General features: G+C 44.3%; 5 protein-coding genes, 1 non-coding gene and 2 pseudogenes across 24 annotated transcripts in view; 6 read left to right on the forward strand and 2 right to left on the reverse strand.

The window, feature by feature from the left end:
• The first annotated feature begins 2,914 nt into the window (after nt 1-2,914).
• Nucleotides 2,915-24,452, forward strand: LOC121436536 (E3 ubiquitin-protein ligase RNF4). Its single transcript, XM_041636532.1, has 8 exons — nt 2,915-3,040; nt 10,442-10,598; nt 14,615-14,741; nt 17,348-17,427; nt 20,798-20,807; nt 21,138-21,297; nt 21,791-21,839; nt 22,240-24,452. Exons 2-8 carry the CDS (start codon nt 10,590-10,592, stop codon nt 22,387-22,389), a joined length of 585 nt encoding a protein of 194 aa, XP_041492466.1. The 5' UTR covers nt 2,915-3,040; nt 10,442-10,589; the 3' UTR covers nt 22,390-24,452.
• An 18,101-nt stretch (nt 24,453-42,553) lies between these two features.
• LOC121436448 (protein FAM193A) lies at nt 42,554-168,015 on the forward strand. 4 transcript variants are annotated; one of them, XM_041636370.1, is made up of 20 exons: nt 42,554-42,591; nt 96,440-96,597; nt 97,259-97,426; nt 101,357-101,591; nt 105,639-105,763; nt 111,652-111,799; nt 115,464-115,541; nt 116,339-116,454; nt 116,569-116,811; nt 119,624-119,777; nt 119,901-120,080; nt 124,953-125,204; nt 137,824-138,022; nt 138,903-139,193; nt 141,238-141,520; nt 142,238-142,421; nt 143,930-144,160; nt 145,467-146,337; nt 156,169-156,250; nt 166,596-168,015. In XM_041636370.1, the coding sequence occupies exons 2-20, from the start codon at nt 96,530-96,532 to the stop codon at nt 166,687-166,689; spliced, it is 4,002 nt and encodes a 1,333-aa protein (XP_041492304.1). In that variant the 5' UTR covers nt 42,554-42,591; nt 96,440-96,529; the 3' UTR covers nt 166,690-168,015. The 4 variants fall into 4 exon arrangements, with proteins under 4 accessions (XP_041492304.1, XP_041492301.1, XP_041492303.1 ...); XM_041636367.1 differs by lacking the exon at nt 42,554-42,591 and adding an exon at nt 81,395-81,640; XM_041636369.1 differs by lacking the exon at nt 42,554-42,591 and adding an exon at nt 81,395-81,640 and having other exon boundaries at nt 119,910-120,080.
• On the reverse strand, nt 110,890-111,141 carry LOC121436449 (annotated as a pseudogene).
• An 8,362-nt stretch (nt 168,016-176,377) lies between the features above and the next one.
• LOC121436480 (TNFAIP3-interacting protein 2) lies at nt 176,378-193,239 on the reverse strand. 2 transcript variants are annotated; one of them, XM_041636426.1, is made up of 6 exons: nt 192,905-193,239; nt 183,268-183,558; nt 180,727-180,816; nt 179,647-179,895; nt 179,360-179,479; nt 176,378-177,245 (listed from the first exon to the last, which is right to left on the reverse strand). In XM_041636426.1, the coding sequence occupies exons 1-6, from the start codon at nt 193,160-193,162 to the stop codon at nt 176,982-176,984; spliced, it is 1,272 nt and encodes a 423-aa protein (XP_041492360.1). In that variant the 5' UTR covers nt 193,163-193,239; the 3' UTR covers nt 176,378-176,981. The 2 variants fall into 2 exon arrangements, with proteins under 2 accessions (XP_041492360.1, XP_041492358.1); XM_041636424.1 differs by having other exon boundaries at nt 176,378-177,248.
• An 11,365-nt stretch (nt 193,240-204,604) lies between these two features.
• LOC121436616 lies at nt 204,605-204,712 on the forward strand (annotated as a pseudogene).
• Nucleotides 204,713-209,589: 4,877 nt separating this feature from the next.
• Nucleotides 209,590-246,875, forward strand: LOC121436592 (SH3 domain-binding protein 2). Of its 2 annotated transcripts, none has more exons than XM_041636609.1 (13): nt 209,590-209,704; nt 235,232-235,371; nt 236,445-236,547; nt 237,607-237,724; nt 238,053-238,123; nt 239,043-239,131; nt 239,430-239,498; nt 241,804-242,455; nt 242,990-243,098; nt 243,319-243,374; nt 243,662-243,743; nt 243,918-243,977; nt 244,467-246,875. In XM_041636609.1, the coding sequence occupies exons 2-13, from the start codon at nt 235,236-235,238 to the stop codon at nt 244,602-244,604; spliced, it is 1,683 nt and encodes a 560-aa protein (XP_041492543.1). In that variant the 5' UTR covers nt 209,590-209,704; nt 235,232-235,235; the 3' UTR covers nt 244,605-246,875. The 2 variants fall into 2 exon arrangements, with proteins under 2 accessions (XP_041492543.1, XP_041492542.1); XM_041636608.1 differs by lacking the exon at nt 209,590-209,704 and adding an exon at nt 233,666-233,829.
• On the forward strand, nt 214,970-215,126 carry LOC121436618. The gene has a single exon (XR_005972717.1). It is a non-coding gene; the product is annotated as a U1 spliceosomal RNA (small nuclear RNA).
• An 11,538-nt stretch (nt 246,876-258,413) lies between the features above and the next one.
• Nucleotides 258,414-287,763, forward strand: part of LOC121436428 (alpha-adducin) — a 63,773-nt gene continuing 34,423 nt past the window's right edge. For 5 of the 14 annotated variants that reach the window (XM_041636290.1, XM_041636294.1, XM_041636296.1 and 2 more), the window contains exons 1-3: nt 258,414-258,600; nt 283,000-283,214; nt 286,377-286,539. In XM_041636290.1, coding sequence (XP_041492224.1) covers nt 283,020-283,214; nt 286,377-286,539 — 358 coding nt within the window. In that variant the 5' untranslated portion in view covers nt 258,414-258,600; nt 283,000-283,019. The remainder of the gene's footprint in view (nt 258,601-282,999; nt 283,215-286,376; nt 286,540-287,763) is intronic. The other 9 variants (XM_041636292.1, XM_041636298.1, XM_041636300.1 and 6 more) reach the window with 3 other exon arrangements.

A 287,763-nucleotide genomic window follows, 5' to 3' on the forward strand; every position in this document is an offset into this window, starting at 1 on the left:
CTCGAATAGCGGGTACAGCCTACTTTTAAAGGGGCCACAGAAGCAAGAGGGGTTGTTCTTTGACTATTCTGATTGGCTTATTTGAAAGGGCTATTACCAATAATTGACTGGAGAGCTGTTGCCAGATCAGATGAGGTAAGAGGTCATTTTGACCCCATTTCCCAGGGGACCGAACCAAAGCATACGTATATGGGTAATTGTTCAGGAACTGAGTACGTGCGAGTGTAGCTGTTAGGTCCTTGGTTCCCAGGGGAGGAGGGGAAGCACTATGGCACAGAGGCTGAGAGGATTCAGAATTGTCAAAAATGGCTTCAGGATTGTCTTAAAGTCTTACACCCCTACACCTCACCTGGACAACACTATAGAGCTAGCTCTGGTGGTGTCCAGAGTGGGCCAGCATCTGCCTCCACCAGGATATTGAGAGCTGCTTACTTGCTGCAACTCATAAACCCCACCCCACTGCTGCTTACTACATAGTATGAGCTAGCCAGGGCAATGCCTGAGATCTAAGGCTGGTGTTGAAGATGAGGGAGAGCTGGCAAGCTGACCAACCCAGCAACCACCCAGAACCAGGGTTAAGAGTTGGCCCATCCCATCATCCACCCCATCCAAAATCTGCTGGAGCATGGCAAGGGTCTGACCCTGCCGACCTAAAGTTGCAGGATCTCCATGACTCAAGGTAACAGGATATCCAAGAGGTGCTCCAGTGAGAGCCCAGCGTCTACAGTATAGCAAAAACCAGAGGCCTCGAACCAGACCAATAATTCATCGCAATGAACACTTTCAAGTAATATGGTCTAAAGGGTATACCGTGTGACTCATGTTGTGACTTCAACCAGCAGGATGAGAGTTTTTTTCCTTTTTTTTTCTTTTGGTTTTCGTTTTGTTTTGTTTTGTTGTTTTCGAGACAGGGTTTCTCTGTGAAGCTTTGGAGTCTATACTCGTTCTGTAGACCAGACTGGCCTTGAAATCACATAGACACGCCTGCTGGAATTGAGGGCACCACCACTGCCCTTCTAAAATTTTGTTTTATCCTGGGACGTGGGGGAGGTTGTAAGGGTAGAAGGAGGATGGGAAGGGACAGGGAGATTAATAGGGTGGAGAAGCATGATGTGGAATCCACAAAGAAGCAATAAAAAAGGTTAAATTGGAAAACAACAACAAATGAAAACCTTAGCTTGCAAAAAGTGAACATAGGACAACAGGAACTTATTCTTAACTGCAAAGAGAACCCTTAACCTACAGGGCCTATTTATCCTGTGTTGGTCTCCCATTAACTTTCAGGTATATTGTTCCTGGTTTTGTTTGTTTTTTTGTTTTGTTTTAGTTTGGTTTGGTTTGGTTTTAACGAGACTGGGTTTCTCTGTAGTTTTGGAGGCCATCCTAGAACTAGCTCTCGTAGACCAGGCTGGCCTTGAACTCACAGAGGTCCACCTGACTGCCTCTACTGGGATTAAAGAGGCGTGCCCCACTGCCCAGCCTATGGTTTCTGTTTTTATCTCAAATGCCTAATTAAGTATTGAAAATATTTTCATAAGAAATGCCTACATTTTTCTTAAAGTTGTAAATTCTCTTTATTCCAATTATAACATTTGGGAAATATGCTCAAAACATCCAAGCATACATTTTACACTGGAATCAGATGTGTGTCTATCAGACATGCTTTATCATAAATTCTCTTACAATTCTGTAAATGTCAGGGATTATAATAGCACAAACATTAGCGGTCCGTTTTGCTCTGCTTTGTCATTCTCATAAGTGAATCAACCTTTCAGGTCGAATACACCCTACAGAAACAATTCAACCACATTTAGGACAATCTTAATATAGCCTGAGGGTCCCCATTTATCTATCAATCGAACAGTTTCTAGTTGCTAAACCAGTGCTACAACCTAGCTCAGGGACAGGTGCTCAAAAGAAAAAAAAAAACAGCATTGTTTTTCTAGTACAATTCTGTTTCGCTGCACTCCAGGACGGCCTAGCATGCGCTTGCATTAACTGTTAGCCCTCACATTTTTTCTCAGAAGTCAGTAAAATGAATCCCCTTTAGTAGGTGTGAGACTTGCCTAAAATCATAGTGCCGGTTTTCAGAATCATACAGGAGGGACTCTAGCATTGAGATGTGCCAAGACCTTTCCGGAGGCGGGTTCTTCTCAAGCCATTCTTCTGTAGGACAGACAGTACGGTTCCAGTGATTACGTGTGTTCTCTTTGGAGTTTTGCCTTCTGAGCTCACCCCCTCGCCTCTGCTTCAGACACACTGGGCAGCTAGCCTGCAGTTTCCTGGGCATGTACATCTCTCCTTTGCCCCGCCTCTGGCACACAAAATGTCTAGTTTTTCCCTACCTAGCCTGCTGGTAGACCTCCCAGAAGCCCTGGCTGAGCCCCCGGGACTCCCGATGGGACCCGTGTGAACAGTCCCGGGCGGATACGCCCACTCAGAGCCTGGCATTTGGGGTACAGATCCCGACGGCAAGGTTGGTTACGGATCACAAAGAAATTGGGCCCTTAGGCCAGTCTCCCGTGGGTCTCATCAACGACAGAGGAAACTGAGATGGGAATGGAATGAATGGTGGGGATTACTGTTTAGTGTTAGCCGTGGCAGAGAGCGCTTGCTAACCAGATTAAAAGCCAAGGGTCGATAGCAAGAAGCCAGTAGGAAGCCTCACGCGACGCCACAGCAACGACTCCGCCAAGTTCTCGTGGGAGGAGTGCGACTGGCGGTGCTCTCGCGAGAAGTGGAAACTCAGGCGAGCAAGCGGGGGGCGTGGCCGGAAGAAGGTTTATTTCAAAGCGGTAATAGATAGTTTTCTTACCCAATAGAATTGCAAACGAGCCTCCGAAACCGGTAGAGCTCGGGAGTAAGGGCGGTAGAAGCCAATAGGGACTGGGAAGGGCGGGCCAGGGCCGGCCGAGCGGAAGTGGGTCTCCGTGAGGCGGTGGAGTCCTGCCTGAGCGGGTCTCCTTAGCGGCTGGTGGCGGTGGTACGTCCTTGCTCGAGCGCTTCGACTGTGGCGTCTGCCTGATCGCACCAACTCCAGGTAAGACCAGGCTTCGCGGGATGGAGGCAGCAATTCAGGGCAGTGCGGGATTGGGGCACGGGCGGCTTCTCGGCCTACAGCAGAGTTGGGGGCCGCCAGTCGCGGCTCATTCGGGCCGCCCGGAACAGCGCCTCTCGGGGTCGGGTCCGCTCAGCCTCCTCGGCCCCGGAGAGCGCGCGGGTGTCGGAGCCCGACGCGACACTCGCGTCGGATTTAGGGAAGTCTCATCTGCGGCGCCGCTCGCCCACTCGCGGCTTGGCTGGCTGAACCTTTTTTGCAAACTGGAAAGGGAAACTGAGATTCAAAGAGGGGAGGGCCCCTTCCAAGGTCACTTTTTTTTTTTTTTTTTGACTGAGCGAGCCGACCGGAGAGGACCAGAGCAAGGTTTTTGTTCCCCGTTGACGACGCAGCCATTGTGTGCTGGCGCCGCTGCCCCGCCTTCTTGGGGCCTGCGAGTTTGCTGGGGCACCCAAGCCGCGTGGCGGGCCCTGTCTAAGCCTGGAGAGTGTTGAGGACTCTTGCGGGCCTTGGAACTGAATGGGTTTGGCCTTCCAGGAGCCGTTTTCTGCCTTACCTATGGTTGGTGAAGCGTGCGATTGAGATTTGGTCCAGCCCTGCACCCTTTGGGGTCCTTCCCTCCCTGGCACATCTGTATACAGGAATAGGAAACTCAACCTGATCCTTAACCCTAAACACTGTTTCCGTGGACGCCATTAGACACCCTTTGCCTCGATAAGTACGTGTCCAGATCTGGGCGTTTCTGCTTTTGTGTTTTTACTTGTCTGTGCCCTGGGGCGCTTCAGGCTTTCATTTCTGCAGTCTGGTGGTGCCTCAGTTTAGGTTGCCCAAGTGGTTCCGGGAGACAGGTTGGACGCAGATTGACTGTAGTTCCTAACAGTGGTGAGAGGGAAAACACCCCCCCACCCCGTACTTTTTTTGTTTTTTTTAATGGATGGAGAAACAATAGGGTTCGGGGTTTACCTGTGAGTTCGATGTGAAATGATTGGGAAAATGTCTTGCTGGCCTTTATGTTACTTAATGTGAGCTTCCAACTATAATTTTCTGAAAAGCTTCCTTTTTTAACACAGTGTTTACCACCATTGGGGAGTGGCGGGATTGATTTTATTTTGTTTTGAGACAGGGTTTCTCTGTGTAGTCTTGGCTGTCCTGGAACTCGTTTTGTAGACCATATTGATTGGCCACGAACACAGAGATCTGCCTGCCTCTGCTTCCCGAATGCTGGGGTTAAAGACGTATCCTAGCAGCCGGGAGGTGGTAACTCACGTGCCTTTAATCCCAGCACTCGTGAGCAGAGGCAGGTGGATCTCGGATCTCTGTGAGTTTGAAGCGAGCCTGGTGTACCAAGTGAGTTCCAGGACAGGCTCCAAAGCTACAGGGAAACCCTGTCTTTTAAAAAAAAAAAATGTTGCCGGGCGGTGGTGGCGCATGCCTTTAATCCCAGCACTCGGGAGGCAGAGGCAGGCGAATCTCTGAGTTCGAGACCAGCCTGGTCTACAAGAGCTGGTTCCAGGACAGGCTCCAAAGCCACAGAGAAACCCTGTCTCAAAAAAACAAAAAAATGTGCGCTACCACCTCAGGGCTAGTTGACTTATTTTTTATAGTTTCCAAATATTGAGTATTTTTCTTTTTTTTCTTTTTTTTTTTTTTTTTTTTTTTGGTTTTTCGAGACAGGGTTTCTCTGTGGTTTTGGAGCCTGTCCTGGAACTAGCTCTTGTAGACCAGGCTGGTCTCGAACTCACAGAGATCCGCCTGCCTCTGCCTCCCAAGTGCTGGGATTAAAGGCGTGCGCCACCACGGCCCGGCTGAGTATTTTTCTTATCATGGTTCCCTAATAAGTATTTTCCAAATACTTTGAAGAGTACCTGTGATTCCAGTTCTTCAGAGGTAGAGGCAGAAGGATCAGGAATTTAAGATCATCTTGGGCTACTTGGAGACTGGGCTCAGGAACAGTTTAGGTTTTGCTTATTTGCTTGTGTACTTGGTCCCCTCCGCCCCCCACACACAGAGGAAAGTTGGTTTCTTGGTGACTATATAGTGTTGACTGCAATCGTGAACACTCAAAAACGGTATTGTTTTGTTCACTTGGGAGGCAGAGGCAGGCGGATCTCTGAGTTCGAGACCAGCCTGGTCTACAAGAGCTAGTTCCAGGACAGGCTCCAAAACCACAGAGAAACCCTGTCTCAAAAAAACAAAAGGGGGGGGGGTTGGAGATTGAACCCAGGTTCTCACACATTAGGCAGCTACTCAACCAGTGAGCTATATCTTTGGTCTTTTTATTATTACTAATACTGTTGTATGAATATGACCAAGGTCTGTGACACCCCAGTGCAGTGATGTGTGTTTGGTAGTAAGAAGACAAGTTTATGAAGTCAATGTGTCCTTCCACTGTATGTGGTTACTCAGATTGAATTACTTTGTCAGGCTTGTATATGCGAAGTCTTTTTACCTGCTAAGGTTTCTCAGTAACTCCTCATTGTAGTTTTTATTTTGAGTCAGGGTCTTGCTAAGTTCCCTAGACTGCCCTTGAACTCACTTGATTGTCCTGGCAGGCCTTGAACTTGGCAGTCCTGACTTGGCTTCTGGTGTAACTGAGATTATGGGTTTGTAACATCAGAACACGTAAGAATCCTACTCTCAAGTCCCATTGTTTACCCAATAGATACTATAATTTTACATATAGTGAAAGGATCCATTTTCCCCTAGATCTGACCTCCCCCCACCCCATATAGCAAAACTAGTGACCTATGCCTCTACTCCTAGCTACTCAACAGACCGAGGTAAAAGGTTCACAAGTTACTGGGCTGTGGAATGAGTTCAGGGCAAGTTAGTGGGCCTCACCTCACTCTGTGGGGGAAGGGTATATGTGCTTGCAGAGAGCAGTGTTGTGCCATCACTCTCCACCTTACTCCTGGAGACCAGGTCTCCAAGTGCATGCACGTGCACACACACACAGTTTAGGGTTTTCCAGTGAGGAGTCTGCTGTGCCTTGCCTTTTTACATGGATACTGGGATCTGAACCCAAGTTCTCATATATAGCTGAGATATGTGTAGCTCAGTGGTAGATCCCTTGTCTGGCTCTTTCCAGGCCCCAAGGTTCAAATAAAAATACTCTTCCCACCATTTTTCTGTTATGTCATTTCTTCTAAGCATCTAATGAACCATATAATTTGAATGCAGTTTTATTGGGAAGAAAAATGACAACCTTATTTTTGTTTTGCTAAGTATACTAAATGTGGGGTCTGTGTTAGATGTTTGATTTACAGTTAGGCTTATTGTGTTGTGTTGCACAAATAATAAAAACTCAGAGACGGGTATTGGTGTTCAACTTGACAATCAGAAAAGCAAAAGCAGCCAAGCTACTAGAGAGCTCTTAACTCTTTAAAGTCTTCAGACTGAAAGAGCAAGTTCCCGTCTCATCCCGCCTTATATTCCTCCCTAGTGCTGGGATTAGAGGCGTCCACCACCACCTGGCCTGTATAGCTGACTAGTGTGGCTGTTTTGCCTTCTGTTCTTCAGGCAAACTTTATTTATTGAAAATACAAATGAAATATCAACACATTTTTTCCTTTTTTGTCTAAAATAAGGGTATAACTAATAGAAGAAACTACACAGTAAGTACAATATATAATATTGTTATATTAGTACTACTATACAATATATAGAGGCAATAGATACATCACCAATGCCTAGTCCGTTTGCTTTTGACAGACTCAGAAGATACTCCATATCTATCCTATCTTGTGAGTCCAAAGTCTTGTACCTAGTCTACTTTACTTTCTATCATAACTTGTTTTCTGCATCTAGTAAACAAGGAAAACTATAACTGTCTAGTCTTCAACTTCCTCAGAGACCCAAGAAGGAAATACTATTAACTGAGTAAATAGGAAGTGCAAGCAACTTTCAAATATGAGAAATGACAGAAACAGCTGGCTATCTGCACAGTAACCAAAACTCTGCAATGTTGGGGCATCCGTCTTCTACCTACAGCCCTAGCATATCTGACAGACTTTTCTGTGAAGCTGAACATTCTAAAGGACTCTCCATCCTTATCTTGACAATGTTTGGCAGTCACTTTCTTTTCTGTCCTGCTTAGCCAATTAGGACAGCATACTGTCAGCAGTCAGGGCAAGGGCATTTTCTTGCCCAGTGGCTTACATTTGCCACAAAGAAAATAAACTCCGTATTTCTTTGATCTTCTCTGAAGTAGATTGGTGCTCCCAGACATCTCATTGTCATAAAAAAAATGGACCTATGTTATTAAAACATCTTAAATGCCATATTCTGTAAATCTCTGGTGTTTGAAGATGACCCGTCTATTTAAAATATATCCGTTTGACCTTGAGAACATACAAAGTGACTACAAATTTGGTTGTAATAGGTGACTAAGTACTAACCTGTATTTCCTTCTCCTAAACAGTTGGTAGTAATAACTTTCAAGGACTAGAAATTTGTATTACATTGTTAAATGGGCTGTATGGGTATAATACTTTGAACAAAATTAGAGATTTATATACAGTGCATTCTAACAAAATTAATCTCAAATTTTGTATACAATATACAAAAGTCAAATCCAATGTAAAACATTTAAAACTAGTAGTTGCTTTTTAAAAGTACATTCAGTAATGTACCTTTTTATCCTATCATATCTATAGCCCCCCTTTTTCTTTTCAAAACAAGAACCTTGAATCTAATTTCCTTCATTTAGCTTTTTCCAGACCATTACCAATAACAACTTAAAACCAACTTCAATAAATAATGACATATTTATAACCCATTGAACAATCAGAAACCACCTATTTTCTTGGGAATGTGGGTGTTATATTCTTTGGTTTTTAGAGACAGGGTTTCTCTGTATCTTTGAAGACTGTCCTGGAACTTACTTCGTAAACCAGGCTGGTCTTGGAACTCACAGAAGAGTCCCAGACCCACTGTAATTGCTGGATTCCCATGCCTTTACACTTTTGGTTTTAGGAAGTATCTTTTTGTTGTTTTTGTTTTGTTTTTTGAAACAAGGTTATGATGTAGCTTTGGAGCCTGTCCTGGAACTAGCTCTTTTAGACCAGGCTAGCCTTGAACTCACAGAAATCCTCCTGCCTTTGCCTCCTGAGTGCTGGGATTAAAGGCGTGTGCCACTCCTGCCCTGGTATCACATTCTTAAAGTTATTTCCTGCTGTCTGGGGGTTGATGGTACCTTTAGAGTATCCTGAAAAGAAAAATTTGGGTTGGTTGTCAAGTCCTGGGAGAGGTAACTATCATTCGTTGTCCAGTCTCTGTGTAATGGGAAAGTGCAGGACTTGTCTCAAAGTCTGGTTAGGCTGAAAGAACCATTACAATAAAGGGATTTGGGTCTCTGATAATATGCTAGACATTTTGAAAATGGGATGAGTAAATGAGAGGATATCTAATTTAGATGGGATTTATGTAATGTCGATTGTAAACATCAGCTTTATCATTTTTGTCTTATTACTAAAAATGTAGGTTAAGCTGAGTGCTAAGATACTTAAGTGCTTAGATAAGTCTAATAAAAACAGGTCAGAGAAACTCAAATCCAATCAAAGGATATCATGGAGAGCCAATTTTAGCATTGCATTATAAGAATAGAGAAGAACAGCCTAAGGTTTTCAGACAACCAACTTAATATATCCAGTAACCTTACAAGAGAGACTAATAGAACCATCAAAATATGCCTGTCACATTTCTCAGCACTCAGCAGACAGGTCTTTCTCCCCCTTTTCATGTGTGGGGTGTGTATGTCTTTGCCCATGTAGAGGCCAGAGAAGGACATCATGTGTCTTCCTATATTGCTATCTACCTTATTTTTTGAAACTGAGTCTAACTAAATCTAAAGCTGTCTCTAAGCTGAGCTGAGCCAGCCAGACGCTTAGGTTCCTGGCCTGCCTTGTCTGGCTTTTCTGTGGGTGCTGTCGAGGTTTAACTCAGGTCCTCTTGCTTTCACAACAGGCTCTAATCCAAAGATACATGTGGGGCTGGGTTTGTTTTTGTGGTTTTGTTTTGTTTTTTTTTGAGACATGGTTTCTCTGTGTACGTATCCCTGACTCTCCTGAAACTTGCTCTATAGACCAGGCTGGCCTCAAACTTACAGAGGTCCACTTAACTCTGCCTCCTGAGTGCTGGCATTAAAGGCATGTGCCACCACTGCCTGACAAGATATTTTTGTTATATTCTTCTGAATTAAGATGTGCCCTTTAGGAATGGGGAGTGTTACACATTTCATAGATGTGTGCTCATATATAAGATACTAACTAGCTGGTTCTTAGTGGCGCAAGCCTTTAATTCCAACACTCGGGAAGTGGAGGCAGGCAGATCTCTGTGAGTTTGAGGCCAGCCTGGTCTACAAGAGCTAGTTCCAGAACAGGCTCCAAAGCTACAGCAAAACCTTGTCTCAAAACACACACACACACACACACACACACACACACACACACAGAGACTTCCTAAAACCAGAAGTGTAAATGCATGGGAATCCAGCAATTACAGTGGGTCTGGGACTCTTCTGTGGTCTAAACCAGAAGTTGGGAAACTTGCAAAAGATGGCTATCATCTCCTTAGTCCCTCAGATCCTTGGAAGGGTAGTGAAGTAACAGGACAAGAAGGAAACTGCTTGGCTTAAGAAACGTTCCTTTCTGGCTCACAACCATCTGTGATGAGGTCTGGTGCCCTCTTCTGGCCTGCAGACATACACGCAGACAGAATATGTATACATAATAAATAAATTTTAAAAAAAAAAAAAAAAAAAAAAAAGAAACGTTCCTTTCAGGGGCTGGAGATATGACTCAGTGGTTAAGAGCACTGACTGCTCTTCCAGAGGACCCGGGTTCAATTCCCAGCACCCACATGGCAGCTCACAACTGTCTGAAGATCCAGTTGCAGGGGATCTGACACCTGCACACCAATGCACATAAAATAAAGTTAAATAAACCATAATAATAAAAAGAAACGTTCCTTTCCTCCTGCTAAGGAGTGGTGTATGTATTCCAATTAAGCAACTAAAACTTGTCTTTCTCCTAGAGTTAATCACTTTTGCTACTTTTGAAGCAACCAAAAAGGTCAGGGAAGGTTGTAGTAGTATAGCCCACTCATAGAATATAGTATTCTATATCCCAAGCACCAAAAAGGAGCACAGGCAGAAGATGGTAATAGTTTGGGTAGTAGATTTGGGAATTACATAGTCAGTTCTATATTCAACAAGATTCCTAAAATGAATGTAGGGTAAGGGTACAAATTACATAAAATGTTCAGCAAAGCATCCAGGTGACAGAAAAGACTGGTAAATTTTCTGTGTATGTGGTATATGTACATTTGTGAGTTTTGTCTTCAACAATGCAAATAGCAACATTTATTAGTTTCTTTGTTTTTCAGGACTTGTAAATATTGGACATTTAATTGACTCCAGATTGTAAGCCACAGATGAGTACTCAGCGGGCGTGAGAGATTGAGAACATTCCACCTCCCCATAAACCTTGGTGTATATCACTTGATTTTCTGTGGATTGAAGCCAGAGAGCACAATGAGTACAGTAAGTTTTCTTAGCTTGTAAATTTTTTTTACCAATATTAGTTAGCTACTCTGTCTCTTAGAGGACTGTAAGCCGCATGTTATAGCCCTGGGCTCTAATTCCAGATATTAGAGGTTAAAATACAAAGACTGAAAATTGAGGGTAGTCTGGGTTATACAGATACTGTCTCTAAAATAAACGGAAACAGCTGAGGATGTGCCTCTTGTTTATGCAAAAGACTATTTGTTACATTTCCGGCAGAACTAAAAAAAAATCTTTGTTGTTGTATATGCCTACATATAATCCAAGTAAGTAGTAAATGCATCTATAATCCATTGGTAAATGGAGGTAGGAAGATCAGAAATTTAAGTTCAGTGCTATACTCAACTATATAGTGAGATCAAATTCTAAGACTGGAGAGATGGCTCAGTGAATAAACTGCTTCATGTGTGAGAAGGACCCAAGTTGGGTCCCCATCACCCATATAAAAACTGGGCAGGGTGGCATACATTTTCAGTGCTTAGAGAAGAGGTGATCACAAAGGCGTACTTGGTCAACCAATCTTGGAGAAACAAACATCAGTTTAATGAGAGATGTGATCTAATAAACTAAGGGCTAGAGAGATGAATTGGTGGATAGGAAACACTTACTACTCTTCCAGGGGACTCTAGCTTTTGTTTTTCAGCATGTGTGTCAGGTGACTCATACCTCCTGTAATTCTAGATCCAGTCATCTGTCACCCTCTACTGGCCTTTGTGGACACCAGGCATGCATATGGAGAGAGTGAGTGTGTGTGCGCGCGCATACATATACACATACATACATACACACACACATATACACACACACACACACAAAGCACTCAGACATTTATAAGGGGGAGTAGAGAGTGACAAAGACCTGGCCTTTACAAATGTAATAACTATTTACAGTTCTGTGGAATGGATTCAGTTGATAAAGGCCCTTTCTGACAAGTTTGGATCCCAGAACCACGTGGTAAAAGAGACCTCCACTCATGTTATGGCATATATGTGGATCACACTCAAAAAGATTTAAACATAATTTTAAAACTAGATCTAGGGCTAGGTGGTGTTGGTGCACGCCTTTAATTCCAGCACTCAGGAGCAGAGGCAGACGGATCTCTTGAGTTTGAGGCCAGCCTGGTCTACAGTGTGAGTTCTACGATAGCCAGAGGTACACAGAGAAACCCTATTTCCAGAAAAACAACAACAACAAAAAACGGGGTATAGGGAGGTGGCTCAGAAACAGCACTTGCTGTTCCTTCAGGGAACTGGGTTCCAATTCCCAGCACTTACTTGCAGCTCAGAATTGTTTGTAACTCCAATTTGGAAGAACTTGTGCCCTCTTCTGGTCTTCACAGGAAGGAAGTGGTACATAGACATACATGCTGGCAAAATATTTGTATATGTAAAATGTGCTGGCAAAATATTTGTATATGTAAAATGTGCTGGCAAAATATTTGTATATGTAAAATGAAAAAATAACCATTTTCACTTTTGCTCTTGTCTGGGAGTCAGCTCTGGTTCAGTGCAAGACATGCAGGTTGGACTCTAGAGTAAGGTGTCCTAAACTTTGTGCTTATAACTTTTTTCTGTGGGGAAATTTTTAGGACCTTGGGTAGATGTATGTGCAGATTAAGTATTTGTTGATAATTCATGTTTACTTTTAAAAGAATTATTTGGCATATAAACATAATTTTACTCTTTATGAAGATGAAAGTAAATTATGTTAATGAAATAGATACACTTTTTATGTAAAGAGTTAATCTTGGTCAGGTAAGGTTGTTGTTACCAACAAGCCTAACAGCCCGAGCTAGATCCTGGGGCCCTACAGGGTTGAAGGAGAGAATCAGTTGCCGAAAGCTGTCCTCTGACTTCATGTAAGCACAGAAGCACGAGTACATGCATGCACACAATAAATGTTTAAAGAAAAAAATTAGTGAATTAGCTGGGCATGTTGGTGCACATCTTTAGTCATAGAACTTGGTAGGCAGGGCTGGAGAGATGGCTCAGAGGTTAAGAGCATTGCCTGCTCTTCCAAAGGTCCTGAGTTCAATTCCCAGCAACCACATGGTGGCTCACAACCATCTGCAATGAGGTCTTGTGCCCTCTTCTGGCCTTTGGGCATACAGACAAAATATTGTATACATAATAAATAAATAAATAAATTTAAAAAAAAAAAAAGAACTTGGTAGGCAGACGCAGGCTTTTCTCTGAGTTTGAAGCCAGCCTAGTCTACAGAACAAGTTACAAAATAGCTAGGGCTACACAGAAAAACCCTTTCTCAAAAAGCAAAGAAAAAAAGTAAAAATTGACAGAATGATGTTTGTTTGTGAGTGTGTTATAATATCTTTGGTATTTTTTTAGCTCTGCTTTCTCAGTACCTGTGGTTAAAGGCATGTGTTAGCATGCCCAGCTAAATATTTTGATTTTATGATCACTTGCTAATAATACCGCTTAAAATAAATGTGTGATATTTAAGGCCATTTCAGAAACATTGAAAATTCTATCCTAATCCCAAACCAAAATTGATTATTTCTTTTTTCTGAAACTCAGATTAATTTACACAGACTTTTTTTTGTAATTTTTTTTTAAATATTTATTTATTTATTATGTATACAATATTCTGTCTGTGTGTCTGCCTGCAGGTCAGCAGAGGGCATCAGATCTCATTTCAGATGGTTGTGAGGCATCATGTGGTTGCTGGGAATTGAACTCAGGACCTTTGAAAGAACAGGCAATCCTCTTAACCGCTGAGCCATCTCTCCAGCCCCTAATTTTTTAATTTTTGAAGCAAGGTCTTCTATGTATCCTTGGCTAGCCTGGAACTCAAAGATCCACCTGGCTCTGGAATTTTAAAGGTGTGTGCTATTATACCTGGAAAACAACAATTTTAAAAAATGAAACATGCTGGTGGTAGTGCACACCTTTTAGTCTAGCACTCAGGAGGAAGAGGCAGGAGGATCTCTGAGTTCAAGGCCAACCTGGTCTACAAAGCAAGTTCCTGGGAGGCTAGGACTGTTACACAGAGAAACCCCCTCTCAAGAAAAAGAAAAAAAAATCAAACATACTAGAGCAATGTAATCTAAGGATGTGCCAGTTTGATAATAATATGCTAAAGAATAATGGTAGGAAGATGCTACAAGTCTTATTTATAATTAACGATTCTGTTTCTGTAAGAATAAAAAATACATGTGCAGTAAAAACACTAATTCTGCCGTACTGTAGTGGCCCATGCCTTTAATCCCAGCACTCAGAAGGCAGAGGCAGGTGGATCTCTGAGTTCGAGGTCAGCCTGGTCTACAAGAGCTAGTTCCAGGACAGGCTCCAAAGCTACAGAGAAACCCTGCCCCCCCCCAAAAAAAAAACACTAATTCCTATTTAACAGTAATCTTGAATCTTATTGAAGGTATTTTAGACAGTGTTGGCATTGTGTGGTGTTCCATCGTGTTGAGTTGGGTGTTCAGAAGCAAAACTATAGTCAAGTCATATGATGTAACATGGGCCGGTAATATGAGAAGTATCAGTTCTTGATGCATTGGTTTTAAATTAATTTTTGGTCTTTGTAGGTTCAGAAAACATTTTGCTATTGCAAATATTTTTGCACAGCCTACCCTCCCCCATTCAGTTATGTGACCATACATGGGATTGTAAACCATAGTTGGATTTGTTTGGTGATACAAACAGCTGATATGATGATAAGATCTATATCCTAGCACCCTCGTGGCGGATACAGGCAGATCTCTTGAGTTCTGGGATAGCCAGGGCTACACAGCAAAGGACCTTTTATCAGGTGAAACAACAAAAAGTACTGAATTTTTCACCCTGTGCTTCACAGGTGCTACAAGTTTTATAGTGGGTGGGGTGCACATGCTCTGTGTGTGTGTGTGTGTGTGTGTGTGTGGTGTTGCACACAAGAGGACAACCAAGTTAAACCATTCCCGTTTGTTGGTTTTTTACTCTTCTGTCAAATCTGGAACTCATGCAACTGCTTCTTTTCCCCCTTGATGACCTTAGAGAAATCCTCAAAGAAAGCGGCGTGGTGGAACAGTAAGTTCTAGACAAGCCCAGAAGCGAACTCGGGAAACAACTTCAGCCCCTGAGATTTCCTTGGAAACAGAACCCATAGAACTCGTGGAAACTGGTAAGAGCCAGGAATACTGGACTGTAATGCGTGACAGTGTGATATCGTGGGTAAATAAGTGAATTGGACTCAGTTTGTATCTGTTAATGCCCACTGTCATGCCTCATGAAGTCATACTCTCCCCCAATTTATGTGTATAATTGTTTTGCTTGCATGTATGTCTGTCTGTGTACTACATGTGTGCCTGGTGCCCACAGAGGCCAGAACAAGTCATTGTATTCCCTAGAGCTCGAGTTACAAATGCTTGTGAGCTGCCCTGTGGGGGTTGGGAATTTGAGTCTTTTACAAGAGCAGTTAAGTATTCATAGCCCCTGAACTATCTTTAACCCCAGGTCACAGCTGAGCTTCTGTGTCCTCCTCTGTGGTGAGGAATAATGTTAGTATATAGGGCAGGTTGAATTTATGCCATAAAACCCTTGGGACCATGTGTGGCAGATGGTACCATACAAATATTAGCTGTTGGAAGCTCTTGCACTTGCTTTATGTGTATGTATAATCTTAAACTTACCTATACAGCTTATAGCTACAATGAGTAAAGCTGCCCCCTTTGGTATTATTGTATCTGTATGAGTTTTGAAGCAGTCACTTGGCTCATCTACTTCACCCTGCTTAGCTTTGTGAAATACTTGAGTTTCCTTTTCTGGTTTTCATTAAGACTAAAACTTTCTAAAGAAGGCAAACTTGTCAACACTGCTATCATTAAAGCTTGGTTTGAGACGAGGCCAGACTGGATATTCCCTTGCCTGCTCAGGAAAGTGTCAAATGTTTTAGATATGGGCTGGAGAGATGCCTCAGTGGTTAAGAGCATTGCCTGCTCTTCCAAAGGTCCTGAGTTCAATTCCCAGCAACCACATGGTGGCTCACAACCATCTGTAATGAGGTCTGGTGCCCTGTTCTGACCTTTAGGCATACACACAGACAGAATATTGTATATATAATTAATAAATTAATAAATAAATAAATAAATGTTTTAGATGAGCCACTTTGCTTTGTTATCTTTTATATATCATACCCAAGAACTGATTTTTTTTTTTTATTTAATTTTTGATTTTTCGAAATAGGTTTCTCTGTGAAACAGTTCTGGCTGTCCTGGAACTCACTTTGTAGACTAGGCTGGCCTCAAACTCACTGAAGATCTGCTCCAAAGTGCTGGGATTAAAGGCGTGCACCACCACTGCCCAGCCAAGTGCTGATATTTTAAATGGTTTTTGTTTTTTGTTTTTCAAGACAGAGTTTCTTTGTGTAACAGGCCTGGCTGTCCTGAAACTGTAAACCAGGCCATTCTCAAACTCACAGAAATCCACCTGCCTCTGCCTCTCGAGTACTGGATTAAAGGTATGTGCCACTACTGCCCAGGTCTAAGAACTGATATTTTAAAGAAAAGTGCAGTGGGCTATGGGTGTAGCTCAGTGTGGTAGAGCACTTGTTTAATGTACAAGACCCTTGTTCAACCCTTAACACTACCGCAAAGAAAAAAAATTAAGATGTTATACAATATGTGTATACCACAGAATAGGAACTTTTAGCCATCTTAGAGTTAAAAAGAAGCTACTTTGTGTCGGGTGAGTTTCTTGGACTTCCCTGATAGTGTTCATTCTCTGCTTGGTCTCAGTTTGACTTCTCTCAGTGAATTCCTTAGAGCCTTTATTCTTATCTACAGATTAGGACTTTTGAATTCTATACCCAAAGAAGATCCTTTTCTTCAGTGTAACACTCAACACACACATGGACTCGGTCTCAGAGTTTAAACGGATCCAGCTGTTTCCAATGAGGCACTTGTCAAACTATTGGAATTTATATCACCTTTGCAAGGTGGTAAATACAAGCAGCCCATACATACATACATACAAGCAGTGTGTTTCTTTTGGCAGAGCCAATTTTATCTGCCAAAAGATAATTGACTCATAAATTATGGTTTATAGATCATTAAGTAGCAGCCATTCTTTTTCATGAAGAATGAGAGGCAATTGGTATATTATATATTTGTGTGTGTATATAAGTGTGGGGAAGAGGTAGGCAGACAAGTTTTGGGGTGTTTTTGGCTTTTCAAGACAGAGTCCCTATGTGTAGCCCCAGCCATCCTAGAACTCACACTGTAAACCCGGCTGGCTTTGAACTCAGAGATCTGTCTGCCTCTGTCTACCAAGGGCTAGTCTTACAGGTGTGTGCTACCACACCTAACACTGGGAAATAAAAGAAGGTAAAGCAAGTTAGAATATGTTATTCATACTGTTTATAAAATCTAACCCTCATATTTTTTAATACTAATAGCAATCAGGAAAAAAATAGTTGTAAGTGGTTTTTGCATGCCTTCCCTAATTAATGAAATTGTGATGCCTAAGCATGATCGTGTGGGTGGGGTGAAGCCACTCAGGTGTTTGTCCCCACATGTACACCTCTGGGACCTCAAGAAATTCATGTAGCCCACTTAACAAAATGCTGGAGGGGCACTTGGTTGTTATTTTGAAAAGGTAGTCTTGCTGGTTTTTATATTGTGTGTGTAGGGTTTCACACTTTGACACAAATTTATACCATGTTTATAATATCAACCAAGCCTTAGGAGTATACCCCTATCCTAATACTTGTGGAATTGCTTTATTTTGAAGCTGGTGATGAAATTGTGGACCTCACCTGTGAATCCCTGGAGCCTGTGGTTGTGGACCTCACTCACAATGACTCTGTTGTGGTAAGCATTTGAATAAGAGTTGGCTGGTTTGGGTAGGAGTCCCTGGCCCATATCTGCATCTAAAGTCTGGGTTACTGACCAGGGTTAGAAAGATTGAAAGGGAGGGGTAGAGAGATGGCTCAGAGGTTAAGGGCACTGGCTGCTTTTACAGGGGACTTGTACCTACATGGTAGCTCACAGCCAGCTGTAACTCCAGTTCCAAGATGGGCTCTGTTGGCATCAGATACACTGCAGGCAAACCACACATACTCATCAAATAATTGTGAAGGGAAAGGAACCTATATTCAGTAACTGGAACCCCTAATGAGAAGTATGTCAGGAAGAGCACCTGTTGTCGCTTTTGTCTCCTGTGGACTATATCTGCCTGATTTTTGACCTTTCCATAACAGCAGTCCTGATTTCATAGTTTCAGATGTGTAAGCTGGGCATAGCCCTTTGAAATGGGATACTAGCTTTGCCGGGGTTGGTACTACATTGTATTAAGAGAGACCTATTTAGGTGCCTTGCCTTGCATGAAGTGTAGTGCTTTGCAGTGTTTACACCTCTGACCTGAAGGGAATTGGGAATATTGACTGTGCCGCCATTAGGTTTCAAAAATAGTTGCCAGTAAATATGGCTCCAGGGAAAGCAGCTACCTAGTCTAGCACCTGCTGCCACAGCTCTTTCCTGACTCCAGGGAGGGTAGAACTTGAGAGGCTGTGACTCCATGTGTAGCCTGCCAGAACTAAAACCTAGTCTGGTCAGGAGTATTAGAAAGTAATTCTGAAAGACATGTTCCATGGTATTGGAACACCCCTACACACACACATACACCCCATTTCCATGTGTCTTTTGGGATCTGATCAACTCATTGATGAGCATCTTAAGGACAAGTTTGGCCGGGAGGTGGTGGCGCACGCCTTTAATCCCAGCACTCGGGAGGCAGAGGCAGGCAGATCTCTGTGAGTTAGAGGCCAGCCTGGTCTACAAGAGCTAGTTCCAGGACAGGCTCCAAAACCACAGAGAAACCCTGTCTCGAAAAACCAAAAAAAAAAAAAAAAAAAAAAGGACAAGTTTGCTACTCACTTGAAAAACCTTTTGATGACAGTATGCCAGGTGCGAAGCTGTGGAATAGAGGTATTGCCACCTTGGGTAGCATTCAACACGTGTTAGCGGTTGGAACGCAGAAAGGACTGTAGACATGGAACCGAGATGTTAGTAATCTAGTCTTCACTTGTCTTAAAGGTTTGAAATTCTGAGTGACTAGCAACAAGCTGCCACAACCAAGACAGATCAGTGTTTTCTAATTTGTTTAAAACTTTGAGAGTAAGATTTTATTGAGAAGCAAGACAGAAGCTGGGTATGGCACACACCTTTAATCCCAGCACTCCCAGAGGCAGAGGCAGAGGCAGGCTGATCTTGTGAGTTCAAGGTCAGCCTGGACTACAAAAAACAGAATAGCTAGAGCTACAAGATGAAGGGATGGGTAACCAGGTATTATGGTGCATGCCTGTGATCTTGAGCACTTGAAAGGCAGTGTTCCTGGGTTATATAGTTAAGCTTAGTCTCAAGGAGGGAAAATGAAATCATGATGGCATGAAGCTGCCAGGGAATACCTACTCAGAGGCTTAATATTCCTTACAAATGCTCAACTGATAGCTCAGGCTGTTACTAGCTCTTACACTTAACCCATATTTCTGTTTATGCTTTACCTCATTTTCTACATGTCCTGCTTGCCCCCTGGCTGACTGGCATCTCCAGCTCCACCTTTCTTCCTCCGGCTTCCTAGTCTGGCTCTCCTAACTTAATCCTGCTCAGCTATTAGCCAGTCAGCTTGTTTATTAAACCAATCTCAGTGGCAAATCTTGACAGTCTACAAAGGGATTTTTTCCACAGCAGTATTGTTTTAGTTAGAAATCACCAGATTGTCCTAATGTCATCTCTGGTATCCTCTCAAAGACTATGGTGAATTCAGGCACATTGGCTCCCGTATAACCAATGGTGTTTCTGGAAATGGGCCAGAACTGTTTGAGAATTGGAAGTGGTCTCCTCTGCAAAAGTTGACTCTTACTGTTAGTTCCTGTCAATTTCATGGAGTTCTATAAAGAGGGTAATTTAGTCCTAAGGGATGTACATTAAAGTTACATTCCAGTTTTTGACTAATTCTGGAAATTGGCACCAAATGCTTTTTCTTCCTCTCTTTTCCCCTATCTCAAAGTAATAGAAATAGTTTATTGAGGGAAAGCATTCCTGAGGAAGGAAGTGGGCTAGTAAACAGAGAAAGGGCTCAGAAAGCCCCAAATCCCTTTTCTTAAATATTTATTTATTATGTATATAATATTCTGTCTGTGTGTATGTCTGCAGGCCAGAAGAGGGCACCAGACATCATTACAGATGGTTGTGAGCCACCATGTGGTTGCTGGGAATTGAACTCAGAACCTTTGGAAGAGCAGGTAATGCTCTTAACCACTGAGCCATCTCTCCACCCCCCACCCCACCCCAAATCCCTTTTCTTGTTTTATTTATTTATTTATTTATTTTTATTTATTTATTTATTTTTTTGGTTTTTCGAGACAGGGTTTCTCTGTGGTTTTGGAGCCTGTCCTGGAACTAGCTCTTGTAGACCAGGCTGGTCTCGAACTCACAGAGATCCGCCTGCCTCTGCCTCCCGAGTGCTGGGATTAAAGGCGTGCGCCACCACCGCCGGCCTTGTTTTATTTTTTTTATTTTGGTTTTTCGGGATAGGGTTTCTCTGTAGCTTTGGAGCCTGTCCTGGAATTAGCTCTTGTAGACCAGGCTGGCCTCGAACTCACAGAAATCCTCCTGCCTCTCCAAATCCCTTTTTTTTGAGAACTCAACATCTACCCATAATGGACCTGGTCAGGTCCTGACAAAGGAGCTGGAATTCTACCTCCAAGAAGACCTTGTTCTTCTGCTGGGTGGCAAGTCAACATTTCCCCTACCATGCCTTATTCACACGGCAGTGAGTAGAGTCCTTGAATGAGCCTGGAATAGGAATAGTGGGAATGAGGGAACTGTCCTAATAGTGACTGAATGAGCAGGAAGTTAGATAAAAGTCCAGGAATAGTAGTGTGGAGGGAAACAGGAGGCTTGGGTTCTTGTGTCAGAGTTGCTATTGGATTTATTACAGAAATTACCTCATGCTTGACCTAGCTATTAAAAAGAATTGTCTGGATTTGGTAACTCCCAATCACTCTCCATGTGTTGTTGATTGTAATGAATCATCAAAGTCCATTAAATTATTGATATTAACTAAAGACATAAATAAGCAGTATTTTTGAGAGTCATACAGTATTGAAAGCAAGATGTGTGCATTATAGCAGTTAAAAGGTCAGAATGTTTATAACACTCCTCTTTTCCCCTTTTTCAGATTGTTGAAGGTGAGTAGTTTCATTTCCTTTTCTCTTGGGTTTAAACGAAGTTGTGGTGAATGAATGCCATAGCCTGCAGGCTTTGTCAGTCTGCCCTTCCAAGATCTCTAGGCAGGAGGTGGCCTTTGGTCAAACCTGTTGGTTTTACTGAAAATCTATGCCCATGATTTCAGGGACTGAGCTTTCTCCTGAGAAGGCAAATGAATGGCCTCTGCCCCTGGGCAGGACCTTCTGGAGGTGTGGGGTAGAACTAGTATGGTGATGGTTTCTCTCTGGAAGTCTGAAGGGGAGGGAGGGTGGGTCTTGATACTAGGGCTGAAAATGCGACTTTTTTCTTAGAAAGGGGAAGGCCAAGAAGAAATGGGAGGAGGTTACGCCAAGACCATACTGACAGCTGTGTGGTGAGCAGTGATGATGAGGAACTGTCTAGGGACAGGGATGTGTATGTGACTACCCATACTCCTCGAAGCGCCAGGGATGAAGGAGCTACAGGACTCAGGTAATGTGCTCTGCTGCTGTTGTGTTGGGTGGAGGCCAGGGTATACAGATGCCAAGCTTATCAGCTCTAGAACAAGGGTCTGCAAAACAGCTAGGCATGTTTGGAATGCAGGGCTCAGCTGTCTGCTCAGGATAGACCAATAAACAGACAGTTGTATCAGGAGACCGACATGCACTGTGATCAGGGTTGGATATAAGTGGGTTTTATTACGGGCACCGCTAGCAGTAATGCTGGAGGTGAAACAGATGGGTGAGCCTAGTTGTCTGCATCTTTTCTTCTAGACCTGTTCTCTACCATCTATCTCTCTTTTCATGCCCATTCCAGCCCAATACTTCAGATAATTTATTTTCAAGTTTTTTGTATGCCTGTCCTAATTGAGCAGAAGTAAGAGATTTGGTAGAAGATAGGGCCTGCATATATGAAGCCACTTTATAAGGTATAATCAAGTATTTGAGCTCACTTAGAAACTGATTTGAAGTACTTGTGATTTCAGGCCCCTGGGTACTGTCAGTTGTCCGATCTGCATGGATGGATACTTTGAGGTAAGTAACCTAGTTGTATCTCCTTTGGTTTTAACCTGTTTCACTAAAAAGAACTTGGAGGATCTGTGCCTCATGTGGGATTTGACACCTAGCTATCACAAAGACTAATTACAAAGGAGATTGTTCCCATTGATGATCATGGTCCCTGTGTATTTCATCTTTAGCCTCTTCAAATTCAGGTTTCCTGCTGTAGCCTTAACTAGAAACTGCTGATTTTTGTTGAGGTTGCCTATAACCCCTACAACTGGGAAAATCCTGTCCTGTCTACAATTTGTTCCGTTTGCTTCTGAGATTGTTGTACAGACTCTGCCCCTTTGTTTTCACTGGTCTCAGTGATGAATGCATTAGGGTTCTTGGTGGTAAGGGATATCTTAAGGCTGTTCTTTTTAATGTCTTCTAGATTGTGCAGAGTGGACGCCGCATTGTTTCTACAGAATGTGGCCACGTCTTCTGTAGCCAGTGCCTCAATGATTCCCTTAAGAATGCTAACACTTGCCCAACTTGTAGGAAAAAGATCAACCATAAACGCTGCCACCCCATTTATATATGAAATGTTCAGAACTGCTCAGGATAAACCAATGGACAGACAGCCAGGCTAGGCTTTCTGCGTGGTATCTGCCTCCAGTTTCCTGAGCTAAAAAAGACTTTCAAAAATCAATGTCTGATGTAAACTGCTCTTTTGTTTTCCAACCCCTTAGATCTTTGGTTTTCTCCAGTTTGATGCTATGGAGCAGGATCCAGGGATCCTCCCATGTCAGCTTAGCATCTTTTCTCCTGGGTATTCTGAGCCGGGAGTAGGAGAAAAGGAGTCAGGCGCATTGGAGTTTTGAGTATTGTGGCTCCAGCCTCTTTATGGAGCTTACATGTTGGCCAAGAAGTTTCCCTGTTGGGAAAGTTTGCCCCAGCTCTTCTGGGTACAGAACCTTCCCAAGGTATCTGCCAGTTAGCTATTCTGCCTGCCACACAATGACCTGGCCAGACATAGTCCATCCAACCCAAGGATCCCAGTACAGAAGCTGCCCCTGAAAAGCCCTGCCGGTGGACTTTTATTTTTCTTTGGAGAGCAGAGGTGATCTGTGATTCTACCTGTACCTTATCATTGATGTGTGGTGTTTTCTGCAAATCAAGAGACCCTCTGCGGGGCAGCCATGTTTCCTAAGAATGAGAAAGTGCAATAAAGCCCGTTCTTCACCTGCTCTTCTGCAATCCGGAAGATGTAGCACTGCTAGTGTCCTCAGCCCAGTGTTGCCTGTGGGAGCAGTGCCCATCGCACCCCATCTCTGTTCGCCAGCTGTTCTCAGGAACCCTACCCATGCTCCAAAGTTCTTTGCCTGGCACAGAGCATTCAAGGCCAGTAGGACAAGCAAGTTTTTGAGTCTCTTCTCTTTTCTGCTGTGTCCTGTGTTGTCCACAGTGCTCTCCAGCCCTCAGTTTTTCACTTCCCACTGCCTAATGTCTGCCCAAGCATAGATACCAGGAGGTGGTAGCAGTAACAGTGGCCTTATCAGCTGTTCACTTCCACGCTTTTACCCAAGTCACTGTTGCCCGTGTTTCAGAGGTGTTGCCCTACTCAGCTTGCCACTACCCTGGCTATCCCACAGCCCTTGAGTAGATCGATTATTTCCAAAGCTGTTCTTCTGGCCGATTGGGCTTCGATCCTCTGGACTTTTGACTGCTTTGTAGGATTTGATCAGCAAAGCATGGTGCCTCTTCCTTCCCGTGGGACCACATAACAATCCCTGCTCCACTCCATATGTGTGGGAGCCTCTGGTACCCTCTCAGAGGCAGTGAAGTGGTAAATTGTCCCTGGGGACACAAGGCACAGGGTGGCTCGTAGAGGATAGGCCTTCAGTGCCAGCCTGCCTCCACCTCCACGCTATTTCCTCAGAGGGCTTCAAGCCAAACCAATAGCCTTTTTGTGTGAAACATCTCTGAGGTGGGAAAGGGACCACTGGAGCTTTGCTAGCAATAACTGACTTTCAGTTTACTGTTCTGATGGAGCAGGGACTCAGCACAGAACTCACTTTAAATGGAGCTGAAGGAGTGTCCCTCCTCTATGTGAAAAGAAAATAGTTTTATTCTTTACTCTGACTTTTTAAACTGTTTGACTTCCAGTTAGTTTGAATGAGAGTAGTAATTTTTTTACATGGACTCAAAGGGTAGAAGCATTAGCTCTCATCATTGTGATGTGTGGAGTGTGCCCTCCCCTTGGATGTCACAGCCATTGAGTTCCCTGTGGGCCTCATGGACTTGCTCTTGTTAGTTCTAATGATAGCCAGACTTAAAGGAGCCAAGGTGACCATGCAGCCAGTTCACCGGAAAATATGGTGACACCCACTTAAAAATTCGTTTTCTCCTTAAAGACAGTTTATGAAGTTGACCATAAAAGTTCTATTACTTCATCCTAAATTAAATTGAGAAAAATAAGTGTTTAGTTCTACTAATCAGAAACTGAATTAATAGGAAAAGGTTGGTATAGAAAAATCCCTTTCCTATTTCCTTAATGTATATAGTTTAACTCTTTCTTTGTTACATTTAAACTATGCTCATGGATATCAGTCTGTTTTGGACTCCTGCTAGTGTTAAAGATGGAAATAAAGCAATTGGAACCAAGTATCTCTCATTCATTAATTTGCTCTTTGGAACATTTTACCTAAAGTGTGCGGTGTTCATTCAGTGTGATTTATACCTGATGTGGGCAGGGGAATTTCTGCTTATCCAGAAGATGACATTCATACTGCTGCATCCCAGGCCCGGGAATGTCCAAAAGTAGTCTACTGTGAAGTATTGCTCAGTGGAAATAAAAGTTCCAGAGACTTTGTTATGAACATCACTGGCTAAGATTGGTACACTGCTCCTGACCACTTGCACAGAATTTGTGCTGCCTGTGAGAGTCAGCCCCAAAGTGCATGAACATACGCTGCCATAGGAAAGCCCTGCCATAGAAGGGCTTGGGTGTGACTTGTATTGCAGGCTAAACACCTGTCATAAAAAATCTTAATAAAATGTTTTCGGTTTCTTTTGTTTTGTGTGTGTGTGTTTTGCCTGAGTGTGTGTGTGTGTGTGTGCTATGTGCATGTCTGGTATCCATTGGATCCTTAGAACTTGAGTTATGGGTGGTTGTGGACCATTGTGCGGTGCTGGGGTTGAACTCGGGCCTTTTGCAAAAGTAACAAGTGCTCTTAAATGCTGAGTCTACTCAGCAGCCTCTGTTTAAAGCGTTTTATCAAGAAACATGCCATACACATGCAGACATACACTTTTTTTTTAATGTTGGGCTGTAGTGGTGCATTCCTTTAATTGCAACACTCAGTAGGCAGAAGCAGGTGGATCTTTTGAGGCCAACCTGGTCTACAGAGCAGGTTCCAGGACAGCCAAGGCTACGCAGAGAAACCCTGTCATGAAAAGCAAGAATGTTTGTGTGTGTGTGTGTGTGCCATGAGCATGTGGGTACGCACAGATGAAAGAGATCTGGAACTCCAGCCTGGGTTTTTTGTAAGATTCTTTGATCCATTTCTCCACTATATCGCCCTTTTATTTAAATATATTTGGTGGATGGGTGAGATTCCTCAGTGGTAAAGGCACTTGCCTCTAATACATCCTAACTGGACTTAATTCAGGAGGATCACCTGAACAAATTGCCCTTTCATTTTCATGAGCATGTCGCCCACACTATTAACAATTAAAAGAATGTTTGGTACAAGTTCGTGTCAAAAATAACACAATGGGAGGCAGAGGCAGGTGGATCTTATTGAGTTCGAGACCAGCCTGGTCTACAGAGCTAGTTCCAGGACAGGCTCCAAAGCCACAGAGAAACCCTGTCTCAAAAAAAACAAACAAAATAACACAATGGGATATTTGCCTCTTCTGAGTGTCTCCTCCATCAACAGTTCTTTTTCTGGTTCTAGTAAGGCAGGGCCTCTCACAAAGTCGGTTTAATGTTGGTAACCCAGAAGAGATGCCTCCAATACTGAAAATGCACAACATCGCTGAAAATGGGAAATCTATACAACCTCATTTGGGCTCAGCCTGGGGAAGTGGAGACAGGAGCTACATTGGCAGTGGTTCTCAATCTGTGGGTTGTGACTCCTTGGAGGATTGAATGACCTTTTTACAGGGGTTGCCTAAGACCATTGGGAAATATTTACAGGTCATAACAGTAGCAAACTTAAAAGTTAGAAGTTAACAACAAAAACAATTTGGTTGGGGATCACCACAATGTAAGAAACTATTAAAACGTTGCAGCCTTAGGAAAGTTGAAGTGAGCTAGGGGAACAGTGACCAGATTAGCCTAACTGGTGAGCTGCACTGTGGGTTACCTCCCTGTCAGTGTGGATAGTGTGCTTAAGGATGACACTGGTGGTGTTGACCTCTGGCTTCCACATACATACGATGTGTACTAGCCAACAGAGTTCAAAGCTACAAAGCGGGACACTGCTCCCCCCCCCCCCCAAAGTGGATCCTGCAGAAAATCGTGACTTCCTGTGCGTATGAGCTTGTGATACGTGTTAATGAGTGTATGTGTGACATAGGGTGCCCTAGAGGGATGAAGTATATTGATTGTTTTTCTCTTAACACAGGCCACCTTAACTGCCTTGAGACGAGGTGTTTCAGAAGTTTGGGATTTGACTAGGCTGGCTGAACAGCAAGCTGAATCTTGTCTGTTGCCCCAAATCCCATTTCAATGCTAGGATTACAAGCATATGTACAGCCATGCCAATGGGTATTGGATCTCAGGTCCTTGTGCTTACATAGCAACTTCTCTGACTTACTGGGCTATTTCTTCTTAGTCCTGAATCAGATTCTATAAAATTCTTAGAAGGGGAAACAAGTGGGAGATATTCGTGATCTTAGATTTAGTGGTTGTTTCTTAAGTGTGGATAGGAAGTGCCCAGACAGCAAATGGAAAAATGGGTAAATTATTTTTTTTTTAAAGATTTATTTATTTATTATGTATACAACATTCTGCCTCGATATATGCCCGCACACCAGAGGAGGGCGCCAGATCTCATTACAGATGGTTGTGAGCCACCATGTGGTTGCTGGGAATTGAACTCAGGACCTCTGGAAGAGCAGCCAGTGCTCTTAACCTCTGAGCCATCTCTCCAGCCCAAAATGGGTAAATTATTAAGATTAAAACCTGTATCAACCAGGTATGGTTGGTGCACGTCTTTAATCTGAAGCGCTGGGGGATGGTGGTGGACAGAGGCAGGCAGATGGTCTACAAAGGGAATTCCAGAGAGCCAGGGCTGTTAACAGAGAAACCCTGTCTCAAGGGGAAAAAACAAAATTAAAGCCTGTATCAAAAGATACTGCCAAGTATGAAAAATGTGCTGAGTGTTGGCACAGCAGTTAAGAATGATACCTGCTGGACGGCGGAGGCGGCCGCGGGGATCGGCTGGGACCAGCTGGGACCAGCTGGGACTGGAAGCAGCAGAGGACACAGGCCGCAGGCGGCGGGAACCTTTGTGGCAGCAGAAGCAGGCTGCAGGGACCGTGCGCAACACCGTGAGCAGATCACCCCACTACAATTAAATCAAAGAGAACCTGGAAACAACCTAGATGCCCTTCAATGGAAGAATGGATGAAGAAAGTATGGAATATATACATATTAGAGTACTACTCAGCAGTAAAAAACAAGGACTTCTTGAATTTTGCATGCAAATGGATGGAAATAGAAAACAGTATCCTGAGTGAGGTAAGCCAGACCCAAAAAGAGGAGCATGGGATGTATTCACTCATATTTGGTTTCTAGCCATAAACAAAGAACATTGAGCCTATAATTAGTGATCCTAGAGAAGCTAAATAAGGAGAACCCAAAGAAAAACATATAGGCATCCTCCTGAATATTAACCTTCATCAGGCGATGAAAGGAGACAGAGACCCACATTGGAGCACCGGACAGAAATCTCAAGGTCCAAATCAGGAGCAGAAGGAAAAAGAGCACGAGCAAGGAACTCAGGACCGCAAGGGGTGCACCCACACACTGAGACAATGGGGATGTTCTATTGGGAACTCACCAAGGCCAGCTGGCCTGGGTCTGAAAAAGCCTGGGATAAAACCGGACTCGCTGAACATAGCGGACAATGAGAACTACTGAGAACTCAAGAACAATGGCAATGGGTTTCTGATCCTACTGCACGTACTGGCTTTGTGGGAGCCTAGGCAGTTTGGATGCTCAACTTACTAGACCTGGATGGAAGTGGGGGTTCCTTGGACTTCCCACAGGGCAGGGAACCCTCATTGCTCTTCAGGCTGAGGGGGGGGGGACTTAATTGGGAGAGGGGGAGGGAAATGGGAGGCGGTGGCGGGGAAGAGACAGAAATCTTTAATAAATAAATAAATTTAAAAAAAAAGAAAAATAAACAAGAACAACAAAAGTGTGCGTGATAGTTAGATTTAAAAAAAAAAGAATGGTGTGCGTGATAGTTAGATTTAAAAAAAAAAAGAATGATACCTGCTGTTTCAGAGATCCTGATTCAACTTGACAGATCACATCTGTATTTCAGTTCTAGGGGATTTGACATTTCTGACCTCCTCAGGCATCAGTACTTGTGTATCTTCAGTAAATACATGCAAACATACACATAATTTAGTGAAAAGGCAGCTAAAAAAATGTTTATTTAGAGTGTTGGTACACACCTGCAAACCTAGCTTCGGACGGGAGAACCACCATAAACTGAAGGTCAGCCTGGTCTACAGAATAAGTTCCAGGCCAGTTAGAACTACAGTGAGATCTTGTCCCAAAATAAATAAAAGGGCAAATCTACTTAAAAAAGGATCAGTATCTAGAACATGTAACAACTAAAATAGTTTAAAGAGATGTACTGAGGAACTAGAGAGATGGCTTGGTGGATAAGAGTACTTGAGCATGCATGAGGACCTGTATTCAGGTCTCATCACCCACAGAAATAGGTAGAAGTGTCCATGAATGTGCCTGTAACCCTAATGCTGTGGTGGGCAGGGACAGGGAGAATCAGCATTGCTGGCTGACATGTCTTGCTTCAGTCTTCCTTAAGACATTATCTTAAGGGTGGTTAAGAGCACCACCTGCTCTTCCAAAGGTCCTGAGTTCAATTCCCAGCAACCACATGGTGGCTCACAACCATCTGTAATGAGATCTGTGCCCTCTTCTGGCCTGCAGGAAGAGTACTGAGAATACTGTATACATAATAAATAAATAAATCTTTTTTTTAAAAAAAAAAGACATCTTAAGGAAATAAGATGGAAAGTGTGGAGGATCTCTGGCATCTGATCTCTGCATGTATGCACAGGCACGCGCACTCACATACATGTAACACATCACATATATAAAAAAATGGTGGCTGGGCAGTGGTGCCACATGCCTTTAATCCCAGCACTCAGGAAACAGAAGCACTTGGATGTGAGTTTTAGGCCAGTCTATCTACAGAGCTAGTTCCTGGACAACCAAGGCTTATAGTGAGTTTTTTTGTCCTGCCAGCCAGCTCCCAAATAAACAACATAAAGACTTCTTATTAATTATGAAAGCCTGGCTGATAGGCTTATTTCTAACCAGCTCTTATAACTTAACCCATTTCTCTTCATTTAAGTGATGCCACACGGCTCATGAATTGTTACCTCATCTCCTGTATGTCATGTTCTGGTGTCTTCACTTTCCTCCCAGTATCCTGTCTGCCCAGAAAATCCTGCCAAACTGTTAGCCGTTCAGCTTTTTATTTAATCAATTCAAGAGACACATCTTCACAGTCTACAAAAAAAGATTATTCCACAACAAAGGCTACACAAAGAAACCTGTTCTCGTGGGGGGTGGGAGAGTGGTTAAAGTACTCATTTCAACAAAGTTATGGAAATAAACAGTTAAGCATGTTGTTCTATTTACTTGTCAGTGAAACAAAATACCTAATAAAAGCAGTTTCAGAAAGGATTTATTTCTACTCACAAAATAGTTTGTTCAAGGAAGCTATAGGAGTAGGTAATGGGTTTTCTGTAATAGGCTATAATAGGTTTCTCCACGGATGCAATAAGCCAGATCAAGCCAAATTGAAAAAGTAAAAGAACAGATTTATTTTGAACAAAGCTACTCCCGGGTGAGTCCTCCAGGTCCCAGATATCAAGGCGGGAGAAGGGGCAGGAGAAAAATCACATGGCCTAACTAAAGCAGGCTGTTTATGTACTCTGTAGGCTAGGGTTGATGATATGTCTGCCACAAGCTGGGTTTGTGCCTGATTTAACACTTTGGGTGGGGATTTGGGCCACTGGCAACTTCAAGGGAGGAGCCTCCGCAACTGCAGAACTGAGCTTTTTGGTGGTTTTTCTTTTTGGCAGATTTTTTGAGACGGTGGGGTTTGGAGAGAAAGAAATGGATGGGGCTTTCATGGTAGAAAGCTAGAAGTCCCAACTTTTTTGGGCATATGGGTGCTGGTTCAAATCTAGCTACTTCCTGTTGGCGTGGGACGGTGTGGGGAAGAGGAGTCATTAGACTCACGCTCAGCAGAAGGTATGGGAGAAGTATTAAGTTAACTGCTGTCCTGGAGACCTCAGGAATCAGTTCTTGGAGGAAGTGGAGAAGGCAAGTTACTAGGAGAAAAAGATGACCATCAGCCCTCTGAGCAGGGCTCTAGCCATGGTAAGAGTGAAGATCAGTAGTAAGAATTGAACATAGGTGTGCCCTGGTTGTACAAAGGAGACAAAGGTGAATGAGCAAGACACAAGAGCAGATAAACCCTTCATTGGGAGATTCTGAAAAACCCGAGAGTGGAGGGTCCCAGTTGCTGGACATACCATTTATCCTGAGTGAGCTGGGAGAGGTAGTACTGGCACTGATGTACCAGGAGCTTGGCAGCTGAAGGATCACGGTGTAGGGTCCTGTCCACTGGGGCTCTAGTGACTTAATACTTGGTCCCCAGGGAGAGAAGGGCAGGCTCAGGAGCAGTTGGATCTGTTGGTGTGGGGGCAGGGAGATAACTGTCAGCATATGAATGGAGAAGGGAGAGGTACCCAGCCATGGAGGGGTTTGGGTTGGGAAGTGGTGGTTTGGTGGGAGCTGTAAATCCCTGGCTCCCTGACTTTCTTTGCCTCAGAACCTTTGCTTGCTGGAGTGAACTGAGCAAAACACCTGTGCCTGCAGCTGCTCTAAGCATGAGGTTTTGATGGCAGGCTGATGAGGCCTACAGCTGAAAGATCCCGAGAGCTGGGTGTGGCTGAGGATCCTTATATGAGCTGCCCCTGAGCACAATAAACAGAGCGTTATTGGTATTCTTGTATTAAGGATGACCCGTGTCTCTGTCTCTGTGTGTCTCTGTCTGTTTTTAACTCTCCAGCTTAGTTCCTGGCTCACAGTCTTGTAGTGGCACGGGAACTACAGGACTGTCAGTTTTTACAGGACAGGAACAGGACCTTTTGGCTTTTACAGTGGTTGAGGAAGAACAGTCTTCCAGCCTCCTGTAAAGGAGCACAAAGGGGCTTAGGCCTGTAGGAGAGTGTGGGGTGGCCAAGAGGGTAGTTAAGGGCAATGGGAAGGGAGGATCAAGATAACCCGAGTTCAGTGGAGAACTTGGTGAGTTGTTTGATGAGTCCATTGACCCTTTCAGCATTTCCTGAGAATTGTGAGCAGTAGGAGATGGAGTTTCCAGGAGATGCTGAGGTCTTGGGACACAAGCATGATGACCTTCTAAGTGAAAGCTGGGTCATTGTCCATTTGGATGGTCTATGGCACGCCAAACTGAGGGATGATGTGTTCAAGGAGGACCTGAGCCACAACATCTGCTGTTTCTGTGGAGGTGGGAAATGCTTCTATCCATCCTGTAAAGGTGTCAACAGGAGTTAGGAGATAGTGGGGGTTGGAGAGATGGCTCAGCAGTTAAGAGCACTGTCTGCTTTTCCAGAGTACCTGGGTTCAGCTTCCGGCATCCACATGGCAGCTCAGAACTGTCTGTAACTCCAGTTCCAGAGCATCTGGCACCCTCACACAAGCATACATGCACTCACAACACCAATGCACATTACCCCCCCCCCCAAAAAAAAGACAGCAGAGCTTTTTATGAGTGGGCATGTGAAGTCAACCTGCCAGTCCTCATCGGGCTGGTGTGCTTGGAGCTGGTGCAAGGAGGGCCCCTGTGGGTTGGCCTCTGCACGTGACTAGCAAGAGGAATGGACCTGTAAAATATGGGCTCAAAGATTGGTGAGATCCCTTTAATCCCAGCACTCGGGAGGCAGAGGCAGGCGGATCTCTGTGAGTTAGAGACCAGCCTGGTCTACAAGAGCTAGTTCCAGGACAGGCTCCAAAACCACAGAGAAACCCTGTCTCGAAAAACCAAAAAAAAAAAAAAAAAAAAAAGATTGGTGAGATCAAAGAGGGGCTCTAAGAAATGGAACAAACAAAGTTTTGGGGCCTATATGTAAGGTTTGGTGGATGTCTGAAATAATAGAGAATGCCTGGTTCTGGGGAAGGATGAGGCCATTATTTAAGTAGAACCATTTGTTCTTTGTCTGTGTGGCCCTTTTTTCAGGAGTTTGTCCCTCTCCTCTGGTTGATAGCAGGGCTGACAGGAGGGTGTCAAAAAACATGTCCTGTAGATCTAGTAAAGCTGGAGGCCATTCCCCAGGCTACTGCGTCAGCCCTGGCAATGCCACAGGCCACCACGTCCTTGGAGGACTGATGTCCCAGCAGTGGATTATGGCTACTTCTGCAGGGAGCTGGAGGGCCTCCAAGAGCTTGGCTATAAGGGGTCCATTAACTATGGGTGTGCCCTTGGGAGTGAGGAAGCCCCTTTCCTTCCAAGGACAGAATGGGTATGGGCTATTAAAAAGGCATATTTATAGTCAGTGTACATGTTAACCTGTTGACCCTTAGCTATTTGGAGTGCTCTAGTCAAGGCAATTAATTCAGCCTTTTGTGAAGAGGTCCCCACTGGCAGGCAGATCGCTTCGGCCTGTTTTAGCAGAAGTGACCACTGCATAAGTCACCTGGCAGTTTCATGATGTCTATAAGAGAGCTTCCATCAGCAAAGGGTGAATTGGGGGATCAATGAGGGATTGGTCTAGGAGACCAGGTCAGGGTGAATATAATGCCCACTTTCACAACCTCTGTGTAGGAGTGGGAGGGGGTATCAGAGGTGGGAGGGACAGGGAGCAGGATGCAGGGTTAGAGGCCAAGGTAATTCGAGGTAGATATCAAAATGATCAGCTGTCTTTAGAAGTACCTTGACCTTGAAGAATCCTTGTGGAAAATAGTGACTGTTTAAAAAAAAAATAGTGACTGTTTTGCTTTAGGGGGGCCTTGCAGCCATCCCATGACTTTGATTACAAGACACCTCAGGCACAGCTGGGACTCCTGTATTACTGTATATTGCATATGATACCTAGTAAAGGACTAGAGTCAGGGAGGCATGTGATGCTCCCCTTCAGTAAGACATCTAAATTAGATTAGGGACCTTGGTGTGTGTCAGGAATATTTTTTAATATGAGCTCCCTGACAACGCAAAAATTCCCAATCAGGCCAAATCAAAACAAGCCAAATTAAGAAATATCCAGGTTTAATGGGAGATCTGCATTCTCAGGTGGCCCCAAGGGGGAAACCGGGAAGCTGCAGAAATGCGACCCCTGGGAGGAAGAAAGGGAGACCACGGTGTTCTTCTTTTGGGGGATCACTTAAGTACCCTGGGAGTGGTCCTGACCCCTGGCCTGCTGGGATTTGAAGTCCCGACCAGGCCTGGGGGCGGGGATAGATGCGAGGGACTGGGACCTACGCTCCCAACCTAACATTATGAGGAAATCTTTTGTGTAACAATCAATAAATATACCTTTGTATAGCTGTTAGGGGTCCAGTCTAGTCCAGGCCCAGTCCATCAGAAGAGGCTGGATCTTCCTGCTGTCACATAGGCCTTAAAGAATACAGAAGAGCCGGGCGGTGGTGGCGCACGCCTTTAATCCCAGCACTCGGGAGGCAGAGGCAGGCAGATCTCTGTGAGTTCGAGACCACCCTGGTCTACAAGAGCTAGTTGCAGGACAGGCTCCAAAACCACAGAGAAACCCTGACTCGAAAAACCAAAAAAATAAAAAATAATAAAAAAAAGAATACAGAAGAATAAAGAAGGAGGGCTGGAGAGATGGCTCAGAGGTTAAGAGCGTTGCCTGCTCTTCCAAAGGTCCTGAGTTCAATTCCCGGCAACCACATGGTGGCTCACAACCATCTGTAATGGAGTCTTCTGGCTTGCAGGCATACACACAAAGAGAATATTGTATACATAATAAATAATAAAATATTTGAAAAAAAAAAAAGAATAAAGAAGGAAACCATCAAAGTGTGTGGTATCTTTTCCCTAACTCCCTCAGACAGAAAAGTCTTAGTTTACGCCAATGCTGTGGATTCTTTCTGAGCCCAGTGCTGCCTGGAGGCTGGCCGTCCAGACAGCAATACTTTTTGGAAGAGGTGTGTCGCTAGGGGTGTAGCTTGAGGTTTTAAAAGCCCAACCCTTTTCCAGTTAGCTCTCTGCTTCATGCTTGTGGGTCAGGATGTAAGCTCTTAGCTGCTGCTCCAGCACTTTCCATGTTTGCCTGCTACTATGCTCTCAGTCAAGACAATCAGGGACTCAAACCTTCTGCAAGGGGGTTTTGTTATTTTTTTTTTTGTCATGGTATTTTGTCCTTGCGGTAAAAAAGTATCAAAGACAGGACTATTGCTGAGGACCTGGGTTTGATTCCCATTACTCACATGGTGTCTCACAACTGTCTGTAACTGCAGTCCCAGGAGATCCATGACCTCCTGTTACCTCCAGGAGCACTGCATACATATTATACACAGACTTATATGCAAGCAATACACACACACAAGCAAATATTCTTTTTTAAGAAAGCTAAAATGGTCAAGGATGGTGGTCCTATAATACCCCCAGCATAAAATAATGGCAGTGTCTAGGCTACTTTGCGCATCTTAGAAATTCCAAGTGAGCCAGGCAGTGGTTTTCCACTCCTTTAATTCCAGTACTTGGGATGCAAAGGCAGGTGAATCTTTGTGAGTTTGAGGCCAGTGTGCTCTACAGAGCTAGTTCCAGGACAGCCAGAGCTGTACACAGAGAAACACTATTTCAGTAAGAAAAAAGAAAAGAAAAGAAAAGGAAAATGCCAGGTGGTGGCAGTTCACGCCTTTAATCCCAGCACTCGGAGGCAGAGGCAGGCAGATCCCTGAGTTTGAGGCCAGGCTGGTCTACAGAGTGAGTTCCAGGACAGCCAGAACCATTACACAAACTGCCTGCGTCTCAAAAGAACAAAACAAAACAGAACCCAAAAAGTAAATAGTTCATGAACCTCAAAACTCAATACTAAAGATTTTGCTTCTTTTTTTATTGTGACTTTGCCTGGATATGTGCTTATGCACCACAGGCATGCATGCTGCCCCCAAAGACCAGAAAAGAATATTTGATCCCCTGGAACTAGAGTTATAGTTATGAACCACTCTGTGGGTTCTGGGAATCAAACCCGGGTCCTCTGCAAGAGCAAGTGCCTTTAACTGCTGAGCCATCTCTCTAGCCTCTCATTACTGTTTAGATGTCACTGTTTCCAATTTGTTCTGCATGTTACATACGTTGTTGATATTGGGTTTGGTATAGCTGATATGCTGATTATAAAATCACATGAAGTACACAGGACCTAGAATAGTCAAAACTTTATCTACTTATTTAGTTTTTAAGAAATCAGACTTCGGCACTCAAGAGGATAAGACAAGGGGAGCATGAGTTCAAGGTCAATTTGGGTTACATAGTAAGATTCTGTCTCAAAGAGATTAAAAATAAGAGGTTACTGAGTATGGTAGTTATAAGCCTTAAGTGGCTCTTGAGTATTTTAAAGATGGTGAATCTAGTAGAAATATGCTAAAAGTGTAAAACATACAGAAGCTCAAAAAAACTTAATGTGAAAAAAAGACCAACATATCTCAACTTTGATATCCAATCCTAGAAGCTGAGGCCAGAGGATCAGGGTTTGAGAGTCGTAAGCTTGTCTCCACACAATTTCCATGCTAATAACATGAAACATTTTATTTTTTTTCTTTTTTTAATTATTTATTTATTATGTATACAATATTCTGTCTGTGTGTATGCCTGCAGGCCAGAAGAGGGCACCAAACCCCATTACAGATGGTTGTGAGCCACCATGTGGTTGCTGGGAATTGAACTCAGGACCTTTGGAAGAGCAGACAATGCTCTTAACCTCTGAGCCATCTCTCCAGCCCCCAACATGAAACATTTTAAAGAACTCTCTCTAGGTAGTGTTTTTGTTGTTTTTAATTACTCTGGTTTGCTTGCTAGTTAGCTTCCTTGGGAAGCTGTCACATATTTTTGAAATGTTTTTGTTTTTAAAGCTACTTAAACAGTTTGTTTTCAGAATAGGTATTTGCATTTGCTCATATTTATCTTACATAGGGGTCACTGAAATTCTCAAAATTATGGGTAGATGAGGACTTTATTAGGTGGACTATGCTTCTGTGGCACCTTTTTCTGCTGTGTTTCATATAACTTTCTTTTTTAAAATATTTATTTATTTATTATGTATACAATATTCTTTCTACATGTATGCCTGCAGGCCAGAAGAGGGCACCAGACCTCATTACAGATGGTTGTGAGCCACCATGTGGTTGCCGGGAATTGAACTCAGGACCTTTGGAAGAGCAGGCAATGCTCTTAACCACTGAGCCATCTCTCCAGCCCCTCATATAACTTTCTTTTCTGTGTTATAATTGAGCATTTTCAGGGTGTAGGTATATTTGATCTGTAACACAGAAAAACAAGCTATAACTTGTTTCTCCTCTAGGTTACAGCTATGCTTTAAGATCTCCCACTTTTTTAATCTTGTCTTATCTAATCTTTAGTTGATCTACTGATTTTTCTTTTTCTTTTTTTATTTTTTTGAGGCAAGGTCGCACTATGTAGCCCTAGCTGACTTGGAACTCCCTTTATAGATAGACCTCAATGACTTAGAACTAAGAGATTTACCTGCTTCTACCTCTGGAATACTTGGGATTATAGGCATGCAATATTATGGACTGTTTGTCTATTTTTATTACTATGCCCTATCTTGGCATGCCTACTCCTCACAGAGATCTGCCTGCCTCTGCCCCCAACCCCACTCCTCCCATTCCATGATGGGATTAAAGGCCTATACCACCACTGCCTGGCTTTACCTAGATATTTTAAGTGTTTTTTTGTTTTGTTTTGTTTTTTGTTTTTTTTTTCCCCAAGACAAGTTATGGTTGTTCATAACTTATGTAGACCAGGCTGGCCTTAAATTCACAGACATCCATGAGTGCTGGGATTCAAGGTTTGTGCCACTACCACCTGATTTAAGTGTATTTTTAAAAGATGTAAAGATGTAATTTTTTTTTTTTTTTTTTTTTTAGTTTTCCAAGACAAGGTTTCTCTATTTAACAGTCCTTGCTTCCTAAAACTTGCTCTGTAGACCAGGCTGGCCTTGAACTCACATTTGCCTTCCTCTGCTTCCCAAGTGCTGGGATTAAAAATGTGCACCACCACTACCTGGATAAAAGATATTTTTAATGTGTATGTTTGTATGTTCTCGAAGCCAGAATAATATTAGATCCCCGAATTGGAATTGGGGTCCTCTGGACAAACATCAAGCACTGGAAAGTGCTGCGCCATCACTGCAGTCTCTAAATATACACCAACTTCTGGCCTTGTGACTTTCCTGTTTCACCTTCTTGGGTAGCTGGGACTACAGATGTTGTCTGAGTCACTGTTCTGTTGCTGTGAAGAGGCATCTGGACCAAGGCAACTCTTACATTTAATTGGGGGCTTGTTTTCAATTACAGAAGTCCATTAGCATGATGGTGGGAAGCATGGTGGTATGCAGGCAGGTGTTAGAGCAGTAGCTAATAAAAGCTACATCCTGATCCTTAGGCAGATACACTCCAGCTTCTGAAGTGTGTCACTGCCTCCAACAAAACCACACCTCTGAATCCTTCTATTCCTATCAGAGTTCCAACTTCCTGGTTGGAACTTTCAAATATATGAGCCTATGGGGGCATTCTTATTCAAACCATTGCTGATGTGCACCTTGTTCTACAAATTCTTGAGTTCTGGATACTGTGCATGAAAAAACTACAGGTGCTAGGGAAGGAGCTCAGTTGGTAGAGTTTGCAGAGAGCCCCAAGTTTACACACATAAATGAGGTGTATTGGCACAAATCTGTAGGCCCAGCACTCCAAAGATGGAGTTAGGGGCTTACAAGTTTAGGTCACCCTTGTTAAGAAGTTCCAGGCTAGCCTGAGGCTAGGGAGATAAAAGGGGCTGAGGGCAAGAAAATGATAAGATGGAAGGGAATAGCCTCACTGTACAACATATACTGATATAAAATTTCGAACAATAAAAAAATGGAAACCTCAAAAAGAGAACAATTTCACAGGTTATCACTGTGCAAACTAAGCGGATGCTGATTACAAATTACGTGGAAGTCCTAGCTTTTTGCCACTGGGAAATGCCCGAAGGAAGTCCTCAGGAGCTAAGACAGATCTTTTGGATCACAGTTGTAGAGGCTGCAGTCCACCATTAGTTTGTCCCCTTGTTGTATGGCTGTGGTGAAGGAGAACATCATGGTGGCAAGAGCATGTGTCAGGATATGGCGATGTGGATCAATGGTAGAGTGCTTGCCTAGCAAGTGCAAAGCCTTGTTCAGCTCCAGTACCCACCCACACCCCAACACACACACACACACACACACACACACACACACACACACACAGTACATGTTGAATAAAATTGCTCTATCCTGTCCCTAAGTCTACTGGTCAGTCCCATCCACATTCTGGGTAGGTTTTCCTTTAGCTGCCTTGGGATTGCCCTCACAGACACCTAGAACTATGTTTTACTAATCTAGGTTTCATTCATTTCAATCAGATTGACAGAATTAAACAACATAACTGAATTTAGGCTGTCCCTTTCCCACCATATTCAGTTTATGAGTGGTCTATTTTGAGTTGCTATAAGAATACAGCATAAATTATGGGACTGGAGAGATGGCTAAGAGGTTAACAACAGTGGCTGCTCTTCCAGAGGTCCTGAGTTCAATTCCCAGCAACCACATGGTGACTCACAATCATCTGTAATGAGGTCTGGTGCTCTCTTCTGGCAGTGCAGGCATACATATAGGCAGAACACTGTATACATAATAAGAATAGAATATAGCATAATATTTTACAAACAATACAAACTTTTCATAGTTCTGCAGGCTGGGAGTCAAAATCCAAGTACAGGCAATTTCAGTATTTGGTGATGGTCACTTTTGGGTTCATAGCTGGAACTTTCTTTTTTTTTTTTTTTTTTTGGTTTTTCGAGACAGGGTTTCTCTGTGGTTTTGGAACCTGTCCTGGAACTAGCTCTTGTAGACCAGGCTGGTCTCGAACTCACAGAGATCTGCCTGCTTCTGCCTCCTGAGTGCTGGGATTAAAGGCGTGCGCCACCACCGCCCGGCTAGCTGGAACTTTCTAAGTCATTTGATGGTAGAGACAAGACAGCTCCTTAAAGCTCTTTCATCATTATTTTATTTTATTTTGATTTTTCAAGAGAGGGTTTCTCTGTATAGCTTTGGAACCTGTCCTGGAACTTGCTCTGTAGACTAGGCTGGCCTCAAACTCACAGAGGTCCATCTGCCTCTGCCCCTGCCTCCCAAGTGGTGGGATTAAAGGCATGTGCCACCAGTACCCAGACTATCTTTTGCCATCATTCTATATACAGTAACCATAGTTTTCTCAGACATATGCATCTCAGGTCTGGAGAGCTGGCTCATGGGTTAAGAGTATTTGTTGTTCTTGAAGAAGAAACAGGTTTGGTTTCTAGCACCCATAAAGCAGCTCAAACTGTAATTCCAGTTACAGTGTATCCTCTTATGGTTTCTTTTGGTATCAGGTACACACCTGGTGCATATGCATACAGGCAAGCAAAACACTCATTCACATAAAATTAAAAATATCAAAAAAATGTATCTCATCATGGTATTCCCTGCTCAAAGCCTTCCATGGCTCTCCCAGATGTTTGGAATTAAACTGAAGCTAGTGTGGTGGCACACACTTTCAGTCCCAGCACTTGGACGGCAGAGAGGCAAGAGGATGTCTGTGAGTTCAAGACTAGCTAGTTTGGTCTACATATCAAGTTCAAGACCGTCCAGAATGATGTGATGAGATGTTGTCTGAAAAAAACAAAACAAGGGCTGGAGAGATGGCTCAGTGGTTAAGAGCATTGCCTGCTCTTCCAAAGGTCCTGAGTTCAATTCCCAGCAACCACATGGTGGCTCACAACTATCTGTAATAAGGTCTGTTGCCCTCTTCTGGCCTTCAGGCATACATGTAGACAGAATATTGTATACATAATAAATAAATAAATTGATTAATTAAAAAAACAAAAACAAAAGCCGGGCATGGTGTTTCATGCTTTTCATCCCAGCACTTGGGATGCAGAGGCAGGCCAGCCTGGTCTACAGAGTTTCAGGACTGTTAACACAGAGAACCCTGTCCAAAACAAAACAGAACAACAACAGAAAACAATAATTTTATAAAAGCCCCAAAACAAAAAACCCAAACAAACAGACAAAAAATCCAACCTACCAAGTGACCAAACAAACAAAAAACCCTAAAACCCGTTAGCCTCCTTATGGAGACCTAAGATTTTGTAAATTTATTTGCTCTAGAAACACGGTGGCTTTGTACACGCACTCAGCTGGTATCCAAAATCATACCTGAGCTGAAAGCTAGGGCCTGTCTTTGAAAACTGGAGTGGCTTTGGGCAGCTTCCTTAGCATATATGAACCTGTTTCTTCCCCACAGAATATGGTAAATGCCACCCATCTGTGAGTGCGAGTGTGAACTGAGATACGACAGTAGGGTGACTGGTGCACTGCTGGACAAATGCTCATTATTATGTCATTCATTCTCCTAGCAAATGCCCAGCCCCTTGCCTGGAAGGAGTTGGAATTCTGGTGTAGGAGGCAAGCACTTCTATATCCTAGTGTCCTCCGGGATACTAGTGACAACCAAAAATTTCAAACACATGCCAATGTGCCAAGAAGAAGAAAGCAAAGGGATTAGGGGAGAAGGGAGGCATCCAACTGAGCTCTTTAGGTGGAACTAACAGAGAAGTGGCAGTCCATGACACTGCCACCTACGGAGTACTGAAGGAGGTCCAGGCTGGCATCCTATCCCCATTAACATTAGGGTCATCCAAAACCTGTTGGGACAAGGGACCTTCATTCTAGTGGGAAGGTAGTTACTGAAACAGGGTTGATCACATTGGGCTGCTCAGGTTTGGGGTGAAGAATGGTTTAGGGTTGGCAGCTCCAGTTGGGGCAGGGATGAATAGGAGGCAATAGGAAATGACCAGGCTTATGAGTGCACGTCTATACGTCGCAATGCTAAGCTCCACAGATAGCATTTGGTTCCACTATGGAACCAAAAACGTGCAAGTCTGGTCTCTTGATGTGTCTGCAGTGAGAAGCTCAGGGAAAGTCCCTTTGATCTGGATCCTCAAGGACAGCTGTACCTGAGGCTTGCGGGAAATCCGCCCAGAGCTCCCGCCTGGATTGAGGTGCCCTGCCATGTGGGTGAATGGGAAGAGGTGAAAAGCCCGGGCAGATGCCTTGAGGAAGCACTCCTTTAAGTATTGAGACTTTAAAGAGAACCGACAAGGGAGTGAGGTAGGCTCCGGCTTACTGCAGGCTTTGTCACCGCGGATGCAGCGAATTACCCAGTCCACGGATGCCGGATGCCGGCCTTCTTCGCACTGGCCCGAGCATAGGCCAAGGTCACACAGCGGCAGGTGAAAGGGGCACGCTCGAACCTGGACTGGATTAAAGTCAGCGGAGCCCACTACGAACAGGACGAGAACCTGGCTCTGAGACAGGAGGCTGTAGTCAAGGAGCCAAGATACCACCAGAACCGGAACTGCGCGACCCCCTTGGACCCCACCCGCCTCCAGCTCCGCCCGCGCACAGACTACAGAGTCCACAGGGCCGTGCGGTGTCTGACGTCACTCTTGGCCCCGCCCTCCGCACGCCTTGCTGCGCGTAGCCCTACGGGAGTCGTGGTCCCGCCCCGCCCGCCCGCGCGGAGCCGCTGGCGGCTAGAACTACAGCTCCCGGCGTGCCCCGCGCGGGGCGTCGGGGGCGGGGTCCCAGGCCAGGGGCGCGCCGCCCGGGAGGGCGGAGTGCGGGGGGCGGCCGCCCGCGCCCCTCCCCCTGCCGCTGCTTCCCCCTCCCCCGACGTAAACTGGGATCCCTTTCCCCTTGTGTCCGCCATATTGGACTCTAACTCTGGTCATCGGCGGCGCCGGGCCCGGTAGACTCGCGTCGCTCCCGCCAGCAGCCGCCCCTCAGCTCCCGCCCGCCCCGCCCTCCCCGCCTGGGAGGAGACCCCGCGCCGCGCCCCCCGCCCGGCCGGCCGCAGCGCCCGCCGCCGCCTCCGCCCGCCCGCCGCCGCCGCTGCCGCCGCCCGCGGCCCGGCGCCCGCCCGCGCCCCTTCCCCGCCCGCCGTCCTCCGTCCCTCCCTCCCGCCATGAGCCCGGCCGACGCCAAGCGCGGGGCCAAGCGCCGGAAGAACAAGCGCGGCGGCGGCGGTGGCTCGGGCGGTAGCGGCTCGGGCGGCAAGGCCGGCTCGGCGGCGGCGCTTCGCGGCCCCCAGGCCCCGGGCCCCGGCGCGGCGGGCCTGCTAGGCGGCGCGGCGGCCCACGGGCCCCTGGGCGCGGGCGCGGGCGGCGCCGCCGGAGGCTACTTCGAGGTAAGCATCGAGGGTCCGCGGGCGGGAGCGGCCACCGCCCCCTCACGAGCGGCTGGGCGGGCGGGCGGGCGGGCGGGCGCGGCTGGCGGATAACGGGCCGGCGGCTGCCTGGCTGACAGCTCTTCCCGGGCGCGAGCGGCTCAGAGGGCGGCGCCGGAGGGACCCCCGGGGCACCCCGCCGCGGCCTCGGGGCTGACTGAAAAGTGCCCCCTAGAAGTTTCTGTGTGCCGCCTGACGCGCTGCGGGCGCGGCTGCCTTGTCCGGCTGCTCCCGTCGGCTCTCGGGAGTCGCCGGGGGTCTCGTTCCTCAGAACTGTCGGCCGTGTGTAGTCGCGAGGGCTGGGGTAACTATTTCCAGTTTTACTTAAGCAGGCATGCCGTCGATGGACGGCTGCCGCTTTATTTCTGCTTCAGAAGATAGTGCTTGTACGTGGGATGCAGCATGGTCGTTTCCACTGCTTGGATTGGCCACTGAATGATTTTGGGTTTCTCTCAAGTTAAGTTCTTGTAAGGTTGTTAAAACAAGTTACCTTGTTTTCGAGGTAGTCACAATGAAGAAACCAAAAGCTTGAGGAGTATTTGGGTGTCAGATCATGAGACAGATTTTTTTTCCTTTTTGCTAGAGATTCGAAATACTGTGTTGGCACAGTATATGTTGAGAGCAGATAAAGCATTGCGTGTGGCATGATTTTTGATGCTCATGTTGTTGTAGGAAAGTGCAGCAATAAGTGAGTACTTAAATTTTTCCCTGGTGTTCTCTGCAGTTTCGGTGCAACTGTTGGAGCTTTCTTCCCCTCGCATTGTTAAATTTGTTTAGCATCTGGGATTTGGCCTTGGGCTTGAGTTTCCAGTTTGTCCTTTTCCACGACTCCGGACAGTAAAGCGAGCTCTAGCTTTAGATGAGGTTGTGCCTTTTGGTTTTAGAACGTTGAGGGCCGGTTTTTGTTTCTGTTGGGAGGTCGGCCTATGCAAACCCTTTAGAGGAATGCTATTAGTGATTGCTGGAGCTCAAGTGAAGTACACCGGTTTCTGTACATGCAGTGAAGACCAGGTGGTAACAAAGTAGAAGCCTTACTCCTTACACCTCATTCTAGGACTTAGTAATAACAACTTGTATTGGAATATTTACCTGAAATAACCTGATTTTTGTAGCTCTTCAAACTCAGATAACCTTATACATAGTATTAATTTTGACAGATTGTCTATGTTGAACTATTATGCATCAAGAGTTTGGGCCATAACCCACCATTTAAAAAAATACACAAAAAAGGTTTATAGAATGCTATTCCAGTATCTTTTGTTTTACTCTGTTAGGTTATTAAGATACTTGTTCACAGATTTCTCTGTGCACTATTGAATTTTGACCTACATCATGAAAACATTGGCTTTTGCTGTATTTTAAATTCAAAATATCTTGACGGGTGTGGTGGCACACACTTTTAATCTCAGCACTCAGAAGGCAGAGGCAGGTGAATCTCTGAGTTCCAGGCCTACCTGGTCTACAGAGTGAGTTTCAGTACAGCCAGGGCTACATAGAGAAACCCTGTCTCAAAAAACAGGACAAAACAAAAATTAAAGTGTCTGTAGTTTAAACGTTTTTGAAAGTGTTCTAATCATATAGAAAACTAGTCTTCATGGTAAGAGGGATGAAAATGTCCTTGCAACCCCAGAAAAAAATCTTGCAACCTGTTTTGTTTTGTTTTTTTAGACTGGGTCTCTAGCTCTGGCTGACATGGAAATCACTATGTGGAGCAGGTTGACCTCAAACTCAACAGAGATCCTCTTGCCTCTGCCTCCCGAGTGCTTTGATTAAAGGTATCAACACCACACTCAAGTTTCATAGAGTTTTTTTTTTTTTTTCAAGACAGGGTTTCCCTGTGGCTTTGGAGCCTGTCCTGGCCTGGAACTAGCTCTGCAGACCAGGCTGGTCTCGAACTCACAGAGATCCGCCTGCCTCTGCCTCCTGAGTGCTGGGATTAAAGGCGTGCACCACCATCACCCGGCCTCATAGAGGTCTTAATGCCACTCTGAAAACTCAGTTTCCCTACAGATGGTAAACTTTTTGAGTGCCTTATCTGGCACAGCACTGGCATGCACAACAATGTCAACAGGTAACGGTGTCTGTCTTGGTGTGTTTCTCAGAAGTCCTGAGGAGCATCCTCTGTTTCCTGCAGGTCACCAAACCAGAAGGTGACTAAGAGAGAAGACAGTGGAAGGGCTGTTTTTATCCTTAGTGGGGAGTTCCAACCACATTGCTGTATGTTCAGGACACAGAATTGTAGGTTATACCACCTTCACTGAGGTGACTCCTGAGCCATTTAGGACATTTCTGGGTATGGGGAGCTTCTATTAAAAAAAAGGGCAGTGGGAGAAGGAAACCAGCAGTCATTGGTCTTGAAGTAAATTCTCGTGTACAAATTCTGTGTGTGCGTGTACAAATTTAAGTTTCTATTCTCTTGGGCATGATGTCAGACCTGTACTCCTTACAGGGCACACAGATCCTAGAATTAAGAATTAAGGGGCTGAGAGATGGCTCAGAGGTTAAGGGCACTGCCTGCTCTTCCAAAGGTCCTGAGTTCAATTCCCAGCAACCACATGGTGGCTCACAACCATCTGTAATGAGATCTGGTGCCCTCTTCTGGCCTGCAGGCATACACGCAGAAAGAATACTGTATACCTAATAAATAAATAAATATTTTTAAAAAAAAGAATTAAACAAGTAAATGCAGGGAAGATTCTAAACAGTGCTTGGTGACAGTCGGTAGATGAAGTATGATTCTGGCCATTTTATTTCAGAATGGTGAGCTGGGCTTTATCAGAGATCTGGTTTCAGGATAACTATTGATGTTTTTTCTAATTGTGAATGGAGAAATTGTCATTAAAAATGTTGGACTTGGGTCTTGGACTCTAATGAGCTCACGTAGTAGTTAGATGGCTCACTTAGTGAACATTTAGAAAGAAGCGTATCAAGGATAAATATAAGGCGGTTGTGTTGTTGCATGCCTTTAATCCCCACACTTGGGAGGCAGAGGCAGGTGGATCTTTGTGAATTTGAGGCCAGCCTGGTCTACAGAGTGAGTTCTAGGACAGCCAAAGATACACAGAGAAACTCTTTCTCAGAAAAAACAAAAATGAAATAAAATAAATCTAATTATTTTGCATTTTTATTTTGAGATATGATTTCCATAATGTTCATGATATAGTAATGAAAAGGATTGCAGGTATTTATAACATAGAACTGTTTTTGTAAAATTATGCATGCATATGAATTTACATAGGAAAGTCTCATAGAGTGTCCATAAAGACTTCGTGGTGGGCATTCTGAAGCTTATTTTCCCACATGATTCAAGCTTTCAAACTTTTCTGTAGTGAGTCTTATTTATAGACCAGGAAGTTGAATGGTACTACTATTTGCAAATAAAAATAATGGAGGCTTTTCCTGTCACCCTTTGGCACTTAAATGTTTTGATATTAGGTATAGAAATAAAAGTTGTCTACATAATGAGAATTATATTTTTTTTCTAAGATTTATTTATTATATATACAGTGTTACGCCTGCATGTATGCCTGCAGGCCAGAAGAGGGCACCAGCTCTCATTACAGATGGTTGTGAACCACCATATGGTTGCTGGGAATTGAACTCAGGACCCTTGTAAGAGTGGCCAGTGCTCTTAACTGCTGAAACATCTCCCTTATATCAAAATAAGTAACATTAAGTCATGTACACTTACAAAACCCAGAATTCTTCTGTTATGGAAATCAACCTGTGTTATTAGCTGTTGGAATATCAGATTACATGTGACTTATTCTCACACAGGGCTGGAATGGGGATTTAAGGCTATTTTTGTAATGCTGTGTGAGATTTATAAAAGGATGCCACTTAGGGTAGGAGTCAAAGGAAGTTTTCAAATTGATTTAAAAAATTTATTTATTTTTCTTTCTTTCTTTTTTATTTTTTTAATTTTTTAATTCATTTATTTATTAAAGATTTCTGTCTCTTCCCCGCCACCGCCTCCCATTTCCCTCCCCCTCCCCCAGATTTAAAGAATTTAAATGAGAAAACTGTCACGGAATTATGGACATTTGTAATAATGTGAGTTTCTTCTCATTCTGATTGATGCTAGGAGTCTAGCTAACAATGGATTAAGGCCATCGTGCAAGTGCATCCTGAGCTTAGAGGGTGTGCAAGGCCTGGTATGTATTTGGATTTTTGAAGTCGGTGAAGGTGTACTTGTTAGAGTTCACATTGCTTTAGCGGTCTGAGGAAGTAGGTTGAAGAAAAATCTAGAACTTGAGGTGCTTTAGAATTCCTGGTTTAACCTAGAACAGCTTACTTTACTACTATACGGCCTTTAGAAAAGGTGTCACCACAAAAAGCCCTGTCGTGGAAGAGTCTTAAGAGTGCTTCATGACATTGTGGGTGTCTCCAGTGCCCTGTGTTCCTCATCATTCACTACAAGGTGTGCTACCTGACCTTGCCATGCCTTCCACTTGTTTCTGAGTTTTATACAAAAGGGTCTTTTTGTGCTGGAGTGTTTTGGCTTGACATTACATTTGAGGTTACTCTAGGGTAATACTTGCATTTGATTGTTGTTTTATATGTGGCATGTACACTTTGCACTGTGAAGGTTCTTCAGTTTGTCTGATCTAATGTGGATGGATGTTGAGATTGCTTTATGGCTGATGTGAATGAGCTCATAGTTTTCTGTCTTTTGGTGTGCATTGACGCTGTTTAAATTGGACATTTTCCTGGGAATAGGGTTGCCATGTATGTAGAGGTGTGACTTGAGATTCAATTGGTCAGCTTTCTTAAGTGATACTGCTGTGGGCTAGTTTTTATAAGTTAATATATATCAAAATTATTTTTTGTCGGGAAACAGATCTTGTGTTGTTTCCCAGATTGGTCTCAAACTCCTGAACTCACATTAGCATTTCCTTCAGCCTCCCTAAGAAGTTAGGACTGTGGACCAGTTTTGTGTTCCTAAGGATTGAACCTGGGGCTTGTGTATGCTTAGTGTTCTACCACTCAGTCATGCCTCCAATCTTGTTCTTGATATTTTAATACATATGGAGTCTCTGTGTAGGTTATTGTGTCAGTCAAGGCACAGGGCAGTTTCATTAATCAAAAAAATACTATTGTTATCCCTTTATATTCGTACTCTTTCTCCCATTCTTGTTCTTTTGGTTTGGTTTTGGTTTTTCGAGGCAGGGTTTCTCTGTGTAAAACCACCTGGCTGTCCTTGAGCTAGCTCTTGTAGACCAGGCTGGCCTCAAATTCAGAGATCCGCTCGTCAGAGGTCCTCCTGAGTGCTAGAACTAAAGGTGTGCACCATTTTTTTCAAGATTTATTTATTTATTTATTTATTATGAGTGCTCTATCCGTATATATACTTTTATGCCAGAAGATGGCATCAGATCCCACTACACATGGCTGTGAGCCACCATTTGGTTGCTGGGAATTGAACTCAGGACCTCTGAAAGAGCAGCCAGTGCTCTTAACTGCTGAGCCATCTCTCCAGCCCCTCACTATTCTTTTTTTTTTTTTTTTTTTTTTGGTTTTTCGAGACAGGGTTTCTCTGTGGTTTTGGAGCCTGTCCTGGAACTAGCTCTTGTAGACCAGGCTGGTCGCGAACTCATAGAGATCCGCCTGCATCTGCCTCCCGAGTGCTGGGATTAAAGGCATGCGCCACCACCGCCCGGCTCGCTCTTTATTCTTGACAGCACTGTTACTTACTTCAGAAAGTCAAAGTATCATTATATTAGTTCTGGCTGTCCTGAACTCATTGGGTAGAACAGTTAGAATTGAATTTGTGACAATCCTTCTGTATTTGTCTCTCAAATACTGAGATTTCAGGCATGCCCCTATAATTTTATGTCCTGAAGAAGTTATGTAGATGCTATCTTACAGTATGGAACCTTTTGAGGTGGTTTATTTTCCTAAACGTGATCACCAAGACTTTTTTTTTTCTTTTTTGCACCAAGACTTTTCTAAATTGCATGTATCTGTAGTTTGTTTCTTTTCACTGCTGAATTCTTTTCATTGTATGTATGGATGTACTACAGTTGATCCATTCTTTTACTGGTGGACATTGGGGTTTTTTTTCTGAGGTTTATTGGTTATAGAATTGCTGTCAACCTTTGGGTGTATATATTTTTTTTTTTTTGAGACAGGGTTTCTCTGTGGCTTTGGAGCCTGTCCTGGAACTAGCTCTGTAGACCAGGCTGGTCTCGAACTCACAGAGATCTGCCTGCCTCTGCCTCCCGAGTGCTGGGATTAAAGGCATGCGCCACCATCACCCGGCTTGGATGCATATTCTTGTGTAAACATAAATTTTCTCTAAGGCTCTACAGAGTGGGAACTGAGTTGTATGGTAACGTTTTGAGAACCTACCAACTATTTTCTGGCAATGCATGAAAGTTCCAGTTGCTCTGCATCTTTTCTAGCATTTACTATTTTCAATAGTTTTTCTTTTAATCATTTTTCTATTTATAAAAAGTTTTTATTTATTTTATGTGTGTTTAGGTGTTTTGCCTTCATGTATGTCTGTGTATCACATATATCCTGAGTATCCATAGCAGCCAGAAAAAGGTGTTGGAGCTCCTGGAATTGGAGTTACCAACTGTTGTGAGCTGCCATCTCTCCAGCCCCATCTTTATTTTAGTAAATAGCATATAGTAGTACCATGGTTTTTTTATCTGTATTTTTCTATTGACTAATATTAACAATTTTTAAAGATTTATTTATTTATTATGTATACAGTGTTCTGCCTGCATGTATGCCTGTAGGCCTGAAGAGAGCACCAGATCTCATTATGGATGGTTGTGAGCCTCATTATGTGGTTGCTGGGACTTGAACTCAGGACCTTTGGAAGAGCAGCCAGTGTTCTTAACCACTGAGCCGCCTCTCCAGTCCCAGTATTAACAATTTCAATTTTCATGTGTTGTTTCCATCCAGTTTCTGTATCTTCTTGGAAAAAGTATTATTTAGAACTGCCTTTTTGTTTTTGTTTTTGTTTTTGTTTTTGAGACAGGGTTTCTTTGTGTAGTCCTGGCTGTCCTGGAATTTGCTCTGTAAACCTAGCTGGGCCTGATCTCAGAGATGCACCTGCCTCTGCCTCCTGAGTGCTGGAATTAAAGGTGTTCATTACCATACCACCACCCAGGTCAGAACTGCCCATTTCTGGTTGAATTGTTACCTTTTTGAGTTTAGAAAGTTTTTTATAATTCTGAATGCAAGTCTTTTGATATATGTGATTTGTGGACATTTCCTTTTAGTCTAAATCTAGTCTCTTATTTTGTTTACTGTTATTGACACTTTTTCAGTTTTTTTGAGACAGGATTTCTCTGTGTAGCCCTGGCTGTCCTGCAACTCACTTCATAGACTATGCTGGCCTTAAACTCTCAGAGATTCACCTGCCTCTGCCTCCCAAGTCCTTGGATTAAAGGAGTGCACCACCACAGCCTGACTCTTGAGTGTTTTGCTTTTATGTAGAGTATGCCCCTCATATGTGCCAGGTGGTGCCCACAGAGACCAGAAGAGGGTACTGGATTCCTTAGAACTAGAGTTAAGGACACTTGTGAGTTGCCAAGTAGATGCTAGACACCAAACCTGGGTCCAGTGTAGGAGCAGTAAATGCTTTTAACCACTGAACCCCCAGTAGTTATTAACTCTCAGAGAAGAAAAAAATTAATTCACCCTAGCAATTTTCTTTTTCTGTAGATCATTGTTTTTTTTTGTTTGTTTGTTTTTTGTTTTGAGACAGGGTTTCTCTGTAGCTTTGGATTCTGCCCGGCGATTTTTTTGTTCTTTTGAGACAGGGTTTCTGTGAGTAGTCCTGGCTGTCCTGGAATCACTTTGTAGACCAGGCCTCCACCGCTTCTGTCTCCCAAGTGCAGGGACTAAAGTCATGCGCCACCACTGCCTAGGAATTGGTCCTATTTTGTTGATGTGCTTGCTGTACCTGCTCCATAGCTAGTGTCAGATTGAGTTGAGTATTCTTTCAACTCTTAAAAAAAAAAGTTAATCAATTTTTGTCATTTTCATACATTTCAGAATCAGCTTGTTAATATATAGAAGTTGTTTTTATGCGATTTGAATCAAAAACTCTCAAATCTGAGCATAGATCGAGTAAGTTGACAGTTATTTTGGGTTTGGTTTGGTTTTTCGAGATAGGGTTTCTCTGTGTAACAGTCGTGACTGTCCTGAAACTTGCTGTAGACCAGCCTGGGCTCGAAGTCACAGAGATCCATTTGCCTCTGCCTCCTGAGTGCTGGAATTAAGGCATGTGCCATCACTGCCCCGCAACAGTTATTATTTTGAATCTTTCAAAAGTTGAAAATGGTAGCATTGGCTTTCTGCTTATTTGGTTGTCTTTATTTCCTTTCATTAATATTTTCTGCACGTAACACAAAGACCATACAGCTTATGTTGTTTCAGATGAATGTATATTTCGTTATTTCAAATCTTACTTTTCTCAACTAGTTCAAGTAACTTCTTTATTTTTAGTCTAGAGTTAGAACCCAGGGCCTCTTCTGCATGCCACACACTCTGACACACTTGCCATTCCTTGACCAATAGTACTTTTACCTCTTCTTCTACCTCTTGGTGCCCCACTCCCACCCCTTCTAAATATTGCAAATATATTTTTTTAAGTATAATTTGCTCTTTCTGCATGTTTAACTTCATGCCAGAAGAGGGCATCAGATCCCACTATAGATGGTTGTGGACCACCATGTGGTTGTTGGGGATTAAACTCAGAACCTCTGGAAGTGCTCTTAATCACTGAGCCGTTTCTCTAGCCTGATGTTTTTCAAATTTTTAATTTTCAATTACTCATTGCTAACATATAGAACTATGATTAGAACCTAGTACATGATGTGCTGGCACTAAAGGCATGCACTACGACTCCCAGCTGATTTACTTACTTATTTATTTATTGGGTTTTTCTAGACAGGGTTCCTTCAGGTATCCCTGGCTGTCCTTGAATTCAGTCTGTAGATCAGGCTATCCTTGAACTGAAAGGTATGCTCTACCACTGCCCAGCTGACTGATTTATTCTTGTTTTTTTTTTTTGTTTGTTTGTTTTTGTTTGTTTGGCCTTTCGAGACAGGGTTTCTCTGTGTGTAGCTCTGACTGTCCTGGAACTCACTCTGTTGAACAGGCTGACCCTGAACTCACAGAGATCTGCCTGCCTCTGCTTCCCTGAGTGCTGCTGGGATTAAAGGCGTCCACTACCATTGCCCTGTTTGATTGATTTATTCTCATTATACTGGCTAGGATTTTTAGTACAGCAGCATCTAGGAGTGGTGAGAGTGAGATTACTGCTTTTTTCTGAATTTAGGGAAAAGACTTGTGGATTTTAACCATTCTGTGTATTTGTTGTGGGCTTTTTTTTTTTGGTGGGTGTAGATGCTCATTATATTAAAGAAGTTCCCATTTCTAGTTTGTTGAGAGTTTTATTAGCAGTCATTCAATTTTCAGAAATGAGGTTTTTACTAATTGATTATGTTTGTTTCTCTCTATGCTATCCATGTATTAATAGCATTGCTGATTTTGGATATTGAACCAAAATTTGCTTTGTATTCATGAATTAAATTCATTTGTGGTTATAGCATATTATTCATTTTAATTGCCAATATTTTTGGTTTTTTTTTTTTTGGTGAGCTAGTACTGATATTTTTTTGCTAGCTAATACTGATATTTATTTTTCTTCCTTTTTTCTTTTCCTTTTTTTGTGTGTGGTTTTTCAAGATAGGGTTTCTCTGTGTGACAGTCCTGGCTCGCCTGGAACTCACTTTGTAGACCAGGCTGGCTTGGAACTCAGAGACCTGCCTGCCTCTGCCTCCTCAGTGCTGGGATTAAAGGCACGTGCCAATACCACCTGGCTAGTACTGATATTTCAATGAGTGTTGCTGCATCATGAAGTATGTTATTAATTTTCTAAAAATTTATATTGCTCCTGCCTGAGTTGGTATTAGTATATAATATTGACTTCATAAATAAGGAAGGTTGGCGTTTGTTTGTCCGTCCTTCTTTCCTATTTATTTATTTATGTTTTATGTTTTTTTTATGTTTTATTTTGGTTTCTTGAGACTGGGTATCTCTGTGCAAAAGCCCTGGAACTCTATTAGTAGACCATGCTGGCCTCGAACCTACAGATATCTGTCTGCCTCTTGTCTCCACCCCTGGAGTACTGGGATCAAAGGTGTATGCCACCATGCCTGGCTTTTGAAGTTGTTTCTTTCTTGTCTGTTTCAGTAGTTTAGTGGTGTGATGGCTAATCTTGGTTGTCAACTTGATATACTTGGGAAGACTGAACCTCAGTTGAAGAATTTCCTCCATCAGATTGGCCTGTGGGGCATTTTCTTAATTGATGTAGTGTTGGACTCTAGCGTCCAAACACCGAGAAGGAGTCAGTCGCCAGAGACCATCTCATACACCACAGCCGATGCAAAAGCATGAGGATTTTATTAATTCTGTCATGACAGGGTCCCCCAGCATTCGGGAAGCCGAGAGACCTCGAATAGTGGGTACAGTCTACTTTTTTTTTTCACCACTATACTAACGAGGAGGGTACAGTCTACTTTTAAAGGGGTCACAGAAGCAAGGGGGGTTGTTCTTTGACTATTCTGATTGGCTTATTTGAAAGGACTATTACCAATAATTGACTGGAGAGCTGTTGCCAGATCAGATGAGGTAAGAGGTCATTTTGACCCCATTTCCCAGGGGACCGAACCAAAGCATACGTATATGGGTAATTGTTCAGGAACTGAGTACGTGCGAGTGTAGCTGTTAGGTCCTTGGTTCCCAGGGGAGGAGGGGAAGCACTATGGCACGGAGGCTGAGAGGATTCAGAATTGTCAGAAATGGCTTCAGAATTGTCTTAAAGTCTTACAGTAGGAGGGCTCAGCCCACTTTGGGTAGTGCCATCCCTAAGCAGTTGGATCTGGACTGAATAAGACCTAGGGAGCAAGCTAATAAGCATAATTCCTCCATGATCTCTGTTTCTGTTCCTGTCTCCAGGTTCCTGCCTTGGGCTCTTACTTGGCTTCCCTTGATCATGGACTGTAACCTGGAAGCTAAATTAAACCCTTTCCTTCCCTAAACTCTGGTACTTGGTGTTTATCACAGCAACAGCTGACTAGTACAAACGGTCGACAAGAAATTGGTCTAGCCGGGCGATGGTGGCGCACGCCTTTAATCCCAGCATTTGGGAGGCAGAGGCAGGCGGATCTCTGTGAGTTCGAGACCAGCCTGGTCTACAGAGCTAGTTCCAGGACAGGCTCCAAAGCAACAAAGAAACCCTGTCTCAAAAAAAAAAAAAAAAAAAGAAAGAAAAAGAAATTGGTCTATTTCATCTAAATGTTTGAGTCTGTGTGTCTCCTTTATTATCCTTATGTGTCTGCCTCATGTAAACATGGTTGTTTGTTGGTATCCGTACTGTTTGAAATTTGGGTTTTTAGTAAATATGCTGAGTTGCTGGACATGAGCTGCTCCAGAAACTACTCTTCTTCTTTCCATTCTTCTGTGGCCCAACTTGGTAGAGAAGCCCTGGATGGGCAGCTTTTCTTTATGTTGAGCTTTATCTTGGTCATCCTGGCCATCCGCTGTTTATCAGTGATGTGTGGGATGAGGCCATAAACATTAGTGCTCCTCTCAGATCAGAACAAGGGCAGAGATGCCAATAGGGCATGGACATGCCCACCATTATTTTCTACTCACTGGTGCTCCTGTTATCTGAGTAAAGCTCTTGTTAAACTGGATGCTTTATAACTGATTTCTTATCCTTGGTCAGATAACTTCAGACAGTCTCCTTTAGTGCCTTCTGGTTTGACCTGGCCATATCAGGAAAGGGATACTGGGGATTGAACCTAGTCTTATGAGACAAGTTGTTGGCTTCTGAGATAACTATATTCTTAGTGCCCCACCCCTTTATTTTTATTTATTTATTTTACTTTTTAAAAAATGTGTTATTTAGGGCTGGAGAGATGGCTCAGTGGTTAAGAGCATTGCCTGCTCTTCCAAAGGTCCTGAGTTCAATTCCCAGCAACCACATGGTGGCTCACAACCATCTGTAATGAGGTCTGGTGCCCTCTTCTGGTCTGCAGACATACACACAGACAGAATATTGTAAACATAATAAATAAATATTTTAAAAAAATGTGTTATTTAGTTGGGCAGTGGTGGCGCATGCCACCCCAGCACTCGGGAGGCAGAGACAGGCAGATTTTTGAGTTTGAGGCCAGCCTGGTCTAAGAGCGAGTTCTAGGACAGGCTCTAAAATTACAGAGAAACCCTGTCTTGAAAACCCCCCACCAAAGTGTTATTTTGTGTTTCTTATATATGTATGCCTGTGTACCATGTTTGTGCCTGGAGCCCACAGAGGAAAGAAGGGCATGTCAGACCCTCTGGAACGAGTTGTGGAATGTGGGTGCTGGGAATTGACCTCTGGAAGAGCAGTCAGTGCTCTTAACTTCTGAGTCATCTCTCCAGCCTCCTCTCTTGAATATTTTGACTCATGATTTGCTGTATGACTTGGTTTATTTTGACTTTGAGTTGTGTTTTTGAAACAGGATTACTCTGTGTAGTTCAAACTGACCTTGAACCTCCCATATAATACTGGAATCAAGTGTACATATACAAATTAAGATTTGTACACAAATATATAAGAATAAGTAAAAGACATGGAATGTCTTCTTCCTCTGATACTTCCACCTTATTTATTCAAGTATTTAGAAAATTGTTTATTATAATACTTGTGGGCACGCATATGCCACAGCATGTGTGGGATCAGAGACGACAGTTTTCCTTCCACTAAGGAATCTGAAAACGGGATTCAACTCATCAGGATTGCTAGTCAGGCGCTATTTACTCACTGAATCATCTTGCTGACTCAGTCCATGTTATTTGTTGAGACAGTGTCTCAATGAACCTGAAATTAGCTAGGATGACTGGCTAGTGAGTTCCTGGGATCCATGTTTCTCTTATCTCAGTGTTCAGTGCTAGGATTACAGGCATATTTAGCTGTTCCCAGCTTTTTACATGTGTGCTGGGAATTTGAACTCAGGTCCTCTTGCTTGAACAGCAAGTGATTTTACTCATTGAGCCATTTCCCTAGCCTGAGTTTTAATTTTATTTTCAAACTTAAACAATTTTCAATTTAAATAAAATTTTAATTATATTTTATATGCATGAGTATTTTGTATGTATACCATGTGCATGCATGGTGCCTATGAAAATTAGAAGAGAGCACTGGCTCCTCTGGAACTGAAGTTTAGCAAATGGCTGGGAATCACCATATAGTACTGGTAACTGAACCCAGGTCTTCTACTCGAGCAACAAGTGCTAGTCATCTCTCCTGCCCCAGTTTTTTTCCCCCCCTTGATGATGGCACATACCCCTTAATCCTGGAACTTGAAAATAGAGGCAGGGAAACTGGGTTTCAGACTTGCTTATATATTGGATTTTGGGCTAGGTCTCCTTGAGCAGTTGTGAGCTGCCCTGAGTAGGCTCTGAAAATTAAACTTGGGTCATCTGCAAAGAAACTGCTGAGCCATTTCTCCAGCCCCTAGGTTTGTTTGTTTGTTTTCTCTGTGTTTTTGGTTTTATGAGACAGTTTTCTCTGTGTAGCGCTGGTGTCTTAGAACTAGCTTTGTCTACAGTTTCAAGCTGTTCTCAAAGAGATCTACCTGCCTCTGTCTCCTGAGGGCTGGGATTAAAGGTATGCACCATCACCACCCAGCCATCTCTGTTTTTTGAGACAGAATTTCATTACACAGCCTAGACTGGTTCCTAGTTCATTCTGCTCCCATGCCCCCCTCCCGCCCAGACTTACTGTGTGGCTGAGGATAACCTTGAACTTTTGGTCTTCCTGCCTCCACTTCCAGTGCTGAGATTACAAGGCAAGCCCCACCACTCTAATTTTATTTGGTGCTGAGTACTAAACTCAGGGCTTTGTGAATGCTGAGCAAACAATCTGCCTGCTGAGCTCCACCCCAGCACAAGCCCAGGTTCTATTCTACACCACACACACACACCAAATTTTTATTTTATGTTCCTTGGAGTTTTCATGTATATCTGTGTAAGGGCGTCAGATCTCTTGAAACTGGAGCAGCAGATCCTTGTGAGCTGCCATGTGGTGCTAGGAATTGCAGAGGAACCAGTGCTCTTCACCACTGAGCCATTTCTCCAGCCCACATGCCCAGGTTTCAATACATGTTATTTTAGAGTAATTTTAGATTTATAAAATGAACACACCTGTAATTCTAGCTATATCTGAGCCAGAGGTAGAATTATTGCTTGAGTTAGGAAGCTTGAGCCCAGCTTGGGTAACATAGCAAAACTTGACTTAAAAAAGAAAAGGGGGCTAGAGAGAGGACTCAGGGGTTAAGAGCACTGTCTGATAAGAGCTCATAACTAACTGTCTGTAACTCCAGTTCCAGGGGATCTGACACCTTCACACCAATGCACAAAATAAATTTTTAAAAGAAGAAAAGTGTGTGTGTGTGTGTATGTATGCAAATAAAACTCGAATTAAAGAAGTAATTGGGAAAATAAGTTTATGAAAAGGTTAGCATCAACTTTCCCTTTTTATCTCTTTTTTATAATAAAAGAGTTCCAAGGCTTGAACTCCAGGCCATCAGGCTTGCCGAGCAAGAAGAGTTTTACTCACTGAGCCATCTCACTGGCACTCATTGGTGTCTTTTATTTATTTCACTTTATTGTGCATATGATATGATATGTGTGTGTGTGTGTGTGTCCTTCATTTTATCACTTGAAGCATGTGGGAATAATTTTGTGGAGTCAACTCTCTTCCACCTTTATGAAGGTTCTGGGAATGGAATTCAGACTTTCACACCTACGAAGTTGCTTAAATTTTCTCTGAAGATTACTGTGAAAGGCTCATTAATGATTTTTAAGTTTTTCCTTAAGTATTTTATGTGGATGAATGTTTTGCCTACATGTATGTCTGCACCATGTACATACAATACCTCAAGAGACCAGAAGAGGACATCAGGTCCCTGGGGACTGGATGTGAACTCCAGTGTGGCTGTTGAGAATTAAACCTGGATTTTCTGGAAGAGCCCTTAATTTCTATTGTTTCTCCAGCCACTAAGGCTCATTAAAGTGTTAAGTGTGAATGCAGTTTTCATGCTAAAATTCAATAAACAACTTAAAAAAAATGTGTTCAAGTCAAGAGGTGGTGGCACATGCACACGGATAGAGGCAGGCGGATCTCTGTGAGTTCAAGGCTAGCCTGGTTTACAAAGCAAGTTCCCAGGACAGCCAAGGCTATACAGAGAAACCCTGTCTTGAAAAAAATCAAAGAAACAAGAAGCATGTTTTCAGTGTGTACACACATAGGACCATGGTGTGCATGTGGGGAAGTCAGGAGACTTTTCTTAGTAGTTGGTTCACTTTTTTTTTTAAGATTTATTTATTTATTGTGTACACAGTGTTCGGCTTCCTTGTATGCCTGCAGGCCAGAAGAGGGCACCAGATCTCATTACAGATGGTTGTGAGCCACCATGTGGTTGCTGGGAATTGAACTCAGGACCTCCGGAAGATCAGCCAGTGCTCTTAACCTCTGAGTCATCTCTACAGCCCAGTTGGTTACTTTTTGCACCATGTTGGTTCCTGATGTTGTTATTATCATGTGTATGTATGATGTGTGTGCATGGATGCTTACATACTCTAGTGCACTGGAGTCACTTGTTCCGTTTCACTTTTATATGGGTTCTGGGACTGGAATTCAGGTCATTAGATTTGCACAGTAAGCTCTTTACAGACTGAGTCATCTCAGTGGCCCCAAATTTAACTGTTAATAGTTTGCTGAATTAAAAAATTCTCTCTTGAAATATTTGGAAGTTCTGCTGTTGGAAGTGGCCTTACAGAGCAGACTGTCCTCAGTGATTGCTGCCCAGAGCTTAGCCTCTAATAAATTGTGAAGAGGGTTGTGAGTTTCCATGTAGATGCTGGAAATCTAGCCTAGGTCCTCTGGAAGTTTTCTGGGTTTTTTTGTTTGTTTGGTTGGTTTTGGTTTTTCGAGACAGGATTTCTCTGTGTAGCTTTGGTTGTCCTGGAACTCACTGTGTAGACCAGGCTGGCCTTGAACTCATGAAACTCTGTCTGCCTCTGCCTCTCATTAAATGGCGTGGACCACCACAGCTCAGCTCACCCAGCACTCTTAACTGCTGAGTCCAACTCTGCCTAACACCCTTGAGGGTTAGAGAAGGAAAGTGTAGCACTTACAGTTGGTAAAACATACACCCAGAAGTGAAATACCACCCATAACTTCACAGCAGTTCTAAAGTTATGTGTTACTCAGTCTAGTTACTAGACTCTAGTGTTTTACAACATTTTGTTAAAAAGTCTTAGTTTCTAGCCTGTATTTCTGTGTTTGGTGGGGTTTGGTTGTAGAAGCAGCTCTGACTGGTGAGCATAGGCAGAGAGCTGGGTGTCTGCAACAGTTTTGAAAGATCTGCTGAACCCATCCCTGCTGGACTTCAAGAAAGGCTTCCAGTACAGAAATGTAGCTCTCTGCTATAGGATATGCAACCTTTCCAGAACTGTGGGACACAGTAGCCATTTATCATTGGGGACAACTTTTCTAGCAAGGGCAAGAGTGTGCAAAGTGGCAGAAATAATGCATAGAAACCATGTGGCAGCAACGTAAGTACATTATTTTGTCAGCAAACACTTTGTGAATACTCATAGAAACATTGGCAGAAGATTTGAAAACAAATGATTGAGAGGAAATCTTGGAAGAATTTCTTTGAGATGGTTGTAAGATAGGTGTTTACAGTAAGAGCCAGCCTGTGCTTTTTGCTTGATTCTGATTCATTTGTGTGTGAGAGATAGAATATATAGATAGATTTTGAAGTTTCTTAGATAAACAGGATTTTATGGCTCAAACTGGATATTTGTGGTGTTGGAACAGCCATTTTCCTGTGTAGTTTCAGGAGGAGCAACTGGAAAGCTTATTCTCTATGCAGGGAGATGCCTATAGCAGCGGGCTGGATTTGGAGAGCTGGAGGAAGTCTTAGTCTTTGTATTGTCTTATAATGAGAGGAATGGGGACTGTTATTTGGTAAGACATGAGTTTGCTGGTCATCTTGTGACCAAGTAAAAAGCATTGCCTATTTTGAAGATGAGGTATTCTTTTGCATAAAGATAACTCATCTATAATTGCTTACTTTTTCTAAGTGGTTGTTAGCAGAAAGCTACCTAGCAAGTTCAGTGTATTTTCAAAAAAATAAATCCTTAAGCCCGCTCAATGTGAAAGTACCATTTTAGCAATGAGTAGAAAATTACTTACTGAGAAACCTTGCTGTATAGAGTATTTTGAAATGGATTTTTAGAATGGTCTCATTGTGTGTGTGTTTGCTAAGAATAATGTAAATAGTTACTATGCTGCACACTTATTCTGGGAAATAAGTTTTTTCTGCCTGTTTAAAAGATTCTGTTGTACAGTACAGTTTTGAGTTTTTTTGTTAAAATGCTAAAATGTGACGCCTTCAGGTTACTGTGTAAGAAAGAACAAGGATGGATTTTGTGAAGATGTAAGCTCATTTTGCTGAATTTTAACAAAAACCCTTGCATAATGGAGGGATGGTGTAGAAGAGCAATTGTCCTGAGTTAGTAAATGCAGCCAGTGGTAGATACCTTCAATTTAGCTTTATGTGTTTTAAGAGGGACTGTTGTTTTCAGCAGATGCTGCCAGTAAAAGCTGACTAATTGAATTTGATCTGCTCCCAATATCTGTTTCCCTTTTTCTCTCTTCTTTAAAGTTTTCTTAGTGTATGGAGAGGGGAGCGCACGTGTGCCACAGCACACACGGAAGACTGCTTAAAGGACTTGGTTCTCTATTTCAACTGTGTGAATCCTGATTGAACTCAGGTTGTCAGGCTTGGCAACAAGCACCTTCCCTCTCTTGTACTGAGCATGTGCTCTACCATTGACTATAGCACCAAATTTATTTATTTATTTATTTTTTTGATTTTTCGAGACAGGGTTTCTCCGTAGCTTTTGGTTCCTGTCCTGGAACTAGCTCTTGTAGACGAGGCTGGCCTCAAACTCACAGAGATCCGCCTGCCTCTGCCTCCCGAGTGCTGGGATTAAAGGCGTGCGCCACCACCGCCTGGCCCAAATTTATTTTATATACATTTTTAATCATGTTCTGTATTAGTGTAGGAAATACAGGTACTCTTAAGGATTCTCTTTTGCTTCATCTTAGTGCACAGTCTGTTAGGTGGCCTGTATTTGTGTGAGCCAAGTCCTCCTGACAGGTCCTTGTAGAATTCTTTTGTCTGGGTGCCTCTGTACCTTTCTGTTCAGTCTCATTTGTCCTTGGACCTGGACTTCCTCACAGTGACATGACATAGAGGCCAACTTCCAGGAACACTTGTCCATTCCCACCTTTGTCTACTCTGTCTCCTGAATCCTTAGCATCTTCATGGCCTAGCTTGATGCTGTCTGTTCTGATCCTCTTCACCGATGTGAATGTCATCTCCTTACTCTCTTCAGGCAAGTTATGTGTATATGTTGCTCTGTGACATACATTGTGTGTACTGGTGCATTTACGCTCCCCCACTATGTACGTGTAATGTATCTGTAGATAGAGCAGATCCTTGATGTTTGCTGACAGCCAGTCTATCTGAACCAGTGAAGTCTAAGTTCAGTGAGAGACTCAAAAGAATTAGGTGGAGAACAATAGAAGACCCCTGACATTGACCTCTAGTCTCTACACAAATATATACACATGGTTTGTGTTTCCCTCCCCCCATTGAAAGCAGTGATTGGTTGGAAAGGTAGTAAACAGCCCCCAGAACATTATATAAGCTCCAGAGTGGTGAGTGGGTGGTGGGAAAAGTCCCTAGAGAGGTAAGAAGAGGAAGAAGTCATCAGGGTGGTACTTGAAGCATCAAGTTTCTTGAACTGCATTGTCTCAGCTCATAGTCTTGGTTTATGTATGTTTGCCAGCTTATGGTTTCATGTCTCTGAACTTACTTTAGGGAGTCTGATGAAGATACCTTTAAGTGCCTCTAGTAATAATCTTGCCTAAATGCATGGAGGATGTAAGCTCAAAAACTTCATGTCACAGTAGATGGAACCCAGGTTCAGGGACTCCAAGATGGTGTTAGCCAGCTTAAAGCACTCAAAGTGGTGCTGAAGTGGGTCCAGTTATTAGAGAAGGCATAAAACAGTCTCATGCCGGTAGTATTCAGCCTGAACTAACACTCCAATATCATATGTGTAGGATGTCTTGATGCTAAAGACATTTAGCCTTCAGCTTATCTAGTGAAAGCTTTCTTGATGCTTTGGGACACTATATTTCTTTAAGATGGCTACTCATTAATTCTAGCCTGAAAATTCTGATAGCCTTTGGGCTAGGTTTTATTTTGCTTTCTGAATCAAGTTTCAGACTTGCTAATAATCTACTTAATTAAAAAGTTTTGTTGGATAGGCCTGGAAAGATGGTTCAGTGGTTAAGAGCACTTATTGCTCTTGGAGAGTACTGGGGCTTGGTTCCCAATCCCCACCTAGTGGCTCGCAATCATCTGTAATTCCGGTTCAAACAGATCTGATACCTTCTGGTCTCTGTGGGCACCACACACACGGGGTACATAAATACATTCAGGTAAAATATACATATATTTCATATATGAAATAAAATAAATCTAAAAAAAATTTAAAGACATTTTTGTTGTTGAGTTTGGGGTTTTGAGATGAGAACTTAATTGTAGCCCTGGCTGGCCTACAACTCACTGTATAAATATATAAGCAATTCTCCTGCCTCCTGAGTGCTAGGGTTACAAGAATATACCACCATGCCCAATAAATTTTGTTTTGCTTTAAATAAAAACTTCATTAATGGAACTACCATGCCATCCAATAGTCTCACTGCTGTCTATAGTAGCAAAGATAAAGAAACCTTTTGCTTTTTAAATCTTACTGCATAGCCCAAGTTGTTGTTATTCACTGTAATCCTCTTGTTTCAGCCTCCCAAATGCTGAGATGATTGGTATATGTCACCACGCTCAGAGAAAATAGTGTTTTGAAGAGACACCTTGCTCCAATGTGATATAGCTAGAATATAGTCTACCTAAATGCCAGTCACCAAACTGACTTGCATGAAGGAAATATGAAGCATAGGCACTGGGTTCTATTCAACCACCCTCCCCTGAAGGCGTAAGTCACAAACAATCCCACACTAGTTTGGAATTATGATTAATAGGGTGGTATTTATTTAAAGGGGAAAAAACTTACAGATCACTGTCCCAGACAACAGCCCTCTGCGCAATCAGGAAGGAGTCTAGTCGCCAGAAACAGAGCAGGAAGCAAAGAGAGAGAGAGGAGGGAAGTGGCTGCTTTTTTAAAGAGAGAGACCACGCCCCAATGGGCTGGTATCTCAGCGGCTGTTGGCTGGAGGAGCGGAAGGACCTCCCGCAACACTCCCCCTAAGATAAGATCTGTTATTTACTGTAGTTCTAGGCAGAGAAAGGCATGTTCCATATGATCTCAGTCTTTTTTTTTTAATCTTATTTTCTTCTTTGGTTAAGTTTATTTATTTATGTTTTATATATGGATACTCTGCATATATACCTACATGCCAGAAGAGGGCACCAGATCTCATTACAGATGGTTGTGAGCCACCATGTGGTTGCCGGGAATTGAACTCAGGACCTCTGAAAGAGCAGTCAGTGCTCTTAACTGCTGAGCCACCTCTCCAGCCCTCTCAGTCTTTGTTTGTTTGTTTGTTTGTTTGTTTTCTTTTCTTTGAGACAAGGTTTCTCTGTGTAGCCTTGACCCTCCTGGAATTCGCTTTGTAGACCAAGCTGGCCTCAAACTCAGAAATCCATCTTGTCTCTGCCTCCTGAGTGCTGGTTATTAAAGGTGTGTGCCACCATCACCATCACCACCATGACCCCAGTCTTATATGAAACCCAATGCAGACATTGAAAACAGGCTGGGGAGAGTAGGGAGGAGAGGAGGTTGAAAGTGGCTGCTAAGTAGTAGGAATAAGTTTTGGGGTTCTGTTGCACAAAAAGATAGCTATAGAGAGCAGTAATATACTGTATATTTCAAGAAAGTCAGAAAAGTATCCTTTTTGTATCTTATTTTTCAGGCTGGCTTTAAACTCTATGTCAGTGGTTCTCAACCTGTGGATTGCGACCCCTTTGGAGTAAACAACACTTTCACCTGGGTCACCTAAGACTATCCTGAATATCAGATATTTACATTACTGTTCATAACAGTAGCAAAATTATAGTTATAAAGTAGCAACAACAATAATTTTATGGTTGGGATCACCGTAGCATGAGGAGCTGTATTAAAGGCTTTGCAGCATTAGGAAGGTTGGGAATGTAGTTGACTCTGGACTTGAACCCTGGTCCTCTCACTGACAAGTGCTGGAATTACAAACTTGTAGCACTATACCACACTCTGAAGACAGAATTTCCCCAGTCTTTTTTGTTTTATATTATATTTTTGAGACAGGGTTTCTTTGTGTAGCCCTGGGTGTCCTAAAACTAACTCTCTAGATCAGGTTGGACTCAAAACTCACGGAGATCTATCTACCTGCCCTTACCTCCTGAGTGCTGGGATTAAAGGTGTGTGCCACCATCACCTGGCCTGTTTCTTTTTTTCACTCCTTTTTTCTATCCTCTTTTTCTTGGATGTTTTTAGGATCTTGGAATCAAAAGAGCCCTTTGCCTACTAAGCAAGAACTATATCTCCAGTCCTAGAAGGATTTGAGATAAAGTAAACAATATATATTTGATACACCATCTACTGAAACATAGTGTATACTCCTGAACCACAGTGTATATCATTACTCGTGAACATGAGTGTATGTCATCTACTGAAATATCACACGGTGTTTACTTTCTATTAAAACATCACGTGGTGTGTACAGTAAATGTATAGTGTTTTTGAGGATTGAGCATGTAGTCAATTGTAGAGCACTTGCAAATGGGAACCTTGGGATGGGTTCACAGCACAGGAAAAAATATTAAAAACAATAATTCTAACTGGTTGTGGTGATGCATACCTATAAATCCAGCATGCAGGTGACTGAGGCAGGATAGTTGCTGCAAGTTTGAGACCCCAGGCTTGGCTTCATGGTAAGGTATGCTCTGAAATAGTTTCATTCACTTCATTTTTGTTTTCATCATACTGATCCTACATGGCATGTGCTCCTGGACTTGTTCTGTGAGTGCTAGGGATCTGAACTTGGGTTCTCATGTTTGTGTGGAAAGTACTTTACCAACTTGAGTTTTTTTCCCAATGTCATTTTTAAATGCCATTTTGTTAATTAAAAAAACAATTTATTGTTTGTCATTTAAAAATCAATTTTTTTGGCAGGCAGTGGTGGTACATACCTTTAGTTCCAGCCCTAGAGAGGCAAAGGCCGGAGGACCTTTGTGAGTTGGAGGCCAACCTGAGATAGAAAGTGAATTCCAGGACAGCCTGGATTGTTACACAGAGAAACCCTGTCTCAGAAAACCTATACACGCACACACACACAGGCATGCATGTGTGTGCGTTTCACTAGCATGTATGTCTTGCACCACATGTATGCATTGCACACAGAGGCTAGAGTATCCCTGAGAACTTGTAGTTTCAGTTGACTGTAAACCATCATTGAATGCTGGGAACAAAACCCATGTCCTCTTCAAGAGTGGCTAATGATGTTAACAACTGAACCATCTATCCATGTTTTGTAAATTTCATGGTAATAAGTAGCAGCCTTTTTCCTCCATGTGAGATGGAAAATAGAATGTCAGTAATGAGGGTTGAAGGAGGTCTGTGTTGCATAATGATATAAACACTTAAGAACCAAAAAGGATGGTGAGTAGTGACCATTTTCACTGGTGATCACTATACTCTATAGAGTCTAGACATCAGACTGCATTTAAGCTCATAACCTATAGTATCTCAGCATCATCTTTGGTTCTTTGGCAAGCCCGAGTAGATTTTTTAAACATATTTTTATGGTTTATTTAACATTTTATTTTATTTTATTTTATTTTATGTGCATTGGTGTCAGATCCCCTAGAACTGGATCTTCAGACAGTTGTGAGCTGCCATGTGGGTGCTGGGAATTGAACCCAGGTCCTCTGTTTCTTTTTTTTTTAAATATTTATTTATTTATTATGTATACAATATTCTGTCTGTGTGTATGCTTGCAGGCCAGAAGAGGGCACCAGACCTCGTTACAGATGGTTGTGAGCCACCATGTGGTTGCTGGGAATTAAACTCAGGACCTTTGGAAGAGCAGGCAATGCTCTTAACCTCTGAGCCATCTCTCCAGTCCCCCCAGGTCCTCTGGAAGAGCAGTCAGTGCTCTTAACCACTGAGCCATCTCTTCAGCCCCGCCCGAGTAGATTTTTAAGAATACATTCATAAATGAATGAAGAAACAGGCCAAGAAGGGCTAAGCGCTATCTGGAGGGTGAAGAATGGGTAGTGTCAACCAATGTTGTACTCTTTCATTCCAAGGGTTTGTTCTTTGAGCACCCATAATTTTCAGTATTGATCTTAAAACAGTGTTTTCAGAGCTTATGACATGTCTGTTTCTCAAAAGAATTCTACAAGGGAAAAGAGGCTTTTCAAGGTTGCACAAGGCCAGTTGGGAGACAAGAGTTAGGATTGAAATTCAGCTGAGTTCCAGGTTCTATTTGGAGCTGTTGTACAGTTTCCTCTTTGACTACTTCTAATGTTCAGACTGTTAGTTTCCCCTCAGTGGTGACTTACACCGACATATGAGAAGCATTCTGCTAGTCTGCGGTTGTTTATTTATTCCAATACAGTCTTGATTTTGTAGGCATTATATTTAGAAACGTGTAGGTACAAATACAGAACTCATGCTGACTAAATTTTGTTGGGCAAGGGACATATGGTTCTGGGGGTAATGTTTTGTTATTTTTTTCTTCATTCTGTTTTATAACAAATTCAGATGATTCAGACGGTTAGAACATTTATCAGCACCAGTGTTACTAATCTGGGAAGACACACCAACATTATGGAAAGGAGCTTAGTTTAGAAAAGACATTTTTAAACAATCTACTTTTTAGGATTCTACCTGTTTTGTGTTCTTTTCCCCCTTCACTGTTGCCTTAGTTGATAATTTTTTTCTTTTTTCTTTTTTTGATTTTTCGAGACAGGGTTTTTCTGTAGCTTTTTGGTTCCTGTCCTGGAACTAGCTCTTGTAGACCAGGCTGGCCTCAAACTCACAGAGATCCACCTGCCTCTGCCTCCCGAGTGCTGGGATTAAAGGCGTGCGCCACCACCGCCCGGCTTAGTTGATAATTTTTTTCTTGCTATTTTACTTTGTGTGTACACTTCAGAGTTTTATTCCTAGACATGTAGTTCTTTTTTTTTTTAAAGATTTATTTATTTATTATGTACACAGTGTTCAGCCTCCATGTATGCCCTCAGGCCCTAAGAGGGCACAAGATCTCATCACAGATGGTTGTGAGCCACCATGTGGTTGCTGGGAATCGAACTGAGGACCTCCGGAATAGCAGTCAGTGCTTTTAACCTCTGAGCCATCTCTCCAGCCCTAGACATGTAGTTCTTAATGATACAGTCTGTAACTTCAGCTATTCTGGTTGACACATTGCAACTTTGATTTTTAGCTGTTGGTGAAGAAGCATGAATCTACACGTCAGGCCCATTGTCAACTGCTTGAGATAGCCATTCTCTTATTGGAAATAAAGACTTCTAAACTATCAGAACCCCAAATTGTGGGCCCAGGAAGGAGATTTTCTTCTGGAATGTTCATTAAGCTTAGCAGTGAGAGATGATACTTTCACTTAAAGTTTAAATTTTAAATCCTTTTTCAATTTTTTTAATCTGACCATTGGGAAAAAGGTAACATATATTGGACATTTATATAGACTACTCGGCTGTATCAGTGGGACTGTTCTTCTAGACCAGAAGTTTCCCATCCAGTGCTGTGGGTCTTCAGCAGGCCATCGCACAAATTTTTCTTATCTGCCTGTTTATCTATCTATCTTTCTTTCTTTCTGTCTATCTGTCAATCATCTATCATCTATCTATCTGAGACTGGGCTTCTTTGTGTATTCTTGGCTGTTCTGGTACTCTTTATAAAACTCACAGAGATCCGCCTGTCTCTGCCTCCCAAATGCTGGAATTAAAGGTGTGTGCTACCACCACTAGCTTCTTTTTTTTTCAATGACTTTATTTTTATTATTTTAATTATGTATAGGCTGTGTGTCTGCATGTGGGTTTGTGCACATGAATGCAAGTGTCCATAGAGACCAGGTGCATCAGTCCTTCAGAATTGGAGTTAATAAACATTTGTAAACCACCTAATGTGGGTGCTGGGAACTGTACTCATGTCCTCTGGAAGAGCAGCAAGTGTTCTTACCTGCTGAGCCATCTCTGAACCCCTACAATTTTCTTTTTTGATGTGGTTCTTTTTTTCTTTTCTACCTTAATTTCTTTCCTTCCTTCCTTCCTTCCTTCCTTCCTTCCTTCCTTCCGATAGGGTCTCAGAGTGGATTAAGCAATCCACTTCAACTTCCTGAGCCTCTCAGCTCTACAGGGATTACACACACATGCATGCCTGCACACTACCGTGCCAGGTCGTTCCACCATTTTCTAGATCCAGTTAGCTTCTGGGATGGACTTGTGATAAAATAAGGGGCTCTTCTCATTAAAAGCCATTCACTTCACTTTGACAATAAAACAGACCCTTTGGTGTGTGTCATTAAAACCATCCAGGAAGTCTGTAGATGATGATATTTAGGAACAAATAGTGCACAGTAAGGACCATTAAAGCAGTTAAGAGAGTAAGAAAGGTACATGGTCATCTTAAGCAAGGGAGCTGTTATACATTGAGGAATTGCTGTGTGTGTTTTGGTAAGGGTCTTGCTATTGTTTGCCAATGTTGCTATGTTGAATTTGCTGTCTTTCTACTTCCCAAATTACTGGAATTGCAGGTAAATAGCTGTGATTATAGACACGTGTCACCTTACTTAATTATCATTATATTAAAGAATTAATAAACCATAATAGAGTAGCTGTAAACAGGAAAGGGAATGCTCAAGGTTTCTTTAAGCTAAGGAATTGTACCTCTGAGCCAGATATGGTGTGACCTACTTTTAATCTCAACACTAACACTTGGGAGTTTGAGGCCAGTTTGTGTTTGTTTGTTTTTTTTCAAAGTAGAGTTTCTCTGTAGCTTTGGTGCCTGTCCTGGAACTAGCTCTTGCAGACCAGGCTGGCCTGGAACTCACAGAGAATTCGCCTGCCTCTGCCTCCCAAGTATTGGGATTAAAGGCATGTGCTAAATACTTTTTTTTGAGACAGGGTTTCTTTGTGTATGTAGCCCTGGTGTCCTGGAACTCAGAGATTTACCTGCCTCTGCTTCCTGAGTGCTGGGATTACAAGCATGCACCCACCATCATGCCTGGTTAAAGACTATCTTTAATACAAATACCAGGGGACATAATTGAAAGGAGCCTTTTCCCCAAGGCTAGAGGTCAGATCTATGGAGAAGATAGAATTATAGCCAGTAGGTTGGTTAGGGTTCCTGGTTCCTGGTTCAGATCTGGTCCTCAGTCAGCGGTAAGTGAAAACAATCTGGAGTGGGGTGCAAGAAAGCTGAGTGTGGTGGGTGGGTGGGTGGGTATGCAGTAGAAAAGCGGGTTCCCAGAACTAGCCAGGGCACAGCTTCTGGTTCAGCAGACCCTTTGGGCAAGGACTTCCTTTTATATATGGTGTGGCCTGGGCAACTCCACGCCACTATGTGGAATGAAAGTTAGCTAATCTGTCAGTGCTGAGGAACCTTAGTAGGTGGAGGCATGGGCGGGGTTTAGGAGAAGGTAGAATACAGATTGGGATATAGATTCATGTTCAAAAACTCTAGCTATACTGCTACTTCCCAAGTCCAGAGCTAGAAAAAGCTCACATTGTCAAATGCTACAGAGGCTGTGTCCTTCACAGACCTAGCTCTAGAGAAAATGCAGTTTAAGCTCTTCTATGGAGACAATACAAGTGTGTTTTCCAGGAGCCTGCCAGCACTGTCTTGCAGACCCTGAGAGAAGCCTTTCCTTCCTATTCTATTTATCTAGCTCCCTCTACTGACAAGTCTTAATTATTTTATTTTATTTTTTTTACTGGTAACAGAATTATAGAGGGGCTTTGTTTTTACCATGGTACAAAAGTCAGAGCCGTGCTTTTATTTATTTTGGGGTGTGTGTGTGTGTTTAATACAGAGTTTCTCTGTAGCCCTGGATATCCTGGAAATCATTTTTTAGATCAGGCTGTTCTGGAACTCAGATGGCTTTGCTTCTGTTTCCTGAGTGCTAGGATTAAAGGTTTGCGTCTCTATGCCGATATTTGCTTGCTTTTTAAGAATAATTTATAGAGCTGAGCAGTGGTGGCACACATTTTTAATCCCAGCATTTGGGAGGCAGAGGCAGGTAGATCTCAGTGAGCTTGAGGCCAGCCTGGTCTACAAAGTGAGTTCCAGGATAGCCACCAACCAGGACTGTTACACAGAGAAACTCTGTCTCAAAACCAAAACAATAGTTTTATAGAGTACCCTGTAAGAGAGTAGCAGGCTTGGCAATAACGAGAGTAGGATATTATCTGCTTACTCCATGGAAGTTTATTGGGATGTAAGCTCAGGAACGTCATTATTTATGAGACCTGACTCTTTTCACTGAGTAAGCCCAAAGAGTAGCCGAAGCCAAGACCCATTATGCCTGCAGCCAGCGTGGAAAAATGTCAGCAGGGAGGTGTGCTAATTAGCAGTTCATTGCCTCTTGGCTCCATACTTACTCATTGTCCTACATGTGACATTTGGAATGCACTCTACTGATGTCTCTTTTTTCAGTAGTAGGTTTGTAGTACTTGGACATAGGGCTTCTTCTGATTCCAATTCCACTGTGCCTTCCGGATTTCATTAGAATTACTCTGGCAGCTTTATGGCAAAATCTTTGGGTGCTGGCTTCCCAGAAGAGCACTTTACACAGTTACTGGGTTCCACCAGCGTCATAGAAGGTGGCCTAAAGTTTTTGAGACATGAGTGACTGGGGAGGTGGCTCAGTGTATAAAGTGCTTGCTGTGTAAGCATGAGGACCTGTGTGTTCACATAAAATAACAGCAAAAACATGTGCAGTAGTGTGTACCTGTAACCCCAGTGCTAGGAGAGTAGAAACAGGCAGATCTCAGGAGCTTCCTGGCCAGATAGTCTAGCTAAAATAATGAGCTCTAGGCTCAGTAATAAAGTCTGTCTCAGGGCTAGCAGGACGACTTAGTGGGTACAAGTGCTTGCTGCCAAGTATTAAAACCTTAATTGTAAGGAGCCATGTGGTAGAAAGATGAAACCTTATAAGTTGTACTTTTGTAGAAGTTAGCTCGATTTGGGAAATAACCAGGCTAGCTAAAAGATAAGCAATTATATTTTTTATTTGTTATAAGGGGAAAAACTCATGAAACAGGAACAAGAAGTCTAAGCTCAACTGTGTTGTGAGGGAACCTCGGAGAGAGAGAGCACCTGGGCCATGTGCCTGTTTTTCTCTGGTCCCAGAAAGGTACACCCTAACTTGGTCCCACCTCTTGAAGATAATTGGTTAACAAAGTACTCTGACCCCCGCACTTGTGCCATCTCACACTCACACAGAGAACATAATAAAAATAAACAAACACACAACAACAACAACAACAAAAAAACCCATCTCTCAAAAACAGAGTAGATTCTGATATAGGAAAACATCCAGCTTCTGGCCTCTGTGTGAGCACACAAAGGTGAGCGCACCCTCATGTGCACTTGTGTGCATAGGTACACATTTATCACATACACAGAATACTAATGTGAATAATAAGCACCAAATTTATCCTGGAACATTCTGCCTTAGGTCTACAGGTAGTGGCTGGTCCTGTATTTACTCCTGTATCTTCTGATTCTATTCTTTACTAAGTATCAGCTAACACTTTTTAATAATACTGGGTGGCCTCTGCTCAGACTCTTTTTGTTTTGTTTTGTTATTTTGAGACAAAATTTTTCTATGTAACCCTGGATGTCCTGAAACTCTATATACACTAGGCTGGCTTGGAAACTGACAGAGGTCCACTTGCCTTTGCTTCCTGAGTGCTAGGATTAAAGGTGTGTGCTACCATGCCTAGCCACCTGCTCAGATTTTTGATGCAGTCTGTTTTTGACTGGACCCTCAACGTATTAAAGTAAATCCTTGTCAAGAATTATTTCTCAGCTGAGTGTGGTGGCACATGCCTTTAATATCTGCATTTAAGAGGCAGATGGATCTCTGCAAGTTGGAAGTCAACCTCACTACTTAGAAAGTTGCAGGGCAGCTAGAGCTGCACAGAGACACCCTGCATCTAAAAATAAGTAAGTAAATACATTTATCTTCTAGTAAGGATAAATTGCCATTTCCACCATGATGAAAGGGTCCAATGTTGTCAGCCTGTCACCGACAGCTATCCCCTTCCTTAGATATGGTGCAGATCAGCCATCAGCAGTGGCAGGACCAGCTCCTCTGTGATGGGTATGCATGCTGTTGAACCTATTCATTCTTGTTTCAGTTTTTGTTTATTCATAAACATAATCATTGAATAAGCATTAAGGGAAAAAAAACCAAGAGGTACTTGAATTATTCTGACCACACAGAAGCTTCTTCTGTAGAGAATATCATTTGAATACTCACATAAGGCGTTGATTCCTTGGCCATCCACAGCCCTTTTCTAGATCTTTTTGTCACTGGTTAATTCCATTGAATTACATATGATTGTGGGACATCATGTGGGTGCTGGAAATTGAACCTCTATAAGAGCAACCAGTGCTTTTAACTGCTAAGCTATCTTTCCAGCCCTAGTTTTATTTTTAGTTATGTGTCTGTATATATGTGCACATGAGTGCAGATGCCCAGGGAAACCAGAGGAGAGAAACATTATTTTAATAGACTTTATTTTTAGGTTTTTGCAAAAGTAAACAAAAAAGTAGGAAAACAGTCCCTCTCCACAACTCCTGGCATCCACTCACCTGCCCCATAGTTGGAATTATCCAGTGTGGAGCCTCTTTGGATTTGTTTCTTTAGTTTAGTAATACATATTTACAATTCTGCCTGTCCTTTTCATGGCTTGATAGCTCATTTCTTATCATTTAATGTTTCTTCTGTGTACCAGTCTTTGTATCCATTTACCTGCTGAAGTACATCTTGATTGCTTCAGGTTTTAGCATTATCAAAACTGTTATAAATGTATGTGAATGGGGACAAAGAAAATGTCTCAGTGGTTAAGAGCACTGGCTGCTGCTGGGTAGTGGCGCACGCCTTTAATCCCAGCACTCAGGAGGCAGAAACAGGTGGATCTTTGTGAGTTGGAGGCCAGCCTGTTCTACAGAGCGAGTTCTAGGGCAGGCTCCAAAGCTATAGAGAAACACTGTCATGAACGCCCCCCCCCTCGCAAAAAATAAAATAAAATAAAAAAAGCCCTGGCTGCTTTTGAAGATGACATGAATGGCAGATCACAACCACCTGCAAATCTAATTCCAAATGATCTGATCTGATGCCTTCTTTTGGCTTTCTTGGACACTAGGAATATACATAGTACATAAATATACATGCAGGCAAAGTACCCCAACACATAAAGAGAAATAAATAAATTTATGAATAGGTTTTATGAACATGTAAACTTTCAGTTTATTTGATAAATACTAAAGAGCATATTTGTTGGATCTAATGGTTAGTTAGGGTTTGGTTTATTTTGTAAGAAATTTCAAAACTGTCTTCCTAAATGGTTGTGCCACTCTGCATGCTTACTAGCATTTGGTGGTATTCAGGATTTTCTTCATTATAGAAGGTTTGTATGTGTGTGTGTTTGTAGAAGAGATTAAGTGGCTTCATGTTTGTGGTTTGTGTGGAGGTGGGGTAAACATCTCTGGAAAACTGTTGAAGAGGAATAAGACAGGTAGTAAGAGGTGGGTGAAAATGCAGTCTCGATGAGGATGAAAGACCTGAAGAGATGACTCAGCAGTTAAGAGGACCTTGCAGAGGACCCAACTCAGCAATCACATCAGACTGTTCACAACTGACCTGTAATCAGCTCCAAGGCTATAGGATGCCTCTGACCTCTTTGGGCTTCTGCAGTTACATGCACATAACCTCCACACAAACACAAGACACATTTAAATAATATAAATAAATCCTTAAAAGAGAAAAGAGAGTCGGGTAGTGGTGGCGCATGCCTTTAATCCCAGCATTGTGGAGTCAGAGTCAAACGGATCTCTGTGAGTTTGAGGCCAGCCTGGTCTACAAAGTGAGTTCCAGGACAGCCAGAATGACACAGAGAAACCTTGTCTCAAAAAGGTAACAACAACAACAAAAAAGTGGTAGAAGGGTAGAATTAAGAGTCCTTGGGTGGGGGCTGGAGAGATGGCTCAGAGGTTAAGAGCATTGGCTGCTCTTCCAGAGGTCCCGAATTCAGTTCCCAGCAACCACATGGTGGCTCACAACCATCTGTACTGAGATCTGGCGCCCTCCTCTGGCGCGTGGGCATACATCAAGGCAGAATGTTGTATACATAATAAATAAATAAATCTTTGAAAAAAAAAAAAGAGTCCTTGGGTGATAATGGGGATGTCTCTGACACATACCCTGGTGAGTGAGGAAGTAGTTTGATTGGTAGTAGCCAGAGAGCAGATAAAAGAGTGGACTGGGATCCTGGTTTAAAAACAAACAAACAAACAAACAAAAAACAGTGCCAAATAGTTTCCCAAACAGAATGTTAGCCTTTTATGTACTCGTCAGCAGTCTACAGTGCACTCATACATCTATTCTCCTCTAAGTGTCTGTGCTGTGTGAACTCTCAGGCTACTTACTTCACTGCCTTCCTTCCTTGGTTTTCTTTATGCACTTAGAGCCTTGGCCCTTACCTGTGCCCTGCTATGAAGGTTCCTGGATCGTCTTGCATTTTTAATTTATGGACCATAATGCTTTCCAACAACCAAGTGCTATCCTGTGGTCACCATTTTTGGAAGGCTTGGGCAAGCCTCTGGTGTGGCTGTTCTTGGACCAAATGCTGCCCTTTGACCAGGATGGTGGTGGAAATAGTGCCCATGAGTGACTTGGGACGACTTGTAGGTTTCCAGGCAGCAGAGACCTTAAGTATTTTCAGATGTTTGCTGTGCTATCAGATGATAGTAGAGATACTGGACCATTCCCAAGGCTACTGAGATGATTTTCTTCTGGATAAGTTCCATCAGGTCAAACAGTAATGAATTCAAATGAAGCAGTGCGTTTATAGAGGAAACCATGTTAGTAATAATTATATACATAGAAACTTTTTTTTCCCCCGAGACAGGGTTTCTCTTTGGTTTGGAGCCTGTCCTGGAACTAGCTCTTATAGACCAGGCTGGTCTCGAACTCACAGAGATCTGCCTGCTTCTGCCTCCCGAGTGCTGGGATTAAAGGTATGCGCCACCACCACCCGGCACATAGAAACTTTTTAAACTACTTGTTCTGGCTCATATTATTCCCTCCTCCCCCCCATAAAGCTGAAAGTCAGAAGTAGTAACAGAGCCTGTATCCTAGCTATTTGGAAAGGTGAGATCTGGAGGATCACAAGTTTGAGCCAATTTAGTGAGACCTTATTAAAAAGGAAAAGGGATGGGTGTGATGCGTTTAATCCCAGCTTTGGGGAGGTGAATTTAAGACCAGCCTGATCTACACAGCTAGTTCCAGGGCAGTTCTATGGGATACATAGAGAATCCCTGTCTCAAAGAAAGGAGATGGGGAAGAGAGGAGGGAGGGAGGTAAGAAGGAAGAAAGGAAAAGAAAGAAATATGGTATACATTTGCCCAGCTAACATGTCAAATCTGAGTTTGATTGCTAGTACCTCAAAAGAGAGGGAGAGAGGGAAACCCCGGATGGTGGCCTATGCCTATTATCATATGCTTATTATTCCAGTATTTGGGAGGTAGTGACAGAGGGACCAGGTATTTAGGAAGACAGCCTTGGCTCTGTGAGACACTGTTTCAAAAGTAAAACAAAACAACATAGAGAAAGAAAAAGAGGTACTAAAATAATACATTTTGGAATCAGTAACTTTTATTGTGTTTCAAGAGAACAACCTTGAAATCTATAAATTGTGGTATATTCTGTAATATTGTAGGAATTACTGTTACAAAACTTTACAATTTTAAGCTAATTTTGTAGATAAATTCTTGATTCTATTACCAGTTTTTTTTTAAAGTGAGTATGGGATGGTTCAGTTTTTTTTTTTTTTAAGTAATTATTTCCCAAGCAGTGCTTCTTGTTTGCAGAAATTACTTGTGCTTGAATTGTGGGAAAGAAGTGAGGAAGGTATAGGCAGGTGTTGTGGGTGTGAGATGGTGCAGAAGGTGGGACAAGCTGGAAGACAAGACTACTCATTCTGATACTACTCCACATTTTAGTCCCTTCAGCGAATATTGGGTTCATTGTGATTCTAAAAACATTGAACGTCCAGTGAGAAGATAGATGGGCAAAGGATACTTTGTATGATGATACATTAGCCAAGGGAAACATGTATTAGGAATGAGAAGCAAAAAACTTAGAGGAGAAAGGAAACCACAGTGGGATGAAGAGGATTGCCCATTGTGTCTGATAAAGAAGGGGAGACTGGCAATACTTAAAGCAAGACAAGGACCAACGAAAGGACTCAGCCAGTAAAGGGGCTGACTTAGATGACAGGGTGTCCTCTGGCCTCAACACATGCTATGACATACATGTGGTGCACCTCCCTCCCAAACACAACAAATAAATGTTAAAATTTTCTTTAAGCAAAGAGAGAAAACCACAGTCCTGAATGGAATAGAAATGTGGAACTGTCCATTTCAACTAGATAACTAACTGTGTTTATAAAGGGAACTCCCAACTGTCTGAGAGCCTTATTAAGTCTTGCATGATGCCTCGCTGAGGACTCATTTATTTTCGAAAATGGAGTCACAGAAGGGATTTGAAGTAGCAGCTGTTATGGTTACATTCATTGTGAGCCATTCCTGTACAGTTGGAGGTGAAGTAGAAGAAGAGATCTGAGGATTAGTGTGGATGGTTGTATGGAGTAGCTATTCTAACCCAGGGTTATGTATTTTGATCTAGACCTTTCCAAGGCCTCATAGTTGGCCACTTTCATCTAGGAAGATGCTGACTTTTACAGTGAACATCCACCAATCTGGATCATGTTTTGTATCACTAAAAAAGTCTCAGTAGTCAAGTGTTGAAGATTTTAATTTACACTAAGGGTCTTTTCTGATGATAGCAGAATTATATTTTGACTCAGTATCAGATATATAGAAACCCCCAAATACTGACAAATTAGCCATACTTAAGTATTTGTCAAAGAAGAAACCAAAAGTGAAATTTGGCCAGGTGTTGTGGTACATGCCTTTTCCCCAGCCCTCAGGAGGCATAGGTAAGTGGATGGATCTCTGTAGTTTTGAGGCCAACTTGGTCTAACATAGAAAGGCCAACTCTTTTTTTTTTAATATTTATTTATTATGTATACAATATTCTGTCTGTGTGTACGCCTGCAGGCCAGAAGAGGGCACCAGACTCCATTACAGATGGTTGTGAGCCACCATGTGGTTGCTGGGAATTGAACTCAGGACCTTTGGAAGAGCAGGCAATGCTCTTAACCGCTGAGCCATCTCTCCAGCCCCCAGCCCAGTCTTAAAAACAAACAAACAAACAAAAAAGATGAAATTTAAAATTATTTTTTACTAAAGGAGAATTAAAAACACATCAAAAATAGATATAACTAAAGTAGAGCACAGATGGAAATAGATATATGACTAATAACCTGGGTTATACAAGAGGAAGGGCTTAATGACCTAATTTTCCACCTTAACAAAGTAGAAAATGCTTATAGTCATTAATGTCGGAAGTTACCAGAAAGTGAAAATAACACAGAAGTAACCACCATAATAAAAATGGAAGCACCCTACAGAAACTCATTGAATCAAAGTTAATTCTTTTTGGAATAATCAGACTGATAAACTTAATCCAGGTCAAAGATTTGAATAGAGGGCTGGAGAGATGGCTCAGTGGTTAAGAGCATTGCCTGCTCTTCCAAAGGTCCTGAGTTCAATTCCCAGTAACCACATGGTGGCTCACAACCATCTGTAATGAGATCTGGTGCCTTCTTCTGGCCTACAAGCATACACACAGACAGAATATTGTATACATAATAAATAAATATTTAAAAAAAAAAAAAAAGATTTGAATAGATACTGGACCATAGACAATGCAAGAACATACACAAGCACAATGAGACATATGTGCAATTACATGTTTGTGGACCCTTGTATGTGGGTACTTATGTGCACGGGCAGGTGGAAGACATAGTTGATGTTAGGAATCATTCTCAATAAGTATTCTACCTTATTTGATACAGTCAAACACAGATCCCCCATTTTTTCCTTCCCATGCTAGAATTACAGGTGGGCCACCACACCCAACCAACATTTACATGGGTTTCTGGGATCCAAACTGGCTCTATGCTTGCACAGCAAGTGCTTAAATACTTTAGCCCCTAGTTCTGTAACTTTCAAATAATTTGTACTTATGATACCTAGTTATATATGCAACTGCACCCCATCTTCCTTAGTATCTTATTCATGAACACCAAATACAAACTCTACATTGTATGTTGCAGCTTATGAGAGCAGCATCTAAGCTGACCTTTGGTTCTTGCCATTGGTCTAGCCTGAACTATCCTTTAGGATTTCCCTGTGGTTTTTAGTCATTGACCTGTTAGGCACCTGTGGGTCTTACCTTGCTCTTCTGTATTGTATATATAGTCTGTATTCTCATAAGTATAAGCTACCTTTTCTCTTAGAACTGCCGGTAGCAGCATTGCTTATGTCACTGTCCTATAGAGTTCATTTTTCATACAGTAAAATTTCTTTTTAAGATGGATAATTGGTCATGTCTTCTCTTGTGTGAGAACCAGAAGCTTGGCTGGCATATCCTTTCTGACAGCGCCCACTTGCTGCAGAAGCTTTAGCTCCTTGGCTGTGTTTATGGTAGCCAGAGCATATTCAGATGTGTATACTGCTTTGCCCCTTTCTTGGGTCTGTAAGTAATTTCCTTTGGGTTTCTGGTTTGCTCCCCCCCCCCATCACTCTCGATAGTTCAAACCTGTTCTTAATCTGCTTGTGATACTGAGGTTGGAGGATTGTCAGAGCCCAGGATTTTGCAGCCAGTTTGAGTAATACAGAAAGATACCATCCCAAAAACAAAACAAAGACTAAGAAACCACCACCCGCGTAGCTCTGAGTTTGCTTGTTCAATGTCCTTTAGAAGAACAGTGCCTCTGCTCTCTGCATTTCATTCTTGTCTCTCCTAAAAGATGGTCCAGAGTAGAGATTTCAGATATGTATAGATGTGTCTTTTTCAGAACTGTTCCTGACCCATCTTGTCTCAGGTCTCTCTTCGGCTCAGTACTAGTCCTGTAAGCTTTCTTTTCTGCGTCCTGGGGCTGGTGTTCTCTCCGACTCTTCTCTCTTCATTCCCTGCTATCTTTGTGCTTCTTCTACATTTAAGTGCAGGTGACATCTCTGTAGGTATTTCCTGATGGAGGCCTTCATTGCAACCTAAATGAAAGAGCCCTCTTCCCAACACTGGCATTCTGAGTTGCTCCTAAAATACATTTTTACTTATATCTTTTTTACTTGCTTGTTTGTTTTTAAGAAAGGTTCTACACTAGACTGGCCTAAAACACTTCTGCTTTAGCCTTAGAGTGTTAGAATTGTAGCTAGCATTTCAATCCCTGATCTTTGGTTTTGCTTTGGTGAGGACATTAGCTCCACTAGACAGAGATCTCTGCTTACTCAGTACAGTACCTTGGTGCCCAGGTACATGGTGGACTTCTGGTGAGTACTAGTTGAGCATCCCTGATATCTGAAGTACTGCCATGTCCAAACTTTTTTAAGTATCAGTATGTCACTGATAAATTTCCCTTACCTGACCTCACCTAATGGTTGCAGTCACAATGTAGATGCACTTAAAAATATGAATGGAATGACACTGGCTTCTGTCTTTGTAAGGTATATCTGAATCAAAATCTTCATAGTCATAAATTTTGGGCCTACCCCCAGATATATTTTAACATATATGCAAATATCCTAGAGTCTGAATAAAGCTGAAATCTTTTTTAAAAAGATTTATTTGTCTATATATATATACACTCACACAGTGTTCTGCCTGTGTGTATGCCTGCACGCCATAATAGGGCACCAGATATCATTATAGATGGTTGTGAGCCACCATGTCGTTGCTGGGAATTGAACTCAGGACCTCTGGAAGAGCAGCCAGTGCTCTTAACCTCTGAGCCATTTCTCCAGCCCTAAAGCTGAAATCTTAAAACACTTTTGGATCCTTGCATTGGTGATGAATAAGTTGGTGTCTTCTGTCACTTCTGGCTGTCACATTGCATTTCTGGCCTGGTCTGTGGTACACTTGAACCTAGCATGTACATGGACAGCCTGTGATCTCTGGTGGTTGTGGTTACTCTGTGACAGGAAACAGACAGGTTTAAGTGAGGTGAGTTTTGAAATTCTCATAATGTAGACATACCAGGTCTTTTGGTATAGGAAAAATATGTTATTCTTGTACTGTTTTTTTTGGGTGGTTTACAGGCCCTAACTGGAGAATTGCCTCACCCTGTCACCCACTGAAATAACTGCTAAATTCAGGCTAGTGGGTACAATGGATACATATTGTTTCAACCACTGATTTATCAGAGCATGTAAAATTGAAAGACTTTCCTTCAGTCAAGAATTCATTTACTCAGCTCCAATGCCTCTATGTAGCCTAACGTCCACTTGGGAACTCTGGGTTCTCATGGGTTAGTTGTGCTGTTAATGCACACTCATAGTCAGGTTGAATATTGATGATAGTGCAGGGAGAGCCATGGGATTAAGGGACGATCTGAGGAGCTGGCTTGGCAAGGCCAGCTGAGCACTAGAGAAGAATGAGATTTTCTTCCTTCCTATTTGATGCCAATGACAAGAGAGGCTTAAGAGAGATCTGCTGTATGCCATTGCAATGTGCAAGGCGCTTTCTGCCTTCTGGGGCTGCCCTATGCCTGCAGGTGTCCCTCAGCTGTTAGACAGTAATGCTATATAATATAGGAGGAGGATCCATCTCAGTTTTCTGCTTTGATTTAAAATCTTGCTCCCTGTTTGGTGGCCTTGGCACTTTCTATTTCCAAACCTATGAGACTTAACTTCTTTGTGTATTCCAAGGGCAGAGGATCCTTTGCTTCAGGTCCCTTCTCCTACATTTACCCCATAGTCTTGGAATTAAGCTATAAATTCAGCATCATGATCACATAGCTTGAAAGTTTGGATCTTGGGGATACAGCTGCCTTGAGATTCTCTGTTCTCTGGAGTCTAGACCAGGGATGACTTTCTTCAGAGATGCTCTCAAGCCAAACTGCCTTGGTGCAAGCCTTTGTGTGCAAATACTTCTTGTAGTGATTTCATGCCTGGTTGAGGTCTGAAGATCTGTGCTGATGGTTTTCCTGGTAGAATTAATGCAGACTGAGTCTAAGTGGAGGGTGAAGTGCTTCTTTATGGTGTTCCTATTTTATTTGAAATGTCACCAGTTTCTAGAATACGTCTCCTATTTTGTTTTTCGATATAAATATACATATGTTTATATACATACATATATATATGCATATACATGTATGCATACGTACATACAAACAAACAACAATCTTGGCTTCCTGGTTCAGGTTTTGAACATAGAATTTTTTTTCTATTCCAGACTCCTTTTAGTTTTGGCATGAATCATAGGACACCACCCTACCCCGCTGGGGATTATTGTCTTCTATGCAGAAGTGAACGGAAAGACTCTTCATTCTTAGAGAGTGGAGTTAAGACTGCGAGCAAATTTGCCCTTTCCATGGCTCCCAAGGGCAACAGCGTGCTGCACCTGCCGCTGTGGGTATGCCCAGACTGCCGGAGGACTGTGGAGAAGGAGGAGAGGCACAGCGGTCTTGACCAGCCGGTGAGTGGCTGCAGCTTCAACGGGCTTCCTGCTCTTCTCTTGTGGGTGGTGGGCTAACTGGCAATGAAAGGAAAGGATTTCCGCCTGTCATTGGAATGCTTCCTCCTACACTATCTTTTGGCCTCTGCTCACTCTCTGGATTGTGTCTGAAGAGCATCTGCTTCCTTATCTGCAGTCAGCAAGCTATTTGGTGCTTTTGACTTTTGCATCTGGCCTTAGGGGTTTTTTGACAATAAAGTTCCCTGAAAAGCTAGAAGAATTTTCATTTGTTGAGTTCTAGACAGTTCCATGTACTGGTAAATGACTGAAAAGTTTTTTCCTGCCCTTCTGAATCCTGGCCTTCCTCCTTCCTCGATTTCATGCTTATCTCACTAGAGTCTTTGAGTCCATTAGGCTTGATCTAATCTCTGATATAGGTTAAGGCTTAGTGGCTGCTTTTCCCATTAGGCTTTGATATCTCTTTGTGTTCTAGGCGATGACTTTTTCAACCATTCCCATATTCAAGACTCTTCTTCCCTTTTATTATTTTATTTTTCTTCTTTCCTTTTGGTTACTGAATGTAAGAAGCCCTCTTCTGAGTGATTTTTCTTCTGATCCCTTGCTTCTTGTGGTGAGCAACAAGCAGCAGTTCCTGCCTTTTGTTTTCAGGTTAGTCCCAGTGGCAGTTTGAGAAGCATTTGTGGACCAGGCTCTCCACCTCCTAGGTCTACTCCTCTTCCTCATTGACTATTCATCTGACTGCCCAGCCAGGGGCTCCTTGAAGACACCTCACCCTCAGTTTCAATGCCAGTTTTGGTGGCAGAGTGTTAGTAACTAATCCTGGAATCAGTGCTGATCAAACTAGAAGTTAGTGTTCCTCTCGGCCCTGCTTTGGAAAGTTTCCTGCTTTGTCTTTCTCCCTTAGCTCGCTTGCTCACTCGCTCCCTTCCTTCCTCGATCCCTCCCTCCCTCCCTGATTTATTTATTTGTTTGTTTGTTTATTTATTATGCATACAGTTCTGCCTGCATATTTGTCTGTCTGTCAGAAGAGGGCATCAGATCTCATTATAGATGGTTGTGAGCCACCATGTAGTTTCTCAGAATTGAACTGTCAGGACCTCTGAAATCCTCTGCAATCTCTTCACCAGAGATTCAGAACATAATCAGTCTGAAATTTTCATCTCAGATTTTTTTCCAGTTTCATACAAGTTTATATTAAATTTTGACTATTTCCCCTTCTTCCAGTACCTTTCCTTATCCTTTTCCCTCTCCCTCCTAAAACCTTCACAAGTGCTTTCCGACTTTCATGTTTGTTTGTTTGTTTTATGACCCAGGGAGTTTGATTAGGGTTATTTATATGAATATTGGAAGTGAGGCTTATTTACTATAGTATGGACAACTTAACAGTGGCTATGCCAGTGAAGAAAATGACAATTCTCCCCAGCAACCATTAGCTAACTACTATTAGCTCTTTGGGGACAGATGGAAGCCTTATGAACAACTTCCCAATCAATCTATGATGGAATGTTGATGGGGCCCATATTGCTCAGGTAAGCACAGATGCTGTGACCACTTAAGTATAACAATCGTGTCATGTCCAGAAGACAATGTTTCATAGCACTTCTCCCCATCCTGTGGCTCTTAACATTCTTTCTATTCTCTCTTCTGTGATGTTTGCTGAGTCTTGAAGGAGGTGATACAGATGTCATTTTTAGTGTTCAACTTTCAACTGTCACTTATTCTTAGCATTTTGATTAGTGTGAGTGTATTCATTGACTGCTGCCCACTGCAAAAGAAGCTTCTCTTACCAAAGCTAGGAGCAGCATTGCTATGTGGATGTGCATGTAGGTATTTAGAAAGTAGTTTGATAATGTGTCCATTTAACAAAACAGTAATAGGTTCCCCACCAGGGCACATGACTTCACCAGTCATAGGCTAGGTTTAGAGACCAGACATGGATTCCCTCCTATGGAGTAGGCCTTATACCCAATCAGGAGGCAGTTGATTACTCACAAAATATCAATGCCATTATGGTTACAGTGGATATATCTTGTCTGGCAGTAATTAATTATAACTCATAGGGTTTATATCTGGTACTGATGACATTTCTGCTTCAGTGGTTTACAGAGTACAGGACCTTCCGTCATTATGAAAGCTAGCTAGCAGGAAGGAAGCTGGAAGCTTAGTTCTGGCTTGATTTCTCTATGTCCTACAATCAAGATACATAATACCTTCAACAATAGGGTCTTACATCTAGCTTGGTGGATGATCAAAAGAAGTGACAATAGTCTGTACAGTTTGGGGAGACTTTGGGGGTCATATCCCACAACTACTACTGACATTTTTATTTAATAACCCCTGACTTCTAGGAGAAGCATTATTCATCCATGTAGGTACCTCTTTTCATAGTCTTCTCCCCATTATATCTATATTTCTTCATTTAAAATTGTGTGCATGTGGGCTGGAGAGATGGCTCAGTGGTTAAGAGCACCGGCTGCTCTTCCAGAGGTCCTGAGTTCAATTCCCAGCAACCATATGGTGGCTCACAACCATCTGTAATGAGATCTGGCGCCCTCTTCCGGCGTGTGGGCATACACGGAGGCAGAATGTTGTATACATAATAAATAAATAAATAAATCTTAAAAAAAAATTGTGTGCATGTGTATGCATGTATAGGGGAGCCACAGAATGTTGTATGGAGGTCAGAAGATAGCGTCAAAGTTGGTTATTTTCCACCATATAGGTCCCAGGAATTCAACTCAGGTTAATCAGGCTTTAGTATATTTTGGACCTAAGTATTATCCCTACAGTTCTCCATTTTCCATAGCGCCCATAAACTTGTGCCATTTAGCACAGTGCTTTTGAGAGCATCCTTGTTGCTGTAGGATTAGTCATTTCTTCCTGTTATTGAGAAACTGCACAAGACAGTACTTGTATGTATGTGTTAGTGCTGCATGTGTGTGTGTTTATAGGCTTTTGGGTTGTTTTCAGATTTGGATTGTTTTGGAAAAGCCATGGGTTTTTTTTTTCAGATCTGCTTGGATATCCTTTCTCTACTTTGCTGCACTAGTTTGACATCTGTGATCAGGAAGAATGTCTTCTTGGAGCCTTTTTGGCTTGTTCTTTAGACCTCATAAAATGAGTTGTGTCTCTGTTTATTGGGGTGGGGGGATTTGTGTAGAAGTAGTGTTGTAAGGAGAGCTGCTTGTTTGTTCCTGACTTCTCAGCCCCTAAATAATCACACAGAAACTGTATTAATTAAATCACTGCTTGGCCAATTACTTAAACATATGGCTAGCTTTCTCTTACATCTAGAATTAACCCATCTCCATTATTTTATATTTTACCATGAGGCTCGTGGCCTACTGACAAGGTTTGATCATGTTTGTCTCTGGTGACAGCTCCATGGCTTCTCTCAACTCCGCCCTTCTTTCTCCCAGCATTCACTTTAGTTTTCTCTGCCTAGCTCTACTCTACCCTATCATGCCAAGCCAGTTTCTTTATTAACCAATGGTATTCACAGCATACAGAGGGGAATCCCACATCAAACTAATATATCCGTTTCTTTCTTAAGCATTGTTCTTGCTTTTGCTTCTTCTGTTCTGTTTGGTTAAATGCCAGGCAGTGAATAGAGAACACTGGTCTTACTCTATTACCTGTTAGTGACTTTGGCAAGTTGACTACATATATTCTCTTATTTTGGGTAGTCAAATAGTACCTTGTCTCAGACTGGAGAGGCTGAGAAATCCAATAGTTGGTCTATCCACAAGACTGGATAGATGTCTTGGCAGTCTCAATTTGGTACTAAAGGATTGCTGAAGAGCTGCTGATATTCAGTTAGTGCCGGAATCCTGAAGAAATTGGTTCTAATTCTGGATGGAAAATTTATTTGTTTGTTTGGTTTTTTTCCCTGAGTTTGTTCTCATTGGTGAGTTAGCTCTGGTTGCTTCCCGTGGTTGTAGATGTATTTGGTGTTGACTGTTCCACAGAGGTTGAGAAGTCAAGTGATAGTCCTCAGCTCAGGTTCTTCTGTTACTTTGATCTTAGGTTTGCCTTCCTGCTGAACTGTTGATCACCTTCTAGTCTTCCGCTATCACTTGTTAGTGATAGCACTTGAGCATCTAAATCTAGTTTGATTTTTCCAAATGTTTTGAATTTTATAGTCATAATCGTATAGTATTCATTCATTGTAATTGAGATTTGTTGCTGTGTACTAGTCATCTTCATAATACATTATATATATATATATAATAGATTTTAGCTTCCATATTTTGCTGTTAAAGATTATTCTCTTGGAGCACACAGTAACAAACTTCTTTCTGTAGATAGATGGAAGGAGTTCCTGAAGTATATTTAGAAAAATAGTTTGTCTCTAAAGTCAAGTATCATATTTTCTTTTGTTGTTATTTTGTTTATTGCTTTTTGATACAGGATTTCTCTGTGTGGCCCTAGTTGTCGTGGAACTTGTTCTGTAGACCAGGCTGATCTCGAACCTACAGAGATGTGTCTCTCAGTGTTAGGATTAAAGGCATATGCCACCATACTCAGCTTGAGAATCTTAAAAGTTACTGTGTTCTCTAGTCCACAAGTGTTAATATGATTCTTTGAACTTTTTTCTTTAAATTTATTTATTTTTATTTTTATATGTATGTGTGTTTTGCCTACACATGTATATCGATATACCACTTTCCTCCCTGGTGTCAGCTGAGGCCAGAAAGACAATTGTAGGCCACCATCTAGATGTGAGTAAATGCTCTTGCTGCTTTGGCTCCAGTGTGCTAATGTTTTGTTAAGAATTATTATGTCTGTGTTTGTGAAAAATATTATTAGTCTGTAAATTTGCTTTGTATTGTTTTGGTGTCTTAGAATAAGTTAGGAAATTTTAAATGCTTTTAAAAAAAAGAATAAACTTGGAGCTGTGTGGTGGTAGCACATGCCTTTAATCCCAGCCCTCAGGAGGCAAAGGCAGGCGATTCTCTGTGAGTTCAAGGCCAGCCTGGTCTACAGAGCCAGTTTCAGGACAGGCTCAAAAGCTACAGAAAAACCCTGTCTCGAAAAATAAAACAGAGAGAGACACGGGGGTGGAGGGGCGTGGGGCGGAGAGAGAATAAACAAGGAAATGTTTCTTGTTAATTTTCAGGAAGTTCGGGTAGAATTTGTATTATTTTTTCTATAAGTAGTTGTTAGAATTCTGTTGTGAAGCTGTGTTCATGTGAAGTTGCCTTTTTGGGACTGGTTTGTAACAGTTAATTTATTTGTTAGATGTTATTTATTCTTTTGCTAGAGATGCTAGCTTCTGTCTATAACAAAATTTGCCTATATTTTGTTAAGCGTATTGACATTAGTTACCCAGACTATCCTTTTATTTTTATTTTGTAAGATCTCTTGTATGTTTTGTCTCAGTTTCTTTTTCTGTTGCTATAATTAAATATTCTGACAAACGCAACTTAAGGGAGAAAGAATTTATTTTAGCTCACAATTCAAGGCACAGTCCATCATGGGGAAGTCAAGGCATCAGGAGTTTGAAGCAGCTGGTCACATGACACCCACAATAAAGAGACATGGGGGGAAGGGAGTTGGAGAGATGGCTCAGTGGTTAAGGGTACTGGCTGCTCTTCCAGAGGACTCAATTCTTAGCACTCGGCATGATAGCTCACAGCTGTCTGTAATACCAGTTCTAGGGTATCTGACACCCTCAGACATGAACGCAGGCAAAACACCAGTGCTCATTAAATTAAATTACATTTAAAGAAAGAAGAAACAGAGGGATATATGCATCCTAGTGTTTAGCTTACTTTGTCTGTTTTATATAGTTAAGAAGCACATTTAAGTAGTAGTGCCATCCACTGTGGTCAGGTCTTCCCACCTCAGTTTTTAAAATCAATATTCCTGCACAGTCTTGCCCAGAACTACCTCCCAGGTGATTCTAAATCTTATAAAAGTGACAGTTGAGATTAACCATCAGTTCTCCTCCCCTTCTCCTCCCCTTCCCTCCCTCCCTCCCTCCCTCCCTCCCTCCCTCCCTCCCTCCCTCCCGTCTTTGCTCCCTTTCTTAGATTATATTTATTTTTTAAATTACATGTCTGTGTTGGTGTGTGTGTGTGTGTGTACACATACATGTACATACCTGTAGAGGCTGGAGGCATCAAATTCCCTAGAGTGGTTGTAAGTTGACTGATGTCAGTGCTGGGATCCTATCTTTAGGCAAACAAATTAAACACACTTCTGAATGATCCATGAGTCACAATAAGGCTACTTCTAAAACATTTTCAGGTCTGGGACTAGAGAAATGGCTCGAGAGTTAAGAGTACTAGCTACTTTTCCAGAGTACCCAGGTCCAGTTCCTAATAAACATCTCTAACTCCAGTTCGAGGGGATCCTATACCCTCTGCTGAGCTCCAGTGACTATCAGGCACATATGTGATGTGCAGAAATACATGCAGACAAAACACTCATACACATAAAATTGCACACATACATTTTGAGGAGTGGAGGAGATAATTCAGTGGGTAAATGTGTTTGCCTCTGCCTGTCTTTTTTCTTTTTCTTTTTCTTTCTTTTTTTTTTTTTTGGTGCTTGGCATCAGCAAAGGTTAGCAGTAAGCAAGTGGAAGCTGCAACAAAACTTTTCCCTCTAGTGTTAACAGTATTTGTTCAGGCCTGACATATTGGTATTTCTCAGCCCTTGTTAGCTACCATTGTTACTACCTGTGGTCTCAAAAAACTTTACATCTCAAGCTTTTCACTCATTCTTTTTCTGTTTCCCTGTCTCTGTTGCTCTTCTTGTCCTGGCTCTTGAACTGTTTAGCTGCTACCTGTTGACTGAGTTTTTCTGTCTCGCCCAGTTCCCCAGCCCTGTTCCCGCAATTGTTAAGTCCAAAGAAATCACACACAAGTCTCCATTAATTATAAACTGATTGGCCCATTAGCTCAGGCTTCTTATTAACTCTTATAACTTATATAGCCCATTGTTCTTTTTTTTTTTTTTTCGAGACAGGGTTTCTCCGTAGCTTTTGGTTCCTGTCCTGGAACTAGCTCTTGTAGACCAGGCTGGCCTCGAACTCACAGAGATCCGCCTGCCTCTGCCTCCCGAGTGCTGGGATTAAAGGCGTGCGCCACCACCGCCCGGCTAGCCCATTGTTCTTATCTGTGTTAGCTACATGGCTCAGTATCTTTTACAGCGAGGCAGTCACATCTTGCTGCTTCTGTGGCTGGGCAAGGACTGCAGAGGAATGGGCTTCCTTCTTCCCAGAATTCTCCTGTTCTTATTGACCCACCTCTACTTCCTGTCTGGTTGTCCCGCCTATACTTCCTGCCAGCGTTTAAAATATAATTGACAGAGTACAGACCATGGTTCCACACCAGCTAGCTACCTCTTCACCTTTCAGGCAGGTGTCTGTCTGACCTCTTCCACAACTTACCCATTATTCTACCACCATTGTTATACTTATGTCTGAGTATAAAATATATATATATATAATATAGCCCAGGAAGGGGTATTTGGACCAGTCACACTATTGTCTCATAGCCCCATCACAGCAGTTCCTCTGAAGTCCACCAGGGGAAGTGGTGGAAGGAATAATCTAGAGTTCATAGAGATTCGTGAGAGCAAATAGTCTCATGCAGCCTATTTCAAACAGCGCTGGCTAAGACTGTGTCTTCAGACTGCACAGACAGGCAGTCAGCTGCAGTCCGTTTAGTTGTCTGAAGACCTCTTTGGAGTGTTCAGAACAGCTAGTGTAAAGTTAGTCTAGCTGGCTGACTGACAGTCTTTTTGCTCAAGGTAGCCTGGGCAACATGGGAGAGCCCAACAGCTATGAATTTAGGAAGTCAAATTGTTACATTCCCTAGCATCTCTTTTCATTTATGGGAAAACATGCGTCAGGATTGTTTACAATCCAGGGATGAATGCACACCCCTCTAATTCTAGCACTCAGGAGACAGAAACAGGTAAATCTCTGTTTGAGGCCAGCCTTTCTACATAGTGAATTCCAGGACAGCCACAGCTATATAGTGAGACCCTGTCTCAAACATACACAGACATACACACAAAGATTGCTTACAAATGCAATTTCATTATATTATTTATATATTTAGATTATTATTTTGAGACATGATCTTACTTTATAGCTCTGATTGGTCTGGAACTTACTGTGTAGATGAGGATGGCCTTAAACTCAGAGAACTGCCTGCTTCTGGGATTAAAGGAATGTGCCATCATACCCAGCCACAAATACAGTTTTAAAGAATTTATCATTAGCACTAAGTGATTTTAAAAAAATATTTTTATTCAACGCAATGTCCATCAAAATCCCAGCAAAATTCTTCAAAGACCTCGAAAGAACGGTACTCAACTTCATCTGGAAAATGAAGCAAATAAAAGAACTTCTGGAGGCATCACAATCCCTGACTTCAAACTCTACTACAGAGCTACAGTACTGAAAACAGCCTGGTATTGGCATAAGAACAGACAGGAGGACCCATGGAACCGAATAGAAGACCTAGATATTAATCCACACATCTTTGAACACCTGATTTTTCATAAAGAAGCAAAAAATATCAAATGGACAAAAGAAAGCATATTTAACAAGTGGTGCTAGCATAACTGGTTATCAACATGTAAAAGAATGAAAATAGACCCATATCTATCACCATGCACAAAACTCAAGTCCAAATGGATCAAAGACCTCAACATAAAGTTTTATAGAAGAAAAAGTGGGAAGTACTCTTGAACGCATTGGCGCAGGGAACCACTTCCTAAATATAACCCCAGCAGCACAGACACTGAGAGAAACAATAAATGGAACCTCCTGAAACTGAAAAGCTACTGTAAAGCAAAGGACATGCACGGTCAACAAGACAAAACGACAGCCTACGGAATGGGAAAAGATCTTCACTAACCCCACGTCAGACAGAGGTCTGATCTCCAACATATACAAAGAACTCAAGTATTGGTCACCGAAAGAACACATAATCCAATAAAAAAATGGAGTACAGACCTAAACAGAGAACTCTCAACAGAGGAATCTAAAATGGCTGAAAGACACTTGAAATGTTCAACATCCTTAGTCATCAGAGAAATGCAAATCAAAACAACTCTGAGATTCCATCTTTCACCTGTTAGAATGGCCAAAATCAAAAACACTGATGACAGTTTATGCTGGAGAGATTGCGGGGGAAAAGGGAGCACTTCTGCATTGTTGGTGGGAATGTAACCCCTTTGGATGTCAGTGTGACAATTTCTCAGAAAATTAGGAAACAACCTTCCTCAAGACCCAGTAATACCACTTTTGGGTATATATCCAAAGGATGCTCAATCGTGCCACAAGGACATGTGCTCAGCTATGTTCATAGCAGCTTTGTCATAGCCAGAACCTGGAAACAACCTAAATGCCCCTTGACCAAAGAATGGATAAGGAAAATGTGGTACATTTACACAATGGAGTACTACACAGCAGAAAAAAAAATGACATCTTGAATTTTGCAGGAAAATGGATAGAGCTATAAAACATTATTTTGAGTGAGGTAATCCAGACACAGAAAGACAGTTATCATATGTACTCACTCATAGGTGGTTTTTAAACATAAAGCAAAGAAAACCAGCTTACAAACCACAATCCCAGAGAACTTAGACAACAGTGAGGACACTAGGAGAGACTTACGTAGACCTAATCTACATGGGAAGTAGAAAAAGACAAGATCTCCTGAGTAAATTGTCTCAAAAAAAAAAAAAAAAGAAAAACAAAACCAAAAAATTGGGGGATAGATGGATACACACATATATATGTTTGTGTGTATATATACCATATATGTGTGTACACTATATATATTTTTTAAAGTTGCAGAGACAAAAGAGGTAAGCACAAATGAGGATTATGATTAATATGAGAATTTTTATCTCACTCTTTTTATGTATATGCACATACATGTTCCTGTGTGCATGCTTACGTGCATTCACAGGCTACAGGTTGACATTGTGTGTCTTCTCCAATTTACTCAAAACTTAAGGGTCTCTCACTGAAGCTGAAGCTCACTCATTTGGTTAGTGAATGTACTTCAGGGTCTTCCTGACTCTAACTCTCCAGTGGTAGGATTAAGGCATGTGCCACTGGTCTTAGCTTCTTACTTTGGGGCTTTGGGGCTTTGGGCACAGGGTAGAACTCAGGATCTCATGCTTACATAGTGATCACTTTACTGACTGAGCCATTTTTCCTTTTGTCAGAATTCATAATCATTAATGTTAGCACTTAATAATCTTTAAAGTGATCACTAAAATTCTATGTTTGTATGAATATATGTATGTATGTATGTGTGTGTATGTATGTATATATATGTCTGTCTGTTTTCTATGTACCCATTCACCTCAAGGATACTACATATTGTTAAAGTGGAGGAGGATGCATAAATCCCTCTTGTTGTTTCAGTTATTGTGTAAAGTAAATGTTTAAATTCACCCTAAATTACTTGGGGAAGTTACCTGATTTTGAAAAGGAAATAACTTTCTCAACATGGAGAGAATGGAAGTCTTGACCTTCACTCCTGCTTCAAACCAACTGCAGTCTTGATTTTGGTCTCTTTTTGCCAAGGTAATAGTTTTGCTGTCTCAGAATTTGCTTTGTTGAATTCATGTTTTGTTCTTGACATTTTAGTCTTTGATCAGCATGGTGGCAGGCAGGCAGGCAGGCAGGCAGGCAGGCATGGTGCTGGAACAGTAACGGAGAATTACATTCTTTTCTTTAAGATGAGTCAGAGAGGCTCACCTTAGTTTTTTCTTTGTTTGTTTTTTAAGCAGTGCTTAACACCTGCCATCTTCCCACAGAGGTAGGTCCTGGTTATCTTCCTCATTTGTTTCTCTTGGTCTCTACTGTCCTCATTAATTTCCCATTTTGATTGTCTAAACTCTCATCAAAATACATCCCAAGGCTTATCTAGCCCAAAAGCTCAAAACGCCTACATTCCTCACACAAAGGCACGTCGAAGGCCTTTGAATCACAGAGTCAGGTTTATCATAGCAGTGACCCTTGCTTTTCTTGTTAATCACTCTAATAAAATACCTAACAGAAGCAGCTTGATGTAGGGGCTTATTTGAACCCACAGCTTGAAGATGCAATCTATGATTGTAGGGAAAATACAGTGACAGAAGCAGTAGTCTATGTTGGTGGGAGCTTACCATGCATCTTGTTCACAGCTTTGTAGAAGCAGGAAGATGGATATTGCAAATTGCACATTGTCCATTGGATTTTGTCTCATTTTTTAAAATAGTGTTCAGTTTGGACAGAACCTGAGATTCAGCCTAAATAAGTACTGTAAGGTGCTATATTCAGGATTTAATATATAGTTACTCTTAGCCTTATCCCTTCTCACTAAGAAAAGTCACTTTAGTTTGTGGACAAGTAAGTGTTCATGCACAGTGTGAGCAGGTACACACACACACACACACACACACACACACACCCCTTCTGTTGCAGTGTTGAAGACAAAAACATGAGAAAGTAAGAAAAGTCAAGATTTCATATAGCAGTTTGTGAGAGAAGAGATTAACCATGGTGGTTAGGTTGGTGTGCCAAGCAGAACTTTACCAGCAGTCAGTAAATACATCTTAATGTACATCTTAACACAAGAAACTACCCAATGGTGGGAGATCATCACATACTCAGATCTGTGAAGTGAGCCCTGAAGACCCGTCATGGTAATTCTCAAAAGCAGCCAAGTCTTTGCAGCTGAAGGAACAGACTCCAGAAGAAACCAACTTAGAGGATTTGATTATTCCCTGCTAGAGAACAGAGGCGCCTCAGGGTGCTATAGGCCCAGTTGGGTGCTATTAAAACTCCTCTCACTGGAGAGAGCATGTTGTTCAGTCTCTGTCTCTTTAAGGACAAAACTGTCTAGTTATATGAACAGGGGAGGAAATACACAAGAAGCCTGGGAGTCCTTTCACTGTCTTACCATCCTCTGCCCATTCTTGAACATTGTATCTGTTACTTACACAGGTGACGTGTGTCTATTCATCATAGAGTATGGCAGAGTTGGATGTTGAATTTAGTGGCCAAAAATATTTAAGTTAACAAACAGAAATACCAAAAATGACTTGCTGACTTGATTGTCTTCTGTGGGTAGGGCATCTCTTTGTTTGAGCCCTGAGTTATAGAACTCTATCAGACCATCAGAAGGCATACCAAAATTAGTTGATGAACACTATAGACAGGAACAGGTACAGTAGTGACACAGAAGCAGAACTTTGTCCCAGATAACATGGAAGGCTTTGGTAGCCTTCCATGCATTCCCAAGTAATTCAGAAGTGAACAGAAGGTTTTATGCAGGGGAGCTCCATGGACACTCTCTGCTGCTGTTTGAGAGTGGATAAAGGCAAGTGGAGACTAGTAGAGAGCCTGGCAGTCACCAGGTGAGAGATGACAGAGGCTTCTACTGAGTGTCGGGGTGTGAATGTGCTAGTTTGAGGTGAGGGTGGAAGTGAGCATAAGCTAGGAGAGGATAGTCAGCCTTGTACACTAAGTGGCTGTCCTACTGTTTAGGAACAGCCATGTGATTCATCACCAGTGTCAAGCTGTGCTGCCCACTTATCTCTATACACTTCCATGATGGCAATCATACTTTATACTTTGTTGGAATCATCTCATTTTCAGGTTTCAAATCTAGTGTACATAAAAACCTGACTGTTTCACCTAATTCAAAGTTTCTCCTACAGCTTTTGTGGACATGGTAGGGATCACTGTGATAGAGGCTATGTCCATACCCTTCTCTATTCTACCAGGGTGGAGAAGGGGGCCTGGGGAAGATACATACAAGGTCTTGGTTCTTGTCAGACTATCTATGGCTTTTTGGCTACAAGTTTCTTGCTCTAGGTTATGTATGGCTGGACTGCAATAGCAGGAATAATATACACTTGATGTCTGACCTATGCCAGGTATTTTCCCCTGGTCTGGAGGCTAGACTGAAGGATGCTTAACTGTGCCTTCTCATTGTGCAGCACCTCTTTGTGTGGGTTCTTTGCGGATGAATGCTCCTCCTCTTATGGTAGTGACAGTGCAATTCCCTGTTCTATCTGCTAGACAGAAAGCTCTTGTGCTTTTCCACTTCAGAGTCTGATATGTGCCCGACTTTGGAGCTCTTTAGCCTTGAGGTGTCTGCTCCTTGTTCAGCAGTATCCTAAGATGGTATAAAGTTGTATGTGTATGTGTGTGTGCACACTCAACCCCTTTAGGCTTTCTCAGTACTTTGCACCTGATCAGGTTGAGGAGCACCTTAGTGTATAGGAGGTACATTTCTTATATCTGGCCCTCTCCCTTCAAGAACTTATGCCGTGCCTCAGTTCTTTTCTTTCTCGATGTTAGAATGTTGTCACAGCAGGCTGCCTTCTGCTCTGGACTCTGAGGAGTCTATTCCAGTGCTCTAACCTACTTTGTTCTAGAGTGTTCTTAGGCCTCCTTGTTGGTGGTCAGAGCAGACAGCATAGGTTCTGGGACCACTGCCACTGTTTGTCAGGCTGTTGTGGGCATATCACACCTTAGAGGTGCCTGTTGGGATCATCATATGCTGATTAGGGCACTGGAAGTCAAGATTATTTATTTGTCATCTCTCTCTCTTTCTCTCTAATAAAATCTGGCTGAGCAGTGGTGGCACATACCTTTAATCCCAACTCTTGGGAGGCAGGCAGATCTCTGTGAATTTGAGGCTAGCCTGGTCTACAAAGTGAGTTTCAGGACAACCAGGTCTACACAGAGAAACTCTTTCTCAAAAAACCATAAATAAATAAGCAAATAAATAAAATTAATTTATAGAACCTTCATCTGGTGATGGATGGAGATAGAGACAGAGACCCACACTGGAGCACTGGACTGAGCTCCCAAGGTCCCAATGAGGAGCAGAAGGAGGGAGAACATGAGCAAGGAAGTCGGGACCACGAGAGGTGCACCCACCCACTGAGACAGTGGGGCTGATCTATTGGGAGCGCACCAAGGCCAGCTGGACTGTGACTGAAAAAGCATGGGATAAAACCGGACTCTCTGAACATGGCGAACAATGAGGGCTGATGAGAAGCCAGGGACAATGGCATGGGGTTTTGATCCTACTTAATGTTCTGGCTTTGTGGGAGCCTAGCCAGTCTGGATGTTCACCTTCCTAGATATGGACGAAGGGGAGGACCTTGGACTTTCCACAGGACAGGGAACCCTGACTGCTCTTTGGACTGGAGAGGGAGGGGGAGAGGAGGAGGGGGAGGGGGAGAAGAGTGGGAGGAGGGGGAGGGAAATGGGAGGCTGGGAGGAGGCAGAAACTTGTTTTTTTTCCTTTTCTCAATTAAAAAAAAGAACTGATTATTAAAAAAAATTAATTTAAAAAAATAAAATCTATTGGATGTTTTTATGTAATAGTAAAAACCATTGGAAGTAAGAAAAACATTGATCCAGACAGAACCTGGAGTTTATTGCCTATCGAGTGTGCGGCACACTGAGGCAAGAAAATCTGGGCTGTATAACGAGCTCAAGGCCAGCCTGTGCTGCTGTGTAGTAGACTTTGTCACTTGTTAGTTCCCTTTGACTCCCCAAAAAAGTTTGCTATAGATTTCAGTGTCTGTTGTAACATTTTTTTAGTAGGCATTTTGTTTTGGAGACAGCATCTCTGTATGTAGTTTTGACTGTTCAAGAAGACCAGACTGGCCTCAAACTAGCAGATCCAACTGCCTCTAACCTCCTGAGTACTGGGATAAAGGTCATTATACCTAGTTCTATAAGGGATTTTTTAAAAAGTCAATAGACGTCTGATATCATAAACATAACTGGTCTGTTGTATTTTATTTTTAAAGCAGAGTCAAGATTTTCTTCTTCACTCATCACTTGGGAGCTCCCAGCCTGAAGCCAGTGGTGCTGGGAGGCTGGCCCTAGGCACACAGACAATGACCTCTTCAGGGCTAGGCACCACACCCTCAGATGCCTGCTCATGTGAAGCCTGCAGTGAGCGCAGGTATGTATTGAATTGGTTGTGCTGCTTATACTGGTGTGACGGGGTATCTAGGAAATAGAGGAAAGCGCCTTAGACATGGGGTTCTTTTAACAAATAACAGTACCTTTTTGGCATACCCCTGAAAGTAGGACATGGTCTTGCTATTATGAGGAAAGATATACAGAAATACAAAAATCCCTGCCTTGCGGGACTAAACAGAAGGAAGTTGGGCCTCAGAAAGAGGAAAGTGGGAGAACTCTTAGAATTTAAAGAAAAATTAACTCTTATTTCATGCCAAAATCCCAGCACTTGAGAGGCGAGGGGAATCTGTGTTCCAGTGCAGTGCAGACAGGGCTACATAGCAAGATTTTTATCTCAAGATAAAGAATATTAATTAAAAAAGGAAAATGAGTCTAAGGTGAGAATAAATAAATGGGTATGGAGGTGGTGAAACTCATGATGGAAGCTGCTAGGGGTTGAAGGAAGAAGAGGCCAGGACCTGATAAAAAAAAGCTGTACTGCTGGTCTGGGACAGCCTGACTGATAGAATCAAGTGAGCACCAAATAGTGGAAAGCAAGGGCTCTGTGTGCCATCTGGAGTCAAAGTATGGAAATGGGGTATACCTTGTGGCAAGTAGGTAGACTGCCTCTCTTAACTCTACTGGTTTCTATGTTATCACAGAGACATCTCAGCAGAGACAGACCGGGAACCGCAGCAGCTTCAAAACTATTGGTCAGAAGTACGCTACATGGTCCGATGCATATACCGCCAGGCGGGTACCCCACTGGCAGAAGACCAGGACCAGTCTCTGGTTCCCGACAAAGAAGGAGTGAAGGAGCTTGTGGATAGGTACAGGTTGCCCCTTCATGTTACAGCCCCATCCCATCCCTGCCCTCCCATCTGCCCATGGAGCCTCAGTGCTTGTCCTGAGTAAAGCTCAGTTAAACTTTTTGAGCTCTTGGTACAGCTCAGGTCTTCAGCAGACAACTGACCAGCATGAGCCTTCTGGGTAAATTGTTGCAGGTTCTTCTGTTTCTAAGTTGAGATATTTCTGTTATGTATTAAGACTGACAGTAGCATAGACAGGATTCCAGAGTCCTGGTTGTCCAGGTGATGCTGGATACTTTCATAATCACTGTTGGATTTGTAGCTCAGGCAGAAAGGCAGAGTATTCCTGTCCACTGAAGCACTATGAGATAGGATTGCTTGTGAAGGCACTTACCTTATGAGGTTCGCAGCGGCTGCCCTCATAGGGAATGGCTCCTGCCTAGCATCTGTTCTTCAGCAGGCTCCTTCCCAGGGACTGACAGAAAGTGGGGTGGGTGTCACTTTTGTTTTTCTTTACAACTTAAGTGTGCCTTTTTTTCTCCCTGATTTTTGAAATGTTCCAAATAAAGGCAATAGATATAAGCCTGATATTTCATGGATTGGTTCTCATTTTGTTTTTTTCATATGTGTTGATTGCATACTTTTGAAATCTTACAAAGCCACAGTTGCCATACATTAGATTATATCAAAGAAGCAGGGGCATTGACTGGTAAAAAGCATTGTGTTCAGGATTTCACATATTGTCTACTTAGTGCTATATGAGACAGTTCCAAGTGGTAAGTGCCTTTAAAAGTTTCCTAGTTAATGGCACATGAAACCTATGACATCTCAGACCTTTCATGCTACATCTGTGATGTTTTAGAACAGTATCAGCATCTATGAACACGTGTGAATGATTGGTTGGTTGAACTACTTGCAATGTCTTTTTCCCATAAGAAATCAGTTTGCATGAGCTGGAGAGAGATTGCTTAGTGATTAGAAGCCCTGACTGCTCTTGCAAAGGACTTGGGTTTGTTTCCTAACACTCACTTAGTGGTTCATAGCTGTCTATAACTCCAGGTCCAGGAATCTAATACCTTTTTCCTTGGGCACCAGACACACATGTGGCATATATACATGCAAGCAAAACTCAATACATATTTAAAAAAATAAACCTTATTATAAATAAAAAAAAATCTGTTCTCAAAAGTATCATTTGATTTTTCCCTTAATTTATAAGATACGAAAATGAACAAAGAATCAAAATGCTTCTAATTTTACTGCACTGAGAAAACTATAAGGAGGTGTCTGCAGGCTTCCTTTTCTAAGAGTTTGTATGTGTTTGGTATATGCACGTGAGTGTGTAGATGTGTATATGTTCAGGGAGGGCAGGGTGTCTTCTGTTGCTTTCCTTCTTGTTGCCTTGAGATAGGGCTTTTCACTGAATTAGAAGAGCCCACTGTTTTGACTGTCCTGGTCGGCCACAATGCTTTGGATAGCCACCCCTTTTCAGCTAGACTGGGTGCCAGCAAGTTCTCAGAAATTACTTGGCTCCACCTCCCAATGGTGAAGTGACAGACATGCTCAGGGACACCTGGTCTTTTACTGGGTTACTGGGCTTTGAATTCAGGTCCTGTGTTTGCAAAGCAAGTGCTCTTACCCACTAAGCCTTTTCCTCAGCCCTGTGGTATTTTGAGTTCAATTACTCCATGCTCATTTGAATCTTGTTTCACTGTCCTTTAAACATAGGGAACACATTTTCTTAAAATTATTGCCAGACTTAGTGACATATACCTTTAATCCCAGCACGGAGAAACTAAGGCAGGATTATAAATTTGAGGGTAGTCTGTGCTTTATAGCAAGTTCAAGGCTGTCTCAGCTGCATAGTAAGATCCTGTCTCCACAAAACAAAGGCTTGGGTAGCCCAGTGGTAGAGCTGTTGCATAGCATGTGAAAAACCTGGGTTTGTTCTCTAGTAATGGGGCAAAACCCCCACTATATTTTAATGTTACAAAAGTTAATACATCTTTTTGAAATGTAGCAGTCATAGTGAGAATCCTGTCATTTTATTTTCTCTGAACACATTGTATCCATGGCTCTTCATATTTATCACCTTGTACATTGTACACGAGGGTTTACCCATTACCTTGCAGATTGTATACATAGCTTTACATCCTACCTTGCACAGTTTTGCTTGACTCTTTATCTTTTACAACTTAAGTGATATGTAACCTTAGGGAACAGGAGGGAATGAAGAGGTGGCTTAACAGTTAAGAGTGCTTGCTGCTGTTGTAGGGGACCTAGGTTTGTTTCCCAGAACCTACATGACAGCTCATAACTGCCTATATCTCTCAATCTGAATCCAGGAGGAAACAGTGCCCTTTTCTGGTTACCCTTGGCTCTGGCATGCACAAGGTGCACATAAACTCAGGCACACATACATACTCATATAAAAATAATAAATACACCTATTTATTTATTTGTTTATCTATTTATTTATTTATTTTGGCTTTTCGGAACAGGGTCTCTATAGCTTTGGAGCCTGTCCTGGAACTAGCTCTTGTAGACCAGGCTGGCCTCAAACTCACAGAGATCTGCCTGCCTCTCCTTCCCGAGTGCTGAGATTAAAGGTGTGAGCCACCATCGTCTAGCTTAATTTTTTTTATTTACTGTTTTATTTTATTTTGAGACAAGATTTCATCACGTATGTCTAGCCTGGAAATTGCTGTGTAAACCGGGCTTGTCTTGAACTTGTCAGACCTTCTTGCCTCAAGTACTGGGATTAAAAATGGTCCACAACACCTAATTTTTTTTTTCATGGAACAGATAGCAACTATGCTTTTCTCTTTAGATTTAATGTGGCAGCCAAAGATGGAAGAATTTGTTGTTTAAAACTTACTTAATATATTCTACAACAGCCACAGAGCTCAGCTGGTTCTTCATAGTGACATGTTCCAGTAGATGTTTTGGTTATTGCTTCAGTGGTCCTAGGCTTCCATCCAAAACAGTGGTTCTCAACCTTTCCAAAGCTGAGACCCTTCAATATAGTTCCTCATGTTATGGTGACTCCCCCATAAATTTATTTTTGTTGCTGCTTCATAACTGTAATTTTGTTACTTTTATGAATCATAGTATAAATATCTGTGTTTTCTAATGGTCTTAGGTGACCCCTGTGAAAGAGTCATTTGACACCCCAAAGAGGTCACTAGCCACAGGTTAAGAACCACTAATCTAGAGGCGTCTCAGAAATGTACCTTTGAAAGGAGCAGCAACTTTAACCATAGTAATGACAAATACTATAGAGCAAGTTTTAAAAATTGCATCACCTTGTTGCGTGATCCTATAATCCAGCATTAGGAGGCTGAGGAAGAAAGGTCATTTTTCTCAAAACTGTAAAAAGTATCACCTGTAAGTTTGGACAGAAATTCATTACCACTGTGACTAGTTAACAAGGATGCATTTCTTTGCTTTGTTGGTAATCTAAAAATAGAATGACCTTTGTTTAAAACGTGTTCTAATTGTAAAAATAACACGAGCTCATTTGTATGGTATACTGAGTTCATAGAAAGAAGAAAGGTAAACCTGACCCCATCCTCCAAACAGGTGTCACATCTGCTAGGACTGCAGCATGTCACTTTTTAAGTTCCACTCATTGTGTTGGCACCTGAGGCCAGCTCTCAGACACAGTAGAAGGGAGGCTTTTTACCTCTTGGTTGTAAGTTATAATACCTTAGGCTTAGGTCTTCTCTCGTGGACATGAAGTGAAGCAGAGTCCCTTATATAGGTTGCATAAACAGTGCAGTCAAAGGAAGCATTTGGGGGATGTCAGTTTTCCTTGAATTACCTTGTACTCCTACAGGTCATCACAAGAAAGGTGTTTAATAAAAGACACTCACTGACTTTTATAAAAACTGTCAGCTGACATGTGTAGACAATCATGGCTGAGTAGTGACTTTTTCTTTGTCTCTGTAGGCTCTGTGAGCGGGATCCCTATCAGCTCTACCAGCGGTTGGAGCAGCAAGCCCGGGAATATGTGCTAGAAATGAAGGTCCGCCTTCTCCGGCAGCTATCTGCTGCAGCGAAAGCCAAGGCACCATCTGGCCTGCAGGGCCCACCACAGGCACACCACTTTGTGTCTCTACTCTTGGAAGAGTATGGTGCCCTCTGCCAGGCTGCACGATCCATCAGTACATTTCTTGGCACTCTGGTGAGAGACCATGCCCGCTTCTTTCTTTGCTGTTGAGGTGAACTAAAGAACAAAATCATGTGATAGGGGAGGTGTATGCAGCCAGGGGACTGATTGTACGGTTAAGTTCTCCTTGCACGGTCATATACTCCTTTCCGCACAAGGTAGAAAGGGATTAATCTTAGCGCAATGGATTTTGCTGGCAGGTAGAAGCATTAAGAGAATTAATGTCCAGGAGCCACAGCATGGAAATCTTTTAGGGAAGACCTAAGCACTAGGAAGTGAGGTATTAGGATATGGAGGTGAAAACCATGGTGCATTAATAGGAAGTCCAAAACATTTTTGTTGTCTTGTGTTGGTGTTGATGTACTGCCACTGACTGGTGTTGCAGTTGATGCAAGGCACATGTAAAGACCTCTTGCTTGAATTTCTTCATGTGTGCAGCTAGCAGCAGTGCAGGAATGGGATGGGTTTACTGAAGCTGCCTTGCCTTTTCCTTACAGGGTTCTCACAGTTCTAGCAGGGCACATAAGTGAATCTCTGACCACCCCATTTCTGGGTGGACAGAAAGAGGCATCCTAGTGACAACCACAGAAGCTCCCTAGGCTGCTTCCCCGACCCATCAAGTGTGGTCCCTCCCCATCTCCCCCATAGTCTTCAAGTCTTCATCATTATTTCATCTGATTATTAAGTGACAATTCAGTGGGTGGGTTTTAATGCTTTCTTAGTGGTGGCCATGTTTTGAAGGAAAAGTTACAGTAACCATTGGTTCTTTATCTGGTTCTGATGTTAATGGGGCTCTCCAGAAAGGTTCATGTAATACTTGACAAGACATTGCAACAGCCTCAGACTATCCAGTTTCCCTGCCACAGTCTAACACTGTGCCAGGTAAGTACTTCCAAGAAGAGGCTTGTGAGACACATGTTTAGAGAAAATTGAGTGAGATGAGTAAGGCAAGCTGGACGTGAGGACCCTGGTAGTGGCAGTGTCCTGTGCACTCTCTTGTACATCTTGTACCTTTCAGCCCTCCTCTACCTCAACTTAGGACTCTGCCTATTCTAGACTTGGTTCAGAGCTGCTGCTCTAGAGAATCATGTACCTGCCCATATCCCTAGAGAGTACCAGCTATTGTTTTTTGTTTTTTTTTTTTAAGACCACATACTCTCCAGAAAGTGTTGTTGATATCCAGCCCTCCTCAGATGACTCCATCTTACAAAGTTAATAGAGTTTAACTTGAGCTTTTTGGTAGAATGATGGCCTAGTATCTACAAGGCTGGGTATCCCTAGACCTTCAAAAGTAGAACTTGGGGCAAATAAAGTAACACACCAAAATTAACCATTGCCAAAATCTTTGCATTTCAGTGTACTTCATTCAGAATAGAAGTATAACTTCATGTTTGATATTATACTTTTACTATCAAATATATCTTCATGCACTTACATACCACCAAAACTGAAAAATCCGTGACAGTTAAAACTTTTTTTTTTTTAAAAATTTCTTTCATAACTCATAGTCATTACCTTTATTCAGTACTTTCTCATCTCTTAGTAGTCTTTCTTACTCTTTTCTTCATGGTTTACTGTACCTATATGCACATTTGTTTATGTATATACATATATTGTTGGCTAGATTCTGCATATGAGAGAGAACATGTAGCCCTTTTCTTTCTTAATACGTATTTTAAGCCCATCCATTTTTTTGCAGATTGTTACTACTTTTTTTTCATAGCTAAATACTATGCAGTTATACATACATACATGCCAAATTTCATCGTCCAGTCATCTGTTGGTGGACTAAAATTAGGTTGATAGTAATTCTTTGCTGTAGAGAATGAAGCAGTAATGAATGTGGGAGCACAAATATTTCGATGGTAGGATATGAAATTCTCTGGGGATATGCCCAGAAGTGAAATAGCTGTGAAATAATTATTAACTTAGAATATAGAAATATTTTCTTGTTGTTTGACCACAGTTAAAACTTGAAAGAACAGCATGCAGCTGTGTGATCATGTTTTACATGTAAGAATATTCCTTTTGATAATACATGGCATAGACTACATACTCTGCAATATTTGTCCTCCAAGGGAAAAGCAGATAAGTTTAGAAATTTATATAAAAGAAGATCAAAGTTTTTAAAGATACAGCTAAGAAGGCATAAAAGGGAAGAGAGTACCTACTCCAAAACTTGAATCCTGACAACACCTGTTTGCAAGTTAACATTGACCCCAGGCATTTCTTCTGATCCTGGAATAGATAAAAGTGGGTCTCCATTTAATCCAGAGTGGCGTCAGTTAGCTTATAATGTCGGGCCCATAAGCGACTATCACCTGAGTACTAGAAGGAAAGCAAGAGCTATGCTTATCATGAGCCTAAATTTTTGTGATACACCTAAGAAGCTGGAAGTCACTTTTCAGTGGTCCAAGCTGTGTATAGGTAATATCTCCCCTCATATGAGATGTTTGCTGGTCCTTCTTTGTTTTTAAATGTAGGGTGTTCTGCCTCATGTATGTCTGTGCACCATCTTCATGTTTGGTCCAGGGTGGGGCACTGGCTCCCCTGTGACTGGAGTTATTAATTGAACTGCCATATGGGTGCTGAGAATCAAACTCAGGTCCTCTGGAAGAGCAGCCAGTTCTCTTACTTGTTGAGCCTTCACTCCAGCCCCCGTTTATTTGTTTGTTTTAAAATCAGAAAGTAAAGGTTGAAGACAATACCCCTGAGTGCAAGCAGAGATAACAAGCGACACACTGAAGATAGTGAATTTATAAAGTAACTGTGATTATTGTGTCTAAGGAAATAAAATATATTTAAATTTATGGATCAAGAATTAATATGATCACAAAGGATCATCTAGGTTTGACAGAAAATAAACTCAGAAACACTTAATCACACGTACACACATTCTAATAAACTCAGGAACACATAATCTCTCTCACTCTTTCACATATGCACAAATATACCACCTTTAATCCCAGAATTTAGAATGCAGAGACTTTATAAGTTAGATGCCAGCAGAGGTACATAATGAAGCCTTATCTCAAACAAAGGAAGGTCTGGGGATGTAGCTCAGTATAATGGGCTTGTTCAGCATATTCAAGGTCTAGAGTTAAATCTTTGGTAGTACAGAAGCAATGAGAAAGGAGACAAATAATAATAAAAATTAATTAATAAACCCCCCCAAATAGTCAGAGATCGAAAAGAGAATTAGTAAATTAAAAAGAAGTAAAGGAGCCCTGAGCTTTGTGTATGTGCCTCAAAAGGACACAGAAGTGGGGCACATCAGAGCAACATGGAAGATGTAGTGAGGAGCCTCTCACACTACTGACATTTCTAGGAAAAACTAGACTGAGAATACATGCAAAGGCTAAAACATCAGCGAGCAATCCACTCCAGAGGAGCTAGAGAGCACTGATGGGCTTTGGTAGCACTGCTGTGGGCTCCCAGCATGTCTTCAATAGCACTTGATAAGTTTGCTCCTGTTTTTTAGGAAATCAAAGCTCTTTCCTTGCCAGAGCGTTGCCAGTGAAGAATTTATTTGCAACTATCAGAATGAGCTTTGACAAAGACAGGCAAGAAAAACATTGTTCTGACTCAAATAATTTTTTTTTCTTTTTAAAAATGTTTTACATATTTGTGTGTTCATGCTTGTGTAGTCAAGGGGACAAATTGTAGGAATGATTCTCACCATGCGTGTTCCAGAGTTCGAACTTAGTTCATCAGGGTAGCACCCAGGCACTGTTACCAGCTGTGCCATCTTGACAGTCCTAGGTTTTAGGGTCCTTCCACCCCCTGTTCCATTTTCCTTTCTGAGCCCACCTACAACCCTTTTCTAGAGTTGGGGTAGGTAGGGGTTACCTAGAATGTACTAAGGTGGCAACCCATATTGCTGAAATTAGAGATTTGGTTTGATATGTTTTGACACAAGCAGGGAACGGTGACTCTTTACAAACAAGATATTGTAGGTCTGTGCAAAAGGTGGTAGAGCAGGGGGCATTCTTCAAGGAAGCTTTATATTTCCATCCACTCACTGCATCTTTTGTTACCTTTTTTTTTTTTCTTTTAAACTAGGAAAATGAACATTTGAAAAAGTTCCAGGTGACATGGGAACTGCATAACAAACACCTCTTTGAAAATCTGGTCTTCTCAGAGCCACTTCTCCAGAGCAACTTGCCAGCACTGGTGTCTCAGATCAGGTATTTTGTCTTGCCTTGGATTCTCTTTTCCTATGATCTTGTGTGTGTGTTCATGCCTGTAGACCACTATACATGGAAGTCCTTACAGGAAAAATAACAGGGCATAGAGAAAAAGATAGTTAGATAGAAAGCTCTAAACCTAAGATATAATACTTTTATATGTAATTTATATTTTATGTGTATGAGTGTTTTGTCTACATGAATGTCTGTGCATCACATGCTACAGTGCCTAAGGAGGCCAGAAGAGGGCATTGAGTTCTGGAACTGGAGTCACAGACAGTTGTAAGCTGCCATGTTGGTGATGGAGCCCAAACTCAGGTCTTCTCGAAGAGCAGCCTGCTGAGCCATCTCTTCAGCCCCCAGTTAAACTTTTATTTATTTATTTATTTTTGATTTTTCGAGACAGGGTTTCTCCGTAGCTTTTGGTTCCTGTCCTGGAACTAGCTCTTGTAGACCAGGCTGGCCTCGAACTCACAGAGATCCGCCTGCCTCTGCCTCCCGAGTGCTGGGATTAAAGGCGTGTGCCACCATCGCCCGGCTCCAGTTAAACTTTTTTTTTTAAATATTTTATTTATTTATTTATTTATTATGTATACAATATTCTGTCTGTATGCCTGAAGGCCAGAAGAGGGCGCCAGACCCCCTTACAGATGGTTGTGAGCCACCATGTGGTTGCTGGGAATTGAACTCAGGACCTTTGGAAGAGCAGGCAATGCTCTTAACCACTGAGCCATCTCTCCAGCCCTCCAGTTAAACTTTTAAATGATAAACCAGTGTAAATGCTATTCAGATGTAACACCATAATGCCTCCTCATAAAATAAATAAAAGCTCCTGCAAGCAGTGCTTGACCTTGACAGGTCTTGGTTCAGCCAGGGATCCTGTCAGGGTTCTTGCATTGTGGTGAAGGGAGGTGAAAGAGGAGGAAGAACGTGGGATTCAGAGTACCTTTGACTCCTAGGCTTAGATGTGCTTTTCCATGTTTGTAGAGTGCCTATGTCACTTTTCACCAAGATAACTGGTGGGTGATTCTCTGCTGTCACCAAGATAAGTGCACAAGAGCAGAACTCTCTAATGGACATTTGTTGGGGTGAAGTATGCTAAATAGAGGCATACAGTATGGGCATATGTTTGTTCTCCAGCCAGCCCCTCCTTCATCAGTCATTACTTAGTAGAGCTGAGTAGCTACCTCAGGATCATCTCTTCTTGATTTTGTTTCTTGTCTGTTAACCAAATAGAAGCATAGGCCCACAGCGTAAGCACACACTAATAGTAGCCACTTTTATTTGTCCTATTCAACCTTACTTTTAGAGAAAGACCACCTCAGAAGTAGTTGGTCAGCTCAAGGTGCTATGCAAACCTGGTATGCTTTTTGCAGATTTTTACCAGTTTCACTCAGACTTGATTTGCTTCCCAGCCATTCTTTCCGTGCCCACTCTTTTTTTTTTTTTTTTTTTTTTTGGGTTTTTCGAGACAGGGTTTCTCCGTAGCTTTTGGTTCCTGTCCTGGAACTAGCTCTTGTAGACCAGGCTGGCCTCGAACTCACAGAGATCCACCTGCCTCTGCCTCCCGGGTGCTGGGATTAAAGGCGTGTGCCATCACCACCCGGCCCATGCCCACTCTTAAAAAGCATTCAATACAGGACAATCAAGATGTTTCAGTGGGTAAAGGCACTTGCCACCATGCCTTAATGACCTGAGTTTGATTTCCAGAACTCACAGGGTGAAAAGAAAGAAGACTCCTACATGTTTGTCCTTTGATTTTCATGTGCTACCTATGGCACATGCACATGTGTTCACACCCATGCCTGTATACACACACACACACACACACACACACACAATCTAAAAAGTCAATAGCATCCAGATATTCTTAGAGAGTACACTACAATGGGACTATCTGACTGCAACTCTGGTGGAAGGAAAGGAAGCCAAACTTAACATGAAGAATGTTTTTGTCCAAGTTGTGAGGTTCCCTTGAATTCAATCATGCCTCCCTTGTGGCTAGAACAAGCCTCAGTACCTGCCCTTTGTTTCTTTTCCTGGTGAATATTGGATTTGACGCATCTGTCATCCAGTTATTTCCAGAGGCTGACAGAAACCATTTCTTTTCTGGGCACAAGTTTCAAATATTTTTATTTCTCACTGGGAATTACAGTCAGATTTCAAAGATGAACAGTATCCTAGTTTTAAATGTTCACTTTGGGGTTCACTCCCTCTTTCTCTAAGAGGAAATGAGGTTCAGGAAAGAGGGAAAGCAGCGTGCCCTCTAAGGAGACCTAGTCATTCCAGAAAATGCTGTCCTTTAAAAGGTGTGTCCCACCACACACTCACTTGTCAACCCCCAAAATGGTTTATACTTGAATTTCTAATGTATAAATATACATTTAATAACTCACATTTTTTTTTCACAAATTACTAATGAAATACGTACTTATGTAGGCCTACTTAGCTTGTAGAAAAATTATGGAGTGGGCCAGACCTGGTGGCTCATACCTGTAATCTCAGTACTTGGAAGGCAAAAGTAACTGGATCTTTGCGAATTCAAGGACAATCAGCCAGGGCTGTGTAGAGAGTCCCTGTCTCAAAATGGGGAGGGACAAATAGTTAATAATGTATAATACGGATATGAATTGTGCGAACACAAATGTAGCTTAATAGATTATGAGACAACAAACAGGCTATGGTCAATACTTAAGTTTATTTAATGTATCTTTTTGTATTACTTTGTTAACATACATTATTTTAGATGCCAGTCTGATCTGCATAAGGAATTTCAGGGCAGTCAGAGTTTTTATGGTAATACGTGTCACAAAAATATACAGCAAATGAGGGTGTGAGGGTGTTAGTGGATAAGCTTGAGGACCTGAATTTGATACCCTAGCACCCACATAAAAGTCTGCTATAACCTCCATTATTGAGTAGGAGACAAGTGAATTCTGTGTTTGCTGACCAATCGGTGTAACTGAAATTGTTGAACTCCAGGTTCAGTGAGAGATCTTATCTCAAACCAAAAAGACAGAAGTAACAGACTAAGACAGCAGGTCTCCTACTCTTCTGCCCTATTCAGCAAATGGTCTGACATACACAAAATAAGTAAACAGTCTGCTTAAAGGTTATCATTATTCATAGAAACTTAGTTCTTTCTGTTAGCTTGCTAACACTGACAGAATTATAAACTGCTGCAGGTATCAACTTCTAAAGAGGAAGGTTTATTTTGGCTCATAGTCCATCACAGAAGTTCTTGGCAAAGCAAAGCTGCTCACCTTGTGGAACTGCCAAACAGAGAAAGGATTCAGGAATAAAGTACATCAAGTTTCCACCAGTTCCTGATATGTAGCCCAGTAAACTCTGAACCCATATGTAGATTAGTCCGTTGGTGAAGTCAGAGCCCACATGATCCAGCCACCCCCAAAAGCCCTATGCTCTAGGAACTAAGTCTTCAACACAAGAACCTTTGGGAGATATTTCATATCCAAATCATAACATTTAAAAACAAAACGTGAGAAAGCTACTTGTTTTATTGGCCATTTTATTGGGACTATTTATATACCGTGTAATTTGTCCATTTAAAATTACAATTCAGTACCATTTTATTTAGTTTAAAAATTTTCTGATTAATACAAGTTTCACTATTTTATGTTTTAAAAACATTAATTTTATTCACAGTATTTGTAGCTAACGATGTATTTTAAAAAAATATTTTTCATGTCCCCAAACAGAAGTTCTCTGTTCCCCTTATCCTCTGAGAGTCTTTTTCTCTGAGTTCAACTGCTGTCTTGCCCTATTTTCCTGGCATCTTACCAATTAAAGAATCAGGCTGTTTGTCCTATAGAGGTGCTATGGGAATGCTCTAGCCATCTCCGTCCATCACCAGTGCTATCTGCAGGGTTCCTGTCGGTCCCACTCTTTGATTCAGATAGTGTTTGTAACTTGGAACAGCTAGAAATGGAGAAAGAACACTTGGGAAGAAAGGCAGGATAGAAGTTTATGGTATCTTAGTTACTTATTTGTTGCTGTGATAAAACACTACAACTAAGGCAACTTATAGAAGGAAGAGATTATTTGGGTTTAGAGTTCCAGAGACATAAGAATTCACAGTGGTGGGAAAGCACAGCAGCAGAAACAGGAAGCTGAGAACTTGCATCTCAACCATGATATAAAGCAGAGAGAGCAAACTAGAAGTGGAATGAGACTTTCAGTCTCAAAGCCTATCGGTCCCCACTAACATACTTCCTCAAGTAAAGCTGCACTGTCTAAACCTTTCTAAACAGCACCACCAACTAGAGACCAAGTGTTCAGATTATGGGGACAGTTCTCATTTAAACCACATGTGGGAATTGGTGTTTTGTTTGTTTGTTTGTTTAGTAGTTTTTGAAACAAAGTTTCTCCATGTATCCTGGCTGTCCTTGGACTCACCCTGTAGACCAGGCTGTCTTTGAGCTCAGAGATCTACCTTACCTGACTCTGTTTCCTGAGTGCTGGAATTAAAGGCATATAGGTTTTATATTGAAAACTGGAATCAGTTCAATGAAGGACAAGGCTGGCAGCAGTAGGAATCAGGAGAAAACCTATTTCAGGGCTGCAACATAAAACTGTTCTTGGGACCTTAGGTGGTGCCAGGCATTGGTGCAGAGCCTAGATGGACACCTGTGCAGGTGACCTTGCAACCAGTAGATTTTCTGTGAGTCCCGTTTTTACAGTGTTCACAAATGTGGTACACCCTGACAAAGAAAGTAAAAGGAAAAGATTTTGGCAATGACTTCTGTCTATTTCTACCTATGAAAATCTTTTAATTAAAAGTGACTTTGTTATTTCTTTTTATTATTAAACCACTGAGGGGGTGTCATGGTAGAAGAGATGGCTCAGTGGTTAAGAGTGCTGACTACTCTTCCATGGGATCCGGATTCAATTCCCAATACCCACGCCACGACTTACAACTGTTTGTAACTCCAGTTCCAGGTGACCCGACACTCTCACACAGACATACATGCAGGCAAAACACCCATGCACATAAAATAAAAAAAAAAATTACAAGAAGAAAAACCCACTAGGTTATTGCAGATAAAATTATGAAGTGGTAGGCACTGTAAACAGCTTTGTGTTTGTTACACATATTTTTCTTTTCTTTTTCCAATTAAATAATAAATGTTTTATTTCTCCAATGACTTTTAAAATGTGAACATTCTGAGATTTAGCCACAGGCTTTACTTCCAAGTAACTTCTTCATTGGGCCTCAGTTCCCTCCGATATAGCATACTCTTATTCCGGAAGGCAGTTAGCTTTTCGTCATTCCTCCTGTCTAGATAGCATCCAAAGACAAATCCCATAGGAACAAGTATATGAACCTAGTGTTCACATACAAGCTGAATCAAGGTCATCGTGGCTGCTGCAGCCAGTGCCGAGCACGACCCACGACCAAGGGCAGCGGTAGGGAGCTGCCACATATTTTTTCTTTTGTTAATGTGCAACATATTTTTATTAAACATGCTTCAGTCATACCTTTCCTTGACATGAATGTATTTTCACTTCAAAACATGCATTTTTTTTAATTGTAACATTTCTATGTTTTATATTTGTCATTAAACATTTTGTTTTTTTCTGGGTCATTGTATGTTAATAAGAAATGTGTATACAGCTCCATGTTATACCTTTTTAGAATTCTTGTTAGTTTCTTTTCGGGCGCTATCACTTCTCTGTGCAACTCCTTTATATGTGGTTCTGTTCAGAGTGCTTTGTGTATATAATCTTTTAAGCCCAGGAAGCAGCTTTGCTGTGTGGTTTTGTAAAAAGGGATGATAAAGATAAACAATAGCAACAGGGAGTAAGGTTCTTTTGTCTGGCCAGGAGCTTCTGGGCTCTTCCTTTGTGATAGGTCTTTTCTCTCCTAGGCTGGGAACCACCACGCATGACACTTGCAATGAAGACACGTACAGCACCTTGCTGCAGAGGTACCAGCGTTCTGAGGAAGAATTGCGCAAAGTTGCTGAAGAGTGGCTGGAGTGTCAGAAGAGGATTGATGCCTATGTGGATGAACAGGTAATCATTGCTCCCAAGGCACAGCCTGCACTCTGAGGCTTTTGTGCCAAGTTGCTAGCTACAGTTTGAGTTGCTGAGCTCCCAACATAGGCCTTTGGTGTACCCTGGTAGAAACCTTGCAATATCACTGACCTCTGACCTGGGTGTTGTATGGCAGGAGCAATTAGATCTTCAGAAAGGTTGTATCTACTATCTCTGTCCTAATGAAGGACATTAGGAAGTTACCAGGTGTTTTGGGCCCAGAAGCCATTTATCAATCATGGTTCTGTTGAGAGCTCATTCTTTTTTCATCCAGAACTGCCAAACAGAGCAGACATAAGGGCAGAGGATAGCAGGACAAGTGGGATGTGTCTGTTGGAGATGGCTCTAAAGGGACTGTGTCAAGTGACCACTACATCTCAGAGGAGACACCAGGCATGTTGTTAAGATGGTATTTCTGCCATTCATCCTGGCCCCCTGCCTTTGTAGGCCTTCTGGTTAAACAGAACAAAAAAGGCTTTAGGTTTTAAAGATTATTTTAAAGGTGCTGGTATGAGGAGAAAAAGAAAAAAGGAAAGGTAGAAAGAAATGGCAGCCCAGTGTTGTGCATGCAAGATAATTTGTAAACAGACATGATAGCTATTTTGGGTTGAGATATAAGCTGGTTCGACATGAATTCCAAGATCATTGTGCCATTCATATAGTGATTGAGCCCTTATTCCTTTCCCTGTTTGCTTCTGAGTGGTTAAGAAGGGGGTTCTTTTTCAGAATTTGAGAAAACTCTCCCTGTTTACTGACTTTGGCCCTCATGGTATCAGTGCACTAGTTCCACTTTTGTCACTGTATGAGATTCACTGCTGCTGAGCTTGTCTTGGGGCCAGAGGCCCTGAGAGACCTGTGGTTTTGCTGTGCTGTGTCCTTTGCTTCTGTCTGCATAGTCATTGCCTGTCCAATGTCCTCCCTGCTATTTGAGACTGCTGACCCTTCTGGGGAAGCAGTTGTTGCTCTCTACTTTCTTTAGAGTGGGTGTGGCCCTAAGTTATCTTTTCTGTTTGGTTTTAATAGACAGATTACTCTCCAGCTGTGCCAGGAACAAGTCTGTTCTTGAGCTGAATAATGGATTACAGTTTTGGGGGACTGACTATAACAGGTTAATTAACTGCAGGGTCTACCAGTGGATTGGGGGAGGGAGGCACATGAGAATGGCCAGGCTGACAGGCATATTAAATGTGGGGCCTCAGCTGCAGCTGTCCTACAGCCTCAAGAATCAGGTCCTGACCCTATAGGTAGCTGGCAACCCCAGAAAAGGGGCAAGCAACTGTCCTCCCTTTGAGCCCTGTATGCATGCCAGTCTGCTTTCTGAGCCCTGCTATTCAGGCAGCAGAGAGATCTGGGTCCAGGAATGGGAGGAGCCAGAGTGGAGGATAACTCTTCCTTGAGAACCTGCCTCCTAAGATCCTGTGAAGGAACCTGACAGTTAACTCCGGGGTCAGCTTCTTACCATAACAATGAGAGAGTCACATAAATGATATTTAGTTTTACATGAGTTTTTCTATTTTATACAAAATCATAAAGTTTGTTTTCCTTTTAAATATGTAGATTTGAAAAGGCAGACTGCTGACAATGTGAACTCTGTAGAGAACATCCATGACATCAGAACATGACTGCTTAGTTGAAGTTATTAAAGTTGGGGAGAAGCAGTGAGGGTTTGAGCCATGAGTACTCTGAAACAATGAGGCAAAAAGACGTTGCTCAGTTTCCAATCTCTGAGAGAGAATACAACAAGTTTGTCATTTGTTTGTAAGGGGTCTTACTCTATAGTCTGTGCAAGCCTCGGACTTGTGATCTTCTTGCCTTTGCCTCCTGAGTACTGGTTAATAGCCCATGTGCCACCACACCTGACTTGAATCACCAGCTTTTTTTAGAGGAAGATTCCTTGACTTGTGCTGTGTTCTTATGGTGGCACAGCACATGGCTGAAGGTCATGATGGAGGATGTCCTTAAGACTCCAGGAAACAGAGAGGAAGGCTCTTGGGTCCTAATATGCTCTTCAAGGTTATACTCCAGTAACCTAGTTTCCACTGGGAGCTACCTCCTAAAGGTTTCCTTTACCTTCCAATGGTACTAAATGCTAAGGAACAAGCCTTTGGCATGTGAACCTCGTGTGGACAGTCAAGAACTAGACTGTAGGTGGCTAGAGAGATGGCTCAGTAATTGATAGCACTGGCTGCTTTTTCAGAGGACCCAGATTCGATTCCCCTACCCACATGGCAGCCTATAGTCGTCTGTATACAACTCTAGTACCAGGCAATCCAACACATTCTTCTTGCATCTCTGGGCATCAGGCATGCACATGGCATACAGCAATACATGCTGGCAAAACACTCATACACATAAAATAATAAATCATTAAAAAAGAAAGAAGCCGGGCAGTAGTGGTGCACACTTTTAATCCCAGTACTCGGGAAGCAAAGGTAGGTGGATCTTTGTGAGTTTGAGACCAGCCTGATCTACAGAGTGAGTGCCAGGTCAGGCTCCAAAGTTACACAGAGAAACCCTGTCTCAAAAAAAAATAAAAAACCAAAAGAAAAGAAAGAGGGAGGGAGGGAAGAAGAAAGGAGAAAGAAAGAAAGAAAGAGAGAGAGAAGAACCAAACCAAAGCACCAAACACCAGTCCGTGCCTGGCTAACTCTTGTCATCATGGTGAAAGATACATAGAAGGGGATGAGAAGCTGGAGAGCCACAAAGTGCCACTGCATTGAGAGCAATTGTAGGAGAGTTTGCTTCTGTCCCCAGGGAAGATTTGTTAAGTCAGCTAAGGTTATAGGATGACTCGTGTCTCCTGTAAAGGGCTATCACTTAACACTAATCTGGGTTTGCTACTGGACACAATAGTATGAGGAATCCAGTGTTATGTAGGCACTCTATACTTCACCTAAACATGTGCACCACCTAGAACTTTCTGTAGTGGGGATAGTAAACTTTCTATGATGACAGCTGGTAACAAAGCCCATACAACAGTAGCTAGTGTCTGCTTTGGTCCCCACAGTCTTGCTGGCAATCTTAGCATTGACTGAGAAGCTGCTGCTCTTGGGGGTTTGGGAGAGAGGGGTATGAGCTGGGGTATATATGCCTTAGTTCTTGGAATAGAGAATGTGCCTAAGTGGATTGGCAGACATTTGTGTGTTCCTTGATTAGTCTATTTCAGATTTTCTTCTGAATCCTCAAGTTGCTTTGCATATATTTCATTTTTTAATTTTCTAATTTATTTTATGTTATTATTGGAATTACACATAGATAAAGGTTAATAATAGAGTTAGTGTTCTCAGAAGTAGGAAGGTCATGTATATGGGTAGAACAGACCAGCTCCAGGAGTCCTCAACCAGGCTTGTCTGTCAGGTGCCTGAGAGCAAGCACTTACTTCCCTCAGCACAGGAAATGTACCCTGCTCTCTGAGGTTGTTTTCCATGTGAGAAAAGTACTTGTGGTATTATGAGTGTCAAGCAAGAGGCTGAAATAAAATAGCTGGTGACTCATTCTTTTATATTGCACCTCTGTTTTGTTCATAGGTAATCTTTCTTGTCTATACATTTCTTTAAAATCATTTAAAAGAATCTTCCTTAAGAATGTTTTGTGTAGTTGTTACTAAGGTTTTTTTATATATTTTTTTATATCTTCTTTCTAGATGACAATGAAAACCAAACAGCGCATGTTAACAGAAGACTGGGAGATTTTTAAGCAAAGGAGATTAATTGAAGAACAGGTAAGGTTGTTGAACAGGCAAATTACTGCACAGAAAAGTGACACCTTAATATGTAAGCATGCTCTGTGTTACAAGATACCAGTGAAGACCATTGACAGTTCCTGCCGGTATTAAAGTCATTATACAAAGTTATTTTAACTTTTAGATAAACTGACTGCATTTACTTGTTTCTTGGTCTTCCATATACTTGCTTGAAAAGAATAATCTTGGTGGGAGTTGGTGAAAAATGGTACAAAGACCATACTCCCTGAACTCCCCCTTCCCCTTTGCACCAATTAGCCAATTGTGTCAGATTGAAGTTGAGCTCCCACCAGTGGGATGAAACAGAGGCCCTTTTACCTGAATGTGCTGATAGGCTTGATTAAGTTCTGGCACACACTTCCCCTTTGAAATCCATATTCCTGATTATTGGTGCTACTACCTAGATATCTCTTGGGTCCAGTCTACTCCACATATGAGTCTCAATTTCTGGTGTCTTAACAAGTCCTGAGTATCTAGAGCAGACTGAGTAAACTTTGTGTCTACAACAGTTCTACCTTATGGCTATCTGCAAAAATGCATATGGTATATGTCTTCTGGAGACCAGAACATTAAAAGGTTTCTGATGTTTCACTCTTGATTTGACTGACCCTGCCTGCATACTCCAAGGCTGTCCTGTTCTTTTGTTTTTTTCCATCTGCAAAAGGTGGGCCTCTTGGGTTATAAATGAGCATGATTACTGTCATAGTTGAAATGTGGTGCAGGAAATGGGGGGAGTATCTTGCAAATTTAAGCTGTTGTTTGATAATTTCTTCTAGTTAACTAATAAGAAAGTAGTTACTGGTGAGAACAACTTCACGGATACCAGGAGACACATGTTGTCATCATCTCGGTTGAGCATGCCAGACTGCCCTAACTGCAACTACAGGCGAAGGTGAGCTAGGCTCTCTAGGTGCTATTGACCTTCAGCCCACACTGAAACAAGCAGAGGTTTGAACCCAACTTTGAGAGTTGGCTTTCTTGGTAACTGTCCTTAATTCCCGATCAGATGTGCTTGTGATGACTGCAGCCTCTCACACATCCTCACTTGTGGTATCATGGACCCCCCCGTCACTGATGACATCCACATTCACCAGCTACCACTCCAAGTGGATTCTGCTCCCGACTATCTCTCTGAGATGCGCCCACCTAGTGTGTCATCAGCAAGCTCAGGGTCAGGTTCCAGCTCTCCCATCACAATTCAGCAACATCCCAGACTCATCCTCACAGACAATGGCTCTGCACCAACTTTGTAAGTTGTGACTTTATGATAGAGTTTCAGAAATTTATCCAGTAATGATAAATACATACATCAGAAATATGATCACCATTATAGTGCTTTTTATAAAAAAGAAAAAAAAGGATCTTTCAGTGTGTTAAGCACCTGTTAAAACATGAAATCAATAAACCCAAACTATTTTATTACCTGAAAAAATATGGTGAATTTATAATTACCAGTTGGTATGCAGGGAAATGTCTCACAGTTCTGGTCTCATTTTCTCATTCTTCCTGAGGTGGACAGTGGCTGTTCATCCTCTTCATTGTCAGCTCAGTGTTCATGCTTGTTCCATGTCTTGCTAAGAACTCAGATCACTTTAGCAAGCAATTGAAAGTTTGTGTTTTCTGTATTCCTACATTATAAGAAGTACATTTAATACTAGCAAGGGGCTGTAAACTCAGTAGTGACCCTGTCATTTGCAGAGGCTTCATAAGTTTATTTGCCCATGGGTATATACAATTTCTTTCTTTTTTTTCTTTTTTTTTTTTCTTTTTTTTTTTTGGTTTATTTGTTTGGATGGATTGTTGGTTGGTTTTTTTGAGATAGAATTTCCTCTAAGTAATCCTGGCTGTCCTAGAACTCACTCTGTAGACCAGACTAACCTCAAACTCAGAGATCCACCTGCCTCTGCTTCCTGAGTATTGGGATTAAAGTCATGTGCCACCACACCTGGCATTTTCTTTTTCATTTCTGTGTTTCTCTGTCTCTCTCATTCTTTTTTTTTTCCTTTTTTTTTTTTTTGAGACAGTTTTATTATGTAGCTCTGACTATCCTGGAGCTCTCTATGTAAACCAGACTGGCCTCACACTCTGAGATCCACCTGCCTCTACCTCCTCAGTCCTGGAATTAAAGGGCATATGCCACCCCAGTGGGCTTTATGTTGTTTCTTAAGTAAAGTAAGTTGAACATGAAACCATCATAGCCCTGCCTGCAGAAGTGCTATTTTGAGGGATTGTTGACTATATCTGGCTGCACGTGATCCTCAGAGTCTTCGAACTGATAGAAATGTTCATCATATACTTCATTTGAATTTGTCATGCTGGTGCTCATTTTTTTTCTTCCTTTGATGTTTATCCTTGTCTTCCAGGTCTCAGTGAATTAATTTTATTGTTGCTAGGGGACTAGAACTCAGGACCTTATATGAACTCTGTATCACTGAGTCTTATCCCAACCCCAAATACATTCTAAAGGCCTGAGCTGAAGCCCATAGTTTATTCTTCATTGAACAAAGTTCTGCTGATTATGCTCTCAGGTCTTAAGCATTTTGAAGATTTCTTTGCTAGCTGTTATACAGTTTCTAACCAGGCATATGGAAGTTTAACATGCAGGTGAATCTGTGGAAAATTGAAGTTAGGGAATTGCAATTAACTTTATCAAACTGTCCCACTTATTGTCATAATTGCCATTATCAATAGTAGGCTCTGATGTGTGATCATTAGTAGAACATCAGCTACAGGAGCCTTTTACCTGAACTGGAACTGCCCTCATGTTGGTCTGGGCAACTCGTGTCTTCCAATACTCAAGGCCCTAACAACTTGTGATTAGTGTCTTCCAACCTGTGTGTGATTGAAAATCCTTGTGACGTAGCTATCTTGGTGCTGTTTTCTAAACTGATGAATCAGCAACATCATTTCAGTCATTGCAGTACAGTGCAGTGTGGGTCTTACTGAGGCAGAGAAGCCTCCACTTGTCATGTACGTGCTAAGGATGAGTTGGCCACTTTATTTCAGAACCAGTTTTCCCATGGTACACCATGGCAGTGGGAACACTGCAGGAACACTGTTAGCCAAGACACACACACTCCCTTGGTGGTGGGTGCTTTTTTCTTCTGTTGGTGAGCTTCAGATATTGGTGAAGTGTATTAGGTTCCTCGTTTTGAAAATAGAAAGTACCCAGGAGGCAGAGGCAGTTGGATCTCTATAAGGTCAACACCTGGTCTACATAGTGAGTTCCAGGATAGCCAGGGTTATATAGAAAGACCCTGTCTTAAAACAAAAGAGAGAGTACCATGTGCTTTTTAATTCTGGACCTTTTCTTAGGAGGCAGAGCACTGATCCTTCGGATTTTTACCTTCTTAGAGATCATTGTGTCAAGATAGAGCACAGATTGGCGCAAGTTTTAGCTAATACTGGGGTGGGCATGTCTGGTCATCCCTAATCTACAGTAGCTCTTCTCTTATATTAGGAAGTTATATTTTAAAGTGATCTCCATAGGCTAAATCCAGAAGATTTTCTTAAGTTCTGGTTTTTTTTTTTTTTTGTTGTTGTTGTTTTTTTTCAGTGAGCATGTCATTTTCTCATTGCATAGATGAAGTTGATTTTCAAAACTGACTTGAGTATAGCTAACTTAATTATCATGTTGTTACATAACCGTGCTTGGGAGATTTGGTCAGCTGGATATTATCTAACAATTTGGTGATTGTAAAAGACCTGTGGTTACTTTTTGTATCTTAACATTTTCATGAAAATGATGTCTACTTGGGGGTGGCACTTTTACTCCAGGGCTTTTCAGGCCAAATGAAAATGTATTACCAATTCATCTTGGTCACACCAGCGTTTCTACTGTGGGACATTTTTTCCCATCATTCTCCAAGTCACAGATGTTACTCATCCAGGCTTTTCTTTGTGTTCAGGTGACTAAGAGGTGTTAAGTAGTGTGAGTGACACTGAACACTCTTCGTGAACAGACCCATGACCTTAGAGGAGATGTCGTGTTCAGTGGGGGGTGCTCCTCACTGTCCTCCCCAAACGAAGGGCCTCATGGTGACCGTCTCTGCTTGCCTCAGTTGTAGTGATGATGAAGACGTCGCACCATTGTCAGCTAAGTTTGCTGACATTTATCCGTTGACTAACTACGATGATACCAATGTGGTGGCCAACATGAATGGAATCCACAGCGAACTGAATGGTGGTGGGGAAAACATGGCCCTGAAAGATGAGGTATGGGTGTAGCTTTTTTATGAGGAGGTGTGGGTGTCAGTAAATGCCAGATGTGGTGGTCTTACATTTCATTTACATTACTATTGTTTTGAAAAATAAAGCTACAGAATGCTGCCTTTTAAGTCCCCTCAGGTAAGCAGCACCAGCCATAGTTCTTCAGAAGCTGATGATGAAGATGCTGATGGTGAAAGTAGTGGTGAGCCCCCAGGAGCACCCAAAGAAGATGAGGCTCTAGGAAATGGTAGCCCAAGGGCAGACGAGAGTAAAGTAGACACTCCACCTCCATCCTACCCAGCGCAGCAGGTAAGATCTTCTGTTTATGTTTTCTGTTTCTTCCTTTGTGTATTTCCTGTAAATAGAAGCAAATTATGCCAATTCCAGCAATTCCTGAAATTAGAACTATAGAGAAACAAGTTTACTTATAAATTATATACAACTCATATTTTAGTCTCTTTTTGCTATTGCTCAGATCTATAATTGTCATTAGTTTTATAACACTCTGTGCTTAGAGACAGGTTTTTGCTTTTCTTCCTTTTTCTTTCTTTCCTTTTGTCTGTAAAAGAAAGATGGGTTTTATTGTTTGTGTTGGAGATAGTTCTCACTCTTGGTTGACCTTGAACCCATGATCCTTCTACCTAAACTCAAATGCTGGGGTGTATGTTCTCACACCCAGCTTCAGAGTTTTATTAGTTCAGTAAGAGTTTTTTAAATGAAAGGAAGAACAAGTGGAGGCCAGGCGCTTGGCTAATTAATAATTGTAATGAGTAATGTATGTGATTAAAATAATAAAGGTGATATCAAAAGGAGTAAATTGGGAAGTCTTGGCATCATCGTCCCCCATTTTGTGTCCCATCACCTGTGTACCTTCAGCCCTTATGCCCAGGAGATAACTGGTTTCATTATGTGCAAATGCAAACATTTATTCTTTCCTGTCTTGTGAGAAAGGCTATGTTGCTTTTTACTTAACGTGTCTCTGAAGGATGTGATTCTATATGTTTTTTATTTTTGTAACTTTAATTTTTAAAAGTTATTTTCATTATTTTTAATTACATGTATTTTTATGGGCATGTGCACATGAGTGACCAGGAAAGCCAGTGGTGTCTGATCCCCTTGGAGCTAGAGTTACAGGTAGTTGTGAGTCAATGGATATGGGTGTGAGGAACTGAACTCAGGTCCTCTATTAAGACAAGTACATGAACTGATCTCAGGCCTTGTTTTTTATGTTTGATTTTTTTGTTTGTTTGTATGACTATTATTGTATTTTAGTTTGCTTTAGATTTTGTTTGTTTAAGACAAAGTACCATACCATGTAGCTAAGTCTAGCCTTTTATAAACTCCTGATCATGTTGCCTCCCAAATGCTGGAATTACAGGTGTGGACACCATGCCTGGTTATAAATAATTTAGAATCTTGAGGAAAGTCTGAGAAATTATAAGAGTTTGAATTCTAGGCCTCACCCATGGTAGGCAAGCTCCCTACCACTGAGCTGTATCCTCATTTAGCCCTGTCCTTCCTTTTCCCACCCTCTGTAGTACCATGGGCTGAAACTAAGGTCTCATCACTCTGATTCCACTGACTTCGCTCTGTTCTGCTCTGGAGGTGGTGGGGTTTTTGTCTTTTTTTAACTCTATTGGCCAGCACTTGTGTTGTTTCTCCCTTTTGACCATTTATTCAGTTTATCTAACACCCTGTTTATTGCCAGATCAGTTCTATGGAACACATCTGCATATGAATTGAACTCAGGATTTCTGGAAGAGCAGCCAGTGCTCTTAACCTCTGAGCTGTCTATCCAGCCCCCCAAGGTTTTTGTTTCAGTGCATTCTAGTTCTGTTGTTTTTTTGTTTGTTTGTTTTGTTTTAAACAAAGTGGTTTTCTTCTAGATTTATAATTTTACTTCTGACTGATACTGTGATCTGTTTGACTCAGTATTTCTTGTTTTGCTTTGTTTTAGACAGGGTTTCTCTGTGTAACCCTGGCTGTCCTAAAACTCTCTCTATAGAACTGTCTGGCCTTGTACTCAGAAATACACCTGCCTCTATCTCCCAAGTGCTAGAACTAAACATGTGCACCACCACTGCCTCGTGACTCAATATTTCTTATGGTGTAAGGTTAGACTTAGAACCTTTTTTTTTGGAAAGATCATATTTTCCCATATTAAAAATTCAGGCCTACATTCCATTCTGTTTATTGGTCTTTATGTTGGTCTCTACCCCACAGCTCACTTGACTGTTGACTCTATGGTAAGTTTGAAATACAATAAGGCCTATCCTCTAGTCTGGTAATGTGTGTCTTCTAAAGACAACTTACAGAAGATAGAGTTTATTGTTCAGAGGGTGAGTCCATGACCATTATGGTGGAGAGCATGGCAGCAGGCAGCCAGGCATGGTGCTGGAGCAATAGCTGAGAACTTAATACCTTAATCCCTAAGCATCAGGCACAGTGAGATAGAAGAGGGAGAAAGCTAGCTGGTATTGATTTGAGCTTTTGAAACTTCAAAGACTACCCCCAGTGACACACCTCCTCCAACAAGGCCACAACCCCTAGTCCTTTCTGGATAGTTTCACTAACTGGGGACTAAGCATTTAAATATATGAGCCTATGGAGGCCACTCTCATTCAGTCCACCAGTGTGCTTCTTTATAAGTAGCCATCTTTCCACAGTAGCTTTAGATGGATGAAGAAAGGATGAGGATAGAGCCCCTAATACCACCTTCATGGAGGTTAGATTTGCAGTATATAGATTATCAATGGTTCTTTCCAGTTCTGCTAGTTTTTGATACATTTTATACAAGGTTAATTTCTTTTGTTTACTGGGATTCTCAGATTCTTTTTTCTGTCATCTTCAGTTTGTTTTAGGATTTATCTTTTTTTTTCTCTTTATGTTGAATTTTTGTTTTAACATTATCCTTAATTCTCTGAACAAGCTGTTCTTCCTGCTTAGACATCATTGTTTGTCAGTCTGATGTGTGGACCAAGAACTGTTGTCCAATGACTGTAAGAGAGGCAATACTTTCATGTCCCCATTGCGTGGTCCTAAATAATCACACAGAGACTTACATTAATTACAAACTGTTTGGCCTATACTTATTACTAACTAGCTTATTACTAACTATTACTAGCTAGCTCTTACATCTAAATTAACCCATTTCTGCTAATCTATGTATTGCCAAGTCTTTTAACAAAGGCATGTTATTTCTTGGGCACTGCTTACATCTCTCTCTCTCACACACACACACCCATCTGAGTCTTCAGTTTAATTGTTCTGCCTAACCCTATCCTGCCTGGCTGTTGGTCAAACAGTTTTTATTACTAGCCAATTGGAACAATACATATTTACAGTGTGCAGAAACATCTGACTGTCCTTTTCTGGCATGTCTCATATTTTTTTGTAGAAAACTGATTGGTTTAGATAATATTTATTATATATAATAACTTTATAGTCTGACTTTCTCGTTGGGATTGCTGTCACCCCCCAGGGGGTGTGCTTTTTATTTTCCATGATCATTACTTTATTGCTGTTAAATGCCTGCATCTACATCACTCACATTGTGAGAGAGCCGCTGCTGTCTGCTTTTTGTTTTGTTTCATTTGTTACTTTTTGGTTTTTTTTGTTTGTTTGTTTTTTGTTTTTGTTTGTGTTTGTTTGTTTTGTTTTTTGAAACAGGGTTTCCCTGTGTGAACAGTCCTAACTCTCGTGGAACTCTCTTTGTACACCAGGCTGACCTCGAACTCACAGATACGTAGGTCTGTGTCTCCAGAGTGCTGGGATTAAAGATGTGTGCCCATGCCCTGCTGCCCCTTTCTGCTTTTAGCCTGGCTGCTTGCTTTATTGGGTCAATCCTTGCTGCCTTATCTCTTCTGAAGGTTCCTCTGTGTTCCAGCACATCTGTGTGTAGATTAGGGAACAGTTCCCTTGCTCAGCTTGTACTCCAGTGAACTTTGGTGGTTTCTTCCTTTGTATGCTTCCTTTGAAGGTCGTGACTATGTGTAAACTGTGGCTTCCTAGTCAACCACTGAGCTTTGGATAATTTAAGGAGTATTTCACAGCCATTTCACTTTTAAAGTTTCCCCAGTCTGTTTCTCTCTCTCATTCACTGTCCATTCCCACTGAGTCTACTGAATGAGAAAAGGACTAAAAAGGAAGAACATTGCTGCTCTTAGATATGAGGGAGGTTTATTATAGCTATGAGAGAGAGTATAGCCAGAGGCAGGGACTTCTGGGAGAGTGGGTATGACCCTGATCAGGGTCATGTGAGGAGAATGGGGAAGGGAGAAAGGAGAGCCAGAAGAGTAAAAGGTAGCCTAAATGGCCCAGCAACCAAAATGGATGGATTATCTAGGGAAGTGTAACTGTGAGAAGAGTATGTTAGCTGTACCCTCTAACAGGTAGGGAGAGACTAAAGGATTCTGGGAGAACATGCTAACCAAGTCTGTGTCGATAAGTTAAATAGGCACCTTAGTTAGGCTCTTTGTCCCAGGTTTGAGACCTGACATCTACTTTATTTGACTCAGCTCACTGGACACTGAGCTGTTCTCCTTGGTAGCAAGGCTTCTTTACTCATATTTCCTGTATGCTGCTCCCTGCACTAGAGCTAGATCAAGAGAAGGCTCTGACAGAAAGTCCAGATTCTTCCTGTTCTTCCCTGAAGTTCTGGGTATCTTTAAATAAAGACTTCAAGGTCCCAGTGTATGACTATGGCTTAATTCTAGAGTCTGAAGTGTTATCTTTGTTACCTGTTTTCAATTTCACATTTGCTTTGATAAGGAAGTTTCACTAGTCTCTTCCTTCTGCCCCAGCTAGCATGCAATCTCCCCTTCTTGGTGGAAGTTTCATTGCAGCTGTTGATTGAAAAGTAGGAGCCCAGCAGAGTCCAGCCACCCAGTGATCCTGTTGTCTTTGGTTCCAGTTCCCTCCTGGCTTTATCCTTCTAATATCTTTATGGAAATCCTTGTTGCTGCTCAGTTGAGTCCCTGGTCAGTGACTTCTGTCTCTGTAAATACCCTTCTGGAAAATGAGGCTGAGCTCTGCAGCCTTCCTTGCTTTCATCTGTGGCATTTGTACTTTTTCATGTGGGGGGCTCTAGTTAGCCCAGACTGAGTCCTTAATCTTTATGTTTGCTCTGTAGTTCTCACTGACTGTAGCTTAATTCATGTACTTCTTTTTCTGTTGTTTTAGGCGGAACAAACTCCGAACACTTGTGAATGCCATGTTTGTAAACAAGAAGCTTCTGGGCTACCAGCATCAGCAATGACTGCTGGAGCCCTGCCTCCTGGCCATCAGTTCCTGAGCCCAGAGAAGCCAACACACCCTGCGCTGCACCTGTACCCCCACATCCACGGACATGTACCCTTGCACACTGTTCCACACCTGCCTCGACCGCTCATCCACCCCACTTTGTATACAGCACCCCCCTTCACACACAGTAAGGTAAGCCAGTTAGGAAAGGCCTTGAAGTCTCTCATGACTTGAATTCTGACAAGAGCACATACTTCAGCAAACAGGAGTGGGTATGCTGACCCATGCGGCTGCTCCTGATGCACTGCAGACATTTGCTTTGGCTATAGTCTCTAAAGTTCTTGTAATGTTGAACCTTTGCAGTGTATAGGAATACAAAAAAAAAAAAAAATCAGGATTTAGTCACTAGAATTAGAGCGTTTTCTGGGGATGTTGCTAACAGATTGAACTCCAGGATACTTGACAATAAATAGTCCATTTTTCTACCCCGGACCTGACTTTTGCCTTAACATAATAGATAAAGTGAGTTGAAAATAGCTTGAATCCTCTGATGTTTTCTGGCTTGCAAACTAGGACCTTATCAATTACGCAAGCCTGAAGAAAAGCCCTGTGTGAAACACAGAGAAATCGTATTATCTGTGAATATGGAAATATAGCTGTAGGGCAAAGAAGAGGTTCCTCAAAACCCAACCTGCAAAGAGCTCACTTAGGAAAAGCAGCAAAAGTCTAGAAGTGGTCAACTTTTAAGTGTCTCCTTAAAGAACCACATGTATATACGTAGTATCTTAGACTTTGAAATAAATTTAGAGAAATTGGCCTGAAATCCTATGTTGACCAGGCAGCCTTGAACATGCAATGATCCTTCTGCCTCTACATCTCTAGTACTAGGATTATAGGTATGCACCATCCCTAGCTAGTTTACTTTTTAGGCTTCTTTGGCTCTTGAGCTGCTTTGCACTTGCCTTGTTGACCATCCATAATGCTGAAATTTTGTTATGTTAGTTATGTTATGGTTCCAAGTTAGTGCCAATCAAGCAAAAATATTATTAGTTTATTTAACACAGTGATGCTCAAGTGGGACAAAAAGTGGGGCCATGACATGGGAAGGGCTTGGTCCTCTGGGGTCACGCTATGGTACGTTATGGTACGTTATGAGTGGCTAGTAAATGGGTTCCTTGTGTGTTTGCTGGGGAGAGGCACAGGTGGTAGATTAATATCACACTTACAGAAGAATAAGGTTTAAGTTTAGTTTTTATAAGTACTCAGAATCACCCATTTTGAAAATGTAGCAATATCTTTATTAACAAATGTCTTCGAAGCATTTTCAAGTATGTCGTCAAAGCCCACACTATGTTTGGGGGGTTTGTGGTTTTATATCCTCCTTTCATCTGGGTGAATGAATGTATAAGGTGCTGCCCACTTATTTTTTTTTTTCTAAATAGAACTTTTACCTAATTCTGGAAAAAAAGAAAGATTAAAGAATGTCCATTGTATATTTTTTATTTGTTTATTTATTTTTGGTTTTTCGAGACAGGGTTTCTCTGTAGCTTTGGAGCCTGTCCTGGAACTAGCTCTTGTAGACCAGGCTGGCCTCGAACTCCCAGAGATCCGCCTGCCTCTGCCTCCCGAGTGCTGGGATTAAAGGAGTGCGCCACCACCACCCGGCATTGTATATTTTTTGTTATTGAAAGTATTAATTAATTGTTCCCCAAGTTCACTGGGAACACTCTTCTCAACTGTTTACAAGTTACCTTCCTTACTTTGTCTCCCCTCCCACCTTCATTTATATATGGGTATTTTGTCCTCGTGTGTGTGCGTGTGCGTGTGTGTACACCATATGCATGCAGTACCCATTGAAGTCAGAAGTTACAGATAAACGTATAAATGTTTTGCCTGCAGGGGTATCTGTGCCCCACCTGTATGCCTTGGAGGCTAGTAGAAGTTATTGGATCCCTTAGAACTGGAGTTTATAGATGTTTGTGAGCCAGGATGTGGGTTTTGGAATTCAAACCCAGATCCTCTGGAAGAACAGCCAGTTCTTAACCACTGAGCCATCTCTCCAGCACACCTAACCTTTTTAAAGATTTATTTTTATTTTTTGTGTGTGAATATTTTGCCTGTACATGTCTGTGTGTGCCTGATGTCCATGGAGGTTAGAAGAGGGCATTGAATCCGTTGAAGTGGAGTTTAAGTGAGCTACTATGTGGGTGTTTAGAACTGAAGCAGATCTGTGTGCCATCTCTCCAGCCTCTTTTTTAAGACTGGCCTTTTTTTTTTTTTTTTTAAGAAAGTTAGAGGTCTCATAAAAGGGTAAAAGAAGAAAAGAAAAGCATTTTTAGTACCATTTCTGTATCTGATACCTTTTCCTTTGACCCTGTTAAACTTAAGATCATAGGTAAATGCAAAACATTCATGTGTAGGAAGGCAAATAGAGAGGACTAGCCACACATGGTTATGATCATATAGAAACTTTCAAATTTGTAATTAAGCCACACTTCAACCACATTACTTCTTGATATCGTGACTAGACGCTGATAAACATTTTAGTTTTATTTTACTTTATTTTATGTGTATCTGGTGCCTGCAGAGACCAGAAGGTAGTGCTGGATCCTCTGGAACTTGAGTTACAGGCAGCTGAAAGCTGCCATGTAGGTGCTGGAATTCAAACTAGGATCCTCTGGAAGAGCAGCCAGTGCTCTTAACCACTCAACCATCTTTCCAGCCCCACAATGATCCATTTGAAATATACCTGTTGAAGGCCTTTTTTATCGTGGAAAATAAGATGCTATTGATAGGCTTGTAGTTATAACTCAGTGGTAGTGTTTCCTGCCATTCAGGACACTCTGATTCCCAGTATGGAGGGGAAAGTATGCAGTTTATGAAATACTTCGTGTATATCTGGTGTAAAAACATTGGTTTCTCTAAACAAGCTTGTATTTTCTCTTACCAAGCCTTGCAGAATTGGTTTGTATTATTTGAGTTAGGCAGACTTACTAGAGTGTTCTGGCTATGACTGTTTAAATATACAGTATGTTAACAGCTCCACAAAGTTAGTAGAAGGACCTTCTAGAAACACAAGTTATTCTAGAATGGCCCAGGCTTGTCTTCAGTTCCCTTGGAGGTTTCTTGGAAGTGCTAAATGTGGTGTCTTAGTATAACCAAGAGTCAAAGAATAGGCGCTGTGTGTGGAAGTCAGCCATACTCACTGAGGCTCCTGGGTCAACCTGTGTCTCTGTCCTTTGCTACCTTGTTTGGAGTTTCTGCTATGGTGGAGTCACAGTTGTTGCTTATAAGATTTAATGTCATGGTTTTAATTTTTGTTTTACTTGATACTCTGACCATTGAGGATAAATATTTTTTTCATAGAATGTTCAGGATGAATTCTGTGAAGATTTAATTTCCTTGAGATTAAAAAAAATACTGATTTGTATACTAGTGATACATTTATTTTTAATATAGATATATAAAAGGTAAAAGAAAAGACAAAAAAATAACTGCAGTGAAATATTAGAGAATAAAATATAGAGCTCTTGCCTAACTTCAGTTCAGTTGCCAGCACACAAAAATAAATAAGTTAATAAATAAATAAGATTGCATTGTGGTCTAGAGTTCTAGGCACTGAACTATACCTTCCAGGCCTGGTCACTGCTCTTGAACTTAAAAAAGTGTAGGTGGGGGACTGGAGAAATGGCTCAGCAGTTAGGAGTACTGGATGCTTCTCTAGAGGACCTGGGTTCAATTCCCAGCACCCACATGGCAGCTCACTACTGTCTGTAACTCCAGTTCCAGGGGATCCATGACACCAGGGATGCATATGGTGCACATAGATATGCATTCAGGCAAAATACCCATATCCATAAATTAAATAAATAAATCTTTTTAATAAAGGAGTGTAGGTGGATCAGAAGTGAATGTTCACTAGGTGTAAATGGCACACAACTTTAATCTCAGCAGAGACAGTTGGACTTCTGTGAGTTTGAAGTCAGGCTGGTCTATATAGTGAGCTCTAGGACAGCCAGGACTTCAAGAGAGACCCTATCAAAAAACCAAGAGGCAAATGTTCCCTGTGAGCAAGGGAAGATTGTTTGTTCTGTGTTGGGTAATCTGTAGAAGGTATTGTATCCATTTGCTGCTATTTGTTTCATCCTTCTTTCTGATTTTTGGCCTTCTTGATCTGTCCATTTTTAATAATAGGAATTGGAGACTCCAACTATGGTAGAAGGTTCTTTTATTTTCTCTTTGCAGTCTTCTCTATTTTTGCTTCACATACTGGTATACTTCGTTGTTATAGGTTCATGTATGCCTTTCTTTTATTTTTGGTGTTTTTACTTGATCTGAAACCTGTTCTTTAGAGACTAGTACAGTGCCTCCAGTTTTTTATTTAATGTTTTTCTTCATCTCTTTTTTCTTTCTGTTGGTAAAATATGCATGACATAAAATCTACCCTTCTAACTACTTCTAAGGCTTCAGTCAAACTTCTAAGGCTTTAGTCAGTGGAATCAGAGGCATTCCTAACATCATGCAACTGGTATTGCCATTTGTGGTTGTAACTCTTCATCTTGTAAAGGTGGAGCTTTTTTACTTATGAAGCAATAACTCACCTCCACCCACCATTTGGAATCACCATTCTGCTTTCCGTTTCTATAGCTGATTACTCCAAGTTCTTCATTAATTGGAACTATGCAGTAATTCTGTTTTCTTGAGTGGCCTATTTCACTTAGTTTGATATCCTTAAGTTCCATTCACATAGTATATTATAGAATTTCCTTTCTTGAGTGATAATTTCATGTATGTATATACCACACTTTCTGGGTTGTTTCTACTATTTGGCTATTGGGACAAACATTTCTGAACATAGATTAACAAGAATTTCTTTAAGACTATCTTCTTTTGGCTCTTCTAAACATACAATGTTAATTGTTGTATTGTATGATATCTATACTGTCATAATGGTTTCCACCTAGACTGCCACTTTGCAGGCTTTACCTTTCTATCTGTGGTGCACAAGAATTCTTTCTCCTAGCTGGGTAGTGATGGCGCACGCCCTTAATCCTAATACTCAAGAGGCAGAGGCAGGTGGATCTCTGTTGAGTTTTAAGCCAGCCTGGTCTACAGAGTGTGTTCCAGGACTGGTTCCTTAGCTACTGGGAAACCCTGTATGGGGTGGGGGGAGAAAAGAATTATTTCTCCACATCTTTATCAACACCTGTTATTTATTTTGATAGTAGCCATCTGATAGCTGTGAGGTAGTATGACATTTAACTTTACATCTTCCTGCTGAGCAGGTTGTGTGTGGGGTTATATCCTCCTGGGCTTCTTCCTTCTCTTTGTGCTTGTGTATTATCTATTGTGCTTATTCTACTTGTCTATTTTAACTGTCACAGGTTTATGAACTTTACAGAACATTTTATGCAAGTGTCCAGCTATGTTTTCTTTCAAGATAGTTTGGATTATTAGTCACTGTTACATTGCCATGAAGAGACACCATGACCAAGGCAAGCATTTAATTGGGGGCTTGTTTACAGTTCCAGAGGGTCAGTTCATTATCCTCAGGCAGGGACTATGGCATCATACATGGCACTGGAGCATTTGCTTATAGTACATCCTGATCCACAAGCAAAGAGTTAAGAAAGATACTGAGTTTGGCATTAGTTTTTGAAACCTTGCAGCCCACCCCAGTGACATTCTTCCTTCGACAAGACCACACCTAATCCATTCAAATAATGCTACTCCCTAGTGACTAATCATTCAAATTTATGAGCTTATGGTGGGCATTCTTATTCTAACCACAGTTTAGGACTTTTTAAGCTACTATGTGATATTTAAGATAGCTTTTTTCTGTGTTGCAAAAAAATAAACATCATTGATAATGTGACAGATTGCATTAAATCTATAGAAGACATAGGGAGATAGGACATGTTGGCAGTAATCTTACTCGAGTGTCCTCTCACTTCTTTGGTTAATTCATAAATACTCTATTCTTTTTATGCTGTTTTCTGATTGATTATTTTTGGCACATAAAATTGCAATTTTTTTTAATGTTAACTTTCTGTCTTGTGGGGCTAACTTCATTTATTAGATCTAACCATTTTTGGTTTTGTGTACATCTGAAACTTTTAGGGTTTTCCTATAAAATTGTATCATCTAAATAATTCCTTTCTTGCTTTTCCCCACCTAAGTATCCTTGCACTAGTCACTAATTCTTTATAGAATGGTAGTGTTAGAAATACACCTAGCTCTTGAGGATTGACTGTAGGGCCTAATTGCCTCCATGCTAGGTAAGAACTGCACTTGAGTCCCATCTAGCCATGCACCTACTCTATAATTCGATATCAGTAACTGTTTCCACAAATATTTAGGTAATTTGAGTCTTTTTTAATTAATCTGTCACAATATAAATTTGTCAATTTGTCTTTTCAAAGAATGGTTGATCATCTCTGTCTGTCTGTCTGTCTCTCTCTCTGTGACTCTCTCACTCTCTCTCAGTTTCTTATTTGGGGCTGTAAAATGGCTCAGTAGTTCAGGGTACTGGCTGCTTTTCCACAGGAGCCAAGTTTGGTTTGTGCCACTAATGTCAGGTAGCTCACAGCTACCTGAAACTCCAGACTGGGGGAAGGCAATACCCTTTTTTGGCCTTTGATGGCAGGTTCACATGGGGACAAATTAAAGAAAAAAATAATTTTAAAGGACTTTTTTTTTTTTTTTTGATTTTTCGAGACAGGGTTTCTCCGTAGCTTTTGGTTCCTGTCCTGGAACTAGCTCTTGTAGACCAGGCTGGCCTCGAACTCACAGAGATCCGCCTACCTCTGCCTCCCGAGTGCTGGGATTAAAGGCGTGCGCCACCACCGCCCGGCTAAAGGACTTATTTTTTATGAGTGTGTGAGTGCACGCATGCATTCTCTGAACCACTGAGCCATCTCTCTCTAGTCCCTGATCTTTTGATTTATTTTTCTCTATTTCATTTACTCCAACCCTAATTATTCTGATGATGATGATTTGAACAAGGTCTCTCTCTCTCTCTCTCTCTCTCTCTCTCTATATATATATATATATATATATATATATGTATGTATGTATATATATTTGTGTGTGTTTTCTTTTTTTTTAAATTTATTTATTATGTATACAATATTCTGTCTGTGTGTATCCCTGCAGGCCAGAAGAGGGCACCAGACCCCATTACAGATGGTTGTGAGCCACCATGTGGTTGCTGGGAATTGAACTCAGGACCTTTGGAAGAGCAGGCAGTGCTCTTAACCTCTGAGCCATCTCTCCAGCCCCTGTGTGTGTGTTTTCAAGCAGGGTTTCTCTTTGTAGCTTTGGTGTCTGTCCTGGAACTCACTCTGTATCCAGGCTGGCCTCGAACTCACAGAGATCTGCCTTCCTCTGCCTCCCGAGTGCTGGGATTAAAGGCATGCACCCCCACCATCTTACTAGACAAGGTCTCTATTGCTTGGATGTGTCACAAACCCAGAATCTTCCTTTCTTCTTATGTCTTTCAAATATGCCTGGCTTTTTTTTTTTTTTTTAAAGAATATGTTGTTGCTATAATGTAAATTTCGTCCTTCACTCTTGATTTCTTCCTGCATTCCATACTTTTTTTGGTGGTGGGGGGAGTCTTTTATCCATTGGTAACTCTTTCAGATATTTTTCTTGAACATTTATTTGTTGGGTGGGTAGGGGACTAGTGCCATGGCATATGTGTGGAAGTCAGGACAAATTGATGTAGTCTATTCTCTTCTTTCACCATATGGGGTCAAGCAATCAAAATTGAGGTTATCAAGCTTTCTTCACAGACCTCTCTCTTACTTTTAACTTACTAGAGTATTTAAAGTAAGTTTATGTGGCTAGACTGATAGCTCAAGTTTAAGAGTGTGTGTGCTGTTTTCCAAAGGACCCAAGTTCAGTTCACAGCACTTACATTGGGCAACGCAGAACTCGTAACTCCAACTTCGGAGGGATCTTATGCCTCTGGCCTATATGGATATCTTTACTCCCATGCACATACCCATACCCACCCCACAACACATAATTTAAGGTAATAGAAATAAATCTTTTTTTTTTTTTTTTTTAAGTTTTTCGAGACAGGGTTTCTCTGTGGTTTTGGAGCCTGTCCTGGAACTAGCTCTTGTAGACCAGGCTGGTCTCGAACTCACAAAGATCCGCCTGCCTCTGCCTCCCAAGTGCTGGGATTAAAGGCGTGCGCTACCACTGCCCGGCAAAATAAATCTTTTGGAATGGGTGTCCTAGATAGGTATAGTTGAATTTCTTATACCTTGTGCTTCTGTTTTTCATTGATGTTTTCATATTTTTATGGATCGTAATGTTGATAAGAATGATTTTTTAATATATTTGGATTATTATCAACCGTGTACCTGTTTTATATTCATTTTCAAAGGCTTCTGTTTATATTTTATACTTTAGAATACCTTATGATGTATCAGTAATACTTATGTCTTGCTGTTGCCCTGAACTCTACAGTGTGCCTTAACTAAGTTCCCATTGAGATTGTACTGTCAAGCCCTGCTCGTGGCCCAAGTGGCTTCAGGAAAATGCCTCCGCCTTTCTCCACCTTTTCCATATAGTATTGGATGCATTTCCTGTCCATAAGTTGATCTCCCAGATTTCACATGAAGATAGCAGTTGTCGTCAGATCATGAAGAAATATGAGAAAATATTTTTATGTTGCATTTAGTTATGATCTTTCTATATGTGGACTGTAGCCATCCGACCTGTATAGTTTCTTTCTGTCTGAAAAAAGTCAATTAGTTTCATGCAGAGTCAGTGAGATCCTTAGACATTGGAAGTTTTTATTTCTCCTTCACTTTTGAAGGATTAATTTACTGAGTGCATAATCCTAAGTGTGTGGGATTTTCTTTCAGTATTCTAAGTATACTTTATTGTTTCCATGTTTGCATGGTTTCTGCGATTCCCGTTTTAATGCTTTTCCTTCCGATTCAGGGCACTGTGGGGATATGCAGTGTGGAAAATAGCTCATGCTAGGGGATTTTGTTATGATGTTGGGTGTGTTTTCTATAAGGGGTAGTGCTTATTTCCTCTAGCCTCAGAATAGTAATGCTAGGACAAAGGTCATTGCCTCTTTACTATCCCTGAAAAACCTAAACAAACAAACAAATAGAAATGGGGAACATTTGTGTTAACTTTGTAATTAGCTGGAATTCCTGTTGGTCTGACTGTATAGTGGAAGTTTCTTCAGTTAATAGTCTCATATCTTGATTGATGGCTTGGCATGCCATCCTTCAGTCTTGGTGTCTGAACTGGTGTGGGTAGGGAAGACAGACTAGATCACCCACTCCTAAATGATTACAGCTTTATGAAGGTGTATTTGTTTGCATTCTTGTCAGAGTTTTTACATACAGCAAAGAATATTCTTCCTTAAGAGTTACTTTTTGTCATAAAGTAGAGAACAATTCAAAATTACTGTTAATTGAAGCTTTGTGAATTTGTGTGAAGAACCTGACTTCATTGATTAATCACTTGTGTACTCACAAAGCAAACCCCACAGTAGTCCACTTAGCAAACAGCTGTTCTTGGAATGAACATTGATGCTTTTAAAGTCAGCAGGCATCATGTATAAAAGTATTGACAATAGTACAACTTTTTTGTTTGCTATCCTCTCACTTTACTGAAATTGCCCTTTACTCCTCTTTAAGTAGGTGGGCCTCTGACGAAATGTCGTTGGGTCTTTCTTCCCCCGAACTAAGCTGTGTTCAGCAGTCATTTATTGAACACCCGGTATGTGCCAGGCCCTGTGCTGCATTTTAGAAACACCCAGGTTAGTTATTCCTGGTGTTTCAATAGAAAAGGCAAAAACATAATCAAACTAAAATGCCAAATTCTGTGGCAAGCCTGGAGACGTTGCTCAGTGGTAAAACACTTGCCTAGTATGCACAAGGCCCTTGTTTACATCCCCTGAGCCACAGCAGAAAGGACACTTTGTCATGCTTCAGATAGCTTGTGAATAGACATTGGGTAGGAAAGTATTACTGGAGAGCAGACCTGAATGGAATACAAGCGTCATCACAGAGTAGAGGTCATCACAGAGTAGAGGGCACTGTAAAGTGTGAACAAGGGTCTAGACATGAATGTTGTAGAGGCGAGGGACCAGAGGTTAAGCCAGATAGTGCACAGCTGTGTCCAAGGAGAGTCTCGGGACACTCTTTTTTTTTTTTAAATATTTATTTATTTGGTATACAATATTCTATCTGTGTGTATGCCTGCAGGCCAGAAGAGGGCACCAGACCTTATTACAGATGGTTGTGAGCCACCATGTGGTTGCTGGGAATTGAACTCAGGACCTTTGGAAGAGCAGACAATGCTCTTAACCACTGAGCCATCTCTCCAGCCCTCCGGACACTCTTAAGTAGCTCAGAGTCCTGGAGGTGTTTCTGCTCAGATCTCATCCCACACCCTGGCTAATAAGCAGGCTGAGGTATGTTAGCAGGTGTTTCTGCCCCTTAGCCAAAGGTTCCCAAATTCCTTGTTGTTTATCAGCATATCTCAGCAAGATATCTTATCCTTTTTATTACTTTGTGGAACCAAGTGACTGTTAAAATGTAATATCGTTATTTTCCTTGCTTTTTGCCTCCTGGGGCTCCCATACCAAAACAGCTTGCTTAGAGCCTTGCTTTTAAGTGGTCCATCCAGGCCTTTTACCCCTGTCTATAATACTTTTGGACCCCGAATATTTGCTCTGTTTACCTGTCTCCCCTCTGTCAAAGTCTCCCAGAGCCCTCCAGGTTAGAGGACATTATGCAGTGTGCCAGTGGACTGGGTAGAGTCAGTGCCCAAGTTTCTGCATGTTAGAGCAGGTCTAGCCGATATAATTTGGCATGGTCCTAATAAGTACCAAGAATTCATCTTTGCCCTCACCAATGCTTCCTGCAGGCAAGACACAGTATTTCTTGACCAAAACCTCTAGGGTAGGTATTTCCAGATTTCAGATGAGAAAACTAAAGCACAAAAGATTGAGTGATATGCCTGAGGTCACACAGCTACTAAAAGGGAGGCTGAGATTTATGCCCAGTTTCTGTTTACCTCTCATTGGCCATGCTCTCATGATGGAGCCAGGGATGACTTCAAGGTTCACTCACAGACCCCTCCTTTCTTCACCATTTTCACCCCATTATGTCATCATATCTCATCACCTAACCAGCAACTTCAGCAAATCTTTGCCTTGCTGATCATCACTGTCTTACCACAACTGACCTTTCTAATAAACTGATCAGATTGTCTTTTCCTGACCTGACACCCTTATGATTCCCTTATGATTGACTCTTAAGGACAGTAATCAATCACATAGTTAATTCTGATGTAGCCTCTACTGTCCATATCTAATGGACCATCCCCAAACTTTGTCATCGTCCCTTCTTCCGTCTGACCATCACTTGCAATTGGGAATTGCCCTGAAGCCCTCAAACTCGAATCTACAGAATCGACTGTTCATTTATACATCACAGAGAATGGGATCATCAGGCATCCTTCCTAATGCCAAGTCTGTGACTTTCCCAGGGCATGGGCCACTCACTCATCTCAGCAGTACTTGACTCTACTAAAGGAACACGGTATGCCCAACTTTGTCCAGGACTGGGGTATAGGGTCAGGATCTCAGTGGCCCATCTTCTCATGAAGTGCATGTGATTTAGGAGAAGGCAGAGTTAGAATATCATTCTACAAGTCAGTCTTGAATTCTGCTCTGGCAGGTGAAGGAGGAGGAGGCCAAATCACAAGGTGTTAAGTGGGAGACTCACCTTGGTATTGGGTTGGATCTTGAGTAGCGAAAGCAAAAACAATGGCAGCATTTCTGGGACAGTGTCATCTGGGCCGAGGCTTGGGAGTGAGTGTATGTGAAGAGGTTTCAGAGCTTGGACACAGGTGAGCAAATGAGAACAGAAGAGAAGTTAGAGAGATGGAGACCAGAAAGGAAGTTTGTGTGTGGCCAGGCTTACTAAGCAAGGAGGAGGAGGTGTTTATTTCCCTAGGATGTCATGGGCCATGGAAAGACTTTGACTTTTATCTAAAAAGTAGCAGAAAACTACCTCCACATTCTAAGTAAAGATCACTTGAGGAAAAGGACTGGTAGGAGACCCAGATCCCTATGTGAAAGCCAGCATGGCAGTGCAACTGTGTAAATTGCACAGCCCTTCCAGGACTTTCTTAGGTATCAAGCAGGGAGAGCCCTAGGGTGTGTTCAGGGAGTTGCCAGCAGCTTGGCACTCAGTAAATATGCATTGCTGACTGGCCCACTGACTGTTTCCCATTCCATTTCCCTGACCTTTCAGGGCCTGGGCCAGTATGGTGATGAGGTTGGAATGACTTTCTCCCTGGAATGGGAGTAACTCAGCACCCCAGTTTCAGAGCACAACCAAAATTCCTCAGCTCTTGAGATCTGTGTTGCACAGCGCTAAGAGTTGAGAGCTAAAGACCTTACCATTGTTATTAGTGCTTCCAAACTGATTTGACAGTGTTGATCAGTACGTCTAAGGAGACTTCAGCCACAGAATAGCTCTTATGTATAGGAACTACATTTAAAGTGTGACTAGACAGGACTGTTAGAAGTGGCTGAGTTATCTGAAGGCATCAAGAACCTTTGGACTAAAAGTCGACCTACATGTATAGCCTTCCTAAGTAACCCTCCACTCCAGCATTTGTGAGATGTACTCCCCATGGACATGGGCTTGCGGTAAGCATAGCCCTCAAGGTTTCAGTCACAATTTGTCTGTTTGTAGTTGAACTACACAGGTATACAGAATATTAATTTTGATATGTGATTAGAACTTTTTTTTTGTAGGCTTTACCGCCAGCACCTGTTCAGAGTCACACAAATAAGCCTCAGGCATTCAATGCATCTCTTCAAGACCATATTTACCCGAGCTGTTTTGGGAACACTCCAGAGTGGAATAGTTCTAAATTTATAAGTCTTTGGGGATCAGAAGTGATGAATGATAAGAACTGGAATCCTGGCACTTTCTTGCCAGATACAATTTCTGGTAAGGAATTCATTAAAACTTTCTTAAGGTTTTAAATACCCTGAACCAATTAAGATGGTCATCATCACACTCCCCAGCGGGAGGTTCTGGGGCCTGGCATCCCATCCACCCTTCCACATCTGCACTCATGGGTCCACTGCATTGATTAACAAAGCTAACACTGGCTCCATGCTACTTGCCAGCACAGTGAGCGACATGGTGTTGTCCAGCCACAGAGCATCTGTTTCCAGGGGCTGTGTCTGACCTGTAGTTCTCAAATAGTGGTGACCACCAGACCTCAACTCAGTGCATGGGGGGGAGAAAGATAGTGACACACCTTCTTGAATTCTGTGACTCAAGTTCCTATTTGTTGGTTTCTGTATTAACCCTAAGGGGCTCTCTCCCCTATAACAAGCACCTTCTCCCCAACTGCCTCAGTTACTGAGGCTCAACCGTTACTTCAGTCTTAGGTCCAGGGTCACTTGGGAGGGGCGGGGGTCCCACCTTTCTCCCATCAGATGGCCAAAGCCCCACACCCAGCCTTGAATGTGCTCAGAACAGAAGCTAGTCCTGACATTCTGATCTATGTTTGAAGGGATTTCTAGCTGTGTGACCTTAGGCAAGTTGCTTAGCCTTTCTGAGCCTCAGTTTCTTCATCTTTAGTATGGGAATAACATTTTCAACCTCAAGAACTGGTTTTAAGGCATTCAGTGATACTGAAAAACACCTAGCACGGGAATTGGCACATAATAGGTGCTCAATAAACATTCCATAGACTAAAAGCATCATTCCAGAAAAAGTCCTGGCTTCAGTAGTGGCCCCAGTGTCTGCATATTCTTTTGGGGTTTTTACTAAGTGCTGTTTCTTTTAGAAGCCTTAATTTTCCCATTCTTCTCCAAAGGGAGTGATATATTAGGGCCAGTGCTCTCAGAAACAAGACCTGAAGCCCTTCCACCTCCACCCAGCAATGAAGCTTCTGCAGTTTCAGATATCAAAGAGAAGAAAAATGCTGCAAAAAAGAAGTGTTTATACAATTTCCAGGATGCTTTTATGGAAGCAAATGAAGTTGCCATGGCAAACACAGTCGCCATGGCCACCTCCTCAGCTACATCCTCTGTGTCATGCACAGCCACCACAGTGCAATCTAGCAGCAGTCAGTTCAAGGTGTCATCCAGAAGGCCGCCTTCCATAGGTAAGGACCCTGAGAGCCTTTCAGCTTCTCACTTTTTACACCACCCATGTTGTTACTGTTTGTTTTGCCTTTCTAGAGGTCGAAATGAAAACACCCCAAGGTGCTTGTAAATAAAAAGATGGTCTGTGGATTCTGGTTGGAATTATAGCTGCCATTCAAAATACCCTTGGGTTGCTGAGCTCTGTGTCTTGCCTCTGTCTTCTGTGATGGGCATAGATCATTGCTTTCTGAGCACAGCTGCTGCGGAGCAAAAGAGGATTTGTGTAAGCCAACAAGATTATTAGCCTGCTAGCACTCACACTAATCACTTATTGACAGTTAGAAGGCACCTAAAGCAAAGAAATGTTTATAAAGACTTAGGGTAAATGTCTGAGGACACAGGAGCTGGTTTGTACCTCATCAACCAATGTTGAAGCAGTTTGAGCATCAGAAAAAATCATGGTGGCGCACACCTTTAATCCCAGCACTCGGGAGGCAGAGGCAGGCAGATCTCTGTGTGTTCGAGACCAGCCTGGTCTACGGAACTAGTTCCAGGACAGGCTCCAAAGCCACAGAGAAACCCTGTCTCGAAAAAAAAAAAAAAGAAAGAAAAAAGAGAAAATCATGAAGGGCATGAAAAAGAATATGATGAACCTTGGCACTCAAAGTCGGGAATCCCTTGGGATATTCAGAGAGGCTCCTAAGGTTAAGAAACTTCTCTTTGTAGAAGCATACAGTAGAAACAAAGTTTCTGTGATGCAGTCAGCAGTCCATTAGATGACATAGGTCAGCCTAATTAGGGAATATTTCTGTTTCTTTTCCTCTTGTGACAAAATACCCTGAAAAAAGCAACCCAAGAAAGAAGGGGTCATATCTATCCTGCAAGGGAAATGAAGGCTACTGGAGTTTGAAGCAACTGGTCACATTGCATCCATAATCAGGATGCTGAGAGCAATGAATGCATGCACATGCTCAGTTTACTATCTTCAAAGTATGTAATCCAGTTCTGCATGTTCACGAAACTCACAATTAAGATAGGTCTTCCCATATCAATTAAAGTAATCAGAATAATCCTCCAGAGGCATGCCCATTCACCCATCTAGAGGATTTCAGATTCTGTCAAGTTGATAATTGACACCAGGCTTCAAAAAGAGTGTTTCTTTTGTTTTGGGGAAAGTGGGAGATGAGACAAGGTCTCTCGGTGTTAAGTTTAGGCCAGTCTCAAACACATACCAATCCTTTTTCTTCAGCCTTCCAAGGCTTGTACTATGGTAACCAGCTAAATAGCCCACATACCACCCTTTTATGCGTGTAAGAGAGAAAGTACACACTTGCACACAGTATAGTGCATCAACCAGATCTTCACACTTAATTGACAAACGTGCTACCATTGTGCCGCATCTCCAGTCCTTCAGGAAGCATTAAGAATACTGACTATCAGTTTGGCAAACAACATTTCCATGGACGCTGACCCATTATGAGTGATGATGGGCACCCCCTGAGGAGGAAGCTGGCAACTATAAACCTGACAGTAACAAAGGTCATTTATTCTCTATGTAGTTCATCTCTATGTAGTACTATTTGTCTAAAATGTTTCACCCAGATGTGATAAGATAAATCACACTAGTGGACAGCTGGCCTCTTGAAAAACGTATATCTTGTCAAAGGAATTGTTAGCAGCCACTGAATTAGTTAGAGAAGCTTTGATGACCTTGGTAAAGTTAGGAGCTTAGATTTAGGTTATATGTGCAATCTGACCTCCAGGCTTATGAATGCTGGTGCCCACTGTGGAGAAATCTCAGGTTCTTTTTAAACTTGTAGGCTCTCAAGAGCTCAGGCTGGAGCACAGCTTACTACAGATGTTAGGACCAGATCTGGTATGTGTGGGAAATAAAATAAATGTGACCAGTCAGGATGAAGATGAGTGGGTGTTCTTTGGTTTCTGTAGGTCTGAACATCCCCCAACCCCCAACCCCCAAAAATGGGGAAAGAAATGTAATTAAAGGCAACCTAAATATTTGTTTTCTTCAGCCAGTGACATTCTCTCTTGTATCTCTACTTGCAGGTGATGTTTTTCATGGCCTCAACAAAGAGGACCACAGACACTCAGCACCTGCTGCTCCAAGGAACAGCCCCACAGGCCTGGCCCCACTCCCAGCTTTGTCTCCTGCTGCACTTTCTCCAGCCTCCACGCCTCACCTTCCAAATCTTGCTGCCCCATCATTCCCCAAAACTGCAACCACAGCCCCTGGGTTCGTGGATACACGAAAGAGCTTCTGTCCTACCCCTGTGGCTCCCCCGCCCTCCACGACAGATGGCTCCATCAGTGCCCCTCCCAGTGTCTGCAGGTGAGTCACAGAGCCCTGGTCCCTGTGAGGAGGGCTGGGAGCCATGCTGCACTAACATAGCTACAGACTGTGCTCTGGGTCCAGGCAGGTAACAAGTCCAGTGCAGAAGAAAGAGACCTTACCAACAGAGGCCAAGGCCGTGGAGTTGGAGAGGCTCCAGTCTCAATCTCAGCCTCTAGTTCTTCAGAGGAAAGAACAATGGCCCGGCTGCCAAGACCAGGGTCAGGGATGCTGACTATCTCCACTGGTGGCATTAAGGGTGTGGTGTGCCTTGCTTGTTTTTTTAAGTTGTTTTTGCTATTCATTGGGTAGAATCTGCAGAAAATTTACAAGATTTATGTACTGAAACTAATACCACACACAGTGATTTTTATAAAAGATCATTTCTGTTACCTTTGACTTTCTTTGCCTGTTAGAAGCACGTCCTTCATAACCCCCATTATGAAACCAGTGGTCTCAGGGAAGTCAGAAAAGTCATGTGTCCATCCGGTGACACTGTAGGTGTGCTATGACTACTGACCACATGTCTGCCATATCTCCTAACTGAGCCCATTCATCACACTGTCTTGGCTGGTGGCACATGATTCTCTGACCCCAGAGCCATGAGCCCTCTTTGCTGCCTTGGTCTGAAAATTAAGCTGAACAGTGGGTGGGCATGAGGAGTAATTAGTGCCTCTGGAGTGGCTACTTGCTAATTTTCTGTATGTGGTTTTGCAGTGACCCTGACTGTGAAGGGCACCGCTGCGAGAATGGTGTCTATGACCCGCAGCAGGATGATGGGGATGAGAGTGCAGATGAGGACAGCTGCTCCGAGCACAGCTCGAGCACCTCAACTTCCACCAACCAGAAGGAGGGCAAGTATTGTGACTGCTGCTACTGTGAGTTCTTCGGACATGGCGGGGTAAGTGCATATAGTTAGTGTACTGTGACTTGACAGTTGTGTGACTTTCAGCCTTTGGCAAGAATTGTGTGTTAGATTTGTTTTTATTATTTTGAATTATGTGTTGTCATGAGTAACTGTATGTGGGTATGTTCATGTGACTACAGGTACCTATGGTTACCAGAGGCATCTGATCTCCTGGAACTGGAGTTACAGATAATTGTGAGCTGGGTGCTGGGAACTGAACTTGGGTCCTCTTGAAGAGCAGTGTGTGCTCTTAGCCACTGAGCTATCCCTCCAGCTCCTTAGTAGGCCATTTATTTAAAAAGACATAAAGTAGGATAGGAAGGAGACTCTTTGGGAATAAAGGGTCCAGAGGGAGTTTAAGAGAGGATAGCAGAAGATGAATATCAAAGTATATCAATGTCTGAGATTTTATACGTACTTCCAGATTGTACTTACCCAAAGAAACAGTATTTCATCACAGCAGGTTTTCTCTTATCACTGTGTTTTTGTTGGTGGTATTTGTTTCTATTTTTTCAGACAGGATGTCTCTCCAATTCTAGGCTGACCTGGAACTCATTACGTATCCAGGCCGGTCCTAAGTTTGCAGGAGTTCTTATGCTTTGGGCTCCTCAGTGCTATGGTTACAGAACTAAGCCACCTGTGTTTTTGTATTTATTTGTGAGATTTTTAGGTAGTCAGTGAAGTAGGTTGTTAACTAAACCCCACCATAGTTTGGCTCATGCAGTCTGTGGATAGTGGTAACCTTGTTGGATGAGTGCAAGGTATTGGCACACTACATGTTTGTACAACGCTGAAGAGCCGGAGCTGTACTTATGCAACCAGGGTTCCCCAAGGTTCCCCAAGGAGGGAGAAATAAGGAATGAAGGTACATGTACATTTATTTTGTTTTTGCTTTGTTCTATCTCCATTTCCTAAGATGTGTGATTTTAAACAGTAAGAAATTGGTAGTAGGACTGAGAATGAGGTGTTTTTCCCTTTTATTTCCCTTTAAACACTAAGAAGAAAAGTAAATATTGAAGCGATTATTAACATCAAAAGATAATTCCAGAGCTGGGGCTTTAGCTTACTAGTTCAGTGGGAGAGCTCTTGCTTAGCCAGTGCAAATCCCTTGGTTTGGTCCTCAACTCTGGTGGTGGGGAAGATAATAATCTCACTATACTAAGTAAAAGTAGACATATAAATATATGTGTATGTGGCTTTTTAGCTTTAAAAAATCATTTTGTGTTTTGCTGGATTTTCACAAATGTTTATAACAAGTTAAAAGGTAGCTGCCAAAACTTAACTTTTAGGTTACATGGTAAAATAAATACATGTCTTTTCATTAATAAATAGGCCTTTCATATTATTGCCTATATTTTTGTTTTGCAATGATTATATGCTATTTATTTAAGTAATTTTTAAAATTAAATTTAAACAAGTTATTTTTGGAGAGAAGTTTTGAAATTTCTTATATTCAAAGTTGTTAAAACTTGAGGTCTAATTTAGTTATATTCTTACCTTAGCCTCCAGCTGCACCAACAAGTAGAAATTATGCAGAAATGAGGGAAAAACTTCGTTTACGGCTGACCAAAAGGAAGGAAGAACAACCCAAGAAAATGGAGCAGATATCAGAACGGGAGGGTGTAGTTGACCATCGGAGAGTGGAAGATTTGCTTCAGTTTATAAACAGCTCAGAGGCCAAGCCAGTTAGTAGTAGTCGTGCAGCCAAACGAGCAAGGCACAAGCAGAGGAAGGTAAGTGACAACCCTCCATTTCCGGACATACAGGTACACATTTCAGAAAGCAGGACTGTTTGACATGCCTGCCCTGGCCCTGGTGCTCTGAGAATGTGATTGTCTGTCTCAGACAGCCTCATCTAGAAGCTATATCACTTTATGTTTTCTTAACAGTGAGTTTGTAGTAGTCTACATGGAGGCTTCCCTGTCCAGTGGGACAGCAAGCGTCTCCACCTTTGTGGGAACCTTCCTTCCAAAGAGACAGAAGGAATAGCTTTTGCCATGGGAAATAGAAAGGACTCTCTGAGGTTTAGAAGCTGAGAATGAGGAGATGTCTTGGTATGAAACTGAGTCTTGGCCCGTAGTGCCTGTATGTGCCTTTCCTAACAGACCTCCTACATTCTTGTTGTGACTACTGGCCCAACTAGTTAAAGGACAGTTAATAACATCAACATTATAAAGGGTAAAGTTAGCCAGCTGCCCTTGGTGGAAACCTGAGCAATTTTCACCTCCGCCCAGGTTCCAGTCTGTGACAAGACCTGACCCATTGTCTTGTATCATTAATAAAATGAAATCTTCAGTTGGTGAAACTTCTTTCCATCAAGCTGGAAAGCAGAAATGCACATTTGCTGTGTGATGGTAAATATTTCTGAAAACCCTTGCCCTTGTGAAAGTCTGCATATTTTGAGACTATCTTCCAGCATGGGAAAGGTTTTTGTTTGTTTTTACTTTTTAGTTTTTGAACACATTTTGGTTTTGTCTTATTTTTGCAGTTCCCCATGTTAGCTTCAGCCCTCACCTGGACAGCTAAGTTTGTCAGGAGCTTATATAGTCAGTAAGCTGATTCCTTGCCTTCCACATAAATAAGTGGTCAGCTCTCTGGGTGCTGCACACACAGCGCAACAGTTGCCTTGATTGCTCCCAGTATCTAGCTCTTGGTCAGATGCTGTTAGCTGCCCTGTTCCAGTAAAATATGTGTCTGCTTCAGTAGATAGATGAGATCCAAGAGTTCTCTAGGGTGAAATAATTGCAAGTAGGTATATTTAAGTTTTTAGTTGTTACTGTCTCTTTCAAAATTATGTGATCGATATGTCAAGGTTTTTTTTTTTAATTAGTCTTACTTATGTGGAGGGGAGGTAGCATCATGATATGTATATAAGTCAGAGGACAACTATTGCAGGATGAGTCTCCACCATGTGGGTCTGGGTCAAATTCAAATTCGTCAGGCAAGTGCCTTTACCTTCTGAACCACCTTGACAACCCTGCCAACTTTTAGAGTTCTTATCATGGTCTTAAGCCATCTTCTCTTTTTTTTCATTGACAGCTGGAAGAGAAGGCACGCCTGGAAGCTGAGGCCAGAGCACGGGAGCATCTGCATCATCAGGAAGAACAAAAGCAACGGGAGGATGAGGAGGAAGAAGAAGAGGAAGATGAGGAGCAGCGTTTCAAGGAGGAATTTCAGCGGCTTCAGGAGCTTCAGAAATTAAGAGCGGCAAAAAAGAAGAAAAAGGAGCGGCCAAGTAAAGACTGTTCCAAGTTGGAAATGCTCGCTAGAGATTTCCAGGCAGCAGCAGAGTCTATCTCTAACTCCGAAAACATCCACAATGGCTCAGTAGAACAAATTGAAGAACCAGAAACCTCATCTCACTCCCCTTCCAGACATATGAACCACTCAGAGCCTAGGCCAGGGCCTGGAGCCAATGGGGATGCCACAGATCCCATGGACCCCAGAGACTCTAAGCTTCTGCTACCCAAGGAAGTCAATGGGAAGCAGCATGAGCCTCTTGCGTTTCTCTTGGACATGATGCATCATCACAAGGAGGGAAACAGCAAACAAAAGTTAAAACAGACCAGCAAGACTAGCAATGAGCCAGCCAGGAAGCCCATGGATCCTCCCAAAACCACAGAGGTACAGCCCAAGACCCGGGCCCAGCCTGAGTTAAAACCTAAAGTAGTTGACCTTGCTCTCCTCACAGAGCAGAAGAGAGAGGAGAGAAAGGCCAACAGCAACAACAACAACAAAAAGCAGCTGAGCCACATCAAAGAGGAGAAGCTGAACACTGTCACTCCTGAGCCACCCTCCCCTAGTCAGCTCCTGCAGAATGGCAGGCTGATTCTGGCAAGTTCTCCACAGCCCAAGGGCAAGAATAAGAAAAATAAAAAGAAGAAAGGAGACAGAACCAGCAGTTCAATTGGTAAATAAGATCATAAGGGAACTATTCCCAGCTTTGGCTGGTACTATTTTGTGTGTGTGAGCTCTCTGCAGGCCCCTGCAGGTGGGATGTTGCTTATCTATAGCTTTTCACAATAATAATTGTAGCTGTTACATTATTATTATTATTCTGAAATAATTTTAGACATAAAAAGCTATAAAAGTGCAAAATATTTTTTCAATGTATTTTTGATCTGTGGTTAGTTGAATCTACAGGTACAAACCTGGAGGGTAAGGAAGGCGGCAGCTATAACATCCATCCCATCCTGGGTCTTTTTGGGTTGAGGTTATATTTGCCCATTTCTACTGCATTTGTATTGATGGTTCCCATCTTAAAGTTAGTAAGTTTTGTTTTCTCTGTCACAGTGAGTTCCCATGACACTCCAGTGCATTGTGTGTGTTTTCAGGTGTCATTGGATAGTGAGAACTTGATCTATTCACGTGGGTACTGTCTTACATGGGTCTAGAACATTCTTGAAGCAGTTGCAGAATTTTCTGTCCTTACACTCTGGTGAAGTATGCACTTCCTGTTTGGTACATAAAAGTAACATGCTCCATATTCTTTTGCCTTTTGCTGGTTTTCCTTAATTTTTTTTTCTGGGGAGCACTTTCATAACTGTTCAAAGAACTCTTCCTTGCTTTTTACAAATGTTTCGAATGTGCTGCATTATTTTTGTGGAAAAGTTAATTGGGTTGTTCCCAGAGCTTTATAATTTCACGCGATGCTGAGTATAATGCTGTCCACGTCTGTCTTCCTGACTGCAGGTTTATCTTTAGAGTACTTGCTCAGAAAAGGGAGTTCTGCTCAGATAGCAAGTGTACAGTTATTTTATGGGATGCCTCCACATTCCTCCAGCCATTCAGGAGGCCCTCTTGCAAGCCACCCGTGTTCTCCTGACCCACCACAGCCCAGCCTGAAGTTTCATGCGAGGCTATTTAGCTTTTACCAACCCATTAACTGGAATCACTCCTAGGAGTGGTTTTCATGGCCATTTCCATCTAATTTGCAGTAAGGTTAGTAAACTTTTATAGAAAGTTTGCTTGTGTGCCTTTTTGTATATTTTCTATTCATATCTTGTTTTAATTAAGAGTTTCTGTTGTTGTGGTAGAACATCACGACTAAAGCAGCTTGTGGAGAAAGGATTTATTTCATCTTAGAGCTTGATGTCTGTCATCCAGAAAAATCAGGACAGAACTCAAGGCAGGAACTTGGAGGCAGGAACTGAGGCAAGAAGCCATAAAGGAGTACTTCTTACTGGCTTGCTCCTCATGGCTTGCTGAACCTGCTTTCTTATAACACACAGTACCACCATCCCAGGAGTAGCAGCAACCAAGCAATGAACTAGGCCCTCACACATCAATCAAGAAAAATGCACCACAGGCTTGCTCACAGGCCAGCCTAGTGGAGTCATTTTCTAAAGTTTCCCTCTTCCAAAATGACTCTAGCCTGTGTAAAGCTGATAAAAAACTTTCCAACACATACGTTTTACCTGTTTTGTTTTTCATCTAGAATTTTGTTGTTTAAGAAATCTTTACAAATTAGGGATATGAGTTTCCACCTGTGTCCAGTGCTGCCAAGATTTTCTCCTAGTTCTTAAGTTTCTTGTGGACTTGATTTACTGGGAAGAAGATACACATGTTTCTCTAGAGTTTGTATGGTTTCTTTTCCCTCCCCCTCATAGAGATCTTGAATACAGTTGGGGTTTATTCTTGGGTATGAGGTAAGGTATGGGCTCATTGTTCTCTTTTCCTAAATGGTTACACAGTTGTCTTGAAGCATTTATGAAGAAGCTCATCCTGTCCCCATGGCCTACAGTGCTGCCCTTTTGCAGCAGGTCTGTGTATGTGCTTAGTGATCTATCCTGTGTTTATTGCTCTGAACTGTTATTTTTAGTCTCTGTATTTTACTGGCTCTTCTCACCTCTTCGTGCTTTTTGTTTTGTTTTGGAATTTTGCTGTTCTTCTATATGAGTTATAATGTGAGTATAACTATAAAGTACGTATTGTATTTTGGAACTTAATTTTAAAATGGATGAAATATCTCCATGTATTTATTTTTCAGTGCTAAGATTGAAACTCATAGCCTGTGCATGTTAGAAAGGCACTGTACCCCTGAGCTACATACTTTACCATAATACAGTTTCATATTAATTATAATGTAATGTTTCATTTTAAAATTTAAAATTTAAAATATGACTCTTAAAAACATATATGGCTCAAATTGTATTTCTATTAGCCAGTGCCGCTTAACTGGTTGTTTATGTGAAGCTGTGTTGTTGTTTGTGTGTGTGTACACTTCACATCTTTTGCTTTACTAAATTGCCTCACTGTTCAGGTCTTATTATTCACTGTAGTTTACGGGTGTAGGCACATCGTGAATTGTAGGCAGGGATGACTGATGTGTACTCCCCTACTCACATACACTGGACTCGTTCTCTCTCAGTCTGTGTGTGTGGTTGTTGCTGCTCTGTGGTTTGTGTTTTTTGTTTTTTTAAGATAATGTCTTATGTAATTCAAGATAGCCTCCAACTCCCTTTATGTAGCTTAGAGTGACCTTGCACTTCTGACCCTCTTGATTTGACCTCCTAAATACTAGAATTATTGATATATTCTACCGCTCCCTTTTTATGCAGTAGTGAGAATTGAACCTGGGGCTTTGTGACAAGTCCTCTACCAACTAGCTACATACTGGTCCCACTCTTATAGTTCTTTCTTTTGATCTGCTTATTTTGGTTTGGGTTTTGTTTGTTTTCAGGACACGGTTTCTCTGCGTAGACCTGATTATCTGGGAACTCTCCAGACTGGCCTTGAACTCAGAGATCCCCTGTTTCTCTGCCTCCCAAGTGCTGGGACTAAAGGTGTGTGCCACCATACCCAGCTCTTCTACTATTGTTGTTATGCCTTTATCTGGTCTTGGTATCAAAGTGATACTGGACTCAGAAGAGTTTGGAAGCCTTACTTTCCTATTTTATAGAATAATTTAAATAGTATTGACATTAGTTCTTCTTTGAAGTTTAGATAAAATTCTACTACAATTCCATCTAGTCTTGGGCTTTTTCTAATGTGGGAAGCTTTTTATTACTATTTCAATGTTGTGGCTGGCTATAGATATATTTGAATTATTTGTCTCTTTGATTTAAGAATGTTGTATGCATCTGGGAATCTATCCATTTCTTTTATATTGCCCATTTAGTGGAATAGAGATTAAAAATAGATCCTTAAGACTTTCTGTATATCATTTATTTATGTTACAATGTCATCTCCCTTTCATTTCTTTTTTTTCCCCCGTTTTTTTGTTTTGTTTTTTGAGACAGAGTTTTTCTCTGTGTAACTGCCCTGGCTGTCCTGGAATCACTCTGTGAACCAGGCTGGCCTCTAACTTACAGAGATCCACCTGTCTCTGCCTCCTGAGTGCTGGTTTTAAAGGCAAACACCACTACTACCCAACTTTCTATTTATTTCTAAATTTTAGTCATTTGTGTCTTTTTCCAGGCTGGCCTCAGAGATTTGCCTGCCTTTGCCTTCTCTCCTACATGCTAGAATTAAAGGCATGTATAACCATGCTCAGCTTGATTTTAACTTTTTTTTTTTTTTTTGGTTTTTCGAGACAGGGTTTCTCTGTGGCTTTGGAGCCTGTCCTGGAACTAGCTCTGTAGTCCAGGCTGGTCTCGAACTCACAGAGATCCACCTGCCTCTGCCTCCCGAGTGCTGGGATTAAAGGCGTGTGCCACCATCGCCCGGCTTTGATTTTAACTTTTTATGTGTATGGGTGTTTTACCTATATGAATGTCTATCTACCATGTGCATGCCTGGTACCTGTTAGGTCCAAAGGAGTGACAGGTTTCCCTGGAACTCAAGTTACAGATGGTAATGAGCTGCTGTATGGGTACTGGGAATCAAACCTGGATCTTCAGGAAGATTAGCTAATGCTTCTATCCACCTAGCTATATTTCCAGTCTTTGGGGTTCTTGCTTCTTGGGGGGGGGGGGGGTCTTTTGTTACTGTTTGTTTCTTTGTTTCTTGAGACAGGTCTCATTATGTAGTTCTGGCTAGTCTGGAGAGGTCTGTCTGCTTCTTTGTACCCAGCACTGATTAAAGGTGTGCACCATGACACAAAACCTCTCTTCCAAGCCTTGGACCGAGTCACATTCTTCCTGAAGTGATTGAAATGTTTCCACATTGACTGAGATGCTGGCCTTTGGAATGAGGCTTAGATATTCCACCTAATGCTAGGACAGAAGCCAGTGACTCTTAAATTTCTTGAATGTTTTCATGAAGAAAATATGCTGAAGTTTTTCAAAGTTTTTCTTGCACCTGCTGCAGTAATTATGATTTTTCTTCTCTGGCCTATTCATGAGTGTTATTATTCTAGTTTCCTAACATTAAACAAACCTTAAGTTCCTGTAATAATTACCACTTGCATGTGGTAATTATATTCTTTGGTTGAGATTCTATTTGTGTTACTTTATTGTCTTGATAGTCATGGCCTGTAACTTTCCCTTTTGTTGCTGTTTTTAATTACTTCTGTATTTGCACATGGTGGGAGTGTCGATCATTATACTTTCTTTAAAGGAATTAGAGAGCTTTGAGTTTTCTTATTTCAGCTCTGAAACACCTTCAGGCTGCATGGGAACGAAGTAATAAGAGTTTTTAGAAACTCAACAGCATTCTGTCTCTCCCCGTGGAAATCTTATGTTTCTTCATGTGATGAGGTTAATTTTGAAAGACTTTTTAGTTTTTAAATTTCCCTTTTCAGCTAAAATTTCAAATTTTGTATACAGTCTCCAAAGTATATTAAGATTTGTTTGCTTGCTCAGGACAGGCTCTTCTGATGATTACTTTAATTGTATCCAAAAAAAATCTTTTTAAGACAAGGTCTTATTAGGGAGCTCAAGCTTGCTGCACACTTGTATGTTGCCTGGCTGGCTTTTATCTCTGCTGTCACCACCTCCTCCTGAATGCTGGGATCACAGTCTAGTGTCACCATACTTGGCTCTGTGGTCTTACAGATAAGTTTTCACGAAGTTGTTTGAAAGTCTATGGTTTCCATGTTGTTAGCTTTGTGTGTGTGTATGATTTCTCTCTCCATTCACCTGGGAGCATGTTAGCAGCTTGAGTTTCTAGGTGCAAGGGCCTATTCATTTCTAGGTGTTCTTTCCCCTTGCTGCATTATGGTTACAGTGTTTGGACTTTTCTATATCCTGAATTGTATAGATCACTCCATTTGCAACCTTATTATAGCTTTCTATTATTAAAACAGAATATTTGAGATAATCAACTTCTAAAGAGGAAAAGTTTATTTTGCTCTCAGTTTTGAAGATTTTCGTCTCTAGTCAGTTAGCCTTATTGCTTTGGTGCCTGTGGTGAAACAGCATGTGATGGCAGATAGAATCAGCCCAACTTACAATGACTGGGAGGCAGAGAGATGGAGGGAAGAGGTAAAAAGCCAAGAATGTTCCCCCCAATGATCGAACTTCTTTCCTGTAGTCCCCACATCCATAGTTTTCATTACTTCCCAATAGCCCCATGGCCTTTGTGGACTATAGTCCTAACTAGAGCAGAATTCTTAGATGTCAGCTTTTGTGAATGTCTCATGTGAACCTGAGATACAGATGTATTTCTGCTTAAGGCATTTGTGATACTTATACTAGAAGCACTCTGCCACTAAGGTGCATCTCCACTTTTTTGGAGGAAGAATCTTGCTAAGTTCTCCAGATTAGCAACAAACTTGAAAGTCCTCCTGCCTTAACCCCCTGAGTATAACTAGATGTTTCTATTCCACCCACCAGTTCTTGAATAACCACTCTGAGGCTTAATATTAATTAATTAATTAATTAATTAATAATTAATAACACTGTTTGGCCTATTAGTTCAAGTTTATTATTAACTAGCTCTTACAACTTAAATTAATCCATTTCTATTATTATCATGGCTCATGGCTTGCTACCTCATATCTTGCTTCCCCAGCCGCTGCTAGCATCTGCCTGACTTTTGACCAAAGCATCTTCTTTATTAAGCATTGGTAGTAAAACATTCAAAGCATAGAGAGAGACATCCCACATCTCTGAGTAACTAATGTTACAAGGACGTACTACCACACAACTCCCAAGGTTAGCCCAGACTATATAATGGGGACCTTGTCAGGATTTGGTGGGGGGGGAGAATTTTCTTTGGTAAGTTAACATCATTCACATTTGTTATAATAATTTTATAGTTGGCATCAATGTTATCACTATCTTGTAATTACTTTGAGTATTTTTTGTATGTGCTGTTTTCTTCTCTGATACTTTCTTCAACACTTATTTCTAAACATATTTGACGATTAGGGAAAATTAAGGATTTGTACTCATGTTTGTGTGGGCCTTGTGCTACTTCTAGGAAGAACAGGAAAGTCCTAAGGAAGGTAGGTTCTTAGGCCAATGGAGGGATGGCCTGCTTTAGAACATACACGCTTTTTTTTTCCAATTTGTTTTATTTATTTGTGTACGTCTGTGTGCATGTAACAGAGGCCAGAAGAGGGCATTGAGTTCCCTGAACCTGGAGTTACCTTTAAGCTATGAGCTGCTTGATATGGATGCTGGGATTTGAACTGGCATCTCCTGGAAAGGCAGTAGAGCGACCTCTCCAGCCCCCAGAACATGTACTCTTCATAAATAATCTAGGTCCTGTAGAGAAGAAGGTGACTCCTCTGAGAGTCATTCATGAGGCTCTGCCCTCTAGACCCCACCTTCTAGCACTGCTATACAAGGAGGTAAGCCTCAGTGTGGATTTGTGGGGTCAAACTATGTCCCAGTTGTGGTAGATTCTTTATACTTACTGCTTCAGTACCCTAGTGCCTAGTCCCCTGCATCTCCTGCCTTATTTGACTTCAAGGCATTCACCACACCTCCTCCTTCCTCTGTTATTGTCAGTGAGCCAGAAATCTTATTATAGATTGTTGTAAGCCACCATGTGGTTGCTGGGAATTGAACTCTGGATCTCTGGAAGAACAACCAGTGATCTTAACCTCTGAGCCATCTCCCCAGCCCCAGTTCCACTCTTTCTACTGTGCTATTCCCATTCCTTCTCTTCATCTTGCTTATTTGCATTGCTTCTGCTTTGTCTGAATATAGCATCTTTAGGTAATTCTTGGGACATCACTTCTAAGTGCCCTGGTCCTCTGATAAGTGAAGCACAGCCTTAACATGACTCCTCCCATCTGAATTCCTCCTCATTGACAGTGACGGTAGGGTTCCATTGGATTTAAAATTCTTGAGTCACATCTGTATTTTAATATGCTGTGGAAAAACTGTTCTCAAAACTAAACACAGCTTCTTATACTAAGGTTTTATAAATACTTATATTTTTGAGACAGGGTCTCATGTAATACAAGCAGACCTCCAACTTTCTATGTATCTGACAATGACTTTGAACTTCTCATTTTCCTGCCTATACCTGAGTCCTGGGATTATAGGATTACATGGGATGTACCACCATGTCCAATTTATATGTAGTACTGGAGATTGAGCCCAGAGTTTCATGAATACTGCGTAGAAGCTCCTAAGCTAAGCTTACTTTCTCAGTCTGAGACTGCTAATTCTGCTTAGGAGAGCATACACTAGACACTGGAATACTACACCTGCACCGCTGTGCTCAGTGTGTGGTGTGCTTACCCTTGTCCTGAGGCTGAGAAGAGGCTGCTGAACTGCATCCTCACACACCTACAGCATGTCTTCTCCAGACAAGGCCAGAGCTTTTTTGTCACTTCATGGTTTGCATGATCATCTTTGCTTTTGGTTATTTATTATTCTCCTTTTTACATTTATTAACTTGTTTTCGGGAGCACATTAACACATACTTGCTACAGAGCAAGTATGGAGGTCAGTACGCAGCTCACAGAAGTTGGTTCTCTCCTACATTATTGCAGTCAGAACTTGGCAACAAGTGCTTTTTCTCAATAAGCCATCTCATTGGCTATTTTGCCTTTTTTTTTTTTTTTTTTTTTTTGATTTTTCGAGACAGGGTTTCTCCTTAGCTTTTGGTTCCTGTCCTGAAACTAGCTCTTGTAGACTAGGCTGGCCTTGAACTCACAGAGATCCACCTGTCTCTACCTCCTGAGTGCTGGGATTAAAGGTGTGCACCACCACTGCCCTGCTAGCCTTTTTCTATTCTTAAGATAGGTTTTTATGTAGCCAGGCTATACTGACTAGAATAACATGTCTTCTCTGCCATGCCAACTTCTTTCTGTGCTTTTTGTTACTACTGCTTAAATTTTTTTTAATTTTTTTTATTTATTGAACTATACATTTTTCTCTGCTTCCCTCCCTGACTCTCCCCTCCACTTCAACCCTCTCCATGGTCCCTATGCTCCCAATTTACTCAGGAGATCTTGTCCTTTACTACTTTCCATGTAGATTAGATTTATATATGTCTCTCTTAGGGTCCTCATTGTTGTCTAGGTTCTCTGGGATTGTGGTTTGTAGGCTCGTTTTGTTTTATGTTTTAAAATCACCTATGAGTGAGTACATATGATAATTGTCTTTCTGTGTCTGGGTTACCTCACTCAAAATGATGTTTTCTAGCTCCATCCATTTTCCTTCAAAATTCAAGATGTCATTATTTTTCTGCTGTGCAGTACTCCATTGTGTAAATGTACCACATTTTCCTTATTCATTCTTCGGTCAAGGGGCATTTATGTTGTTTCCAGGTTCTGGCTATGACAAACAGCTGCTATGAACATAGTTGAGTACATGTCCTTGTGGTATGATTGAGCATCCTTTTGGATATATACCCAAAAGTGATATTACTGGGTCTTGAAGAAGGTTGTTTCCTAATTTTCTGAGAAATTGCCACACTGACATCCAAAGGGGCTGTACCAGCTTGCATTCCCACCAGCAATGCAGAAGTTGTCATCGGTGTTTTTGATCTTGGCCATTCTTATAGGTGTAAGATAGAATCTCAGAGTTGTTTTGATTTGCATTTTTCTGATGACTAAAGATGTTGAATATTTCCTTAAGTGTCTTTCAGCCATGTTAGATTCCTTTGTTGAGAGTTCTCTGTTTAGGTCTGTACTCCTTTTTTTTTTTTTATTGCCTTAAATCTTTACTGCTTAAATCTTTAGGGTCTATTTGGAATGCAGTTTTGTGCAGGTGTCCTTGTCTTTCCCTTCCTTCTGAGTTTAGATATAACTAGAGTCCTCTTCTGGCCCTGTTCTTTTCAGAATGGACGCTCCCAGTCCTTGGTACTCTAATCCTGTGAGTTGTCACAATGGCGGCTGTTATTAAGCAAGTGAGATGTGCCTTAATAAGGACACTGTGGAAAAGCCTGTGATGGAAGGAACTAGGGTGATGATCTGGGGTGACTGAAGCTCATTCTTAACAAAGAACTGTGAACTACCTCTACCTTTCCATTTTCATTGATATTGCATACTTGGAACCTTGAGCTGAACTTGGGGAAGAGACTCAATGTCCAGTCAGACCTGGGCACAACAGGGGACAAATGTTGAAATTCTCAGACATGGCTGAGGTCCTGGGAAGTAGAATGAATGTCCCTTAACTAATGACCCTCTGGTGCCTTGCAAAGGAAAGTAGGGCAGCACTCTTGATTTGGAAAGTCCTAAGTTCTGAGTCGGGGTTCCTTCAGGGAATCTTTTTGGTGGGTTTTTGAAGCAGTAATGGCTAGTTTGGCAGATGGGTGAGTAGCTTTAGGGATTCACAAGAGCAATCTGCCCTTCTGGCCTTTTGCAGAATCTTGCATTAAATACTTTGTGCAGTGTTTATCCTGGTGAGATATCCACTCTTGATAATGTGATGTGTCTCCTTCCCTTACTTTACAGATGATGTTTTCTTGCCTAAAGACATCGACCTGGACAGTGTGGATATGGATGAGACTGAGCGGGAGGTGGAGTATTTCAAAAGGTAACACAAGGCTTGCATGTCAGGACATTGTTAGGTTCCTGGTTGCTGAGCTTATCTCGTTTTTCTGTTCCTGTGACCTTCCTGTGACATTTCTGTCACCCTGGATGAATATCATGAACAAGCCAAATAGCAAACAGCCCAAATCTATTCCCTACCCCATACACCTGCTCTTACGTACACACTTGGTTTTCTCTCTCCTCTTTCATTTTGTCTATGTTGATGGTGGTTCCCCTGGTTGAGCCTGATTCAGCAGACTCACTTAACTTCCAAAACTGCTACTTCTGATTCTAGCCTCCCGTGTTCTTAGGCACCTTGCAGGTGAGTCTCATGTACATGTGGCATTTGAACATACTAACATGACCTTCTTTAAGGAGAAAAGTAACACTAAAGATACACGCAGCTATTCTGGTGACCAACCTAATTGGGACCATATTCAAGGATGTTTCATTTACTATATAAATTGTGGCAACAAGAAAATACCCCCCCCCTTTTTTTTAAGATAGGGTTTCTCTGTGTGACAGCTCTACCTATCCTAGAACCTACTCTGTAGACCTAGTGGCCTCAAACTCACAGAACTCCACCGGCCTCTGCTTCCCAAGTGCTGGGATTAAGGGCATGCGCTACCACTGCTCGGTGGCTTAAGTATATTTATAAAAAGTCCAAGCCGGGCGGTGGTGGCGCACGCCTTTAATCCCAGCACTCGGGAGGCAGAGGCAGGTGGATCTCTGTGAGTTCGAGACCAGCCTGGTCTACAAGAGCTAGTTCCAGGACAGGCTCCAAAAAAAACCACAGAGAAACCCTGTCTCGAAAAACCAAAAAAAAAAAAAAAAAAAAAAAAAAAAAAAAGTCCAAAAGAGCTTGTGAGCAAATTAATTTAATTTTTTATTTTTTTCAGTAATTTTTTGTATGTTTAATTTTAAAGACAGGATCTCCTATAATCCAGGCGGGCCTCCTGCTTCTCTCTTCTTATTGGTAGGATTATAGATATACCTCACCATATCCCACTTGAATTTTTAAAGTGTCTGGGCAAGGTGGTTAGATATAAAGTCAATACAGGTGATTCTGCTTTGATGTCATAGACTGTAAGGAACTCCAGAGGGACCACATACCAAATCTGCATTCTGAAACTTTCAACTTTAGCATCCCTGCTGGATTTGATCCCTAGCATGGGGAAGAGGTGCTAAATGCCTTGCTGTCTTGGCATCTGTTCCCAGGTACTTGTGGCCTGGAATGTAGGCTGGTGTGAGACTGGTCACCAAACAAATGCTCTGCTGCTGAGTAGCTTCCCTATCCCCATGTTTGAGATAGGATCTAAGATTCTCAGGCAGGCCTTGAACTCATGATATTCCTGCCTCAGCCTCCTAGATGCCTTAGTTTACAGGTGCTTAGCCACCAGTCCAATAGCCCCTACATTCCTGGCCACAAATATCTGGGAACAGATGATAAGAAAGCCAGGAACTAAAGCCAAGACTGAAACTGAGCATTATGATGCATTCCTGTAGTTCCAGCTACCTGGAAAGCTGAGATAAGGTGATAACAAATTTGAGGCTAATCTTGATTACACAGTGAAAACCTTTCTCCAAAAATATAAGTAGGGACTAGAGGGATGGATGGCTCATCAGTTAAGAGCTCATACTGCTCTAGCCCTAAGACCAAGTATGATTCTCAGCATTCATGTCAGTAGCTCACAGCTGCTCCAAGAAACCTGGTATCATCTTCTCACCTCTTTGGGCACATATACTCAGGTATATATACCCTGACAAAGACACACACATCTACATATAATTAAAATAGAAATAGGGCTGGAGAGATGGCTTAGCAGTCAAAAATACTTGTTCCTTTTCCGGAGGACCAAAATTCCAGTGTCCTGTATTCACAAGAGTGGCTTAAAATCTCCTGTAACTACAGCTCCAGGAGATCTGAATTCTTCTGACCTCCACAGACAGACACACATGTGCATAAATAATAAATCTTTTGTTAAAAAAAATGGAATATGGGGCTGGAGAGATGGCTCAGTGGTTAAGAGCATCACCTGCTCTTCCAAAGGTCCTGAGTTCAATTCCCAGCAACCACATGGTGGCTCATGGCCATCTGTAATGAGATCTGTGCCCTCTTCTGGCCTGCAGGCAGAGTACTTAGAATACTGTATACATAATAAATAAATAAATCTTTTTTAAAAAATGGAATATGGTAAACAAAAATAGGTCAGTAACCACAAATAAAAAGGTGCAGTATCCCATAGTTGTGATTCCAGCACTCAGGGGGCTGAGGTAGGATCATTGTAAGTCCAAAACCAACCTTGGCTACTTAGTAACTACAGGTCAGCCTAGTAAAAAAAACTAAATGAAAATAAAAGTATCTGTTAGAACAGTGGTTCTCAATCTTTCTAATTTTAGGACACTTTAATACAGTTCCTTATGTTATGGTGACCCCTGACCATAAAATTGTTTTGTTACTACTTCATAACAACTTTTGCCACTATTATGAATTATAATATGAATATCTGATACACAGAATATCTGCTCTGCAACCCCTGTGAAAGGGTTATTAGGACACCCCACTCAGAGTTCATGACCCACCACAGGTTGAAAACCATTGTATTAAATGATAGTAAAAATCTTGAATGTACATTTATATGCATATTATTTACAAGGCCATACTTGAAATAGCCAGACATGCTGTTGCACACCTGGAAAATGAATTCAAGACCAGCCTGATCTCCAAAGCAATATTATCTCAAAAAACAAAAAAACTACAGAAGAAAAAGGGAAGTGACAGACAAGCAAAAAGGACTGCAATATTGCTGGACATTGTGGCACGTACCTTATTAGTCCCATCATTCAGGAAGCAGAGGCAGGCAAATCTCAGTGACTTTAAGACCAGCCAGGGCAATATAGTGAGGTGCTTGTCTCAAAAGCAAAACGAAACAAAAACAAGTAGAACTGCAGTATTGGCCAGTGAAGAAAATCCACCTGGTAAAGCAGTGTACCAGAAGAGTGTGATGGCTATTCTTGGTTGTCAGCTTGACTACATCTGGAATTAACTAAAGCCCAAGTGTGGTACATCTGTGTGAAATTATTTTCTTAATTAAATCACTGAAAGTGAGAAGATCCACTTCTAATCTGGGTCTTCTGCGATGGGAAGATCCACCTTTAATCTGGGCCACACTTTCTGTGTCTGCCTATGTAAGGACATGGAAAAGGGTCCCTTTGCCTGCTTGTTCTCACTTTTCACTGGCAAGTCCATTCCTTCACTTGCCTACAGAGTCTACTTCTTCAGGGTTCTGATGTATACTGAAGACCAGCTGAGACATCCAGCCTCGTGGACTGAACTGATTGGATTCTTGGACTTTCCATTAGTAGGCAGCCATTGTTGAACTATCTGGACCGCAGCCTGTAAATTACTCTAATAAATAACATATATAAGTGTACACACACACACACACACATTTGCAGTCTATCAGTTCTGTTCCTTTAGAAAACCCTGACTAATACAAAGAGAAAGGACAAAAAAAAATATTACGGAGGAAACAATTTTTTACTTGGGAAGGAAGAAGCATGTAAAAGATAAAAGCTGTGTTTTTCCACATTGCTCTCAGCTTTCAGCTGTGACTCCTAGGCTGTTCAGAAAAAAAAAAAAAAAAAAAAAAACAACTGAAGGCTAAGCAAGTTAAGAGGAGGGAGTAAAACAATTTTATAGACTACCTTTTGTCTCTGAGAGTAAACGTGAAAGAACAGATCACAGGGACTAGCTGTATGCTTCAGTATAGAAGTTAACTTGTTTTTCTCTATACCATCAATAATTTGAAGTTGTTGTTTAAATAGATGTAGCATTTATCTCATTAGTAGGGACCTGCTTAGCTGTGTGAGGTCCTAGGTTCCCTCCAAAAAACAAAAGGAAGACAGAAAGGAAGGTTGGGTCAGATAGCATTTACCATAGTACCCAAATCACTCCAGTAGCCATGGTTGAAGTTATTGGAGGTTATAAAAGACTTATACACAGAAATCTAGGGGACTTTTTTTGTTTGTTTTTTGTTTTTTCAAGACAGGGTTTCTCTGTGTAGTCCTGACTGTCCTGGAATTCACTCTGTAGATCAGGCTGGCCTCGAACTAACAGAGATTCTCCTGCCTCTGCTTCCTGAGTGCTGTGATTAAAGGCATGCTCCACCACCGCCCAGCTTCTAGGAAGCTTTATAAAGAAAAAAAAACTATAAAGGGGGCCAGCTAGATGGCTAAACGGGTAAAAGCACTTACTGCCAAGCCTGACAACCTGAATTCGATCCCTAGAACCCAAATAGAAGGAGAGAACCAACTCCTGCAAGTCTTTCTCTGACTCCCTTATTTGTACCTTGACAGACATACCAATAAGGAAGGAAGGAAAAAAATGTCTAAAAAGGAAAACAAACCTCACTGGAGCTGGAAAGATGGCTCAGCAGTTAAAAGCATTTGTTGCACTTGGAGAGAACCTGAGTTCATTTTCCAGCCCTCATATGATTGTTTACAACTGTCTATAACTCCATTTCCAGGAAATCCGGTGCCCTCTTCTGGCTTACTTGAGCACCTGGCATGCATGTGGTACACATGAAAACATATAGGCAAAACACACATACACATAAACTTAAACCAAAATCAAAACCAATAGAGATCTTGTTTAAAAGACAGGAAGAGCTAATATCCATGAAGCCTTTGAATTTCCCAGATTTTATCTCTAGGCTTAAATTTCAATAATGAGGCTTCTTTAGAGAAATGGAACTGATCGAATGAATATGGATATAAAGAAGGGATTTATAAGAGTGACTTACAGGCTGTGGTGCTGCTAGTCTGTCTCTTCTCTCAACAGAAAGACCACAAAAATGGACATTACAGCAGTCTCAAACTGGTACTAGAATCTCAGAGGATTCCTAGAAAGTTGCTAGTCTCCAGTCTACGTTGGAATCCTGAAGAATTGAGTTCTGTTACTCAATTCAAAAGGAATGCTTCAGCAACAGGATATGAACTTGCCAGCCAGAGCGAGAGCAAGCAGGCAAAAAACAGCTTTCCTCCTCTTATGTCCACTAAAAAGTGTAGCCCAGGCTTAGCATGCTCTTCCTACCTCAAATCAGCGAATTAAGAAAATTTCTCACAGGAGTACCCAGCTGCTTGGGTCTTAGTTGTTCTAGACATAGTCGACCAAGATTAGGCATTACAGTCATGAAACTTGTGTTTCTAAAGCGTTAGAGTAAGTTGTGATTGAATCACGGAGGGGAGTTTGTGAGTAGCACCAAGGAGCAGAACCCAGCAGCTCCTGGTAGAGACAGACACAGATGGGATATTTGAGAAATGCTACTTATTTCAAGTTTAAAAGCAAACAGAATAGGAGTGCTTAGTGTAATGTGCCACCAGAAACACAGCTCTGCTTCTAGGCCTGAGAAATGGTTGCCAGCCCATGTGGCTTCACACACATGCTGTCCTGTTCATTTTGTTTGTAATCACCAAAAGCTTTATGTCCCTCTAGAAGAATTCCACTGCCCATTAAGAGCAGCTGTCTGCAGTGCAGCACCAAGAAAAGTTTTCCACAGCAGTGTACAAAGTGACTAGGCTAGCATAAGACACATGGTGCCAGATTACATGTGCATTCATCCACTGACAGACCTTCATCACTATTTCTTGGTGCTGAGGCAAGGTAAGTCTTGGCAGTACAGGGCAGGAAAAGGTGTGGCACTGTGTCCTGACTGAGGTGACCCACAAGGATAGAGCCATGTGTTGGTACTAATAAGTTCCATACTTGCTGGCCATGTGCTTTTCATGAATCATAGATCAATAAAGTAAGTTTTTTAATAGTTGGGTATAGGGAATGTAACTCATTTTGTAGAATACCCTGGATTCAGTCCCCAGCACTGCATAAAACCAGATGTGAAAGATATGCATACCTATAATCCCAGCACTTGAGATGTAGAGACAGAATGACCAGAATTCAAGGTCATTGTCAGATACATGGTGAATTGAAGGCTAATATGTGACCCTCACTGAAGAAATAAAATGTTCGGTGCTGGAGAGATGGCTCAGTGGTTAAGAGCACTGGCTGCTCTCCCAGAGGTCATGAGTTCAATTCCCAGTAACCACATGGTGGCTCACAACCATCTTTAATGAGATCTGGCACCCTCTTCTGGCATGTGGGCATACTTGGAGGCAGAATGTTGTATACACAATAAAATAAATCTTAAAAAAAAAAAAAGAAATGTTCACAGGACATGTATGCATGTAAAAAAGACACACAAGGAGGAAGTTACTGCTGTGAAAAGCAAAAATATTTCTGAGAGAAGAAGGAAGGACTGAGGCCAAAGAAATATTGGGGGTTGGTTGTCAGGACTGCAGGGACTGCATTGGGGCTGTGGGTAGGGCTTCTGCATCCTAGCATCATTATGTGTTCCAGTCATTCATTTTGCTACATTTCACAAAAAAAAAAAAAAGGTGTGGTTTGTTTATACTTTTCCAGAAGAATAAGATCAAGGGAGCCTGCTTTCCCAGTGTAAAGTTGTATAAGCCTTCCATTAAGACATTTGATGGCCATACAGAAGAAGCCCAGAAACAGCTTCATGGAAGCACTAGACTTAGGGTGTGACAGAAGATGGATTGGTAGAGTACTTTAGAAATGAAGGTCTTTATAGATGGGGCTGTGAAGCTGTTCATCCAAAAGGAAAAAGGGAAATTGAATTGGGTATCCATTCCACACCATTCTGTTGTTAGGTCAGTTTGTTTGTTTGTTTGTTTGTTGTTTTTAATGAGACAGGGTTTCCCTGTGTAGCTCTGGCTATTCTATAACTCACTCTGTTGATTCTCAGAGATCCACCTGCCTCTGCCTCCTGAGTGCTAGGATTAAGGCATGTGCCACCACCACTCTTTTAACACACATTGTGTTGTGTAAATATGTATGTATATAAAACTTTATTTTATGTGCATTGGTATAAGGTATATTATATATTGGTATAAAGATGTCTGGAATTACAGATAGTTGTGAGCTGCCATGTGGATGCTGAGAATAGAACCCGGGTTCTCTGGAAGAGCAACCATTGCTCTTAAAACCACTGAGCCATCTCTCCAGCCCAGGGGTTAAGATTTTATTGTCAAAAGCCAGCTTTTGACCAAGATAACAGGTATAATAGCGAGAAACCTGGATTTGCTTCTCTGTACTAATTCCATGCAAAATTTTCATTTGGAAGAAAATAAATGTTTCTGAAATCAGAACAGGGGAAGGCTTCTTATATTTGAGCCATAACCTGGGTGCAGAGGTTTGTACCTGCAGTTCCTTCTTCTAGGAGATTGAGGTAGGGCACTCACTTGACTTAAGTCTGGGCAGCAAAGCTAGCTCCCATCTCAAAATAAGATAAAAATAAGAGTCTGGTAAATGATACTACTTCAGTAGCAAGGATTTCTTTTAAAGAAAGTGAGAGAAAATAATATTTGCCAGAACATTATGCAGGTTAGAGCCAGGATTTATGAAGAGTAATGAAACAATGTCATTTGAAGGAAGACAGAAGAAACTAAAGATGAGCAAAGTAGTTAATACACCCGTGAAGATTCCAGAGGAAAACCCATCAGTATGCTGATTTAAAACAAACTTTAAAGGGAAGATTATAGAACATTGGAACAAACCAATTAGAAGCCAACACAATCCCACGGTGTATGTGTGGGCAGAAAACACAAGGCAGGCTCTGCAGGGGTTTGAGAGTTGAGGCAGGGCCTCACAGCTCTTAACAGTTCCCGGGAGCAGTTTGATAGGACCTATATGAGTGAAATACCTTCCATGTAGCAGAGAAGGTAGCAAGAAGCGCTTGTGTAATGCCATCTGCCTATTCTCTGTAAGACTTGACAGTCAGACAGCTGAACAGACTTGCCTTGAGGAGTAATCTCAGCCATAACATTGACTAGAACAAACAATAAGGTTAAAAAAAAAATAACACACTCAGTATGATTCAGCGTGCAGATGCTCAAACAGCACAGCCAGACAACTGCTGAGTATGCATATGGAATTCCTAGAGCTGCCAGGTATGAAGAGGCCTCACTCTCAAATATCAAGGCATCAAGGGCTTCCTTGGTGCATTCACTGGGGCTTTCTGCATCCTAGTTATCTGTGTGTGTGGTGCATGCAGAATGGGGTCCAGTGACAACAAACATGATTGGTCTAATGTGGATGGAGCTATTCACTTGCTGTGCCTGGGGGTCTTTTGGGAAGCACCTTGTGTTGTATGCTCCTGAGCTTCTGATAAGCTTTTGGTATTTTTTTTTAAAGATTTGTTTTAATCTTAAAAGAAGAAAAAGTTTAAATTCCAGAGCTGAGATGGCACAACCCTTCCCTGGCAGAGACTTGTTTTTTACTTACGTTAACAGAGGCCACAAAATGTGCAACACATAACTGGATAGCCAAGGTTATCTGGATGAATGATTGGACCACAGTTTAAACATAAACATTCAAACCACCTGAAAACCATCATTTTAGGTTTCATTATTTCTGCTCCCCAAATCAGAGCTGTAATAGTGAGAATGAGAAATTATGTAAGAGTCTTTAAACAAAGAAAATACTTTTTCCATCATTAATATACAAATTGACCATCTTTGCCTGAGAAACAGGGTAAAGGGTAATCTTTTTTTAAATATTTATTTTTAATTTTTTTATAAATAAAAATTCTCAAAGGATTTATATCCTCTGAGGGCATCTGTGGGAATGACCTCAGAGGATAGAAGAGCATATCAGATGCCCTGGAGCTGGAGTTACAAGAAGTTGTGAACTATCCAGAATGGGTATTAAGAACCAAATGTTGGTCCTCTGGAAGAGTGGTTACACCTTAATCACTGGGCTGTCTTTCCATCTCCAGAGGGTGATTGTTTTCAGAAGCTATTTAGCTTCCAGTGTTTGTGGCTTAGAGCATAGAACTGGCAGGTGGTTCAAGCCTGAAGGCCTTCCTATATAGAGGACATGCCACCTTAGATGGAGTAGAAGGCCAGAATATTGTAATTTGTCTCATAGTAGTTCTTATTTTATGAATATGGTTTGTTTTTTTGTTGTTGTTGTTTTGTTTTTTGAATTTTCGAGATAGGGTTTCTCCGTAGCTTTTTGGTTCCTGTCCTGGAACTAGCTCTTGTAGACCAGGCTGGCCTCGAACTCACAGAGATCCGCCTGCCTCTGCTTCCCGAGTGCTGGGATTAAAGGCGTGCGCCACCACCGCCTGGCATGAATATGTTTAAGACAGGCTAAAACCTCAACTTTACACATGGGTTTAACTGTTGCCTTTGATTCAATACACTTGATGCAGACTATGGGTCATGCTCAGCCTGCCCTTGGTCCTATATGACTAAAAGAATGTGCACACTAAAGCAGTTGGGGAACAAATGTTTCAGACACACAAAAATTATACAGACTTTGGATTTCATTCTAAATGTTATTTTACATGAACATCGAAGGAATCTGCTGAGTCTGTGTGGCCATGGTTCCCTGTGTGTCATTGGAGCGTAGTGCCAGATTGCCATAGACTATAGGACCTACAAAGCTTGTAGCACTTTCTGCTCAGTTACAGAAGTTTTGTGTTGGCTCCTGGCAACCTCATTTAAGCTTAGCAGCCTGCTCTTCCTAGCATCTCTAGTGGGCTTCTGCTAGTGACTCTCCGGCATGCCCAGCCACAGTGACCACAAAGTGCCTTACTTCCTGAAGCTCATGGCTGCTGTGGAGGCTGAGCCAGCTGGTGGCTTCTTACCTGGAACATATTTGTTGTTTTGAGTAAGTCATTGCTGTTAACTAAGATATGAGGTCTGTATCACAGGAAGACCTACTTGCAGGACTTGCCTGTGGTCCTGCCTCTTGTGTGGTGTCTTCTGGCCTGATGCTGCCCAACAGTTCCAACCTCCTGCTGGGCAACAGGCTATGACTTAGCTAGTTGCTTAGACAGAGCATCAGAATCTACATCAGTCACTAAGAGCCTCTGGGTAGGGAAGTAGAAGCTCCTTAGCCCTTTTTTCAGGCAGAATAGTGACTGATGTCAGCTGCTCTTGTATGGTCACATCAGAAGAGCTTTCCTTGAGCCCTTCAATGGTGCTTGGTACACTGTTGTCTTTCTACACTAAGTGCTGCTTTTCTTATGCTATCTTGCCTCTTCCCTGGACACAGTATCAAATAACAGAAAGCACCAGAAAATACACAAGCCATTTGGGCAGTGTCCTGAAGGTGGGACCAATCCTCCAAGCACAGAGACTTTTGCCCTCAAATCTCACTGAACCTTTGCACTGAAATGCCACAAGAGTCAGAGGTTGGTGTGGTGGTTGCCAGACTGGGTGTAGGCTCTGTCTTGTGACAATTTGCCATTTTGTTTTGCCAGGTTCTGCTTGGACTCTGCTAGACAGAACCGACAAAGACTGTCCATCAACTGGTCCAACTTTAGCTTGAAGAAAGCCACCTTTGCTGCCCACTGAATGAGGACTGCTTGGAGAGGGATATATGAGAGGCAGCTGGGCTGCGCCACTCAAGAGCCAAGCCTTTCAGTGGCTCCCCAGAGCTTCGGTACCCACCCATGGTGTGTAGGGCGGGATGCCGTGGCCTGAGACCCCCAGACCGAGAACTTGCTGCTCGACCTGCGTTGTTAGCTTGTGTGCGTGTAGTCTGTGAGTGAGACTTCTTTGATTGTAGCTCTGTGCTGTCGGAATGGAACAGTAGTTCCCGCCAATTCCTCCACAACCACGGCTTCAGAGGCCTGGGCCGTGGCCAGAGACGAGTTTGCATCATCTACGTGGCTCTGTCGCCTCTGCATCTCGCCCTGTCCTGTTATCTGTCCCCGCCAGGGTGTCAGCCATCCCTCAGCTCCCATGTGCCCTGTGTCCCACCCAAGGCGGGCTGGGCGGGCAGGCCTCCTTTGTACTCTTTCACAATCTACTGTTTCCGAGTGTACACGTTGCGCTGTTTGTGTTTGACCCCCTGACTTGTAGCCAGCTTGTGTAAGACCCCTTGCAGAATGAGAACGTTAAAAACAAGAAACCCACCCAGTACTCACACCATCAAGTCTGTTCTAGAGCGTACAACCGTATTAACACGGAGGCCTGCCTGGCTACTTTTTTAACATATTGTTAAGTAATATTAAAATCATGTCTTTCTTTTTGAAAGATGGAATACATTAGTACAGCAGGAGACCCAGTCTGGTTGCTTTCTGCTAGGGATGATGGGTGTGGTGGGAGGTAACAAATGGGTGATACTTGTTTCCAGAGAGCCAAGACCACCACCAAAGTCACTTTCTGATGTCCCTAGGTTTCAGAGTTCCTGGTGCCCTCAGTTGTCTTCTGAACACGAAGTTGTCACTGGTACCAGAACAGAGCAGTCATCAGGAAACAACAGCCAACCAAATGATTAGGCTTCACAAGCTCATGGCAAAAAGTACCAGGAAGCTTCAAGATGGGGTGGTGGGTTATACTCAGGTCACTGGGACTTAGTGGAAACAGCCTTTGTAGAACAGAGGGTTACCTATGGCCTTGTATGCAGGTGCCTGTCCACATTTTGGGAAGAGAAGGGATTGTGGTCTCTAGTAAAATAATGAATTAGGGACGCTTAATTGGCTTTAAATTAGGAACAAAGTAAATGGTATTAAAAACTGAAAGGCTTAGTTATTAGTCCCATCTTTGTCCCTTCAGGAGTTAACAGCTCACACAGTTGCCTCTGGGTTGTTGTTTAGCTTTTACTTACCTCAGCATACTACATGACTCATACTTTTCCAGTGCCCAGATGAATTACCTGAGGCCTAGGGTAACAATAACAAGCTGGTGGAAGCTAGTTGTGGGAGGGAGGGAACAGTAGGTCCTAGCCTTCTGAAGATTTCGCACCAGAGAAGAGGAAAGAAATCAGTACTCAGAGGAGGTGTGGAATAGGTTGCCTTCTTTTCTTTTCCAGGTGAGAGAGCAGCACATCCCTGTGTTCCTGGGATAGTTCAACAAAGAAAAAGCATGCAGGGCAGTGACCTTGCATGAACAGTGTTCTTGAAAGGACAAAGATTCTGGTTCTATCCCCAGGGATACTGGCATTGTCTCCTGGTTGAAGAAGTGGCTAGAGAACTAGCATTGGGCTTGCCTTCAAGGGGAGACCAAACACTACCTCTGGCCCTCCACTTCTTCCATTGGAGCCAAACCACCTACCAAGAAGAACCCAGAGTTTCCGGTTATAGCATCAGCAGGAACTGTTGACACTATAATGGTGATGGGAAAACCTGGGTGCCCCAACTGCAGGTACCATGTTGGGGCCCAGAGACACTCAGAACTCAGCCCTCAGCTCTTGAGCACTTAAAGATCCACAGTGATATGCCGCAAGCCAGTTCCCCACACTTCCTAGCCATATGCCATTCACCGCCAGGAATGAACTTCCTGTTTCCCTGGAAACTTCAAAGTTTCTTTGGCCCTGTCATCAAGGGTTTATAACTTGACAGTTTGAGGAACAAAAGGTAGAAGATAGAAGCTTCTGGACCCGGTTGATGGAGAGGGGAGAATAGGTAGTGAGGGAATCATGAAGACAACTCTGGGTTTCTGCTGCTAGGATGCCTGTAACTCAGCAGAGTGGTCATTCCATTTCTAGATGGGGAACCAAAGCCCAAAGTGAACATTGGCCCAGGGAGGCTGAAGACTTCCTGCCAGAGCCTGTGGGCAGGCTCCATGGGAGCTTCATGTTTCACTGTGTCCTTTTTTCAATATAAATCTGAAGGTAACAGCTGGAAAGAAACATTAACTGGGAGTTTTTTTTTCATTTAACTTTATATACTGTTAGTTGCTTTTCTATTGTCATAAGACACCATGACCAAGATAATTTGGCAAACAGTGTTTAACTCAGGGCTCTCAGTGTTAAGAGGGTGAGAGCCTATGACTGTGATGGCAGGGAATATGGTAGGAGGCAGCTAAGGGAATGGTGCTAGTCTTTGAAACCCAGAAGGGGTAGATGAGTTTGCAGGCAAAAGGTTACGATATCATGTATAAGTGGCATACACCTTTAATCCCAGCACTCTGGAGGCAGAAACAGGTGGATCTCTAAGCCAAGGCCAGCCTGGCCTACATAATGAGTTGGAGGACAGCTAGGGTTTGTACAAAGATTCTGTCTCAAAAAGAATGAGGGGAGGGTCAGTTAAAACCTGAATATACATATAATAGCATAAATTGAAACACTGTGAAGGAAGAAAAAAAATTAAAGTCAAACAGGTTTCAAATGAAACTTGTAAAGAAAAACATACGAGAGATGGAAAGGTGGAGCTACCCACAGAAGAAAGTGAAGAATTTATGGCTTGTGTACAAACAGTTTGAAAGTGGGTGGCCAAGAGGAAAACTAGAGAGTGAAAGAAGTGACCTGCAGTTTACTACAGTATTTGTGAAAGTGGAGTTCTGGGAAAGGTAAGGGATTAAAAAGAACCTGAATTGGTAGCCTAAATGGTTCACACAGGCATACATATATACACATGCACTGGGAATGGAAGATCTCATGCATGCAAGGCAAGAACTAAATCAGAGCATTATCGCCAGTCCTGAAGATAATCCAAAATTGTTGGAAACTGTTTACTTCCACAGACCATTTTTTATTTGGGTTTTAGTTTTTAATTTAAGGTTTGTGGGTTGGTTGGTTGGTTGGTTGGTTTGTTTTTTTCTTTTAGATGTGTCTCACCACGTAGCCCTGGCTGTCCAGGAGTTTACTACTACGTAGGCCAGACTGACCATGGACTCGAGATCTGTCTGCCTCTGCCTCCCAAGTTCTGGGGTTAAAAGTAAGTTCTGGATTAGCCTCTGACACCACACCCAACCATGTTTTGCTTTTTTAGATCTTTATATATTCTACACATTAAACCTCTTGAATGAATAGCTGGCAAAGGTTTCCTCCCATTCTGTAGGCCATCTGTTTACCCTTCAGTTTCTTTAGTTTGATGAGATCTCATTTGTCAGTTGCTGGTTATATTTCCTGTGAGATAGGAGTCTTATTCAATGCGTATAAAGCACGTGCTCTGTTTTTCCCTAGCACTTTCCGACTATCCGGTTGTATGCTGAGGTTTTTGATCCATTTGGAGTTGAGTTTTGTGTATGGTGGGAGAGAAGGATCTAGTTTCATTTCTGTCTTTGCCACTTTGCCTGGCATCATTTTTAAGGTGCTTTTTTCTGATGTATATTTTTGGTATCTTTGTAAAAATTCAGGTTAACTGTAGCTGCATGGACTTACATCTGGGTCCTCGACTCTGTGTTTTTGTGCCAGCATCATGCTTTTTTTATTAATACTGCTCTATGGAATTTGAAATCAGATGTGATACCTTCTGCACTGTTCTTTTCATTCAGGATTGTTTTGGCTATCTCTGGTTTGTTCCTCCATATAAATTTTTGAACCTTTAAGTAGAGTGGTCATTTTTCTGATCCATGAGTATGGGGGTGTATTTTTATCTTCTAGTGTATTTCTTAATTTATTTCTTTTGTGTCTGAAAACTTTCATTATAAAGGTCTTCAATTTCCTTGGTTAATTTATGCCCAGGTTGTGTGTGTCACTTTGCTGAACATAGTTATCAACTCAAAGAATTTGATAGATTCTTTAGAACCTCTTATGTATAACATCATCTGCAAAAGGAGATACTCCTTCTTATCCTAGTGGCATCCCTTCTGTATTATTCTAAGTCTTCAACCACTGTATGGAATAGAAGTGGAAGGAAGATGGTAGGTAGGACTCTTGTACGTGATGCTTTGAGTTTTTCTCTATTTAGTATGATGGTGGCTGTAAATATGTTGTATATAGTCTTTATTATATTGAGGTATTCTCCTGCCTTGTCTTATCTAGCCTTTTCATGACTCTGATCTCAAAAGGATGTTGGGTATTGTCAAAGGCTTTTTCTATGTTTATCATGTGACTTCTGGGGTTTTTTTTTGTTTGTTTTTGGTCCGCTTATGATATGAATTACATTTATTGATTTGGGTATGCTGTATTATCCTTGCATAATTGGAATAGTAAAAATAGTTATGATAAATGCTTTTCAGTATGATGCTGAATTCAGTTGAATTCAATTTTATTGAGGATTTTGTATGTACATTCATTAGGGAGAACAGTCTAATTTTTTTTAAGATTTATTATGTATAGTGTTCTGGCTGCGTGTATGCCTATATGCCAGAAGAAGGCACCAGATCTCATTAAAGATGGTTGTGAGCCACCATGTGGTTGTTGGGAATTAAACTCAGAACCGTGGAAGAGCAGGCAGTGCTCTTAACTGCTAAGCCATCTCTCCAGCCCAAGAACAGTCTAATTTTTGTGTGTGTCTATTATATTTACCTGATTTTAATGTCACCATAATACTGGATTCACAAAAGTTTGGAAGATGCCGGGCATGATGGCATAATCTCAGCACTCAGAAGGCAGATCTCTGTTGAGTTCAGGGCTACATAAAGAGATCCTATCTCAAAAAAGGGGGTGGGGAAGAAGAAAGAAAAAAGGAGTATAGGCTCTTAGGGTATATCCCCATGATTTTCTGAATTTCATTGGTATCTGTTCTAATACCTTCTTTTTCATCTTTTCAGGTATATTAGTTTGGATCTTCTCTTTGTTAATTTTTAAAAGATTTTGTCAATTTTATGTATCTTTTCAAAGAATCCCCCTCTTCATTTCATTGGTTTCTTGTATTTTTTAAAATTGTTTCTGTTAGCCGGGCGGTGGTGGCGCACGCCTTTAATCCCAGAACTCGGGAGGCAGAGGCAGGCAGATCTCTGTGAGTTCGAGACCAGCCTGGTCTACAAGAGCTAGTTCCAGGAGAGGCTCCAAAACCACAGAGAAACCCTGTCTCGAAAAACAAAAACAAAAAAAATTGTTTCTGTTTTATTGATTTCTGCTCTGCCTTTTATTATTTCTTCCCCTCTATTCTTGGGGTTCTAAAGCTTTAAAGCCTATCAGTTAACTTAAGAGTTCTCAGCATTTTGACGCCGACATTTACCACTGTGAACTCTCCCCGTAGGAACTCTTTTTGTGTCCCTAGATTTTGATAACTTGTTTCTACATTTTCACTCTGAAGAAATTTTAATTTCCTTCTTGATTTCATCAGTGATCCATTATCATCCAATAGTATATTATTTAGTTTCTATGAGAATTTGTACTTTCCATTGCTGTTGATACCTAGCTTTATCCCATTTCAGTCAGATAAAATACAGGATGTTATTTCAGTTTTCACACACTTGTTGAGATTTGCTTTGTGCCCCAATATGTGATCAGTTTGGGGGAAATGTTCTGTGAACCTCCGATACATCCATTCACTGCATTTATGATGGCACTTAACTCAGGTTTCTCTGTTTACTTTTTGTCCAAATGACCTGTCTGCTGGTGAGGGTGAGGTACTGAAGTCACCCACTGTCACCGTATTAGGGTTACTCTGTGGCTTTACATCTAGTTGTATGTAGGCACATATACGCACATAAATGTGTGTGTGTGTGTGTGTGTGTGTGTGTGTGTGTGTACGTACATATATGCAGAGACATATAGAAAGAGACATAGACAGGGGACAGAATTTATAATGTTCTCTTTTTTGAGACAGAGTCTCTCTGTGTAGACCAAGTTAGCCTCCAACTCATACAGAACTGCTTGCCTCTGCCTCCTGAGTACTTGGATTTAAGGGGTGTGCCACTATGCCCAGCTATAGTGTCCTCATGATGGACTGTTCTATTGACTAGAATGAAGAGCTCTTCCTTGCTACGGAGAAACCCTGTCTCAAAAAAAAAAAAAAAAGCTCTTCCTATCTGTCTATTTTTGGTTTGAAGTCTATTTTGTCAGATATTAGGATAGCTATGCCTACTTGTTTCTTAGTTTCGTTTGCTTGGAAAACCTTTTCCCACCCATTTACACTAAGGTGGTGGTGTCTGTCTTTGGTGGTAAAATATATTTGTTGGAGGCAACATTAAAATGAATCCTGTCTTCTAATCCAGTTTACTGATCAAATCTGTCTTTTTATTGAAGAATTAAGACTACTATTATTCAGCTATTATTGAAAGTATATTGACTTCTGTCATTCTGTTGATCTTAGTGTTTGTTTTTAATCTTGTGATTATTTATTTAGACCTATGGCACTATTGTCATTTTTATACTTCTCTTGATACCAAGATATTCTTTCTATTATCACTGTGGAGCTGCCTTAGTGGCCATAAACTTCTTTAGACTGTTTTTCACATGGAAAGTTTTTTATATCACCTTTAATTTTAATAGTTTTGCTGATAAAATAGTCTCGTTTTACAGTTGTGTTCTTTTAGAACTGTATTTCAGAATTTTTTTGAGGCCCTTCTGGCTTTAAAATGTCAACAAAATAATCGTGTTATTCTGATGATCCTGCCTTTGTAGGTGATGTGATCCTTGCCTTTGCAGCTTCCCTTTCTTTCTTCCCTTTCTTTTGTCTGTGTTTTTGTGTTCTAACTAAAATATGTTGTTTGGAGCTTGTTTTCTTATCCTACCTATTTGATATTCTGTAGGTTTCTTGTATCTCTTGGCATCTTTCTCTAGATTAGAGAAATTCTATTTTATTGAAAATATTTTCTGTATGGAGCTGGAGATTTGGCTTAGACCTTAAGGGCACTGGCTTCCTTTCTAGTTGACCAGAATTTTATCTCCAGTATCCACATGGTGACTCAAACTCTCTGTAACTCCAGTTCCAGATCCAATGCTCTGTTCTGGGTTCTATGAGCACCAGGCACACGATACACGGATATACAGGGAAAATACCCACACACATAAAATAATGAATTTGTAAAGAAAAAATCTTTTTATGCTTTTGGCGTGGTATTTTGTTCATAATTCAGATTTGGTGTTTTCATGGTGTTCCAAAGCTTTCACATGTTCTGTCTGCCTTTTGGAAAGTTCCTCGTTGATCTTAACTGTTTGATCCAATCCTGTATCTTCTAGCCCTCATGCTCTGCTTCCTACAAGGTCCATTCTGTTGGTCAAGATTTCCATGGGGCTTTAATTTGGCTTTTTGAGTTTGCCATTTCCAGCATCCTTGGCCTAGTTTTTCTTCAGCAGTTCTTTTTATTGGATTTAGTGTTCATTCCTTAGAATGACTTAAATTATTCCATTTAGCTCTTTGTTTTAAAGTTCTCTTGAAGCACACTCATGTATTCTTTAAGCTGTTTGAACATAGCTACAATTATTCTTTAAAATTCTTTTGTATAGAAGTTCAAACAAATTATTCCCATTAGGAGCCAGTATGGAATTAGTAATCTTTAAGGAAGACATATTATCTTGGCTTTTTCATGTTGTTTTTGCTTCTGTGCTGGGACTTGCCCATTTGGAATTAATATGTTGGTTAAATTTTTCTTTCTTTTGTATTTTTGTTGTTTTTATATTCATATCCCCTATATTCTTCAGTGATGGAATTTACACTGTTTATGAGAGGACTAAGTTATAGTAAAGCTAAGATATCATTTCCTTTGTGGGGTTGGTATTTAGGGCTAGAGGCTTTATCTGAAATCTTCCTATTTGGATCATGTGTTGTCCTGTGTCAGCTGGTACCTCCTGTCTGGGTCTTCAGCTTTTGCTTTGAGTTCTGGAACTCCCCAGGTTCTAGTGGGCCTTACTCCAGATCAGCACCTACCCTGCGTCTGCATCTTGACTGAAGCTATTGTAAGAGACAGGACTTCCAGAGAACCTGTGGGCCTAAACTGGAGTGAGATCTAGTCCCTTAACCTGAGTTTGAAGCTTCTGAGGCTGCTGGAAATCTCACAAGCACCAATGAGCTTTGTCAACCCTGATTCACGACTGGTTTCTTCCTAGTCTATAACAGTCCCAATTCTGTTCCAAAGTCCAAGGTCTTTTCTGAGAGTCAAGGTACTCTATGAACCCCTATGACCAAAGGACAGGTTATGTACTTCCAATATATAATGATACAGTGTAAGTATTCCCATTTCACACAGGAGTGGGAAGATAGGAAGAAAATAGCATTCCAAAGCAAAACCATTTGTGTCTCTATCTGGCATGTGGATGTCTAGGTGGCATCACCTGGGTTCCTTGGGCATCCCTACCTCTCCAGCTCTGCTACCTGCAGCACATGTAGACATATTTTTGGGCCAACTCCATTCCATGCTTGGTTTCCGATATGAATTCTACCATTTAATCCTGTGATCTTGGTGAAGTGACTTAACCACTTGGTGCCTCATCTTCACCTGTGATGAGAATGACCCTACCTTCTCAAACTGTTACAAGGAAGGAACTAGTACATGGCAAACCCTCAGCACAGTCTTGTCGTCTCACTTGGCACACTGACACAATTGCATGCCGTCCTGGTTTAGCAGTCCAATACATTCTCAGTATGGCCTGCCTCCTACTTCATACCTACCCCTTTCCTTGATATCCTGGGCCAGGACTGAAGTGACACTTGGCTAGTACCCAGTCACTTATGTGGCTCATACATCACCCTATCCAACAGCCTCTTGCCTGAATACTATAACAATCCTGAACTTTTAAAAAAAAAAAATATGAGCATTAGTGGAGTTCAAAACTCATCTTCTTACTAATGTCAAAGGATGACCTAAACTGGGCAGTGGTGGTGCACACCTTTAATCCCAGCCTCGGGGGAGGGCAGAAGCAAGGGAACTCTGTGAGATCAAGGCCAGGATGTTCTAGGACAGCTAGGACTTTTACGTGGGGAAACCCTGTCTCAAAAAAAAAAAAAAAACAAAAAAAAAAAACAAAAAAAAAAAAACCTGTCCCTTGTTCCTCACTTCCATCAAACATCAGGTTTCAGGTCACATACCCAAATTTTCTCCGAGTAGTGTGGAACATAGGTCGGGGGTTACAGTATTTTACCTGGTTCTATGGAATTCCTAAGGATAAAAAGCCTAAATTGGTAGACTTCATTCCTCAAATCCTAAGGCAGCCTCTGTCCATGTAGGCAGGGCTATCTTTGACACCTCTGAATTGGGGGAAGACAGCATGCATGTTTCTTCTTAGTAGTGGTTGTAACATGATTAATAAAAACCCAGAGACAGATATTGGGGTTCAACCTGAAGATTAGAAAAACAAAACAGCCAACCACTGGCTCTTTTGCTCTACCTCAGTCCGAAATGAAGATCCTGCCTCCAGGAATCCTCAGAATAAGACTTTCCTAAGCAGCTAAAACACAACGAATCGTTCCTGCATACATCCCATTCCCACTCTCAGAGCAAAACAATAGTAAGTCCATTTATTATAAAAATAAATGATTAGGAAATAAAGGTGCTTGTGGAAATCCAAGTGCTATTGCAAGGCAATGGCACTGGGTGTATCTCTGTGACTGTTGTGTCTGGGAAGGCTCTGGTGTGCTGGCAACTAGTGCAGCAGACCAGTCTGGGAGTGAGGCACCCTTACTGTACAGCATGACGGAGTTCCCACCCTGGAGAGGACCCCCTGCTGCACACCCTCTTCCAGCAAGCAACACAACTCATGATGCAAGCAGGCCTCGGGATACTCCCACACCAGGTAGTTTGCAGCTCTAAATTGACAGTTGGGGTCCAAATTCCATAGGAGAGACAACATTGATATGCATGTGATGCTCCTGACCCCATCTCTTCTGCTCTGCCAACAGTTCACTCTGACCCAGTCTGAACCATGGCCAAATAAAACAAAATGGCCTACCAGTGCCCCTGCCCATGTGTGGACCCTAGATCCCATTAGAATGCAGCATACAAGGTGAGGGCTGAGTCTGAGGACACCTACCCAGACCCTTAGAGCAGCTATGCTGGTCAGGGGCCACAGTGGGCATGGCGGCTCTGGCTCATTGGCAGCACTCCCACAGGTGCCTGAAGAACGCCTCGCCTTGCTCATCACTGAAGCACTGCAGGCAGTGAGGACACTGAAGGTCGCCCTGACCTCTGTGGGCTGTGCAGACATGCCCACCCTCTGCAGGCAGTTCCAGCTGTTGGGACCCAGGCCCAGGCCTCCAGCCACCAGCTGCCACACGCTCCAGTGCATCCATCTCTAAGTACTTGGCCGTTTTGTTCCCCGCATGAATCCGACAGGGTCCTGGCTCCTGGGAGTCCTGCTGAGAAGTCAAAGGCAGTTTACTACAGGCTATTAGCTAGAAGGCACAAAGCCTGACACTAGGGTCTCACAACTGGAGACACACTATATCTCAGAGTAGAACTGAAATCCCATTGCTTTGTTTCTTGCTATATCACAATGCCTCACTTCCATCAGACCTCAGGTCTTGGTCCACATACCACAAGAGTTTCTCCAAGTAGTATGGAACAAAGGTCAGGAATCAAGGTATTTTACTTGGCTCTCTGGAGTTTCTAAAAGCTTAAATTGGAGACCTCATTCCTCAAATCTTAATGCTTCTTAATGTCTAGACAAAGGTACTGAATGAACAAGTGAAGAGCTCCTACAGGTCCTTGGTCATTTCATGAACAGGCCTGAGTGAGGTTTCCTCCCCTTCTATGAAGTGGAAAGCCTGACTGGAGCCCTCAGCCTCAGGATATTCACTGAAGGAAGTGACCAGGATGCCATGCCCCATACCACCAGAGTGAGAGAAACAAAGCTGGGGGTGCTGTATGTGGCAGGACATAGCCAGGGAACAGGCAGACTTAAGTCCCACAGTACCTCAATATAATTTGAAGTGCTAGACACTCAGAAACCTACCGTGGTAGCCTTGAGTGCACCCTTGGCATGGTCTGGCACATGTGTTCTACACAAATGGCACAAAGCACTATGGGCAGTAGTACCCATTGCTTCTTCTATGGGAGTCTTAATCTTAATGCTTTTACTTTACATTTGCATTTGGATTTTTCTCAGAAGGACGCATACGTCAGCACCACTGTCGTGTGGTTGTTCCCTTGGGTAGAGCAACAGTAGGAGCTTGAGGGGCCACAACTAATACAAAGGCCCTGGTTCCCACCAGAAATCTAGCCTTTGGGGCTGATCAGGAACCCCTCGGAGAGCCTGGCTTGGCGGGCATAGAACTGGTATGGTCATTCCTCTGGCACGTCCCTGAAAGGCTGCCTGAGAGGCCATCAATGACTGTGCATTTAAGGACCTTACAATCACTAAACAAAGGAAGTTATCCCCTTCCTGCCCATGGCTTACAGCTGCCTATGGCACACCACCTGAACAAGCCTGATCTAGAACGGGATGGGGAAACACCCAGGCTCCACCATGTGACATCAAAAGGACACCAGGGCTCTGGGGAGCGTCCTCTATGACTGCTGTAGTCCTCTGGCACACCTGTTGGCCTGTGGACTTAGGAGGGATATAGGTTTCCAACCAAATCCCTCCATTCATTAGAACTGGTGCTTGCATCAGCCCCCTGATGTGAATTTAGCTCAAGGGAACTGCAGAAAGGTATCTACCAGGACCCTGTGTCCTGGTGCAGAGGAACGGAGGCAGAGGCTGATGAGGTCTGACAGCTGCTCAGAGCAGAACAGTGCGGGTGGCTTTCACAGATCCCCAGTTCCTCTTACATCTTATTGGGAAGGAGAGTTTCAAAATCAGTCCTGCCTTCTTGGCCTACTGATTTCCAGAGACGCCTCTCTTATTCAAGCTATGTCAGGACAGGAAGTTCTCTGAGGGAAGCCCAGTGTTTATCCCAGGACAGAAGAGGTATGGACACTAAGTGGCCAAAGTAACAAACCTTCCCTGGGAATTTGAAGAACATGAGTCTATCTGGGCACAGCTTCCATGCTTGAGAGACTTCCATTGACAACATACACCAGCACTAAAAACAGGTGGCGACAGGCCCACTGGCTGTCCTGGAGGACCTACCTCATTTAGTGCTTGGGGTCCGTGTCACACCTCTGCAACATCGTAACTAGGGTCTTTACCTCAAAGATGACAGACACTTAACAGAACTGCCCATAAAGCACTTGGGGCCTGGGATATACTTACATCCCATGGCAACAATAAGCAGGGAGACAGGAAGGGCTCCGGAGACAAGGAGCCTTTATCAACACAGACCACCATGCCAACATCCACAGCTAAATAAAGTATCACAGAGCGGTTTTCTACAGTCACACCGTAGGCCGCCCAGGACAGGTTACTCTGCCCAGAGCTGGGAAGGGCCCATCACTAACAGTAATACATCTCTGAAGACAAAGAGGTTCAAAATTCATAATAAAAAATACTAATTCTAATGGGGGAGAAATTCTCTTGTGCTCTTACCTGTCTCTGGGATGCTCGCGACATCAAAGACAAGACCTTTTCTTCCAGTTCTTGAATCCTACTATGAGCTCGTTCCCGATCTGCCCTTTCTGATTTGAAGTCATCCTTGTAAGCAAGAATCTGAGAAGACAGAATGCTCATTTCTGCTCAAGGAAGGAGAAATCCTTACCTGCTTCTCCCGCTACTCCATGACTGTCCCACCCAGTACCACCAAGCCTCTAGCCGAGGCTGTCCCAAGACTACGACCACTGCCTGTGCTGTCAGTCCTGCACAGAGCCCGAGGACACCTGCTGCTCTAGCATCTGCACTCGCTCCAGCGCCGTGTCCCGGGCCATCTTCACAGTTGCCAGCTCCTGTTTTGCTTCTGCACAGTCATTTATTTTCTCCTCCAGCTGTCTGTTAAGCCTGGAAATCTCCTTCTTCAACAGCTCAGGCTCGGGAGGGACCTGCCGCCTCTTTAGCTGTGCGTGTAACCCTTTCACATACTCGTCCCTACTGGCGTCATAACGCTGCCACTTGGCATTGAGGTCTTCGACCTGAGAAGACAGAACCAGAAGACATGTTTGCTCAGGCCAGCATGGAACTGTAATTATCAGCAGTAATTTACGAAACTACTTCCCTTTCCCTTTCCCTTGGGTAGCGAGAATTCTAAGCCTACCAGGGAATCCTGATACATTATAGTAGCGTCCATATTAAGGGCCTTAAACAGATGTGAACTCAGTGTAATTTTCCTGCCTTAAGAACTACTTCCCAGAAGAAGAGTAAGAAAAGAAAACCCAATACTCCTAGGGGCAGAGGCTCAGTCAGTCAAGTACCTGCTGAGCAAGCATGAAGACCCCGATTTCAGATGGCCAGCATCCATGTAAAAGCTGTAAACCCATGCATGTGTCTGTAATCTCAGTGCTGGGCTAGTGCACACGCACTCAAAACTACTTCTGGATGGTAATTCTTTATATATATATAAAGAATATATATATAATGTATACAATATTCTGTCTGTGTGTATGCCTGCAGGCCAGAAGAAGGCACCAGACCCCATTACAGATGGTTGTGAGCCACCATGTGGTTGTCGGGAATTGAACTCAGGACCATTGGAAGAGCAGGCAATGCTCTTAACCTCTGAGCCATCTCTCCAGCCCCCTGGATGGTAATTCTTACAGTTCTTTCATTGATTATTTAATCTGGAAGGACAAGAGGAAGTCGGGATCTATCCTCTGTGGCAGAAAGATCAGGTCCCTGGAGACCATGTGTATCAAGTTAAAACAGCCAGGGGGCAGAAGCCACCTCCATGTACCAGCTAAAGAAAAACCTTCATTTGCCATTTTTCAGGGTTAATGTTCCTCTCCAGTGGGATGGCAGACACTCACATGAGTCACCTTCTGCTTTAACAGTCGATTTTCTTCCTGTAACTTCTCAATAACGCTCTTGCCAGAAGCATTCCTGCTTGTATGCCCTAGCTACATAAGAAAGAGACAAAGAGAAACCATGTCACTGTGTGTGTATCATGTATAGAAAAGGAGAAGAAGTCAGAGGCTGAGGCCACAGTGCAGCGTAGGAGGGTGTGACTCTTCACTTGATGGAGAAGTAAAATAGATACAAAAACGGACTTGGAAGTCCAGCTCCTCCTGGACCCACTCCCTGCTGAGGGAGGCCAGGAGACAGCAGAGAGTCTCTAGGCATGTCACTCTTGACACCGCCTTTGTTCCTTCCTACCTACCAACATGAGCTATTTGTGTTTTAAACATTCTGTTGTCGTCCAGTCTACAGCTGAGTACCCCAGCTGTAACAAAACTTCCTACTGCCAGAGCTTGCTTACCGTCACAGGCAATAGGAAGGACAGGGACAGAATTTTACTCTCTAAAAGAGACATACCTCTGCCAGCATCCAGGAGGCTTTCCAGGTCCCTGCCATGGGCCTGGCCACAGACCCATCTTGCCTCCTTCAGACTCATCAAGACAGAAATCCTGCCTCGAGACAAGTGAACTAATCTGGATGAAGCAACCTCACTTGTGCTTCACGCAGGGCTGTTCACTCACAGAAGTCACACCCCAAACTAATCCCTAATAGCTGCTGGCTGACCCAGCTGTAAAGTCTGATAAAACTTTTCTGGGGTATACTCTGTACCCCAGAAATTCCAGGCACCGAACAGTACAGAGGACTGTAAATCACTGACATTAGTTTTAAGAATTCCCCTTGAATGACAGGAAGTACATGTCCTAACCCTGTCTGCTGGGAAGCCCCGGATGACTCAGCCAAGTCCAGGGCTGAGAAGTGATACTGACTTAAAAGACATGAGATGCCTGTCTGTCACAATCCAGCACCCACCTCAGCCTGATGATCATGGTGTGAGGCTACTTCAAGATCTTCAAAGGGAATAATATGGTGATACAAACTCAGACAAGAGACCCACTACCTCCTATCCAGCCACGAATACAGCTGTGTTCTCCCTGGTGATCTTGTGAAATCCAACTGAGTTGGGTGCTTCATGACCAAGTTTGTTTCTCTCATGTTGGTTATTGTTTGTCCCCTTTCCGTGAACATTGCCATAGCCTCAGAGAACTGCCTAGAAAGGGATGTACCCAAGTGGCCCTGTGTGGGGCAGTGCACATGAGATGGAGACTCAGTCTGCTCCACTGTTGTGTTCTGATTCAGAAACGTTCCCCAAGGCGCATGGTTTGAAAGCTTGGTCCCCAGCGGATGGCGCCATCTGCAGAGGCTACAAAACCTTTAGGAAGTGTAGCCTAGCAGTCAGAAGAAAGCACTAAGGACAGGCCTTTGAAGCTGATACCCTGCCCCTGGTTCCAGGGTCTCTCTGCCTCTCTGTCTGTCTCTTCCTGGCCTGTCGTGATGTGAGGATCCTCTGCCACGAGTTCTCATTGCCATAAATTTGTCCGTGCCATCCCTGCCATGTTAGACTAAAACCCTCTCTGAAGTTGTTTCTGTTGGTGTCGTAGTCATAGGAACACAAAGGTCACAAATACACCCAGTGGTAACTGAGGCAAGGCGTGCCATATGTACCTGTTTCTCTGTCCGCTCCTCACTGGTCAGTACCACCTGGCAGCAGTAAATCAGGTACCATGCCCAGTACCTGGCCTACACTGAGGCTTGGTCCCATGCTATTCCTGATGAGGACCACTCTGGTTTGCGAGATGCGTCTCTTCCTCATGACTACCTTATGGGCGCCAAAACCTTGGTCATGCTCCTCTCTTCCCCCAAACCGTCCTGGCCTGGAGGCACAGAGGGCTTTTCCTGGGTCCCTACTGCAACCTGTCCCCTCTGTCACCATTTGCTGTCCACCTCACATAGCGTCTACATGGAGGTCATGCTTTTGAGGCATGAAGGTATTCTATGTCATGTGATAATGAAGATGTTGCAGCCCTGAGGGTGGCAGGTCTCCTAGCTTATGCTAGGCCATGTTGCTAGCAATAGAAGTTCTGGCTCTTCATAAGGCTTGTGGGTGGATCAACTCTTACCCCACAGATGCTTGGAGTCTGCAGAAGGCTGATGCTCACGGCTCTTCCAGTAGCTTTAGGCCAGGACTCTGCATATGTGGAGGCCTTGCTCCTGCTTAGCAGTACCGCCTAGATCTGCCTCAGTTTCTGTTTGTTGACTATACATGTGACAACACTTCCTGTAGGCAGCGCCTCTATCCCCAGCTCTTCCTTCCTATCCTCAGTGGCAGAAAAGACCAAAGTGCCATTGCCACGTGCATGCAGGATCAGCTGCAGACAATGCTGGAAGCTGGGGAGACAGGCCACTCAAGTTTCCTGCCATGTCTTCCATTGGCTCTCTCCAGACAAGCTCTGAGAACAGAGCTATGACACCCCTGATCTTGGCACAGGACTAAAGAATGACAGGCAACAGCTCTTGCCACACCAGAGTCTTCACTTGCTTTAGTTACTGCCTACCTCGTCAGCGCTTTTCTCCCCCATGTCTCCCTGCGCGTGCTGTCGTTCATCCAAACATTTGGCCAGATGCTGGCACATGTGGGCAGTGGCAGCCAACGTCCTGCGCAGTTGGTGGGTCTCATCAGCCAAGGAGCGGCACAGGATATCGCTGGCGGCCCTGGCTTGTTCCTTCTCTGCCACACTTCTCCGAAGCAGGACGACTTCCTTCTCTCGCTCATGCTGAGGCTGGCTCATCAGCTGCTGCATCTCCCTCTCTTTTTCTTCTAGTTGCTCAGTAAGTCTCTCAACTTCCTGACAGAAAGTAATTTCAAAGCACAGTTTAGGTGGGTGTGGCGACACATGCTTTTAATCCCAGCAGTGGGGAGGCTGAGGCAGGAGAATCAAGAATTTGAGGCCAGCCAGAGAGACCCTGCTGAAACTGTAAAGGAAGACAGGCAGGTACAATAGTTGTGAAAATGAAAGCAGAGTGAATAATGAAACAATGTTAAAAAGCAGAGGTTCAAAAGCAGGCAGGATAAAACACACCTCAATCCCGGCACTTAGGAAGTAGGAGTACAAGAAGTTCTGGCCATCCTCAACTATATAGCAACTTTGAGGACAGTCTGGGCTATGTGAGGGGAAGAAAGCAAATGTGCTAAAACAGGAAATCTGGCAAGGATAATGTATCACTAGGTACCACTCGCCCTTTGGGTAGGCTTTCCAGAAAATAATAAAGTTAGCTGATGTGGACTATTACTTTAACTATGTAAAGATTGTCACAGTTGTTTAACCAGGCAAAGTTTATTACGTTTGTTTATGCTTCATTTGTTTACACCTGTAAAGATGTAGTACTTGGGCTGCCTAAGGCACCTGGTAGGTCTAATAAAAAGGTGAACGGCCAATAGCTAGGCAGGAGAGAGATAGGCAGGACTGGAGGGCAGCAAGATTAAGTAGGAGGAGGGATCTAGGCTCAAGAGAGAATGAGGGAGAAAGAAAGGGAGATGCCGGGGGCCAGCCAGGCAGGCAGCTGCCAGCCAGCAAGACAGGGAGAAAGAGTTACAGAAAGAAGGGTAAAAAGCCCTGAGGCAAAGCATAGATAATGAAGAGAAACAGGTTAAATTATAAGAGCTAGTGGTAGCTGGGCAGTGGTGATGCACGCCTTTAATCCCAACACTCGGGAGGCAGAGGCAGGCAGATCTCTGTGAGTTCGAGGCCAGCCTGGTCTACAAGAGCTCCATAGCTACAGAGAAACCCTGTCTCCAAAACAGAAAAAAAGAAAAGAAAAAAAGCTAGTGGTGTAGGCATTCATAACTAATAATAAGTCCCCGTATCATGATTTGGGAGCTGGTTGGTAACCCAAGAGAAAACCTGCTACAGTCAACTCTGGAATTTCCATCTTCTCATATCTTCAAACTTCACTTAAATTAGTCTCATTAGGCGGCAGCACACACTGTTAATCCCAACACGTAGGGGGCAGAGGCCGGCAGATCTCTCTGAGTGTGAGGCCAGCCTGGTCTACTGAGTGAGTTCCAGATCAACTAGCGCTACACAGAGAAATCCTGTCCCAAACAAAAATAATAGTAATCAATAGAAATAGAGTATTTATAGCCAGACGGTGGTGGTGCACGCCTTTAATCCCAGCACTCAGAAGGCAGAGGCAGGTGCATCTCAAGTTCTACAGAGTAAGCTCCAGGACAGCTAAGGTTACACAGAGAAATCCTATCTCGCAAAACGAGAGAGAGAGAGAGAGAGAGAGAAAGAGAGAGAGAGAGAAAGAAAGAAAGAAAGAGTTTGCAGATATCATTAGCTCACATGCACTCAGACTGAGTTAGGAGCACTGTCCACTGAGACGACTTTTGACAGATGCACTCAGAGGAGAAGGCCGTGTGAAGACAGGCTGGAGTGCAGCACCTATGCGCCACAGAACCCTAAGGACTGGTGGCCACTACCAGAAGCAGAGGAGGGAAAGAAGGACCTGGCCCCAGGACCTTCAGGGAGCAGACACCTTGATCTGCTGCTTCTAACCTCGAGGGCTGTGAAAAGATTGCATTGCTGTTGCGTCAGCTTCACCATTTGTGGTACGTAGTTTAGAAAACTAATATTGCCTGGCAGCGGTGGCCTTTAATCCCTGCACTTGGGAGGCAGAGGCAGGAGGATCTCTGTGAGTTCAAGGTTAGCCTGGTTTACAGAGGGAGTTCCAGGACTAGTGGAGAAACTTTTTCATGAAAAACAAAACAAACAAACAAACAAAAAGCTGGATATAAAAGTTCATGTCTGTAAATCCTAGCACTTGGGGACCTGAGGCAGGAGGATTGCCAGGAGTTTGAGCCAGCCTGTTCTACCTAATGAATTCCAGGCCAGCCTAAAATATCATTATTTTATTTTTTCACACATGGTCTCAGTCTGTTGCTCAGGTAACCTCAAACTCATGGCCTTGGTCTTCCAATGTACTGGAACTACAGGTCCTTAAGTGGCAATTTTGTTTAACTTTGTTTTGTTTAAGACTTTTTCTGGGGCGGAAGAGATGGCTCAGTGGTTAAGAGTGTTGAATGATCTATTAGAGGACCCTGGTTCAATTCCCAGCACCCACATGGCCCCTCACCATGGTCTGTAACTTCAGTTCCCAGGAATCTGACACCCTCTTCTGGCCTTTACAGACACCAGACATGCACAGACATCCATGCAGACAAAACACTCATACATATAAATTATTAAAAAAGAAAACCAATTATCTCTAGGTTACTCAGGAGTTGAGCCTGAGCCCAAGCTCGCACTCCTGGGTGCTGGGATTACTCGCACATAGCAAGTAGCACAAAGCGCAAAGCCGAAAGGACCATCTTTAACTTTCTGGCCTTAAAATTGTGCTTTCCCACTTTCAAAGATTCCTCAAACATAAACAGCACATGATGCAGGGTGAAGCAGTCTTAACCAGTCCACTCTACAGATGAAGAAACAGATTCACAAAAGCCAGGAATAAGCCTAAGCCATTTCCAGCAGGGGTCCATCTTGTAACCCTGGGACCTTGTCACCGTGATAAATGAGACACCAACCATGTACAAAGACTTGAGCGAGGGGCTGGAGAGATGGCTCAGAGGTTAAGAGCATTGCCTGCTCTTCCAAAGGTCCTGAGTTCAATTCCCAGCAACCACATGGTGGCTCACAACCATCTGTAATGGGGTCTGGTGCCCTCTTCTGGCCTGCACAGACAGAATATTGTATACATAATAAATAAATAAATATTTAAAAAAAAAAGACTTGAGCGATTACTCTCGCCTTATGATTTTATTATTATTGTGCATGTGTGTGTGGTGTGCGAATCTATACAGGTAGGAACCTGAGGACAACTTTCAGGAGCGGGTTCTTTCCCGCCACCCTGGGTTCCAGGGGTCAAACAGGTTGTCCAGGCTTGCACGGAAAGCACTCGTGCCCACTGGGCCATCTCACCAGCCCCTGGATCTTTTAAATCAAAAAACATGTGTATTGCTTGGTATTTTTTTGTCTGTTGATTGTTTTGAGACAAAGTCTTTCGCTCTAGACCAGTGGTTCCTAATGCTGAGACCCTTTAGTACAGTTCCGCATGCTGTGGTGACCCCAACCATAAAATGATTTTCACTGTTACTTCATAACTATAATTTTGCCACTATTATGAAACTATTTTTGAAGATAGAAGTTTGCCAGAGTGGTTGCGACCCACAGGTTGAGAACCATTGTTCTATACAGTGTTGCAGAACAGGTAGAGAGAAACTGAAAGGAAAGGAGGCTAATGTGCCAGAAGCAGGCAGGGCCTGTGAGGCCAGCTTCCAGGATAACAGCATGCAGGCGTACAGTCACAGGCCACATGGTGAATAGCACATTAACCTGGAAGAAGTTTGAGAAATCATCCATCCAGGCCTCAAGTTGCAGGTGGATAGCATAAGGACAAGCTACGGCCTTCTCCACACACACTGGCTACACATCCCCTCAGTATTCTCTGTGGAAGCCCTCAGTGCCTTCCAGTCTAGTGTCCCTGGACAGATGGCTAATGTGGCCATCAGTGACAGCAAGCTAGCAGACCTTTCGCTTTCTACTGTAGTTGTTTGTTTGTTTGTTTGTTTAGACAGGGTTTCACTCTGTAGACCAGCCTGGCCTAGAACTCGCCTGCCTCTGCCTTTCCAGGGCATAGGAGGAGTTCACTGTAATGTCCAGCTGCTCTGTGGGTTTAAACCTGCCTTGTTACTTCAGTGAACAAAGGGCCTCTGGAGTGCGAGAGGTAATAAACCTCTGTCCTCCCACAGCCTGTGACTGAAACGCCCTCTCTCACAAAACTGACTATGGGTAAGCAAAACACATCCACTTTCATGAACTGCTAAGTCACCGAAAGGGTCCTTGGGAATGAAAATGGCAGGGGCTGGAGAGATGGCCACGCTGCTCTTCCAGAACACGAGTTCAGCTGGCGCGGCACAGCTCACACAGCCTATATATAACTCCAGCCCCAGAGACTCTGAACCCTATTCTGGACTTCGCCAGCGCTGACACTCCCATGACACACAGACCAAGACATACATGCACACCTGAAAAATAAAAATGTATCAGGCTAGAGAGATGGCCCAGCGGTTAAGAGCACTTGCTGCTCTTGTACAGGACCAGAACACACAAGCATAGCTCACAACCACCTGTAACTCCAGCTCCTTGGGATCCGATGCCCTCATCTGGAGTCTATGGGCACCACGCAAGTATATTATACATGAAATGAAGTAAATCTTTTAAAGAAAAAATTAAAATCTTTTTTAAAAAATTAAAAATTACAGACACCTTCCTTCTACATTCCCTAGACCAACTTGGGGTCCTGACAAGGCCATTACCACACGTGGCCCACTGACCTGGTACACCCCGAGACATTTCTGCTCCTGGCCCTCTTCCAATCACCTTCAACACACATGCTGCTCAGTCTGTTTCAGCTTTTGTTATCTGTTTTGTGTCCACAGAAAAGTCATCAATGTCTTGCTCCTGTGTGTGTGTGTGTGTGTGTGTGTGTGTGTGTGTGTGTGTCTGTGTGTGTATATTTGAGACTGCCTTGCTATGTAGATCCATCTGGTCGCAAACTCAGCTCCTCCTACCACAGCTTACTAAGTACTGGGGTTAAATAGCTGTGCCGCCAGCCACCCTAGCTCAGAGCCTAATATTCTTAGCTTCGTGGTTGCTTATGCCCTACACATCCCATTGGCATATTTGAACCATTCAAGACACAGTTTTTTACATATGGACTATGGTCTAGGACACATCTGGAATCTTCAAAAGGTTTCATATATAATGGAAAGGGGGTCCAGGAAAACCAACTCTTGGACTGAGTGGAGAAATCCCAGATATCACAAGGAAAGAAATTCCTTTTTCATTGCATCTTAACCGCTAAAGGTTTACATAGCTGTACAGTTTTCTTTGGTGTTAGCATTTTAGGAGGAGACCTTGTGGTATTTATCCTGCCTTTGACCTCCATTGGGTTTTCTTCTTTTTTTAAGCTTTTATTTATTTTTATATATTATTTATTTATTTATTTACTTATTTATTTATTTATTTTGGATACAGTCTTGCCATGTAGTACAAGCTAATTTCAAATTGTGGTCCTCCTGCCTCAGCCTCCTGAGTGGCTAGGACTATAGGCATACTGTGTATTATCCTGCTTCTCTTTGGAATTCTTCTGAATCAAGCCCAAAGCAACCATAATAGAAGCTGTATGTTGTTCAATGTTTCCAGTGCTGTGCAGATTTGATCACCTGTGGTCTCCTGTCCCTTGTCATCTGCTTGGAGACTTTTTTCCACTTTGCTTTCTAGGAAGTATAAAGCATGCTCTCTTGGAACTCTAATTTGTATATACTCTTGTTAAATCAGTTCCCTATAATCACAATATATCTACCACATATGCATGGTTATATCAACCATTTCTTTAGTGAAAGACACACGTAACTCATCATTTGTTTCACTTTGCCATTTTTTTCTTCTTTAAGAATTGTGAGCCAGGCGGTGGTGGCGCATACCTTTAATCCCAGCACTTAGGAGGCAGAGGCAGGCGGATCTCTGTGAGTTTGAGGTCAGCCTGATCTACAGAGCAAGTTTCATGATAGCCAAGGCTGTTACACAGTGAAACCCTGTCTCAAAAAACCAAAACCCAAAAATAAAAAGAATTATGTTTATTTATTAATTATTTAGTGTGTACACAAAAGCCTCTTTGCCTTAATATGAATGTGGAGACTATAAATAAACGAATAAGCAAATAAATTAATTAAATAAAAAGTTGGGCATGGTGGCACATGTCTTTACTTCTAGCACCCCCACAGCAGAGGCAGGTGGATCTCTGTGGGTTTGGGGCAAGCCTGGACTCCACAGTGAGTTCTAGTCAGAGCCACATAGTGAGACATTGTCTCAAAAAGCCAAAACAGAGTTCCAGAGGTACAATGAAACCCTGTCTTGAAAAACCAAACCCCTCAAAAAAGCCAAAATAAATGAATAAATAAAGTCAAAGAAAAGAGGAAATAGGCTGGCCTCAAACTCACAGAGATCCACCTGCCTCTGCCTCCCAAGTGCTGGCATCAGAAGTGTGCGCCACCACCACCCAGAGCGGCTTTTTATTTGTATATTATGCATCTGTATGTGAGTATGCATGTGTGCTTTTGGGTAACTGTGGAGTCCAGAAGAGAATGCTGAATCCCTTAGAGCTGGAGTTAGAGGCTCTGGTGAGCCTCTTGACACTGTGATCCAATCTTGGGTCCAATCTTGTGTTCTCTTAATTGCTGAGCATCTTTCTAGACCCACATTGTTTGATTTTACAATTAAAGCCAGTTGCGGCTGCTTTCCTTTGTTACAGATGGAGAACAAATGATTTAAAACACAACCATGCTGCATTCACTGGTAAAATTCAATGACAATAAGAGGTAAGAGAAAGATAATACAGAATTTAAAGTGCTACTGTATCTGCTTTGATTTGACAAGCACATGGCCTTCTTGACATTTGCCAAAACTGTGCTCACATATCTGTCATCACGGAATGTGTGACATTAGTTACTGTGGTGGCTTGAATGAGAACGGCCCCCATAGGCTCAGAGAGTTCAGTGCTTGTCGCCTCATCGGTGAAATTGTTCTGGAAGAAATGTTGCCTCTGCCTCCCAAGTGCTGGGATTAAAGGCGTGTGCCACCATGGCCCAGCTTGTTCAAAGTTATTTTTACGGGGTAACTTTTGATACATATGTCTACTGCTAATACATTAATCAATTGGTTTTGGCAGACTTGAGAAGCCATGCGGTAGTTCTGTAATATTTAAAGTCACCACAATGTTAGCAAAATTTCCTAAATAAAATGGCAAGTAATTCTTAAAATCCCCGAACAAAACCTGTATGTCAGAGGACGTAGGACCACAGACTGGTTCTGTCTGGGGCCTCTAGAGAACTACAAATAAATCCCAGTTGCTTCATGTGGGTGCATCTGCACTGAACACCAATGGCCACCCGACTGCAAAGGCAGTTCTGTTCTGATTGTGAGGAGCTCCCTTACCCTAACTGCTCCCACTGATATTCTGGTGACAAATTCTGGGGTGTCTTCAGATCTCCACTCTGTACCCATCTGTGGCTCCTGATGTCCACAACACTAAATTGGTGGCACAGTCCAGGTGAGTTCTACACTCCCCTCGTGCTCTGTTTTACAACCCTCCTTCCAGAAGGAGGGAGCAGTGGGGTGGGGAGGCGTCTGATTGCTCTTGGTACTTTAAATACAGACAGAAAACAAAGACAGCATAATTAGAGTAAATCTGCATAATAAGGATCAACTCAACAATACCAAGTATAAATAAATGTCTTCGCAAAGGAAGACCAGGCAAACGTCTTGCAAAAAGCATATGGGATTATTTTATTCTTTCCTTTACTTTTCAGATACTCTGAATTTTACCATCAAAAACTGCATTCTTTTCTCCCTCTAAAATCTTGTGGCCAGGCCTGGTGGCAAAGGCCTGGAATACCATCTACTCAGGAGACTGAGGCAGGAGGATCCAAAGTCTATCCCTAGCTGGGATTCACAGTGAGTTTAAGGTCAGTTTAGGTAACTTAGTGAGACCAGGTCTCAAAAGTAAAAAGAGAGCTGAAGATGCAGCTAAACGGTAGAGTACTTGCCTAGATGTGTGTGGGGCTCGAGGCTCAGTCCCTAGCACCGAAGACGGTGGGGACAAAAATAAATCTGGCTGTGGGGGTGAAATCATGGAAACAAACATTACCTTTGGCCAGCTATTCTCCTTTCAGGCCTACCTTCTTTCCTGGGAAAACCAGGATAGCCATGGACCAAATGCAAAAGCATGCCAATTATCCCAAACATCGGGGAAGGGCACAGACTTACAGATAACACTTGCAGGGAAAACAGTTCCCTTGCCCCAGTTTTGTGTGCTTACATTATCTCATAGAAACCAAATAACACCAAACGACAAGGAGGACCAAAGAACGCACAGATTGTCAGACTCTTGGCAGGCTCTTCCTGTCGCTTCTCCCAATATAATACTAAAAGCCACCAATCAAAGACTTGGGTCTTCTCTCTGAGCTCCATCCCTTGAACCCTATGCATCTCTCAGGTCCCTGGCACCCCACACAAGGTTCAGAAACCCACATTCCACAGAAGACCTCCCTAACACAGAATACCCAAAACCTGCACTCATAACCCAAACACACACTGGAACATTCCCCAAAAAGCAATGCCTGTATGTCCTTGAGAGCCTCTAGTGTCCCTCAGAACCCTGCACCCACCCCTGAACACCAGCCCTCCTCAGAACTCCACCTCCTTCAAACCTGGGACCCTACTGTGGTGGTCTGAGTAAGAATGACCCCCACAGGCTCATGTGGCACCATTTGAGAAGGATTAGGACGTGTGGCTTTGTTGAAGGAACTGTGTCACTTACGGTGGGCTTTCAGGTTTCAAAAGCCCACAGCAGGCTCTCTCTGCCTGGGGATCAGAATGTAGCTCTCAGCTACAACTCCACAACCATGCCTGCTTGCAAGCTGTCATACTCCTCACCATGATGATAATGGACTAACCCCTCTACAACTATAAGCTCCCCCTCAGTGAAATACTCTCTTTTATAAGAGTTGCCTTGGTCATGATGTCTCTTCAAAGCAACAGAGCAGTGTGAAAACAGTTACATAACCCTTTGGGGTGTGGAGCACTGACTGGAGAAGCTCACTACCAACAGAACTATGTGTCCAAGACTACCTCAGTACCTCACGCTCCACAGATCCCTGTACTCCGGGGTCCCTCCAGTTCCTCGGATCCACCACACAGACTTCATGAGCAAGTTTCACTCAGCTGTGCCCCTCAAAGTCGAGAGACCCGGGGGTCGGTCCCAAACTTACCACCATTACATGTCCCTCAGAACTGCTCAGAACCTGAGCCCCTGTGGACCTGGTACTTCTCAAATGTCCGCACCCCTAACACCCTGGTGCTCACTGAACCCCGTGGCCCAGAGACGCCTGGTCACCTCAGTGCGTGACATCCCTCAGGAGCCTGGACCCTCCAGACTCTCGCCCTTCAGACCCCAACCCCTCAAGGTTCCCTTGCGCCTCAGATCCCCGCACCAGATGCCTCACATCCTCGCGCAGGACTCGGTGCCACCCGAGGCCGCTGGGGCAGCAGCGCCCGCCCACACGTCCCGCACCTGGCGCAGCTGGGTCTCAGAGGCTCCTTCCTCCCGCCGCCGCAGCTGCTCACGGAAGCGCTCCACCTGATCCAGAAGCGCGTCCACGAGCGACGGCGCCGTGTCCCCTGACAGAGCCGCTAGGCGAGTGCGGAGGCTCGCGATCAGGGCGTCGCGCGCGGCAAGCTGATCCTGCAGGCGCTGCAGCTGCTGGCCGGCCTCGTGGTACAGGCTACAAAGCGCGGCGGCCGCGGGCGGGGTGCGGTCCCCAGATGACATGGCGGTGGACTTTCCTGGGGACCCGGGCACCAGCAACTTGTGAGCGTAGCGGGAGCGACAGCCGGCCTTCCCGGAACTTTTCCCGCCTCGCCCCGCCCACTCCCAGGAGCCTAATCAGTCCCCACCCACAGATGGCTCCGCCCCCGCGCACAGCTGGCACCGCCCCCCCTCCCCTGTCTTGACGCACCAGCTCAGTGCAAGAGGCTGTCTGCCCACAGTTCTAGGCTCATCACGGCGGCCCTATTCCCTCCGTCTGAGGAATTTTCTCGAAATCAAAACCAGTCGGCGACCAGGATTTAGGGTTCGGTTTCCTCTGGTACAGCTGCTGAAGGAGAGCAAAGAAATCTAATGACTTCAAACATCGGACGTGGAGTGTGGTCAGGTTTCAGTGCTGGGCTCCTTCCTCTTCAGGGACTTGGCATGTGTTTTGTCACGTAGGGACGCCGAGCTCAGAGAGGACTTCCCATCCAGGATGCATGGTGGGTCCCAGAGCCAGCCACCAGACCCCAGGGTGCGCCTAAATTCGAGTTAGGACGGCCTTAATGCTAGAAGCTGTTCTTAGAGCAGAAGACAGGAGGTGCTGGCCCCTTCCTTCCCGCAGCCTCCATACAAACTGTGTTTTCCCATTGGGAAATGTCTCCTCCCCCAAAGATCCGCCGGGAGGATCTTTCAAAGGCTCTTTGCTAAGGTCTCATTGGGGTCCCCTCATGTGAGGATGCATTTCTCCTTCTTTACTCGGTTTCCTGCGCTCATCATCCTGTCTGTTCCCGCGGTGTGATCCACAGAAGCTCTGGCTGAGCCTGCGGAAACTCACCCACGTGCAGCATCAAACTCAAAGCAAAGTCAGACCTCGACGGGCATTTATGGGACGAACACTCGGCTCTGAAGGCCCGGCTCACCTACGGTCAGCTCTTAGCCCTCAGAGCCAAGACCCCTGTTCAGAAAAGAGAGGTCCCAACTGCTGCCTTCCCTATCTGGTAGGGGTGTTATGGCACTAGAAAATGGGTGTTGTCTCAGTTTCTTTTCCATTGCTGTGACAAACTGCCACCACCAAGGCAGCTTATAAAGGAAAGCATTTAATGCCCATAATCGTCAGATGGTTAAAGCTGAGAGCTCACATCTTGATCCCCAAGCAGGAGGCAAAGAGCAAGCTGAAACCTCAAAATCCCTCTGCTTCTAGTGTCCCACCTCTTCCAACAAGCCCACACTCCTCTGAATCCTTCCCAGATAGTTCCACCAACTGGGGAGCAAGTATTCAAACACGAGCCCATGGGAGTTATTCTCATTCAAACTGCCGCAAGGCACATGTTATGTGATTGTCCAGCACAGTCAGTGTTAGGCTCATGCAGGGAGCATCTTGATTGACAGAGGCAGTGGTAGGATAAAGGAGAAGTGGGAAGGGGTACCACACCAAAGAACCCTAGCCCAGGGCTGATTTGTGCTTTTAAGTTCTTCACTGTTACTGCCGTGTACAGCCTGGGGTGGACCACCCAAGTGCTTTTGAACCTGATGTGAACGGCAGAATAGACGTCAAACAATCCAAACCCTTCCAACACACTCTGGGCCATATGGGTTTGGAGTTTGAAAGCTTTGATTTCTTTGATTTTAGGTAGGTACACATAACTGAGGTGCCCAACCTCTACAAAGGGGTCCCCTTCCCAGTATCTATGCATATGGGGCAGGTTCCCAGACAATAAGCTGTATTTGACCTCTGTAACTGAGAGGACCCTGAGGAGGACCCTGGGGAAATGGTGGCCGGTGACCTCCACAGCAAAGTCGTGAGATACAATATGTCTATTGACTTGCCCAGCTCTACACTTCAGTGAAGGACCCAGTTCAGAACTAAATCCTCTGACCCCATTGAAGGCTCCGAAATACAGTCCCAGCTCATCTGTGGCTTCCATCTCAGAGAAGCCACTGTACCACATTTCCCAGGTACACTGCTCCAAGGCTCCTGACAAACTGCAAAGCAACAAAGATAATATCATTTCAAACTGCTAACACTTGGGAGGCTTCTTAAAAATGTGTGAGGGGGCTGGAGAGATGGCTCAGAGGGTAAGAGCACTGACTGCTCTTCCAGAGGACCTGGGTTCAATTCCTAGCACCCACATGGCAGCTCACAACTGTCTATACTCCAGTTCCAGGGGACCTGGTACCCACGGCAAAACACCAAGGCACATAAATTAAAATAATTAAATAAAAATGCAAGTGAAGGGCTGGAGAGATGGCTCAGTGGTTAAGAGCACTGCCTGCTCTTCCAAAGGTCCTGAGTTCAATTCCCGGCAACCACATGGTGGCTCACAACCATCTGTAATGAGGTCTGGTGCCCTCTTCTGGCCTGCAGACATACACACAGACAAAATATTGTATACATAATAAATAAATATTTAAAAAAATGAAAGTGAATATGTGTGTATGAGTGTGTGTATATGAATATATACATATATAGGTATTATATATGTATATATATATAATGTATGTGTGTGTATGGAGGTCAGAGGTTGATGCTGAGTGTCTTCCACTCTCTCTTCACCTTATCTTTTGAGACAAGGTCTCTCACTGAACCCAAAGCTCACAGATTAGCTACACTGATTGACTAGCAAATTTCAGAGATCCACCTTTCTCCACCCCCTAACCCCAACCCCCATGCTAGGGTCACAGAAGTGTGTGACTGTGCTTGGCTTCTCATGGGTGCTTTGAATCCAAACTCAGGTTCTCACGTTCTCTGCTGCACATCCCCGGGCTGTCCCTCCAGTCCCCTTGAAGATCGTTTTGGTTTTGTTCTTTATTTTTTTTCTCTTCTATTTTTATTTTGAAACAGAGTTTCGCATTGTAGCCCTGGCTAGCCTGGAACTCTATGTAAACCAGGCTGGCCTGGAACTCATGGAGATCCTCCTGCCTCTGCCTCCCTAGTGCTGGGATTAAAGGCATGCACCACCATCACCCGTAATTTTTTCCTTGTTCTTTGTTTCTGACACAGGGTCTCACTCTGTAGTCCAAACTGGAGCTCACTTTGTAACCAGGCTGGCCTCAAACTCGTGACAATCTTTCTGCCTCAGCCTCCTGAGTTCTGGATTACAGGTAGAGCAGCCATCCCCAGCTATATCTGAAACCCTTTGTCAACAGAACACTAGCAACTGACATTCAACATAGGACTCCTCTGGGGTATCTCTCCGCCCCACAGAACAAGTCAGTTTCTAGAAATACAGAGGGAATGGCCATTCAAATTAAGTATGACAAAGTTCACCAAATTTAAGGGAAAAACTTTGGGTTTCTGAGATCTTGGGGACTTTAGAACTGTAGATGAAGATTGCAGAACTCTAGGAACAATTTCCTTCTGTGGCATGGTTAAGAGTCTCCAACTTAACACAGGAAGTTCCCAGCACACGCATGCCTTTAACTGAAACTCAGCTCTCGAGCCTAGGCCCCAGAAATTCAAAGGTAAATGTTATTGTTGTTGTTTGCTTTGGGAAGTTTTTTGGTTTTTTTGGTTGTTGTTGTTTTGTTTTGCTTTTGTTTTGGGGTGTTTTTTTTGTGTTCTGTTTTCATTTTTGTTTTTGAGACAGGATTTCTCTGTGTAACAGCCCTAGCTGATCTGGAATTCATAGACCAGGCTGGCCTTGAACTCACAGAGATCCACCTGCCTCTTCCCCCACTACACACACCAGTGCTAGGATTAAAGGCGTGCACCGCCAACACCTGGCATTATAGGTTAATGTTCTAATAGTGGAGACCGATGTCCAGTCCAAGAAGTAGGGAAAGTATATTGTATATAAAGTATATTGTATACAATATAATATATACATATAATAAAGTATGTTTGTGTGAGTATATTGGTTAATAATCACCATCGGCTTAACTGGAACACACCTGGGGGCGTGACTGTGGGGTTTCCAGGAAGGATTAATTGAAGAGAGAAGATCCATGCTAAGTATAGGCGGCACCATCCCCTGTGCTAGGGTGCTAGGATCTGGGCTGAATAAAGGGAGAAAGTGAGCAGAGTGCCACTGTCATCTCCTTGGCTTTCTGGAGTGTGGCCTCACGCTCCAGCTGCCATACCTCTCCCTTATGATGGACTGTGTCCCCTCAAACCAGGAGTCAAAATAAGCACTTCCTCCCTTGAGTTGTTTGTCGCTGGACATTTCCACGGTAAGAAGAGTAACTAATACAGTAAGAAAAAGAAGGGGAATGGGGGAACCCACCTTAAAAAGGGAGATTAGATGAGCCAGAGTACAGGCCTAGAATCCCAGCATTCAAGAGACTAAGGCAGGAGGATTGCGAACAGCCTGGGCCAGTAGTAAGTGTGTGTGTAGGAGGTGGCACTTAGAGAAGGTGGGATATCTATTTTAAAGGATGACGAGAGGCTGGCACTTGGGTTCCCATGAAAGGTACCCATGTGTGGGACAGGAGAAGACTGCGGTCTCTGGGCCCTCGGAGAGATTGCATCTCATTCCGAGTCCTGAGAAGCGTGGGTTTCCGGTGATGCAGGAGCAGATGGGCAGACCTCTCATCCGATGCTAGCTTAATTGCTGGCAGGCAGTTGTCAGTCTGAAGCCTCAGAGCTCTCTTCCTGTGACTCTCACACAGGTCTCTTTGGAACCTGCAACTTTTCCTACTTCTCGCCTGCTTAATTTTAAATGCTGCGACTTCAGCCTGTCCTTGTGACCTCAAGAGTCAGCTGTGTTTAATCCCAGTACTTGGGAGGCAGAGGCAGGTGGATCTCTGGGAGTTCGAGACCAGCCTGGTCTACAAGAGCTAGTTCCAGGACAGGCTCCAAAACCACAGAGAAACCCTGTCTTGAACCCCCCCCCCAAAAAAAAATGATGCCAACACATGTCAACACTTTAGCGTGCACACACACACACACACACACACACACACACACACACACACTCTGCTCTAACATTTCCAACAGAGGCAGCCTTCACCGGTACGGACCCTCAAGGAAAGTGTCCACAAGGGGGCAGTGTGGCCACAAAGGCTTGAGGACCAGAACCTCAGGCACCAATCTCATCTACTCTAGGCCTGAGCAACCTCTGATTAGACATCAGGCTGGGTGTCTCTTCCCTGAAACCTCAGTCCTGAGTCTCTGGTTGCTGGATGATAAATACCTGTGCATCCCGATGAACGCCTGGTGATTTCTGGGGTGAGCTGTGGCTGCTGTTGTCCCCAATGCTTTCTCAGAAGCAGAGCCCCGGCATTTCTGAATGGACTCCGGAGCATTAAGGGAACACCCCCTTCAGTCTTGCGGGTGGAAAGTGCTAGGAAGTATAAGAACACATTGGCACTCCAATGCGGGTCCACATGGTGGGGAGCTCAGCACATACACACTGCTAACAGTCGATGTGTTCTCAGTCTTCAATCTAGACATCGTTCAAATGGGAGGAGCATAAAACTCCGCGGTGTTTGGTGTGTGTGAACCCTCCTTTTCGCTTTACAGGAAGACAAGGTCCAGCTGCCCAGAGGAAGGACCCTGAACTTCAGATCTCCTTTGTTCTGGTTCTCCAGAAAATACGCTGAGAAGGCTTGGCGACAACAGACTTGTTCTCCTTTTCCCAGGCTGCACTGAATAAGACACAGTGTGAAGATTCAATTCCTGTCTGTGAATGATTTTTTCTCCTTTGTGACTGGCAGCGTGAACTGTTTTCCTGTTTCACCTATCTACACACAGCCTCACTCACCTACTCAGCTAACGCACCGTATATGGGAACAGGGTGGGTGCTGGTGATGGGTCTCCAGCTGCAGCATCATCCTTGGTAGCTCTGCCCTTGGCTTCCTCAGGGGAATAACACATGCACACACGCACACACATGCTTGCACACACACGCAGCGCACATGCACGCACACACAGTCACAGGCACATACACACACACACACACACACACACACACACATACACACACTGTCCTAGCAGTGAAGGTGTGTATACCCAAAGGCTGTGCTTAACTTCTAGACCATTCTTTAAGGTGAGGTCTGTGGCTGTGTCCCACTGAGGGCAGCAACAGGCTGTGTGTGCAGCCCTGGTGGGGAGCATAAGGCGCTCAGCAGAGAAGTGGAGCAGATTCCTGTATTCAGGGCCTCAGGCTGAGAACAGAGACCAGAGCTGAGCCCCAGTCAGGTTCTACTCCAGGCAAAGAGCTCAGGGGGGTTAAGACAAGCCCAAGCTGCGCCTTCCTGGGTGCTGCAAAGGTTGAAATGCTGTTTAGTTTGTAGTTTACCGTGCAAACAGTGGCTCTGGCATATCCGGGCACGGTCTTGCATCATAATTCTCTTCTTTCAGAAGGACTGAAATACGTTTGTCCAAGCAAAGCACAACTCGCACTGCAAAGGACATAAGAAGAGATCGTTCTAGAGCCAAGTGTGAATAACAGTGACCCAGAAACATGAATTCAAGTTGCTCCAGAAACATTCTACCATGAAAACAGCTACATGCTGCATGAGATTTTGTGATAGAACAGAAAAAGTCTCAGTCCAAGATGTTTACCAAATATATTGGTGGAGACAACAGGCAGGTGGGTTACAGTGAAAGTCTGCTAAGAACACATCTTAAAAGTCATTCCTGGGGTCAGTGACGTGGACCCAACAATCCTTTCACCTCAGCCTCCTGATTGGTTAGGTCTACAGGTGTGTGTACTAGTCATACCTGGCTTAGAAAACATAATTTCTAGCTTCAAAAAACAAAGAGAAAAGTTTGTACATACTCATGAAAGATAGAACTGGATGCTAGGGAAAAAGAATATTTAGAAAATATGAAGAACTCTTGAAATTTAAAATATAATCACAGAAGTTTCGGATATAGCTCAGTTAGCAGAGTGCTTGCCTGGCATGCGTGAAGCCCTGGGTTGGATCCTCAACACTGCATAACCTGGGTGTGGTGTCACGTGACGGTAATCCCATCACTCAGGGTGTGAAGTCAGGAGTTCAAGGTCAGCCTGGGCTATGCAAAACCTCTCTGTCTCTCTCTTTCCACGTAGAGAAAGACAGACATGCACAAATGTGATCATAGAAGTTTAATATTTTATGTGTGTGTGCACATATATATATATATCTTGAAACATATATATTATCCTAGAAAAAATATATATGTATATATGTACACAAGTAAAGAAACTCAATAGAAGAGCCAGAAGATTAAGAAAATCATTATTAGATTAATTAATATTTTCATATTTGTTGAGAGTGCAGGGAGGGGCATGACATGGAGGTCAGAGAACAGCTTGCAGGAATTGATTCTCTCATTCCTCCTCATGGGTCCTGGGCTTGGCAGGTTGGACAGCAAGAACCTTTGTCTTCCAATACCAGCCCAGGACAGAGGAAATCCTGCAGTAAAGCTAGACACTGGAAAACAGGGCTGTGTGAGAAAGAGAGATACCAAAGGAAGAGTCTAGGAGTTATAACATTAAATAAAAGGTCTAGAAAGGGAACAAGGGGAGAAAATCAAGTTTCCAGCTTGTACTAGTCTGTACTAGTTGGGTTGGGTTTTTTTTTCTTTTGCTTTTTTTCTTTCTTTTCTTTTCTTTTTTTTGAGTGGGGCTGGTTTTTCAAGACAGAGTTTCTCTGTAGCTTTGGAGCCTGTCCTGGAACTAGCTCTTGTCCAGTCTGGCCTCGAACACACAGAGATCTGCCTGACTCAGCCTCCTGAGTGCTGGGATTAAAGAGCATGCGCCACCACCATCCAGCAACTTTATTGGTTTTTTTGTTTGTTTGTTTTGTCAATTTGCTGGTGTTATCTGGGAAGAGGTCAGTTGAGAAAATGTCTCCATCAACTAGCCTGGGGGGAATTTTCTTTATTAATGACTGATATAGAAAGGCCCAGCCCACTGTGGGTGGTGCCACCCTGAGCAGGTGGTCCTGAGTTATATAAGAAGGCAGGCTGAGCAAGCCATGAGGAACAGGGCAGTAAACAACGTTTCTCCATTGCCTCTGTGGTTCTTGTCTCCAGGTTCCTGTTGTGAGTTCCTGCTCTGGCTTCTTTTCATGATGGACTATAAACTCTAAGATGAAATAAGCCATTTCCTCACCAAGTTGCTTTTGGTCATGGTATTTAATCACAGAAACAGAAAGCGAGCTAAGCTAGAGGTTAAAAAGATAGACTGAGGGTTCAGATACAAGAAGGCAAATAGACGTGTGCTTCAGACAATGTCTACAGGACTCTCAGAATCGTGAGTTAGAGACCTTATAAGTGTACAGAGAGAAAGGACTGGAATTCGGACCGTGACAGCCAGCAGAACACAACGGTCAGAGACACTGGATATCGGGCAAGGCACAAATCGCCAGCAGCAGCAAGTCCTCAGAAAATGTGCTCCGTCCTCCAGAACCACTTGAGGGTGTGCTTCTCCAAAAAGATGGAGGAAATTGAGAAAGAGGAAGCGGGAACCCCGCAGTAGGGGATTCCACAGAAGCAAAAATGGTGAAGGGATTGGGGATGAGAGTCGGTGGCGATCACGACAAACTTAGCAGAGTCCTTGGGGGCTGATGGAATGTCTATTGTATTGGAACGCCTTTGCGGAGATTTGGGCGTTTGACAGGATTTCAGTAACTTATTTCAAGAGGGTGAGAGAAACTAAAATGATGACATTTATTAGCTCCAGGAGAAGCAAGCTGGGGAGAGGAAACTGGCTGCTTCAAGGCGATGGAGTTAAGGGTGTTCACTTAGCCAGGCAAGCGCTGAGAAAATGAGAAAAGGAGAGTGTCCTTTAGGAACAGGGAAATGAAAGAAACAAAAGAAGGACAGAGTTGAACTGTGGCTTCTGGACAAGGGAACAGGGTAACTGCTGTGTTTGTGAGCCTTATCAACTGTGGGGCTTCTCAAATTCTGGCTCAGACTGTCCTGGAACTCACTATGTAGCCCAGGCTGGCCTCAAACTTTGGTAGTCCTCCTGCCTCAGCATCTCAAGCATTGTGGTTACACCATCAGGTCTGGGTAAATAAACAATGGAACTTGATACGAACCTGTGCCTCGGGCTAATTCATTTTTGTGCTTCTGTAGAGTGTGTCCCTGGAATCACAGTGGCCACTTCTTAAGAGTTTAAAATAAGCCGGACAGTGGTGGTGCACGCCTTTAATCCCAGCACTTGGGAGGCAGAGGCAGGTGGATCTCTGTGGGTTCGAAGCCAGCCTGGTCAACAAGAGCTAGTTCCAGGACAGGCTTCAAAGATCCAGAGAAACCCTGTCTCGAAAAACAAACAAACAAACAAACAAAAACCCAAAGAGTTTAAAATAAGGAAAACGGATTTTAGTAGTTTAAGTCTATGTCTACTGGAGAGGGAGCATCACTGGGAACATGCTATCACAGGACAGGACAGATTCAGCCCCACCTCCAGTGAGCACCTCGCAATCTCTCTTAGCCTTCTGTGCTTCTGTGGAAGCTTCTTTTTGAGATGGGAAAGCCACACCCTGGGGCAGGGATTCCTTTTCAGGCAAATGTCAAAGCAGAGCCTGAGTCTGGGGGGGGGGTCCTTTATTTTTTAATATTTACTTATTTATTTATTTATACAATATTCTGTCTGTGTGTATGTCTGCAGGCCAGAAGAGGGCACCAGACCTCATTACAGATGATTGTGAGCCACCATGTGGTTGCGGGGAATTGAACTCAGGACCTTTGGAAGAGCAGGCAATGCTCCTAACCACTGAGCCATCTCTCCAGCCCTCTGGGGGTCTTTTTCAGGATGACTCCAAGGCTGAGCCTGAGTCTGTCTACTTGTCACAGCTGCCACTCTTCCAGTCCTGCCGCTCTGGAGGTCAGGAGAAGAGGCAGGGCCAGCAAAGACCCTGGCCTCCTCTGTGTGTTGGGGCTGGTCTGTGGCATAGGAGGATTCCAGGGCAGCTTGACAGGAATGGGCACGGTAGGGACCATGGCGTTGAGGATTCAGCCCTATGTCCCAAGGTTGGTAGATGGGGGGGTGTGCTCAGGGTAGTATCTAGAAGCCTTGGGTCTGGCCAGCATGGCCTGAGGACCCTTGAGTGTTGGAATGGAGACCAAAGTCTAAGGATAAAAGGGTAGATGGGGAGAAGAAATGAGTCTCTAGCAGCCCACGCTGGGCCGGTGCTGAAGATTGCGGGACCCATCCAGAGCCCATGCCAGGTCTGGAGGGGCAGGTGATTGGGTGAGCCCCATGTTCATTCCCATTAGGCAGAGCCAGGGAGGCAGCCCTAGGGGATGGACAGGACAGCCCTCCAGTCTCCTGGGCCAGGCTCATCTATTTCCCCTTTCCTTCCACTTCTGGTCAAGGAGGACCTTTCAGTCACATGTGCCGCTTTCACCCCATGTCTCAGTGACCAGTGTTGACATGAGGAAGGCTGGCCACCCCTCCTGACACCACTGGCTTAGGTGACTGGTGACCCTTTCTGGGGATAATGGGGAACCACACACTGTGGAAAGCCACAACTTCCCTACCCAAGCCTGTGGTCTTCCCCTTCCAGACCCCTTCGTTTTCCTGAAGGTCATGTGGATATAAAGAGGGCTCGAGGAGACCAGAGGTGGGGTGCGGGAAGGGCAGAGGGCAGAGCAGTGTCTGTGTGGACAAACACCGCCTCCATCACCCCACCGAGCCCGGAAGTGGAACCCAGAATAGCACAGGCTGCTTTCAAGTTCCAAATCAGGCTCCGGGGGCTGAGAGCATGTTTGGAGAGTAAAAATAGAAACATCAGTACGCATGAGGCCAGGGTCTGCCGCCCACGGGGTTTGTGTTTTTAAAAAGGATTTTTTTCAACTAGGTGAGGTTTTACGGTGTTCTAGATTGAAAACTGATTCAGATAAACTTTTCAGTGGGCAAAGCCAGAACCATGCTGGGCTTGTCACCAAAGTCAGGCAGCCGTGAACAGGTAGGTCCGTGAAAGGAAAGGAAACTCTGGGGTGCTCACAGGCTCTTCCACCTGGCTGTGGCCCTGGCCCCATCCTCCCTCTGTCCAACACTGCATCTTCACCAAGAAAGCTCTCCCAGGTCTGTTCCAGCTTGGTCCTGCTATCTTCAAGAAGCCTCCTCCAGCTTCATCTGCTCTCTGACTGGCCAAGAAGCCTGGCCAGGCACAAGAGTTAGTGGATGCTTGGTCAAACGCTCACAGGTTGGAGCCAGGTGAGCAGGACCCTGTGTTGACTGGCAGAGCCCTACCCTGCAGGGTGTGATAAAAGCTGAAAGGGACATATGCATGTGGGCATGGCATGGCAGCCTGAAGAGACCTCCTGTGCAGGGATGCTTAGCTGGCTCTCCCAGGGCACACAGAAGACTGGCGCAATAGAGAAGAGCCTGTAAGAACCCAGACCTGCATCAAGGCCCTGCATGTGCCCACACCATCTACAACTTAGCATGTAAAAGTCCCTTCAGCCACTCACTACCCACCCTCTGCCCCTACCTCTACCTTGATGCTTTCTCATGCCAGCGTAGGAGAACATATCCTGTCTCCTTGAGCCAGGCCAGTGTGAGAGAGCCACAGGCTCTGGCCCTGGATAAGATGAGACCCAGTGTGCAGTGGTTGCAAACAGCAGCCTCCTTGGTAGCGTACCCAGCCTGTTACCTGTATGGGTTGCCCTAAGGGACCTTGCAGACAATGTTCTGGCACTTACTCAAGTCTCTGATCTCAATGCTGTCGCCAATGTAGGTTCCAGACAGGCATGCGGGGTGCCTTTGGGGAACCCCAGGGCACAGTGGCCAGGGTTCACCTTGGGCAAGTCATCATGTCCTTCCGCACCAAGCTGCAGAATAAGGAACATGTGATTGAGGCTCTTCATAGAGCCAAGTTCAAGTTCCCTGGCCGCCAGAAGATCCACGTCTCAAAGAAATGGGGCTTTACTAAGTTTAATGCAGATGAATCTGAAGACATGGTTGCTGAGAAGCGACTCATTTCTGATGGCTGTGGGGTCAAATAAATCCCTAATTGTGGTCCCCTGGACAAGTGGCGAGCCCTACACTCCTGAGGGCTTTCACGGTGTTCTCCTGTACCTTGCCAAATCATGTTCAGTAGTAGTAAATGTCACATCCAGTCTGGGGAAAAAAAAAAAAAAAAGACAAGACTCAGAACAGCTCCTACCCTGCCTGCTTTTCCTGCCAGGTGTGCTCTTAGGCCAGTCTCCCAGCAGCCTCAGCCTTGCCCTCATGGTTGGCCTGATGTCTCCATGTCTGTTTGAGGCCAACTCTCCCTCCCATACACCTCTTCCCAGTGAGATTCTAGCCTGAGTTGACTCCATCCCAAGGTTCCCAGGTCCTGAGAGTCCCTTCCATGCCCACCCTCAATGCTTTAATCTATGGATTGCCCTGCCTTCTGCTGTCACCCAAATGAGTGTCCAGTAGCCTTCCACTTTGGTCCTACCCAGAACCAGGCCTGCCAAGGGGAAGCAGCCTCGCTGTGAGGTGCTTGTTAAAATCAACAGTGACATTCCTGGGGATAGAAATGAGAAAGTCGGCCTAATGAATCCTCAGACCTGATTGGTCAAGCAGGCCTAATGTTTCCTAGGAACATGATTGGTCAAGTGGGCCCTTCCCTGGAGCACGCTCTCCACTGGCTTTGTCTACTCGTTCACCAGACATTTATTAAGCATCTACTTTAATCCAGGAAGAGGATGAGCACCTGGGAACACAGCAGTGACCAAGGCGAGCAAGGTCTCCCCTAGTAAGATGACATCCTAAAGGAAGTCTGGTCATGTCACATGTTGGAGTTCACAGGACCGGGGAAGAGAAAGGGACATGAGGGGGTGGACAAATTTTGGAGAAATCAAGGAGGGCCAGGGAGATGGCCCAGCCATGCCAGCATGAGGACTTCAGTTCAGATCCTCAGTACCCATGTGCTGTGTGCAGTGGCAGATACCTGTAACCCCAGTTTTGGGGGACAGGTGGGAACAGGGGATTCCTATAATTTGTTGGCTACTAGATTAACTGAATTGGCAAGTTATATATTCACTGAGAGACCCCGTCTCATAAAATACGGCAAACTACTGAGGAAGGCACTTGACCTGTGGCTTCTCCATGCATGCGCCCCCCCCCCCCCAGAGAGACAGAGAGAGAGAAGTAAGGAAAGAACTTTCTTGTTTTCAGATAAAAAATTATTATTATTATTATTATTATTATTATTATTATTATTATCCCGTGTGTGTGTGGAGGAAGAGTGAGCTTGGAGGAACTAGCAGGAGCAAAGGCTCTGAGATGGGAGTGTGCCTGGAGTATTGGAAGAGCAGCAAGGGGACAGTGTGACCACTCAGAGTGGGAACAGTGAACGGAGGCTCCCAGGAAGGCCAGTGGGGCTGGGGAGGCTTGGGCTCACCTAAGGACAGGGTCTCAGCTCTGGGAAGATGACAGGCTATGGGGAACTCTGAGGAGAGAGCCTAACAGATTCCCCCAGGGAGGAGCAGGTGGGTGGAGAGAGGAAGAAGTAAGCTAAGGGTTGGCAAGGGCCCTGTACTGGGCACAAGCAAGTCGGACCGCCAGATAGAAGTACAGACAGGATATGGGGTGTGAGGACAGGAAATGAAAGGGAGCCTTGCCTGGCTGGGGAAAGAGGTTCTGGGATAAGGGGTTGCCAGGTGAGCTGCTAAGGTGGTCTCCAGTGGCCAGGAAGAGGATGGCCTGGCAACTTTGCTTTAGAGCAGGTGTTCTCAACCTTCCTAGTGCTGCGACCCTTTAATACAGTTCCTCATGTATGGGGGAACCTCAACCATAAAATTGTTTTGTTGTTACTTTACAACCTTAGCTTTGTTATTGTCACGAATTGTAATGTAAATATCTGATATGTGATCCCCAAGAGTCGCGACCCACAGGTTGAGAACCTTAGAGGACAGTCTATGTCCCACCCTGACCTCCAGCCTGGTCTTGGCCCTTGCATGATTCTGCACCTTTGCCAGACTGCAGTTGTCGGTGCATATTCTGGGTCCTGAAAGAGCCCACCAGACCAGCAGCACGGTCCTCAGCAGGCGAGGGATAGGCATGCAGGAGGATGGCTCACTAAGCATGGGCTTTGCAGAGTCTGCTCCCCCCTCTTTATGGCTGGTAAGGAGGCTTTGCCTCCCTTCTGCTCACGGAAGTCTGGGGTCTGTCCTGCACATCCTCCTGTCTTTTCAGCTCCGGTTGGGAATTCTGTGTGCCCAGCTCCTCAGGCCTCCCCTGACCTACATTTCTATGGCTATTCTCTGTGCGCCTGGGTCTGTCTTCTCTGAACTCCGTATCTGGAAGCCAACCCTGCCTCTGCCTTCAGTCAGGTTCCTGCAGGTGGCACCAATGTCTGTCTTTGCTCTATTTCCTTACTGATCTCCGTCCCTCCTTCAGCTCTGGGGATAAGAGTTGCACTGCGACCCAATGACATCGATGTCCATTTTCCTGTTAGCTATGTGGGTCAGGATTTGCCGTGAATCATTTCAGTGTCAAGCAGCGTCCTTTATGGACTCATGCATCTGATTAACTGAACTTGACACCAGGGATGGATGTGTCTAGCCACATCTAAGCCTAAGCCAAGTCTCAGGAGTGAGGCAACTGTGTGAGACAGAGACATCAGGGGACAGAGGCAGGGCTGAAAGTGCAGAATTCAGGGCCAAACAGCCCAGCGATCTGCTCATGGCCTTCTCTACAGGAGGTGAAGCAACCCAGGGCTATGTTGAATGTCAGTTGCTAGTGTTCTGTTGACAAAGGGTTTCAGATATAGCTGGGGATGGCTGCTCTACCTGTAATCCAGAACTCAGGAGGCTGAGGTGGAAAGATTGTCACGAGTTTGAGGCCAGCCTGGTTACAAAGTGAGTTCCAGTTTGGACTACAGAGTGAGACCCTGTGTCAGAAACAAAGAACAAGGAAAAAATTACGGGCGGTGGTGGTGCACGCCTTTAATCCCAGCACTAGGGAGGCAGAGGCAGGAGGATCTCCGTGAGTTCCAGGCCAGCCTGGTTTACATAGAGTTCCAGGCTAGCCAGGGCTACAATGTGAAGCGCTGTTTCAAAATCAAAATAGAAGAGGGTCACAGGTAGCTTCAGCTACTCAGAAGTGATACCTGGGCATCTAGAGATGGGGGCATGATGGGTACCCCAGAGGGTGGGCATCTTAGCCAGTCAGCACCTGCCTCCTTACCACTCGGATCCTTGAGTACTAAGCTGTGGGCAAGCGGTGTGAGCCCTGGGACCAGAGACAGAGTGTGTATCTGAGGGCCGAAGAGCCAGGATTCTGGGCACACTTCCTGCTCCTCTCTCAGTTACCTGGCGGGTGGACTGCATCCCATCACCTGTTGACTGAAACTTCTCCAGATTTTCTGGTATTTTCCTATTGGGCACCAGCCTCTCTATATTTGGTCTCGATGCTCAGCCATCTAATTTTATGGCCTCTGCCACTTCCCCTACACCCAGTAACCTCTCTGCCTGCAAGGATGCTTCACATCGAAGAGCTAAGTGGAGGGGCTGAGCGTGGGCCCTTTGGACCTGAGCAGCCCTGGAACAGGTGGACAGAGGCGTGACCCACATTTGTGCAGCTACAACACCCGCCCCCCCCCCCAAGGTCTGGATGTTCCCCAAGTCCCCCATAGCTCAGGGTGAATGACTCATACCCAGCTCCTCCAGCCTCAGCCTGGTCTGGAGCAGCCAGCGGAGCCCCTGTCTCTGCAGCTGCTGGGTCCCCCACACCTGGGCAGCTCCCTTTGGCCCCCAGTCAGAGCCTGTCCTCCCTTGGCCTGTAGCTTCTGAATCTAGGACCTCGAGTCAGTTCCCTTGGGGATAATTCCCTCTCTGACCCCCAAGCAGTGAGCCTTCTCTTTGGAAGGTTCCACTTTTCTCAAGCCTGGCTCCACTCCAGGTTCACATTCCCGCCTGGTCTCAGGGCTCCCTCAGGAAGTCATCTCCGAGGAAACCACGGCTCTCCAGGTCCCTGCCCCTTAAATGGGGTCCTTCAGGTCTACAGATGGGCCAAATGGGCTGAGTCAAAGTCCTTAGTGAATGTGCATAGGGGATCTTGTGTCCTTGACTACAGCACTGGAACCCAGCACTGGCCATAGCTGAAAAATCCCCAGTAAGATTCCAGAGGTTCCCAGCAAACCCTCCTTGACTCTTGAGGGGTTAGTGACCAGGTGGCCAGGTGACCAGGTGTCCTTCCCTGGTGCCTGGATTTGAGTCAGACCCACCCAGCAAGTTTGCAGCCAGAAGACAGATTCTGAAGGAGGCCACTAGATAGAAGGGGTGGGTGGGTGTGTGTGTGTGTGTGTGTGTGTGTGTGTGTGTAGTCATTAACTTAGATCTAGCGAGCATCTACAGTTTGCTGGTTACAAACCCCCCGCATCTTAGTACACCAACCAATCTCCTGCGCTGCCATAGCCTGCACTGTACTACGTTGCCAGAGAAGGGGAGGGAACAAGTTGAGAAGCAAGAGAAACAAGTCCAGGGTGGGGCGGAGTGAAAGGGCGTGGGCGGGACCTGAATCTGGGAGGGGGCTGGCGGCGCGGGGGGAAGGGGGTGCGGGGGGGGGGCAACTCGGAGGCGGGGCCTACGCCGGAGCGCCTGGCTGCCGGGTCAGCCCGCCGCAAAGCTGGGCAGCAGAGCAGGGATCCGCCTCCCGGACGCAGAGCCCGTGGGCTGGGAACCGGCGGGTAAGGCATCGCATGGGTCTCGGGACGGGACATGGACATGGGCGGCGCAGTTGTGTCTCAGAGACCTGCCTGGCTCCTTTGAACCTGTGTTCCGCCGTGGGGTGGGAGTGGGGTAAACAGCGGCGGCATCCTAGTCCTAAGTCTGGGCGGTTCAGTCCAGGAGGTGAAGTGGTGTCCTGTGTCCCTCCGGCTTCTCTGGCACCCGCTACAGGGCCCATCTAGAGAGGCTTCCAAGACTCAAAAGGCTAATTTTCTTCCATTCCCTCCTGGTAATACAAACTTTCCTTTCGTCAGAGAAGTTTGAGAGAAAAGCCACCTGTTAGAGCTGATTCACGCTGACTGATGCACGAGTGGCGGGGTGTGGGGAGTTTTCAGATCTTGAGGAAGAATGACTCTCTGAGAGAATGGAGGAGTGGTCGAGAGTTGTAGGTTAGCCGACATGTGGGTCTCCACCTCCGCCCTGCAGCCCACCCTTCGTGCAGCCCTGCGCCTTGGCTGTTAATCGGTTGAAAGCCCGGTTGGAGCTTTTGTTTGTTCTTTGCTTGATACTGGTGGTTCTGTACCGCCTAGACATGTGACCCCAGTAAGCGGTCCTGACACACCACCCTGACTGGGGCACTGTGGGGACCTCTGGCATGAAATCCCACTTGAAGCGGCTCTGGAACTGTCACCTGCTGGGTCAATGGGGAAATGCACAGAATTGTTTCACAACAGAATGGGTCCAGGGGTTAGGTCCGGGGCTCGGAGTCCTGGTTCAGGTCCCTGTGCCAACTCTGTATGGCCTAGCTGAATGCCAGCCCTCACTCAGTGGCTTAGGTCCTTCTGGACCAGAGGAGGAGCTGGACTGTGTTCTTTTCCTGGCAGGGAATCCCAGTCCGTGGCCTCAGATCCAGCTCTCCACTCTAGGGTCCCAGGAGTGGCCCCAAGGAGTTGAGAACCACAGATCTGTCCACCTCCTTTCCCATGCCCCTCTGTCTCTCTGGGACCTGGTCCTGGGTTCTGGATGGAAACAGACCCTGGCAGAGGGGACGAAATGAAAGGGTAGTTTCTGATGGGCAAAACCACCTGGCAGGAGGGGAGTCCAAAGAGTCTAGCCTTTTGGGGGTGTCCCCTATAGAGTTATACAGAAGCCCCCACTCAGGAGGCTGGGCTAAGAAATACAGAAGGAAGGCAGGTAGACTCCAGAACTGTCTTGGCCCCTCCTATTCACATGGATAGAGGAAGTGGAGGGCTGAGTCAACCCCCAGCGTCTCGTTGCCCCTGTATGCGTGCATGTGCACATGTAAGCCCACGGATAGGAAGCCCAGGCGATTCAGAGAGTCAGAATCACCTGCTTTAGTCATACAGGGAGAAGGAAGAGCATAAACTCAGGCTGGGGTCTTGGGTTCAAATCCAGCTACATGATATTCGTCATGTGTTTGTTTCCTGTTGCTGAACCTCCACGACATCTGTAACAGGACTGGGAATCACTTTCTACCCAAGGGTGGTTATGAGTGCCCATTGTCTGCTAGTGGTGTGTAGCTGATACTCAGATCCTGGGAGTGCTTCCTCTGTGTGTTCTTGTCACACAGGGACAATGGGCCATTTCTGCTTGTGGTTGAGGTTGTGTGAGGTCAAGCCTGGAGAGGCCTGGGGCAAAGGACAGGTTTCCAGGTTCCTGCCTGCATTGGTCTTGCGGGCAAACACCTGTGTCTACAAGGATTGGCCAGTGTGGGTTCTCTCCTCAAAGCTCCATTATGAGGGGACCAAGGGTCAGAGATTCTGACAGGCCTTACCTTCCTGTCATCGTCTGGCTGGTTCATGTCCTCCGTATTCCCTGGGCAGAGAAATGTAGGGCTCTATTCTAACCCTGCTTGGCAGGGGAAGTGGGCAGCCCGGGCAGAGAAGATGGGGAACTTAAGGCCAGGAAGGCAAGGCTTATGGGCTGGACACGTAACTGTTAGGTAGGGACAGACACGCCAGGGAGGTCATTGACCTAAGTGCCCTGTGTGTACCAGGCATAGTGAGAGCATGGAGAAGTCTGGAGAGCAAGAAAACACACTCTCCAAACCTGAGAGACTGCCTCTGAGAGTTAGGTACCTGCTGGGCCTCAGGAGTCCTCCATGGTGCTGTCTGGGCACCCAAGGAATGCACTGGAGATGGTTCCATGAATGGGGTGCCTAGGAGCTGTGGGAACCTTCCAGGCTCTCCCTCCACCTCCCTCTCTGCCCGTCAGCCTGTGCCTAGGGGGCAGTGAAGATGAAGATGAAGCCCAGAGAAATACTGCTGCCTGCTGTCATGACCACGGCCCTGGGCCTCCAGGCAAATTATACTTGGTTTTTTGTTTATTTGTTTGTTTTGTTTTGTTTTTTTGAGACAGGGTTTCTCTGTTTAACAGCCCTGGCTGTCCTGGAACTAGCTCTATAGATCAGGCTGACCTTGAACTCACAGAGATTTGTCCATCTCTCTGTCTCCCCATGCTGGGATTAAAGGCATGCACCACCAGCACCCAGCTATACTTATAATTATACTTATAATTATAATTATAAGTTAATGATTTATTTATTTTATGTACATTGATGTTTTGCCCTCATATACGTCTGTGTGAGGTTGGATCCCCTGGAACTGAAGTTACAGACAGTTGTGAGCTACCATGTGGGTGCTGGGACTTAAACCTGAGTCCTCTGGAAGAACAGTCAGTGCTCTTAACCTCTAAGGCATCTCTCCAGCTCCAAATTATACTTCTCAACTCTTGCTTTTCTGTTCTGTAAAGCAATGTGAAGGTTCAGAGTCACGTGACTGGGCCTGGGCTCAGTGTCAGTCCCCCACCCCCACCCCTACCCATGAACCCCAGGGAAAATAGGAACGAGACAGAAAGCCACCTGGTCTTCAGGTTGAGGGCCATCATGGGAGCCCAGAAGCCATCCCAGCTACCTTTGTCTTCTTCACCCTGACTTCTGAGGTTCCAACACCAAATGTTTGGACTTCCTGTTGCTCCGTGTTGTAATCACTGGCCCCAGGATCCAGAGGCAACTCCTTGATCCCCATGAACTGGCCGCGGATGGTTCCAGGCATACCTGAGTGATTTTTGCTAGCTGGCTTCCAGGAACAGTGTTGGCTTGATCACTTGGGGCAGTCACCTGGAGAGGTCAGCTAACAGGCACCCTTGTGGCATACACTCCCGTGCTCAAGGGTCAAACTCCGATTCCGAGAACTGTTGCCTGCTTCCCTGTGAATCACGTTTACTGCACACACAGGCTGGGCATGCTGGGGTGGCCCACAACCAAACACGCCTACTTTAGGCAGCTGAGTCGGGTGCAGGGTGTCTGCCTGCTTGAGCCTGCAGATGGGGGTGTGGTTGTTGGCCTGGAATCTGCCAGGTTGGTGCTATGCATGCCATGACCAGAGCTGGGCTCCCTCATGGCCCAGGGCTGAGCCAGCTCAGGCTGGTTTTCTGGGGTTCTCAGAGCAGAGGCTGAGCACCAAAGGCACGGAGTTGTCACGAGAACCGAGACAGAACCGTGACAGAACCGTGTTCCAGGCCTTGTCCAGCTTGTGTTTGGGGGCTTCAGCACCTTCCCTGTGAAATGGGATCACATCAGGATTGGCTCATGGGATATTTAAATGAGAATTCCCTCAAACTTCAAGTGTCACAGGCCTCTGAGATGCCCTCTCAAGGCAATGTCCTCAGGCCTGAGGTGGGGATTCATGCTCTTGTCCCTGAACAGTCAACAGGTCTATTTTGGGGGATTCTCCAGTCGGTACCTCAGGGTATTATAATCTGTTCTGTGGTATTGGAAGGACAGCTGTCCCTGGCTGGGCAGTGATGGTGCACTCCTTTGATCCCAGCACTCGGGAGGCAGAGGCAGATGAATCTCTTAGTTTGAGGCCAGTCTGATCTACAGAGTGAGACAGGACCCTCAGGAACCCTGTCATGAAAAAAATAAAACAAAACAAAAAGGTATATAAAAAAAGTATAACAAAGAGAAGCAATACACCTGTCCCTATACCCTGGGCTTTCGCTATGGCCTACCAACCATGCTGAGGCAGGTAAGGAGATTACCAAGCCCTTACAGCTGCCTACTCCACAGGGTGGGAGGAGGCCAGGGCTAGTCTGGGGGCCTAGAATGCTGGGCTGGCCAGCTTTGCCTCATAGCTTCGGAAGCCTAGAGCAGCACTCAGAGTTCATCTGATACCTGGATGGGAGGGGGGAAGGATCTGGGAATTGCCACTCCATCCTGTTCCCTGCCTCTGTGACACTGGCAGACTCCATTTCAGAGGGCTGCTTATCCGAACTAATGTCCCTCCCTCACGTGCTGTGTGCTCTCCGTACCGGGCCCAAAGCCAAGCCTGGGCCATAGGAATGGTCAGGCCCACAGGTGTGAGGACAAGGATTGCCGGGAGAAGCAGTACCTCAGTGTCTGGCCCATCCCACCATGCTCTCTGAGAAGGAATTGTTGTTAAAGACATAATTATCTGGATAGTGATCAAGGGGTCCTCTTGCCTGTCCTGCTCCTGCGCCATGTGCCTCCTCATAACTGTATTGCCATGACCTATCTGTCCACCCCCTCCCCCCATCAGGAACTCGGGCGATAGGGGACTCTGTGTGTTGGCCTCAAAGTGAGAGGTACAGGGCCTTCCTGAGCAGGGCAGTTCCTGCAGGCTGGGTGGGTTGGGCAGCTGCTGGCAGTGGTGGTGCAGGATTCTGCCAGGTTCTTTGAAGTTGGTCTGCCCCTCCTCTCACCTACACTCAACTCTCCATTGAGTGCTGAAGACAAACACAGCCCTGTCATCCTGGAAGCTGTGCCACCTAGGCTGGCAGACTTTCCACCCAGACAGCAGTGGGTTCTCGTGCTGGGGCCTCTCACAAACCTCTCTAGTTTCTGCCACAGCCCCTCCCATGGCCACTATCTGCCACTCAGCCTCAGGGACCCAGCCACCCCTAAGCCTGGTCTCATTCAGCAGCAGGACAGGTTGGGAGACAAGGGACTTTTATTTTTATTATTTATTTATTTATTTGGTTTTTCGAGACAGGGTTTCTCTGAAGCTTTGGAGCCTGTCCTGGAACTAGCTCTTGTAGACCAGGCTGGCCTCGAACTCACAGAGATCCGCCTGTCTCTGCCTCCAAGTGCTGGGACTAAAGGTGTGCACCACCACTGCCCAGCTCGGCAGGGACTTCTTTCTGGTAGAAAGAACATTTGCCAAGCCCTGAACAACCATGTGGCCCTGCCCTAAACTGAAACAGTGCCCTTCTCTGCGACGGCGCCTGCTCAGAGACACACATTGACAGTCCCTGGAAGGGGAGGTACCGTGATCATGAAGGTGGTTTTCCTGGGGCAAGGCTTAGCCATTGTCCTTTAGATGTGCTGACCCCTGCAGCTTCCCCAAATGTAGGGACTTCATAATTTGTGGTAGTGGACGATCATGTTCACACTCTCATCTTAAAAAAATAAAAAGAGGAAAAAGATACACATTGAGGCCAAAATTGAAGTCTCCCATAAGCTGCCTGCCAGAGGCTTCTTAGGTGCTGACCCCAAGAACTAGAACCTGTAAGAGGCCCCGGGGGAAGGTGGAATTTGCAACCATTAGGAGAGTGGGGTGAGCTGGCATCTGGAAAAGCTAGCCTGGAATCCTGAGCTGGCAGATTTGGGGAGCTCAGCCCTAGAAAGCACAGTGCCAGACACTGAGCAGGAAGAGGCACAGCATAAGCGCCCTTTGACCCTGTCTGCTCCCCTCCACACACACACCCATTTGAATCCAGGAAAGGGAGCTCCTTTCTGGAAGAGGGAAGTGATTGACATTGACCTGATGTCTAGGCAAACTGTGTTGAGGCCTGGCCCGGGCAGGCAGGTCCGAGGCCAACTGCCTGGGTCTGACCATGGCGGAGTGAGGGATTCAGCTCCTTGTTGCCATTACCTTCTTTTTATCAGAAATCTCTAGAAACCTATTAATGGCCTCTTGGGGTCGGGTTGGTTCAGATAGCTTCTATCAGACCATGCTGTGTGAGCTGGGGTCCTTCACGCTTTGTATAGCGCAGGCATAAAAGGCCTAGCCTCATGGGGTGTATGATGGGTTGGGATACATAGTAGTGACCCAGTGGAAACTTGATCTGTGCAGGGCCTGAGGACCTCCATAGTTGGTGTCAGGCTGTCCAGGTTCCCCACTGACTAGAGGTAAAGGTGCTGAGAGTCAGGCCTCGGCCTGAAACTACCTTGTGACTTGCACCCGCCACGTCTCAGGACTTCATGTTGTGCTTCCGGCTGGCCACCTTCCCTAGGGATTCCTGCCCAATCGTATTGCTTGTCTGTCCAATTCTACCTGTGGGGTGAGTGCACAGCTCCAGGGGGCCCCATTCTAGCTTTTGAGCCTAGCACGTGCCAGGGCTGGGACTTCTACAGAGAGGGAGCTTCTCCGGGGTGGAACCTCAGGGCAGGAGCCATCTGGAACAAACCGGCCTTCCAGGCTTCTCTAGAACTGAGCCCTTCCCTCTCGGACCCAAGGCTATGGCTGCCCAAGGAAGTGGGGCCTGGCCTGAGGCACGTGCTCTGACTAGAGGGCCTGGCTCTGGTTTTGCCTACTGTGGAGTCTGCCGTTGTGTCCACTGGACAGAGCTCAGCCCTGAGACCCCCAGCTTCAGGAAAGTTCAATCTCTGACACCAGTCTTCCCATTTTCTCAAAGATGTCACCAGAAGGATGAAGTGCTGTGGTTGGCAGTGGCTGTGCCCACTCCGGAGACAGGAAGTTGCCTGAGGAGGAAGAGGGTTGAGAAAGGCCATTCTCCTGTCCCCACCTCTGGGCCCTGCCTCAGACATCCCTTCCACAATCAAGGTTCTTTCCGCTGGGCGTCAAGGGAGCAGCCTGGGTTGGGGTCCAGAGACACAGGAAGAGATCCACTCCAGGCCCAGGCCTCAGCCCACTCTGGACCGCCAATGGTACATGAAGTACCCTGTGGAGTGGGGGCAGGAAATGGATTGCTGGTCAGAAGCGGGGAGAAAGGAATGGTACTGGCCAGTGTGGGTCCTGGGAGCACTGAGGTTGTGTTTGTGATTTTTGTGTGTATGTTTGCTTGTGTCTTTATATTTTTGTAGGGAAACCCATGTGTACATTTGTGTACATGGATGTGGAGGCCAAGGTTGGTGCTGGATGTCTTCCTGTATCATTTTCTACCTTATTTCTTGAGACAGAGTCTCTCACTGGGCCTGGAGCTTGGCAAGTCAGCTAAATTGACTGGTTGACAGGCCTTGTAATCCCGCTGTCTCTGTCCGCCCTCCAGTGCTGGATCACAGTTGTACACCTCCTCACCTGGTTTTTCATGTGGGTGGCTGAGGATCTGAATTCATGCCCTCATGCTTGTGTGGACAGTGCTTGGCTGACTGCTATCTCCTTGGGGGAGTCCTATGGTTTGTGTTTTTAAGGATCACGTTGAGATGGGCATGGTGCTACATCCCTCTAGCCCTAGCACTTAGAAGTCAGAAGCAGGAGGATGGCTACAACCTTGCAACCAATCTGGCTTACATAGCAAGTTGTAGGTTAGCTGAGGCTACATAGTGAGAGCCTGTCTCAAAGACTGGGAAAACAAAACTCACTTTGGAGTCTGGAGACCATCTCAATCTCCCCACCCTAGGGCAGTAGCCCCTGAGGAAACTGGGGAGCAGTGTGACTGTAGGTGAAAAAGCAGGCCTGTGGGGAGAGAGAGGTAAAGTAACTAGGGAGGGGGTAAGGTGCCACAGAGGGACCCTTGGACAGGGAGCAAACCTGGTGAGGACTGGGGCTAGTGGCTCAGACTCTGTCCAGCCCAGCTTGCTCCCCACACAGCCCAGGCTGGGGTTCTTTTTGCTGATGATGGCAGCTAGGTCTCTCTCAGGAGGAGAGAGACAGACTTGACTTCCTGAGGCTGTGTCCACAACACTGACAGAGCTGTGCCTCAGCCCCTACGGACAGTCTGTACCCAGGAAGAGAGACTGCCACGTGGAGGCTTAGACCTGAGCTCTGCTGACCACTAGAAGCCATCTTACTTCCGGGAGCTTCCGGAGCGGAGTGGGGGTGATATGGGGGACAGGTAACAAGGCCAGGCACTGCCACACTGGGAACAGGGAGTCTGTGCACAGGAGAGCACAGGACTTGGGGTTAACATGGATCTGAGGCTGTGGTGGTCAAGGACTCAGACTGGACACGTCTCCATTCTGCAGGAGGGCTTGAAGAATCAGGCTCAGGGAACAATGGATGGGACATAAACGCCATTAGAGGCCCTCTGTCTTCAGAAGCCTCCCCACCTGCTGCCTGAGGATCCTGAAGGCACTGTCACCAGCCTGAACATGGGGCATCTGACCTGGGTTGGGAGGCCAGGTGAAAGTGTTTTAGAAAGGATGGACGGGGAGGTCAAGGGTCAGAGGGAAAGTGGCTAGGATGTCAGGGTGCTGGGTGAAGACCTTGAACCCTGAGGCCAAGCTCAGTCACCTTTAACAGCTGCCTGCTGCTGCGGCTGAGGCAGGGTGTCTCAAGGCAGGAGAGCGTGGGGCGTAGGAAGCCTGGTCTCATAAGGAGACAGGTAGGGCCTTTGGGTGGGTAGAGAGGAGACCCTCCCTTCCCCCTGACTGGCCTCTTCTGACTGCCAAAGACTAGACCAAAGTGCTGAGAAGAAGCCAGGTCTGGGTCCCTCTCCCGCCCACAAAGGCCTCCGAACAATGGGGTAGTGTGAGGGTGTCTGGGAATGGCTAGGACAGCTGGGCCCACACTGGAGGGTGAGGACAGGAGCCAGCAATAGGCTGTGAGTCATGGTGTCCACCACCAGGCCTTTGAGGCCTTGTGTTCCCAGATGAGGAGGAACAAGCAGTTCTCAGTTCCGCAAGCCAGGGTCTGGCCTGCACCTCCTTCCTGCTTTTGGTCCCTCTCCACATCCATTCCTGTGTGTCCCCTAGTCCCTTCCCTCTGTTCTGACTCTCTCTCTCTCTCTCTCTCTCTCTCTCTCTCTCCTCTGACTATCCATCTTGAGACCTAGATCTGATTACCGCAGCTCCCCATGGCCTCTTCCTACTGAGACCCCAATAGAGGCTCTGTGCTACCTTTGATGTGTGGTTGACCCCAAGAGGAACCCAATGAGAGGGCAAAGTGTTACCTTAAAAGGAGACCTAAGAATTTCCTAAGGGGTAACTTGCTGCAGAGGTGTGCACCTACTGTCTCAGCCACTAGGGAGGGTCGAGTCCAGGGCATTCTGGACACCATAGCAAGACTTTGCACCACAGAAATGGGGTTTACAGGTACATCTGAGTGGTAGAGTTCTTGTCATGCGTGTGTGTGTGTGTGTGTGTGTGTGTGTGTGTGTGTAACCACACTATCATAGAGAACAAACAGCAAAAGCTAAGGAATAAAAAGTGATAAAATCCAAGAGACTGAGGAATAAAATAAACTAAGAGAATAAAAATTAAGCAGCATCATCAAACAATTGGGACTCCGTCTGGGGACGGGGAAGAGATCCTGTGGGTTAAGACAGACCTGAAGGTCCCATGTGGAGAGTGTGCAGGCAGGGTGGGGGGTTGTCTGCTGACTCAGCCTGAATGGGCCCTACCTGCGGCAGGCTGGACAGGGACCAGAATAACCTCAGGAATCCATAGGGTACAGAGAAGCTAAGAATGAGGGCCTTGGTGGCCCTGGGCACTGGAACTCATCCAGGCTGAGCAGATCCAGGGAGCCTGTTGATTCTGTGTTGCCCAAGGAGGCCGATGTGCTGTGAGAAATACCGGAGTGTTGAGCAACAGATGCTGGAGCAGGCCACGGCCACTCGCAACCACAGAGATCAGGGCTGGTGTCTCTGGAGACCTATCCTGGGAGTCCCCAACAGATAGACCAGACTGTGGGAGGTCTGGTACAGTGGCTCCAGACCAGGACACATCAGGTACTCACTCAGTGTGCCAGAGCTGACCCCTGACCTCTGCACATGGCTCTGGCATGAAGCCATGGGGGTGGATCTCTGACTGCCTTCCTCACTTCACCCCCCCACCCCAGGATGAACTTCATGGCCACACACAATATGCCCACTGTGTTCCCTCATTGTCTCTGTGCCCTAGTGCTGGGAATCAGAGCTCAGCAGGGTGCCCTCACCCCAAGGACTTTGGCACTAGTACTGGGCCAAACGCCTGTGACAGAGTCCTTGTGAGCCCTTTGGTTTGGTCCTCAGAGTCCCGTTCTCAGTAAGTGACTTGCATTAGCACCAAGGGACAAAGATGGGACTGGAGCGTAGGCCTGCTTGGTGCCTCGGCCCCAGTGCTTAGACCCTGTCTGCCTCAGCCGGGTACTGTGCCCTGAGAATGGCACTTCAGTCTTGTAGGTCTGAAGGCGTGTGCGCTGTCTCTCGTCCTGATCCCAAGCCTTTGCACAAGCTTTCCTCTCTCTGAGACACTGTGCGATCCTCAGATTGCTTCCTGGTGCTGGCCGATGTGTCACTGTGTCTGGTGGAATGGGTGTCACAAGGATGTGACTCAGAGGAGGTGACTTCCACAGGTTATTAATAGGCAGACCCAGATAGAGGGTGATGCCGGCTTGGATCCTGGGGTTCAGGTGTGGGATTTGTCCATAGACAGGGGTGCTCTGAATACCTCCCTTGGGCGCGGGAGTAACACTGAGCATGAGAGATGGGGACTCCGTCTCTTCAGGATCACCCGTCTTTGCTTCATTGCGACTGTGGTGAAGCCTGCACCCTCCGTGCCGAGCCAGACAGCTCGTGGGACTTCTCAGTTCTCAAGGAGGAAACTGAGGCCCGGAGTTCTGCTTTCTTGCCAGAGTCTTCTGGTGTGACCACCAGGCCCCTGACCTCCTACCCAGAGCCCCGCCTTGTCTACAGAGACTGGGACCCGGCACTGCTGTCCTCACGGTGGGTGGACTTTCTGTCTAGGGGTGGGCCCTGGGGCTGCTCTGAACAAACCTTGGCAGCTTTGCCTTCTAGGGCCCTGGAACTGTGAGACTTTCAGGCTACCCCAGTGTCTCCATAAAGAGGACAGAATATTAACTGTGGTATAGGCAGCTGTGAGCCACCAAGTTTATAGCCTCGGCACACAGAAAGATTCCCGGGTCTCCCCCATCCAGCCGTGAGCAGAATCCTCTCTGTCTTCCTCATCCCATACTTTAGCTTCATTGTAGGTTTCCCTGGGAGGGTCTGGTGGGGCTGGTGGCTGGGAGCTCTGTCCTCTCAGCCGCTGGGAGTTGGAGAGGTAGAGCAGGCTGGACCTGGGAAGACCCTACGTTTGGTTGCATTCTTTGTCCAACCAGTGGTCAGCTTGACTCTGATCTCAGAGACTTGCCTCCAGGCATGCTGACAAGTTATTGGTAGATTTTGTCCCTGGCTTTATTCTACGGCCTTCAGAGGATCAGCAGAAAGCTCGGGAGCAAGGTATGAGCGCCTGCTGTCCCAGCAGAGTGTTCTTGTTTTACCGACGCAGACACTGTGAGGGAAAGCTCTCCCAGGGAAGAATTAGTGCCTGCTCCATGATACATAGCTTCAAGGACATCATTCATGTAAAGAGAACCCTTTCCCCCTCCTAAGATGGAGAAGGTGGGTACTTGGGTCAAGATCAGCAGCTTTCAACATTCCTACTGCTGCGACCCTTAATGCAGCTCCTCATGTTATAAGGTGACGCCCTAATCACCTTATTTTCATTGCTACTTTGCGACTATAATTTTGCTACTATTATGAGTTGCAATATAAATACCTGATATACAGGAGATCTGACATGCAACCCCTGTGAGAGGGTCATGTGACCCCCCCCCCAAAGGTTGAGAATTACTGGTCTAGATGGTTTCATTTGGCAAGTGAGCACCATGAACTGAGTGCCGTGCAGTATTGGAGCACCAGCTACTGGGACATAAACAAGGCCTCTGAGAAAAATCTGATAGTGACATCATCCTGGACAGACATCAGACAGACAATGGCCATGCAGAGGATGAGCTTAGAGAGATCCCTGAACCCAAGAGCATTGAGGGGAGGAATCCAAAGGAAGCCAGACTGTGAGGAAATGGAGGATGTCCTTCAGAAGGGACAGTGGTCTGGGCATGGGGCCTTGGGAAGCTTGGCGGGCAGCATTGCTCTGTGTGGAGATAGGATGGAATCCGGTTTGGATCAGATTCTGTCACTGTGGGGATGCAGTTCTGCTAAGGGTGCTGGGAATGATGGAGCATCTACCAGACCTGTGAGAATGTGATGGGAAAGCCTTGCCTGGTGTCGAGCAGGGGCTTTTCCAAAGCGCTCCTCTGAGACTTCCCCGATTCCAGTGTGATTGATCAAGGTGTTGCCAGGGGAGTCCTAGCATCCCGGAGTAAGCCTGTCTATCACCTCACCGTATGGCCCACACAGGATCTGTGGGACCCATTCACCAGGCGAGGAAACTGAGGTCCAGAGTGTGAACAAGTCTCGGAGGAAGGGATGGAACCAGAGCTGCCCCTCGTGAATCTGCTGCCTAACTACTGAACCAGCCTGTTCACAGTGGTCACTTAGGCAGAAGATGCTCTCTAGGTGGGGTACTCAGAACTGGGTGCCAGTCTCAGGGGGCAGCTCCCAAAGTTTATTGCAAGGCCTAGGCCATTGGAATGCCCAGGCTGGCTGCATTGGGTGGGGAGTAATGAGCTTCTCTGAGCCATGGACTGTGGCCATCTTCTGGGCAGGTCCATGAAAGATGCAGGGTGCAGTTGTGGGTGAGGTGCCAGGAACCTGGGGGTGGACCTGGCCTCTACGTCAGCACTCTAAAAAGTTTTTTTCTCAAGCAATTAAAAGGTGGAAACTTGTCAGTATTTGTGATGAACTGAAGTGTAAATCCTGAAACGCCTCTGCTGGCTTGTGGTTTGAGGCAAGAGAGCAGGCTTGCTGCAGGCATCACGCCAGCCTGCGTTTCCTGGAGCTTTTGCCCGTGTCATTCTCCCCAACCCCACCCACCCTCACCACATTGGGCCTGGTTGTCATCACATGGAACGCTTCCCCAGGCCTCCTCCTTGAAGCCAGTGTGCTGCCCCCTTCTGGCCAGAGCAGACTCTGCATCAAGTTTGGGGGCCTCCCAGAGCCTTGGACCTCATCACTCCCAGCAGCCCCTCAGCACAGGAGACATGCCACCCAGCTCAGGCACCTTTATTAGGAGCAATGATCCTGGAAAGGAAGGCCCTGGACAGACATCCCAGGACATAAAGACGTAGTGAGCCTCCTTTAGTGCTCTGCTGTGTGGGAGAGGCCTAGCTCCCGGGCCCAGCCTTGCAACTGGTCTCACCCAGTCAAGGCCCAAGACATCAGTGAGCCTTGGCTACAGCCAGGATGGACATCAGTTCTATGAAAGACTCTTGTGTCCATCAGTTTAGTTCTGAGTCACACATTCTGGGCTCAGGGATGTGCTAGTTATAGCTACACGAGAGATGTGCCCTTGTGTATGGCCTAAGCCCATTTTCTAACTGTTTGTCATTCATCTCTTGGGCCCCTGGGGATTTAGTGAGACGCAAGTCATGAGGAGTGCTGGAGTTACACCAGTAGGGAGGGCTGAGCTGCTGATGTGATTCCAGAGCAAGGGCGAGATCCTAAGTAGTTCTAGCCTCAAAGAAACTGGCTTTCACCTTTAAAATGTAGGTGTTGGGAAGAGCTGGCCCTAGGGCAGGAAATGGTGGTCTCACCACATCCCCTTGGCCAGGTAGCTGGCTTAGCCTTTGCTCTGTGGTTGAAACAACTTGACTGAGCCAAAGAAGAGCAGGTCTGGGAGAGATACCAACAGTTTTGGTGCGTCTGGGCAAGTATAGTGTCCCATTCCTGAGAGTTGTGAATGGCTTCCAGAGAGATATAGCAACCAGGGAAGCGAGCTTCGGGTCATTGCTCCAAGACAGATGCAGCATTGCAGAGCTTGCCTCTTCCTGGCAGGGCATATCAGGAAGTGGGTCAGACCAAAGTACAAGGCAGCTGGGCATCCCATCAAGAACTTTGGCAAGGCTCCATTTGGGCCCACTTCCTGAGGCAGCACTAACGGAGTCCTCCACACTAGAGAGCTGGAAACAATAGACGCTTACCCCTCAGTTCTGGCAGTCGCGGGTCCAAAGCCAAGGTAAAAGTCTTCACGAGGCTGGTAGAGGGAGCCTGCCTTGTTTGCTTCAGTTTCTTGTGTTTATGTGGTCTCCGGTGTCATTCTTTAAAAAAAAAAAAACATTTATTTATTTATTATTATGTATGCAATGTTCTGTCTGTGTGTATGTCTGAAGGCCAGAAGAGGGCACCAGACCTCACTACAGATGGTTGTGAGCCACCATGTGGTTGCTGGGAACTGAACTCAGGACCTTTGGAAGAGCAGGCAATGCTCTTAACCACTGAGCCATTCCTTCACCCCTCCCCCCCTTTTAAAGGCAGGTCTCTCTGTGTAACCCTGGCTTGATTCAGACTCTCTCTGTAGACCAGACTGGCCTCAAAGTCATAGAGACCCACCTGCCTCTGCCTCCCAAATGCTAGGATTAGAGGCATGCACCATCACATCCTGCTCCACGGTCACCTTCAGGGAGGTTTGCCATTTCCTAACCCAGAATGGTAACCTTAAGTTACATGTAACATCCTCTTCCAGCCTAGGTTATGTTTATAGGTTGTGGGAATATGGATGCGTCCTTTCTCGGGTTGCCATTTAGATTGTTGTATCACATGACCCAGAAGAGCTCTTTGCCTTCTGGGCCAAAGACAAGATTTCCCAGGAGTCCTTGAAGCCCTTCATTGTACAGTGGGCAGAATGGGGCTTGGAAAGGGGCAAGAACTCCATGTCGTGGAGGGCTGCATGGGTGGGCCTTAGACTGGCAGGAGAATGGACATAAACCCTATAGGAGAAGCAGATATGAAACATTTTGAGAGGTTGAGGTTTCCCATTAGAGGTGCTACCAGCCTTCCCTGGGCTCAGCATCCATCCCAAGCCTGGAAAATTCTCCTGCTACCAGCCTTCCCTGGGCTCAGCATCCATCCCAAGCCTGGAAAATTCTCCTCCTTGCCTTGGCACACTCAATGCCTGAGCTGTCTAAGCAGGTGAGCAGAAACCAATCTGGGCACAAGAGTCCTGGGTGCTAGGAGTGGGTTCCAGTCCACTACCACTGATTTCCTGGCTGTGAGTCAAGTTTGCGGTCATCCTGCCTGAATCTCAGTAGAGTACTGATGTCAGCAGGGGGCAGCCTCATGCGAGGCTTGAGGTGCTGGAGTGGTGCCAGCTTAGATCCTGCCACTGTCTCTTAGTTAAGGTTTTTGTTGCCATATGTGAAAAGACACCACGGCCATGGCAACTCTTGTAAAGAAAATGCTTAATTGGGGTGGCTCACTTAATAGTTTCAGAGAGTTCATTATCATCAAGATGGGGAGCATGGTGGCATGTAGGCAGATGTAATAGCTGGGAGTCCTACATCTTGCAGGCAACAGGAAGTTGACTGACAGTCACACTGAGGGAAGCTTGAGCAAAAGAGACCTCAAAGCCCACCTCCACAGTGACACATTTCCTTCAACACGGCCTAATTACGCCACTCCCCTTGGGGGCCGTTTTCTTCCAAACCCCCACACACTGTGTTAGTGCTTCGAGCAGGCAGACGTATGCCAGGGCCCTGAGTGAAATTCTTTATCATTTTTATTCTGGTTAGCCCTGGGCTCCTGCTTAGCTTTGCCTTGAGTCTGGCTTGAAGGGGAGGGGAATCCCCAAGTTTGGGACTTAAGGTCCCAGCCCAGGGTAGGAGGATAGAGTAGAAGTCAATGCAGCCTCACCTCAGCCTTATGCATCTTCCTGCTTGGGTTCTGGTGTGGGGTTGCCCCACAGTACAGTGCAAGGCGAAGGTTATACAGTGACCCTCATGGGGGGTTCTTAAATGTCTTCCGTTTTCAAGAGCATGCCTGGCAGTGTTGTTTACTATCTGGGGAGATGAGAAGGCACTTGGAGAAACTGCTGCCCCATGAAGTCCCCCCCCCCCCCCCCGAGCCCTTCGTACTGGGAAGGGCTGCCTCTGTTCTAGCAAACTCTTCCTCCCTAAGACCTAGGGCTCTTCTCCAGGAAACTTCCCTGGGCCTGGCATGTCTTCTGGAGCCACAGCTCCCGGATACCTTTGTGCTCTCTGGGAACAGGCCATTGTTTGTGCTCATCACTGCATGCTCCAGGGCTCCTCACCCGGTCCTTTAGCTCAGCCTTGCGGAATGGGGAAGGGCAGGGAGAAGGGACTTGTATTCCCATATCCCACTTGCTCTCTGCCCCAGCTTTCTGCAGCAGGCACTGCCTTTGAACACCTCCGGGGGTAGAATTTGGTGTAGGCTTAGGGAGGTCGGAGAGCTGTGTCCACCTTAAGGAGACTCAGAGAGCCAAGCTGAAACTAGTCTCCTCAGGCGACAGCCGGTGCTTTTTAGCCAGCTGACCCCTTGGTGGCTTGGAGATCTTGGCAGCAGAGCTGGGGCTGCAGACATAGGGAAGACAGGAGCTCCTCACCAGCAAGCTGCTCTTTTTTTTTTTTAATATTTATTTACTTAATTATTATTTATACAATATTTTGTACGCGTGTATGCCTGCAGGCTAGAAGAGAGCACCAGACCTCATTACAGATGGTTGTGAGCCACCATGTGGTTGCTGGGAATTGAACTCAGGACCTTTGGAAGAGCAGGCAATGCTCTTAACCACTGAGCCATCTCTCTAGCCCACAAGCTGCTCTTTTTGCATGGTTGACACACAGGCCTGTGCCTAGGAATGTTTATGTACTTGCATAACCAATCATAGGCTTGGTGTTCAGGGGCATTTGAGTCAGAGCTACAGGGAGAGAAGTGAAAACTGGCTAGGAGGGTGTCCCATGAAACCTCTTGGGCAAAGTAGAGACTCTATTACTCCTGAGAACCCTGTAGTAGGTGGACTTATCCTGCCAGGAGATTGGCACTCAGTCCTAGAAAACCCCCTTTTCCATCCTCCACTTCCTATCCTGGGGTTGGGGCTCAGATGAGGAGAAACAGAGGTGCCCGATGGCTTGGGTTGGAACAGCTGGCTGGGGGTGAGGGACTAGGGCAGATGAAGAAGCCGGACTTGTGGGAGCAGAGTTGCCTAGGAGGGGCTTGTTCTAAGTGGCACACTGGGCAGGAACCCTGGAACAATAGAGATGTACTGAGGCTGATAAGAATAAGTGCTTTTCAGAAAGCCAGATGTTAGTTGAGTCCTCGTCGGGAGGAGATTGGTATCTGGTCCATAAGCTCTGTCCTTGTCAGTCAGTTCCTTGATGTTAAAGGATGCAGAAACTTGTATCTTGAAAGCCATAGGTACCAGGTATAGGCACAGGTCTGAGTATTACCTCATGGGGAGGAGCCTCTTGATGAGTGAGTGAGCTCTCATTGGGAGGTGTCAGCTCTGACTTCCTCAGGGCAGACACCCTAGGCTGTGAATGGCCTCACAGACTGTTAGCATGATATGAGGTGGCCATGGGACTCCCAGTAGGATGCTCCTGCTGTAGGAACACAGCTGGCCCTAGAGTTGCATAAGCACTAGGTGAGTTGGGGACAAAACCCAGCAGGCTGGTGGGGTACTGCTTGGGCCCCAGGTGGATTTTAGGACCTTGCTATGTGGAAGTCATGAAATGTCTTCTCCTTGGGACTGCCCAGTAACAGGAAGTCCCAGACAGGGAGGAAGCCCTTTGGGCCCCAGCTCCCCATCCCCATTCAGTGGACTGAGCTGCTCTGCAGCTGGGCAGTGCTGGGAGCAGCCAGGGGCCTTGGCGCTCACAAGCTTTGGAAGATGCAGGTTCCAGTCCTTCCTCACAGCCCCTGGGATGAGTAGCCTTTCTGAACTCAAGGATTCCTGTCCCCAGCAGGTCACAGGAAGGAGTAGTGCCATGTGTTGGGTCAGTGCCGTGAGGTAAGTTGAACAGCTGGACTTGGGGTTCTGGAGGTAGCACTGGCCTAGCTAATATAAGACTTGGGTGGGGGGAAGGGAAGACCCCAGCCTGAATCAGGATTATGGTAGGCACTAATGGGACTTGGTTCTGTGAGAAGCAATAGTCTTTAAGGAGATTGGCTTCTGTCAACTTAGCTCTTAGATCTGAATGGTCCAAACAGGGCCCAGAGACGGAACTGGCCACGAGAAGACTCTTAAGACTTTGTCACGTGTCACCCAACAGCAGCTGTGGGGAGGTAGAAGCCAGACTGGCAGAGTGGAAGTCCAGGCCTATGAGCCCTTCCTACTGTAAGCCCTGTCTAAGGTGGCCTTGGTGTTGGGTTCAGTGTCTACATATGTTGCACCAGTATGTATGTGTGTGTGTGTATGTGTGTGTATGTATGTGTATGTGTGTGTGTGTGTATGTGTGTGTATGTGTGTGTGTATGTGTGTGTGTATGTGTGTGTATGTGTGTGTGTGCGTCTGTGTGTGTGTGTGTATGTGCGCACCTGAGGGCACAGAGGGAGCTGTGTGAGGTCCTGGATGCCTGGGAGTACTGTGCTCAGGGACCTGACATAGTGGATAATCCCAAGGCTTCGGAAGCCTGGTGACAGGGACTGTTCTTGTGCCACTGACAGCGCTGCAGCCCCTGTGGCCGCCTCCTGAGTTTCCTGGTACAACTGGTCACTAGGCCTTTCTAGCATTTTGGTTTTGATTCTCTTACAGAGAAAGATTCTGGGAAGAGGAAGGAAGGGAGAAAAGGAAACTAAAACTGTAGAACTTATGAGCCAGTGTGAGCTGGGGCAGCCAAAGGGGTGAGTGTCAAGCTGTGGCAGTGAGCTGGGCGGGAGGAGTATAACCAGAGCTCCTGACTTACCAGATAAATACAGCACAGGCGACTTTGGATGAGTTACCGGCTTCTTCAATCCTTGATGTCCTCATTGGTGGTATGGAGATGACATTGGTTGGAAATTCAGGGTGTTGGGATAATGATGTGCGGTGGTCCCTGAGGAGTACAGAGTCTGGCCCATGAGGAGTGCCCAGTGCAAGTCCTGAGCCCTTCTGGGCCTCAATGTCGTGGTCTGTAAAGTGTAAAGTAAAGCACTGATTTCATATGTGCCCTGCGAAGGCTGCTGAGTTGTTAGGTAGCGGGCTGCCAGCCTCTAGGGGCCACTCATGAAGGGTCTTAGACTGTGACTGTGTCTTTGTGTGTGTTGCTTGCATATATATGAGTGTGAATAAATAGGTTATCTGCATATGTGTATAGTACAAATGTGTCTATTATCATACATGTGTGAGCAAGCACGTGTGTAAGTATGCGTGAGTGTGAGCACACGAGTTTATGCTTTTAGAAAACATGTCATTTTTAATTGTGTGTGTATGTGTGTCTATGCGGTGACATATGCACTTGAGTGAAGCCGCCAGAGTCTAGAATAGGACATCAGATCCCCTGGATCTTGAGTTATAGGCAATTGTGAGCCACCTAATAGGGGTGCTGGGAAGCAAACTTGGGTCCTCTGCAAAGGCAGCACCCACTTTTAACTACTGAAGCATCTCTACAGCCCCTAGAGCATGTTCTTGAGCATATGAATAAGTGTATTCACATGTAACTGTGGCTGGATAGGTGGGTCAGTTCCTATGAGAACAAAAGTGTCTTACTTTGAGTTGCTGTGATGAAACACCCTGACCAAGGCAGCCTATGAAAGAAGTTCCAGAGGGTTAGAATCCGTGACCATCATAGCAGGGAACATGGTAGCAGGCAGGGAGGCATGGCACTGGAGCAGGAGCTGAGAGCTCACATCTGGTCTACAAAGCACAAGGCAGAGAGGGCTAATTGGGAATGGCGCGGGGCTTTTGAAAACCTCAAAGCCCACACCCAGTGACATATCTCCTCCAACAAAGCCATAACTCGTAATCCTTCTCAAACAGTTCCACTAACTGGGGGACCAAGTGTTCAAATCTATGAGCCTTTGGGGACCATTCTCATTCAAATCACCACGATGACTATATATATGTACATGTATTGATGTAACATGAGGGGTATTTACAAGATCATGTGTTTCTTTGTATACCTGAGTGAGATCATATGTATGCACAAATACCCCGATGGTATCTGGTCTCCTTTCCTTTGGGTTGGGAGCCCCCAGTCCTGCCTTGCCCTGCAGCTTCACAAAGAGCAGTTGGGTTTGGTCACACTTTACCGTAAGCCCTTGATGTTGTGGTCACCAGAGGAATTGATTCTTTCACACAGGCATAGTTGTAGGTGTCAAGGGCTGTCAGAGCCCAGACCTTCACAGGCCACATCCTGTATTCATGTATAGGCTCATACATGTATGTATATACACACATGTACTAATGTGCACACATGTACATTGTGTGAGTACAATGCCTGTGATGTTAACCAGGTGTGCCATGCAGGACCACAGCTTATGTATGGACCCTTGTGAGTGATGATCGCTCACCCCTGCAGGGTGGCAGAGCCCCAGGGCAGGCACAAGCCACAGCACTTACATCTAGTGGAACTTGTTAACTTGTGGCACAGTGTGGGTTTTTTTTATTTTTATTTTATTTTATTTTGGTTTTTCGAGACAGGGCTTCTTTGTGTAATAGCTCTGGCTGTTCTGGAACTCACTTTGTAAACCCGAATGGCCCCAAACTCACATAGCTCTGCCTACCTCTGCCACCCCAATGTTCGGATTAAAGACATAGGCTACCACCGCCGGGCATGAGTGGTTCTTGTTTTGTCCGTATCCTCCAGCAGCCTCTGGCAGCAGGGACCCCTGAATCAAGATCGACTATGAGAGCAGGAGTAGAGAGACTCAACCTGGAGAATGTGGCAGGAGTCCAGCCTTCCTGGTGTGCATACGAGCACATTGACAGGCGTAAACGCACAACAATCACACATCTACAAGGTCTCAGGGACTCAAGCCACAACCACTGACCTTGACCCACACACACCCAAAGCCCTGGTGCAGATAGGGGCCTGCAGCTACAAGCTAAAGGGCCTATGAAGCTCAGTGAACCTGGCAAGTGAGTCCTGACCCTGCTGCCTCAACCTCCCACTTAGGGTGGGGATTTGTGGCTAGGCTACCAGAGGAGTCTGAGGGGTGGACTCTTCCATGGCTCCTCTGCCTGTGGAGACTCAGCAAAAGATGAGGGCTGAGTGAGATTTGCACTTTTGTCTCCGTTCTCTCTCTCTCAAAGCTCCCATCCACAGTGAGTCAGCCTCCTGAGGCTGGTGTTACTACGGCACTGAGCTCTTGCCCCATGAACTGTCCGTTCCCCAGCATGAATGAACTGGAACTTAGCTATCAGGCCCCGGTGTTGGGGCGGTGCTATGGGTACTGAGGTGGCTAGCTAGGAAGTCAGTCAGGGGCCACCTATGAGGTTTCGTCCTACCCACGGGCAAGCCAGGACCTTGGTTTCCCTTCAGCTTTCCCAGTCACAGCTGGTGCTGTAGTCTGCAGGCGGGCTCAGATCCTCTAAGAGCAGCATGATACCATCAGGGGCCACATCCTCTTTCTGCTCACAGCCTGGTCTGGCTTTGGGCTGCTGAGCGGGAGGCACCCCGGCTTATCCACCTGGTGTCAGACAGGGCTCATCCTCTGGAGAGGGCTTGTGATGTCACTTCTGTCTCTGACGTGAGGATATTCCTAGGAGAGAAGGTGGCACACGACTTGGCTTTCCCACAAGGTTAGTCAGTGGCCATTTCCGAGCTTTCAGTCTGCCCACAGTAGGGTGGTAGCCCGGCCTTGTTCTGCAGGCCACTGAAATGAAATAAGATGGGGCTGAAGCTGCCCAACCCCTGTGCTCAGCCCCACCCAAGAAGGGAGGCAGGAGGAGGTAGGCCGCGCCTTTCCTCACGGCAGCTCCAGACAGAGTGGGGCTCTGTACCAGGGGCCTTCAGCAGTTCAGTTACCCACCAGGACCAACAGTGTCTTACTTGAGGCACTCTGGGTTCCCACTCTGGGCCTGAAAGCTACATATGGGGGAATGATAACCTACTATGTCAGCGTCATGTAGAAGGAAGGCTGTATCACATGCCCCAGTTGGGGACACAGGGCCTTTTTCCAGTCGTGGGGAACTGCTTGGGGGAGGGAATACTCAAATTTGTTCTTGGCCTTGTTTGTTGCTAATGTATGCAACAAAATGCATTTTATATATTTGTCTTACATCCTTCCACCTTGAAAACTCACTTATTAGTCCTGATAACTTCTCAGTTTCTTAGAATTTATGCTACATAAATTCATCTAATCAGCTGGGCGGTGGTGGTGCACACCTTTAATCCTAGCACTCGGGAGGCAGAGGCAGGTGGATCTCTGTGAGTTCAAGATCAGCCTGGTCTATAGAGCAAGGAGTGAGCGAGCGAGTTCCAGGACACGATCCAAAGCTACACAGAGAAACCCTGTTTCAAAAAAACCAAAAGAAAGAAAAAAGAGAGAAAGAAAAGAAGTTCTCCTCTGTTCCTAGTTTATTGAGTATCGTTCTTATGAAGATCTAGATTTTAGCAAATGCTTTTTCTGTATCTTTTGAGGTGATCTTGCGGTTTTGTTCTTTATCAGTATGGTGTGTTATACTGATTGCCTTCAACACTGCACACACCAGGCAGGGTAATCCTAGCATGGGGTGGAGGCAGGGAAAGCACAAGTTCAGGGTCATCCTCAGCTACCCAGATAGTTCACGGCTAGCCTGAACTACATGAGATTCTGTCATAAAAGAGCAACCCAAACAAAACAAAACGAAAACTCAGAGAATTATTTTCCTTTAGTTTCCATGTCTTGTGATCTCTTTACCTGGCTTTGGTATGGTGATGATGCTGGCCTCAGGGCTTTGCTCTTATGTTTTCTGGGAGAGTTTGCATATGGTTAGTGTTCTTGGAATCTAATATTTAAAGGCTAAATTACTTTAGTTGTAACAGCAGGCAGTGGAAACAGCTTGGACTAATGTGAATTCTTGGGTGTGGGTTACTAGAGTCTGTACAGAGACAGACACAGAAAGTGGAGGGCAGAGGAAAGCACACTAGAAAGGTTGAGGGTAGGAGCAGGACTGAATCAGGAAGGGTGTAAGTGTTGCCAGGTGCAAGAGTGTACAGCAGTAGTACCAGTACTTGGGAGGCTAAGTCAGGAGGATCACAAGGTAGAGACCAGCCTGGGCTACAGCGTGAGACCCAGACCCTCTCAACCCCCAAAAGGCAGAATTGTGCCCATGACATTTAGAATAAAGAAGTGACTGGAAGGCAATGAAAGGAAATTGGTGGAGGCAGAAGACAGGCATGAGGAGGGCAGAGACGTGGCCTGCTCAGAGGAGGTGGAGAAGGGGATCCACAGGGTGGCTGGAAGAAGGAGACAGCCTAGTGTTCTGGGTAAGATGCCAGGCAGTACTCTGGAAACAAACACACCAGACAGTCAGACCCTTTGGATGAGGAAGCTGCAGGGACATCAAGGCAGCCTGCAGTGGCAAATTTGCCTTACAGGCTCGGAAACCAGGGAGAATGTACCTAGTATGGAGCCCGAGGAATGTATCAGAGCTGTCAGGGCAAGTGTGCTGCTCTCTCACAGATGTCCCATCCTGGGGGCAGCCTGTATTATGGTAGGAGAGGGAGGAGGTCAACAAGGGATTTACCAGCCTTGGGCAGCCAGGGACACTCTTCTGGGACTGATACCTAGAAGAAGCCAAGTAGGTGAAAGCTGCCAAGGGCTGGACCCCTGACTCCTTAGGGGAATTCTCTACAGAGGGAGACCCACGGATTGATATTGGCATGGTGACATGGAGTGCTAGAAGAAGAAGTAGGGTACGTACCATTTTACAGAAGCTCATACCCAAGGGGTGAGCTGGATGGAGATCCACAGGCGGGAATTTCAAGATCCTCAGGTGTTGGGGATAAGAGAGGGACTTTCTCTTTGCATCAGTGGCTTCCTTGTTTGTCTAGATGGCTCTTGATTCCGGGCTGTATAGGGACCAGTTTCCAATACTCGTAGCCCACCACCTTCAGTGCGGTGGGTGGAGAAACTGACGTGTGGAGGGGCGGGTCGGTTTCCTCACCTGGCCGCTAGCCCTTACCCCCGCCGCCCACGAGGGGAGGAGCCAGTGGCGGCCCCGGTCTTGGGGCTCTACCAGCATGGCGGGCCCGGGGTCGCGGCCACGGAGCTGGGGCTGGCGGGAGACGGGCTCTGGGGATGAGGCTGTGGCCGGTGGACCCGGCCAGGGACTATGTCGCTGCGCACAGGGGAGGCGGGCGCTGGCCGCCCCCCGGAAGCCGGCTGTGCCCGCCGCGTGGACATCGTGAGTACTGATCCCGGAGCTTGGGATCTGGGACCCAGCCCTGCGTTTGAGCACCCGGACTCACCTCAGACCCCCAGTCCACAGACCTAGGTCCCCAGCCTCTGCACCACGACCTGGGACAGCAAATCCCTGGGGCCCCAGGGGCTACTCCAGCTTCCATCCAGAACAAAGGCGAACGTGGGCCAGCAATAGTCGGCCGGTCTGGGGCTCCAAGCCTGACGCCGGGTTTGTCCCTCTGCCAGCACCTCCGCTGGACGGGCGCGTGTGTGTTCATGGGCACCCTCCTCGCACCTCGTTGCTGAGTTGGAACCCAGGGTCCCCTCAAGGCTCTGCTCGGGGGGGTGTGGTCGCGCCATTGTTCCAAACCTCCGCCTCCGTTTTGGGACTAAGGGCCCCCGACCTTGCCCCTTCTCCTGCTGGTGTGGACCACAGACTGATGCGTTTGGGTGTTTATGGTTCTGGTGTGTGTGTCGGGGGTGGGGGGGGCTAGCCAACTGACCCTTTCAGAGGCCAAGCTGAGGCAGCCTGTGAACTTAATTCCCTAACACACATGTGATGGAGTGAGCCTGACAGTTGACAGGGGCTTAATTGATTCCTTTTCTCTTTCATTTTCTAACGCTCTGGATGTCCCTGCCTCAGCTTTCCTAATGCTGAGCTTGCAGGCTTGAGCCATCCTGGGCCTGGAGTGTTTTCTGTGTATGTATTTGGAGGTTGGCACTGCCCATTTGAGTCTGTCCCTAACCACCCCACCTTCTTCAGAGCAGGCCACTGACCTTGTCCCCGCTGCAGCTGGCTCCTCAGGAGTCCCAAGATGGACCCAATGGGGTGGGTAGTAGCACTGACAAAACAATGCCAGTTTAGGGGTTCGATGTGACTGGTACCTGGGGTTCCTCACAGAAAGGAGCCTTTGGATCCTTATTCGCTGGGTTGATGAAGTGGAGACTAGAAAACATGCTAAATGGTCCTCATCGCCCTGGCGACCAGAGTGTGCTGAGACCATTCTGTCCTCCCATTTTATAACTCTCACAGCTGAGGCTGGAGATCCTCCAGAAAGCCAAATTGGGAACCTCGGGTAGCAATGGCATGAGGTCTGATGTACCCGAGTTAGGGTTTTCTGAGTTCAGTCATTACTACCCCAGCCTTTATGGGACCATTGGCTCAATGCACTCATGATACAGTGCTCAGCAGCCTGGAGTTAAGATGTGGCCAAGAGGATTGGGAACTGACAGGATCACCCCCAGCTTCTCACCCAGAAGTCTGGGGACTTGAGAGTTTCCTCCTTCACCGACCTGACCCTCCACGCTGCCTTCTAGATCTTAGAAATGTCCTCCCAGGATCCCCTGCCAAGCTGTTCCCTGCTGCCTACCTCAGCTGAGTCCTGTCTCTTTTGCCTCAATTGCAGCTTCATGGCGGCGGAGGAAATGCATTGGCCTGTCCCCATGAAGGCCATTGGTGCCCAGAATCTGTTGACCATGCCTGGTGGCGTGGCTAAGGCTGGCTACCTGCACAAGAAGGGTGGCACCCAGCTGCAAATGCTCAAATGTGAGTCTCTGAATCATGGGACCCTCAAAGGGAGGACAGAGTCCTGCTTCTCCAGGGCTCTCTTGGGTCTTCTGGGGTTTCTTTTCCTTCTCTGGCAACTGGCACACCTGATGAAACTGATGGCAATCTCCTTAGCCTGGACCTTGTCACAAGATCCAACATAGTATAGCTAGGCAGAGAGAAGATGAGTATTTGGTGTACAGTTCTGACTCTGAGAACTTCAGTCTACAGTCGAGGCTGGGGGACCTCAGGGCGGCCTGATAGATAGGGCCCTTCAATGCTGTTCTTGCCTTGTGTGTAAGTTGTGGGCGAGTTGACTGGTCACGCGGCCCAAAATGAGCCCATGTGCCAGGTCAGGAGCCCGCTGAGCGAGTTGTAAGGATGCTGAAGGCAAACAGCACTAGAACCTTGCCCGACTTTCCCTGATCAGCCATGGACAGTCCATGCCTTTGCCCCCGCAGTTCCCTGCACTGGGGACTCCCTGTTCCTGTGTTGCCTAGTTGCAATGCTCTAGGTTGGACTGCTGGACTCTGTACACATCAGTTATACTATGTACGGCCTCCAAGAAAGAACCATAACTAACCTTCCCCCAGGCCTGGGTGGGTGCTGTTCTGAGCAGAACAGTAGAACTGGAGCAGAGCTCTGTACCTGGTTCTCGTTGGCCTGCTCTGGGGGCCTTAGCCCTGCTCTCCTTGCCTGCCAGTTCCTCGCCTCCCCCAACAGCCCTATTGCACTAAGCAAGGCTGCCGTGGCCTCTCAGAAGCCTCCTCAGGCTTCTGGTCTGGGCTCCACCCTTTCTTACTGTCCTCAATCTACCCCCACAGAGGTCTCAATCTTTGTATGGCCAGGCCCCCTGGAGTGGTGCCCCAAGACTGGCCAGTGTGCCAGTGAACTTGTCTGTATTTGACCCCACAGAAAACCCTAGGGAGGGGCAGCACACCAGTCCAACTTCCTGCTATACCCCTCTGTAGTCTCGGGTCTGGTCCCACGTTGTGCAGGGCCTCTGGGGCTCGCCCCAGAGTGGAGCTGACTGGTGGCTTTGTGGCTGACCCCTGCTGCTGCATTGTCCCCAGGGCCCCTTCGCTTCGTCATCATCCACAAGCGCTGCATCTACTACTTCAAGAGCAGCACCTCTGCCTCCCCTCAGGGTGCCTTCTCCCTGAATGGCTACAACCGGTGAGTGTCCATCTGTCTGCTGGCCAGCCCCCATGCCAATTGCTTTCCCTCTCACCCTACACCACAGGGCCAATCCCTGGCTTTCCTGAGATGACTTTCACCTGCTTGCTGGCTGTCACCTCATATTCTGGCCTTTGCTGAGGGCAGGGAATGGGGTGTGGGGTGTGTATGTGTGGGGTGAAGCCTTTATTATGGCTTCTAGGCTGATGGGCAAGTATAACTTGAGCTAATGCCTACACGTTGGCTTATATGTCATCCTGAGTTTATCCTGTGGCCTTGAGGGCTGTGGGGATCCAGGCTCTATGCCCTGTAGCATTAGTCTGAGTCTTTCACGTACCTCCCAGCTCCTTTTGCTTATTCTAAGATTGCCCTGGGCCCCTGCTTTACCCTGACTATAGCCTTGAGGAGCCAGCCTTGCCAACGTAGCCAGGGCAGGTCCCTAGTGCAATCCTAGGCACTAGCTAATCAAAGCTCCCTCTCTGGTCACTGCCCCCAGACTGGTGGCCTTCCTGCTGTGCCAGCCAAGCCATGAACTCAGTTCATTGACAGATGTGGCTGGGCCCTAGGGATCTTCCAACCCATTTGGTAGGCTGGGCCTGAGAGGCCCTGGCCAGGATCTGTGATAGGCCAGGCTGGTACCCTGCCCAAGCTCCCAGCCTGCAGGACGCCCCCAGGTAGACTGATGTGTCTGAGAAAGGCCTGCATCAGGGAACAAGCCACAGACCAGAGAGGCAGTCCAGGGGCTGCATGGGACTGCGCAGGGAAGTGATATCTATATGAAATGACACTATGAGCAACAAGAGACCATGTCTCTGAGCTCTGCACACTGCTCCCCTGGGAAGTCCTCACAGACCCAGTCCCTTCCTGTGCTCATACCCTGCTGGTCCCCCGAAGCATCTAGATATCCTACCAAGAGAAGATGAGCAGGCGGAGACTGTCCGGGTCTTCCCGTCATCCCCACAGCATGGTGCTGAGTGCTGAAATCAATTCAGGGGCGGGATTGATGAGCCTGTTTCTTAAGCGTGGATGAGCTGGTGACTTTTGGCAATGTTCTCTCAGAGTGATGCGGGCAGCCGAGGAGACGACATCCAACAATGTCTTCCCATTCAAGATCATTCACATCAGCAAGAAGCACCGCACGTGGTTCTTCTCAGCCTCCTCTGAGGATGAGCGCAAGGTGACTGGCAGGTAGCAGGGCCTCAGGAGCCTGGCAGGATCTGGCCTCCTACCACCTCTAGGCAGGAGGCTACGGCCTGGAGGAGAAAGACCTGGTGTATAGGTAGCCGGGTGGATTAGGCACGCAGCCTGTACATATCGTGAGAATGTGCTGGCAGGGTATAGCCCTGAAAGAACTGGGGGGTACCTTGCAGCCCCAGGAGGCTAGACCTAGCTAGGTTCCTCTCCCTGGACCTTGGTGGTTCCTGCATAGCAGCTAGACAGAGGAGGGTGAAGTGGGACCCCATTCTGGGCAGTGTTAAACTAACTATGGCTGTCCTGACCCACAGAGCTGGATGGCCTTGCTACGCAAGGAAATCGGCCACTTCCATGAGAAGAAGGAGCTCTCTCTAGACACCAGGTACTCTGAGGGATGTGGTGGGTGGGCAGTAGTCCCTCCGAGGGATGTGGTGGGTGGGCTTCTGGGCTCCTAGGCCTTCTTCCGGTCCCTGAGGACTTGGCCATAAAGGCTTTTGTGGAGGTTCCAGGCAAGCTTCATTAGTCGTGTGCATATGTGAACACGCAGTGTTCTTGTCGGTCTTCCCGCTGTCTCTGTCTCACTCTGTTGTGCCTGTTTGTACCCCCTATCTGGGGTTCATCCGTGCTTCTTCTCCCTCCCCTACTTTGGAGGCCCAGCTTTTACAGCTCAGGGCTTTGAGTTCCCTACTCCCCGGGTCTACTCTGTCTCTTGAGAGCTCAGTCAGTCCTGGTCACTGCATTCTCACCCATGAGATGGCAGACAAACAACAGGACATATGCCAATCCTGCCACAGTCAGTGAAACTGGAATCCAGAGAGGGCTGGGCACCTCCAAGGCTGTCCTGACATTCTGGACAGAATCTAGAGTTCCTGGCTGTCGGTCTAGCCTGGCGTCTTGCAACATCTCAGCCTAGGGTTGACTGAGCCTCCTTGGACAGGAAGTAGACATATGGACCCAGCTCTGAGACATCTAGCTGGTCAGGGTTGCAAAAAGCCACAGTGAGGCAGGAAGGTGGCACCCATAGATGGTCCCAAGCTTCCAGTCCCTCTGTCTATCCTTGAACCACATGAATACATATGTACAAATGTCTTTCTATATGATATTTGTGTTCTTTGTCTATATACATGTGTGACGGGTTGCTGTATGTGTTCATATCTGTGTGTGCCCATGGGTCCCCAAGTGGATGTCAACATCTGTGGTGTCTGTCGGGAGTGTGTGTGTGCACAGATCACTTACTACGTGTGAGTGCAAGGGGACCCCAAGTCCAGTACTCACTGCCTGTTCCCTGCTCCGGGTTTCAGTGACTCTAGCTCAGACACGGACAGCTTCTACGGTGCAGTGGAGCGACCTATAGATATCAGCCTCTCTCCATACCCCACAGACAACGAAGGTAAGGCCATCTCTGCCCCTGCCATGTGTCCTCTTGACTGCTGACAGTGAGCTCAGTCAGGATGCCTAGAGGAGAGAAATGGCATGTTTAGCTTTGCTCCCTGCCCTGCCCTCTGCCTCTGACCTCCAGCAACGTGAGTTCAGGTTTCAAATCCTACCCCCTCATCTTCAACCCCATGTCCCCTGAGTCCCTGTTCCCATGAGTGGAGCACTGTGCCAAAGCACAGTGGGCCATGCCATCCTGTGCATGCAGCACACCTAGGCTGTGTTGGGTCTCATCTTCCATTCACTACCTGTAGACTATGAACACGAAGATGACGACGACTCGTACTTGGAGCCTGACTCCCCAGGGCCCATGAAGCTTGAGGGTAAGTAGGGTTGCTGGGTCTTGGGGTCTCTTGGTGGGTAGGGACTGGAGACTGGGACCAAGAATAGAGCCTCTCCTATGCTGGTGGATCTTTTTTGTTTGTTTTGAGACGGGGTCTCTCTGTAGTCCTGGCTGTCCTAATCTCTCCTCACCAGGCTGACTTTAAACCCAGAGATCTGTCTGTCTCTGCCTCCTAAGAATGGAATTAAAAACATGTACCACCATACCCAAAAGGCTGCGGCCTTGCTCTGGGCGATCTCAGTTTCCTCTCTGTGATCCAAGTGTTCAGAGGTTCAGGGCTGATTGGTTGCTCTTCTACTCCTGCCACCTCCCACGTTGACTTTGTATGGATGGAGGGTCAGATGACGCCATGGGTGGTCCTGGAGGCTGAGCCTGAAGACGGAGGGACATTGAGAAGGGAGCTGTTCTGAGGCAGGTCTATTGCCCATGGCAACAAGATCTCTGAGGACCAAGCTGTAGACCAGGCTGACAGCTGTGGCCTCAGTGTCCACCGCACCGCCTGAAGCACAGCCTCTGGGGCAGACGAGCATACGGACACTGCACTGAACCCTCTCTCCCACTCCCCTGCACTGAACCCCCTCTCCCACTCCTCTGCACTGAACCCTCTCTGCCACTCCCCTGCACTGAACCCTCTCTGCCACTCCCCTGCACTGAACCCTCTTCGCCACACCCCTGCACTGAACCCTCTCCACCACTCCCCTGAACTGAACTCTCTCTGCCACTCCCCCTGTACTGAACATTCTCCGCCATTCCCCTGCACTGAACCCTCACCACCACTCCTCTGGACTGAACTCTCTCTGCCACTCCCCCTGCACTGAACCCTCTCCACCACTCCCCCGCTCCTCTCTAGACCTCACTACTCACCACCGACCTCATGCCTTCATGTTCCTGGCACTCTGGCACTTCTTGCTTTTCTGTCTCCTGTGTTTACCTCTTGAGGGACAATCTCACCCCTCCCCGTGACTGAGGGACACCTGGGCCTCAGGCCTCACTCCTGTCATTCCCACAGTTCCTGGACTGACTCTCCTGCTGGCCCATATGACACCTGGGCTAAATGTCACACAGTGCCTTCAGTTGGTTATAAACAGACTTTCAGCTTCCTCCCAGTGGTTCTGGGCCTTCCTGCTCACCTCTTCCTTGCTCAGGCCTGGGAATCCTCACTCTGCTTACTTCACCCTGTGTTGAGAGAAGAGCCTTGATTGCTCTTCAGGTGACATCTAGGCTGTAGGAACTTGGTCTGGACAACCTTTATGGGAATGGATGGGGAGGGCCAGGTAGTGTTGGCGGAGGCCGCTCATTTGTTTCCCAGCTGCCCAGATCCAAAATAATCACACAGAAACTGTATTAAAATACTGCTTGGCCTATTATCTTATGCATATTTCTAGCTAGCTCTTATATGTTAAATTAACATAACATATTAATTAAATTAAATTAATTAAAATAACATATTCTATTAATCTGTGTATTGCCACGTGGTTGTGGCCTACAGTAAGGTTCCATCTGGTGTCTAGCGTCTGTCTCCTGTGGTAGCTACATGGCATCTCATTGACTCCACCTGCTCTCTCTTCCTCTGTCTGCTTAGAATTCTCACCTTGCTCTATTCTGCACTGCAAAGAAGCTTCTTTATTAACCAATGGTATTCACAGCATACAGAGGGGAATCCCACATCACCTCCCCTTTTCTGTCTAAGTAAAAAGGAAGGTTTTAATTTTAACATAGCAAGATTACATTCAACAAAACAGTTATCAAGGAAGAATTATAGTTACAATATTTATATCTATTTTATCTTTTATCACGACTAAGGAAAACTATATCTATTCTTCAACTCCATCAAAGACTCCAGAAGGATATAATATTACCTAAGTAAACAGGAAGTGCATTATAAGCAACTTCCAAAACTTTAGAATTGACAGAGACATCTCACTGCCTGGACAGTCACCCAAAGTTCTTCTGTAACGTTGGGGCATCCGTCTTCAGCCTACAGGCCCATAGTATCTGGCAGACTTTTCCATGAAGCAGGAAATTTCAAGGACAGTTCCACCTATATTGGCAAGGTAGCACTGATGGTCTGGACTCAGGGAAAGCTGGGTAGGGGTCTAGATATTGGCCATTAGGTAGGGCAAGGGTGAGACCATGAAGGATGCATACTGAATCAGCTGCTGCTGGTCGGCTGCAGGTAGGGCCATGAGGGGTGCAGACATGATTGGCTCCTGCTGCCTGTTGTAGTAGAGGGTGGTGGTGATCCAGCCTCTATGTGATGCCAATTTCTTTTTTCAATTCTGCAGATACCCTGACACATCCACCAGCCTACCCACCACCCCCTGTGCCTGTACCTCGGAAGCCAGCCTTCTCTGATTTGCCCCGTGCCCACTCTTTTACCTCCAAAAGCCCAAGCCCCTTACTTCCACCCCCACCCCCTAAGCGAGGCCTTCCAGATACTGGCCCTGCTCCCGAGGATGCTAAGAAGGACCCACTGGGCCTGAGGCGAGCAGATCCTGGCCTCAGGGTGCCTGCTACCCCTCGGAGAATGAGTGACCCTCCACTGAGCAATGCTCCCACCATGCCCAGCCTCTGGAAACCTTGCTTCCGAGACAGTATGACCCCCAGCCCGGAACCCTGGACCCCTGGTCACGGGACTAGCTCTGGCTCCAGCTCCACTGCCATGGCCATTGCCACCTCTAGGAACTGTGACAAACTCAAGTCCTTCCACCTGTCTTCCCGAGGGCCACCCACATCTGAGCCCCCACCCGTACCTGCCAATAAGCCCAAGTTCCTGAAGATAACTGAAGAAGCTCCTCCAAGGGAGGCAGCCAAACCCGGACTCTTTGTGCCCCCTGTGGCCCCCAGGCCTCCTGTACAGAAGATGCCCATCCCTGAGACTACAGTTCGGCCTGCAGTGCTGCCTAGACCAGAAAAGACACCTCTCCCCCACCTCCAGTGAGTCTGGCTGGGGCAGTGCCTCTGCGGGCTCACCATGTGTGGCTTCCTTTCATCCGCCCTCAAAGGCCTGGAGCTCAGGCTCCAGAGGACCACTGCCGCCTGTGCAGGAGGCTTGGCTCTTCCATAGGTGTCCCTTGTGTCAGAGTGCCCTGTTTAACCTCTTCCCATCTGTCCACGCCCTCATAGCTTTGAGAGCTGGGACTCCCAGAGTCCCAAAGACAATCAGTAGTAGATCTTGGGCCCTGGCAGTGCCCAGTGCACTTGTCCACTCTGTGATAGCTTCTGAGCTCCGGGGCCCTCAGCTGTATTGATGGCAGGCCTGATTTCCTAGTTGGGTTTTCAGATCTACGATAACTCCTTCCTCTGGGCAGTGAGCTCGAGTCTCAGTGCTCTGCTGTCCTGAGCAGTTACAGCCACAGAGAAGCTGACACCAAGATTCTGATGCTAAGCTAGGACTTGTGTGGAGGAGAGGAAGGGGTGACCTATCTGTGTCTGAGGATGATGTTCTGGTCTTCCTCCTTATTGCTCCAGGCGATCACCCCCTGATGGGCAGAGTTTCAGGAGCTTCTCCTTTGAGAAGGTCCGGCAGCCCTCCCAGGCTGACACTGGCGAGGAGGACTCGGACGAGGACTATGAGAAGGTGAGACGGAGTGGGGGCTCAGGTCGCAGCCAGTCAGCAAGTGGGCAGAGCTGGGGGCTGGGGGCCCTCGCTGGCTGTCCTGAGCAAGGGGCTCCATAACTCTAGCTTTGTGGGCGATGATAGCCCTGTATTCTGATGCAGGGGGCAGCCAGCTGGGGGAGCAGTGATATTTGGAGGGTTGGCTCATGCTCTGATAGTGACCACTGCTGGCCTGTTTCAGGTGCCGCTGCCTAACTCAGTGTTTGTCAACACCACAGAATCCTGCGAGGTAGAAAGGTTAGTGCACAGTGCTTCTGGTCCTTGCTGTGACGGTGTGAGGTTCCTTGTCTCCTTACTCACTTCGGTGTTGGGCAAGCCCAGGCTCCGGCCTGTGGCCTGGGCGAGGAAATGTGGTAGCTGCGGGTCCAAATGGGGTTTTGTTGTCGTTGCTGCTTTCCTAAACCTCTCTGCTTTATAGCCTCTATTATACCCTGAAACCCAGAGTGGGCAGAAAGCCACACGGTAGAGTGGGGTTGGAAGCTGTCCAGGGAGGTTCGCCCACCAACATGGCTGTTCTGTGTTAGGTTGTTCAAAGCTACGAATCCCCGGGGAGAGCCTCAGGACGGGCTGTATTGCATTCGGAACTCCTCCACCAAATCCGGGAAGGTAGGCTGCTGTTACAGGACAGGTGTGCCATCGAGCCTGCCGTTCTTCCTCTGGGGTCCTCGCCCAGCTGCACCCTCTCTGTTCTCATAACTAAATGAATAGGGAGGCCATGTGGGGCGTGGCCAGTCCTGAGGCTGTCTCTAATCCTTCTGCTCCGCATTTCCCTCCCTGTAGGTCTTGGTTGTGTGGGACGAAACCTCTAACAAAGTGAGGAACTATCGTATCTTTGAGAAGGTGAGGAACTGGGCCCTGCTTTGAGGGTGGGGTGGGGACACTGTCCTCCAAGCTTAGCAAGAGCCAAGTGAGTCCCCCTTGCAGGAAGTGGCAGTACCTCCATCCCATCAGCTCTGCCCTGTCCTTTGCTCTGTCTCTTCCCCATGTCGTTAGGCTCCCTCCTCTCCTAACCCTGCTATGTCCTTGGCTTACTCTAGAAGTGCTGGGTAGCTCTCCTTGGCCCTTGGTTTTATTCACAGATCTTGCCCTGAGAGCAGGTTTCACATTGAATCCTAGGGGCCGGTGTGAGGGGACTGACAGCCGAGCTCAGGAACACAGGCCTGTTGTGGGCAGACAGGGAGGGGACGTGGGCAGCTGGGAGCAAGCCTGCTCGGTGCCATTGTTTCCGCTGTCCTTCCCTTTGAGGAAATGGGGGTAGGAGAAGGGGATATAGGCTTGAGGCAACGGGCTAGGCAGGCCCTGCTGAGCGTGATGTCTTCTGTCCTGCAGGATTCTAAGTTCTACCTGGAAGGGGAGGTTATGTTTACAAGTGTGGGCAGCATGGTGGAGCACTACCACACTCACGTGCTGCCCAGCCATCAAAGCCTGTTGCTACGCCACCCATATGGCTACACTGGGCCCAGGTGACATCCATTCCACACAGCTGTTGGGTGGAAGCAGCTGCCGGGCCACAGCCGGGCCACATAGATGGAGACCTGCTTACATGGGAAGATGAGCAGGAGTGGGCTTGACGGCAGACCTCATCAACAAGACTCCTAGCTTCAATGGATAGGCTGGGTCCCAAGCTGGAGCAGACCACAACCGTGAAGAGGGCTGGCTGGCCCATCCAGCCCCTGCACGTACCACCTCTCAAGACTTCAGGGCCGATGACTAAGTTCTGCCTGGCCTTTCGACGACACAAAATCCAGTCCACATGGCATACCCACCCTGTAGTGGGCTGGGACCAAGCCAGGCTGGGGTAGTTGGATGGGGCCTAAGGCTGGTCCTAGGACCCATAGAAATGCGAAGACACAGTCTCAAGGAGGGACGACTGCCTCTTAATAAATCAGAGATAACCCTTGTCTCGATAGCCAGGGTTTGCTTGGCACTGAGGGGACAGCAGGCTCCACTGAGCGTCACCAGTGTCCAGGTAGAGAGCTACTGACAGCAGCCATGATGGGTGATCTTTAGTCTTCCAGGGCACAGGCTGCTAGGTGAACTGACTGGGGGTCATAGCTAAATAGCACGATCCATCGGGATCAGTCAGTTGGGCTGGAGCTGCAGTTACTGAGTGCTTCCTGTGTGCCGGAGCTGGTGCTGGTGCTGGTGCTGGCTGTGGTCTGTGTGCAGCCCCTGGTCCGGCTTGGCCGAGCTTAGTCTAGAACAGGTCAGCGAGTGTGAGATGCTCTTGACGGCGCAGTGTCCTGCGAAGCCGTGCATGGAGGAGCCAGGAGCTTGGAATGCAGTGGGAGGTTCAAAGAAGACGTCTAACAGGAAGTGTTGATTAGAGTGGGGGGGGGGGGGCCTGGATAGGCCAAGGAGGGGAGATAGTCACATCCAGGTGCCCAAGTAGTTTGGGTGGTCCCAATTGGTCCCCTCAGTGTCTGCTATGAAATTCTGCCAGGCCACACCCTGGTAAGCCATCTCACCTGGACGTTTTTGTGAAAATAAATGCATCTGGAGGTCAGGGCTGGCAGAGACCTTGGCGTCATCTGGCCTTCACTGTACTTTCTGTTGGAGAAGGGTTTTTTTAATCTTTATTTATTATTTTATGCGTATGAGTGTTTTGCCTACCCGTATGTGTGTATCGTGTGTGCCTGGTGCCCCGGGGGACCAGAAGAACATGTCACATCCCCTGGAACTGGAGTCATGAGTGGTTGTGAAGCTGCCACATGGATACTGGGAATTGGATCAGGGTCCTCTGGAAGAGCAGCTAGAGCTCTTTACTGTTGAGCCATCTCACCAGCCCTAGCGGAGAAGGTTTCTTACCTAGAACCCAGATCAAGGACTGTATTGGTGCCCAGTAGCCAGGGACTGGCATCCAGTGAGAAAGGCTTTTGTTTGGAACCCCAAATTCTGGCTGTGTTTTGGAGTCATGTGGTTGACTAGGTGAGTCAAATTTGTGGAAGTAGAAGGCTGTGGCCCCAGGGCATCATGGGGCTCAGTGAATGACAGACATTGGATTTCAGTGGCCATCTGCTTCCAGAAACCAAAGTCTACCTCCGTCTTGGCAGAGTTTCCTTTCAGCCTGCCAGGGGAGAAAGATCAGGATGCCATGGTCACTATGATTACAGCGTCCATTCTGTAAAATACGAAAAAGGACTGGATGAGAATAGGTTTCGATCCTGTGCCTACGAGTCTGCCGAGTGTGAACTGGGCTGCAGTTCACTGTTTTGGGGGTCAGCCCAGTGGCCAACATGTATGTCAAGCCCTGGGCTAGAGGATTTAGGGGTTCTTTGACCGGCAGCCATGTGATGGATTAGCCTAACTGAACAGTTGAGGTCTATGGATGTCCAAGGCCCACCTAGGGGTTTCATGTAGCCTCATCTTACCTCTCAGGACTCTGGACCGGCTGCCACAGCTGACCACCTCTTTCAAGTGCCCCAAGTCCAGGGTGTAGACTGCAAGACTGTGTGTAGGGGATGATGGGAGTCCTGGTTGTGGTCCTACAGCCTGAAAAAGGAATTCATAATGTGATGGTTACCATGTATTGAACACTTCCAACGTTTATGGTACAGAGGTGGGAAAATAAACCCATTTTTAAGTGGGAGAACTGAGGCTCAGAGAAGCCTGAGTTCAAGTCCCAGTTTTGCTACTCACTGTCATTTGAATCTGCCCCTGCTCCCTGACACTCCTCTTAGCCACCACTGATCATGGAAGTCTGGCCAGCTCTTTTTACCCCCAGAGCTCTGAAGGTGCCCTCACCCACCACAGGAGCCATGGCTCTCGAGGAGCAAATTGCTTTGCCTTCGGGAACCCAGTGTGTGAGGCAAGGTTTGGGGGTGGGAGACAGGAGCTCCTGGTTCTGCCCTAGGGACAAATTTACTCCCTTCCCTTTTCCCTTTCTCCCCCCCCCCACTCTCTCTCCTTTTTTGTCGTTGTTTTGTTTGTTTGTTGTTTTAAAGTTTTTTTTTTTTGAGGATTTCTCTGTGTAGCTCTGACTAGTTCTGTCATGGAACTAGCTCTGTAGACCAGGCTGGCCTTGAAATCACAGAGATCTGCCTGCCTCTGCCTCTTGAGTGCTGGCATTAAAGGCCTACACTACCACTGCTGGGCCTTACACCCTTATTTCTACTAAGAAAGGAAACCTGAAGCCCAGAGTGGGTTCCCTGACTCGCGTGCCCTTGTGATGTAGTCAGAGGTGGCTTCCGTTTGGGCCTGAGGAAAAGTGGCAACAAGGGCAGCCGCCCTGAGTCAAGGCCCGGGAAGGAACACAGTTGTATGTTTCCTGTGTTTGATCTGAAAGTGTGGAGAGCCTTTCTGCCCTCTGGGTTTGTTTCTTTTCTTTTAGATTTTTATTGGTAAAGGGGTTTTTCATTTATTGTTTACACCGACGGAACCCGTGGTCTTGCTGTTGAGCTACAGCCCCAGCTCAGTAGCTAGAAATTTATACAAGTACTAGTCGCTCCCACTCGGGTCGTGTTGCTGTGAGTGTCCCCTAATGATGGACACCAAGATGCAGCTTCATCCCCAATACAGATGGGCAGGTCAGCCGAATACAGAAAGGGCTTTTGAGAGTAACATAAGCCCCGGAGGTTCTCCTAGACAATGCCTGGGCCTACAGTATAGATCTAAGATTTAAGACAAATCCAGGTGTCTGGGGATGGGGGAGGAGAACATCACAGATCCAATCCTTACTGCACACATCCTGCAAGCCTCTGCCTGCGCCTTCTGTTTCCACCTGGGTGAGACTGCCTGGCTATGGAGTCTTTGAGGAAACCTCCTTTGCTTGGAGAAGGGGCAGTAGCCTCTGGAAGTGCCCCAGCACCACACTATGAAAATATATGTGGTGGCTCCTCTCAGGTACTTTCCTGTCTCTCCCTGGAGGGAGGCTGGAGAGACAGAGCCGACTCTGACTCATCTGTCCTACACATCCTTTGTGAGTGCCAAAGGAACCTTCACAGGCATTCAGCTTCCTGACAGCTGCCCCTGCCCTGCCCTGAGCTGAGGCAACTCCTTCCTTCTTCATTTCCTGTGACATAAAACACACAGAAACGTAAGTAAACTATAAATGCGAGTGTGGCAAATTGCAAAGGGCATCTGCAATCTCCAAGGAGCAGTAGCTAAGACCCCTGTCCCTCCTTATCACAGCCCTCCCCTCTTCAGCTCAGTCCTGGCTTTGGTGAATCTCATGTTCTTGTTTTTCTGAGGAATCTACACCACCCAATTATTCACTCATCCCAGTATTTTTCCTGTTTTCTGTTTTGTAGCAACAGAATCATACAGATGCAATCTTTGGCAGCCAACTCCTTTGGCTCATCATCAGATTTGTTCATGTTGCCACGCATAGCTAACGTCGTTCAAGTTCATTGTTGAAACGGTTCCATTGTATGACTGTATCACTGCTCACAGAGCCACTTCCCTGCAGATGACAGTCTGAGAGTTAGCGCTGCTAGCAGCCATCTTAGCCAGGATGCACACAAGCCGAATTTCTCTAGTGTCTGAGGGTCTCTTACTGCTTCCCTAGAGAGCCGTTCAGAGGACCCCTTGGCTCTGTGCCCTTGTCAGTGCTTGGGGCTGCCAGAGCTTTTCTTGTTGCCAGTCTGGGGGTGTAAAACTATGGCTCTATTTTACATTTAGTTATTTAGTAATTAGGTTGAGAACAAGTTCATATGTTTATTAGCCATGCTAACCTTTTAAAAAATTATTTATTTTTATTTTATGTGCATTGGTGTATTGCCTGCATGTATGTCTGTGTGAGGGTGCCAGATCCCCTGGAACCAGAGTTACAGTCTTGAGCTGCCATGTGCATGCTGGGAATTGAAGAGCTCCCAACCACGGAGCTATCTCTCCTGCTGGGCCATGCTAATCTTGACTTCTGTGAAGTGCCTATACAAATCTTGACCTTTTTTTTTAATAGACGTTTATCTTTTATTTATTAATCAGTAAGGTTTTTTGTTTGTTTGTTTTTGTTTGTTTTTTTGAGGATTTCTCTGAGTAGCTCTGGCTGTCCTGAAACTCACTCTGTAGACCAGGATAGCTTCCAGCTCACAAAGATCTGCCAGACTCTACCTCCCGAGTGCTAGGATTAAAGGTGTGCGCCACCACAGCCCAGTTAATCAATAGGCTTTTTTAAAGACTTTTTTTTTATGTATTCGAATGTTTTGTTTGCTTTTTGATGTTTTTTGAGACAAGGTTTTTTTTTTACATACCCCTGGCTGTCCTGGAACTAGCTCTTGTAGACCAGACTGTATTCGAACTCACAGAGATCCACCTGCCTCTGCCTCCCTAAGTGCTAACGACTGTCACCACTGTCCAGTGTGGTTAAGTGTTTTTTTTTTTTAAATATTTATTTATTTATTATGTATACAATGTTCTGTCTGTGTGTATGTCTGCAGGCCAGAAGAGGGCACCAGACCTCATTCCAGATGGTTGTGAGCCACCATGTGGTTGCTGGGAATTGAACTCAGGACCTTTGGAAGAGCAGGCAATGCTCTTAACCACCGAGCCATCTCTCCAGCCCCCTGGTTAAGTGTTTTGTGAGTGTATGTGCATCACATGTGTTCCTGCAGAGGTCAGAAGAGGGCATTGGATACCCTGGAATTGGAATTATGGGTGGTTGTAAGCCTCCATGTAGGTGCTGAGAACTGAATCCCGGTCCTCATCAAGAGCAACTAGTGTACTTAGCCACCGAGCCATCTCTCCATCCCCCCTCCTCTCCACCTTGTTTGAGACAAGGTCTCACTTGGTCAAGTCTTGGATCTACCCACCTCTGCCTCCCAAGTGCTAGGATTAAAGGTGGGCACCACTACAACCCTGTGCTGTGGGATAATGCTCTTGTACCTAGTAAAGATTTGTCACTCATATTAATTTAATAAAATGCTGATTGGCCAGTAGCCAGGCAGGAAGTATGGGATGGGGGAGAGGAAAGGGCTGAGATGTAGTCACCAGCTGGATGCAGAGGAAGTAAGATGAGATGCCTTACTGAGAAAAGGTACCAAGCCACATGTCTAAACATATACAAGAATTATATGTTTAGAATTAAGTTAAGTTGTAATTGCTAATTAATAATAAGTCTGAGCTAATAGACCAAACAGTTTGTAATTAATATAAGCCTCTGTGTGTTTCTTTGGGACTGAAGGGCCACAGGATCAGATGGGACAGAAACTTCTGTCTACAACCTGACTTGATATTGATAGTCTTGATATTATCTGTAATATGATGTAAATATCTCCTCCAACTCTGGCTTATCTGGACTGGCATTTTCTGATAATTCTTATTTTTATTGTTTCATTTTTTTGCTTTTATTTTTCTGTCTTGGAGTAAAGCCTAGAGTTTTGTGCAAGCTAGGCAAGCAGTTTACAGCTGTGTTCCTTATCCAACCCACATCTTAGCTAGAGCCACCTTCTCCACCTCCCCAGTCCTGGGATCTCCAGCCCACATCTTAGCCAGAGCCACCTTCCTAGTCCTGGGATCACCAACCCATGTCTTAGCCAGAGCCACCTCCCCAGTCCTGGGATCACCAACCCACATCCTAGCCAGAGCCACCTTCCCAGTCCTGGGATCTCCAGCCCATGTTCTGGCCAGAGTCACCTTCTCCACCTCCCCAGTCCTGGGACTATAAGAGAATAAATACCACCATTCCTGGGTCTTTTTGGAATTAAACTTAGGTTCACATGCATGTGTGGCAAATATTTTACCAACTAAGCTGTCTTTCCAGTCCCCAGTTTTTATTTTTAAGACAGTTGAGGGCTAGTGAGATGACTCAGTGGGATGCTTTCCACCAAGCCTGAGGATCTGAGTTTATTCTCTGACTTGGTATGGCAGTGCCCATACCACTGAAGAAAATTTCTCACTCTCCACCAGCAACCATTAATTTCACATAGATCCTCAGAGAGGGAGAGATCTCATGAGTCCCTCCCCCAAGACAATTTTTTAAATATTTAAGTTAATTAATGAGATAGGCTCTGAAATTTGCTTCCTGGCTGGTGTCAGACTCACAGAGATCTGTCTGCCTCTGTGACCTCAGTGCTGGGATTAAAGGCATGCACCACCATGCCAGGCTTATTTTTTTTTTTTTTTTTTGGTTTTTCGAGACAGGGTTTCTCTGTGGTTTTGGAGCCTGTCCTGGAACTAGCTCTTGTAGACCAGGCTGGTCTCGAACTCACAGAGATCCGCCTGCCTCTGCCTCCCGAGTGCTGGGATTAAAGGCGTGCGCCACCACCGCCCGGCTCAGGCTTATTTTTAAAAAATGTTTTTTGAGAGGCTGGAGAGATGGCTCAGCAGTTAAGAGCACCGACTGGACTTCCAGAAGACCAAGGTTCAAATCCCAGCACCCACATGTCAGCTCACAACTGTAACTCCATTTCCAGGGGATCTGATACTTTCATACCAATGCACATAAAATAAAGTTAAGTAAATTATAAAAAATTTAAAATAAAAGGTTTTTTTGAGTGATGAGGTCTTATATATGCTACCCAAGCTGTTATCAAAATCATAAGCTAAATGGTCCTTCTACCTCAGCTTCCTAAGTAATTGGGAATATAGATATTTGCCACTGCACACATCTCTATGTAAAAATTTATTACCATTCTTAATAATTTGGTTCTTTTGAGACAGGGTCTCCTATATCCTCAGCTGGCCTTGAGCTCCTGATTCTTTTGCCTCTACCTCTCAGCTGCTGGGCTTACCGGTGTATGTTGCATGATTAGCCTCCATATAGAGTTTAAAACCAGCTTGTCAGTTCTAATAACAGCCCTTTGTTATTTTGATTGGAATTCATTACAGATACGAACTGGCTTAGTGTGAAATTCAGCATATTGTGTCTTCTGATTCATAAAAATGGCCCTACCTCTCTGTTCATTAGGGTCTTCTGTGAGATTTGGAAATAAGACATTGTAATCTTATCATTATGGTTTTACTTACATTTTGTTAAATTTTCTCTGTTGGTACTTCATGTTTCTTTTAGTCTATCGTGAAGTATTTTCTTCATTTTATATTTTGTTTTTTCGAGACAAGGTTTCTCTATAACAGTCCTATCTGTCCTGGAATTCAGTTTGTAGACTATGCTGACCTCAAACTTACTGAGATCCGCCTGCCTCTGCCTCCTGAGTGCTGGGATTAAAGGCGTACACCACCACTGCCTGGCTTGTTTTCTTCATTTTTATTAATAAGTCATATCTTGTCTTTAAAAAATATTTTTATGTTATATCTGTGAGTGTGTATCTACTAAGTGCACCATGAGTCTGCGATGCCTATGGAGGCTATAGGAGGGTGATGGATCCCCTGGAACCAGAGCTATAGAAGAAACGCAAATGACGGATCTCCTAGAAGCGGAGCTATAGAAGAAACACAAATGGCCGAAAGACAGTTAAGAATTGCTCAACATCCTTAGCCATCAGGGAAATGCAAATCATAACAACTCTGAAATACCATCTTACACCTGTAAGAATGGCTAAGAACAAAAACACTGATGACAGCTTATGCTGGAGAGGTGTGGGGTAAGAACACTCCTCTACCGCTGGTGGGAGTGCAAACTTGTACAGCCACTTTGGAAATGAGTGTGGTGGTTTCTCAGAAAATTGGGAATCAATCTACTTTAAGACCCAGCAATACCACTCTTGGGCATATACCCAAAGGATACACATTCATACTACAAAGACATTTGCTCATCTATATTCATAGCAACTTTATTCATAATAGCCAGAACCTGGAAACAACCTAGATGCCCCTCATCCAAAGAATGGATAAAGAAAATATGGTACATTTACACAATGGAGTATCATTCAGTGTTTAAAAAAAACAATGACATCTGAAATTTGTAGGTTAGTGGATGGAACTAGAAAAAAAAAATCCTGAGTGAGGTAATCCATACTCAGAAAGACAAATTCTCACAATATGTACTCACTCGTAAGTGGATATTAGACATAAAGAAAAGGATAACCAGGCTATAATCCACAATCCCTTAGAAACTAAGTAACAAGGAGAACCCTAAGAGAGACATTGCATGGATGCCCCTGGGAAGGGGAAATACATAAGATCTGAATAAACTGGGAGGGAGAGGAAAGGGGAGGGTGAAAGGGAGTTGTAGCAGAACATGAGGGAACCTGAAGGAATGGATGGTTGAATTGGGGTAGAAACAGAGAGGGACAGCAAGGAAAGAAATGTCTTGAAAGAGGGAGCCATTATGGGGTTAGGGATAAATCTGGTGCTAGGGAAACACCCAGGAATTCACAAGGATGACCCCAGCTAAGACTCCTAGCAATAGTGGAGAGGGTGGCTGAACTGGCTTTCTCCTGTAATCAGATTGATGACCATCCGAATTGTCACCGTAGACTCTTCATCCAGTATGCGATGAAAGCAGAAGCAGAGATCCACAGGTAATCACTGGGCCCAGCTCCCGAAGTCCAGTCAAAGAAAGGGAGGAGGCATTATATGAGCAAAGGGGTCAAGATCATGGTGGGGAAACCCACAGAAATAGCTGACCTGGCTAGTGGGAGTTCATAGACTCTGGACTGATACCCAGAAACCTGCACAGGACCAAACTAGGTCCTCTGAATGTGGGTGACAGTTCTATGGCTTGGGTAGTCTGGGGCCACTGGCAGTGGGACCAGGATTTATCGCTAGTGCATGAACTGGCTTTTTGGAGCCCACTCCCTCTGTAGGGATACTTTGCTCAGCCTTGATACAGAGGGTAGGGCCTTGGTTGTGCCTCAAAGTGCTGTGACAGATTTTGTTGATTCCCCATGGGAGTCCTCATCCTCTCTGAGGAGTGGATGGGGGATGGGGTGGGGGTAAGGTGGGGGGAATGGGAGGAGGGGAGGGAGGTGGTACTGTGGTTGGTATGAGAAATGAAAAAAAACTTTTAAATTAAAAAATTAAAGCCAAACAAAACAAAAAATAGAACAACAACATACATAAAAATCATTCTGCTGGGTGGTAGTGGTGGTGCATGTCTTTAATCCCGCACTTGGGAAGCAGAAGCAGGCAGATCTCTGAGTTTGAAGCCAGCCTGGTCTACAGAGCTAGTCCCCCTCATAGTTTTTTTTTTGAATGCACATTTAATGATTATATATACATGCACACTGGTAGCAGCCAATTTCAACTTTACTGGATCCCCTAGTAGACATGACCTCTTTGGTAAGCAGGACCTCTAGATCTAAAGGAACTTTTGTTTTGTTTTGTTTTGTTTTTCGAGACAGGTTTTCTCTGTAGCTTTGAAGCCTGACCTGGAACTAGCTATTGTACACCAGGCTGGCCTCTAACTCAAAAAGATACGCCTGCCTCTGCCTCCCGAGTGCTGGGATTAAGGTGTGCGACACCACAGCCCGGCTGCACCACCACTGCCTGGCGACCTAAAGGAACTTAATGGAGCAGAAGTTCCCAAATGAATAACCAGAAATTATGTTTACTGGGGAGAGAGCCTCCTAAGTTGGTTTTGGTCCAGAGTATACTACTTCCTGGAGCAAAGTATGTTGTCTCCATGTCAGTGTCTCATTTGAGTTTTGATGCAGTTTTTCTTTTTCTTTCTTTTTTTGAGGGGGGAGGGTGGTGGCTTGAGTCTGGGTTTCTCTATGTAACTCTTGCTGCTGTGGAACTCACGCTGTAGTCCAGGTTAGCCTCAAACTCAGAAATGTGCTTGCCTCTGCCCTAATGCCCTTAGTGATAGGATTACAGACATGCACCACCTGGCTTGATGTAGTTTTTTTGTTTGTTTGTTTGTTTGTTTGGTGTGTGTGTGTGTGTGTGTGTGTGTGTGTGTGTGTTTTGAGACAGGGTTTCTCTGTATTCCAGCCCTGGCTGTCTTGGAACTCACTCTGTAGACCAGGCTACCTTCGAACTGGAAGATCTGCCTGCCTCTGCCTCCCAAATCCTGTAAATGCTGGATTTACAGGCATGCAATACCTGGCTTGATGTAGTTATTCTTTTTTGTTTTTGTTTTTCGAGACAGGGTTTCTCTGTGTAGCCCTGACTGTCCTGGAACTCACTCTGTAGACCAGGTTGACCTTGAACTCACAGATATCCACCTGCCTTTGCCTCCAGAGTGTTGGGATTCAAGATGTGCGCCACACCTCCCAATTTGATGTAGTCATTCTGTTACACCAGCAGGATGACTTTCGGATGGTGTAGTGTGTGGCAGGAATAGTGAGTCCCACGTGCAAATCTACTGCCACAACTCCTTTGCATGAAAGCTTTGATACTAGGCAGGCTTGTCATGGCTCCATTTCATCAAATCAGATATTGTGTAAACTCTTTCAAAGATTTGTTATAATTTTCAAGGATTTTTTGTTTTGTTTTGTTTTTCGAGACAGGGTTTCTCTGTGGCTTTGGAGCCTGTCCTGGAACTAGCTCTTGTAGACCAGGCTGGCCTTGAACTCACAGAGATCCACCTGCCTCTGCCTCCCGAGTGCTGGGATTAAAGGCGTGCGCCACCACCACCCGGCAAAGATTTTTTTTTGAGATGGGGGTCTTACTGTGTAGATTTGACTGACCTGGAACTCACAATGTAGACTAGGCTGGCATTAAACTCAAGAGTTCTGGGACTGAAGGCATGTGCCACCACACCCAGGAATAATTATTTTTCAAGTATGTGTATATGTGTATGTCTGCACGTGGGTTTCTGCACATTTGAGTGCAGGTGCCCATGAAGTCCAGAGGAGTGTGTGGGATCGCTGCTGCTGGACTCATAGGCAATGCTAAACTGTATGACATGGGCGCTGGGACTCGAATTCTGGTCCTGTGTGAGGGCATTGTGTTCTCTTAACTGCATCTCTCTAGGCCCCATTTTGTAAGTTTTGTAAGAATCATAGTACTTGCTAAAAGGCAAACTCATACCAATATGTAGTAATTCTTATCAGCTCAGCTTTGCCTTTTGAGACAGAAGGACTCCAGAGGGGTGGTTGGTTTGCCAAGGGGTTCAGATATAGTTTTTGATGCTTATAGGTTGGGAATCTGGCAGTATCAATAGCTGTGTCAGCCTCTGTTACAGGAGTGCCTAGAGGGTTGGAGAGCTGGCTCGGCAGCTAGGAGCTCTTACTGTTTTTCCAGAGGGCCTAGGTTCTTTTTCCAGCACCCATGTTGGGTGGTTCATAGCTACCTTAGCTCCGGTTCTGCATGAGCTAATGTCTCTTCTGGTGCTTCCACTGGCACCAGTACACATGTAGTACACAAGTGGATACAAACAAATACACATAAGTAAAAATAATAAAAAAGTAAATCTTTGGGGCCAGAGAGGTGGCTCAGAGGCTTCAAGCACTTGTTGCACTTGAAGAAGACTCAGGCTGGCTCCCAAAACCCACAGAGTGGCTCACAACTATGTGTAACTCCAGTGCCAGATTAATGCATCCTCTAACTTCTAGACAATCACTTTCAGGCTCCTGACCAGTTAAGCCATTTACTCCAGTCCGTGAGTCCAAATAACATTCCTTTCTACACCATGGGAATGGTCAAGTTCACTACTTGAAGCTTTCCTACTGGGATAGTATCTCCAAACCATCGTCTTTTCCAGTGGAACTGCTGAATGGGTTCCAACCCACCCAGAAAGCTCCCTTTTCTTCCTTTGTCATTGTGACATGTGGAGTCCTTACTAGCACACAGATATATGGGATAGGAGACACTGGCTCAGTGAGTGACATGGCTGAACCCACTTCAGGGCTCAGCAGCATGTAGAAGTCGTTTAAGCTTTTCCTTTTTTGTGTATGTGTGTATGACTGTGACGGCTGTATGCGGATTTGTGTGCTTGTTTGTGTAAGTGTGGAAAGACTCACTGAACCTGGTAGCCAGTAAGCCCCAGTAATCACCCTGTGTCTGCTCTCAATGGCGAGGATACAGGGATGCATGGTCATGCCCTAATTTTAACATGAGCACTGGGGATTCAAACTCAGGTCCTCATGCTTGAGCAAGAAGCACCCTTATCTATTGAGCTGTCTCCTTGAATTTTTGAGTTTGAGTCTTCAAGCCCTCCCCTCCATTTTCCGGGACTCCAGTGGCACCTATATTAGGCCTATGACATTGTCCTATAGCTCTCTGGTGTGCTGTTCAATCTTTCCCAGTTTCTTCAAGTTCAGAAATCGCTTCTTTTGCTGTCTAATTGGCTCCTAATCCCATTCAGCGTTTTGTCATCTCAGACATGCATTCACCTTTACGAGTTTGATGGCTGTTTTATTTTTAAATCTACACGTATCAGCACAGCAAGTTTCAACCATCCACCCTCTCTCCTTCAGCAAGCCTTCACTGACATCTTTGTTGTTGTTGTTTTGTTTTTCTAGACAGGGTTTCTCTGTCTAACTTTGGAGCCTGTCCTGGAACTCGTTCTGTAGACCAGGCTGGCCTCGAACTCACAGAGATCCGTCTGCTTCTGCCTCCTAAATGCTGGGAGTAAAGGCGTGCACCGCCGCCGCCCAGCTTCACCGACATCACTTATGGGTCGGACTTTTTTTCTGGGTGCTGAGGGAACTGAAGTGATGGAAGAGAATTGAGGCTTTGTCAGAGAAGTCATCTGAAACCGGTCAACATGTGGGGAAAGTGTTCCTAGAACAGAGGCTACTGACTGGAATCCACAGACAACTTCCCGGGCCCTTCTGGAGTCAAAGCCAGAGCTCCTGCTGTGAGGAGTCCAGGGTACCACATAGTTGAACCACTTGCTCAAGGCTTCAACCTTCCATGGTGTGAGGGAACAAGAGGCTGTGCCCTTGTTTCCTTTGGATCTTTAGGACTCTGATGAGACTACAGGAGAGACTGCTGGTCTGGTCCCCAGGCTGGTTTCCAGGCCACTGTCAGGTGGACTGGTTCTGCCAAGGCCTCGGCTGGCCTCTTTCGCTGCCTCCGAAGAGACTTTGGTGTTTGTTAATCCACTCTCCCCGAGCGGGCCCTTCCTGTCAGGGAAGCCTTATCAGAGCCCACAGACGGCGCCGTCCTGACTCCACCCTGATTGACAGCTCAGTCAATCCAAACGGCCCAAGGACCCTCCCGCCCGCCGCGCACCCAGACCAGGTCCACGTGCAGCGGGAGTGCACGAAGGCTCGGTCTGATGGTCTCCGTGGGAGAACCGGTGGCCTCGCGAGCTGTTGCAGCGGGACACCGGCCCTTGCCTGCGGCGGTCCGGCCACCGCTAACCCCGACTTAACAGCGACCTTCAACCTAAAGCGAGGGAGCCCAACCCTCTCTCCACCTCCCAGGACACGCCCTTCCCCAGCCCAACCCCTTGCTTAAGATTGACCAATGAGAGACAGCAGTGCTGGACGGCGGCGGGGCGTTCAGACCAATGGAGCTACGCGTTGTTCGACTGCAGCGCCGCAGGCCGCACCCAGCTGGGCGGCGGGGGCGAGCCGAAGGCTGAGGGCCGAGGGCGGGAGAGGCCGAGGGCTGCGGCAAGCGGCGGGGGTGCGCGGCGGCCAGGGGGCGGAGCCCAGCGCGAGCCGCAGGCGAGGCGCGGGCAGCACTCGGACCCGGGAAGCTACGCGCTGCCCCCCGATTCTCCGCGGAGGTGAGGCCCGCGAGCGCGGCGAGGTCTCTGGGCCCGCAGCGGGCGTAAGGCCGGGGCGGCGGGGCAGGGCGGGCAGGGCATGGCCGAGCCCGGGGCCTCGGGGGCGCCTTGCCTGCAGCGAGGAGGGCGCGGCGAGATCGCTCCGGCGCAGGGCGCCCGGGGTCTCTGCGCTTGCCACCGAGTGCGGAGGCGAGGACTCTGCATCGTCGCTTCCCAGGATGGCCCCCCGGCGGACGTGAGCTCCGGGGGAAGTGGCTGCTCCGTTCTGAGCCGACTGGGCCTCAGGGGGTACTCCCGGGTCAGCATTATGCTTGCCAGAGGTGGCCTCAGCCGCTGGTCACTGCGGAGATTGTGGCAAGGCGCGTGTGGGTCCTGTTAGTCGGCTCTTTTTAAAATGACACCTTCTGCCCAAAGAGAAAAAGCCAGCTCTGTCCACGGATGGTAGTAATGAGGTGGTCGTGGAACTTCCTGGAGACGGGACTTGCCTTTCCTCTGTTTTTTCGTCTAGACCTCTCCCAAACACACTTTGGCTTTTTGTAATTCAGTTCCTGGTTCAAGGTATTTAGTAGGTGATTTGTGTTTGTTTGATGCACACCCATCTTGAAATAAATATTTTGGCCCACCTGAAACTACTTTCGGTTTGACCATATGATTTTCGGCCTAAAATTGTTAAGCCCCAAAGACCAAGGACCAGAGCTACTAGTTGTATGCATTACTGCCCAGTTATTACAGAGTGATTTTGCGTTTGTCAAAAGGGGATTGAAATCTTAATCGAGATAGGAACTAGAATGCTGACAGATCGGCTGTCTGCTTTGTAAAACAAGCGAGAAAACAAGTCGGGAGTTGCGAGTAGATTCAACAGGGTCCAGAAGGGGAAGGGCATTTCAGGTCGCTGCTGAATTTTACAAGGGTGGGATTCTGTACACTGTGGTCTTTAAATGTATAAACTGCAGCCTTTGATGTATAAATCACATGTTAATTCTGAAATTTTGATGTACTCCTGTGTGGGTAAAGTTGTGTTGTGTGTTTTGCACAGTTCGCCCACAAGACAGGCTTTACTCTGTAGCCCAGAATGGTCTGGAACTGAAATTTTCGGCCTCTGCCCCCTTAGTTCTAGGATTACAGTGAGGATTGCCGCCACACCCTGCGAGTAAAGTTGTTGTTAGAGGAAGTGGCTTTTCAGGGTTCAGCTGTGGTTTACCGTGGTGCAGGTGGTGTGATTGGTCACCAATGTGGTGTGTAGGCTAGTGGGACTCAGCAAATGAAATGAATCCAGATTCTAAACAGTCTGCAAGCATCCTCATTTCTAAAATCATTTTTATACAAACTATTCAGATTTTCACTTAACTCTTGGTATTATCTGATACTGTTGTTTAGTTTTGTTAATTTGCCACAAAAAAACCCTGTTCCTTTTATATAATCATATTGAATCAGGAAATTAAGTGTGGAGATGCTTCAAATGATGCTGAGCTGGCTTGGTTTTCATGTCAGCTTGACACAGGTGTGAGTTATTCGAGAAGAAGTAAACTAAATTGAAAAAAAGTCTGCACCAGATTGGCCAGTGAGCAACTCTGTGGTGCATTTTCTTGGTTGATGATTGATGTGAGAGCTCACTGTGTGGGTGGGGCCACCGCTGGGCGGGTGGTCTGGGTGCTATAAGAAAGCAAGCTGAGCAAGCCCTTAGAGCCACCCAGTAAGCAGCACCCTCCATGGTCTCTGCAGCAGTCAGCTCCTGCCTCCAGGTTCCTGCATTGATTCCTGCCCTAACTTCCCTGGATAATGGACTACAAGCTGTGAGATGAAATAACCCCCCCCCCCACACAGGTTGATTTTGTGTTTTATTATAGCAATAGGAACCCTATCTAAGACAGGTTCCCAGATAGTTTCACTATCAGTTTGTATTGATTGTCCTTTCTGCTTCCCTCTCAGCCATGTTGAACACTCTCTCTCTCTCTCTCTCTATATATATATATATATACATATACATATACATATATATATATACACACACCCACATTCACATTTGATACAGTAGCATTCACCAAGTCATTATTTACTCATTCAGCGTCAACAGTCAATAGCTGGATATCTATAAAATGTTTCATTGTGTACTTCTAAACATCTAGAAAGACTAGACATTCCGAATAAGGACTTAAGTTTGTCCTGTACGTGCACATTAATGCTGAGTAAACTACACACACATAAATGATTATATCTGAAACTGCCCCCTCTTTTGAACTCACAGAGATCCTCCTGCCTCTGCTTCCTGAGTTCTTTTCTGCTGATGCTTTTTATTTTATTTTTTAGTCTAATTTATAGTGTAATGTAGCCCCAAGTTGGCCTTGAATTTGCAATGAGAGAAAGCTACCCTTAAACTTTTAAAAACATTTAATTAAAAGTTTTTATTTTGCAAATGTTTTTTCCTGCATGTGTGTCTGTGGACCAGTTGCATGCCTGGTACCAGTGGAAGCCAGGTGTCAGATCCCCCTGAAACTGGAGTCGCAGAAGGTTGAAAACTGGCATGTGGGTATTATTGGGACTTGAACGCAGGTTTTCTGGGAAAGTAGTACTTGTGTTCAAACTACCGAGCTGTATCCAACCACAAGAAATCAAAGTAATTAGTTAGAAAATAGCAAGTGCTCTTAATGGCTGAGCTGTTTCTTTCCAGCCCCAACTTTTAAGTGATGATCCTGTTCCTTGTACCCTGGGAGTCCTGCGATTACAGCGGTATGTGTTGGGGTATGAAACCCCCAGGACATTGTGCTTGTTAGCCAAGTGCTCCGCCAGCTGAGTTACATCGCTGCCTTGAAATTGTGTTCTAATATTATCTGTCATAGGATTTTAAATAGTGAAAATTTCAGTATCGGGGCTGTGAAGTGCTGTTTCAATGAGAAATAGGGCTGTGCGTCTCTAATTAAAAACACGGAATCCCAGGTGCTCCAAAGCCCAACACAACATGGAGTTTGGAGCTTTTTTAGGCTTATTTATTTTATGTATATAAATATTTTACTTGCAAAACATCTGTGTAGCACATATATACCTGGTGCTAGAACTTACCAGAAGATGGTATCAGATTCCCTGAAACTGGAATTACAGGTGGTTGTGAGCTGACATATGGGTGCTAGGAATTGAACCTCAGTCTTCTGTAAGAGCAGAGAGTTCTCCTAACCACTGAACCAACTCTCTAGCCCCAGATTTTGGAGTTTTGTTGTGACCCTGATGTGATGGGTTGTCACAAATGCAGGCCTGTAACACATAGTTTACAAAAAGACCCTTTCAGTCCCTTTAATTGTGATACACAAACTTTGTTTCATGCACAAAATTCTGTAGAATCCTGTGTAGGGCTGGATGGTTAACTCACTAGCCCAGTACTGGGTTTGATTCCTAGCACTCTAGTGGAAAAATGCACACAGTTACACACAGGCTCTGCTTAGAAGGTGTATTGTTTAGACTATGGTCCTGTTTCTGACATGGAACGCATGGGCAAATATTTCACCCTGAAATCAACTCTTTGATCCTATGCATCTTAACACTTGAACTGTGTTTATAAGCTGCAATTTGAGCATTTGGGTTGCTCCTTGCTGTACCAGTTTAATCGTTGTTTGAAGTGGAACTCACTAAGGCCAAAAAGCAAGCCAACAGGGCTGGAATTGTACCTTAGCTGCTAGAGTGCTTGCCTAGCATGCATAAAACTATGGGTTCAGTTTTTGGCATCATATAAGCTGGGTGTGGTGGCACACATTTGTAATTCAAACTCCTGGGAGGCGAAGGCAAGAGGATCGGATCATCCTTAGCTTTATATTGAGTTTGAGACCAGCCTGGTCTGTGTGATATATTTTTCTCAACAAAAATGAACAAACCAACAAAACAATAATTGAATTTTACATAAGATATGGTTACTTCATATACATAAATATTTCAATGTCTTTTTAGTTTGGTCAGAAACATGCTTCTTAAGACAGGAATTTAGCATGATTTTAAACTTTAATAGAATCGTTTGATAGTTAATGTTTGTTTTGACCTTCCACAGTTAGGAAATGTGGAAAGAGCAAAAGGAAACAGATTTAGTTCAGTTTGCCTTTGATCTTTATTTTTTCAGAAGTACAGTTTAAAACAGTTGGTATGAGTGACCTGTAATGTATTGATAACTTGCTCCTCTCAGGTTTGGAGGGGGACCAAAACCCATCAACATTGTTACTGATACTTGTTTGCTTAAAACTGTTGGGCATGTTCAGATCTGACTTCATATACACTGTGCTGCTGAGGGGCAGGGGAAAACCTACATCTTGAACATAGGTGATATTGTGGCTAAGGAAAGTGCTTACTGTTCTTGCAGAGGATCTGGCATCAGGCCCCATCACACACATGATGGCACAAAACCAAGTCCTGTTCCAGAGGCTCCAGAGCTCTCTTCTGAACCTCCACAGGCACCAGACATGTATGTGATACACATATATACATGCAGGCAAAACATTCACATAAAATAAATACATCTAAAAAAAATAAAGATACTAAGCTGGGGTTCTAGGAGCTGGAGAGATGATTCAGCAGTTAAGAGCCCTTGTTCCAGGCATCTGCATTGGGTGTCTCAGAGCTTCTAATGCTGTGGTAAAACACTGAGCAACTTGGAGAGGAAAGGGCTTATTTTACTTACACCTCCACTTCACTGCCCATCAAAAGAAGTCAGGACAGGAACTCAGAGGGAAGAATTGATGCAAAGTGCTCCTCATCAATCATACCCATCAAGAAAATGTACCACAGGCTGGTGTGGCAGGAACATTTTCTCAACTGAGGTTCCTGCTTCCCAAATGACTCTATCCTGGGTCCAGTTGGCACAAAACTAGCTAACACAATGGGTGAATCCTATTAAATCCAGTTCCAGTGGTTACTACATTGTTGTTGTTTTTTGTCCCCTCTCCCATTAGGGAGGCAAAGGCAGGTGGATCTCTGAGTTTGAGGTCACTTTGGTCTACAGAGTGAGTTCAGGACAGCCAGGACTACACAGAGAAACCCTGTCTTGAAAAGCCAAAAAAGAAGCTGGGCGGTGGTGGTGCACACCTTTAATCCCACACATGGGAGGCAGAGGCAGGTGGATCTCTGTGAGTTCGAGGCCAGCCTGGTGTATAAGAGCTAGTTCCAGGACACAGAGAGACCCTGTCTAAAATAACAAAACAAAACAAAACAATAAAACCCAAAAAACAAAAAAGAAAGAAAAGTAACACATAGGTAAACTGGGATCATAACACAGGTGGTCTGACTCTAGAACCTGAACACTTGACAGGAATCCAATACATTTTAAAATCAACTTTGGGATGGCAATGAAATTTAAAAATTTTTTTTAGGGGATTGGAGAGATGGCTTAGCGGTTAAGAGCACTGGCTGCTCTTCCAGAGGTCCTGAGTTCAATTCCCAGCACCCACATGGAAGCTCACAACTGTCTGTAACTCCAGTTCCAGGGCATCTGACCCTCATACCAATGAACATAAAATAATGATAATAAAATAAATTAAAAAAATTTTTAACTTTTTTTTAAAAAAATTCTTTTTCATATACTATATTTTGGTCCTGTTCTTTCCCCTCCCCCAACAGTAACAGAATTTTGGCAGATTCCCAAGTGAGATTCTTTTCTGTACCAGTGACAAACCCCACAGATTTTGGAAATATAAACAAGCCAGGGTGCAGTAGAGTTCACTTAAATTTGTCCATTTATAGATGGAGGGCTTATCTCTAGCTGCCTCACCCGTTGCTTTCAAAACCACACCCTTTGAATGCTGTTCATAAGGGTTGAATTGAAGTGAGAATCTTGTGAAATCTTGATTCGGACAGAATGCAGTCGTTTACCTTAAGATACAGAGTGGAGAAATAGTGTGAGCATACAAGAGTTTTATTTCTAAGGCTGGGCATTCAGCTCAGTGGTGGGGCACTTACCTGGAAAGCCTTGGGTTCAGTCCCCTGCACTGTCCCCACAAACAACAGCATCAACATTATAGCCTAGGCTGACCTCAGATTTGCAATATAGCCAAGGATGACCTTGAACCTCTTCTTTTCCTGCTGGCTTTACATTGTGTGCTACAACACCTGGTTTTATTTTTTTGTTTTTATTTATTTATTTATTTATTTATTTATTTATTTTTTGGTTTTTCGAGACAGGGTTTCTCTGTGGCTTTGGAGCCTGTCCTGGAACTAGCTCTGTAGACCAGGCTGGTCTCGAACTCACAGAGATCCGCCTGCCTCTGCCTCCCGAGTGCTGGGATTAAAGGCGTGCGCCACCATCGCCCGGCCCGGCCTTTATTTTTATTTTTTAAAGATTTATTATGTATACAGAATTCTAGACCAGTATACAGTGTTCTGTCTGCGAGTAGACAGACCAGGAGAGGGCACCAGATCTCATTACAGATGGTTGTGAGCCCCCATATGGTTGCTGGGAATTGAACTCAGGACCTCTGGAAGGGCAGGCAGTGCTCTTAACCTCTGAGCCATCTCTCCAACCCCAACACCTAGTTTTGAAAATGACTTTTGGTGCTGGGAACTGAACCCAAGGGCTCTACCACTGAACTGAATTCCTAACTCCCAAGTGGCATTTTTATCATGCTGCTTTTACGTTTTTTTTCTTCTTCAAGACAGGGCTTCTCTGTAGCTTTGGTGTCTGTCCTGGAATTTGTAGACTAGGCTGGCCTCAAACTCACAGAGATCCGCCTGTCTCTGCCTCCTGAGTGCTGGGATTAAAGGCGCGCGCTGCCACCACCTGGCCACTTTTACATTCTTTTTTTTTTTTTTTTTTTTTTTTGGTTTTTCGAGACAGGGTTTCTCTGTGGTTTTGGAGCCTGTCCTGGAACTAGCTCTTGTAGACCAGGCTGGTCCACTTTTACATTCTTTTTTTTTTTTTTTTTTTTTTTTTTTGGTTTTTTCGAGACAAGGTTTCTCTGTGGTTTTGGAGCCTGTCCTGGAACTAGCTTTGTAGACCAAGCTGGTCTCGAACTCACAGAGATCCGCCTGCCTCTGCCTCCCGAGTGCACTTTTACATTCTTAACAGTGTAAGAATAATGAGAACATGTACTACTTACAGGTTATGCACTATATATACACCAGAGACTGCTAGATATTTCGTTCTTATTGTTTATTATTACTCTTCTTGTTATTACTACTTTTTATTTTAAAGAAGAGGTTTATTTTGGCCAACAGTTTTGGTTCATAATTGAGAAATCATACCTGGTGATGGTCTTTTTGCTGGCAGAGTCCCAAGACAGGGCAGGACAGAGGCAATTTGAAGTGGGAGATACTCTAGAAGTGTGTCTTGAGAGTAGATGGTGTCTGTGTTGAGTTTCCCAACAGGAAGCCAGCTCTCCTTCCAGGGCAGCTAACTTGCAAAGGAATGCTCCATGACTGCTAAAGAACAGACCTGGATGTGGACCTAAGGTTATATTTTTGACAAGTGCCTGGGAAGGCTGTTGGTGTTGAAGAAGTGAAGGATGATTCAATAGTTCTAGTCCAAGGTCAGGAAGCCACATCTGATGATGGTCTTCTTGTTGATTGATATAGTCCCAAGACTGTAGGTATCTAGGAAAGAGAAGGAAGCCCCAGTGTGTGTGCCTGCCTGTCTGTTTTTGGAACATTGTTTCAGTTTGTAGCCCAGGCCGTCCTTGAACTCCCAGTCCTCTTCCTTCCCTTCTGTGCTGGCAAGAGCATGTGAGCCACCATGTCCAGCTACACTTGCTATTTCTAAATACCCTAACGGTCCTGGAATGTTGCTAAGTTACTGCAAATGAAACTGGGCACAAAAGATGATAGGCTTTCCAGGGTCTGACTGTTGTAGATGATGAAGCAGTTAAGGCCACACTGTTGTAGCACAAGCTCAAGATGTGCTTTCTGCAGCCCTGGAGGGGAGAGAAGAAACTGATACATCTCTATGGGAAGGAGGGATCATTGGCATTTAAATAACTGGTTACACATTCATCAAATCTGTGGATTAGCCAAGTGGTGATGGGGAACACCCTTAATCCCAGCATTTGGGAGGCAGAGGCAGGTGGATCTCTGTGAGTTCCAGGACACACTCCAAAACTACTCAGAGAAACTCTGTCTCGAAAACAACAAACAAACAAATCTTTGGATTAAAGGGAAAGGTTTAAAATTAGAAACAGTGGAGAAAAAGCAAATACAATGTTCAATAATGTTCTAAACCTTTGATGGACATTTTATCTAATGAAGAAGTGGTAATTTTTTTTTTTTTCATTTTGATGCATTGTCTCACCATGTAGTTGACATTGGCTTGAAACTCAGTAGGTTGCCCAGGGTAGCCTCAGTATCACCATTCTCCTGCTTCAGCTGCCTCTGTGATAGGATTACACATGTACAAAATCCAGCTTGACAATATCTTTCTTTTAAAATTATTATTACTATTATTATTATTATTAGGGTCAGAGGGCATCTTCATGAAGTTAGTTCTCTCCTGTATTTATGAGGGTTCTGGGGGATCAGATTTAGGTCACCAGGCTTTCATGGCAGGTGCTTTACCTGTTGGGCCATTTTGCTGGTCTAGTAACTTTCTTTTTTCTTTTTTTTTTTTTTTTTTTGATTTTTCGAGACAGGGTTTCTCCGTAGCTTTTGATTCCTGTCCTGGAACTAGCTCTTGTAGACCAGGCTGGCCTCGAACTCACAGAGATCCGCCTGCCTCTGCCTCCCGAGTGCTGGGATTAAAGGCGTGCGCCACCACCGCCCGGCTAGTAACTTTCTTTTTAAAAGTAGAGGTCACTATGGGAAAAAAAAATGTACAAAAGTTGAGTCTGATGAATCTCAGCTATTCTGAAAGCTGAGACATAAGGATCAAAAATTCAAAATTTGCCTATGGACAAGCTGGTGAGAATCTGTCAAAAAAGTACAAAAAGAATTGTAGATAAGGCTGAGTGAAGCCCTGGGTTTTATCTCCAGTCTGACAAAAGAGTAGTTTGCTGATGTGAATAAGAAAATGTTAAAATATTTGCTTATCGGAAAAGTGAAATTATAGATGATAATCTAGGATAGTGGGTGTATTTAGTGCCCCCTCTCCCCCAAGACAGGGTTTCTCTGTGTAGTCTTGGCTGTCCTGGAACTCTTTCTGTATGCCTGGCTGGCCTGGAACTCAGAGATCTAACTGTTGAGTGCTGGGATTAAAGGTGTACACCTCCACATTCAGTTTTGTTTTATTTTTTTAATTTTAAGACCTGGTTTTACTATGTAATATCAGCTAGCCTGGAGCTTGCAGGCTGTCTGGAACTCATGGAGATCCACCTGGTTTGACCTTATAGGTGCTGAGATTAAAAGCATATGCCATCATATCTGGCCTTTTGATTTTAAAAATTTATTCTTTGACAGTTTAATACAAATAAATAATACATCTTGATCATATGCATCCCAAATTTCTTCTCCCACTCCTTCACAAAACCCCAGACTCCTAACTCCCACTCTTCCCAGGTATCCCCAGCATGTTCCCTTTCTCTCTCTCTCTCTCTCTGAATAACCCTTGGAGTCCAATCCTTGCTGTTGTTTGGAATGTTGACTGGTCTTATTGACTTATCCCATGGAGATTATCATAGCTGCGGTGCATCCACGGGTGCAGTGCCCATACGTGTTTAGTGACAGCATCTCACAGCACTTCTCCTTATCCTGCTGGGTAGTAGATTTTTTCTGCCCATCGGCAGTGTTCCCTGAGCCTTGGTGTGGAGTTGAAAATAGATATCCTGCTTAGGGCTGAACACTCACTTAGTAGACACTTATTCTTACAATAAATCTCTATATTAACTGCCAACTACTGGAGAGAAAAGCTTCTCTGGCCAAGGTAGAGGGCAGTATTAAATGTGTGTGTATAAGCATAAGTATTTAGAAGACTGTTTGACAACATGTGTAGCAAAACCACAGTAGTAGGTTCCTCCCTAGAACCTTTAACCTCAACCCCCGGGCTTTTGAACAATTGTACAGTACCACATGAGTCTTTAATTTGCTAAGCAATATAGGTAGGATGAAAGCCATGGCTGGATCAGCCCATTTTTTAGCTTTCTGAGATTCCATCCTCATGGCAGAGGTACCAGCTGTAGCCATGTATATTGCCACAACTCTATGGTGTTTCAAGGTCCCTGTCACCACCAAAAAGTATGCGGTCATTAACACCATTTCAGTGTTTTGTGGCAGGACCTTTTAAAAGAGCTGCAAGGTTTTACAGCTAAAGCTGAGTCAGGAAGACTCTTTTAAATGAGACACATTTACCTCTGGCAAACAGAGCCCACCTGAGAAAATGCTGCCATCAATAAGCTGTGCTTAACTCTATTATTTTCTGTCTAGAATTACTTCCCAAACTCTGTCAGGCTTTATGTGGATGCAGTCACGCAATGGCGTTGGGCACCATTCTGTTGACTGAGGTTTTCTGTCCTGCCTGGTTCCCACAATTGTTAAGTCCCAAAGAAATCACACAGATATCTACATTAACTATAAATTGATTGGTCCATTAGCTCAGGCTTCTTATTAACTCTTATAATGTATATTAGCCCATTATTCTTGTCTATGTTAGCCACATGGCTCAGTACCTTTTTCAGTGAGACAGTCACATCTTGTTTCTTCTGTGGCAGGGCAAGGACTGTCGAGGAGTCAGCTTCCTCCTTTCCAGAGTTCTCCTGTTCTCATTGACCTGCCTCTACTTCCTGTCTGGTTGTCCCGCCTATACTTCCCGGCTGCTGGCCAATCAGCATTTATTTAAAATATAATTGATAGAATACAGACCATTCTCCCACACCAAGCCCATATGTACATGACAAATTCAGAGAAAATATTCCATTATCCTATTTTGGTGAGTTCAAAGTGTTGGATCTAATTCACTTTCTATCCTAGCTTGTATTACCAACCCAAAATTATCATTTTATGTCTCTCTACTTTATACCCTTTGCACCTGTTTTATGAGTTTCTTTTCTGAATCTGTTAACAAGGAAATCTAATACTATCTAGTCTTCAACTCTATCAGAGGCCTGAGAAGGATATATTACCTAAGTAAACAGGAAGTGCAGAGCAAGTAACTTCCAAAACTAAGACATGACAGAAACAGCTGGCTGCCTGGACAGTCACCCAGGGTTCCTCTGCAATGTTGGAACATCCTGCAGGCCTAGAATATCTGACAGACTTTTCTCAGAAGCAGGAAATTTTGAAGGACTGTCCTCCCTTATCTTGGCAAAGTTTGATCATCACTTTCTTTTGTGTCCTGCTTGTCCAGTTTGGCAGCATACTGTCAGCAGTTGAGGCAAGAACAGTTTCTTGCCCAGTGGCTAACTTTTGCTACAAAGAAAGTAAACTCCATATGGTGTTTCTTTGATGCCCATTATCTTCTCTGAAGTAGATTGATACTGCCAGGAGCAGGTATGTCTCGTTGTCATTAAAAAAAAAAAAACAACCAAAACTTTGTATTATTAAAACTTCTTAAATGCCATATTCTGTAGATCTCTGAAGTGTTTGAAAACCACTAAAATATATCACTGTTTGATCTTGAAAATATGCCTAATATGACTACAGATTGGATTGTAATAAGTGACTAGCTAATAATCTGAATTTCTTTATTATCCTAAGTAGTTTGTAATAACAACTTTCAAGGACTAGGCTTTTACATTACATAGTAAAATGAGCTGTATAGGTACAATACCTTAAAGGAGTACAAATATATGTACAATATGTTCTAACAAAAATAACCTTAAGAGCCTGGCTGTGGTGGTGCATGCCTTTAATCCCAGCACTCGGGAGGCAGAGATGGGTAAATCTCTGTGAGTTTGAGGCCAACCTGGTCTACAAGAGCTAGTTCCACGACAGGCTCCAAAGCTACAGAGAAATCCTGTCTCAAAAAACAAAACAAACAAAAGAAATCCTTAAATTTGTGTCAATGCACAAAAATATCTTAAGAGTAGAAACATATATGCAGCATAACAAAATTAACCTCAATTTAATTTGTATCAATATACAAAAATCCTTATCATATGAAATATTTAAGACTAGTAGTTGCTGTTTTGGTTTAAAAGTAGATTCAATAATCTCCCCTTATAGCCAGTCATATCTATATCCCCCTTTTTTCTTTTCAAAACAAGAACCCTGAATCTAATCTCCTTTGTTCAGTTTTTTTTTTTCTGACCATTACCAGTAGTAGCTTGTAACCAATCACACTAAATAATGACAATTATCCATAACCCATTGAATGGCCAAAACCCACCCATCCCACCTCTTGGGAATGTGGGCGTCATAGTCTTAAATTTACTTGTGTTGTTTAGGTCAACAGCATCTTTAGGGGCTCATGAAAAGAAAAATTTGGGTTTTCAAGTCCTGGGAGAGGTAGCGGTATCATTTGTTGTTCAGTTTCTGTGTAATGGGAAAGTGCAGGGTTTGTCTCAAGTCCTGGCTAGAGTAGCCTGTGAAGCTGGATCATCTCCGCTAGCCGCATTGAAATTGTCCTGAGCAGTTTGTAGTCCAAAGCGGATTTTTGGGTGGTGTTTGTCATCTTAGTGGTGTTATCATAGTCCTGGTGGAATCTTCATTGTGGGTCTGCATCCTCCTTTTGGAGACTTCAGAGGCTGCTGTTAGGCATGGTCATAGTTCACTGTAGAAAACTTAAGTATTTAGTGGTGCGTTGGTGGTGCACACCTTTAATCTTTAATCCCAGCTCTCGGGAGGCAGAGACAGGCAGATCTCTGTGAGTTCGAGGCCAATCTGGTCTACAAGAGCTAATTCCAGCTGGGCGATGGTGGCGCACGCCTTTAATCCCAGCACTCGGGAGGCAGAGGCAGACGGATCTCTGTGAGTTCGAGACCAGCCTGGTCTACAAGAGCTAGTTCCAGGACAGGCTCCAAAGCCACAGAGAAACCCTGTCTCGAAAAAAAAAAAAAAAGAGCTAATTCCAGGACAGGATCCGAAGTTACAGAGAAACCCTGTCTCAAAACAACAACAACAGCAACAACAAGAAAGAAAAAAAAACTTAAACATTTTAAATGTCATATGCAGTAGATCTTGAAAAGCTTAAAGGACCATAATTTGTTATGTACGTCCAGAGTACAAAAACTTAATTCTTAGTTACCTGACATGGACCCAAAACTGAAAATCATATACAAGAAGCTAGATGAATTCTTTTTCTAGAATTAGTACTCCTCTGTGGCCATTAATATCATCACAAAAGTTAAAAAAAAATATATCTTATAAATTTTGAGATAATATTTATACTTTAAGAAAAGTTTTACCGGGTGGTGGTGGCGCACGCCTTTAATCCCAGCACTTGGGAGGCAGAGGCAGGTGGATCTCTGTGAGTTCGAGGCCAGCCTGATCTACAAGAGCTAGTTCCAGGACAGGATCCAAAGCTACAGAGAAACCCTGTCTTGAAAAAATTAAAAAAAAAAGTTTTAAAGAGTCAAAATAAAACCAAAGAATTATGAGATTAGTGGCAATAGACTAGTCCCTTAGTTTTGGCTTTTCTTCTGTCTCACATCAGGTGACTCTTTTGACATGAGACAGAGATTTTGAATTTAATTTAACAAGCATGCTTGGGTTAGAGAAGGAGAGAGCCACACTCCAACTCCAAAACGAGCTTTAATTTTTAATTGAACTAGGATTATAAAAAGACCATTTGCATTATATGCCTGTAGAGAACAGCAGAAACAAACATTTGGGACGGTCTGTGAAATTTAGTCGAGTAGGCCATTTCGTTCTTGGGACATTTTCTCTGGATGACTCATCCTTCTCAGATGTCTCATTTGTCCAGTGGTCTTCCAATTCCAATGCCTTCATTCTCTGGAAAGACAAAAACAAAACCCTAGCCCAACCCTAACTTTGCGTAGTTTCCTTTTTTGGCAAGTTATATCTGATCAAACGAAAAGCATTCGTTAGTCTTTTTTTTTTTTTTTTGGTTTTTCGAGACAGGGTTTCTCTGTGGTTTTGGAGCCTGTCCTGGAACTAGCTCTTGTAGACCAGGCTGGTCTCGAACTCACAGAGATCCGCCTGCCTCTGCCTCCCGAGTGCTGGGATTAAAGGCGTGCGCCACCACCGCCCGGCGTCTTTTTTTTTTTTTTATGTTTTTGGTATTCTTTCTTTTTTTTTTGTTAGTCTTTTAAGTTAGTTTTCTTTTCTTTCTTTTCCTTCCTTCCTTCCTTCCTTTCTTTCTTTCTTTTTTTTTTTTTTTTGAGACAGAGTTTCTAAGTAACTTAAAGCCAGGCAGTGGTGGTGCAGGCCTTTAATTCCAGCACCCGGGAGGCAGACCCAGCTGGGCTCGAACTCACAGAGATCCACCTGCCTCTGCCTCCAGTGATTCTGGTGGGTGCAGCTCCAGCGTGTGCTGGTAGCTGCAAAACCACTAACAAGTGACTATTTTATGATTTTTATGCCCTCAAAATTGGACGCCAGATGAAGTGTTAATCTGTTTAATTAATCTTTATCAATAAAATCCAGGAGTCAGAAATCAGGGTTAAAAACCTAAAAGATCAGAGAAAAAGAGGAGTCCTATCTCAAAAAAAAAAAAAGAGATCACTTTTATATTTATTTATTTATTATTTATTTATATTTATTTTTTGGTTTCCTAAGACAGGGTTTCTTTGTGTAGCCCCGGCTGTCCTGAATTCACTCTGTAGATCAGGCTGGCCTTAAACTCAGAGATCTGCCTTCCTCAGCCTCCCAGGTAATGGAATTAAAGGCGTGTGCCACCACCACCACCACCAACAACAACTAAAAAAAAAAAAATCACTTTCATTGTGTAATGTTTTTATCTTGTTCTGTAATTATCAAATCATCCTGATATGCTCTTTTATATATAATCAAATATATTGAGTATCAATTGCACATTATATATAATGGGAATGTGTAAGTATATCTCGTGTATGTACTGTATGTGGTCTGGGGACATGCTATGCAAGTTACCACTGAGCTACATTCCTAGTCCTCTGATCCTCCACACACACACAACATTTTCACCTTAGACTGGTGCTGTTGTCCCTCCTAATGTGTTTAATTAGATTGCAGAATGACCCCACCTCACCAAATCTGTTTAGACTTATGCTAATGTGTGTTGTGTTCACCTCCCTGTTTTCTGAATTAGCTGGGTTTTCTGCAGTCTTTGTGGGTTCATTGTAGTGCCCTGCAAGCTTAGTTGTGGTGCCTGTGAGGTCTAGAAATCTTCTTTCTCTCCCTCTGGGAGTTATACATACTCTTATCTCCAAATCTAGTCAGCTAGACAGACAAAGCTGCTTTTGTTGTACATACTGACTGTGAGAATTGACGTAACTCTTTGAAACATAAAACCCAGTTACAGAGTTATACAAAACCCAGTTTCATACTCAGATTGTCCACTTGCAGTCTGGAATTCCTTTGTCGATGGTAAACTGAAACTTGGAACCTGTTTATTAGTATATGACCATATCTGTCCCCAGTGTCTTTTGAGTTACATGTCAAGTTGTGATTGAATGAATTGAAGCAGTTACTCTTCTCATAGCCAGTTGCTTCTTGAATCCTAACAGAATTTGAATGTCATTGTCAGTTCAGAATGCTGGACCTGGAAGTGTACTTGTCCTTTATTGTGTACTTATTAAGACCGTGTTATTCCAATTGTCCTATGATTGAGGCAGGGGAGGGGGTGGGTGGGGTGAGATGCACAGATTTCTTGCCCTGTGCATTTTTGATTGATTACTAACGCTTCCTTCCCCCAGTACAGAGACTGAATTTAGGGTTTTGCTTTATCACTGAGCTTTTACTACCTCCCCTCCCATTTTGTAATTTTTTTATTTTTTGAGACAATGTCTTGTGATGTTACTGGGGCTGGTCTTTAAGTCTTCATCCTTCTGGGTCAGCCTTCCAAGTGATGTTAAACTGTTACAACCCAGCTTAAAACAGCTCTTTTAAAGATGCTTAATGCAGACTGGTAAGATGGCCCAGTATGTAAAGGTGCCACGAAAGACAGATGAGCTCCATGCTTGGTGCCCTCGTGGAAGGAAAGGACTGAGTCCTAAAAGTTGTTCCCTTCTCCATATGTTGAACTGGAGTGATGGATGTGTAGATGTGTGTATGTGTATGTATGTATAGGCATGTGTCGAACTGGAGAGATGGATGTGTAGATGTGTGTGTATATAGAGTCATGTGTCGAACTGGAGAAATGGATATGTATATGTATATATATATAGGCATGTAGTGGACTGGAGAGATATATGTATAGATGTGTGTGTATTTATATGTATATATATATATATATATATATGCATGTATAGAATTGGCTAAGAGCTTGTATTGCTCTTGGAGGGGATTCCAGTTTGATTCCCAGCATCTGTATAGGAGGTTCACAACTCTTTGTCACCCTCAGTGGTTTTTAATGTTAATGCTGAGACCCTTTAATACAGTTCATCTTGTGGTGACCACCAACCATAGAATTATTTTTGTTATTATTTTATATGTATACAGTATATGTCTGCAGACCAGAAGAGGGCACCAAACCTCATTACAGATGGTTGTGAGCCACCATGTGGTTGCTAGGAATTGAACTCAGGACCTTTGGAATAGTAGGCAATGCTCTTAACCGCTGAGCCATCTCTCCAGCTGGAGAGACAGCCGTGGGCGCTGGGAACTGAACTCTTATATTTTTGGTTGTGAGCCTAGCCTTTAATGGCTGAGCCATCTCTCCAGCTGTTTCTGTTTTTGAGAGAGTCTCACTGTGTAGCTCTTGCTATCTTGGAACTAGCTCTGTAGACCAGGATGGCCTTGAACTTAGCGAGCCACCTACCTCTGCCTCCTGAGTGCTGGAATCAAAGGCATGCACCACCACTGCCTGGTTTATGTTTGATTCTTGCCCCCTTCCCCCCAGACAGGGTTTCTCTGTAGCTTTGGAGCCTGTCCTGGAACTAGCTCTTGTAGACCAGGCTGGACTCGAACTCACAGAGATCTACCTGCCTTGCCTTCTGAGTGCTGGGATTAAAGGCATGCGCCACCACCGCTTGCCTTTGTGTTTGATTCTTACATGGAACAATCCTTATAGGCTGGAACTCCGTTGCTTTTGGGAAGTTGGATGTAGTCTCTGCCAAGTGGGACTAATATAGATTCAGAAAATACTCAGTTTTAGGCCAAGCTTGGTGGCACACATCTTTAATCTCAACACTTCGGAAGTTGATGCAGGGCAATCTTTTAGTGCAAGGCCAGTCTGCTCTACATAAACGAGACCCAGGACAGCCTTGACCACACTGTGAGACTGTCTCAAATAACAAAACCAAAACCAAAACAAACCCAAATACTCCATTTTAATCAAACAGTGTAGATTTAAAGAGATAACTCATTAGTTCTTCAGATACAAATGGAAACATTTTTAAGCAGAGACCAGAAAGGGCTATATTTTGTTCTGTATATTCTCAACTTATTTTGAAAATTTGGCTAATTTAATATATTTACTTTAAGACACAGTCTTTTGTTTTGTTTTGTTTTTGAGACAGGGTTTCTTTATGTAGTCCTAGCTGTCCTGAAACTCTGATTGGTAGACCAGACCAGGTTGATCTCACTCAGAAATCCACCTCTAGCTCCCTGCTTACTACAATCAAATACATGCACCCCCACTGCCTGGCTAAGACACAGTCTCTTAAATTTTATCTGTGAAATTAGTTTAAGGCCACACTGCTGAAACACCTCAATCACAGAATGTACTTTGAGTAGCGGTATATAGACAGTAAAACCTGGAACAAGTGGGGATGGCAAGATGGCTCAGCGGCAAAGGTGCTTGCAGGGCATGCATGGTGACCTGAGTTGGATCTCTGGATCACATCAGGGTAGAAGGAAATAGCCGACTGTAAAGTCCTGTGACCCTTCCCTACAGTAATTAATAAATTAAATCTTTAAATAAACGAGTGTTGTCATTCTGCTGTTGTCAACACAGGAAAGTATATATCTTGTTCACTGTGCACCCCCAGTAATGCTTATTATTTTGTTTATTGTCTAAGTGCTGTTTACTGGAACTCAATCTGTAGACCAGGCTGGCCTTGAATTTAGAGATCTGCCTGCCTCTGTCTCCAAGTGCTAGGGTTAAATTTCTCGTGTTTTTTAAATTTCTTTATGCAAATATAATTGAGTTTTTTGCTTACCCCCTACACCATTTTGCATATCTTTTTTTTTTACTTAATAGTATATCCTTATTTTGTGAAAATACCTGTAACTTAAAATGACTTGCTAGCATAAATACTTAAACCTCTGATAGCTCATGTGGTGACATATCAGAGAGCATACTTTGAGAGATCGTTAGTTACTCAAACTTGTGTTTGAGGTTTTAAATGCTTACTGCTCAGATCAAAAGAGGAAACCTGCTCCGTCTTTAGAAGCTTTAGAGCCGACAAAGCAGCACATGGAGCCTTTGCGTGTGCAGAATAGAGACTCAGTCTCACAGCTCTCAGCTTTGTGCTGTTCTCACCCTTCACATCTTCAGGACCAATTGCTTCACCACTAGGAACATTCAGACCATTGATTGTGGGAGAAAATGCTTGTTTGTTGTGGCCAGTATTTTACTTTCTTACCTGTAATTTTGCCAGACTTCATCATAGCCTTCCCCTCAGAAAAATAATTAAAAAGCAAACCAAATTATTACCTTGCAACCTTCCCTCATGGGATTTCCTTCAGAAAGAGTTTGGGTACAGGGTGCAGTCAGTGACAGAGTATTGCCTGAGTACCCTTTAGGACCTGTGTTTGATTCCCAGCACCAAAGGGGAAAAAAAACTAGAACAGAGACCTGTGATCCCTGGATCTGAGTGTCTGTAACTGTGAGCCTGCTGAGGTCAGAGACCTGTGACCCCACAACCATCTTGCTTCAACTTCTTAAGTGCTGAGATTATAGGTGTGTACCACAATGCTTAGTGATTCTGCTTCTTCTTGACTCAGAATATGAGCCTTGGTATGGTGATGGTGGTGAGGAAGATTATTGGGTACTATGTCCAAAATTATTTTCTTTAGAATATGGACTACTGTCTGCTTTGTAGGATTGTTTTTGTTCCTTCCTTCCTTCCTTCCTTTTCCTTTCTCCTCTTCCTTTTTTCTCCTTTCCTCCCTTCTTCTTCTTCTTCTTCGTCTTCCTTGTCTTCCTCTTCTTTTTTTTTTTAAATAAAGATTTATATTTATTATGTATATAGTGTTCTGCCTGCATGTGGCCCTGCAGGCCAGAAGATGGCACCAGATCTTATTACAGATGGTTGTGAGCCACCATGTGGTTCCTGGGAATTGAACTCATCTGAAAGAGCAGTCAATGCTCTTAACTGCTGTACCATCTCTCTAGCCCCTTCCTCCCTTCTTCTTTTTTTCTTTTTTCTGTGTTGTCCAAGTTGATCAGGCTGGCCTTGAACTCAGAGGTCTTCTTGTCTCTGCCTCCTGAGTGCTTGGATTAGAGGTGTGTACCACTGCCACCCAACTGGTCTTGAATTCTTGATCCTCTTGCCTCAGTTACCTGTGCGGAATTTCTTAAAGCATTTGTTTTAAAACATCTGGATTATATGTGAAGATAATGGATATCAACTTAGGTGATTTAAAAAAAAAAAAAAAACAGAGTTCCTCTATGTGCTCCCGTCTGTCCTGTTTGTCCTACACTGTGTGTAGACCAGGCTGGCCTTGAATTCATAAAGATCTACCTGGCTATGCCTCCCAAGTGCTGGGATTAAAGGTGTGCACCGCTGTACCTACCAGAATATAGTCCATCTCTATCTCTGTCTGTCTGTCTATCTGTGTTTGTTTTGTTTTGTGGCTTTTTGAGACAGGGTTTCTCTGTGTAACCCTGACCATCCTGGAACTAGCTCTGTAGACCAGGCTGACCTTGAACTCAGAGATCCGCCTGCCTCTGTCTCCTGAGTGCTGGGACTAAGCTGCTGCTGGCATCACTACCACCAGGCATTTTTTTTTTTTAAATGGAAATAAATTTGGTGAAAATAAGTGAAATGGAAGTTTTGACCTCTTTAACCCTTGTTGAAAAGCTGTTTTCTGAGATCTGTCACGTGCCAAGTAGCAAGCCGGTGCTGAATCAGACAACAGCCCTGTTGTGTGTACTGGTACTTCCTGAATTTGAATCTGACTGCCTGGGCTTCAGTACAGTAGATTGGTGGAATTAGTGGTTTTCAGTCAGGTTCTGAATTTGTTGATTTTATTTATTTATTTGTTTATTTATTTATTATTGTGAGGGCTCTAGTGCTTAAAACAGTGTGTGATGGGGCTGGAAAGACAATTCAGCAGTTAAGAGCACTGAATGTCCTTCCAGAGGACCTGGGTTTGATTCCCACACCCACATGGTAGCTCACAGCTGTCTGTAACTCCAGCTCCATTGGATCCAGTGCCTTCTTCTAGACTCCAAAGGCACAAGGCACATACATGGTGCACAAACATGCATGCAGACAAAGATTAATATATGCTAAAAGAAATTTTTTTTCCATCTGCAAATAGAGACACCTTATGGGGGGATGCTGGAATTAACTGTATTGCAGCCATGCAGGGTTCATGACATGCAGTTGTCTGCTGCTGTACGTAGAACTTGTACACAGGTTACTTTTCAGGATCCCTATGTTTCTACCCTTATTTTTTGTGGGGTTTAAGGAAAATGGAGTTTGGAGTTTGGAGGGTTTTAAGGATGAGGATCGTGACTTTTTCTTGTACCTACCCTATTTCTAGTTTAGTTTACTCTCATTTGTAAGGGTAGAAGAGGAATCTTTACCTTAGTATGCACAGGCTTTTAGCGTCATCCTGACCTGTGGGCTAAATCCTATGTCAGCCACCAGGATAGTGAGGGGCTGAGGAGTGCTGGCTTCCATAGCTTTTCTGAATGCCAAATTCTCATTTCTCTACTTAACTGCCTTTTCAGTTACAAGTAAGCAGCTGGGTTCTTTCCAGTGATACATTGCAGAATTGATTGATGCTGTAGTTAAGGCAATAGCAATATCATATTTAAAAAATAAAATGTGGAAAATATAAGCTGGGAAGCTGTTAATTCATTTATCATAAGGGAGAAATTCTGCACAGATAATCAGTTCCTGGGATGTATTGCTTTTATTTTTAATTTGTATGTTTGGGATCCTTTTCTTACTCGAGTTTTCTTGAAATAGGATGGTGAGCAGAGTGCATTGTTGCCAGGATAGGGAACTCTGGAGCCAGACCTCCTGAGTTTAGACCCCGCCCGTTTGCTTACTTACCTTGTGTAAGGAAGAATAGTTAATGCACGTAAAAATGAGTCTTAATCAGTGTGCGGTATATGCTCAGCTGTGTTAATTTTAAAGGATCTTTTGAGAACTTTTTGTCAGCAAGAGAACATGGTATAAAAATTATCCAGTCAGATTAATAAAAGATTTTATTGAACTTAGGTCCCTAGCAATGCATATTCAATCAGTCTGTGGTGTTTAAGAACTTCTAGTATAAGGTGAGTGGTTTTTTGTTTTTTGAAATGGAGAACTGCATTTCTAGACATGGGATGGAAATTGAGAGATTGTAGCTTATCATTTTATTTAGAGGAGGAGTACCAATTTGGGCTTGCTTATTCCAGTAGATAGTAGGTGATTGGCAGCAACCCTTTCAACAAAACCCCTCCATGTTTTTGTGTCATGGACTTGCCCATGACTTCTGAGGAGGAGGAGGAAGGAGGGACAGATGGGGTAGAGAAGGATGGGATGCTCCTTTTTTTTTTTGGTTTTTCGAGACAGGATTTCTCTGTAGCTTTGGTTCCTGTCCTGGAACTAGCTCTTGTAGACCAGGCTGGCCTCGAACTCACCGAGATCCGCCTACCTCTGCCTCCTGAGTGCTGGGATTAAAGGCATGTGCCACCACCGCCTGGCTTTGTTTTTATTTCTTGAGAATAAGTCTTACTATATAGCTGAGGCTGTCCTGGAGCTCACTATGTAGACCAGGCTGGCCTCAAATTCACAGAGATCTGCCTGTATCATTGGCATGTACCACTATGCCTGGCAATATAGTAAAGGGTTTTTTTGTTTGTTTGTTTTTTGTAAATTTGTTTTCAAGACAGTGTTTCTTTGCATGGGAACAACCAGAGGGATAGGGATGTGGTGTAGTTGGTTGAATGTTTGCCCAGAATGCCTGAAGCCCTAGGTTCAAACCCCCTGCACCCCACAAACTTAAACTGGGCCTGGTGGCACAGACCTGTAATCTGTAGCACTGGGGAGGTAGTGACAAGAGCATTAGGAATCCACGGTTATCTTTGATCTATGTATTTGAGGCTAGGGTTCTATAGACCCTGTCTGATACACACAAATGGGTTTTGGGAAGATGGCTGAATGTTTAAGAACACTTACTGCTCTTAAAGAGGACCTGGGTTTGGTTTTCAACATCTATTTGCTGGCTCACAGCCATCTGTAAACAAATTTCAGGGGTTTTGACTTCCTTTTCTGACCTCCATGTCAGAAAGGCATGGAAGAACAGAGCAACACCAACCAAAGCAAGCTGCTGGGTATGATCCTCATACCTGCAATCTCAGCACTTAAGAGGCAGAGGCAGCCTGGTTGCTTTGAGTTTGAGGTCACCCTAAATTATGGAGTGAGACTTAGTCTTTAAAAAAAAAAAAAGGGTCCAAATGACTCAGCAGGTAAAGGTGACTGCCATGAAACACCCAAGATCTGAAATATTGGTGATCTGGAACCTTTCGTAGAGAAAACTGGCTTTTAAAAATTGTCCTCTTCCATGTATGTTTCATGTGTGACTATATGTAAAAGCACACAAACTCACTCACATGATGGTAACAATAAAGGTCAGTACTAGATTGAAGCAAGTTTGGTGTAATTCAAGGCCAGTCTTTTCATCTAGGTGCGCGCTCTCTCTCTCTCTCTCTCTCTCTCTCAAAATGTATTTACGTGTGATTATCTGTTTGGGTGCCTGAGAGATCAGAAGGTGTTGGATCACTTGGCACTGGAGTAACAGTGGTTTTTAGCTGCACTGTGTGAATGCTGGGAGCAAATCTTTGGAAGAGCCACAAGTTCTCTTGACTGAGGTTTGTCCAGCCCCACCCATCTCATCAAGGGCATTGTTACCCGCGTTTCCTGGGCCTTGCCACTGCTGCACTTGTCATCTTTATCATCTATAGTATAGATCAGAGCATTTAAGAACAACAGTTCTGAGCTACATTGCCTTGGCTTGAATTCCAGTCCTCGTATTTTTCCAGCTGAATCACTTTTCTTACCTTTTGTTTGTTTGTTTTGAATCAGGGTCTGGTGAATTCGGGACTGGCCTGAAACTCACTAGATAGCCTATAATGACCTTGAATTACTAATCCTCCTGTTTAGGCATCTGAAGTGCTGAGATTAGCCAGGCCTTGGTGGCACCTTTAATCTCGGCATTTGGGGGTGGGGGGGGGGTGGGGATCTCTGTGAGTTTCAGACAAGCCTGATCCACAGAGTGAGTTCCAGGAAGGGCTCCAGAGCTGCACATAGAAGCCCTGATTCATGAAAAAAGAAAACAAACAAACAAACAAAAAAGAGGAAGTGTGGTGCTGATGGGATGACTGGGTGTTTAAGAGCACCTGAATAGGTTCTGAGTTCAATTCCCAGCACCTACATGGTAGCTCACAACCATCTATAACTGTAGTCCCATGGAATCCTATGCCTTCTCCTAGTGTGCAAATCTATAATAGACAAAACACCCATATACGTAAAGCACATAAATAAATAAATCTTAAGGGAAAAATAAGGAAGTATGCTGATATGGGTATGGTGATACACACACAGCTAGGGGCATTGATCCTAACACTCCAGGTAGATCTCTGTGAGTTTGAGGCTAGCTTGGTCTACATATTGAGTTCCAGAGCATCCATGGCTATGTAGAAAGACCCTATCTCAAAAAACAAACACAGTCAGGCGGTGGTGGCACACACCTTTAATCCCAGCACTTGGGAGGCAGAAATAGACAGATCTCTGTGAGTTCGAGGTCTGCCTGGTCTTCAAGTGCTAGTTGTAGGACAGGCTCCAAAACTACAGAGAAATTCTTTCTTGAAAAACAAAGCAAAAATCCACACACACATAAAAGTGGTTTTATATCTATATATGTTTTAATTGATTTTATTGAACTATACATTTTTCTCTAATTTTAAAAAAAGTTTGGTTTAACACTTCCAAAATCTGCCTGTCAGTGTGGGATCAATCTAAGTGTTAATTATGGTCAAGCTCAAATTTCTAATTCCTTTTGGATTTGTCAGAGGACATACATAATAGCTTTGTTAGATTGTTTTCCTATGCCCCAATAAACAGTGGTGAGAACAAAATACATCATTGATTAATGGAGGGAGGTTGGCTGACCAGTCATGTGCTTCTGAGCTATAAAGGAGCCAACATATCCCCACATAGAAGAATGTATTTCTGAGGTTGACGGACTCATCATGAAATCATAATGACCATTGCTTTGAACACAAAGATATCTTTTATTTTTATTTTATAGGACCCTAGAAAAACTGTGCAATGAATGGTGATACCCGGGCCGCAGTGGTGACCTCACCACCCCCAACCACAGCGCCTCACAAGGAGAGGTACTTTGACAGAGTGGATGAGAACAATCCAGAATATTTGCGGGAGAGGAACATGGCACCAGACCTTCGTCAGGACTTCAATATGATGGAGCAGAAGAAGAGGGTGTCCATGATTCTACAAAGTCCTGTAAGGAAAAAGTTTGCTCAGAACTTACTTGACCCACCGGGTGGTGGTGGCGCACACCTTTAATCCCAGCACTCGGGAGGCAGAAGCAGGCAGATCTCTGGGAGTTCGAGGCCAGCCTGGTCTACAAGAACTAACTTGACCAGCTTCCTTCTGATTCCTGGGATCCTAGGCCTGCTGTGTGAATGGCATAGTCAGTTCCTCATCACAGAGCACACTGACGCTTCATGCTCATCAATCCTGTTGAAAGAACTCTATTTGGTTCATGCCAACAGACAGAATGAAAATGTTTTAGAGTTATTAAGGATAGATGTTTATTTCTGCTTTGGATTGTCTTTACTGTTTCTCCAAAGTGTTTTTATAAATCAGCGACAATGTAAAACCCACTGTTTTCTACAAAATATAGGTCAAGCATCCCTTCCAAAAATTCACAACAAATATTTTAAGCATTACCATAGTGATTAAAATATTTGGATTTGAGAGCATTTTAGTTGTTTGAATTTGACATGATCAACTGATAAAGCCTGTGCAAACACTCTCAAATCTAAATATTTTGAATAAAGGACACTCAGTGTGGCCTTCACTTGTTCTTGGTCGCACCTAGGCTAGTAGTTCCTGAATTGTTAACGTCAGCACTGTGAGGCAGTCACACCTCTGAGTGTCTTCTAGACGGTCTGTAGTTACAGCGGCCCTGTCCTTACACTTCCTCACATTGGTGCTGCTGTGCTTACCTGTGCTGCACATTCTTTTCTCCCCTTTTCTCCCTTCTACTCTGGTTTTACTCCATCCCTTTAACTTTTGGGAGATGTCATTGTCTTTTTAAAAATGATATTACTGTGCTCAGCTTTTTATTTTATTTTTTTCTTTTTCTGTTTTTTAAAAGTAGTTCTTTCTGTAGCCCGGACTGGGATTGAGTTTGCTGCCCCCGGTGACCAGTATCCTGTGATGCTCCGTAATGGGCAGCTTCCTTAGTCTTTGTGCATGTGTATTTATATTCTCCTGCATTGTGCTTTGATAACAAAGACAGATCAGTAGCTGTGTTTTGATGATTTATTTTACTGCCTTCGTCTTTGTTTTTCTTCCACCGTTGACTAACATAAGCTATGAGCACTGACTGTTTATCATGAGATGGTAGATCTGCCTGACACTTCTTGATACCATTCAACTAGCAGTTATGCATTTGCTTGTTGTACATTTCCTCTGAGTGGTATATATACTGGACTGCACTTTGGCTGTTTCTTTCAATAAGTTTTCAGATTAAGCAATGAAAAACTATGAATAAATTTAATTTGGAATCACTAAGTACTTGCATTAGATAGATCATCTAGTAAATTCGTGTTATCATCTAAGATATCATTTATAATTGTTTGAAAAAAGATTTATTTCTTCATTAGCTTTTTGATAGGTTTTATCAATCTGAGGAAAGTTAAAAATATCTGAGCTAGGTGTGATGGCATTTACATATTGTAGTGATGAGGCGAGCAGGCCTGCTTTTCGTCCCACCTGGCTCCTGCACAGCTAGCTTTACACCCGAAATAACAACACACAAATTGTATTCTTTTAAACACTGCCTGGCCCATTATATCTAACCTCTTCTTGGCTAATTCTCACATCTTGATTAACCCATTTCTAATAATCTGTGTAGCACCACGAGGTGGTGGCTTACTGGGGGAAGAGTCAGCATGTCTGACCTGGCGGCTGGCTCCATAGCGTCTGACCTCACTTCCTTCTACCCAGCATCCTGTTCTGTTTACTCCGCCTACCTAATTTTCTGTCCTATCAAAGGGCCAAGGCAGTCTCTTTATTAACCAATGAAAATAACACATAGACAGATGACTTTCCTACATCAACATAATCTCAGCAGTCAGAAAACCAAGGCAGGAGGATCACTGTGAGTTCAAGCCTGGTCTACATAGAGAGCTTCAGGTCCGCTATGGCTAAGCAGCTGCTAGACTCTTTTCCAACAAAACAAAACCATGACACAGAGAAACCTGTCCTATTACAATAACAACCCTATGTTAAAATCATTATTTATTATCAATTTAGTGCATGTTTTGCCTAATTTAGAATTACTTTTAATAAAAGATAAGTATAGAGTTTCTTTAGATACTTAGTTGACAAGAGTCTCACTCTGTGCCTCAAGATGGCCTTGAACTTGCCATCTTCTTGCTTCTGTTTCCCAGATGCTGGGATTTTCAGGTTTGTTACCATGCCCAGCTGTCTTTTTCTACTTAAAGAAAATTGTTTTGAGATAGGGTCTCTTGTGCTGAGGTTGTTCTTGAACTTGTTCTGTAGTATAAGATGATCTAGAGCGGATCTCTTGCTTCTGCCTCTCCTGAGGACAACAGGCATACACTACCATGTCAGCTCTTTTTCTACTTTAACCAGGCACTTCCCTATTTTGAAGAAAATGCTAGAAAGCACAAAGTAGAATATAATTATAATGATCAATAATCCTGTTACTGAGAATTATAATTATCATTTGATACATTTTTAATCTTTTTCTAGTTTAATTTCCCATTTTGTCTTATAAAAACTGTATTACCTTTTTACTCAAAAATATATCAAGAGGAATTTTATGCTGTTTAATTTTTTTTAAATATTTATTTATTTATTATGTATACAATATTCTGTCTGTATGCCTGAAGGCCAGAAGAGGGCGCCAGACCTCTTTACAGATGGTTGTGAGTCACCATGTGGTTGCTGGGAATTGAACTCAGGACCTTTGGAAGAGCAGGCAATGCTCTTAACCACTGAGCCATCTCTCCAGCCCCTATGCTGTTTAATTTTTAAGATTTTTTCCCATTGAGTACATCTGTAAAATTCCCAGTGTGTCGAGTTAGTTCTTTAATTTCTGAAATGTGGCCTACTTTTTAAAATCTGTGATGCCGAGATTAATTACCTTATGAATAAGTCTTTAAATACATTCCTGATTATTTTCTTAAAATAGATTTTCATGAATTGAATTTTGTTTTAAGTTTTAAGCTTTTATTTTGTTAAATGACTTACCAAAAAGACTATACCAGGTCATACTCTCAGAAGTGAAATGTGAGTTCCCTGTGTGCTGTTCAAGCACTGGATGAAAACAAACATTAATCTGATAGTTAGTTACAGGTGCATTCTGGGTCCCCAAAAGGTGCTTGACTATTTTAATATGCATTGTAGGCCTTCTGTGAAGAACTGGAATCTATGATCCAAGAGCAGTTTAAGAAGGGGAAGAATCCCACAGGCCTGTTGGCATTGCAGCAGATTGCAGACTTTATGACCGCAAATGTACCAAATGTCTACCCAGCAGCTCCACAAGGAGGAATGGCTGCCTTGAACATGAGTGAGTAGTTCCTGACTTTGTATGTGATCTGTAACTTTCTCATGTGAGCCACATGAGTATGCAACTGTACATTACATAGTATTGTTATTATTGTTGTGTTTTGTTTTTGTGGGATTGCTGGGATTAAAGGTGTGCACCACTATCACCTGACTGTATTGAGTATTTTGAAATCTCTGTTAATCATAGTAAAAGATTGCAAACTTGAAGGTATCTTGAGTGTAGAGGAGTCATTTTCTGTAAGCCAGTGGGATTCTATTATTTCTTATTCTTCCATTTACTTTATTTTTAATTAACATTAAATTCTTGTGCATGCTTTTAATTCCAACACTCAGGAGGCAGAGGCAGGTGGATCTTTGTGAGTTCGAGGCCAGCCTGGACTACAAAGTGAGTTCTAGAACAGCCAGGACTGTTTGACAGACAAGCCCTGTCTTGAAAAACCAAAAAGAAAGAAAGAAAAAAAGAGAGAGAAAAATTCTCTCAGCATATCATTATCATTTTCAAACTTACCTGGCTGGTAATAAAGTATTTCTTTTATTAATTAATTAATTAATTGAAATTTATGTGCATTGGTGTTTTGCCATGGATGTATGGTTCCCTGAACTGGAATTATAGATAGGTGTGAATTGCCATGTAGGTGCTGGGAATTGAACTTGTGTTCTTTGGAAGAGCAGCCAATGCTCTTAACTGCCGAGCCATCTCTCCAGCCCTGAGATTCTGTGTTTCAATTAACTTTAAGCAGTCTATAATTTTCTTATGTGTATCAGTGTTTTTCCTGCTTTCATGACTGTGTACCTCTAGAGCAACATTTCTTTTTTTAAAAGAAGGGACAGTGGTGGCACAAGCCTTTAATCTCAGCACTTGGGAAGCAGAGGTAGGGAAATCCCTGCGAATTCAAGGTCATCCTGGTCTACAGAGTGAGTTCTAGGACAGCCAGGGCTGTACAGAGAAACTCTGTCTTGCAAAACAAAACAAAAGAAAAACAAACAAGAAAAACTGTTTCTGGGGACAGGAGAGATGGCTCAGCAGTTAAGAATACTGGCTACTCTTCCAGAGGACTGGGGTTCAATTTCCAGCACTTACATGGCAGCTCACAACTATCTGTAACTCCTGTTCCAGGGGATCTCAAACCCTTATGCAGACATACCTGCAGGCAAAACATCAATGAACATAAAATAAAAATAAATAAATTATATATACATAAAAACGTTCGTTAGAGTTGTTCAT

The sequence above is a fragment of the Microtus oregoni genome, unplaced genomic scaffold, assembly GCF_018167655.1.
Source record: "Microtus oregoni isolate MIOR12 unplaced genomic scaffold, Mior012 000049F_ref0000343, whole genome shotgun sequence".
Lineage (NCBI taxonomy): Eukaryota > Metazoa > Chordata > Mammalia > Rodentia > Cricetidae > Microtus > Microtus oregoni.

Bases quoted from the DNA above. Each gene is read 5' to 3' on its own strand.
- LOC121436592 (XM_041636608.1), top strand. From the start codon at position 233,666: ATGGCGGGCCCGGGGTCGCGGCCACGGAGCTGGGGCTGGCGGGAGACG. The intron at 236,548-237,606 runs GTGAGTGTCCAT...ATGTTCTCTCAG, and splicing joins TCCCTGAATGGCTACAACCG to AGTGATGCGGGCAGCCGAGG. The intron at 243,099-243,318 runs GTGAGACGGAGT...GGCCTGTTTCAG, and splicing joins CGGACGAGGACTATGAGAAG to GTGCCGCTGCCTAACTCAGT.
- LOC121436480 (XM_041636424.1), bottom strand. From the start codon at position 193,162: ATGTCATCTGGGGACCGCACCCCGCCCGCGGCCGCCGCGCTTTGTAGC. The intron at 180,817-183,267 runs GTAGGCAGTAAC...TTTCTTATGTAG, and splicing joins GGGAGAAAAGCGCTGACGAG to CTAGGGCATACAAGCAGGAA. The intron at 179,896-180,726 runs GTGAGTGTCTGC...CTGTCTTCTCAG, and splicing joins TAAAGCAGAAGGTGACTCAT to GTCGAAGACCTCAATGCCAA.
- LOC121436536 (XM_041636532.1), top strand. The intron at 21,298-21,790 runs GTAATGTGCTCT...TTGTGATTTCAG, and splicing joins GAAGGAGCTACAGGACTCAG to GCCCCTGGGTACTGTCAGTT. The intron at 21,840-22,239 runs GTAAGTAACCTA...AATGTCTTCTAG, and splicing joins GCATGGATGGATACTTTGAG to ATTGTGCAGAGTGGACGCCG.
- LOC121436448 (XM_041636367.1), top strand. From the start codon at position 81,416: ATGAATCATAGGACACCACCCTACCCCGCTGGGGATTATTGTCTTCTA. The intron at 138,023-138,902 runs GTAAGGAATTCA...TCTTCTCCAAAG, and splicing joins CTTGCCAGATACAATTTCTG to GGAGTGATATATTAGGGCCA. The intron at 144,161-145,466 runs GTAAGTGACAAC...TTTCATTGACAG, and splicing joins CAAGGCACAAGCAGAGGAAG to CTGGAAGAGAAGGCACGCCT.